This window comes from Microcaecilia unicolor, chromosome 10 (genome assembly GCF_901765095.1).
Source record: "Microcaecilia unicolor chromosome 10, aMicUni1.1, whole genome shotgun sequence".
Classification (NCBI taxonomy): Eukaryota; Metazoa; Chordata; class Amphibia; order Gymnophiona; family Siphonopidae; genus Microcaecilia; species Microcaecilia unicolor.
In genome coordinates, this window is record NC_044040.1 from 74,911,335 (window position 1) to 75,199,692 (window position 288,358).

The 288,358-nt window shown below is 42.1% G+C and overlaps 1 protein-coding gene across 3 annotated transcripts; it reads right to left on the reverse strand.

The window, feature by feature from the left end:
* Window positions 1-42,953: 42,953 nt before the first annotated feature.
* Window positions 42,954-198,954, reverse strand: LRIG3 (leucine rich repeats and immunoglobulin like domains 3). Of its 3 annotated transcripts, XM_030216698.1 has the most exons (19): window positions 198,320-198,954; window positions 162,032-162,103; window positions 159,312-159,386; window positions 118,965-119,096; window positions 118,377-118,520; window positions 114,724-114,867; window positions 114,274-114,417; window positions 113,735-113,878; window positions 109,013-109,093; window positions 105,878-105,949; window positions 105,316-105,387; window positions 93,025-93,188; window positions 86,142-86,462; window positions 82,460-82,741; window positions 79,457-79,921; window positions 59,571-59,726; window positions 49,840-49,983; window positions 49,488-49,754; window positions 42,954-43,608 (listed from the first exon to the last, which is right to left on the reverse strand). In XM_030216698.1, exons 1-19 carry the CDS (start codon window positions 198,595-198,597, stop codon window positions 43,379-43,381), a joined length of 3,387 nt encoding a protein of 1,128 aa, XP_030072558.1. In that variant the 5' UTR covers window positions 198,598-198,954; the 3' UTR covers window positions 42,954-43,378. The 3 variants fall into 3 exon arrangements, with proteins under 3 accessions (XP_030072558.1, XP_030072559.1, XP_030072560.1); XM_030216699.1 differs by lacking the exons at window positions 159,312-159,386; window positions 162,032-162,103; XM_030216700.1 differs by lacking the exons at window positions 159,312-159,386; window positions 162,032-162,103; window positions 198,320-198,954 and adding an exon at window positions 126,742-126,801.
* Window positions 198,955-288,358: the final 89,404 nt, after the last annotated feature.

Genomic DNA, 288,358 nt, shown 5'->3' on the forward strand with positions numbered 1-288,358 from the left:
CTACTTAGAATTTGACAAGGATAACTTGCAACCTTTACTCTGATTTACCCTTAAAAACTCCTGGCTTTCTTTCACATTTATTGAAACTTCTCTATTAGGATTCCCTAAATGCCCTGTTTTGATAGTATCCATCAAGGATACCTCATTCCGAACAATGCACTTTTGAGCTTAAAAGCTGCTCTATCTCCTTTTTAAATGTTAGTACCAGCAGCCAAGTTCCATCCCGGTTTAGGTGGTGTCCATAATTTCAGAATAGGCTCCACATTTCCAAGAATGTTGCCTAGTTCCTAACAAATCCAAATCCCTCATCCCTGCACCATCACAGCAACCACATGTTGAGGCTTTGGAGCTCTGCCTGCCTCTTGTATCCTGTATGTGGAAGAAGGAGCATTTCTGAAAATACTACCCTGGTTGATCTAGATTTCAGCTTTCTACTTAAGAGAATAAAAATATGACATCTAGAATCTCCCTTCCAATTTTTCCTATGTTGTTAATAAGAACATAAAAAATAGTCCTACTGAGTCAGACCAATGGCCCATCTACTTCAATATCCTGTTTCCAGCAGTGGCCTATCCTGGTCACAAGTACCTGGAAAAAGCCCAATTAGTAACAACATTCCATGCTACCAATCCCAGGGCAAGTAGTGGCTTCCCCCTTGTCCATCTCAATAACAGACTATGGACTTTTCCTCCAGGAACTTAGCCAAACCTTTTTAAAAACCTAGATATGATAACTGCCTGTACCACATCCTCCGGCAACAAGTTCCAGAGCTTAACTATGAGTAAAAAAATATTTCCTCCTATTTTAAAAAATATTTCTTTGTAATTTCATTGAGTGACCTCTGGTCAGAGGCATAGCCAGGTTTTGATCTCAGGGGGAGCAGACTTTTATAAAATAGGCGCCGGTTGGTGTCAGCTACACAGCAGTGTCTGTGTTGTTGCTCAGGGGCTGTAGCGGGCACTGATTGATACAGGCTGCCTCTGTTGTATCCTGCCTACAAGGAAACAGTAAGTTACATCAAGATGCAGGACGCAGAAGAGATCCCTGGACTGGCCAGAGCAGGCAACCTGTCTTCTTAACTACCATATCTCTGTGGCTACGTTCCACTAATGTTAAACGATTAACTGGATTTCTTGACTAGGGACACAAACATACACTTATTTATTCAATACCATAATTCCTCATGTACAGCCACAAAACAACTTTTTAGGGTGGATAGTATTCCTTTTATTATCGACCAAATAAAGAGTTTTTAGTTTTGACACAGTATAAGTCATCACAACCCATACTAGCCCGCTCCTCAAGTCACTTCACTGGCTCCCTGTCCGCTTCCGCATTCAGTTTAAACTTCTCGTACTGACCTTTAAATGCATCCACTCTGCAGCCCCCCATTACCTCTCCGCTGTCATCTCTCCCTACATTCCTCCCCGTGAACTCCGCTCGCTTGACAAATCTCTCTTGTCGTCCTCCTTCTCCTCCACTGCTAACTCCAGGCTTCGCTCCTTTTCTCTCGCGGCACCTTATGCCTGGAATAGACTTCCTGGACCTATACATCTAGCTCCATCTCTACCTGTTTTCAAATCTATGCTGAAAACCCACCTTTTCACTGCTGATTTTAGCTCCTAGCCACAATTGCCCTCCCCTTGTCCCTTCCTCCCTTCTCACCCATTACTTCCCTCACCCGTAACTGTCTTGTTTGTCTGTATTATTTAGATTGTAAGCTCTTTTGAGCAGGGACTGTCTCTTTGTATCAGGTGTTCAGCGCTGCGTGCGTCTGGTAGCGCTATACAAATGCTAATAATAATAATCACAAGAAGAAAATATAAGAAAACCAATGGACTGCATTAGGGATTTATAACCATTTATGTTTAAGCAAAAGAGATCTGCATGAAGCAAAATATTTATTTTTATTTTAACTTATAAAACCACTTGCCCCTGAAACATGTTCAAAACAGAATAATCCATTTGTGTACCTAAAAGGTAAACTACAAAACAGATGAAAATGTGATTTCATGTGCCCCAATGAAAGGAGAGTTTAATTCTACTTCCATTTAATTTCAATATATTCTATCTTCCCATGGCAGATTACAACAACAGTTAAGATGATGAGCCCATTAGAAAACAGGATATCCTCACTGAAATCTGGATATCTGTATTGTATAGAAGCACAGTGAAGAAAAATCAAACTATAGAGTTTATAATTGCAGTTTCTACCAGCTACAATAATTTTTGAAGCTGTTTTAGTGATATTCAATTGCTACTATATCTACATTTCTCATCCAACTTTTAAGGCACTGCCTATCCAACTGAAACAACTTTAGACTTGTTACAGACATGGACCAACAATAAAGAACGACAACATGGATACACAGCTGCTCATACGTTTGGCTTGCTTTGTTTCACGTGAACGGCAATGACGGCTGCGTGGGGGAGTGGAAACAAATCAACCAAATTGGCATCCATGCTTACAGTGGACTAGATGGCCCACTTCCATTCCTGTCTATTAAGCTTTTTCTCTCTTCTCCACCCCCCCCCCCCCCCATCTCCCTCTCTTCAGCCTGCTCTCTCCCGTCTGCATGGTTATTTTTACTTCCCTGAAGCCTTTTCCCTCCTACTGCACCAGCGATTCATAGTCAGCTGTCTGCCAGCATTGGGGCCTCTCCCCAGGCGTATCCCGCCCACTGTAAACAACTTCCTGTTTTCCGCAGAAGTGGGACGCGCCTGAGGAGAGGCCCCGACGCTGGCAAACAGCTGACTGTATCAATCGCCAGTGCCGGAGGGAGAAGACTTCAGGGCAGTAAGAACGACCACGCGTTGCGAACGGGAGAGAGAGCGGACAGGTGAACAACAGATGTAAGACTCGTGCGGGAAGGGGGGAGAGAAAGATTTTGCATGTGGCGCATAGGCGCCATTTTTTCAAAATATCCGTTTAGGGGAGCGACCGCTCCCGCTGTGCCCCACTTGGCTACGCCACTGCCTCTGGTCTTTGTACTTTTTGAAAGAATGAAAAATCAATTCACTTCTACCCATTCTACACCACTCAGGATTTTATAGGCATCAGTAATATCCCTCCTTGACCATCTCTGAAGAGTCCTAACCTCTTTAGCCTTTCCTCATGGAAGGAGTTCCATCCCCTTTATCATTTTGGTCGCCCTTATTTGTTGGTACTCACAGCTCTGTCTTAAATCCTATCTAGATGACACATGATGTCTGCAGCCTTCACATCAGACAGGCAAATAACCATCCTCACATCCACCAGCCACTCATCTATCTACATGCTAATGATTGAATCATCAACTTCAACGACTGACCTAACCCTTCTCTCCTAGGAGAAAACCCTAAAGACACATCCTCACAGTGAGAGGATATTGCATCCCCTGGGGAGCAGATCCTGACTGCAGGATAACGTCCTGCTTTACCAGGGTGATGCTCTCCATTTAGGTGACCTCCATCCTCCAAGGCAACATAAGGGTTGCCAGCTGGAGGTGGAACTTATCTACTCTGTCTCTGTAAGGTCTCCTCTATGTACCTCTCTGTCTTCCTCAGCTCTTCCAAATCTGCCACTGTAGCCTCAAGAGACTGGACCCATTCTATGAGAGCTGAGAGCTCTTTGCACTGAGCACACACATTTAGCTCTAGATTCTATATATATGGCACCTGAAAATTCCATGTGTAAAAAAATGCCTAGCATATTCTGTAAATAATACCTAAATTTCATAGAATATACCTAAAGTTCCTTGTGGTTCATAAAATATGCCCGTCTATCCGCACGCCTAAATTAAGTTGTGGCCAGTTATGCCAAGTAAAACTTGGTGTAAATGCGAATGCCTAAATTATGCATGGATAGGGAATCCACATTTACACCAAGTTTTACTTGGCATAACTGGTCACAACTTAATTTAAGCATGTGGATGGATGCCAAATGCACATAGATTTTTGAAATGCCCATGACACTCCTATGGCCATGCTCCCTTTTCCACTATGTGACTTTTAGGTGCATCACCTTACAGAATACAATTAGACATTTGTGGGCATAAATTCTAATTCATGCCATTTAGTGTCAATAATTGTTTGTTAAGTGGCAATTATAAGTGCTGATTAGCTTGTTAACAAGGTTGCACTCACAGATCCAGAATACAACTAGATTTCTATGTGCAATTTAAGTTATACGATACAGAATCCGGGGATAACTTCTCACCAACTTAGAGATAATCATACTTTGACACTCAGTGCAAAAGACTAAATAGCACCCCTTTCACTGCTAGACTGCTGTCTGCATCTTAGTATTTGTGACTTCATTAATTAATTAAAACTTTATCCTTTTGGCTGCCCTTTTACAAGAATTAGCAATCCGTTTATACAAGCAACAGCAGGGTTTTGTGATGCAACTAGATCTTAGGGCTGCATTTGACCTGGTGAATCATAATATTCTGCTTGCAGAATTGAGCTCTGTTGGGATTTCTGGCCATGTTCTCAGTTGATGTGCAGTTTTCTGTAGTGAAAATATGTAATGCTGAATTTGCAGATAGGCAAAAATGTCCCTAGGGACATCCAAATTTCACACATAACGCATCCAGAGATGAAACTCTACCTTCATCCGACAGAACTTGATAAAAATATGTTATTCCTTTAGAAGCCCAAGGTTGAAAGGTTGCAGCAGTAGAGCCTGGAAAGAAGGAGCCATTGTCACTGATGGATAAAAATGGCGTTGTCTGTGCAGACACCCCAAGATGAGAATAAACCCATCGCCAAGTGTGACAAGCTGGTTTATGCACAAGATAGATAGCCAGGTTTTTATCCAAATCTTTAAATGAAGTGTGCAGTATAAAGCTAAAATGATGAACATAAAATAATGTAGTTTCAACCTTTGTGTAAGAAAACTGAGCTACATGATGAAACAAGTCATTGATATGACACATTGTACAAGCATTAGCAAAGAGTTTAACACTAAGCAACCCCAAATCACCTTTATCTCTGGGAAAAGCAGCACAAGCATATGACATTCTAGCTCGTTTGCCCCTCCATGAAAATGTATTTACAATGTTTGATAATTGCCTATTTGTGGCAGACAGAAAATAAATAGGTAGCGTTTATAGAACATATAGCCATTGTGGCAATATAATCCTATTATACAGTGCTACTCTGCCCATCAAGGACACAGGGTAAGTCTGCCACAACTGTAAATTCCTATTAGTGGCTTCTAATAAAGGAGAGATATTAATAGAGTACAAGTACAGCGTAGAAAGATCACTAGGGAGCCAACCCCCTCAATATTTGATAGATGCATCTACCCAAGTAAAGGGAGAGTCTCCAACCCAAGTCCTTTGAATACTACTACTACTACTACTATTAAACATTTCTATAGCGCTACTAGACTTACACAGCGCTGTACAAATTAACATGAAAAGACAGTCCCTGCTCAACAGAGCTTACAATCTAAATTGGACAGACGAACAGACAGCTAGGGGTGTGGAAATTGCAGTGGTAGGGGTGATAAGTGAGGGTGTTGAGTAAGAGAGTCATGGTTAGGAGTCGGAAGCAGTAGCAAAGAGGTGGGCTTTAAGCCTAGACTTGAAGACAGCCAGAGACTGAGCCTGACGTACTGGCTCAGGGAGTCTATTCCAGGCATAGGGAGCAGCGAGAAAGAAAGAACGGAGCCAGGAGTTAGCAGTGGGGGAGAAGGAGGACGACAGGAGACATTTACCCAGCGAACGGAGTTCACGGGGAGGAGTGTAGGGAGAGATGAGAGCGGAAAGGTACTGAGGAGCTGCGGAGTGGATGCACTTGTAGGTCAAAAGGAGAAGTTTGAACCGTATGCGGAAGCGGATAGGGAGCCAGTGAAGCGACTTGAGGAGAGGGCTAACGTGAGTATAGCGACTCTGGTGGAATATAAGATGCACAGCAGAGTTTTGGACAGATTGAAGAGGAGATAGATGGCTGAGCGGGAGACCAGCGAGAAGCAAATTGCAGTAGTCTAGGCGAGAAGTGATAAGGTTGTGGGTAAGGGTTTTGGTAGCGTCCTCGGAGAGGAAAGGGCGAATTTTCTTAATATTACAGAGAAAGAAACGACAGGTTTTGGCAATCTGCTGAATATGAGCAGAGAAGGAGAGAGCGGAGTCAAAGATGACTCCAAGGTTGCGCGCAGACGGGACAGGGAGGATGAGAGTGTTATCTACCGAAATAGAGAACGGGGGGAGAGGAGAGGCAGGTTTAGTATGTATGTAAGGGGAGGACAAATCTGTTCCCTAGTCCACAAAATTCTCTATGGCAAAGTCCCAGGCTACATGACTAAATTAATCATCCTACCACCCAGGAATGCACTAAGATTGTCCCATTCATACTTAAACATTCATTACCCAAGCTGCAACAGTCTCAAATATAAATCCACATATACTTCATCCTTTATGAGCCCTGTAATGCTTGAGCCTAGATAACATTTTAGAATGATTTATCGGAGATGAAACACCAGAAACATTCCAGGACAAAATTCTAGTTTTGCTCAATAACATTCAGGAAGGACTAAATAGGAAAAGAAAATAATTGTTAGAGACAGAAAAGCTACCCGGGTGCCCAGCCTTCACCCAGAATATCGAAATAATTAAAATGTATCCCAAGCAGTAACTTTGCAAATAGGACACCTCCATTACACGCCACAGGTGAAAAATAAGAATCACATGAAAAATAAATTGCATATTCAATTTCTTGATAGGTCCACTGTGCCAGAAATATGCACAGACGTGGGACTATCAAGAGTAATAGTTACAGGTTGGGATGAGTCAGTATGAGATGAGCCACTGACAGGAGGCTTGTCACAATAGCCAGGGGGTATGGGAGTATACCCTACGGCTGTGCCGCAAGTAATCAGCTTAGTAGGGGTTTCCTCATATGGAGGAGGGGCACTTGGTGTGGTCGCCTCAGTAGGTGAAGGCTGACCGGCGGCAAAACTAGCCAAGGATTTAGAATCTCCATTGCATTTCGCAATAAGAATGAACTTATTTATGGCGCCTATATGTTTGGCCCTGGATTTCCCAGTCTTATGGGATTCGTTGCAAGCTATAAGAGCTTGTAGTTTTCCAAGGTCAAAAGACCCCGGAATGGGCCAGTTGAGACTGGAATCTGATTTGGACCAGGAATTATACCATTTCTCACACAACCGTGTGAGTACTTTCTTTTCTGAGGGGAACTTTGTCCAGAGGAGTGGACATAGTGGCCAACGTAAAAGGGAACTAGGTCTGGGCAGTACAATGGAATAGAAATGTCAAAACTATCCCAGAACTTAATCTAGAACAGTCTAGAACTTGAGCTAGTACTTGGTCTAGAACCTAGTTCTAAGATAATTATGCAGGTGTAACCACTAAACACAGGGTATATTACTGCACTACAAGGCAAACAATATAGAGCATGCAAGAGTAAAACTGCACAAATCTAGTGAGAAAGCATGCAGAGAAATGAAAATATACTGTACTCACGTATCTTGAAGGCGAATCACGAATCGTAGAGGAACAACTAGTGGGGAGCATACAAGTCACAGCATGTACGCATCATCCGCAAAACGTATTGCCCTTCAGGGTATATCTCTAAAGTCAGGAGCTTTTAAGCGCCTCCCACTGACTTGACGGGAGCATTAAGCGCATCCAACCGTCTGAGCCCGCAATGGGGGTTTACAGACCCTTCAAAGTATTCAGAAATCTAGTGAAATGGATATCCGAATCGAACAGCAACTAGCCAATGGGTTCCGCAAGCTAAGTACAGTCTAGCACCCAGTGGTCCTTCAACTAATAAAACTCTAAATTTATCCGTCTCAATCAGGTGTGGTTAATGAAATTAGCTGGCAGGACGTCTCCTTAAGCTCAGCAAGATCATTAGCACCCCCCCCCCCCCACACCCCAAATAACCTAGAGACAAAAACCTAATGAGTACACAATAAGTATGATAATTTTGGAAAAAAAAGAGCCAAACTCAGAAAATTGAGTGGCATTATAGCTCAACACAATGTAACAGGGACCCAAGTCAAATCAAGTGTATTCAATTTGCACTTACTAAAAAGGAGACACTGCCCTTCATAGTAACAAAGTAACATAGAGAGGCATAATCGAACGGCGTCCCAACCATATTATCAAAATAAGATAGCCGGCCATCTTTCGTTTCGATAATACGGTCGGAGCCAGCCAAATCTCAGCATTTGGGCCGGCTTTAGAGATGGCTGGCATTGGTTTCCGGCGATAATAGAAACTAATGCTGGCAAACTCAAACCCGGCCAAATCCAAGGCATTTGGTCATGGGAGGAGCCAGCATTTGTAGTGCACTGGTCCCCCTCACATGCCAGGACACCAACCAGGCACCCTAGGGGGCACTGCAGTGGGCTTCAAAAATTGCTCCCAGGTGCATAGCTCCCTTACCTTGTGTGTTGAGCCCCCCAAATCCCTCTCTCCACAACTCTTCACCACTACCATAGCCCTAACGGGTGAAGGGGGCACCTACATGTGGGTACAGTGGGCTTTGGGGGGGGTTGGAGGGCTCCCATTTACCACCACAAGTGTAACAGGTGGGGGGGATGGGCCTGGGTCCACCTGCCTGAAGTGCACTGCACCCACAAAACACTGCTCCAGGGACCTGCATACTGCTGTCAGGGAGCTGGGTATGACATTTCAGGCTGGCATAGAGGCTGACAAAAAATGTTTTTTAATTTTTTTGGGGGGGGGGGGTGGGAGGGGGGTTGGTGACCACTGAGGGAGTAAGGGGAGGTCATCCCCGGTCATCTGGTGAGTTGGGGCACTTTTTTGAGGCTTGGTCCTAAAAATAAATGGACCAAGTGAAGCCGGCCAAGTGCTCGTTAAAGCCGGCCTTCTTTTTTTCATTATCGTCACACCCCCGTCCTGCCTTCCGTACCCTTCCGAAACGCCCCCTTTAACTTTGGCCGGCCCTGCGATGGAAAGCAGTTTGAGCCAGCCAAAATCGGCTTTCGATTATACCGATTTGGCCGGGTTTAGGAGATGGCCAGCCATCTCCCAATTTGTGCCGGAAGATGGCCAGCCATCTCCTTTGAAAATAAGCAGGATAGTAACATAGTCAACACCATAAAGTACACCACCTTGTCTCTCCCCTCAGCCCTCATCCCACCCCCTCCTCTAACCTCACCCTCCCCAGAATCTCAATCATAACAATATCTTATCCCACAAATTGACTAATATCACCACCAAATAGGGTTCAAGGTCACATATCCATGCTTTGAGGTGACCTGATGCATACAAAATACTAGTCCAAAATATCAGAACTTAGACTGAATCCAGCATCTCAAAGAAAGAATGCTAACACACTGCACAGTCACAATATCCACTAAAACAGTCAAATGCATACAACTTAAATGTCAGAAAAAGAGTAACCCAATAAGCCTCAGTAAACAGTCAAGAAGGTCCCAATGGATGCAGTATCAGAACAAATTCTTGGACTTCTGACAGTTTATCAAGGGGCCCTTTTAGTAAGCCGCATAGGTGCCTATGCCCCCAACCTGAACCAAATTGGAGTTACCACCCGGTTACCATGTGACCCTTGCGGTACTTTCAATTTTGGCGCACAGCCACTACGCACATCTGAAAATTATTTTTTTATTTTCTGACGTGCGGCAGCTACGCGTGTCAAGTGGAATTTGACACGCATGAACCATTACCACCTGGTTACCGCGTGAGACCTTACCGCTAGGTCAATGGCTTGCGGTAAGGTCTCAGATCCAAAATTGGACGCATGCCAATTTTCATTTTCCCACGCATACATTTTTTGTAGGTGCACTAAAAAAATAATTCTGTGTGCACCCAAAACATGCGTCTACACTACTGCAGGCCATTTTTCAGCACACCTTAGTAAAAGGACCTCCAAATGATCTCCAGGTTCCATTGTGGTATCTTTATGTTTTGGCCAGTATATTGCACAATGGATGGAATAATCAGCACTGTTCTGTTAAGGCCACAGAAATGTCCTGGAAAATATGGACCGGAACGCCCTCATAGTTAAGAGCATGATTTGAACATTTTAAGCATTTCCACCTTGTTATTTTTTTATGTATACTTTCTATTACATTCATGAGTCAAACACATATTAATTATGTTTTATAATGTTTCAGTTCTATTTATGATTATGTTTTATTTGCTTAGACCCCAAGAAACCATGCCAGGTTTAATTAATAAAGTAAAGTTGAGATGCCCCCACTCTTGAAGCCTCTGTGCTTTTTTAGTTATTTGCATGGCCATTAATACAAACATGGGAAAATCAATCATTTTATCCCAGCGGTAAAAATGGCCTTAGTGCATAGGAGTGACGCACATAAGGGCACACTAAAGCCACTTTTGCTGTTTGGTAAAAGGGCCCCTAAAAGATGTCAACCCCCAATGTGGGTTTGGTTTACGAGATCAAAGTGAAGCAGCTAGCACTTAATTCTAGCACTAGCCAATTAAGCGTAGATGCCCTGACCTAATTGCTACAGTGACAACCTAAACCTAGCTGCCCAGATTTTGGCTGACTAGATGTAAACTTATTATTTGCCACAAATATTGCTGGCTAGGGTATGCTGAAAACCTGCTTAACTTGGCCAAAATCTGACTAGCAAAAGAGGTCTTTTACTAAAGTGTGCTAACGTTTCTAGCTCACGCTAAAAATCAGCTGGCGCTAAATTCTGACATAACCATTATATTCCTATGGGCATCTCAGTGTTTAGTGCCAGCTGATTTCTAGCGTGAGCTAAACATGCTAGCTCTTCTTAGTAAAAGACCACCTAAGTTAGGTGCTTTGCCTTGCATTGAAATATCTTTCCATTCATAGTTGCAGAAAAATAATACAAAGATAAATACTTGTAGAAAGACTTCAAAATATGTTTTTGGACACCAGTTCAATGTAAAGGTTGTTTTGATCACTATAGAGGTAATTTTATAAAGAAAGTGCTAACATTTACATCATAAATATGCATGCAAATGACTAGAATATCGGCACATATATGCATATGTGTGCACATATGAGCTTAAATGCTGGAAATCCGACTACAAGTATAAATATATGCATATTTTTGATAGTGTATACCTGAACAGAATAGGCTCCACATGGGCAGTGGCGTAGCCAGACCTGATATTTTGGGTGGGCCCAGAGCTAATATGGGTGGGCACTGTGTATATAGGTATATAGGTAGGTAGGAGAAGCATAATAAGTGGCCCTTTTACTAAAGCTTAGCACTCCCCCCCCCCCCCCCCCCCCCCACAGTCCAGATCAGTTATTCTCAAACAGAAGTGCTGTAAAAGGGAAGGTCATGGATAAACCACTTGTGGAACGTATGGTTCTTAAACAACACAGTTTTGATGATCTGTGCTTTTTAGAATTACATAAGGTCAAGGTTCATTGGTGAGGAGGAGATGTTAATAGATTGTTTTTACAGGAGGAATAATGATTCATATTTAGGTATAACACTGTGACATCAAAGAGTCTTAACCCTGAATCAGACCTTTTAGGGTGTTTTTTTATAAGTGTATAACTAATAAGGACACTGTAGCACTGACAGTTGGCCATGCATATATCTTGTTTGAATGTAAATATTAGATGAATTGATGTCTATTTTTAGTTTTATTTTATTTGTAATCTAGTAATGTATACATTGAATTATTTATGTATTTAATGATGCATGTATTTTAATTTCATGTTACAATCCATTTTAATGTAAAGACCTTCATCATTGAATAAAAAACATTGAAAGCCATTAACTTGAAGAAGTAGTCTTTTTTTTATATAAAGGTCTTTTTTTGTAGAGAGGTCACACACAAGCTGTCAAAAACCTTTTGGGGCATGGCAACCGCCGGTACCACACATATAGAGAGTAAATAAGAACTTAGCTTTCTGTATATAAGCAGTTTCATCACAAACTGATTTTCAGAGCGCTGTGTAAAAAGGGGGGGGGGGGTCTTAGTCATGTATCAGTTTTAAAGACGCATTGGCGCTGACATCATCACTGAAGACACGGCAGAGAAATAAATAAATAGCAACCAGTCAGACAAAAAAGAAAGAAATAATAAAAAACATAAGTGTGGAAAAAAACGTTTTAAAATAATAAATAATAAAGATATTCTAAAGAAAGGGGAGGGGGAATTATATATGGAAATGCCTTTACAAGCAAAATAAAATTATACACAATATGCAAAAGATGGTTATGTTGATACCTTAATAAAGAGATTATTGTTATATCTTTCTTCAAAAAGGATGAAAAATAAATAGGAGAAGGGGGAGGGAAAGATAGGGAAAAATCACCCGCAACAACCTAAAAGGGATATAAATAAAGGTGTGATATAAAAAAAGCAAAAAAGCAAAACAAAATACCAAGATAAAAACAAAAACAATCCCAAAGCTAAAATGAAAAAGCAAAGTGAAATATCTAAAAATCAAAAAATGAAAAATAAGAAAGAAAAAGGTAGTACATATGTCTATCTTCATTGCCAAAGAAAAAAAGGAAGGGGGGGGGGGGGGGGGGGAAGAAAAAACAAAACTATAAAAAAGGATGTCAATTCAACCTCTGCATTAAGACCGTTGGGTACAAGTGTATACAAGAGTATATATCAGACATTGTTCCTCACATAGAAGTTTTATATCAATATCACCACCTCGCCATGTTAATTTTATCTTCTTAACCACAAAGAACTTCAACTCATTTATAGTATGATTTTTATCATGCCAGTGCATCACTAAAGGGGTGCCCTATATATTTCCACCTATGCAGCTCCTATGTTCAATAATCCTTGTTTTTATTGCCCTCTTTGTTTTTCCTACATAGAGCAGTTTACATGGGCATTAAATAATGACTCTATTGGTCTTGGGGCACGTAAAAGAGGTTAGGACCAAAGCATGTCTGCACACCGAGCATTTCCCACATATCCTTTGACCCCTATTTGTGGACCTAATAGATTCAAGTTCAGGAAGGGTTGATGGAACTAAAAACTCTTTTAGATTGTGATTTCGAGAATAAGCAATCACTGGTTGTTTATTTTTAAAACATTCATGTGTATTCAAAATACGCCAGTTTTTCTTAATTATCCTTCTGATCTCACCTGTGAAATTTGAAAACTTTAATGTGCACACTAAATCAGGTTTGGGTCTATTAGTGGTACCATTTAAAAGCATTTGGCTACCTTCATTGATTGCTCTTGATAAACTGTCATTTATACATTTACGGGGATAACCTCTATGCATGAATCTGCCTGACTTATATGTAGATTTTTCTTGAAAGTCATTAAATTCAGTGCACAATCGACACAATCTCAAAAATTGTGAGCAGGGTAAGTTTACTTTGATCGATTGTGAAAACTAGTAAAGTGCAAATAATTATTTCTATCGGTTGGTTTTCTACATATTGTTGTTTTGAAACAGTATGTAGTTTTTTGAATCAATATGTCCAAAAAAAGAGATTTTCCTGTCATGGTAGTGCATTTTGAAACATAGGTTGGGATCTCTAGTGTTAAGCCAATTGAAAAAACAAAATAGTTTGTCAACATCTCCTTTCCACAACAAAAATATGTCAGCTATATAGCGTTTATAGATTTTAATCTCTGCTATATATGGATGTTCATCTAGGAATTTTGTTTTCAAATTCCACCACATATAAATTGGTGATGTCAGGGGCCATAGCTGATCCCATTGCTGTACCTCTAATTTGTTGGAAAAACCTACTGCCAAAACCAAAATAATTCTTTCTCAAGGCTAGTGTGGCCAAAATAAGTATAAAATGGTTAGGAATGTGTTTTGTATCTGTTCTTTTTAAAAGGGTTTGTTCTATCACTATGAGCACTTCCAATTGTTGGATATTAGTATACAATGCATCTATGTCTAATGTAACCATAATTGTATCTTCTAAATCTCCATCATAATTTTCAAGCCATGTTATAATTTGTGAAGAATTCTCGGACATACGATTTAATGAGGGGGACAAAGGGTCTTTAAAAAATGATCTACAAATTTAGAGAGTGGTTCTACTACAGAACTATTTGCTGAGATAATAGGATGACCAGGAGGATTATCTAATGTTTTGTGTATTTTCAGAAACATTTAGATAGTTGGAACTGTTGGAAATTTAACTGTAAGAAAGTCTCTTTCCTTTGTTGTAATGTATCCTGCATTGTATGCCAAATTTATCAACTGTCATATTTTGTTTTGGAGCTGTGCAGTGAGATCCTGTTCTAGATCTACATAGTATTGTCTATCAAAGATTTGTCTTTCTACCTCATTCACATACTTATCTCTATCTTGAATAACAATAGCTCCCCCTTTATCTGCTGGCTTCAAAACAATGTCTTGGTTCTGTGACAAAGATCTCAAAGCCAAAAATTCTTCTTGTGTGAGGTTATGAAAAACTTTATGCTTTTTCTTTTCTAAAATTTCAATATCCACAAGGACGCACTTATAAAATGTGAATATAAAAAGATCTGATAAACCTGGAGGAATCCACTTGGATTTAGCTTTTAGAATAGACTTGTCACAATGTTCTCCTGTGTTATCAGCAAAAAATGTTTTAATAAGTAATTTTCTATAAAAGAGGAATAGATCCACTCTAGCTTGGAAAGAGTCATATCTAGCCGTTGACACAAAAGAAAGACCATTTTTAGGACAGTTATTTGATGGTCTGTAAGAGCAACTTTGGACAAATTTATTATAGGGGTATCTTCTACCATACTTCCTGTATCTGGTAGTCTTGGCTGTACCTTCTCTGTGGGTAGAGGCCCCTGCCTCGAGAATAATAAGGCCTTCTTGGATATTGTTATCTGTCTTGTATAAATCTGTTTGATTTATCCCATTCAAGAGTTTTGGCTTTGTAGGCCAAATCTTGTCTAAAAAAATCTTTTGACAGACCTGCTACTGGAGTATTAATTGGACAGGAAGGTGGAGTTGTAAAACACTCTTCCGAATCACCCCATACTCTCTTATTGTTTCTAACATTAAGTGATTCTACCCGCTCGACTTGTCTCTCACCTTTTTGTATAACATCATCTGAAACTTGTCTCTGATTTATATCATTTTTAGTTCCATATCTTCTATTGTCTCTAAAACGTGATCTGGATCTAGAAAAAAATTTATTTTTTTGCATTATCTTTGATTTAGACCAAGGATAGATAGACCCATTTCTATAGTCTTCTGTGTCTCTTTGTATTTAGTTAATTTTTCTTTTCTTTATTTCTCGCTTTAAAATATCCATGCTTTTAATCACATATAATATTACCTCATCAAACTTTGGGTGTCAGATGTGCTGTGAATGCATAAAAGCCCCGTTTATCAGGTCCCTGAAGCAGCAAGGCGAAACGCTGGCCACTGTCGGCCTGGGGGTAAGCTGAGATTGAGCAACACTAGCACTAGAATGTGCCTATTAAGATAAGTGGTTTATAAATCTTTCCAAGTGGTTACAATTATAAAAAGAACTGTTAAGTGACTAAGCTAAAGTGAAGGTTTTTACCGATGATGAATTAAAAGGATGTTTGTTTGATCCTGTCAGCTTTATAAATCCACAGGATACGGAGCTCTTTGAGGCTTTTTCCTTCACTATCAGCGGACTCATAGATCTGTTCACCTATAGCTCCCTAATATTACTGTTTCAAATTGTGGAATTTAGTTCTTCCTCTAAAACCTTTCTGGTATGCTTGTTTGAACATTTTTTTTTCTTTTTTTAAGTGGCTGAATTCAAACATGGAACAGGTTAATCAACATTGGAACACTTGAAGAACAGTATGTACATTTTTTTTACAGCTCATTTTCCACCTGTGCTGACATGACCAGCAATTTACAACCATACAAAAAGTGTTACAAGCAGTACCTTCTGATATACCATATTTACCTGAGCAGCATTATTATGGATTATTTGTCTTGAGGCCAACTGCTGTGTAAGTCTAGTAATTGATTTACTGCAACATCTGTAGGAATAAAAAAAGTCAATGTATGCTCCAAACACAACCAACTCACAGTGGCTGAAATGATCTATAAATAGAAAAAAAGCAAAATTTGGGAATTAAAGCAACACATTAAATGTTTGCTGAGTAAACACTAGCATAATGAAAACATTTACTTTAACCAAAGTATGGGCTGTAGAAGTCTGCTTCTTTCTGGCATGGATTGTATTGGCTTTAGCAACAGATGCATTCCTTACCTGAAGCCTAAACAAGAAGTCAAACTCAAAACTCCTTCTTTGTAAAAAAAAACAAATATGCTGATAAAGTGAAACTTTCAGAAGCAATATGTGTCTTGTAAATTCAACTTTCTGTGAACACAAATCAGTATTTTAAATTTGGAACAGTGTAGTGGAAGGAAAATTTCTACTATTTGGACTTGGAAAATTAATAGGAAGAGGCAACAGAGGGAATAGGCACCTTTTTCACAACATTCATTCTTGCCCAATTGAAACAGTATAGCAACAACAAAAATATTTCTGGTTCTATGTACTAAACAGCAAGCAATAAATACAATTTTTTTAAACATTTAAAAAGGCATGGCAGTGCAAGATACCAACTAGTTTTAAAGTTGGCAGTACATTATGCTTGATTTGCTAACCTAATGACATGTAGAACATGGAAGTGCGTGTCGAGTCTTTAAACCTTAATAAGTACTTTTTCTTTGAAACCTTGAAGTAGGCTTTGGGTTGTCCTTGGAGATCCGTGGAGGGGCATAATCGAATGAAAACGTCTATCTCCATGGGTGTTTATCTCCGAGAACGGGTCCGTGAAGGGGCGGACCGAACTGTATTTTCGCAAAAAATAGATGTCCATGTTTTATTCGACAATTTGTGAGCTGGGTGTTTTTGTTTTTCAGTGATAATGGAAAATGAAAGCGCCCAGCTCAAAAACGAATAAATCCAAGGCATTTGTTCGTGGGAGGGGCCAGGATTCGTAGTGCACTGGTCCCCCTCACATGCCAGGACACCAACCGGGCACCCTAGGGGGCACTTTTACAAAAACAAAAAAAAAAGTAAAAGAGCTCCCAGGTGCATAGCACCCTTCCCTTGTGTGTTGAGCCCCCCAAATCCCCCTCAAAACCCGCTGCCCACAAGTCTACACCATTACTATAGCCCTAAGGGGTGAAGGGGGGCACCTACATGTGGGTACAGTGGGTTTGGAGGGTTGGGCGACTAAGCATTAAGCATCACAATTGTAACAGGTAGGGGGGGATGGGCCTGGGTCCACCTGCCTGAAGTCCACTGCACCCCCTAAGAACTGCTCCAGGGACCTGCATACTGCTGCTAGGGAGGTGGGTATGACATTTGAGGGTGAAAATAAAAAGTTGTGAAACATCATTTTTTGTGGTGGGAGGGGGTTAGTGACCACTGGGGGAGTCAGGGGAGGTCATCCCCGATTCCCTCTGGGGGTAATCTGGTCATTTAGGGCACTTTTTGGGGCCTTATTCATGAAAAAACAGGGTCCAGGAAAAGTGCCCTAAATTCTAGCTACAAATGCATACTTTTTTTCCATTATTGGCGAAAGGCGCCCATCTCTGTTCGGGTGATAACCATGCCCCAGTCCCGCCTCCGTCAACTTTGTACGCTTCCGCGATGGAGTGCAGTTGAAAACGTCCAAGTTTGGCTTTCGATTATACCGCGTTATTCGTTTTTGTGAGATAAATGTCCATCTCCCGATTTAGGTCGGAATTTGGGTGTTTTTCTCGTTCGATTATAAGCAGGATAGTCTACTTCCAGCTGCCCTTTATCAGTGTTGCCAATGCCACATTAAGAATAGCATGGTTGATAGTCAAACTAATTTATCATGCTAGGAGAGGTTTCTGGCTAGTTAAATCACTTGTGTGGGGCTAACCACTAATATTCAGCAGCATTTAACTGGTTAGTGCCACAGAATATCAGCACTAGCCACCAGTTAAAACTGACTTTTTGTGGACACTCTGGGGGCAGAGTCAGCACTTATGCAATTAGGGGGCCCTTTTACTACCCAGTGGTAGTTCCAGGCCTCCCATGTGCCATTTCTGGTGCTAGAAAATACCATTTTAATTTTTAGCACCAGGGGGCGTGCCAGGTGGTAATAAGGCAGTGGGAAAAGTAAACCAGGCTTGTCCAAAGAACTGGGACCAAACAAATATTAATAATAAAATCAACACAGTTTATTAATGTTTCCTTAGAAATGACTCGACACAACGTTGTGCTTCGGCCTGGCGGCCTGCATCAGGAGTCTTATGTCTTAAGGAAAGACTGATGGCTTGAAATAGCAACATAAAGTTGGTCTTAAAAAAGACCGTTGAAAATCCTTACGGTTTGACACAACGGTCTTTTTTAAGACCAACTTTATGTTGCTATTTCAAGCCTTCTGTTTTTCAACCTAAATGTAAATGTAAAATTAGACCATCAGTCTTTCCTTAATAAACTGTGTTGATTTTATTATTAATTATTTGTTTGGTCCCAGTTCTTTGGACAAGCCTGGTTTACTTTTCTCCACTTCTTTTATCTCTGTTTGCTGCCCCGTGGGATCTATTGAGTTCTCCACGTACGTGGATCCTCTTTAGGTAATAAGGCAGTGCCATGCACTGTCTGATTATCACTGGGTTACTGCCACAGCTTTCAAGTTTCAAGTTTATTTACACTTACTGCCCCACCCTACAGAAACCTTCAAGGTAGTTTACAATCTATAATATAATAACAAGAGGAGGTAATATACTCAGGATGAGATTAAAGAGGGAAGGAAGGGTAGAACTGCAATTGTGATAGCATAGAGGGTGGGGTAAAATGTTAGGAAGCCCTGTACTATCCAGACAACCTAGAGCCGCAACCCTCAACAGAGGGGTAATTTATTGATAGGCATCTACAAAAAGATGGGATTTAAGATCAGTTTTGAATTGTGTCACTGAGAATTGCAGTCTCAGTGAGATGGGGAGAGCGTTCCATAGTTGAGGGCCTTGTACCGAGAATATAGCTTCTCTGATATGTTCATGAACAATAATGCAGTAACTAGGAACGATGAGTTGGTTTTGTTGGGCAGATCAAAGGGTTCTATTTGGACAGTAAGGAATTAGAAGTCAGGAAAGGTAAAGTGGTTCATTTGAAGACAAAGTCTTAAAGACAAGCAATAGGGTTTTATAGGTAATTTGACGAGTCAAAGGTAGCCAGTGTGCATCCTTTAGATAAGATGTGACATGATCATATTTTCTAATCTTTGCTATGAGTCTGATGGCTGTGATTTGAATGATTTGTAATTAACATAGATCTTTGACTCTAATTCCCTAATAAAGGGAGTTGCAGTAATCAAGTTGTGTTATAACTAATGAATGGATCAATATATTGAGTGCAGATGGCAAGATCAATGATTGTATATAACGGATCAACTGAAGTTTACAAAAGCAGTTGCAAACTACTTTGGAAATTTGTGGACAGAAGGAAAGTTCTGAATTGAGTAATCTATAATTGTTGTGAGCTTTTGATTGAAAATGGAGAGTTCCGTGGTAATTGTTAAATTCTATGGTATAAAGTATTTGGATATCATCTGCATAGACATTGTGAGTTCAATGCTTGATCCACTGTTAAAAGAGGAGCTATAAAAATATTGAAGTGTCAGTGATAGGATAGACGCCTGAGGTACGTCCACATTGGGTGTAAATGGTGTGGACATGGAATCATGAAAAGTGACAGCATAGGTCCAGTCCGACAATTAAGACTTAAACCAGTCAAGAACAGTGCCAGAAATACCTGTGGATTGTAGGTGGTGCAATAGAATGGAACCAGATTGAAAGCAGTGCAGAGATCTAATGAGAGAAGAAGAACCAATTTAAGTTGATGAAGTGCACGATAGATGAAAGTTGTAATACCTAATAGGGATGTTTTAGTACTGTGGTGCTTGCAGAATGCTGTTTGATGGGGGTGGTAAGAGTGAGAGTTTGGAAATGAAGTCTTGGAGTTGAAAATGTACTACTGTTTCCACGATTTTAGAAGTAAATAGCAGACTAGCAACTAGACGATAGTTGCTGGGGTCATTGAGAGCACCTGTAGTATCTTCAGTCTTTGGGAAAATAGTTGCTTGTTTCCAAAGTTCAGGAAAATACTCTGATGATAAACTTTGTATGATCATGGAATGAATGAAAGGAAGTAAAGAGTCCAGTAAACATTTAAGCAAACCAGATGAGATAGGTGCTGTAGTTGTCCTCATTGAGATAATGATTCAAAGTGAAGTTATTGAAACTACTGCATGAAGCAGCAGCAGTAGGTGAAGGGGGAAGAAATGGACCTATAGATAGAACAGAGGAAAAAGTATTTTGCAAAGTATTTGGTGAGGAAGTGGTGTGCTAGGGTCTGTGCTGTAGGAATATGATATTCATCAATTGGCATTGTTTTATAAGTTGTCAGTGATTTTGATGTTTTGTAGAGAATAGAGGTATTGGGCATTTTTTCAATTAAATTTGTGTAGTATTTCTTTTTTGCTGTTAGAATAGCAAGTTTATAAGAATGTTCTGTGCTCTTATAGATAGAGTGTATGATGGGTGATAGATGACAGATAAAACAAAAAGGAGGTAAAAACCCTCACGAAACCGTGAGATATGGAGAAAAAAAGTGAGGAGAATGAATGAGGATACCAAATAATATGTTTATTCACATAAAAAATGACGAAATTCTCATAAAAAATGACCCGACACGGCCGTAAAAGGTATTCAGGGGACGGGGATGTTTAAAAGATCATATGGCATGCAGGTGGTGAGAGAGGGAGAGACCAAATCACTTGTGGGACAGGGCAGAGTTCTTCTGCCCACCCATCTTGGGCCCAGGCCCACCCAAAATTGGGTGTCTGGCTATGCCCCTGCCTCATCCACGCTCTTATCACCTCTCGCTTAGACTATTGGAACTTGCTTCTCACAGGTCTCCCACTTAGCCATCTCTCTCCTCTTCAATCTGTTCAAAATTCTGCTGCACAACTAATATTCCGCCAGGGTCGTTATGCTCATATTAGCCCTCTCCTCAAGTCACTTCACTGGCTTCCTATCCGTTTCCGCATACAGTTCAAACTCCTCTTATTGACCTATAAGTGCATTCACTCTGCAGCTCCTCAGAACCTCTCCTCTCTCATCTCTCCCTACATTCCTCCCCGGGAACTCTGTTCACTGGGTAAATCTCTCTTATCTACACCCTTCTCCTCCACCGCTAACTCCAGACTTCCTTTTATCTTGCTGCACCATATGCCTGGAATAGACTTCTTGAGCCGGTACGTCAAGCTCTATCTCTAGCCGTCTTCAAATCTAAGCTAAAAGCCCACCTTTTTGATGCTGCTTTTAACTCCTAACCCTTATTCACTTGTTCAGAACCCTTATTTTATCATCCTCACCTTAATATTCCCTTATCTCTTGTTTGTCCTGGTTGTCTGTCCTAATTAGATTGTAAGCTCTGTCGAGCAGGGACTGTCTCTTCATGTTCAAGTGTACAGCGCTGCGTACGTCTAGTAGCACTACAGAAATGATAAGTAGTAGTAGTAGTAGTAAGAAAGGCAAAGAGGGACTTTGAAAAAATAAAAAGATTGCTTTAGAGGCAAAAACATATAGTAACATTTTTTTTAGGTATATTAAAAGCAAAAAGGTGGCAAAAGGATCGGTTGGACTACTAGATGACTGAGGGGTAAAACGGGCACTCAGGGAAGACTGTCAGACTTGTGAGTTCTTGTACCAAGCAGAGCGCTGTTGAGCCCAGTACTCAGACCAGGTTCTGCTTGGCGGCCAGACAACCCCGGGTTTCACCTGCGCTGACTGACGTTCCCCAGACGTTGAGCCCCTAGGTGCGGGTGGCCTGCAGGGCTTACGGGATGGAGCAGGAAGTGGGGTGGTGAATGTAACGGACAGACAGGCAGCAGGCAAGAGAGTGATCCAGGTACAGGCAATGTTAACAGGCAGGCAGCAGGCAAGGGAGTAATCCAGGTATGGGCAATGTCAATAGGCAAACAACAGGCAAGAGAGTAATCCAGGCACAGGTAACATCAATAGGCAGGCAGCAGCTCAAGAGAGTAATCCAGGCACAGGTAAAGTCAATAGGCAGGCAGCAGGTCAAGAGAGTAATCCAGGCACAGGCAAAGTCAGTAGGCAGGCAGCAGGCAAGAGAGTAATCCAGGTAAAGGCAAAGTCAGCAACGAGGGACAAAGTAGAGAAGAAACACACTACTGAGCAAGAAACACCTAACAAAGTAGAAGCCGCAGCATGGAGTCCAGGATGAGCTCAGCTGATAAAGTGCTGGCATCTGACATCAGCAAGGACCAGCAGGGAGAAGGAGCACAGCTATAGGACAAGAGCAGGGGAAGAAGGAACCAGAAGACCAATAGGAGAGAAGCAAGGGAAGCCAGGCAGAGAGAGAGAGAGAGAGAGAGAGAGAGAGAGAGAGAGCAGACACAGGTGGGTGGAAGCAAAGCAATCAAGGAGCCTGGAAGCCAGGCAGAGAGACAGCAGATACAGGTGGGTGGAAGCAAAGCAATCAAGGAGCCTGGAACAGGGGCGTAGCCAGACACTCAAGTTTGGTTGGGCCTGGACCCAAGGTGGGTGGGCAGAACTCTGCCTTGTCCTACAAGTGATTTGGTTTCTCCCTCTCTCGCCTGCATGCCATATGGTCTTTCAAACATCCCCTCTCCCCCATATACCTTTTAAATAGCAGATTTTCAACAGCAGCAAACTGTTGTTGGGAGTTTTTGGCTGATGGGGCTTGGAGTCCCTGCCAGCCACATTATAGGTGTGCTGCTACTTGGTAGGCCTGAACCTAAAGTGGGTGGGCCTGGGCCCACCCCAGCCCACCCTTGGCTACGCCACTGGCCTGGAAGCCAGGCAGAGAGAGAGAAGACCTAGGTGCATGGAAGCAAAGCAATCAAGGAGCCTGCAGCCAGGGAAGAACTACACACACATGGCTCAGGGCTGTGCCAGTCAAGTGTGCGTGTCAACGGGACCCCACACAGCCCAAGGACGCCACTTACACTGAGGTAGGGGACATGACAAAGACAAAGCCAGAGAGATTAAATTAATTCTTTGCTTCGGTCTTCACCAAGGAAGATTTGGGAGAGATACTGGTACCAGAAATGATATTCAAAGCTGATGAGTCAGAAAAACTGAATGAAATTTCTATAAACCTGGAGGATGTAATGGCACAATTTGACAAACTGAAAAGTAGCAAATCTCCTGGACTGGATGGTATTCATCCCAGAGAATTGATAGAATTGAAAAATGAACTTGCAGAACTATAGTTAGTAATATTTAATATGTAATTTATCTTTAAAATCAAGCATGGTTCTGGAAGATTGGAGGGTGGCCAATGAAGTGCCGATTTTTAAAAAAGGTTCCAGAGGAGATCACAGATGGTATTCATCCCCAAGTACTGATAGAATTGAAAAATGAACTTGCGGAATTATTGTTAGTAATATGTAATTTATCTTTAAAATCAAGCATGGTTCCGGAAGATTGGAGGGTGGCCAGTGTAACTTCAATTTTTAAAAAAGGGTTCAGAGAAGATCCGGTGAACCTGATGTCGGTGTCAGGCAAAATGGTAGAGACTATTATAAAGAACAGAGCATATTCAAAAGCATGGATTAGTGAGACAAAGCCAATATGGATTTAATGAAGGGAAATCTTGCCTCACCAGTCTATTACATTTCTTTGAAGGGGTGAACTAACATGTGGATAAAGGTGAGCCGGTCAATATTGTGTATCTGGATTTTCAAAAGGTGTTTGACAAAGTACCTCATAAAAGACTCCAGAGGAAATTGGAGAGTCATGTGATAGGAGGTAGTGTCCTATTATTAATTAAAAACTGGTTAAAAGAGAGTAGGGTTAAATGGTTAGTATTCTCAATGGAGAAGGGTAGATAGTGGGGTTCCGCAGGGGTCTGTGCTGGGACTGCTGCTTTTTAACATATTTATAAATGATCTGGAGATAGGAGCAACTAGTGAGGAATTTAAATCTGCTGATGACACAAAGTTATTCAAAGTTGTTAAATTGCAAGAAGATTGGGAAAAATTACAAGAGGACCTTACGTGACTGGGAGACTGGGCATCTAATTGACAGATGACATTTATTGTGAGCAACTGCAAAGTGATGCATGTGGGAAAGAAGAACCCAAATTATAATTACATAATGCAGGGTTCCACATTAGGAGTCACTGAGCAGGAAAGGGATCTAGGCATTGTCGTTGAAACCCTCTGCTCAGTGTGCGATGTCAGCTAAGAAAGCAAATAGAATGTTAGGTATTATTAGGAAAGGAATGGAAAACAAAAATGATGATGTTATAATGCCTTTGTTATCACTCCATGGTGCAATTGCACCTCGAATATTGTGTTCAATTCTTGTCACTGCATCTCAAAAAAGATATAGTGGAATTAGAAAAAGTACAGAAAAGGGCAACGAAAATGACAAAGGAGATGGGATGACTTCCCTATGAGGAAAGGCTAAAGTAGCTAGGGCTCTTCAGCTTGTAGAAAAGACAGTTGAGGGGAGATATGATAAAGGTCTATAAAATAATGAGCGGAGTGGAACGGGTAGACGTGAATTGCTTGTTCATTCTTTCCAAAAATACTAGGACTAGGGGGCATGCAATGATGAAGCTACAAGGTAGTACATTTAAAACAAATCAGAGAAAATATTTCTTAACTCAACGTGTAATTAAACTCTGGAATTTGTTGCCAAAGAATGTAGTAAAAGCAGTTAGCTTAGCAGGGTTTAAAAACATTTGGATTGCTTCCTAAAGGAAAAGTCCATAGACCATTATTAAAATGGACTTGGGGAAAATCCACTGCTTATTTCTAGAATAAACAATTGTGCCTGTGCTCTGTCGAGCATCAAAATATAACAAAATGTTTAAACACACATGAATACAAGTGTATTGCTTCTTCAGCTTATTGAGAGTGGAGTAGTCTCATATGTAACACACGATAAGATTATTTGATTTTTCACCCAATGACTGGGTGTATTATCTGTGTGTATTGTCTAATCATTGACTGAACCTCCACCACCCTTTGCTAATCTTATATATAAAGATATATTTCTGTTTGTCAATATGCTAACATCTAATTTTATGTAGCACTTAGCTTGAACAAGTTGGTGCTCTTAAAACCCCGACAGGTCCCCGTTTCGTGGTTACTTTCTCAAGGGGGAGTCACCAGTTCAAGTAACAGTCTCAAGTGCAACTGCAGCATTACTCTGTCCATGCTAATGCTGCAGTTGCACTTGAGACTGTTACTTGAACTGGTGACTCCCCCTTGAGAAAGTAACCACGAAACGGGGACCTGTCGGGGTTTTAAGAGCACCAACTTGTTCAAGCTAAGTGCTACATAAAATTAGATGTTAGCATATTGACAAACAGAAATATATCTTTATATATAAGATTAGCAAAGGGTGGTGGAGGTTCAGTCAATGATTAGACAATACACACAGATAATACACCCAGTCATTGGGTGAAAAATCAAATAATCTTTATCGTGTGTTACATATGAGACTACTCCACTCTCAATAAGCTGAAGAAGCAATACACTTGTATTCATGTGTGTTTAAACATTTTGTTATATTTCTAGAATAAGCAGCATAAAATGTATTGTACTAGATTAAAAATGGATTGGTGAAACAAATCATTGAGAAAGGAAGTTGTTGAACAGGATACTGGGCTAGATGGACCATTGGTCTGACCCAGTATGGCTACTCTTATGCTCCAGGACAATCTAGGCACCTTAATCCATTTAAATGCATCCAGATTACTTTGAAAATTGTCCTCTACTCAAGCAATTTGTTCTAAAGAAATCTATTGGTACAAACAAATTAATTTATGAGCATAACATGTTTCAGTAGCCATCTGTTTCACATCTGAGAGCATTGTATGATGCAATATTTCATACTTGCTTTATTCTTGTCCTGACTTAGCTTTGTATTTGGGCTTAACTTGTTTGCTATTTTGTTAGAATGAAGAAGTGTTATAAAGTGAGAAGCATGTCTGGCATTTGGTAGCCAGGTGTTTTATTATAGAATGAGCCTATTCATGGAGCTTGAACAGAGGGTTAGTTAGATTTAATCAAATTCCTTTATTTTTTTAAACTGGAGAGCAACTAATGTGAGGAAAAGATGGAGGATGATTTTGTAGCAGTGCTCTTAAGGGTCCTTTTACTAAGGTGTGCTGAAAAATGGCCTGCACTGGTGTAGATACGTGTATTGGATGTGTGCAGGTGCATTTTTCAGTCTGCCTACAAAAAAGGCCTTTTTGGCGGGCCCAAAAATGGACATGCAGCAAAATAAAAATTGTCACGCATCCATTTTGGGTCTGAGACCTTACCACCACCCATTGACCTAGCAGTAAAGTGTCATGTGTTAACCGAGTGGTAATGGTTTACATGCATACAATGCTGATTACAGCCTGGTTAGCACCGCACGCTGAAAAATTTCCGGCGTGCTTAGTGGACACGCATAAAAAATTAAATTACCAGCTGGGCCACACGGTAGCTGGATGGTACTTCAAAATTAGCATACGTAGGATGCGAGTACGTGCCTACGCGGCTTAGTAAAAGGGTCCCTTAGGCAGGAAAGGCGTATAAGTTAATAGGTTGTTCCTGTTTCATAAAGGCAATGTGTGTGTCTCCCCAGACAGGTACATCTTTTTACATGTATTTGCCAATAGGGTCATACATTCATGCTTTCGAAATAGTGTGTGCTCTTTCATAAAGAGTACACACTCTTAATGACATTGTTCCCATAACAAACAAATGGCATGGCAAATAAGCCAACCAACCAATCAAACAAACAAACAAACATTCCCATAAAGGACATGGGAAATAACATGACACAAAATTATTGAGCAGAACACTCTTATTTGCTAAACAACATTAGTGTATGTGTGTATGTGTGTGTAGTATATAAAATACATGCACTGATGCTGCTCTATGCATTCTCCATCCCCAAGAATGCCTATGTGCATATCACATAAAGGTGCTGGGTTGTCCCAGTGTGCAGTTTTGTGTATTCCTGTAAAACCTTGGTCTACATGCTGAAGATACTTATTAAATTACCTCATAATGAGCACTCCCTACTACTTGGTGATTACAAGATAGACAAAGCAGACAAACAAAAAACACAACAAAAACAAATAAGAGTAGCATATATTGGTAACTGACAGTTCAAGTTCCCAATATGTGCTACTGCATTAGCGTGTGCTAATGCCATTAACATACTACTACTACTATTTAACATTTCTAAAGCGCTACTAGGGTTATGCAGCGCTGTACAATTTAACATAGAAGGACAGTCCCTGCTCAGAGAGCTTACAATCTAAAGGACAAATGTACAGTCAGTCGAGTAGGGGTCGTCAAAATGGGGCAGTCTAGATTTCCTGAAAGGTATAAAGGTTAGGTGCCGAAAGCAACATTGAAGAGGTGGGCTTTGAGTAAGGATTTGAAGATGGGTAGGGAGGAGGCTTGGCGTAAGGGCTCAGGAAGTTTATTCCAAGCATAGGGTGAGGCAAGGCAGAATGGGCGGAGCCTGGAGTTGGCGGTGGTGGAGAAGGGTACAGAGAGGAGGGATTTGTCCTGTGAGCAGAGGTTTCGGGCGGGAACGTAAGGGGAGATGAGGGTAGAGAGGTAGTGAGGGGCTGCAGACTGAGTGCATTTGTAGGTAAGAAGGAGAAGCTTGAACTGTATGCAGTATCTGATCGGAAGCCAGTGAAGTGACCTGAGGAGAGGGGTGATATGAGTATATCGGTTCAGGCGGAATATAAGACGTGCAGCAGAGTTCTGAACGGATTGAAGGGGGGATAGATGGTTAAGTGGGAGGCCAGTGAGGAGTAGGTTGCAGTAGTCAAGGCGAGAGGTAATGAGAGCGTGGATGAGAGTTCGGGTGGTGTGTTCATAGAGGAAAGGGTGAATTTTGCTGATGTTAAAGAGGAAGAAGCGACAGGTCTTGGCTGTCTGCTGGATATGCGCAGAGAAGGAGAGGGAGGAGTCGAAGATGACTCCGAGGTTACGGGCAGATGAGACGGGGACGATGAGGGTGTTGTCAACTGAGATCGAAAGCGGAGGAAGAGGAGAAGTGGGTTTTGGTGGAAAGACGATAAGCTCGGTCTTGGCCATGTTCAGTTTCAGGTGGCGGTTGGACATCCATGCAGCAATGTCAAATAAGCAGGCCGATACCTTGGCCTGGGTCTCCGCGGTGATGTCTGGTGTGGAGAGATACAGCTGGGTGTCATCAGCGTAGAGATGATACTGGAAACCATGAGATGAGCTCAGTGAGCCAAGGGAAGAGGTGTAGATTGAAAAAAGAAGGGGTCCAAGGACAGATCCCTGGGGAAATCCAACAGAGAGCGGGATGGGGGTGGAGGAAGATCCATGAGAGTGTACTTTACTACTAACTAGGGGATCATTTTACTAAAGGCCATTGTTTTGGGTTTAATGTATTTTAATGCATGATTTTAATGTACACAAAGCCCAGAACTAAGGCTGAATAAAGAAGGGGCATTCCCAGTATTTTTTTATTGTAGATTATGCATTAATGTTCCCATTAGTGTGTGATGCCTGCTGAGAGTTAACGTGGAACCACTTGCCATCTATTTGGGAGGCGCTAAGTTTGCATTAATTTTGCATTAGCCAGTTAGCTTGCAGTAAGAGTAACATGCTAGCTGACTAATGCTTCCACGTCCACTCTCTACCCATGTCATGCCCACTGAAGTGACGTAGCTAGAAGTTCATTTTCGGGGAGCCCTTAGTTGGACTGAGGAAGCCATATATTCTCCCCTCCTCCCCCACTACACCTCTTCCACACAAAACCATACCTTTGCTGGCGGAGATGTCCAAGCTGTGCCAGCCATAGAGGTCTCCTGCACAAGTCATCCATGCAGCCAGAGCAGTGCTCCTGTTGGATGTGTGTCTCAGCTGCCGACGCTGACAATCCTGCTTATGCTCAGTTCATTGTCATTCGCTGAACTGAGCACGCGCAAGTGCCGAAATCAGCGTCTGATATGTATTGACTGATTTAAGCGTTGCTCTGGTTGCATGGGTGACTCCCACAGGACACCACTTCGGCTAGCGGGACTTAGGCATCCCCACCAGCCATTAAAATGGAGGGGGCTGAAGTCCAAAGTGGTGGAACCCAGTCCTCCTAGGCTCCTGTTTGCTATGTCCGTGACCCACTGACAGAAATATTCTGAAAAAAATGCATGGTTTAACACACAACTGCCATAAAATCTGCTAACAAATGCATACGGCAGCCTGTTTCCACGCATTGACCGTGCTGTAAGAGCTTAATCCACTTTAGTAAAATGGCCCTCTAGGTCTTATTCCATAAAAAGAGGCTCGAAGTAAAATAGCATTAAAGCAGTAGTGTAATTAGTAACCCTGGATAAGTGAAGAAAACAAGACCACGACTGAGCAGATGTAAAGCAGATGATTATAGATGGGGCTTAACATAGCCATTCACAATATTTTCCTCCATTCATTTTCAGAAAGAATCAACTAAAAAATAAAACTCAAACTACTTGCATTTGATAAAAATAGCTAGACACAGCTTTATTAACTTCTCAAGCACCAAACAAAAATTCTCCATCATTCCCCATAATTTCAGTATCATAAAACAGTCTCAATACTAAACACTGAAAATATTACCTCAAGATAACACAGTCAGTACCAAACTAATTGGTTGACACTAACAATCAATGTACTTGTCATGAAATGCCTAGCCACCTGCCTGGGGTTAACCCAAGGCCACTTAGAGGATCTATCCCCAGCACAGCTCATGTCAGCCTGCACCTGTCACTTGTGCACTACACTAGCACCCTCCTCCCACCGACTGGGTCATAACCGCCTCTGGGCAAATCTGTCACTCTCAAATTATTCCCAGTGATTTCTAGGTTACTGGAGCCACACTCCCAGTGGTTCCACAGTTCCCAGAAAGAACTCACAGACCCAACACACAAACCTCCAGGATTCTTTATCAGTCCAGACAGGCAGGGTGAACAAACAGTTATGGTTATTCTCTTTAAAAAATTGAACAATGAACCAAAAGAAGTGCAATCAGCAAACAATAACAGGTAATTGAAATATGGATCAATTATAACACTAACTAAACATTTGTTTACTTCCTAAAAAGAACCTAGGGCGATCAGGACATATAGCTGTTCACCAATTATCAAACACAACTGGGGTTTTTTTTTACAGGGCCTCAGCAAAGAGCTCTTACTCTCTTTTCCTTGGCTGAAACTGAAGCAACAGCCAGCAACTGCTGGGTAATTTCAAACTCCAGGCCAATCAGAGCCCAGCATAGACAAGTTTCATATAAAAACTGGTCACATCACTACAGGTATTTCCTTTATCCGTGTGCTAAGAAGAGGTCAGTCCTCTGTAACAGTTTTAAGCATAAACATGCACCGCCTGCTGGCCAAATAGGAGAAATACACTTCAGACATAATTAAGACAGGAAAATATCCAATACATTTTACAGGCTTAAAACTAGAGAATGACATGGGAGAGGGTAAACGTGGTAAACCACGGTAATCCACAGTAAAACCACGGGAATGGAAAAAAAATCAAAGTTTTATTGCAGGTGCAAATAGAGGTTATTTTCCCACTCCATGGGAGCGGAAATAACCCCTGCACCTGTGGTAAAACTGACACCTATCTTTTCACCACAAGTTGATTGGCTCTCGGTTGCTCACTCTGCCTCCTCCCATCCCAGGCTGTAGTAGTAGTGAGTGTGCACACAGGAACGCACATAACACGTCATGCATATGTAAGAGAGGACCCCTGATTGGCCAGGCCTCTCTTTAGGGTCCCTATATGTTAAATGCAGTATCTTTGTTACAAGGGTCCTCTACTGGATACAATTCTCGTAATCTTTTTCAACTAAGATTTCCAATGTATAAGAATTTAAAATCAATTAAACATTTCACATTTTCTATTCAATATCGGTTAGCTAATTAATGGAACCAGCTTCCATTGTTTTTGAGGTCTTGTACTCATTATCTTCAATTTATAGAACATTTAAAAGCTTTTTTATTCTGCAAGGTGGGTTTATCCACTGCATAGTATATGTTATTAGTTTGTTTTAACTATTTGTAGCTCCTGGATTGACTGGTCCAGCTCTTGATTACTATGGTCCATCCTTGAACTTAATAGGTATAGGCGGCATAGAAGAAGTGGCCTAACATAACAATTTATGCAAATAGTGAATGCACCAAAAAAATGTTGCCTCATAATAACGGATGTATATTCTGTTTGCTGCCTTCAGTTTGGGAAATTTATACACATGAACACACATTATATCAAGTTTATGCATATAAAATCTCTGATTTGATGCATACAACATTGATTAAATTGTGTAACTCAAATTTTACATGCAGGAATTTGATTTTAGAGCCAAAATAAAATGTCCACAATTTGGGGGGAAAATTCAAAATAAATCAAAATTTGTTCTATATATACATCCCTCTTCATAAGAAGTCTATTTAAGGAAAGAAGAACATAGTGTGAGTGGGAGAAAATAGGGTAAGGAGAGAATACAGTAGGGAGGGATTAGGATGTGGCATCTCAAGCATCACATACACTGACATTATAACACCAGAGCACAAAAATCTGCAAATTACTTTATAAACTCTACATCTTGCTATTACCCTAACAGGGAAGAGAGAACATAATTTTGTTAGGAAATATTGGTTTTTACCAATTGCAGCTACTCTCAGGTGCCCCTCTCTTGCAAATGACCTACTTTCCCTATTACTCCTGATATCCGCTCGGTGGAATAGGCAACTTGCAATGAACGTAGCATGATATGAGGAGGAGGAGACAAGGCTTCAGGGTCTCTGTACAGTACTATGGACTATGTTCCAAGGTCATTCAATACAGATGAAAACAGGGCCTTTTTCTATGCAGGCCACAATGAATAAAAAACCTCACTAGCGTTGTCCTGTGGGTCAACCTAATGCTAACAATGGCACACATCTCCTTCTCAAATACCAAGCATAACAACATGTCTTGTATTGAACCTCATCTATATTTTTGAGAGTTGTTGGGGTGAAAATGGGATCAAGAATCAGTGGGAAGAGAGAACAAAGGAAGTAGACTGCGGATGAGGTGAATTGTAGAGCAGTGGTTCCCAAAAGTATCCTGAAGATCCACCAGCCAGTCAGGTGCTCAGGATATCCTCAATGAATATTCATAAAATAGGTTTGTATGCACTGGCTGCACTGAATGCAAATTGCTCACATATATATTATAGATATCCTGAACCATTGCTGCCTAATATGCAGCAGATGGCAAAATCTTGAATATGTAAGGAGATGGGGAGAGAAAATGTAAGGGGAAGAGACCATCTTCTCTCTTGCTTCTTTGCATAATATTTTACATCTTTCTTCTTCAATCCACCTCTAATAACTTCTGGAGGGAAGTTCCTGGTTCCTGACTGAAGCCCTTTCCTTCCAGGCCCCCACATAAAAAAGGCATGAATTGTATGACCCTGTATTGGGAGCCTTTCAGCTGTGGCTGTTCTGGTTTAATTTAACAAATAAAAAAAAGCTGTTACTCCTAAATTTAGGTGAATGCTGCTGTCTTAAAATTACAAAGAAGTGTGGGGTCTTCTGCCAAGCTCACTGCAGTTTGAAGGGTCCAACATCCAGAACTGCCTCTTTAAGGGAGTAGCACTAGGTGATTTCAGAAGGAAACAATAGGTGGGGTATTGCCAAGTTTAAAAATGTAGGGGGTAATATTCAGCAATGGTGGTCACTGAATTATATTAACTACAACATCTAAAAACAAAGTGAAAAATTGTAACCCGACAGACTACAACACAGAAAAACAAAGGCAAAAATCATAACTGCCGTGTTTTACCCCATCAAGGACTGCATCAGAGGTAAAATACTGTGAATAAATAAATATAGTTATAACTTCAACAATGATCAGTTAGTAACACAATAAAAAACAAACTAAATAAATATCCAAACATATCAATAAATAGTGACTGATATTTAAAATCTTAAGATATGACTCATAAGATATAAAAAATAATTAAAACAGATGCTGATGGCAAACTAAATACCTACCCTTAGCGCAGTAGAATCACAAGAACCAACTCAAAAAATAAAGAATCAGAGGGGCAACTCTGAAGAGTGAATGAATTAATAAATCATTCAAAATCAAACTGTTCTTTCTTTAAAAAATAACGTTCATGGAGATGCCAAAAAACTCATTATAAAGATAAATACAATATGAAAATGAAAAGTCAGTTCTATCAAAAAAAACAAGGAAAGATGCATGAATTAATGAAAACACTTGTTTGCCAACTGTACTGAACTGAAAAAGAAATAGTGAAATGATGCTTAAAAGTTTTTAAATTGCTTCTTAATCTATACATTCTAATCTAAGCATTCCAGCTTGTCTATTCATTCCAATAAATCTGTATGCCACTGAGCCCTCACCTTACAGTGTGCTAAGGGTTGTTTTTGCTGCCTGAAGTCCTGCCCTTGTCTCAGTGAAGTGGGAGATCCTCGCCAATACTTAGTAGACATGACAAGAGGTATTCAAATGACAAAGGTATAAATAATGCACAAGATGCAAAACCCTGTTCAACAGAAAGAACTTTGAAAAAGGTGAAGGGTTGGGAAAGTCAAACAATCAACTGGAGGCCACAGAATGCACCATGAAAGAAGCTAGATTAAACAAAGGGGGTCTTATTATATAAGGACAAACCATCTCTTCTCTTTTCCTCCATGTGTCCAACCACATTTTCTCTTATTTCCATATGTATGTGTGTTTTCTTCAACACATACAGTATATGCCAGAATCCCATCTCCTCTCACAATGTGTATTCTTAATCCTCCCAAGAGTAGTATAATGATGTTCTGTCTCTTAAGACTACATGCAGTATGAATAAAGTGTACTTAATAGTGCTCCTACAGAAAAACTAGCTGAATTTTTAAATATCACTTAAAGTTATATTCAAATCAAACTGATTTGCTGGACAGAATGCTATGTAAATGAAAAGAAAATATTATAAAGCAATTGAATATTTTAGTGATTGCTCCAGAAAGCCATGCATGACTTGGAGTTAATAAGCCTTTTTGGCAGAACATTTTGTTGTTCAATGTGTTGAGAAAACAGAGACTGGAAACACGTTCCAAATGACCCCACCATTGAATTCCAGTCATCCTAGTTGATCCGAAGAAATGTTGTAAATCTTTACAGAAACAGATCCATCAGCAGGTATGTACTGTACATTAGTAACTGCAATTTTGAATCATATCATCCTCCAACTACAGCATTTGCAGCTGTGCAAATACCTGAAAAACTGACAAATCATATCAGCTTTCATCTGATATTTTCAGCTGTGCTGGACCGAAACATAGTATTAACAAATTAAGAAACATTGGGGCACAAGCCCAAGTTTCAGTAAGCACTGGTTTGCGTTTACTGCAGCATAAAATGTTCTTCACTTTCCAGACTGCTCCCACTTCATTCTTATTATGCAAAAGTTTTTTTCAGACCACCACGTTTTTCTCAATTAAGAGGCTCACTCCTGATTACTTGTCCTCATGGACAAAATATTAAGGTCAGTATTCACATAACTTTTCTTTTTTATATATGTACCCATTCTTTTATATATGTACCTATTTTCTTGAACATTCATTTTTCAATATTGTGACACCCGTCTATTTTTCTGTGATATAGATTTTGTTTCCTTATCATTACTTTTTATTAATTTTCATTTTGCTAATTTCATACACAAATGCCAAAGTGCGCTTTTTTGGATGTGCATATACATTTTTATATATATGTCTAGTTGTCCCCTTATTCCGTTCATACAATATTCAACATCAAATAGATGTTTTTATTCTTTTTTTTTCCATTTTCTATTGTAATGTGTTATAGCATTTTGGTTATTTAATTATCTCACTGGACTTTTGCTATATTTGTCCTTCGTCATTGTAACATAAGCATTTCCATGTTTTATTTCTTCAATGCTTTTAGTTTTTCATTATTTGTTTAATATTTCAATGTTAAGATGTTTTTACATTTCTGTAATTTGTGCAGACTCCTGAAGAAGGCATTTCCAGTGCCGAAACAGGGTACCTTGTAGAGTTTTCTTCAATAAACTTTAGCTCAACATTGGATGTTTTCGGTCTGTTTTTTAGAGCCTGATTCTGTAACCAGTACTCTCCTGCTCCACTATAAAATGGCATACCATGTAACACTCTCAGGCATCCTGCAATAAGTTTCAAATCAGCACACCTTAACCCTGTGCAAAAAATATTTTTTATTTTTTGTTGGAGGGTGGAAGATAGTCATTCCTGTGGTAATCAGTCAACATGTCTGCATTACCACCCAAAAGGTTGGAAGAATACAACAGAAAGCAGCAACTTGTATCCACTCTTTGCAAATTCTGCAGAACTCAGCGGTACGCCTTGTCTTTGGTTTGTTGAAATATTATTATATTTTGGCACACCTACAGCAGTTGAGATGGCGACCAGTAGCACTTAGGGTGAAATTTAAGTTGCTGATGTTAGTTCATCATGCTTTGTTTCATGACCCTACTGTATATTTGAACAATGTTATTCCGAGCTATGTTCCACAGAGACAGTTGTGATCAATGAATGCTGGAAATTTAATTGTGCCTGCTATGAACAAATTTTGCTTAGATGTGACTGAGAAAAGGTCCTTTTCGATTGCTGGTCCGTTCAAATGGAATCAATTGCCAGCAGGACTGAAGCATGAGACTCATTTATTGGCATTTAAATGACAATTGAAGGCACAGTTGTTGTGTTTGGCCTTTTCTGCATTTGTTGGTCAACTATAAGGCTGAAACTTTAGACACTGTTTATGAACTATGAAGTAGGTCAAAAAGTGATATTTTGGTATGTTTTGTTTTGTATGTTTTATGTATTTTATGTATGTACATTGTACCTCTCCCTGGGTAAAGGCAGGTTATAAATAATAAATCCAGATCTAAATCTAAAAGTCCCAGGTCCTATATGAAGTCGAGCTATCATTTATAGAGAAAGACTGAAGCATCAGATATACTGCCAAGATGATGAGTAGATGCCAAAACATCTCAATGAGAGCTGCGCTAACAGCACACTGAGATACAAAGGTTACTATACATGGAAACCATGATACTGAAGCTCTACTTCAACTTCTGAAGGGAAAACCCAGCCTATAGTAGAAGAGTAAGAAAAAAAACTTTAAGCCTTTAAAAAATTGTAACACCAAAACACAGGGAAAATTGTGAGGATGAAAGACAATACCAAGAGTGGACAAAATGTATGATGCTATGAAGTTAAACTTTTGACATATTGACAAACTGAAGTATCATTAACACGAAGACGCCAAAACTCCAATGAGAGGAGGAACCGAAATGCAGTAGATGCTGTGAGGAGAAACTCTACCAACTTTGCATCAAAAAACCCCGCTGCTCATAAGAAAGAAAAGAGTAGCTTATACTGTGAAGTGAAGGCACATCTGAGAAAGCTAGATAAAGCAGAACTCATTCTGTGAGGCTACAGAAAATTAAATGGGGGAGGCTAAGGGTCTGTAATTCTGGGAAGCTAAAGTCCAGTTTACTTCATGAGGCCAAAGTGCAGCCCACTCCGCAAGCTGAAAGACAAGCCAATACTGCAAGGACTAGTTTGGCCACTCCTGTAAGAAAAAAATGAGAAGATTGTATGAGGGTAATCACAAACTAGTGTGGTTAAATTTTCTGGCCCCAAGGAAACTCAGCTGCTCTTTGAGAGTAGACACATCCAAGGCAGTATGAGAAGCGTGGTCAATCTTATGAGGGTAAGCCTGGCTCATTCTGAGCTACTAAGGCTAGGCTGTCGGTGGGGAGATGCATAGTTATCCCAAGAGACCGAGTGTTGTTGACTTTGTGAGTCACAGCCTAGGTGACCCTGCAAGATAATGCTCAACTGAGACTGACGGTCAACTCAGAGCAGAATCAGTGATGTTATTGTATTGTTTTATGTTGATTTTTTAAATGTATGTTATGTTACCCATGTGGTTGTAAGTGGGATATAAATACTATATATAAATAAATAAAGGTATCCAAATGTGTGAGAAGAACAGGTAAACCTGCAAGGTGAAACAAACAAAGCTAAGGCTGAAAGGCAAAAAACTGCCAAATCTGAGAGGTAAACCTTACTGCAAGGATTACCAATGATCCGTAAGGCTAACTTTGGCACATTTGAGAAGTAAAGAACATATGAAACTTTTAAGCACAGCTGAGTTTGAGTGGGTAGGTGGAGCTAAGCCAGAGAGACCAAGCTCCACGGAGCCTGAGAGGATACGATCAGCTAAATCTGAAAGTCCTTCTTCTTTATACTCCACATAATAGGATCTAGTTAAGGTCTACTTAGGGATTTGAAGCACTTCCTGGAAATACTTTTTAGTCTTATCCATAGCCAATACCATAGGAGAACTGGGGAAGTTAATAAAATGGTAATTTAAATGTTTATTGAAATTTACCAATCAGGGGGGAGGGGGACGCTGTTGAGCCACTGATGAGATCAGATGCTTGAAGAACTCTCTCCTCTGTATTTTTCTAGAAAATCGTTCCAAACTATACTTGTAGCAGAATTTTGTCTTCTAAGACTGCTTATGTTCAGCTCCTGAATGCACAATGTCTTTATCTAAGTGAACAAAATCGGAAGCTCTGAGTTTATTACAGTCCGGATCTAAACGAACAACCATCCTAGACCAATAGATCCTGATGGTAGATGGATAATTGTTAAAGTATCTATAAATAATATTGTTGGTTAACATTTATGCTCCCAATGTTGACTCCCCTGATTTTTTCTCTAATAGTTTTCAAATTATTCAGTCAGTTTTTACTTCAGAGAACAATGTCTTAACCAGGTCTGTGGCCGATATGAGCCAAAAACACACACTCTCTCTCTCTCTCTCTCTGGGTTTCTAGGTCTGGCCCCTGCCAGACCTCAGAACAAGGTTGTTGGCTTACCTCAGCCAGGTCACAGTAGCTAAACATATGTTGTAAAGACATATGCTGGTGCTTCAGATTTTCCTTCCCTGGGCCTCGTCAGTCCCACTCTGGCCCTACTTTTCATACTTACTGGTTCCTGTCCTTTTGGCTCCACTCCTCCCATCTCACTTCCTCTCTGGGCGGGACTAGTGGGTTTAAGGTGGCTCAAACTACTCAAGGGACTATTCTTAAGGGTGAGTAGCAGTGTTCTATAAACCCCCTCACAAGATGCTATATCAAATAAAGTGAACATGAATCTAACCTAACTGATGGAACTACAATCAATGTTGGTCCTGTGAACATAAAATACATCTATGAGTATGTCAAGTTAATTGTTGAGCTAAGTAAAGAGAATAACTTATATAAAAAGCCTTTTTTGCTAACACAAAATTTATACGAGCACGGGACGGGTATTAATGTGTCTCCAAGTTACATGTATAAGTTATAAAGCACTATAACTTACATAGAGGTCAGGGAACACTTAGCCATAAACATTTATGCCTACTACTAACCTGGCAGTGGCGTAGCAAGGGCAGGGCGGTGGGGGCGGTCCGCCCTGGGTGTCAGCAGGTGTGGGGGGGGGGGGAATGCTCTGCTACCGCTGCTCCCACCCAAAGGGCCGCTGGAGCTGCTGTCCCCACCTGCCTACCAGCTCCGTCGACAGCCCTCTTCTCCAGCCACCACCCTGCCTTTAACAAAAAAAAAATCTGTGAAGCGGTGTCACAGGCAGCGCCTCGCGTCTGCCCTGCTTGTAAAAGAAGCAAATCTCCTCGTCATCGGACCTTCCCTCACTGTGTCCCGCCCTCGCGGAAATTGGAAGTTATCTCAGAGGAGGGCGGGACACAGTGAGGGAAGGCCCGACGACAAGATTTGCTTCTTTTACAAGCAGGGCAGATGCAAGGCGCTGCCTGCGACGCCGCTTCACAGATTTTTTTTTAAAGGCAGGGTGGTGGCAGGAGAAGAGGGCTGTCATCTGTCGATGGAACTGGTAGGCAGGTCGGGGCTCAGATGGAAGAAGGGGACTGGAACTGGGGTCTGAGAAGGGGCCATGAGGGAAAATGGGGTCCATGCCTGGGGCAGGTGGGAGAATGGGTCTGGGGCTGAAAGGGGGGGCACTAATGCAAGGCATGTGGATGAAGGGGGCTGGAACTGGGGGCTGAAAAGGAGGGTAGGTGGGATAAGGGGGGTAGTACTGGGACTGGGGGCTGAAAAGCAGCAGGGGCTGAAAAGGAGACAGGGAGAAGTGGCTGAGGCTGAAGCTCGGGACTGGTGAGAGAAAAGGGCTGGGGCTGAAACTGGGGACTAGTGGGATAGTGGGGCTGAAAACGGGGGGCAGGTGGGAGATGTGGGCTGGGGCTAGAACTAGGGGCAGGTGGGATAAGGGGGCTGAAAAAAAAGGGCAGGGAGAGGGGACAGATCTTGGATGAAAGGGGGAGCAAGAGGAAGGGCAGACCCTGGATGGATGGCAGAGGGAGGGCAAATGGTGGATTGAAAGGGCAGAGAGTGGATGGAAGGGATAGAAAGAGAGGGCAGACGGGCAGATGGTGAATGGAAGGGGCAGAGAGAGGGCAGATGTGGATGCAAGGGGCAGGGAGAGAGAGCAGACATTGGATAGAGGGGACAGCAGAGGGCAGAAACTGGATGGCAGAGAGAGAACGGATGCTGGATGGAAGGAAGACAGTGAAAAGAAGATGAGGAAAGCAGAAACCAGAGACAACAAACTGTAAATAAAATATATATATATATATATATTTTTTGCTTTAGGATAAAGTAGTATTGTAGCTGTGTTAATAAATGTTTATAATAGAACATGTAAACAAGGTAATCTTTTTATTGGACTAATTTTAATACATTTTGACTAACTTTCTGAGAACAAAACCCCCTTCCTCAGGTCAGGATACTGTAACAGCACTATACTGTATTGACCTGAGGAAGGATGTTTTGGCCTCTGAAAGCTAAATGTATTAGTCCAATAAAATGCTATTTTATTTTCTATATTTGTTTTATTTCTATTTGTTAATTTGTAAAGTGGTGATTGGTACTTGTTAGTTTTTTTCAAATTTACATCTGCTGTCTTTATATTTTGCACAGTACTAGGGGACATTTTCTGTTTCTGTGGTGTGGCATTGTATGCAGAGTCTGGCATCTTGTGGGTTCAGTTTAATTTTTGTCTAAATAGAAAGTTTATGATTACTTATTCTATAGTGGATTAGGGTATATCTGTGTTTGTGAAAAAGACATGGCTTTCAGTTGGCATTGACTGTGCAGGATCGACGATCTGTACTATTCTGTCTGGTTTCGTTTTACAATAGGTGAATTGATGTTCTAGTGATCACTGTAGTTTTTAAGATGCTTTCCTTTTCCTTGTGTGACACGTAGAAATGACTGCTTATGGTATGGTAGAATTGCTCTATAGGTCCTGAGTGTTTTGTGTTTTGTATTTTTGGTATGCCTAGTACTGGATTTTGGAGGGGGGCGTTAAAAAATAACCACCTCCGGGTGTCAACTACCCTAGCTACGCCACTGTAACCTGGTGTAACTGTTTGCACTTAAATTTAGGTATATCAATGTCAATTTATGCTAGTATTCTATAAGATGCTATTATTGACTTAGCACTAAGCATTGACACGTCTTTCTTGAGTTGACCAGTTATAGAACTGCCCTCAACCCTTTTCTGCCCTTTGAACTGTTTCCAAATTAATGCCTCTATCGATGCTGTCTCCCAACAGTTTTCTCTTTTGAACTTTTTTCATGTTGCCTGAGGGATTTTTGATACATTGGGTTTCACTTATCTTTTCTAAGACCAATTTGGGCTCTATCATTGGAGCATCATGATTTACCAAGGTAGAGAAGGCATTTTGCAGTAACTGAAAGAAAGAATACAAAACAGCTGGCGGCTGAGCACCAGTGGGGTCTGAGAAAGAGAGGGTCAGAGTTAAGAAAGATGAAGTGGGAGTTTAGGAGAGAGTTCCTACCAGCCCTCAACCCTCTTCCCTGTGCCCAGTTCACATCTAGGCCTGGGCATGACTGGTTACATCCTCTACACCACTCCCTATCTGACACTCACTTCTGCCCTACTTCTTTGTCCTATAGACTAACATTATACACAATTTAGCATGCTGCATTAGTCATCTCTACCTAGTTTTGGAGCTTTTCTACAAATTAAAAAAAAACAAACTGAAGACAGCAAATTTTATTTAAAGTAATGTGCAAAATTGTATTATGTTTACAATCATCCTACCAGTCAAATCTACAAGACTATACAGATGTTCATGAATATTTTAGCACTCAATTTTAAAGACTTTGGTATTAAACAAAATACAGCCTTATTTACACTTAAATTACAAGTTACCATTTTTTAATATATAAAACAAAGCTATAAAATTAGAAATTATATTCTATAAGGAAAGAAAGTACCTCCCCTGTTTAAAAAAAAACATAAGATTTTGGTAAACATTCATAGTTTTCTGCAAGTCTGTAAAAAAATGCACATTCTCTCAAAAATGTTTGGTTCTATTAAACTCACACTTTGGTCAGCATGGTGGCTTAGGGCAGTGCAGCAAGACTCCTATTCACCCTTCAAGTCAGTTCTTCTGCTCTCCAACTCGGCTGGAACTAGACGTAATGGTCCTTGTTTGCACTTGACACCATATAGCCAGATGTAGGACCCATGAATGTAGAGATTCAGAATGTGCGGAAACCATCACTGCAATGACCAAACTAAGTGTCCCATAGTAAAGTGGGCCTTTTAGCGGATCTATGGAGATTTCTTTTGTGCCCTATTTTTCTACCATGCAACTGAGTCCTATAAATAATTTGCAAAGTTTGGAAAACCACAAACTACACCTCACTGAGGTACAGGGGGTTGTTCATATGAAAAAAACATTCTGTAAAGACAATTTCACAGAGTATTACTGCACTCTTAAGATTCACTTTGTATAGCTTTGCATCACAAATTGATAAAAATGCAAATACAATTTTGCCTGTATGCTGTTTTTTTCTGAAACTGAAAAATTTTGCAAGTCCACTATCAGGCTTAGTTTCGCAAGAGAAGGGCGCCTATCTTTTGACACAAATCGCAAGATGGGCGTCCTTCTCACAGTGTCGCCCAAATCGGTATAATCGAAAGCCGATTTTGGGCATCCCAACTGCTTTCCGTTGAGGGGACAACCAAAGTTCCCAGGGGCGTGTTGGAGGCGGGACTTGGGCGTGCCTAACACATGGGCGTTCTCGACCCATAATGGAAAAAAGGGCGTCCCTGACGAACACTTGGACGACTCTACCTGGTCCTTTTTTTCTTACGACCAAGCCACAAAAAGTTGCCCGAACTGATCAGATGCCCACTGGAGGGAATCGGGGATGACCTCCCCTTACTCCCCCCCAGTGGTTACTAACCCCCTCCCACCCTCAAAAAAAAATTTTAATATTTTTTTGCCAGCCTCTATGCCAGCCTCAAATATCATACCCAGCTCCATGACAGCAGTATAGGCAGGCGGACCCATCCCCCCCTACCTGTTACACTTGTGGTGGTAAATGTGTGCCTTTCAAAACCCACCAGAAACCCACTGTACCCACATCTAGGTGCCCCCCTTCACCCATAAGGGCTATGGTAGTGGTGTACAGTTGTGGGGAGTGGGGTTTTTTTTTTTGGGGGGGGGGTTGGGGGGGCTCAACACACAAGGTAAGGGAGCTATGTACCTGGGAGCTTTTTCTGAAGTCCACTGTAGTGCCCCCTAGGGTGTCCGGTTGGTGTCCTGGCATGTCAGGGGGACCAGTGCACTATGAATGCTGGCTCCTCCCATGACCAAAGGGCTTGCATTTGGTCTTTTCTGAGATGGGCGTACTTAGTTTCCATTATCACCAAAAATCAGAAATGACCAAGTCTAGTGACGACCATCTCTAAGAACAAGATTTCAAGATTTGGGCGTCCCCGACCGTATTATCGAAACGAAAGATGGAGTAGGACCGGTGCTGGGCAGACTTCTACGGTCTGTGCCCCAAAATTAGCAGGGAGAGACAGAGATTAAGTATATCAGTGATTAAAAGTGGAACCTGTGCAGAGTGCCAGATTGAACTCTGGCCACTTTGTTGGGCAGTCTGAATGGAGCGTGCAGTACCTGCCCACATTTACTATTTCAGCATGCAAAGTGTCATCTGGCAAAATTTTTACCTTGGTACATCACCATCTTTGTATGTTGGGGGAAGGGTTAGCATGTAAATAGAAGAAAGTAGTTCCCTAAGAATTGCTAATGAAGGCTTATGGCACCAGATTCCAGCCCTGGTTCCGAGCTGCAAGTGGAAAGAAGCAGGAAAAAACTTCCAGGTCGATAAAAGAACACAATGTCACACAAGCGTTTTGTTTCATTTCACAGAGCAGCTCTGTTTTGAGGTAGTACTGTCAAAATGTTTCTTTGGATACACAAGAGTCTTGCAAATTCAGGAGTAACTATGTGTTCAAGTTATAGCATTGAAAAGTAGGAGTCCTAAAATTTCCATGTGTTTGTTTATTGAAGAAAATATTTGCTTCTTGAGAAAATGTCCTGTCCTTTTCCTCTAAATCCGAGTCTAGTGAGGCATGAGGGGTATCATGGGAGAACACTGGCTGACAAACTACTGGCTGCTCTTGGCTGGGAAAGGAATCCGGTTGAGGCCTCCAAAAAGGTTTTCCAAATGTTCCTACAAACAAATTAAAATACACACTTAGCAAGTACTTGAATTCTCAGTGTTTTAGAAGCTATGTATAAAATGTACTTAGTGATAACAAACATTCTGTTTGCAGGCTATTCTAACACAGGTATTGAGGCACAACTTTCATTAAAAGATTAAAAAAAAAAAAAAAAAGCATACAAGATACAAATTCATTTTTTCCATCTTTTCACATCCTTATTTACCCTATGTTTAATCTTCTCGATAAAAGTGTATTGTAGAAGGCTGAATGAAGCAATACGCAGCTCTGTCAAGACTGCATAGAGACACTGAAGGAAATATGCTTAGATATTTCACAGTATCTGAGAGAACATCAACATCCTTACGCTCCAAATAGAAATTTGAGATCTGGAGCAAAAAATCCGTTGGCAATTCTGTGGTGGGAAGAAATGTGTTGGGTGAAATAGAGGAAGAGTATTTTCAGGGCCTGAATGCTAAAATAAATTAGTACCCAGACTGTGAAAGCAATAGGCTATGATGTCATTCAGGAAGGGCTTGAAAAAACTTGCACAAAGTTATGATCGATTGGTTCTATGTCTGTTCCCACCTGGACAGTTCCCACCCATCAATTCCCATCTGGACAATTCCCACCACACCAGGGAGGACAATTCCCACCCATAACCCAAAAAATACAAAACACACCAGGACAAATAATCTCCCTCCCTTTTCTCTTCCACATTGTTGGGTGTCAATACCCCCTCATACCACCCCCCCCCCCCCCCCCCCCCACAACACTATCTTTCACATATCCTTTCCCCTTCCAGACATGCAGTTCATGTGGAATACCCCCCACACCCTCCAAAACTAGGTTTCAAGATGTCATAAATAAGTAAATAAATAAATAGATAAATACAAAGTGCAGTTCGTGTGTGTGTGGGGGGGAGGCAATGCCCCCCTACACCCCCCCAAAATGATTTCAACCTAATTCAGCCCCTCAAAATGATACACTGATTACAATTTATAACAAATTACTACTCTACCTATGAAAATTTATTCCGTTATTATATGTCCTCTGTGCTGTTCAAACCTCCTTGTTTCAGACGCTGTAGGAAAAAAAATGTACCGCCAGGACTTATGAGACCCGATACAAGAAAGAAGCTACAGGCTAGGGAGAGTGGGAAATGTCCGGGGGGGGGGGGGGGGGGGGGGAGTCCTTGGTGGGAATTGTCCTCTTAAGTGGGAATTGTACAGGGAGGGGGGTGGAATTGTCTCTGGGGGGAATTAGTGGGTGGGAACTCGCCTGATATTGATCGATTCTATCTTTATTGTTATATTTGCTTTGCAAACCATTTTGAATTATTTTATCAAAAAGAAAAAAAGGATATACATTTTGAGGCCCTTTTACTAAGCTGCAGTAAGCACTAACGTGCTTTCTGCAGGGTAAAAACCACTACCACAGGGTACACTCAGGCATGCGCTTCCCACTGTCTATAAAGTACTTTCTCTTTTTTTTTGCACTGGGGGTGTGTTTGGGGAGAAGAGTAGGCATTTTCTGCGCTAATCAGTTAATGTAGCTACATTGCTGTACACCAACCGTTAAGTATGTGATTAGCATTGTAAGAGCTTCCACGCTAATGGCCATGAGTAATGGGGAAATTAGCATGTGGCCATTGAGAAAATGCAAAATGCGGCCATTTTACAGCCATGTTAAAAGCGGCCTCAGCACGTGGGAAATCCTCATACCAGTTAGAGCGTTGGCCACATCAGCGCAGCTTAGTAAAAGGGTCCCTTTATAAATACCTCCCAGAAGAACTGTTCCCTCTAAGCTAAGCAGGAGTCCTCCCATCTATAGTTCTGCCAGTGGGGGGGGGGGGGGGGTGCTGTTTCACTATTACATTTTCAATAGTGAGGAACAGGCAAGTTCTGCAAGACTCCAGTGAATCTGCCTGTCCCTAGAGACTAAAAACACAATACTGAAGCACCACCCCCTTACTGGTAGCAAAGCAGTTGGAGGACACCTGCTAAGCTTAGAGGGAACAGTGCCAATAAGCGCTAGCACCATAACCTGAAGGAAAGAGGAAACAAAGCCCTCCCCCGCTTCAGTATAACCATAGGGGAGTGGAGGGGAAGAGGAAGGTATTTTGGATTTAGCTTACACCCTTTTCAGTTGTAGTTCAATGCAAATTACATTCAGGTACAGAAGGTATTTTCCTATCCCCAAAGCACTTACAGTCTGTTTGTACCCAAGGCAATAGTGGTTTAAAGGCCCCTTTTACCAAGCTGCGGCAAAAGGGGTCCTACTCTGGCATCAGCATGCGTTTTTCACACGCACCTAGGCCCCCTTTTACCGCAGCAGGTAAAAGGGAAGTCTTTCTTTCCTGCAGGAAATGGCCGTGCAGCAAGTAAAGCACTTACCATGTGGCTATTTGGGGGGGGGGGGGGGGAGAGCCCTTACCACCATCCATTGAGGTGGCAGTAAGGGCTCCCACACCAAACCAGAAGTAACCGAGAGTGAGTGCTGAGGAAAGGAGAGGTGAGCAAGCATCCCAATAGTGAACACTACATTTCAGAATAGCACAGTCAAGCTAATCAGTCTATACTAGGACTGGTTATGTAAGCAAGTCACCTTCTTTATTGTAAGCAACAACAGAGGCATTAAACTACTTCATATGAAGCACAAAAATGATGTACATTGTGTAAATGAGTCTGTATATTTTATTAAGAGAACTCAACATTAGACATATAAAAGGGGTACCAATTCAAGTCTATAATGACCATGCTCTAGAATGTGTGACCAAACAGGTAGAAAAGGCAACAGCAAAATCTAGGAGGATTCTTGGGTGCATATGGAGAGGAATGTTTAGTAGGAAAAAGGAGGTGATAATGCCTCCGTATAAAATTGTGGTGAGACCAAATCTAGAATATTGCATACAATTATGGAGACCACACTTTCAAAAAGATATAAACAGGATCAAGTTGGTCCAGGGAGTGGCTACTAAAGTGTTCAGACATCATAAAGCACATGGGGACAGTTGTAAAAATCCCAATATGCATACATTGGAAGAAAGACGGAGAGGGGAGATATGATAGAGACATTTAAATAGCTCTGTGACATAAATGAACAGGAAGCAAGTTTCTTTCAATTGAAAGGAAATTCTGGAATGGGGGGCATAGGATGAAGCCATTGATTTACTCACAAATTATCGACCAGTGGCCTCCATCCCATTTTTGTTAAGTTGATGAAGCGGTTGGTGTCCATGCAATTGTCAGATTATTTGGACAAGAATAGTATTTTGCATTTCTCTCAGTACACCTTCATGTCTATTTAGCACAGAAACTGTAATAAGTTCCCTTTTTGACAACATTCATCAGCTATTATCTGTTGGTGAAAAGGCACTGGTTTTACAATTCAATCTATCCAGTGCCATTGATTTAATGGACAAATTATGGAAATATGGGTATTACAAGATTTGTTCTAAATTGGTTTCAGGGATTTCTGGAGCAACGGTCTTACGGCAAATAGCTTCTCAGAAAAAATGGACTAATCTACATGGGGTCCCTCAAGGTTCTCCACTATCATCATTACTTTTTAATATTTATCTACAGTCACACTGCTTCAAACTAGAAAAGAAGGGTTTTGTAGTTATATCTATGCAGATGATATAATGGTTTTAACCTCCTGAATTAACATAATTTCTTATAAGACCGACTGAATGGGAATTATTACTTTTTTGGAAAGGTGAATGATGATTCACAAATTAAAAGTGAATACCAATAAAACAAAATTTTTATTTATTGATAATGCTTTGAGCGAAGATGAGACAAGTATGGTGATCAAAAATATAACTTACCAGTTTTCAACATTGGTTTGAATCTTGGCAGTTTATCTAGATTCTAAATTTATACATTGCAGACTCAAATTAATACATTAATCCAACGAGCTTTTTTTTACCATGCACAAATTACGAAGAGTATATAAGTATTTTGAACAAGATCAATTTTGTTGAATCATACAAATTTATCCTGGTTGTTCCAAGCAGCTGTTGACAAAACTGCAGACTATTCAAAACACGGCCTTATGATTGATCTATTTATTTAAAAAATCTGATAGCATTTCTACTATATATATATGCAGGTTCACTGGCTTCCAATATACACTAGAATCTTATTCAAATTTCTCTGTTTGACTTATAAGGCAGTGTTTGGGTTACCCCCCTCATATCTGGTTAATCATTTTGTCTTTTCAACTTCAGTGAGAGATGTACGAGCTTTCAAGCAGCAAGATTAGACAAGATTAGATAAAACTATTTTGAATTTTATGCGTTCTGCTTTAGATTACAGGCATTTTAGACATAGATTAAAACACAGTTATTTAGAAGATTTGTGTTAAATTCTGTAAACTAATAATTACTGGTTGTTCTATTTTGTTACTGATTTTATAGTTAGTTTTTAAGTTGATTATACTTCTGTTAAAATGTAACTTTGTTAACTTCTGCTAATTTCCATTATATGTTATTGTTAATTTCCAGATCTATTTGTAGTAATCTGCATAGAACCAAAAGGTAGATAGCAGGACTATAAGATATTGTGTTATGTTATGAAGGTGAAAGTAGAAATGGGCCCAATGAAGATCAGGTGGCTTAGAGGAAGGGTGGCTATCCCGAGAGCAGTAGTATACCAGAACATCAAGGCCAGAAGTCACAGCCAGCACTAGAGCGTACCCTGCCACTGTGATATTTTTTAGTACCAAGGGAGCTGATGCAGTGGACCTCCGCACAGAAGAACCATCACCCTCATGCCTCAGCCTAGGCAGAAAACCTGCTGCTGATGGATCCTGGGGGCGAGATTGCTGATACGCCAGGTTTTATGGAAACAAATGACGTGAGGTAGGCTGGTATGAAGGAGAATGGGTAGAGAGGCCAGATATAGTGAACAGGAAGATGGTGTGGGATAGAGAATGATGGCTCTCGGTGTAAAATTAAAGCAACAATACAAACTGACTAAAAGCTAAGAAAAAAATAACACAAAAAATAAGTTAAAATAGAACAAAGAACAAAACAAAAACAAGGAGAAAAAGTGGGTAGAGTTTTCCTTGGTTCCTAAAAAAACTGTTTTTGTAAGTAGAAATATTCCAGCCCTGACAGTGTGTGATGTGGTCCATCTGTCTGTGTTTCTGCCATGTAGTAATGGCTCGTAATGGTTTACTCTTACGCATGACAATCATGAATCTTCTTCATGGGATTAGCACAAGCAGTGAACTTGAGAGAATACATGCATTATGCCGAAAAGCCTCTTTTTTGAGTTCTGAGTATGTTAAGTGGTGGAATTTATGTTTTCTATTTGGGTGTGGTGTGCCTGCCTCTGCGCTTTTCTGGTTGTGGTGTGTCTATGTTCATCTTCTGCTTTTAGTAACAGAACAAAATGGGATTTGGAACCACTGTCAGGCAATGGCAACCAATTCAGCAGTTATTTGGGGGTCAAACACAGTTAAAATTTAGATAGATATGAACGACCTCGCCCAACTTTAGGGTGGGGGCCACCATCTAACTGCATGGATGAAAGGGATCAGAAAGGGTGTGTCAAACGTTTTGTAGTTATATCTCATCTCTGGCAATGTAACAGAGATGAGGTATGCTTTATTAGGCACAAGCCTGGTAGATGTGTACAGACAGCTGCATTTTTTCATCAATTGAGCACGTTAGCATTGCTGGTGTAGGACATTTCAGCTGTCACACTTTTGTGTATCTTCATGATCCACATTTTTGGCAAATGAAACAATATTCTAGGGGTTTTGAACTTTCTGAAAATGAAAATCTGCAAACAAGCCCAAGCTGCATTTCATATTGCAAACTACTTAATTCAACATTGTTTCAAAACAGAGAAGTATTTCAAAGGAAACACCTACATACCCAAGGAAGTAGCACTTGTTGTGTCTGTCTGTTCTTCGGTTTCAACATTCAGAAGATCGATCTTTGAATTTAAGCCTTCAACTTCATTTCTTGCACTGTGCATGTAAAGGGAGGTAGGCAGTCTGCTAGATGGAGGCTGTAATCCAGCACTGTTCATATCATGGTCATATGTATCTTCAGGTTGTGTATACAGATAGCACTCAGTTTTCCTTTGGTAATTAGATTCATCAGGATCAAGGTCAACCTCTTGATGGTCAGAGCTGTAGACTTTAAAAATATATATATTTATTAAACTTTGAAGAAATGTTACCATAAGAATCTTCTTATGACAAAACATTTAAACAAATCTTACCTGCATTGCATTCTTGTAATGCATCAGGGCCATATATATTCCCTTTTAAATACAGAGTCTCTGGTCGCTCCAAATATTGGCATAAAAGTGGATCTGTTACAGTCTCCAATTCTGTCTCACTTCCATTGTCCAGATGACAAATGCCTAGTAAGATTAAAGATCAAATTATGAACAAAAAATACAGCCACAAAAACAGACTATAACAGCTATGGAAAATCAAATTGTTATCTAGCCTACCCATCTTCTGAGTATTTCAGACTCTACTTAATACCTGTTTTTATCTTTTCATCCTGCTTTCTAGAATTTAAATACCATTATTGTCCATGCCACCCATTCCATGCATCTATCCATCTAGGAAATAAATTAAACTTGGTAACTAGACTAGCCATGAAAGCCCATTTTAAATAGGTCATTAAGACAGGAATTCAGATGTCCAGGTTGCGGCGAGGATGTGTTCAGGTCCCACTGTACTTTACAAAAGGCTCCGCTGAATGCAGAAGGCCACAGCTGCATCAATGCATCCAAGCTGTCTGATGAAATGGGAGGGGGGGGGGGGGAAGGGGGGATGGCCATCACGTTAATGATAGGCCTACTCCACTAAGCTATAATAAGAGATTGTGATTTCATAACCCATTCTCTGTACTCACCAATGCACCAGGAAAGCGTTCTACAATGGCCCCATACCCAGATGACCGAACCTGTTCAAACTTCGCTCCGCTCACCGTTGAAACAGTTACTCAAGCGATCACTAGGTTCTCCAACACTCACCGTAAACTAGATACCTGTCCCAGCTACCTAATAAAATCCGCCCCTGACTGCTTCATAGCAGACCTCACATCCCACCTAGATTACATGCTTCAACAAGGCCTCTTCCCTAAGAACAATGGCAATATCCTACTCACCCGAATACCAAAAGATACCAAGAAAAAAAAACAAATGAAACCACTAACTACCGCCCAGTAGCATCTATCCCACTAGTAATCAAACTGATGGAAAGCATGGTAACCAAACAACTTACTGATTATATAAACAAATTCTCAATATTACACGAATCACAATCAGGATTTCGCCCCCTCCACAGCACTGAAACCGTACTAATTACTCTCCTAGCCAAATTCAAGCAGGAAATAGCAACAGGCAAAAGCATCCCTCTCCTCCAATTCGACATGGTAAACCATAATATACTACTAAGACTACTAGATCACTTCGGGATTGGTGGATCAAGGTTTCCTAACCACAAGAACATATCAAGTGAAATCAAATTCAAACATATCATCACCGTGGAAAGCAGACTGTGGAGTACCTCAAGGATCACCACTATCACCGATCCTCTTCAACCTAATGATGACCCCACTAGCCAAGTCCTTATTCAACCAAGGCCTTAACCATTTCATCTACACAGACGATGTAACAATATATGTTCCTTACAAACACGAACTGACAGAAACCACCAACAAAATCAAGCTCAGCTTGAACATCATGGACTCATGGGCAAACGCATTTCAATTAAAACTCAATAAAGAAAAAACACACTGTCTCATCCTCTCATCCCAACACAGCGCGGACAACCCCACAAGTATCAACACCCCAGATTACACCCTCCCTATCTCAGACAGCCTGAAAATCCTCGGCGTTATAATAGACCGTAACTTAACACTAGAGAGCGAAGTGAAATCTACAACAAAGAAAATGTTCCACTCAAGGTGGAAACTCAAACGCGTGAAACCATTCTACCCGAGGGAAACATTTCACAACCTGATACAATCAATGGTACTAAGCCATGTAGTCTACTGCAATGGAATTTATGCAGGATGCAAAGAACAAGCCTTAAAGGAACTTCAGACTGCTCAAAACACGGCAGCCAGGCTTATATTTGGAAAAAAGCAATTTGAAAGTGCAAAACCCCTCCGTGAAAAACTACACTGGCTCCCAATCAAAGAACGTATTGCCTTCAAAATTTGTACCCTGGTTCACAAAATTATATGCGGTGAGGTCCCGGGATGCATGACAGACCTCATTGACCTACCAACCAGAAACATATCCGAATCAACATGAACATATCTAAATCTGCACTACCCAAGCTGCAAAGGACTTAACTACAAATTAACCAACGATTCCAGTTTTTCGTATTTTTCGGACTATAAGACGCACCGGACCATAAGACACACCTAGGTTTTAGAGGAGGGAAATAGGAAAAAAAATTTTTTTCCTTTTTCCCTCCTCTAAAACCTAGGTGCTCCGGTGCGTCTTGTCCGAGTTCGTGATCGCCCTCCCCTACTCACGTCAGCGATGTTCCCTGGTGGTCTAGTGACGTCGGGACAGGAAAGAGCCCCCTCTTTCCTGCCCAGCGCGCTGCTCTCCGTCCTCCTGTATGCTGCCTGACGGTCTCGGCGATATTCAAAATGGCCACCGAGACTCTCCGCGGCCATTTTGAATCTCGTCGAGACCGTCAGGCAACATATAGGAGGATGGAGGACGGAGAGCAGCGCGCTGGGCAGGAAAGAGGGGGCTCTTTCCTGTCCCGACGTCACTAGACCACCAGGGAACATCGCTGACGTGAGTAGGGGAGGGCAATTCCCGAACTCGGGGGGAGGGCGATCCGGAATCGCTACCTTCGGACTATAAGACGCACCCCCCCATTTTCCTCCCAAATTTTGGGGGAAAAAAGTGCATCTTATAGTCCGAAAAATACGGTAAGCACACAACTGTGGAATACATTACCAAAAGCTTTGAAAAAAACGTACAACCACTTAAACTTCCGGAAATCACTAAAAACTAACCTGTTTAAAAAGGCATACCCTACCAATCCAACTTAAATGCCTGATCTCTGCAACACTACAAACTAAAGTACGTAATGGACACAACACAACTCTTCCGCTGACTGTTCCACATGAACTTTATTTTGCCACAACATCACTTTTTATTTGTTCACAGCGGAGTCTGCGAACGCATCTCCGGTACAATGTAAGCCACAATGAGCCTGCAAATAGGTGGGAAAATGTGGGATTCAAATGTTTGTAATTCAAACATATTTCATGGATTTTATTTCAAACACCTGCATCTCTTCCTCAAACCTCATCATACTAGGAGACATCAACCTACATCTTGAAGATATCACCACAACAAATACCCAAGAATGCAAAGAGTTCCTACAACTATGGGATCTCCAAGAACCAAATTCGCAACCAACTCACACCAAAGGACATACATTAGATATCATTACCCACAAATTTGATAACAATACAAACCTTATATTAACAGATACCAAATGGACACCTGTACTGTGGTCAGACCATTACAAAGCACATATTACCCTCCTATGGAGATTGAAAGACACAACAAATAAACAAACACAAAAAACTTACACCACGAGAGGAAAAATAGATCCAGTAAAATTCTGGCAACAGATCTACCACGACGAATGGACAATAAAGGCAGACACAATCCAATTCCTCTCAGAATGGGACAACAGATGCAAATCAATACTAGACATCATTGCCCCAATCCAAACCAGAACTTCGCACAGAAAGAACTCAATTCCATGGTTTAATGAAGAACTGAAAAAACTCAAAACACAAGTCAGGAAATTAGAACGAGCGTGGAACAAAAAGAAAGACGAACCCACACTTAATGCTTGGAAACAACTCTGAAGGAAATATAAATATAGCATAAGACAATCCAAAAGACTAAATTACAAAACTGAAATTGGACCAAATTACAAAGACACACACAAACTCTTCCAACTCGTGAATAAATTGTTAGACACCACACCAGTCACGAACAACAGCAAAGACACACCAGAAGCTGATAACCTTGCGAAGTACTTCAAAGAGAAAATCATACAACTGCGACTCAAAATACCTGTCAGTTCCATCGAATACACCACACTCCTAGACTGCCTAGACCCAGACCCCGGAGAAAACCCTGCAGATAGGATCTGGACTGAATTCTAATTACTATCAGAGGATCTCATCTCACAAATACTTAAAAGATTCACCAAATCTCATTGCAAATTAGAGGTATGCCCAAATAACCTTATGAAATCAGCCCCTCAGCAATTCATAACAGACCTAATGAACCACGTCAACTTTATGCTACAAAATGGACTCTTCCCAAGGAAGAAAGGAAACATTTTACTCACCCCCATACCTAAAGACGCTAAGAAAAATGCCAATGAATTAACCAACTATAGACCAGTAGCATCCATTCCCTTAATCACCAAAATAACAGAAGGGCTGGTGACCAAACAACTCACAGAGTATATAGACAAGGTCTCAATACTACACAACTCCCAGTCAGGATTTCGCTCTAACCACAGTACTGAAACCGTACTAGTTACGCTCATGACCAAATTCAAAAAAATGATAGCAACCGGCAAGAACATACTAATTCTACAATTCGACATGTCAAGCGCCTTCGACATGGTTGATCATGGAATTTTATTACACATTCTCGAATACTTTGGCATCGGAGGCAAAGTTCTCAATTGGTTTAAGGGGTTCCTAACTACACGCTCATATCAAGTGACAACAAACTCGACTACATCAGCCACATGGATACCTGAATGCGGAGTTCCACAGGGATCCCCCCTCTCACCGACCATATTCAACCTAATGATGACACCCCTGGCCAAACTACTATCGATGCAAAACCTCAACCCGTACATATATGCCGACGATGTAACGATCTTCATTCCATTCAAAAAAGACCTAAGTGAAATTTCCAATGAAATCAACCAAAGTCTACATATCATGCATTCTTGGGCTGATGCATTTCAGCTGAAACTTAACGCAGAAAAAACCCAGTGCCTAGTACTCACCTCGCAACACAACAAGGACAAATTTACCACCATCAACACACCAAAACTAAATCTACCAATCTCGAATACCCTAAAAATTCTTGGAGTCACCATCGATCGGCACCTAACACTTGAGAATCATGTGAAAAACACTACCAAAAAGATGTTTCACTCAAACATATAAATGGCGAGTGTCGTACTCACTCGCAAATGCGCAGTAGAGACCCTCTCTGCCCCGCCCCTGCATCAATACGTTATGATGGGTCGGAACAGAAAGGGTCTCTACTGCGCATTTGCAAAGGACGAAACCGCCGTCGCTAATGCTCCCCCCACCCTCCACCCGGCCGGGCCCTCGCTCCGCTATTGCAACAGTGAGGGAACGCAGCACACAGCTCTGCTGAGCTGCCGTCCTTCCTTCTTCTTCTCTGCCTTTGTCCCGCCCTCGACGACGTTACATCACATGAGGGCGGGACACAGGCAGAGAAGAGGAAGGAAGGCCGACGGCAGCTCAGCAAAGCTGTGTGCTGCGTTCCCTCGCTGTTTCAATAGCGGAGCGAGGGCCCGGGCCGGATGGAGGGGTGGCGGCAACTCGGGGGGGGGGGGGGGGGGCGAGCTCGGCGGCGGGGGGTGCCTTGCAGCGGTGATGGGAAGGGGCTTTCAACTCCCCCTCTTTCCTATACTAGCCCGTTTTTACGGGCTCAACGGCTAATGTGGAAATTAAAAAGAATAAGACCATTTTTCCAAGGACCGTCTTCCGCAATTTGGTATAATCACTGGTACTCAGTCATCTGGACTATTGCAACTCAATCTACGCCAGTTGCAAAGAACAAATACTCAAAAAACTCCAGACAGCCCAAAACATGGTGGCTAGACTAATATTCGGAAAACCAAAATATGAAAGTGCGAAGCCCCTTCGAGAGAAACTTCACTGGCTCCCACTCAAAGAACGAATCACGTTCAAAGTATGCACCCTCGTTCATAAAATTATCCATGGAGCTGCCCCAGCCTACATGTCGGACCTAATAGACCTGCCACCCAGGAATGCAAAAAAATCTTCTCGAACATTCCTGAATCTTCATTTTCCCAATTGCAAAGGTCTGAAATACAAATTAATACACGCCTCTACCTTCTCCTACATGAGCATGCAACTCTGGAACACGCTACCACACTATCTGAAAGCGACCTATGAACTGGCCAACTTCCGCAAACTACTAAAGACTCATCTCTTTGAAAAAATTTACCACAAAGATCAAAACATGTAAAATCTCCAAATACACCCAGTAACGCCGTAACGCGTCTAATGTCTTATGATGTCTCTGCTACACCACTACTTTGTATTTCTATTGTCTGTTAATGTCTTCTTTAATACAACGATGTTGTATTGTTAAGGTCTAATAATGTCTTCTGTAATACCACTATCTTGTACTTCATGACCATGTAACCCAAAATCCTTCTGTAAAACCAAATGTATATCCTCTTCTGATTTCCAGTATCCATGATGTATTGTAAGCCACATTGAGCCTGCAAAGAGGTGGGAAAACGTGGGATACAAATGCAATAAATAAATAAATAAATAAATAAATAAATAAATAAATAAATATGTGCCACCATGGCACTAAGTCAAGTGTCTCTGCCATGGACCTAAACACTATCAGGTAATCCCATGCTTGAGGAGCCATCCTAGCTAAGAGGCCCTGAATTTACAACTGAAGCTTAATCATCCTGTCAATAGTTAATACTAATCTTCCCACCTTGGAATTTAAGCAAGCTCTTGAGGTATTCCAAAGACTACAAGCCACCAACTTGCTCTAGACAAAGCTGGACCACCCAACCAAGAATCTGCAGCAACTGAATCACTTGTGAAATGAATGCCTGACTGTCAGACTTATTTATTATTTATTTTTTATTTATGGCATTTGTATCCCACATTATCCCACCTCTTTGCAGGCTCAATGTGGCTTACAATTTGTCATGGATACTGGAAATAGCAGTGAATATACATTTGGTTTACAGAGGGTTTTGTGTTACATGGTAGTGAAGTACATGAAGGCGCTAAAGCAGAAAGACATTATAAGACATTAGTAGACAGTCTGGAAGTTTTAAGATTATACAGTTACACATGTTGATCTTTGTTATATATCTTGTCAAAGAGATAGGTTTTCAGTAGTTTGCGGAAATTGGTCAATTCATAGACCGTTTTCAGGTTACGTGGCAGCGCGTTCCAGAGTTGCGTGCTTGTATAGGAAAAGGTAGATGCATGCATTGATTTGTATTTCAGACCCTTGCACTTGGGAGGATGAAAATTAAGGAATGTGCGAGAGGATCTTTTTGCGTTCCTGGGTGGTAGATCTATCAGGTCTGACATGTAGGCTGGGGCGTTACCATGGATGATTCTATGGATTAGGGTGCAAAGTTTGAACGTGATACGTTCCTTTAGTGGGAGCCAGTGTAGGTTTTCCCTCAGGGGTTTCGCGCTTTCGTATTTTGGTGTGCCGAATATTAGTCTGGCTGCTGAAGTTTGGCTCTAATGAGCCAATTTGCAAGTAGGGATTACAATAAGGTGTCTTCCCTGTGAACAGCCATGCTTATCATCACAATAGCATTCATAAAGGTCTGAGGAGCCATAGCTGGGCTGAAAGGAAGTGCTTAGAATTGGTAATACCACCCAATACCTTAATTTTCAGGAATCCATGATGTTCCTTCCTAACCTGAATATTAAGGTACACTTCTTTGAGATCCCAGATCAGAAATTCCTCTTGCCTCATGACTACCATGACAAAGTGTGTGTTTCCATTCTCAAGTGAGGAACATCTAGCACACGTTCTTCTTTGACTTGGTGACCAAAGAACTAGATGAAGTCAATAAGATTCGTTTGGCAGGATTTTCGTTTGGTAAAGCCAAGTCGCCTCGGGTCCTGTAACCTGTCGGCTTCTAGAAAGTTAACTATCCTTTCTTTCAGCAGCAACTCCATTATTTTTCCTACCATCGACGTGAGACTTACCGGTCTGTAGTTTCCCAATTCTTCCCTGTCTCCACTTTTGTGTAGAGGGACCATATCCACTCGTCTTCAATCTCGCGGAACCTCTCCCGTCTCTAAAGATCTATTAAATAAATCTTTAAGAAGTCCTGCCAGGACCTCTCTGAGCTCCTTCAGTATCCTGGGATGCATCCCATCCGGCCCCATACCTACGTCTGCCTTCAGATTCTCCAGCTGTTGTTTATAAACTCTTTCTTCCGTAAATGGTGCAGTATCCACTCCACGGTCCTTCTCCAGGATTTTCCTCCGTGAACACCGAAGAGAAATTTTTTTAGTACGTTCGCTTTATCTTCATTACTCTCCACATAGCCATTCTCATTATCTTTCAGTCTTGCAATTCTATTCCTATCTCTTCTCCTTTCTCCAATATATCTGAAAAAGGTCTTGCCACCTCTCTCCTTGTGACTCTGGGAAAGTCACGTAACCCTCCATTGCCCCTGGTACAAAATAAGTACCTGAATATAAGTAAACCGCTTTGAATGTAGTTGCAAAAAACCTCAGAAAGGCGGTATATCAAGTCCCATTTCCCTTTCCAGCTTTAACCATTTTTCTTCCGCTAGCGCTTTCGCTAGCCGTATTACTCTCTTCGCTTCTTTGAGTTTAATGCGATAATCTTTTCCATGATCCTCTCGTTGCGTTCTTTTGTATTTCTTGAACAAAGCCTCTTTGCTCTTATTTTTTCAGCTACTTGTTTGGAGAACAATATAGGCTTCCTGCTTCTCTTGTTTTTGTTTACTTTCCTCACAAAAAGATCAGTTGCCACATTTATATCAGACTTTAGCGTGAACCACTGTTTTTTCACTTCTCCTATGCCTTCCCACACCATCAGCTCCTTTTTCAGGTATTCCTACATTTTATCAAAATCAGTACGTCTGAAATCCAGTACTTTGAGTTTTGTGCGTCCGCACTCTGCCTTCGCCCTTATATTAAACCAAACGGTGTGATGATCACTATTACATAAGTGGGCACCCACCCAGATATTGGGAACACTACCTCCATTTGTGAGCACTAGATCCAGCATTGACCCTTCCCTCGTGGGTTCAGTCACCATTCCATCTCAAGCCAGGATAGCCTACACAGTGGCTGAATTGCTACACTGTAACAACCACATGCCTGACACAGCTCAGAGCTCTTCTTTCCTTACTTTTAATACCTTGACTTTTCCCTTCCAAACAGCTTTATCCATCTGGACAGCCATGTCAAGCCAGAGGGAAGGAAGACTGAAGACTATGAGGAGAACACTTGATTCTTCCAGGTATCACCCCCATTGTCAAAGGGTAAGGAGGCAAGTCAGAGAAAAACCCCAAAACTTCCCACTCTGCTACTGTTCCCTAGGCGCTCCAGCATACCTTTCTAGACTGAAGCTGTGTGGGTTGCCCATCTACCCCCTTCTTGAGACATTTTTTACTTAAAAATTTGTAGTCTGCATGATCTACAATTCTTGTCAGATAGCAAATAAAACATACATAATTAATATAGAGATGCAGACTACACGGTACCCTATAAAAGGTAGGGTCCTGCAATCTTTTGTCCTGTCTCCTGCTGGCAGGAGGGCAAAATCTATATAACTGGACTGGTCTGGTGGGACATAAAGAAGGTGTACTTTCTCTTACCATTGTACGTCTTTTGCTTTGTATTTTATCTGGAAAGCATCTTTAAGGTGACAAATGATCTCTTAAGCATAAATAATGTGAAAGTACCTCAAAGTCTATTTGTTAAATTACAAAAAAAAAAATAGAGCTAATCTATAATATTACTCCAAACAAGGCTGCTTATAAAGGCTAAAAGGAGATGTCTGAAGACCCCAAACAATAAAGGTAGGTTATACTTGTTATTCTTGCTAAATTAAGTGTGGATATAAAATCCAAGTTTTTCATTTTCTTCAGAAGAACCTACCATTACTATCCTGTTGTAAGAAATATCCATTTATGGCAGAAGTTACAAATCGATGATGACTTCTATTGTCTGATGAACCATATCCATCCTGTCTTTCTGCTAATGTACCTTGGGAAGATAGGTAGCTGGGAATGTCTGCTGGCAAGTTAGTCTCATCTGTAATTAAAACAGACACGCACAGGAGGATGAACATGTGCCAAATAAGGAAAAAAGTTTTTACTGAAATATATCATATTAAAAGGTCTACTTGTGCAAACATAGGGCTCCTTTTATTAAGCTGCGATAAAGGATTTAGTGCACTGCAACGAATTAGTGAGCGTTAAGTGCCATATGCCCACAGGTATATAATGAGTGGCGCAGCATGTAGTGTGCGCTAATTTGTTTGCACACCTTAGTAAAAGGACCCCATAAAGCATTAAACCAAGTCAATTTTGCTCTTTCAAAAACTTTTTTGGAATTTGGATGGAGTAATGTGCAACGTAATCTAACCAACTAATGAATAACTTGGAGAACAGCACTCATAATGATCAATAACTGACATTGCAATATAAGAAACCTGCATAAAACAACACACAGTGGTTGATATTTAAAGGTGCTTGGCCATAGAAGTGCTTTATTTTTTAATTTTTTTTTAGAATTTCCATGGATGATCAAACAAATTTTGGCCATATAAATTAATATACAGCGATAGCAGCAATTCTGCTACTATAAGGTAAAGTTTGCCTATTTGCGGATGATACTAAGATCTGTAACAGACTGGACACCCCGGAGGGAGTGGAAAACATGAAAAAGGATCTGAAGAAGCTAGAAGAATGGTCTAAGATTTGGCAATTAAAATTCAATGCCAAGAAATGCAAAGTGATGCACTTAGGGAATAGAAATCCACGGGAGACGTATGTGTTAGGCGGCGAGAGTCTGATAGGTACGGATGGGAAGAGCGATCTTGGGGTGACAGTATCTGAGGATTTGAAGGCGACGAAACAGTGTGACAAGGCGGTGGCTGTATCTAGAAGGTTGTTGGGCTGTATAGAGAGAGGTGTGACCAGCAGAAGAAAGGGAGTGTTGATGCCCCTGTATAAGTCATTGGTGAGGCCCCATCTGGAGTACTGTGTTCAGTTTTGGAGGCCGTATCTTGCTAAGGATGTAAAAAGAATCGAAGTGGTGCAAAGAAAAGCTATGAGAATGGTATGGGATTTGCGTTACAAGACGTATGAGGAGAGACTTGCTGACCTGAACATGTATACCCTGGAGGAAAGGAGAAACAGGGGTGATATGATACAGACGTTCAAATATTTGAAAGGTATTAATCCGCAAACAAACCTTTTCCGGAGATACGAAGGCGGTAGAACGAGAGGACATGAAATGAGATTGAAGGGGGGCAGACTCAAGAAAAATGTCAGGAAGTATTTTTTCACGGAGAGAGTGGTGGATACTAGGAATGCCCTCCCGCGGGAGGTGGTGGAGATGAAAACGGTAACGGAACTCAAACATGCGTGGGATAAACATAAAGGAATCCTGTTCAGAAGAAATGGAACCTCAGGAGCTTAGCCGAGATTGGATAACAGAGCCGGTAGTGGGAGGCAGGGCAGGTGGTTGGGAGGCGGGGATAGTGCTGGGAAGACTTATACGGTCTGTGCCCTGAAAAAGACAGGTACAAATCAAGGTAAGGTATACACAAAAAATGGCACATTTCTTGGGCAGACTGGATGGACCGTGCAGGTCTTTTTCTGCCGTCATCTACTATGTTACTATGTATATCTGTATAAGTCAAACTACAGAAAAAGTAGTGTTAACTTTTATATACATAACTTATCTAAACCAAATTCTGTTCATGTTTGCATCATAAATCAATGGGCCCTTGTTTAAATACTGATAAACTGACCCATAGTATGGTAGGTTCAGGATGATGCAATTTGACATAGGCATTTTGTATAACCGTTCACTTGTGTGAAAACGATCAATTCTGGGACAATTAAATCCAAATGATTAGATATGGTCTAATTTCAGGCAAACACCTATATTTAAAAAAAAAAAAGAAAAAGGAGTCAATTAATACTTCCTCATCACACATGACTCAAGATACTAACTGAATCTTTCAGACAAAAAGGTTATACTCTAAAACATACAAGGGAACAACATTCCCACTTCAAACACAGGGAAAGCAAACGGGCACAGAAAAGGCACCTTTCAGAGTGGATACTTCTTGTAGTATATAATCCACAACTATAAAAACTAAGGGAAATTTAGAGTCACTTCTAGAAGATGCTGGTATCTTCTGCTCGGCTGATCGGGAAGTTGAACAGGTGGTAGCAGTCCTGGTTGGTGCAGGAAAAGTAAAACAACCTTCTGCAGCATAATAAAATCCTGTTTGAGATCACCTCCTTAAAAGGGGAAGGTGTTCTGAGGCAGAAGAATAGTCACCATCCTATGCATGCACCTACACTTTTAAGGGTGCAGACTAAGGCAGAACACACTATTTTTTAGTGGTGCCACAGAATGTTGGTCAGAAGTCTGGAGGTAGGGTAGGAGAAGAATTGACTACAAGCTAGGAGCAGGACCAAAGCACAACCTCTGATCTGCAGATTAGTCTTCAGGTGTCAACTGCTGTGCCAAGGTTATACACCAGCAACAAGTCCTGTCCCTGGAGCACTTTTAATGGGTACTGCAGTGCACTTCAGGCAGGCAAACCCAGGCCCATCCCCCCCACCCATAACACTTGTGGTGGTAAATGGGAAGCCTCTAAAACCCACTGTACCCACATGTAGTTGCCCTCTTCACCCCTAAGAGCTATGGTAGTGTTGTACATTTGTCCCTCCCACGACCAAATGGCTTGGATTGGGACGTTTCTGAGCTGGGCGTTTTTAGTTTCCATTATCGCAAAAAAAAAAACAAAAAAAACACCCATCTCAGAAGGGACCAAATCCATGGCATTTGGTCCGTCCAAACCGTATTTTCGAAACGAAAGATGGACGCCCATCTTTTTCGATAATATGGTCTGTCCCGCCTCTTCACATACCCATTTTTGGACATAAGACGCCCATGGAGATGGGCGTTCGCGTTCGATTATGCCCCTCCACAGGGCTAATTTTCAAAACAGAACATCCAAAAAGTGGCATAAATCTGAATTTGGACGTTTTTCTCACAAAAAGTCCAAATTGGTATTTTCAAAACCAATATTTAGATGTTTTTTATGAAGTCCATCAGAAATGCATTCAAATCACAAGTGGGTGTGTCAGTGATGTGTTAAGGGAGTGATCTGGGCGTTCCTAACACTTGGACGTTTTTCAGTCATAATGGACAAAACAAAACCGTCCAGGACTAAAACTAAGATGTTTTGAGTTAGATCTGTTTTTATAACAAATAAGACAAAAAGATGCCCTAAATGACCAGATAACCACTGGAGGGAATCAGGGATGACCTCCCCTTACTCCCCTAGTAGTCACTGACCCCCCTCCCACCCCCTAAAATTGTGATTAAAAACATTATTTACCAGCCTCTATAACGGCCTCAGATGTAACTCAGGTCCATTTGACTTGTATGGAGGTCCCTGAAGTAGTCTAGTGCTGGGTGCAGTACACTGCAAACAGGTGGACCCAGGCCCATATCTCCCCCTACTTTTTACATTTGTGGTGGAAACTGTAAGCCCTCCAAAACTCAACAGAAACCCACTACACCCACATATAGATGACTCCTTCATCCACAAGGGATACAGTAGTGGTGTATAGTTGGGGGTAGTGGGTTTTGGGGTGCTCAGCAGACAAGATAAGGAAGCAATGGTGAGATGTATACCTAGTAGCATTTATTTGAAGTCCACTGTAGTTCCCCCCCCCCCCCCCTTAAGGTGTCCCCTGCTGCTCTCCTGGGATGTCTGTGTAGACAGTCTACTATGAATGCTGTCTCCTCCTACATCCCAATGGCTTGATTTTGTGTGTTTTTCACTTGGACTTTTTTTTTGGTTTGAAAATGGACCAAAAAGATAAATGCACAGAGCACAAAAACATCTAGCAAATAGCAATTTTTGAAAAAAAAAAAAAAAACCCATTTGTTTTGAAAATGGCCATTTTTACTACTCGAGTTGAACTTAGACATCATATCGAAAATGCCCCTCTATACGTTTAGTGTTAATGGAATATGATACGATATTTAAGGCTGGAGGAAGGGGACTAGCTGAAGGATTGGAGCTGAGTTTAAGCAGGCAACTGTACAGAGTTCGGAGCACGAGCGGCTGGACAAACACAACTGATGAGGAGGAAAGTGACACTTGTTTTTTGTTTCTTTTAAATAATTAATTAAAATGTATTCTTATTTGTGCAGTCTGGTGTAGTTCAGGAATAGTAGCTGGGTAGTCAGTGTTGCATTGGCGGTTTGTTTTAGACGTGGAATTTAAGCGTAAGGGGGCAGACAGAAACTTATACCAGGACGGGTTATTGGTGACTGAATTTAAGTATACTGTAGTCATTTTGTGTGCGATTGGTGGGGGTTAAGTGCCTTTTACGGCTCCTAAAGAGTTTGTAATGGCAGGGATGCCTTTTCACAAACTTGTGAACCCAGTAAGTGGGTTATCAAGCATCTAGGGAGGTTTGTAGAAAGGAGCATTTGATGGAGTCTGAAAAGATGTCAAGGAAGTATGCTAGTATTAGTGGGGGGGGGGGGGGGGAGATGGTGTACAATTAAACATTTAACTCAGAGTCTGGTGAGAGAAGATGGAAGAAATGCTGGGTATGGAAGACGATGAAGTTCCCACTTCTGCAGCCACAGGTCAGTGTCACAAATTGGTTGACAGTAATGAGACTGTGGGAGAAGTTGGCAATTTAATTGATAGAAAAAGGAAAAGCTGTGCTAAATTAAGGAAAAAAAAATTAAAGGATAACATTTTTTTGAAGAGTTTAAAGAACATTGTAAGGAGACTGGATAAAGAAAAAACTAAGCGTCGTTTAAGTTTGAGGTCACTGAGGACTGGTAGTCAGAATGTTTGGGAGTCCTCTGATACTTGGGACTCTTCAGATTCCTCTTCAAGTAGTGACTCTGAAGATGATGTGGGTAATAGACAAGGTCACACTTTATACTTGACAAGGCAACAAGGTGCTATGAATGTAAATTTGTCTTCTGAAGGTAGACAGAGCTTGTGTCCCATTATTGCTTTAGGGCCCCTTTTATAAAGGTATGCTAGTGTTTTTAGTGCACGCTAAATGCTAAGATGCACATAGGAATATAATGGGCATCTTAGCGTTTAGCTCACGCTAATTTTTAGCATGCGCTAAAAATGTTAGCGTGCCTTTGTAAAAAAAAAACAAACCCATAGATAGGTGACACAAAAGATGCACAGGAAAATGCTAATATGAAAATATATAGATATATTTTTGTTATTAGCAGGAGATCAAGATGTAAGTGATAAAAAAAACTGATGTGAGTAAGGAGGAGGGAAAAAAAAAAAGAAAGCAAGCTAAAATTTAAAAAAGTATTACAAACTGGCTTCTTGCTTTTATTCTGCTGTCTAGTGTTATAGGTGAAGCTTAACCAGACCTTTATCCAGGATTGCTATAATATTCAGATTTAATTTTGAAGACCCATCAGAAGTATGGTGGTTGGGCATGGATTAATTATGATGAATAATTTAGGAAACATTTGGCTAAAAACATTTACATTCTTGGGCTTACAGAGGTATAGACATTTAGTTAGCAGCGATGATTCCTGTATGTGGAGGTATGCTTAGAATGGGTACTGGTCAATCAGTAAGTGGTTTGAGTAAGCAACCTGTTATTCATAATTGGGGTACAATACCTTACGGGAGCAGTGCATTTCATCAGGCTTTACATTTAAATGATAATGGAAGTTCAGGTCCCCTTGCTTCAGTGAAGGTAGGAGGGCAGCCCAATTTCTGTTTCCATTTTAATTCAGGCTGTTGTGAGAGGTCTATTTGTAGATTTAAGCATAGATGTAGTCTACATGGTAATAATCATCCATCTTTTAAATGTGATTTGGTGGAGGTGGGGGGAATTGCTGTGCAGAAGGAGTTTTTTTTTTTTTTGCCCACAAGCAAAGTTACAGGCTCAACTGTTGTGCAAGGCCCCATTTCCAATTTATATTAATGCTGTACAGTTTTGGGCCAGGGGGTATCCAGATCGTGCTGTTGCAAACTTTTTGGAAGATGGGTTTTCACTTGGGTTTCCAATACCTTATGATGGGTCTGTGTTGGTGTACAAGGCTAGCAATACATTTTCTGTGGTTCAAATGAAGGAGGTAGTCATAGCCAAGTTACAGAAAGAAATTGATTTAGGTGGAATTGCCGGCCCATTTGTGAAATCTCCACTGGAGAATTTGGTTATTTCTCCTTTGGGTATCATCCAGAATAAGGAAGAAAGAAAATTTAGATTAATCCCTAATCTTTTGTATCCAGATAGATGTAATGTTAACAGTTTTATAAATCCAGCTGCATGTTCAGTTCAATACACATCATTTGATTCTGAAGTGGCCCTTTTATGAGCTTTTGGTCCAGGTTGTTTAATGGCAAAATTGATATTGAGCCTGCCTTTAGGCTCCTGCCTATTCACCCAGAATCTTTCCATTTGTTGGGTTTTTGTTTTCTGGGAACGTTTTATGTGGACAAGAGTTTGCCTATGTGGTACTCAGTTTCGTGTGCATATTTTGAACTATTTGCTTCTATCACTGCATAGTTGTGCAAGCATTGCAAATGGATTTGATTATTCACTTCTTGGATGATTTTTTGTTTGTGGGTCCAGCTGATTCCTCCTTGTGTCAATAGATGGTTGATACATTTGAACACTTTTGGTATTCCGTTAGCAGCAGAAAATTCTGATGGTCCTTGTACAACATTAAAGTTTTTGGGTATTGAGCTTGATTCTAATAAGATGGAGTCTCGTTTGAAGTGAAATGTTAAAAATTAAGTGATTTAGTTGAGATGGTTTCATCAGTAAAAAAAAGATCTGAACTTTGCATGTCGGGTAGTACTAATAGGTAGAGAATTTACTAGAAGATTGGGCTTGGTGAGTAAGGGTGGTGTTACAAGAAATCATCGTTTCATACATCTGAATCATGGGGTAAAAGAAGATTTAAAAAATGGGAAAGACTTTTTGAAAGATTTTACTGGTATTTGTATTTGGCAATTTTTAGTAGTTTCTAATGTTGCTTTAGAGCTATTTACTGATGCCTCTAGCAAGTGGGGTTTGGCATATACTTTAAAGGAGCTTGGTGTGCTGGTATCTGACCTTTAGTCTGGATTGAGAAAGGATGGTGTAAGAACATTTGTTTCTTGGGGTTATTTCCTGTTTTTATTGCTGTATGAAGCAGGAGTACTCAATTGCAGAATAGACGTGTTCTGTGGCATTCAGACAACAAGGCAGTAGTTGAGTGTATCAATAAGCAAACTGTGCATTCTGCTTTATTAGTTGAATGTACCAGAGTTTTATTTTTATGTTGTTGGAAGCTGAATGTTACATTATCTGCTAAACATGTGCCTGGTATTGAGAATGGTATAGCGGATATTTTTTCATCTCGCTTTCAGTGTGCACACTTTCATACTTTGGCCCTGGTGCAGAGGAATATCCAGCAGTTATTACACCAGATATTTGGGACGTGATTCCAGCACAGTTGCCAAATTGTTAAGGAGCTTTGTCTGGAAATACGTGGAAATTGTATGCAGCAGGATGGAGGCGTTTTGTAGATGTGATAGGATCAAATGACATAGTTTCATAGAAACCAACAGGAATGAGTCTAGTAGTGCAATTTATTTCCAGAGCATCAGATTTAAAGTTTTCTAAAACTGTACTGAAAGCTTCATTATCAAGGATTAGTTTAAGTTTCTAAATTATTTGGTTTTACTGATCCTTCGAGAGTTTTTATTATGCATAAGCTGATGCAAGGTTTTATTAGCTATGTTAAAAATGAACCTTGTAGATTGCCAGGGCAACCTATTTCTCCTGAGTTACTTCTAAAATGATTTAATATACTGCCAGTAATTTGTACTTCTGCTTATGAAGTAGCATTATTTAAAGTAGCCTTTTCTTTTGCATTCTTTGGAGCATTATAAATATGTGAGTTGATGGCAGCATCAAAATCTGCATCTGGTCAGTTTGGTTTGTTATACCTGGATATGATAGTAAAGAAGAAATCTGTTCAGCTTTTCATTCATTGTTCAAAAGACCGACCAAGCAGAAAGCTTAGGATCCAAGATGGCCGCTGGCATCTGACATGCTGTGCCTCTCTCTGCAATTTCCGTGTCTTATTTTGGTATACTGAAGCAGAAGGGTATGCCAACAACGCTTTCCTCTCAGAGACTTCCCTCCTTTATTATTGGCCCTATGGATTCTTATGCGAGAAGGGCTGGGAAGAAGATGGAGTTGGTGAGTTGCCTGCTAGAGACACAGGAGGACAGAGGAGTGATCCCAGTGTCTCTTGGGCTGGAACCCACCTTGCGTCCTGATCGGAGAGCCCCTCCTCCATAGCCAAGAAGAAGCAGTTCGCCACTTGCGGCAGGGGTAGTGTTTCAGCCAGGACAGGCTGGAACAGCTCTCCTACAAGAGGAAACGTCCTACTTAGTGGTGACCTAGGGCTCATGGTTCTGCGAGCCCCGTGCGAGACTGCAGCCATGGAAGGTGACATCACTGGAGCAGAAATGGCGGCTGGAAAAGTGCCAGGAGTGATTACTTCAAACACTGAGGTACCTGAGACACATACACCACAGATTGATATTTTGGGACAAAAAATGAAAGAGTTAGAGTTGAAAGTAATTTAGATATTTCTGCAATATTGCAATCTTCACACTCTGATTCTGCTACTGCAGCTACTTTGTTGGACACAGTGGCCTAAACCCTGAATAAAGATTGGCTGAGATTGTAAAGACATTTATGGGATTTCAGATACAGTTATTCCCAGATGTTTCAAGAGAAACCCAATGACATCACAAGCAATTTTTGTTAATGAAACAAGGGTCCTTCAGATTGGGGCAACTTTCTTTTTAAGATTTCCCTGTAAATGTGTTATCACATACCAATCAATTAAATATGTATTCTTTGATCCATCACATCTGACAACTTTTTTGGCCACTAAGGTCCAGGTTTTATATATGGCTCTTAGATTTCTGTGCAGAAATACACGGGTAACTTAACTGGCGTACAAGCCAATCAGTGTTTTTAACAGCATTTAACAAGCAATAATGAACACTAATTGGCAAGTATCAGAATTTATGCACAGAAATCGCTAAGCGTATTCTATAAAAAAAACTGTGCCTAAATTGAAAAGTGAACAGTTCAAAATAAATGCGCATAGTTTAAAAGGGGGTATCTGTGGGTATTTCGTGGGCATGCCAAAATTTCTGCATGTAATTACAGAATACGGGTCAGTGCGCCTAAATATACACACACAGATTTACATCAGGTTTTTATTGGCATAAATGGGCACGCATAGATTTAGGCACTATAGTATTGACTAAGAACTGAACCTAAATCTTATAGAATACGCTTAAATCCGTGCGGAAATTTTAGGCACCATATATAGAATCTGGCCCTACACTCCCGTCTGATGTTAGCTCTCATTGAAATGTACAGCTTCCCGGCAGTTGAGACTGACCAGCAGATGAATCCAACACTGGAGATATTGTGAAAAAATACTTTATTGTCATTGATACAGGGGGACCTGACTTGGTCCGTGTTTCGGTGTCACAAAACGCTTATATCAGGGGTCTTGTAATAGTTCCTCGGAAAACACTTTATATTCCAAAACAGGAGATGCCAACTCGAGTCCCCTGCTGGGGCTGGCAGTGTTTGTTCATTTGTCCCTTGAGTTGGCATCTCCTGACTGTTTTGGAATATAAAGTGTTTTCTGAGGAACTATTACAAGACCCCTGATGTAGGCGTTCTGTGACGCCGAAACACGGACTGTGTCAGGTCCCCCTGTATAAGCGACAATAAAGTATTTCTTCACAATATCTCCAGTGTTGGATTCGTCTGTTGGTCAGCCTCTACTCCTCCTTGCTTGATTTTCCTGATGTAGAGGGTCCTTCCTGCCTTTGTCTTTTAGCTTTCCGGTAGTGTCAGTTTTGTCATATTTTCTTTGATTTATTATCCAATATTCTCCTTGTATAAATCTTGGATCCCATTTATGGGGACTTGAGTGATGTATTCCTTTGTTCTATAAATTGATTTAAGGTGTTATTCTTTGTTTTTCATCACTTTGCTGTACAAGTGTTAATTTGATTGGTATATTATTCTGAAATTTAATAAAACAAAACAAAAAGTCTGACCAAGCAGGATGTGGTGCCTGGCTAATTCTAAAGGGTGTTAATAATTAATGATTTGACTAATTAATTGTACTGCAACATTTCAGTTCTTGCATTCAGGGACAGGATTGTATTGGTATGGTTCCCCTCTTACTAGATTTCAATTCAGTGCAATATAGAACCACAGTTTGGAGGGTCTGGGTTTGAATGTGAAATATGGCACATATTCATTTAGAATAGGGGCAGCTTCTTTTGCTGCTTCTTGTGGACTTTCAGTTAAGATCAAAAGAATTAAACAATAGCGATCTGATACATTTGAGATACATATTCATTAAAATTGATATATTTATGATTCTTCTTTTTCAGGGTCAACTTTTTTGAATATGCAGAAATTATCACTTGGACGTGTGGCCATTCTTTCATTTTCTTGGCAAGAAAAAGAGCAGCTGAATCTAAGTGGGGATTACAATTGGGGTTAAGTGTTTATACCATTTGTTTAAATTTGGATGGGAATTAGAGATATGAGATGGGCTCAATTATTGCCATTGTTATTGTTGAATTATTATGATATATCCAAATTTATTCATCTGTGGAGTAATATTTGTTATATTAAAGGTGTTGAGCTTATTAGTCAAATGAAACGATATATTTTCTATTCGATATTACTTTCCAGAAGTTACAATTATTTGGTCTGAAATTATTCCGTGAAGAGTGTGGAAAGATGTGAAATCTCCTAAAGCAATTGAAAAGCTAAGAAAGCGGTAAATGTGGAAGTTTAAATATTTGTGGTTTTATCTATAGGCTTGATGATTTTTAATGATTTATTGACTGCCGACTGTCCTGGGCTGTTTCTGATGGCATACATCTGTCTGAGACTGGCCAAGACATATTTCTGAGCAGTATTCGAGATATTTTGGATGGTTGTTGCAGATCTTCGGCTGCAGCTCACTAATGAGGGAAATCGGTAACATGCATTGGCAGGCCTCACTTTTGGAAGTAAAGTATGTGCAATATCACCATGCTTACAGGGTAAGGATGGAGGGGTGGAAAAGGGATTGAAATTAATTTCCAGTTTTGTATTACGGCAGAAGAGATATAGGAGGAATTGATATGTGATACGAATTGCCTAGTACGTCACTGTCTAGTACAAATGAAGTACATAAGTATTGCCATACTGGGAAAGACCAAAGGTACATCAAGCCCAGCATCCTGTTTCCAACAGTGTCCAATCCAGGTCACAAATACCTGGCAAGATCCCAAAAAAGTACAAAACATTTTATACTGCTTATCCCAGAAATAGTGGATTTTCCCCAAGTACATTTAATAACGGTCTATGGACTTTTCCTTTAGGAAGCCGCCCAAACCTTTTTTAAACTCCGCTAAGCTAACCGCCTTTACCACATTCTCTAGCAACAAATTCCAGAGTTTAATTACACGTTGAGTGAAGAAAAAGTTTCTCCGATTCGTTTTAAATTTACTACATTTACTACATGCCCCCTAGTCCTAGTATTTTTGGAAAGCATAAACAGACGCTTCACATCTACCCGTTCAACTCCACTCATTATTTTATAGACCTCTATCATAACTCCCCTCAGCCGCCTTTCCTCCAAGCTGAAGAGCCCTAGCCACTTTAGCCTTTCCTCATAGGGAAGTCGTCCCATCCCCTTTAGCATTTTTGTCACCCTTCTCTGCACATTTTCTAATTCCACTATATCTTTTTTGAGATGCGGCAACCAGAATTGAACACAATATTCGAGGTGCAGTCGCACCATGGAGCAATACAAAGGCATTATAACATCCTCATTTTTGTTTTCCATTCCTTTCCTAATAATACCTAACATTCTATTTGATTTCTTAGCCGCAGCAGCACACTGAGCAGAAGGTTTCAACGTATCAACAACGACACCTAGATCCCTTTCTTGGTCAGTGACTCCTAATGTGAAACCTTGCATTGGGAAAATGTATTTGAAATGCATGAACTTTGTATTAATAAAGCTATGGCCAAGATTCACCACTAAATAGTATTTGTTGTGCTTTTTTTATTAAGACACTTTGGGCCCTGATTACTAAGGTGCTCTAGCATTTTTAGCGTGCGCTAAATGATAGAGACCCATATATTCCTATGGGTGCCTCTAGCATTAGCGCACACTAATTTTTAGCTTGTGCTAAAAATGCTAGCACGCCTACAGTGGGGGAAATAAGTATTTGATCCCTTGCTGATTTTGTAAGTTTGCCCACTGACAAAGACATGAGCAGCCCATAATTGAAGGGTAGGTTATTGGTAACAGTGAGAGATAGCACATCACAAATTAAATCCGGAAAATCACATTGTGGAAAGTATATGAATTTATTTGCATTCTGCAGAGGGAAATAAGTATTTAATCCCTCTGGCAAACAAGACCTAATACTTGGTGGCAAAACCCTTGTTGGCAAGCACAGCGGTCAGACGTCTTCTGTAGTTGATGATGAGGTTTGCACACATGTCAGGAGGAATTTTGGTCCACTCCTCTTTGCAGATCATCTCTAAATCATTAAGAGTTCTGGGCTGTCGCTTGGCAACTCGCAGCTTCAGCTCCCTCCATAAGTTTTCAATGGGATTAAGGTCTGGTGACTGGCTAGGCCACTCCATGACCCTAATGTGCTTCTTCCTGAGCCACTCCTTTGTTGCCTTGGCTGTATGTTTTGGGTCATTGTCGTGCTGGAAGACCCAGCCACGACCCATTTTTAAGGCCCTGGCGGAGGGAAGGAGGTTGTCACTCAGAATTGTACGGTACATGGCCCCATCCATTCTCCCATTGATGCGGTGAAGTAGTCCTGTGCCCTTAGCAGAGAAACACCCTCAAAACATAACATTTCCACCTCCATGCTTGACAGTGGGGACGGTGTTCTTTGGGTCATAGGCAGCATTTCTCTTCCTCCAAACACGGCGAGTTGAGTTCATGCCAAAGAGCTCAATTTTTGTCTCATCTGACCACAGCACCTTCTCCCAATCACTCTCGGCATCATCCAGGTGTTCACTGGCAAACTTCAGACGGGCCGTCACATGTGCCTTCCGGAGCAGGGGGACCTTGCGGGCACTGCAGGATTGCAATCCGTTATGTCGTAATGTGTTACCAATGGTTTTCGTGGTGACAGTGGTCCCAGCTGCCTTGAGATCATTGACAAGTTCCCCCCTTGTAGTTGTAGGCTGATTTCTAACCTTCCTCATGATCAAGGATACCCCACGAGGTGAGATTTTGCGTGGAGCCCCAGATCTTTGTCGATTGACAGTCATTTTGTACTTCTTCCATTTTCTTACTATGGCACCAACAGTTGTCTCCTTCTCGCCCAGCGTCTTACTGATGGTTTTGTAGCCCATTCCAGCCTTGTGCAGGTGTATGATCTTGTCCCTGACATCCTTAGACAGCTCCTTGCTCTTGGCCATTTTGTAGAGGTTAGAGTCTGACTGATTCACTGAGTCTGTGGACAGGTGTCTTTCATACAGGTGACCATTGCCGACAGCTGTCTGTCATGCAGGTAACGAGTTGATTTGGAGCATCTACCTGGTCTGTAGGGGCCAGATCTCTTACTGGTTGGTGGGGGATCAAATACTTATTTCCCTCTGCAGAATGCAAATAAATTCATATACTTTCCACAATGTGATTTTCCGGATTTAATTTGTGATGTGCTATCTCTCACTGTTACCAATAACCTACCCTTCAATTATGGGCTGCTCATGTCTTTGTCAGTGGGCAAACTTACAAAATCAGCAAGGGATCAAATACTTATTTCCCCCACTGTATAGTGCGGTTTAGTAAACAGGGCCTTTTATTGTTGAATGCCTTTGGAATGGAGATGGTGCAAATGCCTAAGTTAAGTAGTAGAAAGTCAGCAATCAGAGAAACAGTGCTTCAAACAACTCTGAAACAGCACTGCTGGGGAATTAGCATGTGTTGTAATGAGACAGCTGGAATTAAACATTTTATTTTGATTCTACCATACGGTATTTTGCACTAAAACACCAATTGCTTGGATGTGTCATCAACTGAACAAAATTGCTTTCAACTTGAGTTACCATTTCTGACTACTACAAAAGGGATATGCAATCTAGTCCAAGCACCTTAAACCAACTTGATTTACAGGATATTCAAAATATGAAAATGATTCTTAGATCAATGTATGCAACGTTTTCATAAATACGTTTTATACACCTCCAGTATTATACAAGGGGTACCAAACTGTGTGAGACTTATTTATGCACACTTTTTCTATCTTAAAAAATAAAAGACAGATATAATACGTGCAACTGTGGCCCAAATCTGTAGGATATGTAAAGCCATGGACAAGGTGCTCTGATAGCAACATGATCAAAAAGGTATGGGCCTGCTATTTCTGAACCTTTCTAAAACCAGTTATAAAACATAGCATTGTTATGTTTAGTCATGATATTTACTCACACTAATAAGCCTGAAAAGTAAAATTCAAATCACTACCAAAGAACGCATCAGGTACACTAAAGGAGGAAACTTCTGACAAACTCATACTGGTTATTCTTGTTTTGGACGTCTGAAAACTGGCTTTTAGAAGTCCATATTGTATGGATGTCTAAATCCCAATTTTACAAAAGTAAGATATGGACATTTGACACTGCAGTACGTCAATATGGCAAGGGGGCATGGTCTGGGGATGTTTTAGGCGGTACTAGTGAGGGCACAAAATATGAACATCTAACTCCAATTATAGAAGGGGAAAGGACACCCAAGTCTAAAAAGATAGTTGTTATTTAGACCTGCTATTTGTCACGTCCAGGTTACAGAAAAGTGCTCCGATTGAACAGCTGTCCACTGGAGGGATTAAGGTTTCTTTCCCCCTCCCTCTCCCTTAAATGTTGAAACAGAAAGGGATACCAGGCTGTAAGACAGCTTCAAGAAGTATGGACATTCTGCACGTCTGAGGAGTAGTCTTAGTGCAGTGGACTTGAAACCAAGGGACCCAGGATCAAATCCTATGTCAGGCTTCTTTTTTTGTGAGCCTTCCAAGGACAGAAAAATACCTACTGCACCCTAATATATAAGATGCCTAAAAGCTACTGAAATGGTGTACATTCAGGTACAGTAGGTATTTTTCTGTTTCTGGAAGGCTCACAATTAAAAAATAATCACAAACAGCTGAAGTGTGATCTAAACCTGGGTCCCCTAATTGTTAGGCTACTCCTCTGTTCTGCTTGTGATAGCACAAACATCCATGTCCATTGTTTTCCCCCATTAATAATTTGGAAGTTTTAGGGCCCGTTTACTAAGATGCGCTGTAGGCACACTAGAATTTTTAGCGCACTCTAAAAATGCTAGCGCACCTTAGTAAACAGGGCCCTTAGTTTGTAAAACAGATGTTCATGCTGGACGTTTCCAACACATGGACGTCCATCTCACATGTATTTTACAACAGGCTGTATCCTGTTCTAAAATACATGTGAGATGGACCTCCATTTGTGATGTTCTGACTTGGACGTCCATATTCTGAGCTGGACGTCCTTTCTAAAATGCAGCTACATATATACCAATTCATCTGAAATCTGGATGCATTGTTACTGTTAGAACCACACACAAACATACTTCCTGATACTTAATTGCAGCCTTACTATAATTTTATGTATTGTGACCGGCTGAAGTGGTCAGCTCCCCTGGACAGAGAGAAAAAGCAAGAGTGCCAAAAGGTTCCATTTTAAGTCATAGAGGAGATAGTAGGACTGGGAACAGGGGAAAACCTGGAGGCAGAAAACCTATATGCCTCCCCCAAAGAAAAGCACACAGTGTTAGTGATCTTACATTCTGGGAGAAGGGAGAAAGAACAAAATCCCCAGTACTTACCTTATAAGAAAGAGGCAGCATAAACCCAAGTGCAAGCTGCTTAGGGGGAGGGGTATTCCCCAGGCTACGTCAGTTTCCCAATATAGGCAGCTGCATGTACCTTGGTTTCCCCAGCAAGTGACTAGAAAACACATTCTGTTAAAAGTAGCAAGCCAGGAGGGAAAGGGGTCCACAGCAAAGGAAGGGTGGTTTCCCTAGAGGCCAGAGGAAAGGAAGGAGTCCCACTGGAAGGAAGGGCCAGTTCTCAGAGGAACAAAGGAAGAATAGAGTTTCCCTAGGAGGGAGCCACAACTCCCAGCCTGCTTGGAAAAGGGATTTCCCTAAGGAGCTGTGAGAGGCAGAGAGACCTGCAGCAGGTGGATCTCAAGGGTGGGGGGGCCGGCAGAATGGTAATGATAGTGAAAGATTGATCCCTGGCGACAATTTCACCCCACAGACAGATATTTTACTTTCTTTTCTTCTCCACACCAACGTTACTCCATGATAGATTACTTTTTGGTTTCTAACAGTCTCCTAGCTCATATTACACACACTTACATTAAATCTATAACCATCTCAGACCACTTAGCAATTACTATCAATATCCAAAACACTTCTCATAGTCCCTCCAAAAACCCTATCTTGCGTTTGAATTCCCAATTACTATCTAATGAGGACTATGTTAACAGAATTCAAAATTGTATTGAAAACGTCTTTGAATTGAACAAACTCTCAGACACCAACCAGATTGTCTTATGGGAGGTTTTTAAGGCTGCCCTAAGGCGAAAACTCATTTCTATAGCAGCTCACCAGAATAAGGGCCCTGTTTACTAAGGTGCGTTAGCATTTTTAATGCGCCTACAATTAACGTACGTGTTAGCCATGTAGGCAACTATACGGATATTGTAGGCACGTACACAGCATGCAGTTAACCGGAGCGTGCACTTAACCGTTGTGACCCAAAGAAGCTTGACATCTGATAAACATATGTACAGTACTCTTTATTATACGTACAGTATACAGTCTCCATTAACTGACGTTAGGCTTACTTGAAGTAATCAGTCATAGTCCTCTGTACACTCTTGTGTCTGTGAGTTCCACAGACTAAGTCTGCCAGACAGTAAAAATTGTCATAGCACTGACATCCAGTGGCCTCCAGATAGGCCTGCACGGTGTTGAGACTCTCCAGCGCTCTTGCAAAAGTGACAGGAGGTTGTTGAATTTCGTCAGCATGTGCCTTGCTGCTCATTTCATTATCTGTTTCATCATCAGCCATTGCCTGCGTGTAGGCACATATCTCGACATCAGTGCTGTCGTCAGCTGTTTGAAGATCGTAATCAATAGCTAAGTAGTGATGAAACTCCACTTCAGTAACACCGGCTGGGATGTCAATAGCCTGTTCATCTGACGCGTTTGCAATAGCTGCATCTGTTTCATCCCTCTCCACATTCCTAACAAAGCTTGCCTGCTTGTAGCAGTTCACAATGGTTGCCTGTGTAACATGATTCCAGGCTTCTTTCTGCATATGTAGGGAATCCAACAGTGATAGATTATGAGCCGGTTCAACAGCACATTTATCCTTGCCAGTCTGGTCATCCATAACGCTCATCAGACGATGTAGCACTAGAGCCCGATAATGTTGTTTGAAATTGGCTATTATGCCCTGATCCATAGGTTGTCAAAGAGGTAGTGTTTGGTGGCAGGAAGACCACCTTGATGTTAGACAGACTGACATCACTGTATGCAGCACATTTATCACAAAGCAACAAAATCTGACGCTTTTGTGCCCGCATTCTAGTGTCTAACTTCTTTAGTCACTGCTTCCAAATTTCCCCAGTCATCCATGAATTTGCGTTAGCCTCATATGACACAGGAAGTTGCTTAACATTCTTGAAGCAACAGGGCTGTTTGCTTTTTCCAATGACGAGTGGTTCCAACTTCTCACTCCCATCCATATTGCAGCAAAGGAGGATCGTCAATTGGTCCTTCGATGTTTTACTTCCTGTAGTTTCAGCTTGTTTGAATGCAAGTGTTCCATCAGGAATCGCTCGCCAGTAGAGACCGTTTTTGTCAGCATTGAAAATGTCACGAGGTGCAAATTCGTATGGTAGGAAGAACTGAAACAACCCAATTTTCAGCACCAAAGTCATCAATGTCTTGTTTTTCACCATGCTGTTTCTTGAATTTTATGTTGTTTCTCTCCTTCCATCTTTCCAACCATCCAACAGTGGCTTTGAATTCAGTTAGTCCAAGACTTTCAGCTAGCTGATTAGCTTTCTCCATAAGCAGTGGACCACTGACAGGAAACTGTCTGCTCCTGACTTGAGAAAACCACCAAAGAAGCGCATCTTCTACCTCCTCAGCTTTTCCCGCCCATTTTCGTTTCCGATGTGGATTTGTATTGTTTTGCCAGTCTTCCAGAAGCTGGTCTTTCTGCTTCAAGATACGCAAAATTTAACTGGGATTGACACCATATTCTTTAACAATAGATGCTTGACTTTGTTTGTTTTCTAATTTTTTAAGAACTTCTATTCGTTCAGCCAGTGTTAAAGTCTTACAGTTGCGCGATAACGACGACTCCAGTGTACACTCTAACAACATTCTTTCGCTTCTTCTGCCTGTGGCAGTTAATGAGATTTCAAATTTACCGCCCTTTGTCACGCACCAATTGGCTTCCATATTCCGCGCGTGTGCTTATGCGGAGTCTTTCCTGCAGAGGAGCGGTCTTAAACCATGCATATAAGCGAATCTTGCACTTATCAGTGGTGCGGTAAACCGAAGTTTGTCCCCATAGAAATTGATGGCGCCAAAAACGGGACCGAAGTACGGCATGCAGTTAAACAGAGCATGTGCTTATCCGACGTGCACTTAAATGGAGTGCACTGTATATAAATGAATATAATGAAATCTGGAGCCTCAAAGATGGCAATGAAAATTTTCTCCAGAAGAGGTCTGGTTATGCAGAACAAAATAATGCCAGTTGAATGCTAGCAAAAAGATGTAAAAAGCAGACACCTCATTAACCACAAAAATCGTTCTGTCACTAAAACCCTAGATTTTTATTCAGACCCTTATAAATCTGAATCTTCATCCTCCCAGACAGAACTTATGGACTTTTTATCAGGCCTTAATAATCCTACATGGTCAGATGGTGAAGTTAAACATTTGCAAAAACCAATTACGGAAAAGGAGATTATAGACTCCATATCTCAATTAAAGCCTGGTAAAGCTCCTGGCCCAGATGGCCTGCCTGGTGAATTCAATAAGGTCTTTAAAAATGTTTAATACCACATTTGGATGTTCTATTTAAAACACTGGAAGCATATAGTACTTTTTCACAGATTCTCTGAAGCTATAATAACCGTTTTATCTAAACCAAATAAAGATCCAACCTCTGTAACAAATTACAGGCCAATATATCTTCTTAATGCCAATTATAAAATCTTAGCTAAAATCTTATATAATAGTTGTCCCTGTTAGCTGGCTGAAGCGTGGACCCACAGCTTTCTCAGGAGTCTGGTAAGACAGTGTGGTTAAGAGAGCTGTGCAGCTGGCTAAGTTGTGTCACTGAAGTAGGGTTTGGACAGTGTCAGCCATTCTCAGGAGAGAGAGAAAAGTTAACTGTCTGGATTGAGGAGACATGTATTACCAGGAATCAGAAGCCTGATTAATTGGGGAAAGGCTACACGGTTTCTAGGGTGTTTTCAAACTATGCAGATTGCTACATCTCTGGCAAGAAAGAGTGCACCATTTCTACATTAAAAAATAAAAAATCAGAAACACCAACATACTCAACCAGATCCAATACCAAGCTTGACTTTGCATACCTGTGTTTGTGACGCTGCAGTCTTCATTTTTCCTTCTTGTGTGGTATATAAAGACCACCCACATAAGGGAGGTGCCTACCACACAGCAAACCACTGCTATGATTACAATGCCAACCGTGGTCCAGCTATCATCCTCAAGTGATGATACAGCATTTGGTGCAGCATTTGGAGGAGAATCACATGTAGGTGTAGGAATTACATTAAGGCGAACATTTCCCCGCTCTGTTCCAAGCGTGTTGGACATCTCACAAGTGTACTTTCCAGCATCTTCAACATCTGTGTCCACAATAATAAGCAGCTGATTACCAGCAGCAAAAAAATGTCTTTCTGTAACCACCAACGGGCTGTCATCTTTTGTCCAGTTTAGTTTGGGTGAAGGGTTTCCTCCAGCAATACACTGCAGGACAGCAGTTTCACCTTTTGTAACAGTTCGGTCCACCAGTGGTCGAAGAAATGAGGGTGTTTCTGAGGAAAAAATGGACATTTCATCATTCAGTATAAATTTGGATCTTGTACTTGGCCTAGTATTTTGTGTAAATTACCACAGCATCACAACCATGAGGTGTTTAAAGAAGGTCAAAAATCAGTGACTCATTCGCTGTCTAACAGCACCACATAAATGTGCTTATTTGCACTGTCTCATCTCATTAAAGGGCCAGTGTCTCCTTCATTCTGTGACAAGGCCACAATGCCAAACCTTTACTACAGAATTGGCAAGTCCACAAAGAATTACTGTGGGAGTCCAGGAGCAAAGCTAAGTGAAAGCAGAAACAGTGGCACATCTTTCCCACTCTTCAACCATCCCAGTTTGCACCTGGGTTGACTATGGAAGCATGACATTGAGCATCATCTCAGAGACTCTAGAGCATTATTGTGTCCTGGCACAGTTTTCTGCATGACATTCAAGACCCTAGTAGTAAAGGAGATGCCATAGCACTACTGTCTTCCTCCAAGCTAGAATGGGAGAGTGAGTGACGGGAAACTGCAAGGTATGCAAGGCACAGAGTGTGAGAGAAAAAAAGAACCCAATGTGGATGTAAGGTACAAGTGTGGGAACTGGAGACAGCACAAAGTGTTTGTGTCAAAGAATTGGCAATGGGATTAGAGGAGACGTTTACTGAGAGCGCCTCAATCTCTCCCTCCTCGATCTACCACTTCATTTCCCCCAATCCTCCCCTTCTCTCCTCATGATCTTTTCCTCTGGCTGCTACCTAATTCCCCTCTCCTCCTCTTCCTGTGTGCCTCATCTAGTGGTGTGCTGGTAAATGTTTAACAACAGGCTCTCTCCCCGGTTCCCCTCTGCGCCCCCCCCCCCCCAGATTGCAGAGCTGGCTATAGCCGGGGAGAGAGTCTGGAGGGGGGTGGGGGCAATGCATTACTCCAGGAAAAAAAAATTAAATGATCCCAGGTTCCAATCTAATTCATGTTTAATGTGCGAGAAAATGCCATAAATAAGTAAATAAATATAAACTTTTAATGTTGAGCACCTGATTCTCAAAGTGAACATATTCCAAACACTATAATGAAAATAAAATGATTTTTTTTTCTACCTTTGTTGTCTGGTGACTGTTTTTCTGATCATGTTGGCCCAGTATCCGATTCTGCTGCTATCTGTCCTCTTAACTCCGTTTCCAGGGCTTCCTTTCCCTTTATTTCTTTCCTTTCCTCCTTTCTTCTTCATTTCTGGTCCTCAGCTTCTGCCTATTTTCTTCATCCATGTGCAGTTTTTCTCCTCTCTTTCTTTTCCCTCATCTCATCTCCTTCCTCACTCTTCCCTCCCTTCCATCCATGTCCAGCATTTCTTCTCTCTCCCCCCTCTCCATCCACCCATGTCCAGTGACCCTTCTCTCCCCCTGCCCTGCATGCACCCAGCGACCCTCCTCTCCCCTGCCCTCCATGCACCCATACCCAGTGACCCTCCTCTCCCCTGCCCTCCATCCACCTATGTCCAGTGACCCTCCATGCACCCATGTCCAGAAGTGACCCTCCTCTCCCCTGCCCTGCATGCACCCATACCCAGTGATCCCCCCCTTTCCCCTGCCCTCCATTTACCCATGTCCAGCAGTGACCCTCCTGCCTCCTCTCCCCTGCCCTGCATGCACCCAGCCATACTCAGCGACCCTCCTTTCCCCTCCATCCACAAATGCCCAGCGACTCTCTTCTCTCTCCTGCCACCTCCCGAGTTGTTGGCGAATTCTCCTCCCCTGCTCCCTCCCTCCCGATCCCTCATGTAACCCACCGGACCTGACTCTTCGCATTCTTCGGGGCAGGCAGTCTTGCCTGCCCGCTGCCAGAACTGACTCTCCCCCACTGGCGCTGCCGGCCGGTTCGCGCTTCAAAATGGCCCCCGAGACTTCAGCAGAAGTCTCGCGAGGCCGCTTCTGGAAGTCTCGGTGGCCATTTTTAAAGTGCGAACCGGCAGCACCAGTGGGGGAGAGTCAGTTCTGGCAGCGGGCAGGCAAGACTGCCTGCCCCGAAGAATGCGAAGAGTCAGGTCGGGTCGGTGACGTGAGGGATCGGGAGGGAGAGACCGAATCGGATCGGGAGGGACAGACGGGACCAGATCGGGAGGGAGAAGAGCCAGCTCACACGTTTCAACAACCGGCTTGCAAGAGCCGAGCAAAGTTAACAACCGGCTCTTGCGAGCCGGTGCGAGCCGGCTCCAGCACACCACTGCCCTCATCCCCTCTTCTCCAATCCCCTTGCATCCTTAAGATCCCTTCTGCATCAACTTCCTCCTAGATCATTTTCTTTCCCTGTCCCCTACAGAATCTCTCCCCCACTTTTTGCTCCCCCTTTCATTTCCCCAACACCGATCACTGAGATCCCTCCACCCCATCCAAGAACCAGTTTATCCAGATGGACTTGGGATGTTAGTAAATATGTCTACAAGGTTGTATGAAATCCAGATCTGGATTAAAATCTCACCCCTAGAGCTAGTGAATATGCAGCACACTGTTCCCTACCTGAGGTAGAACTGTCACATATAGCTTCTTTTCTTACCTAGTACAGTAAGTGTTGCATTGGCTGAAATACTTCCAGCACTGTTTTGAGCAGTACAGCTGTAGACTCCAGTGTCCTCAATTTTCACATTCACAATAAAGAATACATCATCTTCTGGCATTACATGCATGCGTCTCTCGCGTGCTGCTGGAAAATCCGTGCCACCATTTTTCTGCCAGGCTATCTGTGGTGTTGGGTGGCCAAATGCAGCACATTCTAATCGTGCTAATGCACCAGCTCGAATGGTGAGGTCCATGGGCATCTTTGTAAATGAAGGAAGAACTGTAATATAATAGAAAAGGTATTACAGCATGCAATAAGACTCTTACTGGGGTGTATTTTCAGTCCCCATGGATAACTAACTAGCCCATGGGTATATTGTAGCTGTGGGTCTACAAGTCAAAGGGAAACTCCATGAAGTTTTCCTTGCAAAATATGGTAGCCAGCCAATGCTCTTACACACTTTAAAAGAGCCCAACCTAACTCCACCCCTTTACCTGATGACAGAAAGCAGGGGCAAACTGACAGTAATCTGGGCCCTTGGGTAATAAGGGTCATGGGCCCCTAACCACCTATCAAAAGTGATTAAATTAGATGGAAGCTAGGGGAAAGTGGGCCTCCTACTGCTGTGGGTCCTCGGGCAGTGCCCTATTATTCCAATGGTCAGTCTGCCCCTGACAGAAAGCATGCATGCTATAGGATAACATACATAATTTTCCATATATTTGGGGTGGACAGAATTTTCACCATGGGTAAATATACAATAGGAAGGCTTCCAAGCATCATTATTCCCTTTTATGATTCTTACTTTCAATCTTAATTACAAGTGCAGCTTTTCAAGAAAAAGATTCTGGTATATATAAAGGTCTAGAAACAAAGAGTGGGAACTGGATCAGGTTCTTCAAAAACAGACTCAGGACACTGGCGTCCTGAGTCTGTTTTTGATGAGCCTAATCCAATTCTCGCTCCCCACTCCTTGTTTCTTGATTCTATCCACCCCGTGGGATCTTTGTGTTTGCTCCACTTTTTGTGGTTGTTTTGCATATATAAAGATCTAACAGTGACAGAATTTACCATGCTCTTTAATCAAAATACTTTCCCTCCAATATTCAAAACTATTTAACCAGCCAGTAATGGCTGCTGACCAGTTAAATAAGGTATAAGCACCTACTACTACTACTTAACATTTCTAGAGCGCTACTAGGGTTACGCAGCGCTGTACAGTTTAACAACGAAGGACAGTCCCTGTTCAAAGGAGCTTACAATCTAAAGGATGAAATGTCAGGTTGGGGCAGTCTATATTTCTGAATAGAGGTATAGTGGTTAGGAGCCAAAGGCGACATTGAAGAGGTGGGCTTTGAGCAAGGATTTAAAGATGAGCAGGGAGGGGGCCTAGCGTATGGGCTCAGGGAGTTTATTCCAAGCATGGGGTGAGGTGAGGCAGAAAGGGCAGAGCCTGGAGTTGGCGGTGGTGGAGAAGGGGACTGAGAGGAGGGATTTGTCTTGAGAGCGGAGGTTACGGGTAGGAACGTAAGGGGAGATGAGGGTAGAGAGGTAAGGAGAGGCTGCAGATCGAGTGCATTTGTAGGTTAGTAGGAGAAGCTTGAACTGTATGCGGTAACTGATCGGAAGCCAGTGAAGTGACTTGAGGAGAGGGGTGATATGAGTATATCGGTCCAGGTGGAAGATAAGACGTGCAGCAGAGTTCTGAACGGACTGAAGGGGGGATAGATGGCTAAGTGGGAGGCCAGTGAGCAGTAGGTTGCAGTAGTCAAGGCGAGAGGTAATGAGAGAGTGGATGAGAGTTCGGAGAGGAAAGGGTGAATTTTGCTAATGTTATAGAGGAAGAAGCGACAGGTCTTGGCTATCTGCTGGATATGCGCAGAGAAGGAGAGGGAGGAGTCGAAGATGACTCCGAGGTTGCGGGCAGATGAGACGGGGATGATGAGGGTGTTATCAACTGAGATAGAGAGTGGAGGGAGAGGGGAAGTGGGTTTGGGTGGGAAGACAATAAGCTCGGTCTTGGCCATGTTCAGTTTCTGGTGGCGGTTGGACATCCAGGCAGCAATGTCGGATAAGCAGGCCGATACTTTGGCCTGGGTTTCCGCAGTGATGTCTGGTGTGGAGAGATAAAGCTGGGTGTCATCAGCATAAAGATGGTATTGGAAGCCATGAGATGAGATCAGGGAGCCCAGGGAAGAGGTGTAGATTGAAAAAAGAAGGGGTCCAAGGACAGATCCCTGAGGAACTCCAACAGAGAACGGGATGGGGGTGTAGGAAGAACCATGAGAATGTACTCTGAAGGTACGGTGGGAGAAATAAGAGAAGAACCAGGAGAGGACAGAGCCCTGGAACCCAAATGATGACAGTGTAGCAAGAAGTAAGTTGTGATTGACAGTGTCGAAAGCGGCGGATAGGTCGAGGAGGATGAGGATGGAGTACTGATCTTTGGATTTGGCAAGGAACAGGTCATTGCAGACTTTAGACAGTGCCGTTTCTGTCGAGTGTAGGGGTCGAAATCCGGATTGAAGTTGATCGAGGATGGCATGAGAGGAGAGAAAATCAAGGCAACGGCTGTGAACGGCGCGTTCATGTATCTTGGAGAGGAAGGGTAGGAGGGAAATGGGGCGGTAGTTGGAGGGACAGGTAGGATCAAGTGATGGTTTTTTGAGGAGTGGTGTGACTACCGCATGCTTGAAGGTGTCAGGGACAGTTGCAGTGGAGAGAGAGAGGTTGAGGATATGACAGATGGGGGGGGGGGGGGGGTAACAGTAGGAGAGATGGTGTTAAGTAAGTTGGTGGGGATGGGGTCAGAGGAACAGGTGGTGCATTTCGAGGAGGAAAGAAGATGGGCGGTTTCCTCTTTGGTGATATCAGGAAATGAGGAGAAGGAGGCCTGAGTTGGTTGGTTGAGGGAGTGGGTTATAGGGTGAAGAGGAGGAGATATTCAGTGGGAAATAACCGGTTATCTTCCACTGAATATCTCGGTTTGTGGCTAGCTGCTAACCGACTACATCACGTGACATAGCTGGTTAGGCATGGATATTCAGCGCCTAACCGTCTATGTTGAGCAGTCAAAATAGACCGCTTAAATAGCAGGCCTATCTTTGACCGCTAAAAGTTTAATCAGTTAGCACTGAATAGTGACATATCCGATTAACTTTTCAGCGACCAAAATAAAAAAGGATATCCAATGCTGGTCACTGGATATGCCCGGCATTGAACATCTGGGTTAACACTGGTGGTGGACAGCAAACATGCTGCCCACCGCCAGCTGAATATCAGGCCCTTATAGCTTATAGTTTAATTAAAACTTGCTATACCGCCCAAGTTGACTCACAGATTCTGGGCAGTTAACAACGTAAAATAAAACACTCAGAAACAGTTAGGGAAAGGAACTACAAAATTTTATAGGAAAAGATATCCAGTCATACCAGCTCATTCAAACTTTACAAGATAAGCACTCAATTAAGAAAACGGAAGAAAGACAAATGAAGACAAAGGGAGGATAGGACAGAAAAGGGATTACACTAGGTATGGCATACAGGAAAGAAATAAGTTATCAGCTTCAACTGTGTTATAAAGTCCTTCCTCCTGCAAATTAAAATATGAAGGCAAAATGGATCCCGCTTTCCTTTACAATGTGAATTTTCAAAAAATTATCAAATAATAAGATACATACTATTCACTGTTAGCTTGGCTTTTATGGAGTATGATGAGCCAAAGTGATTAGAAATAACACATTGGTATTTTCCTTCATTGTCAAATTCAACCTTGTGCACTCGTAAAATGGTAGTGTACTCCATCACTTCAGCGCCTTGAGCTCGGATGTGTGCATAATTCTCAATTTCAGCATCATACAGCAGCTCATTGTCCTTCTTCCATGCAAAAGTCATTGGGGAATTACTGCTGCTGGCAGCTGAGCAGATAAAACTCACATTGGAACCTTTTATTGCTGACTGGGTTTCAGGCTGGACCGTAATTTGAGGTTTAGGGAAATCATCTAGGACAATAAAGGAGAAAAAACACAACTGTATGTCTCAAATCTGTGCGTCTTTGGTACTGTTATTACTATTACTACTACTACTTCTTATTTCTATAGAGCTACTAGACATATGCAGCGCTGTACATTAGTTCTGGTATAATACAGTATGTGAGGAATAAATGTCTGCATCAAAATTTACACAACTAGCTGACTTGCACCTCATACTTACATAAAAGCAAAAATCAAATATGAATACCTTAGTTCTTATTTATTTTCACATCTCTACTATGGAGACAAATTTTAATAGCCCACAGGAACAAAATCTGTGGGTTGTTCTACACCAGTAAAATGCTAGGCCCATTTCAAGAAAAATAAACTACATAGAAAAGCAAAGTTACTCACCTGTATCAGGTGTTCTCCGAGGACAGCAGAACACATATTGCCACATATGATATCACCCATATGTGGCAATTGGTGTCCTGTTTGTAAACATATCTAAAAACAGTATTCTGAATATGTACTTTATTCTCCTGATCTAAACACTGCCATCTTGTAATATAGCTAAGTAGGAACATTGTAAACCCTATGTGCGCCTTTTAGCCATCCTTAGGGAGTTTTCAGACAGGCCAATTTTCCCAGGTTAAATGAGTTTGAAAATTATCCTCTATATTGTTGCTTCAACCATTTCTGTGAAGTCAGAATCGGAATCATGGAGTTGGACTCGGAAGCAATTTTGGGGGGGAGTCAGAGTCGGCAAAACTATACAGCCAACAAATGCAGCTTCAAAATACAACATTATGATATATCGTAAATTTATAATTTTATACTTTTTATATATAGTTCAGGTTCTTTGTTCAAACTTGAAGTAAATATATTTTATGGCCTATTAGTCCTAATTTTGTAAATAAAGAAATATCCTATGTTTCTGTAATTAATCAAATTTCTCTTAGATATACTATACAAGGTCAAAATCAAAGCTGGAGTCAGAGCCGGTCAGTAGAGAACTAGAGGTATTTGGTTTGAAGGTTTGGTGTACTGACTCCACAGTCCTGGCTTCATCACAGTACCCTTATGTAACAGTAGTTGACAGATAGAAAATGATAAGCAGTGGTACTATGGGCCACATTATACCCCTCTTCTGCAGCCTGAAGCTGGTGTACTATGTTCAGGTCAAGGTCTAACATTTCAGCTCTTAGCAGAAAATTTCAGAAATATTTTTTTGTCGTGTGGTTTGCATGCACACATTAGGATTTTACCACAGGATGCCTCTGACACTGCGGTAAGCCCTTTTTAGCACACGGCCATTAATTGGGAAAATAGAAAATCAGCTATTTTCTGGCTGCGGTAAAAATGGCCTTAACACGCGGGAAAGACCCGTGTAAGGGTGTGCCAAGGTCACATTTTACCGCAGCTTAGTAAAAAGGACCCCTAAGTGAAAGTCCTTTGTGGAGGTAGGGTTGAGAAACTGCCTGCATATTCTTTACAAAATAGATATTCAGGTAAATTAACTTGTAAAAATTGTGTATGATAAAGAGTAGGTGTAAATTCAACTGCAAAAATTGCTGGGGTAATTTTCAAAAACTCAAACATACACAAACTTTCATTCTGAAAATTCATCAGTGCCTGCATGGGGAAAAAGTTATGCACATATTTAGGTGTATACTCCTACAAAATTAAATGCCACTATTATGGGTTCATATTTTTTCCAACCAGCTGTACTCTTGAAATTATGAAACTATGGAAGAACCAATCATGTCAGGACAATTACATACTCAAGAACATACCATAGAAAAAAACAGAAAAATATCAAATTGTGCATCCTAGAAGGTCCTCATTTACTAAAAGCTTCTCTCCCATTCTTATGTCTTAAGACAAAAGCTTTGTTGGTGTCCACTAGCAATTTTTTACCAAACTGCGAATCAAAACGGCTTTAGTACATCCTTACATGGGTCACTCATGTGTGCTAAGCCCATTTTTACTGCAGGGATAAAATGACAGCATTTTCTATTTTCTCTATTAATGGCTATGCACTAATTTTCCCATTACTGCATGGCCATTAGTGCGCCCTACCACCACCTACTTGTAGGCAGTAAGGGTTCATGTTCTAATCGGTTAGCATGTAGTAATGTAGCTAAGCTAACCAATTAGCTCAGTACACGCCTACTCTCTGCCCCTAGACCCACCCCAGCACTAAAAAATAAATTCTATTTATTTTAGCACATGGGCAGCTTGCGCTGATCCCAAAACTACCTCAAGACACCAAAACGTGCTCCAAGGTAAGCCCTTTTTTGCTGCAGTAAGCTCAAGTTAGTGCTTACTGTAGCTTAGTAAAAGAACCCCTTAACCTACAGTAAAAATAAATGTGAAAAATAGATAACAAAATATATTTTCTTTTCATATTTTCAGTAAATCATTGAAATAATGTATTTAGCTACCATGTTATTCCACTTGGAGGAGCATTTTAAATATGTCATCTAAATCTGATTTTGGACGTTTTGATGAAAACGTCCAAAATCAAGTGATGAACATAGCGATTTTCGAACCAGAAAATAACTTTTGTTTCAAAAATGGCCATTTGCTAGATGCTTTGTAGACATTTCCCTATAGCGTGACTTAAATTGCACACACAAATCCGGTCATATCCAGGATTTACGCAATTTAATTACTTAACAAGCCAATCAGCGCCGATAACTGCCACTTAACAAGCAATTAACACTAATTGGCATTAATGAGAATTCACATGAACGTGCTAAGCATATTCTGTAAAGTGGTGCATGTAAATTCTAATGCGCACTGCCAAAAAGGAGGGGGGGTGGCTATGGGAATGGAATGGGTGGGTCGCAGGTGTTCTGAAAATTTACATGCAGGGTTATAGAATACACCTAACTTAGGTGCCAAAACTTGGTGTAAATGGACATGCCTAGAGTTAGTCGCAGGCATGGCCGCTAGGCATATTCTATAAACCCGCTAAGTGTATTCTATAAATTGCACCTAAATCTAGGCATCTATTTACAAGTGCCATATATAGAATCTAGTCCTTTGTGCTCAGTGTGTTTACTTTTGGACTATTTTTTTTTTAAATGTAAAATGTAAGGGGGGAAAAAACACACAAAAACAAGCCACTGGGATTTCTTGGGGCGGGGGCAACATTCTTAGTATATTGGCCCTACAGACATCCCAGCAGGGCAGGCACCCTAGGGGGTGCTGCAGCAGTCTTCACATAAAAGAGCTCAGGTAAACAATTCACCATTACCTCCTTATATTGCATGAGGATCCCTCAAAAACTCACCAAAAACCTACTGTACCCAACTGTGCACCACTACAATAGAACTTATGCCTGCAGGTGTCACCTATATGCAGGTGCAGTAGGTTTTTGGTGGGTTTGGGAGGGCTCAGACTTTCCACCAAATGTGTGACGGATAGAGTGGGATATGGGCCTGTGTCCCCTTCTCTACAGTGCACTGCACCGACCACTAAGCTATTTCAGGAACCTGCTTGCTGCTCTAATAGGACCGACCATAACATCTGAAGCTGTCATAGAGGCTGGTATGTACTGTTTCATCCACATCCCTCCAGTGGTCATCTGGTCATTTAGAGCATATTTTTGTGGCTTAGTTTTGATTGAAACAGGTCTAGAAAAAAAAAGACTAACTTTTATCTCTGGATGTTTTTGTTTTGTTCCATTATGGCAGGAAAACATCCCAAATGTTGGGAATGCCCAACTCCCATCCCCTTGTGATTTGGACATGCTATAGATGAACTACATATAAAAATGTCTTAAAATGAGTTTTGGAAATAGCGATTTGGACATTTTGGACAAAAAAAGGCTATCTGCTGCTTTGTACTATTTTTTGGACATTTTTCTGTTTCAAAAATGAGCCCCTTGATTATTTAAAACCAAGGGTCAACAAATAAGTGAGCTGTTTAATAAAGGGATGAGAAGGGGCAGATTTCCCCAATAGACAGAGTGAGTAGATGCCTAAGGCCAAAAGTTTGCCTTGGCACGTTCGGCATGACCCCAGCATTAATTTTGGGATGGCTGACCATGTCAACCACATTGTGGATCCTCCTATGACAACTAAAGCATGTAAGTTTGCAGGAAGTAGTGTGGTGGCTGCTGTGTTAGTCCACTCAAAATTACATAAAGGTTAATAAAGGCAAAACAAAAAGAAAATTAAGTTCATACCTTTTCATTGAATTAACAATTTTACTAGCCTTTGGAAGTTAAAACCCCCCTCTGCACTATTAAAAAAACTTCAAGAGAGATCTTAAAGTATTTTATTGTTCTAAGTCAATTTGGTTTACCCTTTCTACCTCCAGGAGAGGGGACCAGGTGAGTAACAGGCCCCTTATCTATCAACCCAACAGGAAAAGTGAATTTTTTGTGCTAACATCATTTTACCAGGGTTTGTTGTCTAGGGAGAATCTTCCAAAACATTTCCCATCTGCAGAAATCCCAATCTATCAACTCTGTCAATGGGGAAGGTCCGAGCTTTGGTGTCATTGTAGACAATATACTGAAATCTTTTAGTGTGCGGTGGCAACCAAAACAGCAAACAGAATGCTAGAAATTATTATGAAAGGGTGGTAAATAAGACAAGAATACTATAATGCCTCTCTATTACTCCATGGTGCGACCTCACATGCATTCAGTTCTGGTCACCAAAGGCCGTATCTCATAAAAGATATAGCACAATTAGTAAAGGTTCAATGAAGAGCGGCCAAAATGATAAAGGGGATGGAACTCCTCTCATATGAGGAAAGGCTAAAGAGGTTATGGGTCTTCAACTTAGAAAAAGAGATGGCTTCGAGGAGATAGGATTGAAGTCTACAAAATCCTGAATGGTGTAGAACGAGTAGAAGTGAATCGATATTTTACTCTTTCAAACAGTACAAAGACTCAGTAACACTCAATGAAGTTACATGGAAATACTTTCAAAACAAATAGCAGGAAATATTTTTTTAATCAATGAATAGTTAAGCTCTGAAACTCTTTGCCAGAGGATTAGTAACAGCGGTTAGCGTATCTGGGTTTAAAAAAGCTTTGGACAAGTTCCTGGAGGAAAAGTCCCTAGTCTGCTATTGAGACAGACATGGGAAAGCCACTGCTTGCCCCAGGACTGGTAGTATGGAATATTGCTACTATGTGGGTTTGTGCAAGGGACTTGTAACCTGGATTAGCTACTGTATGAAACAGGATACTGGGCTAGATGGACCTTTGGTCTGACCCAGTATGGCTATTCTTATATTCTTCTGGTTTATATGACCCCACCCCTCATCTTTGGAGCTTAAGTTCTACACAGCCAATCCTGCTGATCACATGCCTCTAAACTCATTGCCTACCTTCCTGTGGCCTTCAATTATGCTTTTCTGCCCTACTCACCAGCATGACCATGGCACTGGCCTAGCCTTTTCTGTCAACTGTTGTCCGTTAGCCTTTCCTAATTGCAGTTGTTTTGTTCTGTTCCCCTGTAACAAAAGTTTCTACTGTGACCAGCTATCTGTTATTAGGTGAAAGTGATGAGAGAGGGAGAGAAAAAAAAAAGTAGCATAACATCCTGATTGCTATACAGCAGTCTCCTTTATGTCTCACTGTTTATTAGTCACATAAAAGCCAACTTTTCAAAACGATTGGGGGTGATAAACTCAACACAAGTGAATTCTCCCTGATGAGAGTAATGGAGTTTGCTTAATACTTAGTAGTAGTTTTGACCAAAATGCAAGTGAAGATGTGGAAAAATTCTTTTCAGTCTTTTTTTTTTATTTTTCCATTTACAAAAGAACATAAAAATACATACCACTTACAAGTAGGTTTACATAAATTTCACAAAACATGAAAGATCACATCATATCTGGCAAAATAAAAACATAAAATCATCATAAGGTCTGAACACCAGAAGAAAAGTTCACCATAAGCCACAAAACTTAAGGGCCTTTTTACTAAGCCACGAAAGCATTTACGTGCACACAACGCATGCCAAAATGGAGCTACTGCACGGCTACCATGTGGCCCTTGTGGCAATTTCATTTTTGGAACGTGTCTGCTACGTGTGCCCAAAAAATATATTTTTATTTTCTGGCGCGCGTAGGTCATTACCAGCTGATTATCGAGTGAGACTTTACCACTAGGTCAATGGCTGACGGTAAGGTATCACCCAAAATGGACGCGCGTCAATTTTCATTTTGCTGCACATACATTTTCGGCAAAAATTTAAAAACGGGCTTTTTTACAGGCATGTTGAAAAATGGATTGGTGCGTGTCCAAAAACCGCACCTACACTACCGAAAGCCATTTTTCAGCGCACCTTAGTAAAAGGACCCCATAATTAGGTTTAAACTTCTTCCTGACGCATTTTACCAATAGAAAATCACCAATATTAGTGAGATTTTGTATTAGAATTAGAGGGTGGTCTCTGTATTATATTGTTTGTACTTGAGGAATAAACTTTTGGTTGAGGGATGTTACAAATATATTCAAATTTTTCAATAAAAATTTAAAGTGAAAAAAAAAAAAAAAGAAAGAAAATCACCAATAAAACATGATCTACTAATGAGAAGTATACAAAAGGTTTAAACTTACCACACACAAAACCATCAGGGCTAATGGCAAAGATACTTCTTTCTTTAAACAGCTGTGGATGAGCACAGGTGGCATTTACAAAGGCTTGAAAGTTGTTCTCTGCTATCCACTGTGGTAGCCATTTCAGCTGACAGTCACACAAAAGGCTTGATGTCACCAAGTGTCTGAAGAAAACAAAAGGGACGCTAATTTTTAGTTTTTTTTATAGAACAGAACTTAACAGTATAGACAGAAATGTTCATGCAGCCCTTTAAATACAATAAACTTGGGAGGAAGTGATGTCACGGACCTGAATGGCTGCCTAGGGGTCTAGCTCCGACGCAACCCTCTGTAATTGAGCTACAATAGCGCTCCTCAGCTTGTTAAACGGGCTAAATTTGGTACTATAACGTTCCCTGTGGTGTGTGGAACTTAATGCGAAAGTCCCCGTCGAAACAGATGGCGACGGCTCGGAAGGAGAGTGATCGTACCTTAGAGAAGCCAGCGCTCCGGACCACGCGGCGCCATGTGCTCTCATCTGCACCCGCCTCTCATTCCGACTCGGATTCAGCTCCCTCCCTGTGTGAGTCGAGTAAATCATCTGGTAAGCGAAGCCTGCCCAAAGACTTAGCGAGATTTTTATCGGAGATCCGCAAAGAAATCAAAGCTTCAAAGGAGGAAATCCTGGAAAAGATGGACGTGCTGAGCGTGGATCTCCGGGAGATGGGAGGCCGCGTGGAAGACCTGGAGGTGAGAGTGGACGAGAACGCCGAAAAGTTGATTGAGACTGAGACTCGTCTTTCGAAAGTACTTGCCTCGCATGCTGAAATGCAACTTAAATTAGACGACTTGGAAAATCGAGGGCGCCGCAACAATTTGCGGTTTCGCGGAGTTCCGGAAGTGGGGGACCAAGAAGATGTTGGCGCCATTGTAAAGTTGCTTTGTAGCAAGCTGATAGACTCTCTGGACTTTACTTTTGAACGCGCGCACAGAGCATTAGGAAGACGATCAGACAACAGACCACGAGATATAGTGGTCTGCTTTTCCACTTTCACCATAAAGGAGCAGGTGCTGCAGAAAGCGCGCCAAGTACAGCACATTGAGTATAACGACGCACAAATTAAAGTCTTCCAGGACCTTTTGGGCGCACACCTTGTCCCTGAGGAGGGGGATGAAGCCAGCGTTGGAAGCCCTAATGAAGCATAAAATTCCCTACAGATGGGCTTTCCCCTTTGCCCTTTGCTTCACGACAGGAGGGCGTTTGTATCGAACCCGGTCCCTGGAGGAAGTGTGGAAGATCTTACGATCCGAGGGACTGGTGACCACAGATGGCCCACCAGCGGAATTGGACCCGACTACGCGAGCCAAGCTGCAGAAATGGCAGCGAGTCCAGGGCAAGGTGAAAAAGACTCGGACAGGCACCTGAATTGACAGCATGAACCTGTACGGTGATCTATAGTGGAGAGCCGTGTTAACCTGTTTATGTTGAATATAATTATATAATTAAGAGTGAAGGGGACGGAGAATTTGAAATGTATGGAAAGAGTATTGGAAAAGGGCGATCTACTTTCACATGGGGGAGGGTTTTGTAAAACAGAAGAGAGACTATAGAGTGATAAGCAGGGGTAAGGATGGGGGGGGGGCGGAGGGAGGGGTCCTGGGTAGCTGATTGGGTTAATGGGTTCTTCCTTTTGCATTCCTAGACGGGGGATTAAGAACCTCGCTAGTGGAATTAAGGGAGGGAGGGGGAGGGTGGGAGGGAGTATAGGGGGGGGTGGGGGGGTCTTCTACCAGGGAATGTATGTGTTACGGGGTATAGAAGGGGGGCTGAAGAGTTTTACTATCTGCGGAGGGTTCGGTGCAGGAGAGGAGGGGGTCTGGGTAAATGAGGGTCTGAGTGTTAACCTTGCTTTGTTTTATAGGAGTGATATATTGAGTAAGCTTAATGTCTGATTTCAAAGTGCTTACTTATAATGTAAAAGGGCTCAATTCTCCATACAAGCGCCACGCCCTTCAGCGTGAGCTGCGCTTAATGTGCCCGAAGGTGGTGTTTTTACAGGAAACGCACATGTTACCAAAGCATGAGGAGTTATTGGCTTCCAAAATGTATCCGGAAGTATACTGCGCCTCTGATGTCAAAGGGGGGAAAAAAAGAGGAGTTGCTATCCTGTTTCATAGGGATGTCCATATACAGGTTCTCCACATGAGGAGAGACACAGCGGGGCGTTTTCTCTTTATGCATGTGCAGCTTGAGAGGGAGGAGTTTACTTTGGCCAATATTTACGCCCCTAATGAACACCAGGAAAGGTTTTTTAAGTACATTCACAGGGAACTGCAACTTTTCTCCCGGGGGAGGGTGTTCATGGCGGGAGATTTCAATGCAACTATGCAACCTGGACTGGACAGGTCAGCTCCTCCTGCTAAAGCTGATTATAACATTTCATGGGCTTTACGGAACTTAGTAGAAGAAATGGGGCTGTGTGACTGGTGGCGACTGTGTCATCCGAGAGGGCGAGACTACACTTTTTATTCTCAAGCACACCTGTCTTACTCTAGACTAGATTATGTTTTTTTAGACAAGACTCTTTCAGACGGAGGAGGGGAATCCGCCATTGGCCATATTACAATTTCAGACCATGCACCGGCCTGGGTGGTCGTTCCTTCTTTGGAGGGGGAGCGAAGAGGCCGCAGGTGGTCATTTAACAACTGCTTGTTGCAGGATCCTCAGATTGTAGCGGATTTCCTCCCGGTCCTGAAAGAGTACTTTGAGATCAACATGGACTCGGGGCCAGCTTTGAGCACTGTATGGGATGCCTTTAAAGCGGTGGCGCGAGGACATTTTATTAAGTGTGCTAGTCACAGAAATAGGGCCCACAGAGAGCGCCTGCTGAAATGTATGGCGCAAATTAGAGATCTAGAAATAAAATACAGGGCATCAGGTCGGGTAGCTGACTACCGCAAGCTGCAAGATGTGAGATTGGAATTGACAGCGCTACATGAGGAGAGCTTGAAGTTTGTTCATGCACGATTGAAACAGGTGTATTATGAAGGGACTAATAAGCCAGGGAGGTTGTTGGCTCGGAAATTAAGAAAGCTGAGAGCTGATAGACACATTGTGCGTGTGAAAGATGTGAATGGGAAAATGTATAATTCTGCCCAAATTAGAGAGCGCTTTGCTCAGTTCTATGAGTCTCTATACAGGGAGGATGCTGCCGTGCAGGTTGGGGGGATAGACCAATACTTAGCTGATAGAGGACTGGCTGTATTATCCGAATCGCAGAGAAGAGAACTGGATGATCCAGTGCAATTAAAAGAAGTGCTGCAGGTAATTAAGGCCTTGCCGACGGGCAAGGCGCCAGGCCTGGACGGCTTTACTAATGAGTTTTTCAAGAAGTTTGCGCGAGAACTGGCGCCTTGCTTGACATTGGTTATCAACTCGGTTAGAGACGGGCAGGCATTGCCTAGAACCATGTTAGATGCCTGGGTGGCGGTAATACCTAAGCCTCAGAAGGATGGCGCGGACTGTGCTTCCTATCGTCCCATATCAATCTTGAACACGGATGTAAAAATTCTTGCTAAGGTGCTTGCTAATCGTTTAGGGGGGTTGTTGCCTACCTTGATCCACCCAGATCAAGTGGGATTCGTGCCGAAGAGACAGGCCATGGACAATGTGCAATCCCGCAGGCTGGGCAATTTAATGTGGCTACCCAATAAATATAGAGGGCGAGTTGAGCGATTTCCTCCGACTGTGCAGGCCACTTTTTATTATTGGGATCGTATGTTTATTGAACGGCAGCCACCTGTCTCAGGGCTGGCACCTATAGCTGACAACCCGTTGTTCGGACCGAGCATTGGGAACCCTATCCTAGAGCGCTGGGCGGAAGCCGGATTGGATATGATGGGCCAGTTGCATGTAGGAGAAGACGTGGTTTCCTTTGAGGCCCTGAAGGATGACTTCCGGTTGCGGCAAAGTGATTACTACGTGTATTTACAACTGAGACATTTTTTGAAAGGGCCGGAATATGTAGCTTGCCTTAAGAGGGACACGCACCCAATGGAAGAAGTGTGCGTGCATTATCATAGTACAAGGGGTATGATCACCTTTCTATACGCGGCTTTGGTCGCGCACCAAAAGCCTTCACTGTTACATAGGAGAAGGTGGGAGCAGGAATTAAATTTTACTTTAACGGATGAAAAATGGTTACAGCTGGAAAGGGGGACTATGCGCTCAGCGAGGTCAGTGTCTATGAAGGAGAATGCAATTAAAGTTTTTTTCCGCTGGTACCTCACTCCGGCGCGTTTGCACCATATGTTTGTGCAGGTCCCTGAACGTTGTTGGAGGAAATGTGGGGCTGTGGGCACAATGGGCCACATATGGTGGACATGTCCAAAGGCAAAAGCGTACTGGAAGGCGGTGCAGGCGCGCCTTCAAAAATGGGTTGGTAGACCTGTACGGTGGCATCCACTAATATTCATATTGGGTCAGCGACCAGAAGGTCTCAGAGAACATGAATGGCTTCTGACAAGGGGAGCCTTACAGACAGCAAGAGTGAATCTGGCTCAGAATTGGAAGTCGCCTTTGGTGCCACCACTGGTACGCTGGCTTACCAAGTTGCGATATGTGTGTGAGATGGAGAGATTGACTGCAGTTAAATCTAAGGTCTTGCCTAAGTGGGAGAGAATATGGCTGCCATTCCTGAATGCCGAGTAGGGGGAATGTCACTGGACCGACTCATAGGAAGGAGTTTTACAGCATGGGACGGGGGGAGGGAGGGGGGGCTATAGGGTGGGGTTGGGTTAGGCTGGAAGGGGGTAGTTTCAGTACAAACATGAAAAAGTTGAAGTTACTTGAGGATCTCAGTTAGACTTGATACGAATTAAGATCATTGTTTACTTCTGTATTACCATTACCGTTACAATCTGGAAATGTTTCATGATGTTTATACTTTGTTATGTATCTAAATCAGTACAATAAAGACTTCTAAAAATTAAAAAAAAATAAATACAATAAACTAAATTAGTTTTATTTATGTTTATCATGCTTTCAAACAGGAATCCCAATAAATATGCCTGCTTATATGCATATGGCTAGTTACCATTAAGTGAGCCAGGACTAGGGCCGCCCACTTGTAGGGGGCCCCTGCTACTACACCTAAGGCCTAACAAATCACCCTCTCCTTCACCCCTGCGGTCCAGCATCTCTCCTCCCCTCATTTTCTGCTATCTGACATCTCTCCTTTTCTCTGCCCCCCCCCCCCCCCCACCCCAATCTACATTCAAACTTATCTTTACCACTATAGGTCTCTGATAGTGGCAGCACTTCACAGCCACTTCCTATGGCCAGCAATGGAGCCTTTCTTCTGATGTATCCTGCTCCCTCTGACAGAGGGAAGGCTCCAGGGCAGGCTGCAGGAAGTGGTTGTGAAATGCTGCCACTTTGCAATATTTAGCAGGAAAAGACACATTTGAAGATAGATGTGGGCGAGGGGGGAAGTTATAAGAAAAAGGGAAAGATGGGAGTGAGGAAGAGATGCCAGATCTGAGAACAGAGGAGAGGAGGGAGAGAAGAGGGAAGGAGAGGTATTGTAGCCACAGGCAGGAAAGGAGCGATGTTGGCAGTGCTTTTTTTGTAGAAAAAAAGGTGCCGGTACTCATTGTGGGCGGGGTCACCACACATGGCACCGCCCAATTATAGCCACACCCACATTAGCCACACCCCTTATACCAGCCATGGCGCATATAAACAGACATCATTGAAAATATTATACTAGTATAGGAGAAAAAATAATGTGATTTTTTTTCATTATAAATAATTTCTGTAAGCTGTTACAGCTCCAGTATACCCAGTGCAAAATAAGACAAATTCCAAATACTAAAATGAAAATAAAATGATTTTTTTCTACCTTTGTTGTCTGGTGACTTTGTTTTCTATCCATATTGGTCCCAGTCTCTGATTCTGCTGCTCTCTATCTGTTCTCTTAACTCCGTTTCCAGGGCTTCCTTTCCATTTATTTCTTTACTTTCCTCCTTTCTTCTTCTTTTGTTGCCCTGCATCCATAAGTAAAAGCTGGGTCCTCCTCCATGGAATTGACTGGAGGAGGTATAACATGGATCCAGCTTTTGCCTATTTTCTCCATCCATGTGCAGTTTTTCTCCTCTCTTCCCTTTCCCTCATCTCCATCCATGCGCATCTTCTTTCTTTCCTCCCCTCCATTCATGTCCAGCACTTCTCCTCTCTCTTTCCCTCCATCCATGTCCAGCATTTCTCATCTCTCTTCCCTCCTCTGTATCCATGTAAAGCAATAATTCTCTTTCCCCTCTCCTCCATCCAAGTCAGCATTTCTCCTCTCTCCTAACCAACTCCTCCATCCATCCATGTCCAGCAATTCTCCTCTATCTCCTGCTCTCCTCTCCATCCATTTCTAGCATTTCTCCTCTCTCCCCTCTCATCCATGTCCAGCAATTCTTTCTTCCCTGTCCTCCCCTCCCTGTCCAGCGATTCTCCTCTCTCCCCTCCATGTCCAGCAATTCTCTCTTCCCTGTCCTCCCCTCCCCGTCCAGCGATTCTCCTCTCTCCCCTCCATGTCCAGAAATTCTCTCTTCCCTGTCCTCCCCTCCCCGTCCAGCGATTCTCCTCTCTCCCCTCCATGTCCAGAAGTTCTCTCTTCCCTGTCCTCCCCTCCCCGTCCAGCGATTCTCCTCTCTCCCCTCCATGTCCAGAAATTCTATCTTCCCTGCCTTCCCCTCCATGTCCAGCAATTATCTCATCCCTGCCCTCCCATCAATGTCCGGCAATTCTCTCTCCCCTGCCCTTCCCTCCCATCCCGTCCAGCAATTCTCTCTCCCCTGCCCTTCCCTCCCATCCCATGTCCAGCAATTCTCTCTCTCTTGCCCTTCCCTCCCATGTCCAGCAATTCTCTCTCCCCTGCCCTTCCCATGTCCAGCAATTCTCTCTCTCTTGCCCTTCCCTCCCATGTCCAGCAATTCTCTCTCCCCTGCCCTTCCCATGTCCAGAAATTCTCTCTCCCCTGCCCTTCTCTCCCATCCCATCCCATTGATTTCCAGCAATTCTCTCTCTCCTGCCCTTCCCTCCCATCCCATTGATTTCCAGCAATTCTCTCTCCCCTGCCCTCCCCTCCCATTACTTCCAGCGATTCTCCGCCTCTCTCCTGCCCTCCCATCGACGTGCAGCGATTTTTCCGTCCCTCCCCTGCCCTCACCTCTCACATATCCAGCAATTCTTCGTCCCTCAGCATCCTCCTTCACAGCCTGCCAGCCAGCGTCGGACTCAGAAGCGAACGGTGCAGGCAGCGATTGGCTGGCAGCGTCGTAGCTTCCCTCTGAAAGTCCCGCCTATGCGTAAACAGGAAGTTGTAGGCGGGACTTGCAGAGGGAAGCTACGACGCTGCCAGCCAATCGCTGCCTGCACCGTTCGCTTCTGAGTCCGACGCTGGCTGGCAGGCAGTGAAGGAGGACGCTGAGGGACGAAGAATCGCTGGATATGAGAGAGGTGAGGGCAGGGGAGGGACGGAAAAATCGCTGCACGTCGATGGGAGGGCAGGAGAGAGGCGGAGAATCTCTGGAAGTAATGGGAGGGGAGGGGAGGAGGAGAAAAAGGTGCCGGTACGCCGTACCGTTGCGTACCGGCACAAAAAAAGCACTGGATGTTGGACAACTGGAGAGGAGAGGGAGAGATGCTGGACCATGGGAGAAGGTGAAAGGGGGAAATTCTACACCATGAGGGAACTGGGACAGGGAGCGCTGCAAGATTATTACCCTCTATACCAAGGGCTCCCCAAACTATTGTCCTAGAGCTGATGCTGAGGCTTGGGGCTGACCGAGGAGTTGGGGAGGAAGAGGGGGTTGGTGCATGTGATAAGGGCTCATACTAGGAACTGGGAAAAAAGGTCTGATGCTAGGGCTGGCAGCTAACACAAGGGCTGGGAATGGAGAGAAAGGGCAGATGGTAAGGGATGTGTTTAGAAGGATTCTAGTGTTGGGCCTTGGAGAAGAGGGTTGAAGGTAAAGGACTGAAAGATGCTATGGTTGACAGGGAGGCAGGTAAGAGAATGGGGGTGGGGTTTGGAGATGGGTTTGATGCTGGGGCTAGGGGCCGATGCAGAGATTGAGGATGGACAATAGGAGACGGCAGAGGGTGAAAAAGGGTTCAGAGTGCAGGAAAAGAGTGGAGTAGACTGGAAAGATGGGCTCAGAATGGAAAGAAAGAGAGAGTGAAGTGGTGAGCAGGGATCAGCTAGTGTTTAGTTTCTGTGCAGGGATCTATAGCAGTCTGGTTTGTTCTGTGTTTTTTTTTTCAGCAGGAAGTATATCGGTATTCTAGGAAGCTGCCTTTTAAAGGAAGGGTTGTTGCTATTTGAGTCCTGGACATTGGTGGTGCTGTATTATGAAAGATTTTCTGTATAGGTCTGGAATGGGTGTTTTGTGCTTCTTGGTTATTGGAGCTCTGAAGGTTCCTTCCGCCCTTCCCTCCAGTCTCTGCTACCTTGCGAGAGAGAGAGAGTATTATAGGGGCCCATTCAGTCCCGGCTACACAACTGGAACAGAGCTATATTAAATATATTCATGTCTCAAGTAAATCCAAGACTACTTGCAATTATATATCTCAACAGCTTTCTTGACTCAATGCACCAACAAAATAAAGAACTAAAACCTCCAAATTCTGTAGGATCATCATGTCTGGCACAAGGGACTTCCCCAGTTCTATTAGGCAACTAGCTAACTATCATTATTGGAAACCAAGGCTCTACTTACAGCAATAAAGAAAGGAAAGAATATGTGGTTTGGCTATGTAACCTGAACAAACTTAGTAAATACTATTCTGCAAACACAGTGGCTAAAGGCAGAAAAAATAGTACTGAAAACACAAGGAGAAGAGAACCAGCCACAAAATTATACGGGATGTGGTGGAAAAGGCAGGTTCAACCTGCTAATCAAAACTGCACAGAATGGAATGGCATGCAAAACAATTCATACTTTTTCTAGTCATAAATCAAAATCATGGAATAAACTACCGAATGCTATAAAAACAACGCATGCCTTGACAACCTTCCGGAAGTTATTGAAGACGCACCTGTTCGAAGAGACTTACAATAAAAATCCTCCTTAATGACTTAATTCCATTCTATATCTAAACCAACTAATACTGATCCCTTCTAATTTGATTATGTTAATCACATTATCATTATTGGTCATTATATCTTACCTGTTTTATTTTGTGTTATGTAAATAATTCTACTGACCTACCTAATTTCTTACACAGTAATATGTTAAATTAGACCATACCTCTTACTCTGTTTATGATTATACCTTTTGCAACATAGTGTAAGTCACATTGAGCCCGCAAATAGGTGGGAAAATGTGGGGTACAAATGCAGCAAATAAATAAATAAATGATATTACAATACCAATAAAATGTTATGATTTAAAAAATAAAGGCAGGAAAAACAGACTCTATTCACTAAACTGAACAAATGGTTACAAGAGGTGCATGCTAGCTGTTTTGGGTTTAAGTAGTACTTTAAAACAGCTTGCCACATTTAACTACTCAGCTGAAAAAAAAACATAGCATTGATATATCATGATCCAGAGACACGTTGGGTGTTAGGTCAAGTGCAATGTGTCCTGCAAATGGGAGAGAGAGAAATCACCCTCTAAAAATGTATGTTCAGCCCATCTTATAGTCTCACGATAATTAAAATTCACAAACAAGACAGCCTCCTCATCTGTCCACAGTTATTGGGGCCGATGTTCAGACCATGGGAGGTAGCCAGGCTTCCTCCCGCAGTCAGCGCTGAGTCCAGATATTCAATGCTGGGCCGTTTCCTGTGACCGGCATTGAATATCCGGATTATTTTTGGCTGGTTTCATCTTAACTGGCCAGGTCAATATTCAGCGTTAGCCGATTAAGTTAAAACCAGCCAAAGATAGGCCCTGCTATTTTGGCAGCCTAATTTGGCTGCCAAAATTAGCTGACGGTGCACTGAATATTAGCGGATAGCTGGCTATATCACGCAATATAAATTAGTTATCTGCAAGGCGCTAACTGGCAATATTCAGCGGGAAATGGCCAGTTATTGCCCGCTGAAAATTGCCAGATGGACGGTAAACTGCCATTTTTCCAGCCAGGTGTCATTCCTGGCTAGTTAAATGGTTTTAAATAGAGGGCTGCTTGTTTTTGCCTCAGCCATCCAGTCACCCCAACACCACCTAAGCTACCTAACTCTTGCCCTTTCCTCGCATGACAGGTTTGTCAATATCCAGTTCTACCTTTGCTTTGATGCTTGCTAGTTGCTTCTGTCAGTGGAATAACTGGAGCCTTTCAGAAGCAAACTCTTGCATTGTTCTCACAAATTTGCAAGTGCTGCCTGGGACCTTGAGCACTATGTTGATCAAATTCACTGAGAACCACAAGTTACTAGTAAGCATCCCTTGGTTCTAAAGGCAGCCCTAGTGATAAATGAGAAACTATATTCAAGGCAGTAGCACACAGATTTTGGCTACAGGCTCCATGTGCCGGTGCCTAGCAATACACCTGTGATGATCAACATTTTCAAGGTGAAAAATAAACTGAAGTGTATGACAAATTAATTTACATGTTCATGAACCTAAGAACATAATCTCCTTAATTCTATTAAAAAAAAGTGCTAAAATTTTTAATTGAATGACCTAATTAGTGCCAATAACTGGCTTTTTAACAAGCAATTATTGGCGCTAATTAGATACAACTAACATGTATGCATTTAAATTTAGGCTCAGGATGCGGAAATGGGAGGGCCATGGGTGGATCAGGAGTGTGCATTTTATTTACGAGTGTAATTATAGAATAAGAGGACACTGCCTATAAATACAGGCACGGGCATTTGCACCATGTATTGATGCAAATGACCACACCTAAATGTAGGCACAATCCCTGGGTTTATGTGCTATTCTATAAACCGCACCTAACTTTAGGCACAGTTTATAGAATACGCTGTGCACTTTTTGTTTTTTGGTGCTGATTTTTTAGGTGCCATTTATAGAATCCCTCAATACAGTGGTTCCGAAACCCGGTACTGGAGGCACCCCAGCCAGCCGGATTTTCATGATATCCACAACGGCTATTCATGAGAGCAATTTGCATGCAGTGAAGGCAGTGCATGCAAATCTCCATCGTGAATATTCATTGTGGATATCCTGAAAACCTGACTGGCTAGGGTACCTCCAGGACCAGGTTTGGGAACCACTGCCTCAATACGTGCCATGCTAGGTGAGACCAGATGTCAATTTATCTTTGCATCCTATCCCAAACACCATTAAATCCAGGTCATCGTTAAGTACCTGAAGATCCCAAATGGCAAAAAGAATTCCCTGTTAATTTGTCCCACAGATAAATAGCAGTTTTCTCAAAATTTACCCGACCAATTTTTTATGAACTTTGTTCAAACTGTTCCAACTATGTTTAATGCTTTGACATTATCCTCTAGAGGGGAGATGCTGCTTCATTTAGAATTAATTCTTAAGTAGGCTTACCACACAAGATTGATACATGCCAGACTGCAAGACATTCAAACACAGGTAATCTTGCAGCTCTCTAACCCCCTATATCCATAGTGCAGAAGAAAAAGGTAGAGAAGCGTAGTGCTAGCCAAGCAAATTACACCATCTTGTACAGATATCAGCTTCCCCACCTCTACAGCACTTCCATATGCACCTACTGAGCCCAACAGCTGGTACAGGGGTATTTTAACAAAGGCACGCTAGCATTTTTTGCACGCAATAAAAGTAAGCATGCACTAAATGTCAGAGTTGCCCATATATTTCTATGGGTGTTGCTGCCACTTATCGCTCACTAATCATTAGAACACCTTTGTAAAAGGACCCCACAGTTTCCTAGCAATGTCACGGAAACAGTGCATCAGTGGGAAGGCAAAGAGTGACAGTGTGAGACAGGTAGGTGGAATTTGCTAGAAGATAAAAGGGCCGAAATTCAGACTGTGGGAATTAGCCCAGCTAACTCCCGCGCTCACCGCTAAACCTGGATATTCAATGCTGGGCTGTTTCCAGTGACTGGCATTGAATATCTGGTTTATTTTTGGCTGGTTAGAAGATAACCAGCTATGTTGATACTGAGACTTAGCCGGTTGTCCTCTAACCAGCCAAAACTATCTCACTGATTCACATGGTCAAATATAGCCACTAAAGTGGCGCTGAAAATCTGCTAGCCGCTCACTGGTGATATTCAGTGGGAGACAGCTGGCTATCCCCTGCTGAATATTGCCAGATAGCTGGTTACGCGGTATTTAACCTACTTACAGCTCCTGAAGTTTCTTCATTTGTGAAAAAGCATTTCCTTGTATTGACATGATTGCATTGTTACTCAGGTCTCTGAAATGAAATATGAAAAACAGAAAAAATTGTTATGAGAAATATATAGGACCAGGGGAAAATGCCTTTCCCTTTTTTTAAGATCCGCTATAGTGACTTTTACCCCCTCTGGTCTATTTCTGCTTTTCCCTCCTTCTTTTAAAATAAATTGCTCTTTGCTTTTCTTTGCTCCCCCATCCCTTCAACATCACTGCACAATGTAAATTAAGCTATAATTGCTAATATAATAGGATCAGTACAACAAAGTCAGGTTTTCCTCTCTTCCATTGTTAAAGAACATTATTAAACTAAAACTGCAAATAAGCACAATTATTTTCTACAGGAATAACTTCTGACATATATGCTAGGGAGTTGATAACTAAGGCGAATTTAGTACAACATTCCAGCAGTAAAAAATCAACTTAGTTATCGACTCCCCTTCATAATTAACTTTGGTTTTAACTCCAAATATTCTCAGCACAACGGTAAACTGTTAATCTCAATTACTTACAGGTGTTCAAGAGCATCCAACCCAGAAAATGCTTTCTTTGTTATAGATCTAATCCCATTTCCTTGCAGCATCCTGGAAATAAAATACAAAATCTTACAATACAACAGGCAACTGCAGTGGTTTAGTAGTCAAAGAAATCTCAACATACACAAAACAATTTTCCCAGTGTCATACTGCAAAAATAATGAGACTACCCTTGTTTTGGTGCTCCAAAATATAATTTATTCTCACGCTGGCACCATCTGCTGGTAATACAATGTTACTACCAAGAGAAGGTTGTGCAAGAGGGAGAATAATGCAAGGGGGTGAATAGGGCAGAAAATCTCTTCTTGCTTCAGTGAATTGTGAGGGGTGTTGCCTTAGCTCAGAAGCAGGCTTAGCAGAGAGAAGGCAGCCAGTGAAGATAGATAGCATCTGAAAAAGGAAGAAAGAAAGAAAAATGATGGAGAGTATATGAGATTAGGGGAGCTGATAGGAAAGATCTAAACAAAGGATAGAGACAGTAGCTAAAATGAAAGAATAATATGAACAAACAAGAACAGTGTAATGTAAATGGTAAACTATATGTTGAAAGGCTGGATATATGTTTACTTATTTTGACACTTTGATATTCAATATGTACTGGGTCATACTTTATGTTGCTCAGAAGATATTTTGTGAAACCCAACTATGAAAGATTAAAGTCTTCGAAGGACAAAAGACAGAACAGTTTTAGCAGTAGCTCCTTAATTATAGAATAGCTTTCCTAGAAGAACAAGATGTAGAAGATTTCTCTCCCGTTAGATAAGAAGTAGACACACAGCTCTTTTGGCAAGTGTACAACATAGTAGAGACAATTTGGAGTTTTGGGTTAGAGTTGGTAAAACAGTTTCCCATTACATTGATTCCAATTATTTTTCTGAGTGGTTTTAGTGTTTGATGGATATGGAGAATGATTTTACACAGATCGTCCAGTCAGAATGCTCAAAATTGGCAAGGTACTACAGAAAAAAGACATGCTAAATAAAATCTCTCAAAGGCTGCAGAAAAAACACACACGCATTGCTTGGTGGCGCATTCACTGCTAGATTCTATATATGGCACCTGAAAATTCCATGTGGAAAAAAATACGCCTAGGTGTATTCTGTAAAGCACATCTAAATTTTACAGAATAGGTTTAAATTCTGCCCAGTATAAAGAATAATGCCGAGCATCTCTCCACGCAACCATTTACACCATGTTTTACTTGGTGTAATTCCCGAAGCCTAAATTAGGCGCAGAGCAGGTGTATTCTACAACAATGTGCACAGATTTTTGAAACGCCCTCACCCGGCCTATGGCCACACCCCCTTTTCAATTATGCAAATTAGAATTCAGGCGCATCATGTTACAGAATACGCTTAGCGAGTTGTGCGCTTAAATCTCAATGCCAATAAGTGCTGATAACTGCTTATTAACATCCAGTTAACAGCAGTTACAGCAGTTAACCAATTAAGTTATGCACATTGTTAAAGAATACACTTCAATGTCCACGTGGAAATTAAGGTGCAATATGTAGAATCCCAGGAACAGTGGAAACAACTATTTACAAAGAAATACTGTCCAGAAAAAAAAAAAAAAAGGACTACCACTCGGAATTTGCATATGTAAGTAGTTAATTTTGGAATCTACACATTAACAGCTGGATTCAGTAAACGGTGCTCGAAATTCGGCGCTGAAAAAAAAAACTCTATAACAGGTGTTCCAGGATCAATGCCCTTTATAGAACATTAGATAGTGCCAGGATCCGAGTTCAACTTTGGGCATGAGGAGTTATATCAACTGAAACCAGGTGTAAATCCCGGCTTGCAAGTTGGGCACAAATTCTCACTATTCTATAACACTGTACACATTTTAAGGGAATGCCCATGACCCGCCCATGCCCCTCCCATGGTCACACCCCCTTTGCAAATCCACTCAAAAGCACTAAGACACTATTCTCTACAAGCGGATTTACCATTTCTGCCCTGTTTTGGTGCCTTGCTTCCATTAGAATGCATTTCCGCACAGAAACAGCGCCTCACGTTCATCGCCATATACAGAATTCTCCTGTTAGTGTCGATTTTACAAAACTGAACATCCAAGGGAAACCAATTAAGAAGCTGCATACAAAAATTTTTTTTTTTAGGCGGTGCATAACACCAGAGAGGTAAGCTTAATTGCCCCCTCAATCAATCCTCAAATTCTATATCCAAACAAACAGACAGCTGACACTCAGGGCCCTATTTACTAAGCCGCGCTATAGGCGCTCTAGCATCTTTAGAACATGCTAACGCTAGAGACACTCATATGGGTGTCTCTACTGTTAGTGCGAGCTAAAACACTAGCGCACCTTAGTAAACAGGGCCCTTAGTTTTGATTTGGAGCAAGAATAAATGCCAAAGAGAATTTTTTTTAAAGGATGCATGTATTGCCATCACATAAAGGGGAACTACACACCTACCTAAACTAAGACCAACAAATCCCATTCAAAAACTATGCCTGCTGTGAATATTCAAATAAAAATAGTGGCTTTTCTGAAATGTCACCTACATAGATAGGCATTACCATTTGTAAATGCCGTATAATCCTTCTAAAAAATCTCTAAATATTGGATCAATAGTTGATATAAAGGACTAAGGGGTCCTTTTACTAAGCTATGTTAGACACAAATATGTGAGCATTTATCGCCACCTATTTTGTAGGCAGTAAGGGCTCCCACATTATCTGTACACTAGCCAATTAGCATATGGTAACGTAGATGTGCTAACTGGTTAGTACAGAAATTACTTCTCTCTGCCCCTGACACGTCCCCTCAAAAAGATAAACATTCTTTAGCAAGCGGTTAGTGTGTGCAAATTGCAAAGTTACCACAGTATGCCTGAGTGTGGCCCTTGGTACTCCATTTTTGATGCAGTAGACACGTCAGCGCTTAACTCAACTTTTAAAAAGGGTCCCTAAGTATCTTAATATACTATCATATTTATTGATAGAGTATTGGACTATGTAGGTGTTACTATCCTTGCAACATTCATCAGGATGCTTAAATTTCTTAAAGATATTAAGTGCTGAAATACAACTACCATCTGACAAGACGACATAATCTAATCACCGTCTCATGCAAGGTTAAATACTTACAGCCTTCTAAGGCTCTCCAGTCCAGAGAATGCTCCATTCATATCTTCAATAGTCCAAGAGATTTCATTGTGCTTTAGATCCCTGTTCAGGAACAGAGGAAACAAGTATCATTACACAAAAGTCATGTGCATAAGTTTTGAGAAAAGAGCTAAAAAGAATAAACGTATGTGTTAAATGAAATCAGCACTCTGGGGCTTTACTTTTTTTTTTTTATATATAGTACAAATACCTACTCCAAGGGGTAAAAACAAGCATTGGATGAACGTGAACAGCCCACTGCTACTGCTAGCAACAGCCAGTTTTTATTTAATCTCTCATCAGCAGTGACTCCGGGAATAATGCTTAGGGTTAACAGAATTCCAGATGAGTATGAACATGAATGTGAGAGAGAATATTTTATTTTATTCAATGTGAAGATCCATATTGATACTCTGTTAATGGGCATATTTTTTGTGGACAAAACCTTTTTTGTTTTTTAACGAGAAAACTGATATTTTATGTAGGAAAAAGATATGAAAATGTAAGTTCCAATAAACCTATCAAAAAATTGGAAAATAAATTGTGTTTTGGATTACTGAATGGAATCCATCTCTCTGACCTCATGTGAATCTTTCTTTAAAATAGTCACCTTACTTTCTAACTCCTCTTACTCTCTTGCCTATCTATAGGTTCCATCTTTGCTTATACCCTACACTGTCAATTAAAATGTTCTATTACTTATTGTGTTGACATTGTAAGTAGTATACTATGCCATACTTTGTATTGTTATTTAAATATTTTTACTGCTGTAATTGTCTATTGTTCATGTTTGATTTATTCTTATTATACACCACCTTGAGTGAATTCCTTCAAAAAGGCGGTAAATACATCCTAATAAATAAATAAATAAAAGCCACAATTTTGTTTCATACCACAAATACACCAACAAACACCTATTTTTCTCACCCAAGAAAGTACCAAATTGCCTCAAAATAAAAATCTATATTTAAAAAAAAAATAAATACCTAGAATCAGTAGCCCTAAGCACAGCACTGCCACCAAGCATCCCTGGCTTTTGGGGCCGGATTTTATAAATGATGATCAAAAACAGTCGCTGGAAAAGATCGGCACAATTCTATAAAGGGTGTGCACCCGAATTACGCTTAGCATCGATTCCCATGCCCTAACATTGGGCTCCACACACATGCTTGCTGCAATCTGGGGCCCTGTTTACTAAGCTGTGCTAGAGGTATGCTAGCGTTTTTAGCGTGCGCTAAGAATTAGCACATGTTAAATGGGTGTCTACACGGTTAACACGCACTAAAAATGCTAGCACAGCACCATATATAGAATCCTGGGATTAGTGACTGTCAGTAAATCCCAAAGTTCCTTAACAGTTTTACTACTAATTCTCACTCTATTATGATACCAAAAAACTAAATAAAATTATTTATTTACCAATCAGATAACAATTTATCCAGTCTCACAATTCCCTGTTCACCTACTCGGGTCCTTCGTTCTTTGAATAACCATGGTCTTGTCCTTCCAAGGTGTAAGTTCGCTCACCTGAATATACTACGTATAGTGCCTTTTTTTTTTCGCCTTACATCTGGAGTAGTCCTCTTCTTTCTATTTGCCGTAATCCCGTGTTTAAGAGTTTTAAAGTTGCATTAAAGACCTGGCTCTTTAGACAGGCTTTTGGAGGTGCAGATTGACCAGGATCGTCAGACAGAGCTCTTATCCCCCCACCCTTCCTGTTGCCTTCTCTCTCTATCTCTTTATGATTTTGTGTGACTGCAGTACTTCACTATTTTAAATAGAGTTCCTTTGCTTTCTGAATCTAATGTAGATTGTATACCGCTCTCTTCTGCCCAGTCAGTTAGAGAGGTGTAACAAGCACTAATAAACTATAAACTCACTATAAACTATAATAAGTCTGTACCTTAATTAATTCACAACAAATACAAACTTATACTTAGACCCATCATTCCTACACCTCTGGCAGAATCACAAGTACTGCCCCATTGCCATACCCGCTTGCTGAAACAGCATCCAATTGCAATTCACAGAGCTAGTATTTTCTTACAAGCCTAACTTGGTCTCTCTGCCAACCAACTAGCCAGTGACATGTATTACCCTTCACTTTGATGTGTCAGTGTCTAAAGGAGGGGGCAGAAAGAAGGGTAGCCATCTTTATGGGTACAATCACGCAGCTATCTTACCCCAGCTATCACAACAGACACTCCAACTACCTTTACCAGATCAGGTACACTAACCTTGAAAGGGGATGGTGGCTTCCACTTGTCCCCCATCCTTGGCCACCTTTAAATCTAGACTGAAAGCCCACCTCTTTAACATTGCTTTTGACTCTTAACCACTTGTAACCACTCGCCTCCACCTACCCTCCTCTCTTCCTTCCCGTTCACATTAATTGATTTGATTTGCTTACTTTATTCATTTTTTTTGTCTATTAGATTGTAAGCTCTTTGAGCAGGGACTGTCTTTCTTCAATGTTTGTGCAGCGCTGCGTACGCCTTGTAGCGCTATAGAAATGCTAAATAGTAGTAGTCCACCCCTCAGTACTCTGCCCTGTATTAACAAATTGTTGGGAATTTCTTCCCGTAGGTCAGTGTTGCATATATCATTGCCAATGCCAGATAAGAACATGCTGTTTGACCAGTATAGGGCACCATAGATTGTCATTGACTACCCAATCAGGATTCGTTGGATCCTAGCAAAAAGACTCCAAAGAAGCTGCACTTGCCATGGATCCACTGTGAAAACACTATGCCGTAAACAGATCCTTTTTTTTTACTGAAGTACTAAAACTCCACTTGAAAATCACAAAGGAATAATTCTTGATAAGAGGGGTTAAATATTTTTGAATTAACAGGCCTTTGCCTTTTATAGATCTCCTTGAGGCACACTACACAAGGCCACACTGGATTCATAATGGTGGTTAAAATTAAGTTGACCTCCTGAACTGAACCAGGATGGACTCCCTCTGTCTTTATATATGCACTGATCCTAACAACGCTTTGCTTGCATATGGTCCAAATGACTGAGGTATCAAAGTTGTCCAACAAATCCCAATTAGTCTCCATAAAGCTGATACCAGCAGCCAATCTTCTTCTACTACTTGTAGTCAACAGGAGAGGATGATAAAAACACTGGTAAGGCATATAAATATTTATTAAACCAAAACCCAACAAGGTCATGATTCAGCAATGCCTGCATCAGGGGTATAATTTCAATTTACCAAGGAACAGAACGTGCCAGAGAAATATTATTAGAAAAATGAACATGGATCTTCTGTGTAAGCTGATAAAAATACAGTGCTGACAGCAGGCACTGCCAAAATGTGACCAAATTTGGTTTTGGTTTAATAAACTTATGTAATATCAGTGTTTCCACCATCATCTCTTGTTGACTACTGTTTATTTCTCTTGCCTCTCCTTTGAACTATCTTCTTCTACTCTCAAGGCTAGCAACCTGAAATCGGACCTATGAAGCTAAAGAGAAACATCAGCTATTTCACTTTGCATATCTGAAAAATGCTAGACCTAAATTTTCCTGTTTAGCAATGGGGAGTGCAGCAACAATTCACATAATAGATTCTTCACTCAAGGACATGCGGTAGACAGTTTATTATCCGCATTAACCCCAACATGATCACACCAGAGCACCACTCTTTCCTTGTCCAACCTCTTATTCCAGATCACCAGAGTGACTACAAAGAGATGTTCTTTATGGTGTCAGCTAGGATCCAGGCAGTTGGTCAGGGTAGGAACACTTGCTCAACACAGGTAACAAAAGCCAAACACATTAACATGAAACATAAAACTCGGTTTCATTGCAGTAAGCAAAATAACTTCAAACTTATTTGCCCTTCTGTCTTTTTCTCAGATTCTTTGTACTCTTCCTTTTATGACACATGAGAGCAGCAGGCATTGAAATAAGATAGGGAAGGGTAATTTCAAGGAAACAAAGAAGAGGAACAAATCTTCACACCTCAAAGAGCATTACAAGAAACAGTGGAGATGACCAAAGAACCAGAGTGCAGCCAAGGATGTCTTCAAAGAAGAGGTTCTTTATTGGCAACAGCTCACATGAAATACATACAAATGCACGCAACTATAAATGGGCCCTATGTGGAGGGGGAGTTCTGTTGTTGCAACTTTTGAACTTAGTAATTGTTTATAGATTTGTTTTCCACCATTAGGGGAAGGTGTGCCTTTACTCCCCTATAGGTTCCATACTGCGCTTTGTGATGGGTGTATTGCTTTTTATACCTGATATACGCACTTTTGGATTTATTTTTGACCTCCTGATGCAGACGATATAGCCGCATCACAGCCCGTGTCAAGTCCTCCTCGAACTTACATACGTTTGTATGCATTTCATGTGAGCTGTTGCCAATAAAGAACCTCTTCTTTGAAGACCTCCTTGGCTCAACCCTGGTTCTTTGGTCATCTCTGCTGTTTCTTTTGCTGCGCTTTGAAGGGTAATTTCAGCCACAGTAAGGAGGTTACCCAGACCAACACTACAAAAAGCTGCAAGTCAATGGCATTCGTCTCACATGGCCTAAGAAAATTTAAACTGTTATCTACAAAGAGACTGCAACAGAGCTTCACTGGTTTATGTTTGATTTCCATCTCTTAGCTCAGAGAAAAGTTAAAACTTTCAAGAGTACATGATGCATATTCACCAGTTATTTGAGCATTGAGAACAAAAGGAACTTACAATGTGCACAAGCTGGAGAGTCCCCGGAAGGCACCATCTGCGATGTAGCTTACTTTGTTGTTTCCTATATGCAGTCCAATCAGTAAACTCAAGCCCACAAAGTTTGACTCATCTAACCTGATTAGCTGATTAAAACTCAGATCTCTGTAAACAAACAGAAACATGAATGCATATTACTCATGTAGCATGAATGTTGAAACAGGATTTAGTGTCCAAACAAAAAAGTACTTGGGAAAAATTTGACTTTTGAAATTTCAAATAACTCCCCCCTACAACTGTTGCTGTTTTAGCTGTTCACTTATTTCATACGCTAGCAAATCATGAACCAAAGTTAAAGGAATCCCTTTCACTTGACAACCTTGCAATGCAGAAATCCAAAGCAGCTATGTTTGGCTTCCACTTGCCACAGTAAAATAGGTGCTGTCACCCAGCTGTCACCTTGGAAACCTTGTTATGAAAAAAAACAGACCACTGGTAAGCAGCACATGTTTTGGCATGATCTCTGCACCGAGAACTGGAAGAGAATGAAAGCAACTCACAGCTCACTGAGTTTCTGGCAAAACTCCCAGGCATCAGGGCTGATCTTGCTGATGGCATTCTGGCTCAGATGGAGCTGTTGCAACATCAACAAGCCATAAAGCCAGCCTTTGGTAATCTCTGTTAAATTGTTATAGTCCAGTTGCCTGTTAACAACAAAAAGGAGAGAATAATGCAGTTCAGAGCTCAGTGAAATGTACCAACTGTCAAGAAAACATTTTTTTCTTTACAATAATCTACTCAGATATTTCAAAGTGTTATGGTTGGATGCCTAACTTCTATGGAATGAAAACTTGACTGACTGTGGGGCCAGCCAGGTCGCAAGACTGATCAATTTACATGTCCTTACATATTTTCAAATCTTTCAACTGCCTTCCATAATTGAAAGCATAGGCTTTCAAAGATTAACAATTAAAAAAACAAAACTCCCAATTCAAATTAACTGTACTTACAATATCTCCATATTGCTTAGCCCCCAGAAAGCTCCATCCATGAGTTTAGATATGCTATTTCTCTGCATTTTGAGGGACTTTAAAGCACCAAGACCTTGGAAAGTAAGCCCATCAATCATTTTTATTTTGTTGCGGTTCAGTTGCCTGTATTAAAAATAGTAAAAACTTCTTTTATAGTTCTGTCATGCAATTGCATTTGTCCATGCATACTACTCCCCCATCAGTCCAAAAACAACTGTATGGTGGTCACAGTGATTATCACATGATTTTCAAGTACAGATTATATAATAAATGTGTTTATCTATGCAACTCTACCAGGAAAAGAGGAGTATGTCACTGTGAACTTCCAGAACCCAAATCAATTCGCTTACTATATGACCCGAAACAAGCAAATGTCTATGTGCTTTACAATTGAAAAAAAGCTTCTGGGATATGATGATATATCCCCTGATAAAGCTACTTTCTGTACATGTTATCGATCCAATCTGCCTCTTCTACACTCCATGTAGTTGAAACAGAATGCAAAAATCTCACTTTATGGAGTTAAACATATCTGAGTGCTACAAACCAGTATGGTTTTCAGAAGTAAAAAATAAAACCCTTTACTGGAAAATATGCATGAAAATATGATAGGAAATCCTATAAGCTAAGCTCGTTTGTGGCACTTGAGGGACAGAGTTTAAACTCCCAGTTCTAAGTAACAAATGTGTGACAGCCATGGATAACACAACTTCAGTTTTAGACTGTTCACAATATCTATCTCTGAAAAAGCATAAACCTGTCTAATTTTTTAAACATATTCTTCGTTCATGCCATTTACACATGTATTTTCCTTGCTAAAAAATAATAGAGATGTACAACTTTCACATCGCCCTCCTTCCTGACTGCATATTGCTCCTTTTATATCTCGAACTGGAATGAAATACAAATGATCACTGTTTTGCTTGAGATGTTGAGGTCCTTGGGAATAGATCAGGGAATAGATCAGAGATGGCTGGTCAGTTCACATTCATTCAGACTGGGTAATATGTGGCTAAAGACACTTCATGCTCCAAAGTTTTCCTAGTGTTACCCAGAATTCCTCTGGGCTCTAACCTTGCCTTGTTTCTTTTTTTATTTACACATAAATCAGATCTGTTAGTTGATTAGTGAATTTGACATTAGTTAGATACTTTTTCTATGTATGCCACTTGATTTGGAATCCAGTTTACAAAAGATAGCAGTAGAAGAAAAAATGGCTGAATCATAATTTGTCACAATTAAAACACAATGTTAATGTTTTGGATAGAAAAAGATAAGCCAAAGATGAGAATTTTTACAACTGCCAAATTAGCTTACAGTTCCAGTTAAACTCCAGCAAATAAATTCAAATTGTATTAAACCTATAGAACAAGATACCATTGATCAATCTTTTTATGACTTAAGAGAAACCAGCTCCTCTCCAGATTAAAAAAACCATCTGGGGTCTGCCATGCTGGAGCTAGTGTTCATCAGATTGGGTTACTGTAATGGCCTTTTGATGGTTTACCATAAAAAAGATCTACCCTGACTTGAATTAGATCAGTATGCGACTGCCTTATGGTAAGCATGATACAGAGATCATATATCTCCTACTGTGTATCATAGGTGCCAACATTTCTAAATGATTAGGGGTGCCAAACACAATACAAACTGCCCCTCCCCAGACACAAATGAAGACATTTGCTCAATATTGGGTATGCTTAGTATCCACTAAATATTGGGTATGCTTAGTATCCACTACGTCCACAGAGCTTTCTTACATACTCTGTGGGGTCCTTTTACTAAGAAGCAGTAAGTGTTAAGTGTGTGCTTACTGCAGCTTAAAATAGCTTACTGAGGGATATGCTCAGGCATCCTGAAGTAAGTAAGAAATCGGCACATGCTAACAGTGCATGAAAAAATATTTTTTATTTTTGTGTGGAAAGGGCGTGTCTGGGGACAAAGAGTAGGCATTTCTGTGCTAATCAGCAGAAAAACCACTTGAGCGCACGAATACCACTTGAGTCCTTATCACCTACAAAATAGGTGTCGGTAAGTGTTAACGCAGTAATTTTTGTAATGGACAGGCACTAATGGTGACATTAGCGCATGGTCATTAACGTAAAACAGGAAAAACCAGACATTTTACTGCTGTGGTAAAAATGACCTTAGTGCCCAGGAAAAAACACATAAGAGCATGCTAAGGGCCACTTTTTACTACAGCTTAGTAAAAGGACCCCTGTACGCTCTTTAGTGGCTCTAAGTAGATTTTCTTATTACATTAAAACCGGCCAATATTCAAAGTGATTTAAGCAGGCAGGAGCCACAACTGCTGATCACAAATAGATCCTAGGATTGGTTGGGGATTGGGTACAGCTCTGAGGGGCAGGGTTTTGCTGACATAGGCAGGGTTTACTGAAGGGTGTAGGATGCTGGATTTATTGAAGGGGGTAGGATGCTGGATTTATTGAAGGGGGTAAGATATTAGTTCAGAATGTAGCTATTCAGCTCCTTACTGGAGCCAAATGTTTTGACCGTATAACACCACTTTTCAGGGATGAACATTGGCTACCTGTTCCTTTCATACAAATTACTTCTCCTAGTCCATACAATTCTTTATTCAGGTCAACCTCCTTACTTATCACTATACTTTATCGCCCACTGACCTCCCAGGATGTTTTGCTCCTCCCCAAATCACCTGCTGCAAGTCCCATCCGTTCACTCTGTCTGACTACCTGTTATTTGCTCTCGAATAGTTAATGCGATGGGCTCTACTCTCTGGAATTTGCTTCATCTGGCTCTATGGATGGAAGCTTCCTTGCCCACCTTCAAGTCCCAACTTAAAGCCCATTTGTTCATTGCTTTTGATTCCAGCTGTCCTTCACTGACTGCTAGTGCAGATCAGACTATACAGTGGTGCCCTTCCCTGCCCATTCTTCAACCTCTAGCATTTTCTTTATCTCTTTCTTCAGCTTTCTATATTTGCTTTTTGTTCCTTTCTATTGTGTTTTTTTTTTTTTTTGGCTATGTAAACTGCCTTGATGGCACGACCAACAGGCAGTATATCACGAATTAATAAACCTTGACATTTAGATCAGGAGGTTGGCAGGATCATCACAGGATGGGAGAGATGAAGGATGTCCTGGTAAAAGGACGGGTCAAGGACGGGCAGGCCATGACCCGCTGCCATTGTGTTTTTGGACACACTACCAGACTACCAGTAGTGCAGCTTCACTTACCACTGTCTTTAATTGATGGCAAATTCTGCTGCACTATTAGCAATTGTAACAGCTAGCACGTGATACTGACCTGTGCATTTGCTCTCACAGCTAGCCACTCCTCCTCCTATCCACATCATGCCCCACCTCTGCCTTAGGCAGCTGATGTGGGTTTTATACTGTGAAGGCTGACCTTTTAGCACAAGAAATAGTAGCATGGGCATGTGCTACTGTCTACTGTGAGGTGCTAGTTACTTAATGCAGTTTAGTAAAAGGGCCACTAACCTTGTACTGCATAAATATGTGATGTCTTACTTCAAATGCCCCACTTCTAGAAGTGCTCCTTATCTTGATAGCATTTCTAAATTGTATTAAGCTTGTTAATACTGGAACAACTATGCATCAAGAACAGATTTCATGACATGATATACTTACAGATGCTGTAAATGGGAGAGTTTAAACATCTTTGGAGGGATGAAGAAAATTTTATTTCTGTTCAATTTCAACACCTGAAGGGTATTAGACAAATTGTCAAACGTTCCAGGTTCCATGGCTGTTATTTGATTGCTGTTGATATATCTGTTGAAACAAAATATTAAAAATTCATTGATTTCAGCTTCTCACTGAAAAGTTTTTTTTTTTTTTTAAAGAAAATGTCACTTTCTTTAAAACTAAAATGGAAAAATCCCCAAGACAATTTGTCTCACAGAATCTGAACACACATTTAGAAAAATCTAGTCTTACCTCATCATTAGCTAGTTAAAATATTAAAAGATAAGAGTGAAAAGAAAAACAGATCTTCTACCAAGTGGACACTTGTTTTCACTGTTCAGCAAACACAACAAGAGACTAGGATCATCTGAATGTCTAGATAATTAAGCTTAGGGTGCACAGCCACAAAAGTGTTCCATGAATTAAGTGAGGCTGCTATTATACAATTACCTGAAAATGTTTATTTTCGCATTTTAATGAATTCAACATTTATAGCCATGCTTCATAAAATGTAAACATAGTAATACTTACAGAAATTTGAGTTGAAGAGGAGGAAATGGTGTTTTAAGCTCTGAAATAATATTGTTGCTCAAATCCAAGGTTTCTAGGGATTGAAAGGGTCTCAGTTGTTCTGGCAAAATCTCACCAATTTTGTTATTGGTCCTACAATATGTAAATGCAAGACAATGAATAATGTATTAACAGAGTATATCTGTTCATTTAGAAGGGCTAGTGTTCTAAGAGTTAGAACTTCTAAACCTGGTTCTACCATGAATTAGTTCTCAGAATACGCAACATGCTTCATACTGTTGAGTTAAACTAAGTAAATACACTTTTCTTTCTGTGTTTGGAAGCTTTTAAGAAAATAGAACCTAAATCAGTTGCATGGAATGATGATTTGTGATTGCAAGGAACACAATTTAGCAAGAAAATAAAAGTTACAAGTTTTCTAGTCACACTTGGGGATGGGGGATGGGATGAATACCAAGAAAGACCACCACAACAGAAAATAAAGAGCTGGTCACAATGAACCACAAGTAAAGCAGTGGCTCATATTATACTTATTTTCTACCTGTAGCAATGGAGGGTTAAGTGCCTTACTCAGAGTTATAAAGAGTTATAGTGGGAATCAAACTCATTTCCACTGGTTTTCAGGTCACTGCACTGTTAGGCTACTCCTCCACTCCAATCTACTGATGAACAACAACGGTGAGTTTACCGCATCACCCGCTGATGCTTTTCATAGTTTTTAAGGAGGACACTGTCTTCGTAGTCCTGAATCATTTGCCAACAATAAGACATTGCTTTTACTTCCCTTTTTCACAATCAATGTCTATGTTTGAGATCACTATACACTGCCCCATGACGCTGGCAAAAGTTGAAACACGATCAGTATCAGGATGTTCAATAAACTCAACTTTGTTATTCATCAATGTGGTTCATCATTGTCTATGGCCAACTCCTTGTTACGTTACAGCACTATTGTAAACAATCAAACTGGTTCCCTGTTAGATGTTAAGCAACATTATCTTGAGCTAGAGACTGCATGATTCAATGCCCTGAAAAGAACTGGTCTCTATGAACTAGGATAAGATATTAAGGGCTCCTTTTACTAAGCTGCGTAGGCACCTATGCGCGCCCAATGTGCGCCAAAATAAACTTACCGCGTGGCTTTTGCGGTAATTTCATTTTTGATGCACGTCCACTACGCGCATCTGAAAAATAATTTTTATTTTCAGATGCGCGCCAAGTGGCATCTGACACGCGTAGGTTCTTACCGCCCAAATTCTTTACCGCTAGGTTTATGGCTGGCGGTAAGATCTGAGACACAAAATGGAAGCGCGGCAATTTTGATTTTGCCGCACGTCCATTTTTGGGAATAACAAAAGAGGCCTTTTTTACAGATGCGCTGAAAAATGATTTTGTGTGTGCCCAAAACCCACGCCTACAGTACCATAGGCCATTTTTCAGCACACCTTTGTAAAAGGATCCCTTATTATCTAGCATAACACTGGACCAAACTATTCTATTTTAAAGTGAGAGCATCACTGGCGGGAGGGAAAAAAAGGTACTCAGAAGTTTTATGTCATACCAGGAGAACATATCAAATAAGGTTACTCAGCTGTATTATGCATTTGCATACCTTAATTGTCTTTAGCTGTTTAGATCTATTAGTCTGTCCCTATGAACTATTGTGTAATCAGATGTACTATGCTGTCCTAATTTGATTGTCTCTGTTGTTATGTCCTTTAGATTGTAAGCTCTTTTGAGCAGGGACGGTCTCTCTTCATGTTTGACTGTACAGCGCTGTGTAAGTCTGGTAGCGCTTTAGAAATGTTGAGTAGTAGTAGTAGCAGCAGCTATCTCCTTCTCTCTTTCCCCAAGTGTTATATGTTGCTTCTCCAGCATTACAGCTTAAACCATAAGACTAGTCCCATAATCCTATAACTTATAAACACTACTTGCACTTTCCTCATAGTAAGAGAACTCCATCACCAACCACTCTTGTATTTTTATGGAATGACATTGCAATTAAGTCAATCAAATAGAATATTTCCTTGCCCCCTTCCACATATACTGTACTCCCCAAGTACATGTACTATTCCTACCGTATCACCTAGAAGCTTCTACTCCTTTGTCTTCCAAAATTAATTCTACAGGGAACCTGGTTTTCTCTTGACTACAAACTCTGCATATTTCTACAAAGTCCCTTTGATCCTCAACGCAACATTTTCTAGTGACCGCCACCTTCATAGACATTACCCATGCACTATTTATTCCATAAAAGGGACTGAGCTTTGGAATAAGCTACCAGAACATCTCAGACTTCAACCATCCCTAGAACGTTTTAAGGTAGAATTTAAAACCTATCATTTTATGAAAGCCCTCTGCCCCCTCCCACCACAGTAGGCCTTGACATCAGTGTCACCTGAAGACACTTCCCACATCCATTTATATGTTCCCTCCGTCCTATCATAAGAACATAAGAATAGTTATACTGGGTCAGACTAGTGGTCCATCTAGCCCAGTATCCTGCTTCCAGCACTGGTCAATCCAGGTCACAAGTACCTGGCAGAAACCCAATTAGTAGCACCATTCCATGCAACCAATCCCAGGGCAAGCAATGGCTTACCATAACTCCATTTTAATAATAGACTATGGACTTTTCCCCCAGGAACTAGTCCAAACCTTTTTTAAACTCAGTTATGCTAACCACCATCACATCTGGAATTTGTTGCCAGAGAATGTGGTAAAGGCGGTTAGCTTAGCGGAGTTTTAAAAATGTTTGGACAGCTTCCTAAAGGAAAAGTCCATAGGCCATTATTAAATGAACTTGGGGAAAATACACTATTTCAGGGATAAACAGTATAGAATGTTTTGTACATTTTTGGGATCTTGCCAGGTATTTGTTACCTGGATTGGCCACTGTTGGAAACAGGATGCTGGGCTTGATGGACCCTTGGTCTTTCCCAGTATGGCAATACTTATGTACTTATGTAACAAGTTCCAGAGCTTAACTATTCTTTGAGTTAAAAAAAATATTTCCTCCTATTTGATTTAACAATATTTCTATGCAATTTCATTGAGTGTCCCCTGGTCTTTGTACTTTTTGAATGAGTGAAAAATTTATTTACCTCCACCCTCTCCACACCACTCAGGATTTTGTAGACCTCAATCATATCCCCCTCAGCCGTCTCTTTTCCAGGCTGAACCGCCCTAACCTCTTTAGCCTTTCCTCATATGAGGACAGTTCCACCCCCTCTATTATTTTGGTCACTCTTCTTATAACCTTTTCTAATTCTGCTATATCTTTTTTGAGATACGGAGGCCAGAACTGAATGCAATACTAAAGGTGAGGTCACACCATGGAGCAATACAGAGGCATTATAATATTTTTGGTCAAATATTGCATCCCTCTCCTAATAATTCCTTTTATTGTGTTTGCTTTTTCGACCACCTGATCACACTGGGCAGAAGATTCCAGTATATTGTTTACAATGACACCTAGGTCTTTTTCTTGACCGCTGACTCCTAAAGTGGACCCTAGCATCAGATAACTATGATTTGGCTTATTCTTCCCAATGTGCATCACTTTGCATTTGTCCACATTAAATTTCATCTGCCATTTGGATGCCTAGTCTTCATTTTCTAAGGTGTTCCTGCACTTTTTTTTACAATCTGCATGTGTTTTGACAACTTTGAATACTTTTGTGTCATCTGCAAATTAAATCACCTCACTTGTCGTTCCGATTTCCAGATCATCCTATATAATAATTTGCACCTCCAAAATTCTATGTCTGGATGCCTGGGTTCATAACATCCATTCCCACTCATTGCCTCGCCCTTGCGTCAAAACGTAATGATGTCAGAGGGCGGAACAATGAGGGGGGAAGGGTACGCTGGAGGCGAGATGTCAGAAGGAGAGAATCGCGGGGCATTGAGGGGGGGAGGGAGTGAGGTGGAGGGCAGGGTAGAGAAGAATTGATGGACATGGATGGGATGGGAAGACAGTCATAGGCGCCCCGTATAAGAGGCTTGGGGAGACAGTGACCTTCCCCTGGCTGCTGTCCCCCAAACGCAGGGCTGCCTGGTGCAGCAGCGCTGCAGTCAGGGGGCTCTCGGACGGTCCCTCAGCTTCTTCCCGCCCTCAGCTCCCCAATCGACAGCCCTCCTCTCCGTTCCTCCCCCCCTTGCGTGTGTTTAACCCTTTTACTTTCAGGCGCAGCGATGGCAGCGAAGAGGACAACACAGTGGGCTCGCCTCCAGCTTCTCCCTTCCCTCAGTGTCCCGCCTTCTGCGATGATGCATTTCCTGTTTCCGCGAGGGTAGCACACTGTGTGAGGGAAGGGAGAAGCTGTGTTGTCCTCTTCACTGCCGTCGCTGCGCCTGAAAGTAAAAGGGTTAAACGTGCAGGGGGGGGAGGAACGGAGAGGACGGCTGTCAGGGAGCTGAGGGAGGGCAGGGAGAATCGCTGGACATGGATGGGAGGGCAGGGGGAGAGAAGAGATGGCTAGAATTGGAGAGGAGGGCAGGGGAGAAGATATTGTTGGACAGGAGAGGAGGGGAGGGCAGAGGGAGAGAAGAGATCGCTAGATAGGACAGGAGGGGAGGGCAGGGGAGAGAGGAGAATTGCTGGACATGGATGGATGGAGGGGGCAGGGGAGAGAGCAAATTTGCTGGATATGGATGGATGGAGAAGAGGGCAGGGGAGAATGGAGTGTTGCTGGACATGGATTGATGGAGGGGAGGGCAGGGGATAGAGGAGAATTACTGGATATGGATGGATGAATGGGGGCAGGGGAGAGAGGAAATTTGCTGGATATGGGTGGATTGAAGAGAGGGCAGGGGAGAATGGACAGTTCCTGGACATGGATGGATGGAGGTGAGGGAAGTCAGGAAGGAGATGCACATGGATGGAGGGAAGGGAAGAGAGGAGAAATGCTGGACATGGGTGGAGTCTGTGTACTCTGTGTCTTTTTAAAAATACTATAAATAAAAATCACAAAAAAAGAAAGATTAAAACAAAAAAAATAGATAAAATAATCCGTATCTCATACCCCTGGAGCATATTACTCATTATATACCCTTCCCAATTATTATTTATCATGACAGAACATTTCTCCTAACGGTTCCCTTAAAAACATAATCGCCATTACATGATAACCTTGCTAGCGCCCGTTTCATTTGTGTGAGAAACGGGACTTTTTTACTAGTTTACAAATGTTACATAGCAATGGTCCCATCCCTACGCCACTCCTCTAGTCACCCGTCTCCATTGAGAATGGCCATTTATCCTTTCCCTCTGTTTTCTGTCCAATAACCAGTTCTTAATCCACAGAAGGACATTGCTTCCTATCACATGACACCTTAATCGTCTCAGGAGTCTCTCATGAGGTACTTTGTCAAAAGCTTTCTGAAAATCTAGATACACAATGGGGCTCAGTTTCAAAACACTTAAACTTACAAAGTTCCATAGGTTACAAAACAGCTCATTTTCAAAAGAGAAAAACGTCCAAAAAGCAGTCTAAAAGCAAGATAGATGTATTTCTTAGCGGGAAACGTCCAAATGGTATAATCAAACAAATGGAAAACAAACCCCAGTCTAAATCGCTAGTGCATCCAGTTTAGAACGTCTCAAGAGGGGGCATGTTGAAGGGGTGTCTTGGGCAGTCTAACGGAATGAATGTCTCCAGCGCATAACGGATACCAAAATGATTTCACATTGGCGGGAATTCAAATGTACAGACTTAGACCACACGTAAAAGCATCTGGGGTAACAGCAAAGTTGTGTTTAGAGCCAATGGTGGTTTTGTGGAGTTGGAAAGTGGAGGAATAGCTGGTTTGAGAGAAAGTTGAGAGTTGTTCAGTGCTGTGTTATTGCTTGTCTGTCCGCCCTAGTCTGAACCTTTTCACCCTTATATTCCCTGACTTTCCTCCTCTGTGACTCACCTTCTCAGTTTGTTTACCCCCTGCTAGTTCCTCCCCCCACCAAGCTACAACTACTCCTTCCTCTCTATCTCCCCTCATCCCCTCCCCCTCCATTCACTGTCCCCAAGCCCACATTCTATTCATTACACCTACCTGTTTGGTGTCTGTCTGGGTTTCTCTCTTTGTCCTGCGTGCTGCTGCTGTGTGTGTGTGTGTTTGTGATGACAGTTGGTGGCTGGTTAGAAAGTGAATGTGCGGCACAAGTGTTTGCAGTGGCTGAGAGAGTGATTGCTGTGTGGCTGTGCTATGTGCTGTGTGTGACTGCATTGTTTATCGCTGGTGGAGAATGTCAGGTTGTGTTTGTTGATGTTGGGTTTCACCAGGTTGGTAGGGAGAGGTGAACAGAGTGCTGTGTCTCGGGTCATTGGGTTGCACCTGTGGTGTTGGGAAATGGACGCACTGAATGCATAGGTGGCTCACATGTTGGAGAAGGTGGAGAGTTTGGAGGGGAGGAGCCACAGGAGATACTCACATCCCAGAGTTTTTAGGCCCTGTACCCATTTCCTAGATCTTACTGACCAGCAGAGTCTCAAAAGGTACTGCTTTGACAGGGCTGCCATTCAGCACCTTCGTGACCAGCTCCAACCCCTCCTGCAAGCCAGGACCCTTAGGAATAATCCCATCTCTGTCCACATCAAGATCACTGCCTCTCTCTCTCTTTTGGCTACTGGCAGCTTCTAGTCTGTGCTAGCTGTCAAAATGGACCTCACCCAGCCTGCCATTTCAAACTGCCTCACCCAGTTCTTTGATGCCATTTTTACCCACACTTCAGAGTACATCACCTTCCCCACCACCCCCCAGGCCCTGCAGAACAACATGGTTCACTTCTATCACATAACTTGCTTCCCCTCGGTCATAGGCATCATTGACTGCACACATATCGCACTCAGAGCCCCTCGGGCAAGAGAGGCCACCTATAGGAATAAGAAAGCATTCCACTTCATGAATATGCAAGTTGTGTGTGATGCCCAGGGGGAGATTGTAGATGTGTGTGCCTGATACTCAGGTTCAACCCATGATGCCTACACATTACAGCAATCTGGAATCTTACGCAGGTTTGACCGAGGGGAGATGACCGGCGGATGGCTCCTAGGTAAATGCAACATGGTTCAGCCAAACCCATACCTCCTCCACCCAGCAACTCTCAGCACTGTCTTCTTCTAGGTCACTCCACAACCCACAATTCCCACACCACCTCCATAAGGTACCCACTCCAGACAATACACATCCATGTTTCTCATTCTGCTTCTCCCCAAAGGTGACAGAGGCTACCCACAGCGGACCTGGCTCATGACCGCTATAGTGCACCCACAAACAGGGGCAAAGGAGGACTACGACAGACATCGGACCACACGTGGCATGGTACAGCGCATCTTTGGACAGCTGAAAACCAGATTCTGATGTCTAGATCGTTCTGGAGGTAAGCTTATGTACAACCCTGAAAAGGTTGCCAAAATCTTTATGTAGGCCATAATCTGGTCCTGTGCAGAGGACAAGCACACCCAGAAGATCCACAGCAACCTGAGAAGCAGGCCCCAGACCAAGATGATGAGGAACCCCCTCCACCACCTGGCCACGAACCAGAGCAGAGTGCTCACCAGCCAAGAGTCTGAGCCAGGCAAAGACTCAAGACAAATTTTTAGTGACAGTAAGTGATGAACATTTATTTCAATGACACACCAGTTACACACCACCACCACACCCTCCCACCCCTATCACCTGCTCTGTGCATATTCCCTCCCTCCAACACTCACACTCCTTCCTCCTACCACAGCCAAACTACCCCACCCCCAGCATATCCCATCAGAGAAACTATTACCTCCATCAACTTTGCACATGTAGATTTATTATTATTAGAATATTCTTTGCAAAATGTTCCTTGGGGAAGACTTGATGAACATCATTCTTCAAGTTACGTCACAACTGGATGGAGGTCAGGCTTCAAAATGGGTCATAAAAGAAAATGAATCCATTTTTTTAAAAACTAAGCAATCATAAAACAGCAAATGTTTTAAGTAGTCTACATCACTGTGAAACAGAGCATACACCAAAGTAAAGTAAACCAGAAAGGAGGATACCAGCAAAAAAAAAAACCCCCAAAACATTTAAATCATTCCATTACTCAAATCCAATCCAATCATGAATTATTGGAAACATTGGATACTGTTTTTAGGAAAAGAAAAAAAAAAAACTTTCCAAATGAGACGAGTCTGTAAACACATAACGTATTCCACCTGATGTGACCAGACATTTACAGGGAAACCTAAAGGAAAAGGTGGCATCCAAGGCCAAAACTCCAGGTCTTAATGCTAAAAAAGGCCTTTCTATGTAGTTGAGTAGGTCTGGCCATGTCAGGGAAAATATTAATTCACTGCCCACAAAAAGGAACATTCTTTTTTTTCCCAAAATACATTTTTAAAATATTTTATTCTGAAGTTCAGCCGGCAGAGTAACCAATAAAGTGTCTCATATAGGAATTTCATCTTGTGATGATTCTAAGAAGGCAGTTAAATCTAAACTATCTGGGAAATAACCTGATCCTTTGTTTCACCCTGTTGCCCCTCAACTCAAACAACCTTAAGCAGACAATACAAATTAATCAAATCTCACATCTGAATACACCAACACTTCTTTAACAGATTTTCTAAATAGTTTTACAGGGGCAAGATAATGAGTAATTGGAAAATTAAGCAATCATATAATGTATCCAAATTATTATGCAGTCAAAACAATCTTTTACCTGTGAAGTTAGTCGTATGTAAAACATCAATTGTGTATCCAACTTTACAGCTTGCTGTTCTAAATTAGCCACTCTCTGTTCTTATTCACCAATTTTAACAGAAACTTCTTCAGTATACAGTTGTCATACAGTCTTTTCAGAGCTCTCTCAGTTCTAGTTACAACCATCCTTAAGTGCATTAAGGTACTTTCCTCTCCCATTGAGCTTTTCTCAACTGTAGCCTGATCTTGAAAACAGATAGAAACTCCACTGCTTTGTGGAAGAGAACCTTCCCAATATCCATCTCTTGGGAGCTGCTTACTTGAGAATCACTCACACAAGGAGTAGTAGAGTCCAGCAGCCAGACCACCTCTTCAGGGGTACAGCTGCAGAAGTCCCCAATTTAGGGAGGGGGTGTTCTAGAACTCAAGAAGATAAAGGTTTCAATGAGGAACAACACACTTAATTTCAGTTGGTTTCACTCCTTCCACCTTCAATGTCACTTGTAGATCCATAGGGTTCTTCACAGTAATCCAAACCAACTTGACAGGGCAACCACCCTCATTTTAAATCTTCCCCATCATAGGAGAAGATAGGCCCATGTTCTATGCTCCTCAGTTGCTCCAAAGGAGCAGAATGTGTTCCTTCGGCCATGCTCCTTTGGAAATGTACCCATCGTAGGTTAAGTCTTTAAGCTCATTTGGAATCCAATGGCATCATTCACAGCTTAAGTTGTCCCTCACGTGTCTGGGTCCTCTATTCAATGGGGGTGCAGATTTCTTCCATGAAAAGCAGCACCAAATCTCTACTCCAAAATTTTTGTGGTAGGGTAAGATTTTAAGCCCAGTCGGGATCCAAAGATATTACCCATGGCTGAAGGTATCCCTCAAAGTGCCTGTTTGTTTCCTCTTTTCAATGGGGTGCAAATTCTTTCACCCCAGGCAGCACCAGCTCTCCACTCCCTTATTTTTTTGTTCCTTAGCCACTCCACTGTAAAATTTGGCTCCATAGTTTGGGTCATTATGCAGAAATATTAACTTCCACACCACTTTCAGCTTAGTTGCAAAGGGCAACAGGTTTTTCTCCGGGACTATTTCTATCTATTCACTATTTTTTCTCTCCTGGCAATTGCCTTCATCCCTGTCTGAGAAATATTTCCATAACATAATGCTGCAACCATCAAGCTTCACAATAGGGATGTGTTCTCTGGATGATGTAATGTGTTGGGTCTGCATCAAACCAGGCTTTGTATTCAGGCCAAAAGTGTCTATTTTAGTTTTTTCACATCACAAACCTTTTGCTATATGGCTACACTTTCTCTTGAGTGTTCATCTACATACTTCAAGTAACAGTCAAAGCGGGCTTTCTTGAGCAATTGCTTTCTTCTTGCCATCCTGCTGTGCAGGAAATACAGCACTGTCCACGGAACTTTTTCTAAGTTGCTACTGGCCATCCTCTCCTTGCTCAGTCATCCAGTTTGGGAAGATGGTCTTCTTAATAAAGGGGCCCTTCTACAAAGGCACGCTGAAAAATGGCCTGCGGTAGTGTAGACGAGTGTTTTGAATGCGCACAGAAAAATGTTTCAGCACACCTGTAAAAAAATGCCTTTTTATTTTTGCCAAAAATGGACATGCTGCAAAATGAAAATTGCCGAACGTCCATTTTGGGTGTGAGACCTTACCACCAGCCATTGACCTAGTTGTAAGGTCTCACGCGGTAACCGGATGGTAATGGTCTACGTGCGTAAAATGCTGATTACCACCCGCACGCCAGAAAAATATTTTCCGGCGCACATAGCGGACACACGTCAAAAATGAAATTACCGCAAGGGCCACATGGTAGCCAGGCGGTAAGTCAAAATTGATGCGCGTTGAGCGTGCACAGGTGCCTATGCTGCTTAGTAAAAGGGCCCCAAAATCACCTTGAATTTGCTCCAGAGGATAGTCAGGTATACTTCAATTTACATACCCATCCCCTGAACTGGGCTTTTTACAACATATTCCCAGAGTTCTTTTGCCACCTCTTTTGTATACATTGTTGGGTTTTTGCTCTGAATTGCATAACCCAGCAAAGGGAATTAACATGAGCTGTCAAATAATCCTATCACGTGAAATCTATACAGCTTAACACAAATAGGCCCAATTTGTTTGGCAAGTATCTGAAAAAGATTAGTTACACCAAAGCTTCTGGTACTTAGGATTGCCACAGAAGTACTTCAACTGATAAAGTCCACATTTTTAAAAAGATAATTTCTATGAATTCCTGGGATACATTTTTTCACTTGTCGTGGGGTAGTATGTGTGGATACATGAAACCGTGTTTTAAGGTCACAAAAGGTGAACATTTTAGAAGTGGGTGTAGACTTTAAAGCCACTCTATTATGTACCATATACACACAGATGAGCTGGGGTTGTTTGTTTGTTTGTTTTAAAGATGAGCAATCCAAGGCTGAGACTGAATTCCCTATATTTCTTATGCCATCTACTTCTAAACCTGTTCTGGTAGTTATCCAATAATCCCAGATATTGTGCTTTCTATGAAGCTTACTTCCTTATAAGTTAAAGGGCTAATAAAGCTCAAATGTTTACAATGAATTCAAACTAAAAGATCTATTTTCTGAACTGGAACAATGGAAGCACAGTTTCCCCAAAGAGTTCTAAGTTCGACAAAAAGAGTTAACAAAAACCAGTTCAGGACAGGATTGTGCTTGGACAAACCTAAGTAGGACAAATCAAATCAAAATTTGTTATTTTATATGCTCAGTTAACTTTGTAGCTTGTAACTAACAAATAGCAAAGATTTCAGGTCCCTTTCCATATCAAATGACTAGAAGTCTGCAACCTACTGTGTTTCAAAGGCATGTCAAAAATCCAACACTAAGGGCCAATCCTTTTTTTTTTTTAACAAATGTCTTATTAGAAATGCTCAAGTTCTGCTTAAAAAAAAATATATTACAGCAAGCGCACTGTTACCCTACCATATAGGTCTCAACAAGTTAAAGGGACAGAATTGTCAATCTACCACACTCTAAAAGCACAAGAGTGGGGGGAAACAAAGCCAACCAGGTGTCCAAGAAGACCAAAGTTTATTCTTCAACAGACTTGCTGATATAATGACCCAACACAGCCGTGTTTCGACATGCAAAGTCTTCATCAGGAGTACGTATAATCCAGCAGAACAAATGTGCTTGTGTTTTATCTTTGATTCTCCAACCTATTCACATTTGTTCTGCTGGCTTATAAGAACCCCTGACAATGGCTTTGCATGTCAAAACATGGCCCGTGTGTCAACAAGTCTTGTTGAAGAATAAACTTTGGTCTTCTTGGACACCATGGTTGGCTGTTTTCCCCCCACTCTTGTGTTGTTGGTGCGTTTTTGTAGAAAACTAGTGTTCTCTGTGCTGGATTTTTATTTAGGCTACCACACTCTGCCATCAGATTGGTCTCTTCGTATACCCAAGGGAACAGGAAAACATCTGTGACACACCACTAAAAAAGAGGAAAAAAAACCCTGGAGGTATCAGATGTCCATCAGTGGCAAGCTAAACCCTTGAAACTACTGTATGTAATCAATCATTTGCATCCAGTGGCCAAAACCTCTAATATCTTTATTTTAAACATATATATCGAATCTAACAAGCTACATCAATGGGTAGAAACCTCTCAAACAGGAACATTTTCACTCTTTTGCAAAATACCAAGTAATCAGGCTGAATCTTGATTGCCACTGACAATGAGTTTCACCACTTAGCACCTTGGTATCTAAAATCTACAGAGTAAACCAACTTATAATGCACTCTCTTGCAATCTGGAAGATGAAGTTTCAGGTAGTCCCTAGAACCAAGGTTATGACACATAGGGGAACAGTTATTAAGGGTTGCATGTAATCCTGGCATCATGTCATATAATATATGAAAGAAAAAAAAACATAATTTAAAAATAATCCTGGTTTTAATGGGCAGCCAGTGCATCTTGCATAATACCTTGAGGACAAACCTAACTGCTATATTTTGGGCTGTTTGCAGCCATTTTAGGACATCCTTTTTATATCCAGCAATAAATAAATGCTGTTAGAGACAAATTGCTAAGAGAGTGTCAAATAATTTAGTCTGCTGGTTAAGTGATATATGTGATTGTGATCAGTGGCGTACCAAGGGGGGGGGGCGGTGGGGGCGGTCCGCCCCGGGTGCCAGTAGGTGGGGGCGCTCCGCTCCCGCCGCCTCCTTTAAACAAAAATCGGTGAAGCAGTGTCGCAGGCAGCGCCTCGCCTGCCCTGCTTGTGAAAAAATCAAATCTCCTTCTCCTCGTCTTGACGTCAACTCGGGCCTTCCAATCAATCACTATGTCCCGCCCTCCTCTAAGGTAAATTCCGCGAGGGCGGGCGGGACATAGTGATTGATTGGAAGGCCCGAGTCGACGTCAAGACGAGGAGAAGGAGATTTGATTTTTACAAGCAGGGAAGACGAGGCGCTGCCTGCGATGCTGCTTCGCCGATTCAGACAGTAGTGAGAACTGGACTGATGTGGGGAAGGAGAGGGGCGAAAGGGACTCGGGTGGGGGTGTTCAGAGGGGAAAAGGGGAGGGGAGAAGGGGACTGGGGTGGGGATCTCAGACAGGGGAGGGGGAGGGGAGAAGGGAACTGGGGTGGGGGTCTCAGACGGGAGAAGGGGAGGGGAGAAGGGGACTGGGGTGGGTATCTCAGATGGGAGAAGGGGAGGGGAGAAGGGGACTGGGGTGGGGGTGTTCAGAGGGGAAAAGGGGAGGGGAGAAGGGGACTGGGGTGGGGATCTCAGACGGGGAGGGGAGAAGGGGACTGGGGTGGGGATCTCAGATGGGAGACGGGGAGGGGAGAAGGGGACTGGGGGTGAGGGTCTCAGACAGGGGAGGGGAGAAGGGGACTGGGGTGGAGGTCTCAGATGGGAGAAGGGGAGGGGAGAAGGGGACTGGGGTGGGGGTCACAGACAGGAGAAGGGGAGGGGAGAAGGGGACTGGAACTGGGGGCTGAAAAAAGGGGCAGAGAGAGAGGGGACAGATCCTAGATGGAAGGGGGAGCGAGAGGGAGGGCAGACCCTGGATGGATGGGAGAGGGAGGGCAAATGGTGGATTGAAGGGGTAGAGAGAAAGGGCAGACAGTGGAGTGGATGGAAGGGAAAGGGCAGACAGTGAATGGAAGGGGCAGAGATAGAGGGCAGATGTGGATGGAAGGGGCAGGGAGAGAGGGCAGACATTGGATGGAGGGGACAGCAGAGAGGGCTGACAATGGATGGCAGAGAACGAAGACAGATGCTGGATGGTGAAAAGAAGATGAGGAAAGCAGAAACCAGAGACAACAAACTGTAAATAAAATATATATATTTTTGTTTTTTGCTTTAGGATAAAGTAGTATTGTAGCTGTGTTAATAAATGTTTATAATAGAACATGTAAACAAGGTAATCTTTTTATTGGACTAATTTTAATACATTTTGACTAACCTTCGGAGAACAAAACCCCCTTCCTCAGGTCAGGATAAGATACTGTAACAGCACTATACTGTACTGACCCGAGGACGGAGGTTTTGGCCTCTGAAAGCTAAATGTATTAGTCCAATAAAATGGTATTATTTTACTTTCTATATTTGTTTTATTTCTATTTGTTAATTTGTAAAGTGGTGATTGGTACTTGTTAGTTTTTTTCAAATTTACATCTGCTGTCTTTATATTTTGCACAGTACTAGGGGACAGTTTCTGTTTCTGTGGTGTTGCATTGTATGCAGAGTCTGGCATTGAGGGTTCAGTTTAATTTTTGTCTAAATAGAAAGTTTATGATTACTTATCCTATAGTGGATTAGGGTGTATCTGTGTTTGGGAAAAAGACATGGCTTTCAGTTGGCATTGACTGTGCAGGATCTACGATCTGTACTATTCTGTCTGGTTTCGTTTTACAATAGGTGAATTGATGTTCTAGTGCTCACTGTAGTGTTTAAGATGCTTTCCTTTTCCTTGTGTGACTCGTAGAAATGACTGCTTTATGGTATGGTAGAATTGCTCTAAAGGTCCTGAGTGTTTTGTATTCTCGGCATGCCTAGCACTGGATTTTTTTTGGGGGGGGGGGAGGGGGGGTGTTAAAAAATGACCGGCCCCGGGTGTCAACTACCCTAGGTACGCCACTGATTGTGATATACCATATGCACTAATTATTCTCAAATCTTCCTCCTCACAAATATCGTTTACAGACCAGCAGACTAAACTATTTGACACCCTTTTGACAATTGTTCAGAAACTCATCTTGTCAAACAGGAAAACAGCACAGCTTCTAAATATCTGGTTTTGGTGGCAATATGTACTTCAACATCAGAAAATGGAATTTCATCAGAGGAAAAGTATGGAGAATTAGCAAGCAAAAAGAATCTATGATCACCTACTCAGTCTTATATACAAGATTTACAAGCCCATTCATAGTCACATATGTAATTATAATGTGTATATGCAGTGTATCTGACAATCAGTTGTAGTTATTAATGCTTTCTCTCTTACTTCCTCTTTGTCACATGTTAATAACTTTCACAATATTATTGTTCATGTTTCTGTAATTTTACTATGAAAACTTTAATAAAATAGTAAGAAACAAAAATTGCTGTTAGAGACCTGCGCATATCCAGCAGATAGCCAAGTCCTGTCGCTTCTTTCTCTTTAACATCAGCAAAATTCGCCCTTTCCTCTCTGAGCACACCACCCGTACTCTCGTCAACGCTCTCATTACCTCTCACCTTGACTACTGCAACCTACTCCTTACTGGCCTCCCGCTTAGCCATCTATCCCCCTTCAATCTGTTCAGAACTCTGCTGCACATCTTATATTCCGCCTGAACCGATATACTCATATCACCCCTCTTCTCAGGTCACTTCACTGGCTTCCAATCAGATACCACATACAGTTAAAGCTTCTCCTTCTTACCTACAAATGCACTCAGTCTGCAGCCCCTCATTACCTCTCTACCCTCATTTCCCCTTACGTTTCCGCCCGTAACCTCCGCTCACAGGACAAATCCCTCCTTTCAGTACCCTTCTCCACCACCGCCAACTCCAGGCTCCGCTCATTCTGCCTCGCCTCACCCTATGCTTGGAATCAACTTCCTGAGCCCTTACGCCAAGCCCCCTCCCTACCCATCTTCAAATCCTTGCTCAAAGCCCACCTCTTCAATGTTGCTTTCGGCACCTAACCTTTATACCTTTCAGGAAATCTAGACTGCCCCTATTTGACTGACTGTACATTTGTTCTTTAGATGGTAAGCTCCTTTGAGCAGGGACTGTCCTTCTATGTTAAATTGTACAGCGCTGCGTAACCCTAGTAGCGCTTTAGAAATGTCAAGTAGTAGTAGTAGACCAAGAAAATATGGTAGAAAGCTACAGAAATATTTCCTATTGCACTGGGAGCCAAAGGCTTGACCAAAATGAATTTTCAAGCATACCTGGATAGGTTGTCTATACATGTTACATCTTATGAACTTGAAAAGGAAGCTCTCTTTGATACAACGCAACTCTTGTTAGAGCCAAACATTACTGTGAAATAAACAACCACATGGTGCCATATCCCTAAAGTGACTACCTAGAAGCACTGGTGCTCCAGGGGGTCTTCACGGTAGTTGCACAAGACTAATGCTAGAAATGCCATTTTGTGGAAAGCACTGGACAGGGCATGAGTGACTGGCATTGCTCCTGCCAGAAGACCCCTTGAATCACCAATGCTTCAGCAGGTAGCTACTTTAAGTATATGGCCCCAGAGGGAGGTGGAAGGAGTGGGAGAGGGCTTGCACCATGTGGTGCGTGGTGTTCAAGAGTCAAAGGGGAGCTTGGGAGCATCAGGCCACAACTTTGCAGCACGATCCTCCCAGGCCTCTGGAATAATGCTACTTGAGAGGTGGCTTGCAAGTAGCATTATTCTTTTAAAATGGGATTCAGCTTCCTGCAGGACAGAGATATTGCAGGTTGCTGAATCTAGCAGTAAATTAAGGCACTGTAAAAGGTAATTAACAATAAACTTCCCCCCTTAATGCTAAAAATGCAGCATCATGAATCTTGACTACAACAACTCTTCAGGTGCAGACATGGAAGCCTTTGAAATATATCTTTTTCCTCCAAACTCCACTGGCTCAAATGCCAAAGCAGTATTTCCTTATCTCAACCAAGGATTTGATCCCAACAGAATCAAGCCCTCCTACACAGCCAATCTTCTATTTATGGTTCAATCCTCATTCCAACTGGTCTTAGATGCTTTCTCAGACTATCAGGCTTATTTTCAAAACAGAAGGGCGCCCATCTTTCGACACGAATCGGGAGATGGGCGTCCTTCTCCCAGGGTCGCCCAAATTGGCATAATCAAAAGCCAAATTTGGGCATCCTCAACTGCTTTCCGTCGCGGGGACAACCAAAGTTCACAGGGGCATGTCAGAAGCATAACAAAGGCGGAACTGGAGCGTGCTTAACACATGGGTGTCCTCGGCCGATAACGGAAAAAAGAAGGGCATCCCTGACGAACACTTGGCCGATTTGGTCCTTTTTTTTTTTTTATGACCAAGCCACAAAAATGAGCCCTAAATGACCAGATGATCACCGGAGGGAATCGGGGATGACCACCCCCTACTCCCCCAGTGGTCACTAACCCCCTCCCAACCTAAAAAAAATAAAAAAAATTTTCCAGTCTCTATGTCAGCCTCAAATATCATACCCAGCTCCATGACAGCAGTATGCAGGTCCCTGGAGCAGTTTTAGTGGGTACTGCAGTGAACTTCAGGCAGGCGGACCCAGGCCCATCCCACCCCCACCTGTTAAACTTGTGGTGGTAAATGTGAGCTCTCCAAAACCCACCACAAACCCACTGTACCCACATCTAGGTGCCCCCTTCATCCCTAAGGGCTACAGTAGTGTACAGTTGTGCGGAGTGGGTTTTTCTTTTTTGGGGGGGGTTGGGGGGCTCAGCACACAAGATAAGGGAGCTATGCATCTGGCTGCTTTTTCTGAAGTTCACTGCAGTGCCCCTTAGGGTGCCCGGTTGGTGTACTGGCATGTCAGGGGGACCAGTGCACTACGAATGCTGGCTCCTCCCACGACCAAATGGCTTGGATTTGGTCATTTCTGAGGTGTGCGTCCTCGGTTTCCATTATCGCTGAAAATCGGGGAAGACTATCTCTAAAACTTGGGCACCCCATTCGATTATGCCCTCCCTTCAGAAACAACTTAAAGGGAGAAAGGGCCAAAGACGTCAGAAACAGCAGTCACAAGATCAATTACAATCTTGAATACCTCTAAAAATTTTAAAACAGAATGATCAAATGACACTAGAACTTAAACACAATGGTTGTCTTACAGCACCACAATACAAATACAGATTCAAATTAACACATAATTATGATTATATAATAAGGTTTGTACTCAATACTGCACTTTTAGAATACCACTATTTAAATGCATTTAGGATAAGTGGAGCAAATTACTTTTTAATCACAGGTGCAAAAATAATCTGAATAATAAAAGCTATGGGTTAGATAACAGGTCACATAGTCTTTGGTTTGCATGTTATTATTTTGTTTATAAGCTAATTACTAACAAGGTATTAAAACCGACAATTACTTGAATAACAAATAAAATTTTCCATGCCAAAGTGTGCAAGAGCAGAGGCCAGCAATTTCCTGAACTATACGCCTACTAAATTGCAGTGTGAAGTTTTTAGTTAGAGACACAGCTCACACAGTGCTCTCATTGTGTGTCAGTACTACTTTATAAAACAGAAATTCTCATAACTGGCAGGATAATGGCCCTTGTATCAAATTTTGGGTCTATCCTAATGGAACTGAATAAGCAACATAACAAGCTACACAGAAAGTCACTCATTCTCAAAAATACTAGCATTAATAAAGACAGGCAGTATAATAATATAAGACAGCATTTTATTTCTATTCCCAGGTGTGTGAGAGACATGACATGTGGAGGAGCATTTTCAATATGACGTCAAAATCCATTGAACCTGACTTACCTACAGCCTTGAATAAAATGATTACCTGTCTAACATCAATTCAAGATTGGGCTAAACACAACAAACTTTGCCTGAACCCAAGTAAAACTGAGCTTCTCTGGGTTCGTAACACAAGTACGTACATACTTGACATCAAAATCCCTTTTGGGAAGTACAAACTCCCCTCAAATCACAAGTCAGGAACCTTGGAATAAAGTTAGATTCAACACGTACTTTGATTCCCCAAATTAAAGCAACCTTCAAGAGCTGCTTCTACTATGTGTGACAGCTACGCTGCCTCTCTCCTTACATCGAGAAGGTAAATCTTATCCCAGTCATGCATGAAATGATAACATGAAGACTAGATTACTGCAATGCACTATACAATGGTCTGACTACAAAGGGCCTGCACCAGCTTCAGTTGATTCAGAATGCAGCAGCAAGACTCATAGAAGGTTGCAAGTGACATCTGATCTTCAAGGCTCTGAAAGGGAATGGCCCTGAGTACCTGAATAGGATGATCCTCCACACATCGACAAGGACACTAAGGTCCTCCCAAGGACTATCACTAACCACACCCTTTCCAAAAGAGATTGCATGATGTGATACCCACAAGCGAGCCTTATCCGGAGTAGCGCCCACACTCTGGAATGCATTGCCTGAAAGGTTCCACTTAACACAAGACTATCTCTACTTCAGGAAGCAGGTGAAAGCTTGGCTCTTCAACCAGGCCTTTAATGGAAGAAGTAACTAACTTGTTAGTCTCACTCACGCACACAAGGAGTGACTTGGGCTGCACATACTACAGCATGACATGTTTATCCAATCCAATCCTACCCTAGTTGAGATGATATTTAACCATCTCTCTGACCTTGTGTGCAACTTTCTTTAAATCAGTCACCTTAATTTCTAACTCTTCTTATTCTCTTACCTATCTATATGTTACATCTTTGCTTTATCCTTCACTATCAATTAAAATGTTCTATGTATTGTGTTGACATTGTAAGTAGTATACTATTGATCTATCAAAAATACAGAAATCTACTCAAGAGCAATTTACCAAGAAACAAATCACCTATTTGCTCTAAATATTTGATATTAGCCCTATACCTCCAAGGATAGCATTTCACTATTTAAATTATAATCATTTTAAACAACTGAAGCCTCATAAGCCCAGGGTACCACACGTATTGGACAACCCCTTAATAGACTCTCATCACTGACTCCAGCCACCTCCGAAAACCTCTGCAGAACCAATCAACTCGAAAAGGACAAAAAAGCTCTGCAGCTTCTATCCCACATCCAGGAAGGCACCCCTTAATTCTGCTCGAACCACGTGACTAATTTGCTTTTTCACTTCTCGACAAAGGAATTCTTATGTTTCACTACTTCATCAGGAGAAAATAGAGATAAACAATGTCTTTCTCTTCCAAAGCACAAGATTCATGGCTTCAAAAATGACTACCACCTAAGTAGACACTGACAATGGCCACTCCCCAAATTATCTGATATCACTTCCTGTAAGACCTCCCTACTCCGTACTTCTGTTTATTTTCCGATATTCACCCAATGCTTCAATCAAACACTTCCCATTCAAGTTGTCCATTTAATCCTTTAGGAGCCACAGTCTGCAGTTTGTATATCCATTTCTGTTCTTTTTGATGCAAGCATCGTGAAACATCACCTCTTCTACCACATACGAGTTTATCTTGTTGGGCAGACTGGATGGACCATGCAGGTCTTTTTCTGCCGTCATCTACTATGTTACTATTATCTCTCAGTTGTCGCAAATGATTAAACGTGTGACCTACATTCACTCAATGTTTTACTAAGGGCATATGTCATTTTTCTGCATGAATTCCATGTTTATGCTCAATTAATTGAGTTTTCAACATATCTAAGGGCACATGGACATGTGATCATATAAATCACCGCTTTTGAAGTGCAGTTTGAAAAGCATTTAATGCAAATCCATTTATTATGTATATTGTCCCAAAACCTTGCTCCATGATCTCACACACAACACAGTTACCACATTTTACATGACCCCGACTTTAAGTCTCTCTCACCGACCAAATATCTGAATGAAACAAAACATCTGCCAAATTTGCCCGCCTTGAATATGATACCATACATTGCTTCTAGGCGAAAACCTCATGGGTCAATAAATTTGGAAGAACAATGAATATATAACCTTACTTTATTTCAGTATGCATCATGGTGGTGGCGATTTATTAACAATATTTTCATCATATTGGAAGTGGGGAAATCTGTTAAACCAATTTGTGCTAGTTTTAAATGCTTGCCACCCTACCATTAAATGCCAACATACTTCCCATTCCACAGAAATAATAATGGACGATTGGAAACAGACATCTATACAAAAAACACTGACCGAAATACTCTTTTGGCATATGATAGTATGCACCCGATCCATACCCACAATAATTTGCCATTTGCACAATTCTTGCGCTACAGACGAATATGTGATTCCTCTGTGAAGTACAAACAGGCAGCAAATCAATTGATTGAGGGTATCCTAAGAAAATTATTAAACATGATTATAAAAGAGCCCTGTTTAACCATCAAGAATTTTTATTGGAATCTAAACAGCAGAAATCGTCTGAGGCAAATATTCCATGTATAATGCAATATACCTATTTATCTCCGCAGGTAGCTAAAATCGTACATAAACATTGGAATATTTTATCGACCCATGAGGTTTTCGCCCAGAAGCAATGTATGGTATCATATTCAAGGCGGGCAAATTTGGCAGATGTTTTGTGTTGTTCAGATATTTGGTCGGTGAGAGTTACTCAAAATCGGGGTCATGTAAAATGTGGTAACTGTGTTGTGTGTGAGATCATGGTGGAGATCACAAGGGTTTGGGACAATATACATAATAAATGGATTTATATTAAATGCTTTACAAACTGCACTTCAAAAGTGGTTATTTATATGATCACATGTCCATGTGGCCTTAGATATATTGGACAAACGAAACGAACGTTGAAAACTCGATTAATTGAGCATAAACATGGAATTCATGCAGAAAAATTACATATGCCTTAGTAAAATATTGTGTAAATGTAGGTCATATGTTTAATCAATTGCGATATATGGTTATAGAACAACTGAGAGATAATGGTAGACGAGGTGATGTTTCACGATGCTTACATCAAAAAGAACAGAAATTAATATACAAACTGCAGACTGTGGCTCCTAAAGGATTAAATGGACAACTTGAATGGGAAGTGTTTTATTGAAGCATTGGGTGAATATTGGAGAATAAACAGAAGTACGGAGTAGGGTTGTCTTACAGGAAGTGATGTCAGATGATTTGGGGCATGGCCATTACCGTCTACTTAGGTGGTAGTCATTTTTGAAGCCATGAATCTTGTGCTGTATTTTCTCCTGATGAAGTAGTGAAACATAAGGGTTCCTTTGTCGAGAAAACAAATTAGTCACGTGGTTCGAGCAGAATTAAGGGGTGCACTCCCTTGATGTGGGATAGAAGACATTACCACCCGGGTGGATAAGTTAAGTACCCTGATTTGTTTTTGCTGTGCACATGCTTTACTTTTGGATTACCTCTTCCAATTTTTGAAAGTTTGAGTGTTATTGATATTGACTTTATGCCTCTGGGATTTAGTATTAGTTCCTCTGTTTTTTTGCTGCAGAACTTTTTTGTCCTTTTGGAGTTGGTTCTGCAGGGGTTTTCGGAGGTGGCTGGAGTCAGTGATAAGAGCCTATTAAGGAGTTGTCCAATACATGTGGTACCCTGGGTTTATGAGGCTTCAATTTTTTTAAATGATTATAATTTAAATAGTGAAATGATATCCTTGGAGGTATAGGGCTAATAACTAATTTGCTCTAAATATTTGATTAAGTAGTATACTGTGACATACTTTGTATTGTTATTTGAATATTTTTACTGCTGTTAATTGCCTATTGCTCATGTTTGTTCTATTCTTACTGTACACTGCCTTGAGTGAATTCCTTCAAAAAGGTGGTAAATAAATCCAAATAAATAAATCTGATTTTGGACATTTTGCTTAAAACATTCAAAAATCAAATGGCAAACATAGCAATTTTCAAACCAGAAAAACATCTATTTTTTGTTTCAAAAATGTCCATTTTCTAGATGTTTTGTGCTCGGTGCGTTTTTCTTTTGTGATCATTTTCAGGAAAAAAAAAACTTCCAAGGGAGAAATGCACAAAAACATGCCATTGGGACATAAGGAGGACCAGCATTCATAGTAGACAGGACACACAGACATCCCAGCAGAGCAGTAGGGCATCCTAGGGGGCACTGCAGTGACTTCACATAACAGGCCCCAGTTACACAGTTCGATACCCCCTTATATTGTTTGAGAGCCCCCCAAAACCCACTAATAATCTACTGTACCCAACTGTACACTACTACAGTAGCCATTATGCCTGCAGGTGTCATCTATATTTTTTTATTTTTGTTACATTTGTACCCCGCGCTTTCCCACTCATGGCAGGCTCAATGCGGCAGGCAATGGAGGGTTAAGTGACTTGCCCAGAGTCACAAGGAGCTGCCTGTGCCGGGAATCGAACTCAGTTCCCCAGGACCAAAGTCCACCACCCTAACCACTAGGCCACTCCTCCACCACATATGTAGGTACAGTAAGTTTTTTTTGTATTTTGGATGGCTCAAACTTGCCACCACAAGTGTAACAGTTGGAGAGGAATATGGGCCTGGGTCCCCTTCTCTACAGTGCACTGCACTGAGCACTAGGCTATACCAGGGACCTGCTTGCTTGCTGTCATAGAGGCTGGTATGTATTGTTTCTTTCACATCTTTGGAGGGGTGGGAGGGAGTCAAGCCTTAATCCCTCCAGTGGTCATATGGTCATTTAGGGCACCTTATTGTGACTTAGTCATGATTGAACCAGTTCGAGACCAAAACGTCTTTTAGTCCTGGACATTTTTGCTTTGTTACATTATGGCAGAAAAACGTCCAAGTTCTGGGAACGTCCAAATCTCTCCCTCGATATGCCCCAGCAGGCATCCTTGCGACTTGGATGCACTGCTGATGAACTGCATAGAAAAATGTCTTACAAATGGGTTTTAAAAATAGCAAGTTGGACTTTTGGCAAAAAAAGGTCCATCTGCCACTTTGTGTTGCTTTCTGGATGTTTTGCTCTTTTGAAAATGAGCCCCAAAATTTTTAATTGTGTAGGCATTATGGGCTGGATTCTAAAAATAGCACTGTGAAATGGATGTTGGAAAAGATTGGCACTAAGTGTGATTCTATAAAGGGTGCGTAGTGAAATAGTGCTCAGCCCCGATTCCTAAACCTTAACCTAGGGTGCCAGATTTATGCCTGATGAAGCCTGGTGTAAATGCTGGCCCCCAAGTTGGGTGAGCTGATCCATTATTCTGTAACAACATGCACAAATTTTCAGAACACCCCTAACAGGCCCATGCCCCTCCATGGCCATGCCTCCTCTTTTGAGTTGCATGCTATGGAATTTGGGCACCAAGTGTTATAAAATAGTGTGTAGCCAGATGTGTGCGTAAATCCTAAGAGGTGCCAATTAACCTCACTGATTGTTAGTGGCCAATTATTGTTCATTAACAGCTCATTAGACAAGTAAGTTGTGGACACAACTCAGGATCAAGCCCAAATTTAGGCACCCGAATATGGGCACCATATATAGAATACGTGTATGTGTGTGTGTGTTTTTAACCTTACTTGGCTTGTACCATGCCAACAGTGCTTTATAGGGCATATTTTTCCCCTCTAGGGCCACATCGTTCTCTTGCTCCTTGTTGACAAGTTTTTAAATGTATATTGCTCACAGTACTGTAGATTCACTTCACTAAGGGGCCCTTTTACTAAGCCGGGTAAGTGCCTACGCATGCCCAACACGCGCCAATTCCAAGTTCCCGACTACCGCATGGCCTGGGTGGTAATTTCATTTTTGGCACGCGTCCACTATGCACGTCAGAAAATAATTTTTATTTTCTAGTGTGCAGCGCTACTGGGCAGAAAAACGCATTTGACGTGAGTAGACCATTACCGCCCAGTTAACGCGTGAGACCTTACTGCTAAGTCAATGGATGGCGGTAAGGTCTCAGACCCAAAATGGGCGTGTATCAATTTTCATTTTGCCGCACGTCCATTTTTGGTCAAAATAAAAAAAGGGCATTTTTACAGATGAGCTGAAAAATGGATCTGCATGCATCCAAAACATGCGCTTAAACTATCGTAGGTCATTTTTCAGCGCACCTTAGTAAAAGGACCCCTAAGTGAAACTAAAAGAGGGCATGCACTTTTCTGTAACAGCTTTAATATAAAAAAAGCTGCACCACCTGCTGGCCAAATTAGAGAAATGCACTTCAAGGTTTAATAAAGACAATTTTACAGGTTTAAAACACACTGCTCTGTCACAGGTGGGATAGAAAATCTTTAATAAACTTCAAACTTGATCATTAGAATCTTCCAGTTCTCTGCCTTTCACTGCTAAGGGGAAATAACCCATAGACATGGAATGATCCAGCAGGATGATTAAAAAAATTGTATAGAACATGTACTTATATGCAAATTCTGCACTACCCTGCACTGCAGAATTTGCACATAATTCCCTTTCCATGTAGAATTGTGCACTTGCATGCAGCAAAAGCATCTGCTTTTTATTTATTTATCTTTTTTGCAGGATCCTTTCTACGACCTTTTCTACCCCCCTTTCTGCACATTATCTCAAACATAACCTCCTTTGACCAACCCTTCTGTGAAACCCCAATGCTGGGCAGCTCAGTGTCAAGCCACATCGTTCTCTCTTGCTCCTCTTCATACACATGAGCCTGATAGAAGTATTTGAACCAAGTGGGTGTGCGGCAGCAGGAGAATGCAGCCTGACATGCAGCCACTTCGCTCCTTCTCCGCTGTTTACAGATTAGGATCTGTGGTAAAGAGAAAATATTTGAAACAGTTTATCCTGTAGTTGGTCCAACGGGAGATGGGTGTGCACCACAGGGAGTAGAAAAAAAAAAGGATGTTTGTAAAATGTGCAGGAGGGCGGGGAGCTGGATAAATATGTACTTCAGGACCATCGGTGGTTGGTGATTCAGCTGTTTGGGGAAGATAAACTGGGCAGGGCTAGGTGGGTTTATGGGGTGGGGCTACAGTCAGGATATTGGACAAAATGGAATGGAACAAAGGGGTCCTTTTACAAAGGCACAATGAAAATGGCTTGTGGTAGTGTAGGAGCAGGTTTTGGGAATGCGCCGATCCATTTTTTAGCACGCGTGTAAAAAAGGCCTTTTTGAAATTTTTGCTGAAAACGGACGTGCGGCAAAATCAAAATTGGTGCGTGTCCATTTTGGGTCTGAGACCTTACCGCCAGCCATTGACCTAGTGGTAAAGTCTCATGCGGTAACCGGGCGGTAATAACGTACACATGCCAAATGCCACTTGGTGCGTTTCCGATAATTTTGGACACACGTATCGGATGTGCGCCAAAAATGAAATTACAAGAGCCACGCGGTAGCTCCATTTTGGTGCTCTTTGGGCGTGCGTAGACGCTTATGCGGCTTAGTAAAAGGGCCCCTAAGCAAGTTAAAATATTTGGCATGGGGGGTAACACCTATGTCAGCAGTAAAAGGATAGTGGAGCACTTTTGAACACTTCAAAGGAGGAGTCCTTCACTGTGTGGCTCTGGAACAGCTTATCAGCTGTCTCCCCAGTATCTCTGCAATATCCACAATGAACGCACTCCAGAAGTAATGTGCCATAAAAGAAATCATAATGGTGCACCACAATAATACAACACGTTAAACAGAATAATATTTGCAAGATTCTGGAAATATATAAAAGTACTTTAACACAGAGACAGGAAAATACCTATTGTATCATGACAAACTCTCATTGAGCTACAACTGAAAAAGGTGTAATAAATCCAAAACCAAAAACCAGTACTGAGCATACTGTGAAGTAATATAAAACCCTACAAAATCACTCAGGACCTGGTATAAAAGCAATTCTACCATACCATAACACTAATTTCCAGGGGTCACACAAGGGTCTTCCTAGGAAAAAAAAAAACATAAGTACATAAGTATTGCCATACTGGGAAAGACCAAAGGTCCATAAAGCCCAGCATTCCATTTCCAACAATGGCCAATCCAGGTCACAAATACCTGGCAAGATCCCCAAAAAGTACAAAACATTTTATACTCAGTCACAATTGATCGAAATCTCACACTAGAAAGCCATGCGAAAAATACAACAAAGAAAATGTTCCATTCAATGTGGAAACTCAAAAGAGTAAAACCTTTCTTCTCAAGGGAAATATTCTGCAGCCTGGTACAATCAATGGTGCCATGCCACCTAGATTACTGCAATGCAATCTATGCTGGATGTAAAGAACAAATCATTAAGAAACTCCAAACTGCCCAAAACACAGCAGCCAGACTCATATTTGGAAAAATGAAATACAAAAGCTCCAAACCTCTAAGAGAAAAACTACACTGGCTCCCACTCAAAGAACGTATTGCGTTCAAAATTTGCACCCTGGTTCATAAAATCATTCATGGTGAGGCCCCGGTCTACATGTCAGACCTCATAGACCTATCAACCAGGTACACAAAAAGGTCAGCACATTCCTGAATCTCCACTACCCCAGCTGCAAAGGACTAAAATATAAATCAACATATGCATCCAGCTTCTCCTACATAAGCACGCAACTATGGAATGCACTACCAAACATCATAAAAACAATGCACAACCTAACAAACTTCCGAAAATCACTAAAAACCAACCTGTTCAATAAGGCATACCATAATGCCAAACAACGAAAACCTATGCCAGAACTGGACAAAACCAAATTCTTTATACTTGACTGCTTCATTTACTCTGTCACTAGCGAACTTTAACGCAATACCACTACATTTCTCATGTCGGAATGAACTCTCTATACTTGATTGCTTAATTTACTCTATCACTTATGAACTTTAAGGCAAAACCACTTTGTATTTCTCATTCCGAAAATGGCGATCGCCACTACGGCACAATGTAAGCCACAATGAGCCTGCAAATAGGTGGGAAAATGTGGGATACAAATGCAATAAATAAATAAATAAATACTGTTTATCCCAGAAATAGTGGATTTTCCCCAAGTCCATTTAATAATGGTCTACGGACTTTTTCTTTAGGAAGCCGTCCAAACCTTTTTTAAACTCCACTACGCTAACTGGCTTTACCACATTCTCTGGCAATGAATTCCAGAGTTTAATTACAAGTTGAGAGAAGAAAAATTTTCTCCGATTCGTTTTATACTTACTACATTGTAACTTCATCGCATGCCCCTTAGTCCTAGTATTTTTGTAAAGCGTAAACAGACGCTTCACATCTACCCGTTCAACTCCACTCATTATTTTAAAGACCTCTATCATATCTCCCCTCAGGCGCCTTTTCTCCAAGCTGAAGAGCTCTAGCCGCTTTAGCCTTTCCTCATATGGAAGTCATCCCATCCCCTTTATCATTTTCATCACCATTCTCTGCACCTTTTTCTAATTCTACTATATCTTTTTTGAGATGCAGCGGCCAGAATTAAACACAATATTCGAGGTGTGGTCACATCATGGAGCGATACAAAGGCATTATAACATCCTCATTTTTGTTTTCCATTCCTTTCCTAATAATACCTAACATTCTATTTGGTTTCTTAGTCGCAGCAGCACACTGAGCAGAAGGTTTCAACGTATCATCAACGACGACACCTAGATCCCTTTCTTGGTCCGTGACTCCTAACATGGAACCTTGCATGACGTAGCTATAATTCGGGTTCCTCTTTCCCACATGAATCACTTTGCAGTTGCTCACATTAAACGTCATCCGCCATTTAGACGCCCAGTCTCCCAGTCTCGTAAGGTCCTCTTGTAATTTTTCACAATCCTCCCGCAATTTAACAACTTTGAATAACTTTGTGTCGTCAGCAAATTTAATTACCTCACTAGTTACTCCCATCTCTAGGTCATTTATAAATATGTTAAAAAGTAGCGATCCCAGCACAGACCCCTGGGGAACCCCACTAACCACCCTTCTTCATTGAGAATACTAACCATTTAACCCTACTCTCTGTTTTCTATCTTTTAACCAGTTTTTAATCCACAATAGAACACTACCTCCTATCGCATGACTCTCCAATTTCCTCTGGAGTCTTTCATGAGGTACTTTGTCAAACGCCTTCTGAAAATCCAGATACAAAAATATCAACCGTTCTGGGAACATTTGTTCACCCCGTCAAAAAATTGTAGTAGATTGGTGAGGCAAGATTTCCCTTCACTAAATCCATGTTGACTTTGTCTCATTAATCCATGCTTTTGAATATGCTCTGTAATTTTGTTTTTAAGAATAGTCTCTACTATTTTGCCCAGCACCGACGTCAGACTCACCGGTCTATAATTTCCCGGATCTCCTCTGGAACCTTTTTTAAAAATTAGGGCGTTACATTGGCCACCTTCCAATCTTCTGGTACCACCCTGAATTTTAAGGATAAATTACAGATTACTAATAGCTCCGCAAGCTCATTTTTCAGTTCTATCAATACTCTGGGATGAATACCATCTGGTCCAGGAGATTTGCTACTCTTCAGTTTGTAGAACTGCCCCATTACATCCTCCAGGTTTACAGAGAAATAGGTTTCTCTGACTCATCAGCTTCGAATATCATTTCCGGCACAGGTATCCCACCCAAATCTTCCTCGGAAAAGACCAAAGCAAAGAATTTGCTTCGGTCTTCACCGAGGAAGATTTGGGTGGGATTTATTTAATCTCTCTGCTAGGCCTTTGTCTTCCCTGATTGCCCCTTTTACTCTTCGGTCACCTAGCGGTCCAACCGATTCTTTTGCCGGCTTCCTGCTTTTATTATACCTAAAAAAAAGTTTTACTATGTGTTTTTGCCTCCAACGCAATCTTTTTTTCAAAGTCCCTCTTAGCCTTCCTTATCCGCGCTTTGCATTTCACTTGACATTCCTTATTCTGTTTCTTATTATTTTCAGTCGGTTCCTTCTTCCATTTTCTGAAGGATTTTCTTTTAGCTCTAATAGCTTCCTTCACCTCACTTTTTAACCACGCCGGCTGTCGTTTGGTCTTCCGTCATCCTTTTTTAATACGTGGAATATATTTGGCCTGGGCTTCCAGGATGGTGTTTTTTACAGCATCCATGCCTGATCCTCGCAGTTGCTCCTCTAAGTTTTCTTTTCACAGTTTTTCTCATTTTATCATAGTCTCCTTTTTTAAAGTTAAACACTAACGTATTTGATTTCCAATGTACACTTACTTCAAAGCTAATATCAAATCCGATCATATTATGATCACTGTTATCAAGCAGCCCCAGCACCAATACCTCCCGCACCAGATCATGCGCTCCACTAAGGACTAGGTCTAGAACAGCGCTGTAAACATTGCATTGGGCAGAAGAACATCAATATACCTATCTGAAAACTAAACAAGATGGATTAGTGTAGATCAGTCCTACATAGACACTTGATGTTAACAGAATACCCAGCCTTTTTCACACATAAACACAGGCAGACCCTCATCAAATATAGAATACGTAATCACAAACCAAAAATAGAAATATGTAGACACAAATTAAACTGAATCTTAAAAAGCCATATACTCTGCATACAGTGCAAAACCATAGAAACAAAACAGTGACACGTCCCTTTGTACCTTGCAAAATATAAAGAGAGCAGATACAAATTTCAAAAACTGACATATTCCAATTGCTACATTAAAAGGTAACAAAATAAAACAAAAACAGAAAATAAGTTGATACCTTTTGATTGGACTAACTTATTTTTGTTTTTTGTTACATTTGTACCCCTCGCTTTCCCACTCATAGCAGGTTCAATGCAGCTTACATATTATATACAGGTACTTATTTGTACCTGGGGCAATGGAGGGTTAAGTAACTTGCCCAGAGTCACAAGGAGCTGCCTGTGCCTGCAGTGGGAATCAAACCCAGTTCCCCAGGACCAAAGTCCACCACGCTAACCACTAGGCCACTTACAGTTTTTGACTAGTTTTTGGAGGCCAAAACTTCCTTCCTTAAGTCAGGACAAGCATATTATTACAGCAGTATATTGTCCCGACCTGAAGAAGTAGGTTTTGGATTGTCAAAAAATGTGTTAAAAAAAAAAAAGAAAAAAAAAAGGTGTCACTTTTTTTTTTGGGGGGGGGGGGGTCTTTTCTTTGTATTTATTAAGGGCCCCTTTTACCATGCAGCAGTAAAAGGTGACCTGCGGAACTGCCGGACGATGAGGCCACTTTTTACCATGGCGGGGAAAAGGCATTTTTTTATATTGCAGTGATTAATGGCTATGCGCCAACATCAATATCAGGCAGTAAGGGCTCACATGATAACCCACTAGTAATCAGGCAGCATGAGGCAACGTGCCCATGCTGCCCGATTACGGCTGGGAATGCCTACTCCCCTCCCCCCCCCCCCCCCCCCCGTGCTAGAAAGTAAAAATTATTTTCTAGGACGAGAAACTGTGCATGGCAAACTCAGAACTACCTTTGCCATTATTTCTCTCCTTCTGTCTTCTTCACCTCTTCCACTACAACCAACTCCAACACTGATCTGTTCCTTTTGGCTTTCTTCCAATTTTTTTTCTGCCTATCCATTCAGATTTCATTCATGCAATCCATTCTTCAATCTCCCTCTTTTTACTGCATCTACCTACAGTTTTCCATCTCTTTCCCTCATTCTGGCCCTCCCATTCTCCTTCCTCTTATTGTCTGATACTCTTTCCTCTCTCCCCCTGCCATCCAGCATCTCCTCGTTTTCTGTTTCTCTCTACCACCTGCCATCCAGCATCTTCTCTGGCTCTCCCTTTCCCTCCAAGATCTAGCATCTCCTCTCATCTCTCTCTCCCTCTGCCATCCAGCATCTCCTCTCTTGTCTCTCTTTCTTCTTCACTAGCTAGCATCCCATTTCTTTTGACTCTCTCCTCCACCACAATCCAGTATATCTTCCCTGTCTCTCTCCTTACCTCCACCATCCAGCATTGCCGTGTCTTTCTGTCTTTCTCTCCCCACGCAGTATTGCCTCTGTCTCTCTCACCCCCTGCCATCCAGCATCTCCTCTCTGTCTCGCCACCATCCCCTCCCCATCATTGCCTGTCTGCCTCTCTTTCTCTCCTGGCATGCAGCAATGCCCATCTCTTTCTCCCCCCCTCCCCGAACACCACTCAGCATTGCCCCTAGCTATCTCTTCTCCCTATCCAGCAATGCCCCTCTCCATTTCTCTCCCTCTTCCTCCTCTGCAGTATTTCTCCTCTCTGTTGTCCTTTGTGTCTTCCTTTCCCTTTTCCAGTTTTGCCCCATCTTTCTCTCTGTATTTCTTCTTCCTCACTCATCCAATCTTGCCCTGTTTTTGTCTCTCCCCCCATCTATCAAGTCTTGCCCTGTTTCTCTCTCTCTCCCCCATCCACTACCAACACGTAGCTCAATTTCGCTTGCTCACTCGCTCCCTCCCTCCCAATGCACCTCTGCCAGGCCCATGCTAATAAACAATCAAGGAAGATGTGCAGGACACCTGGGTGCCACTAGTGCTTCCTGTGCCAGTCCTGGAAGTTTGCATCAGAGGAGGTGGGACTCGGTATGAAAAGCACTAGTGGCACACAGGGAACTAGGGTCCTGCATGTCTTCCATGGTTGTTTATTAGCGTGATCCCAGTGGAAGTGCAATGGGAGAGAGGGAGCAAAATTGCGATGTAAGGCAGCGGTGGCTGGGAGAGGGGTGATAGAGGTTAAGAAGGGATAGGTGGGAAGAGGCAGCAGGTCCAGTGGGAAGAGAAGATGTCAGTTCAAGCTGGGGAAGCTTAGCATCCTCAAACCTCTTATACGGGGTGCCTATGCTTAGGATGGAGAAGGCTGCACTGCAGGAGAGAATGGGATAGCTCTGTGTCTGGGAAGATAGTTTGGGCTATGCCTACTAGGGCTGGCTGGGGGGAGGAGCAGGATGGGTAAGCTCAGAGTATGTACAAGAAGGAGAACAAACTGGTGGGGGGGGGGGGGAAATATAAGCAGGGTTAAACAGAATAAGCTATTTAGGTGGGTTTGAGAGAGAGCTATCATTCAGACAGTGCCTTACAGATTCTAAGAGATGTGGGTGGGTGTCTGAGCACAAGTGTGGAGGGGTGAGAGAGAGGTATGTTGGTGAGAAGGGGTTTCATAGGTGGCGGAGAGAGAAAATTATGGGGGGGGGGAATCTGTGCAGGAGGGGTATGAGAAAGAGCTATGGCTGAGTGTACGAGAGCTTCAGCAATGCATTTGCTGAGGGGAGTCTGAGAAAGAGGGACAGAGAGAGAACTGCAGTGGTGCCTTGCTGGGGAATAGGGACAGAGAGAAAAAGCTGAGAGGTTTACATGCTCGAGAGTGGACAGAGAAAACTGGGGGATAAATCTTTAAGGTGGGGAGGAGGGGGAGAAATCTAACTTATAGTGTGGATTTCCAGATAAAGTGGGGAGTGAGTGCTGGTGGGATACAACCTGAGCAGGAATAAATGTAGGAGATTTCAGACTTGTGGCAGGGAGAACCAAGTTGTTATGGTAAGAAAATTTTATCTATATGTGTATATAAAAACAATGCAGAACTTTACATAATTTTCAAAACCTGTATGTGGAATTTTGAAACATTTCTGTGCAGAATTCCTCCCAGGATTAAATATTTTATGTACATCATAGAAATACACTTCTATATTAAGAACATATTTTAAACTGTATTATTTTACATAGCAGAATGTAAAAAAGTGTTATGTTTTGTTTAATTTCATTGTATTGTTCTAGTGTATATATTCCGTTGGATGGAAACTTAGAAAAAAAATTTAATAAATACTTGGTTCTTTTATCATTTCTTTTTTTTTGGGGGGGGGGGGATACAGACTGCATCACATACAGGAATGAAATGCTAGAGGCTGAACAAATGATTATAAAATTAATATATGTAATCTGGGATCTGCTTACACATCCCTATGCTATTTCTGAATACTTTTTCGTTAGTTACATGGAAACTGAAATACAAAAAAACCAAAATATAATCCCTCAGTTCCTACTGACATAAACAAATGAAGAAAAACAACATACCACTGAACAAGATGAGGCTGTCAACATCTCAATTACTTAAAACTAGGATTACTACAAGTACAATACCTTATCTTTTGGTTAATAAAATGCTTTGACTAAACCTAAAGCGACACATGCAGAGCAATCTGTGAAGCTAATCAACAGACTATAATGAACAAGGAATGCAGTAAACCATTTTGTTTAGGTAGATAAAATCACTGCATAAAAATGTTAAATTTTTCTCACACACAATATCCCAACATGCAATAAATATTCCCATACCTTTCTTCTTACAAAAATGATCCCTTTTTAAATTATGTAAGTTTTTTTTTTCTTTTTTTAAATCCAGCCATCTGCTTTTCCTTTCCTTCTTTGACTGATCTATGGAAAAACCCACATCATATCAAATGACACTTGGTACTTATTTAAACAGAACAGAGCAGACAGACCGGCTGCACTAGCTGACTTGGCTGACCTAACACCAAAGTAAAAACAAACCCCAATAAATCACCAGATGTAAGCAATTGAGCAGTGATCATTTTAATTAATTGAACAGTTTCACAAGAATTGACTATTGTTTTAACCCTTCAGGCAAAGTTGTTTTCTTTCCCCATCCCCTGCCCTTTTTGTACCTCTGTGTGAGGAAAACAGCTTGCAATTTCTGTAGGAAAATGGTGCCCCAGCAAAAATAAAAATTTATAGCAGCTTTGCAAAAAAAAAAAAAAAAAGCTGCACAATTTCTTATTCCAATGGATTTAAAAGTATTTGCATTTCATTAGTTCTGGAAGCTCCGAGGAGCCATGTTGTAGTCTAGAAATTTTCTGGCAGTCATCTTGGGCAACTAGCTTTTGAAGCCCTGTGCCAGGAGGTTGAGAGCAGTTCCATGGATGATCCTTTACTGGAATGCACAGAACCAAGGGATTGTTTTACTAAGCTGTATTAAAAAGTAGATTTAGCAAGCCCTTATGCAAGGTTTTTCCCACATGTTAAGGTCATTTTTAACGCAGCCAGAAAACGATTGATTTTCTTTTTTTTTTCCTAATAATGGCCTTCTGCTAATGTTACCATTACCACATGACGATTTCAAAAATGATCACATCAGTTACCAACACCTATTTTGCAGGTGTAAGGGTTCATGCATTATTTATGTGTTAACTAGGGGTGGCCTGACCATTAGGCCACCTGAGGCAGGGGCCTCAGGTGGCACTCTTTTGGGAGCAAAATCTCCCTTTCCTTCCTTCACCCCATTCCCCGAGTTTACCTTCTTTTTAAATTTTTTTAAAAAGTCAGCAGCAGCGATTCCCATATGCTGCCCTACTGCTGGCACCCACCTCTTCTCTCTGATGTACCTTCCTGTTTCCTCAGAGGCAGCCACAGTAGAGAAGAGGCCAGTGCTGGCGGCAGGGCAGCATATGATAATCCTTGCCACCGACGGCTTTTGTAAAATGGAGAAAGAAGGTAACCTCGGGGAAGGGAGTGGAGGAAGGAAGGAAGGGGGGTGATGCTGGCATCTCAGCCCTGCCTCAGGCAGCATCTTGCCTTGGGCTGCCCTTGGTACTAACCATTTAGCGAGCAGTAATGTAGCTGCACTGACTAGCATAGAAACGCCCACTCTCCGCCTCCAGATATGATTCCTCAACCAAAAATTTAGAAATATTTTTTAGTATGCATTTAGTGCATGTGAATTTAGAACTTACTACAGTACACCTGAGCACGTCCTCTGGTAAGTCACTTTAAGCTGTGGTAAGTACACTTATTGCATTAGTAAAACATAGAAACAAAGAAAAATGAATGCAGATAAAGATCATATGGCCTATCCAATCTGCCCATTCGTAACATCTACTCTCCCTTTCACTTCCTTAGAGATCATATGTACCTGTCCCAGGCTTTCTTGAATTCAGATACAGTTTTGTCTTCACCATCTCCACCAGACCATTCCACAAATTATCCTTTGCCTTTTACATGAGGAAGTGTTTCCTCAGGTTACTTCTGAGTCTTACCCCTTTCAACTTCACCCTATGCCCCCTCATTCCAGAGCTTCTTTTCAGTTGAAAGAGACTCATCTTGTCAGCATTTATACCATGTAGGTATCATATCATATATCTCTCCTCTCCTGCATTTCTTCCAAAGTACATATATTGAGGTCTGTCCCCTTACGTTTCATGACAAAGACCACTAACTGTTTGCACATTCTGAACTTGACTTTAGAAACAGAGAAGTTTCCCCGAAGACTGTCAGAAACAAACAAACACCATAAACACATAATTTGAAGAAAAGTTATTGGGAAAAGCTTGGTTAACCGTCCTCCATTCAACTGAACAGAAAAACAAAACTGAGGAGCAATGGAGATCCCTGTATATGGTAAAGGCCATGTATGCACTGAACTTTACATTGAGTTCTGAGCAATCTGTTCCACTGTAGCAAAATGCAATGACATCACCCACTTGTGTGCCTGACTCAATCCTGCTTGTCAGAGAAAATAATTTACATCTTGATTCAATTCTGGCTCATCCATAAATAGTCTATAAATGGGTCAATACTATTTGGTTGAATGTCAGACAACTACTCTTCCAGCTTCAAGTTCTCTTAAGGAATGATTCCAAGTCGTCATCCCTTGTCTATGTATTTAATATGCAGATGTGAATCAAATGATTCAAAATGCATGCCACTTTCATGTTGGCATAACACTTGGCTTTAGCTTTAGCTTTATCCATGTCAAATAGCAAGAGATAACTTGGAACAAGATAACATAGCCAAGACAATTCTCTCATTTGCACATATTTTCACATCCTTAACCTGTTAGAAAACTGTATTGCTCTTCAAAACTTCCAGTTGATACTTCAACCATGTCTCTCACAAATCACCACTGGTAAGCTGTTCAGAATGTACTGATCTAGAAGATGCTTTGGTAGGCTGCAGAGCAGCTGTCATTCCTAAATTGATTCAGTCATCAATGATGTGAAGAACATGATTTAATAAGGCCATGTCTCGATAAAACTTCAGCAGGTCCAACAACTGTCCAGCGAAGGGTGGGCAAATGTGGTCCTCAAGGACCAAAACCCAGTTGAATTTTCAAGATTTCAACATTGCATGAGATCTATTTGCATACAATGTAAGCAATACATTGACACGTGCAAAGTGATGCATGTGGGTAAGAGGAACCCGAATTACAGCTATGACATGCAAGGTTCTGCGTTAGGAGTTACGGACCTAGAAAGGGATCTGGGAGTCATCGTGGATAAGACGTTAAAAACTTCTGCTCAGTGTGCTGCGGCGGCTAAGAAAGTGCACAGAATGTTGAGTATTATTAGGAAAGAGATGGAAAACAAACACGAGGATGTTATAATGCCGTTGTATCGCTCCATGGTGCGACCGCACCTCGAGTATTGTGTCCAATTCTGGTCGCCGCATCTCAAAAAAGATCTAAAGGAATTAGAAAAGGTGTAGAGAAGGGCGACGAAAATGATAAAGGGAATGGAACGACTTCCCTATGAGGAAAGGCTGAGAAGGTTAGGGCTCTTCAGCTTGGAGAAAAGGCGGCTGAGGGGTGATATGATAGAAGTCTACAAGATAATGAGCGGAGTAGAGCAGACAGATGTGAAGCGTTTGTTTACACTTTCAAACAACAACAAAACCAGGGGACACAAGATGAAGCTAGAATATGGTAGATTTAAAACAAATAGGAGAAAGTTTCTCTTTACTGAGTGTGTAGTTAGACTCTGGAACTCCTTGCCGGAGAATGTAGTGACAGCAGCTGGCCTTATGGAACTTAAAGGGGGTTTGGACAAATTCCTGAGGGAAAAGTACATTGAACATTATTAATTTTTTTTTTTTTTTTGGGGGGGGGGGGGTTGCCAGGTTCTTGAAGCCTGGATTGGCCGCTGTCGGAGACAGGATGCTGGGCTTGATGGACCCTTGGTCTTTTCCCAGTATGGCGGTACTTATGTACTTATGCAAATAAATCTCATTCATATTCATTGTAGACATCTTGAAAACCAGTCAGGGTTATGGCTCTCAAGGACCATGGTTGCCCACCCCTGCTCCAATGTGTCATAAGTGCTATTTTATAAGACAATCTTTCATTCATATTCATTGTAGAAATCTTGAAAACCGGTCAGGGTTGTGGCCCTTAAGGACTGTGGTTGCCCACCCGTATTCTAATGTGTCATGTTAAGTGATATTTTGTAGGACAATCCAAGATTAGATTCTTCAAATAAAACTATTATCGTGCATGCTCTAAGTTTCTTGCCAACATTGTGCACTTCCATAACATCAAACAATTGATCGTTCATTCTGATATTTGTGCAGAACATTTAACACCATTAAGAGGCAAACTTTTCAGAAAAGGTTTTTCCAGTGTCTTCGAGTTCTTTCCTGTGCATCCCTTTTCCTCCTTGCCCTTTATTTCATCCTGCTTTTCTTCAGTAGATGAACCCAACTCAATTAGCAACCTCCTTCTTGATTTCCATATCATAAGGTACACCATTTTTAGCGTATTTTCATGGCTGACCCCACAATAGGAGGCATGAAATTTCTCACGCCACACACTTGTTTCCTGTCCTTTGATATGATTATTCTCTCCCCCATCTGCCCCCCCCCCCCCTTGCCCTGCAGGAAGAAAGTAGCATGTCTTAACAGGATCTGATTTGTAAACTATTTGTAAACGGTTTCCTAAAGGACAAGTCAATAAACCGCTACTAAACGGACTTGGAAAAATCCAAAATCCCAGGAATAACATGTATAGAATGTTTGTACCTTTGGGAAGCTTGCCAGGTGCCCTTGGCCTGGATTGGCCGCTGTCGTGGACAAGATGCTGGGCTCGATGGACCCTTGGTCTTTTCCCAGTATGGCATTACTTATGTACTTATGTACTTATATATAAAATAAAGCAGAACTGTGAACTGTACCAGCTCCAATCTGAAGCCTGAGCCACAGAAGGCTCCATAGAGTCACAGGACCTGACAGCACCATGCTTCTCAGACTTCAGATTGAATCCAACAGATGAAGAACATACAGGTAAGAAGCACTGCTCTCCTCTTGCTGCCAGGGAGAGAGGATTGTGGCTGGAGTGCAATGGGAGGTTGCAAACAAAAAGAGGCATAGGAGCCAACTTTTCAAAATTATTGGGAGTGCTAAGTCCAATGGAAATGACCCCTCTCTGGACACATACAAGGAATTTTCTCAATATTAGGGGTGCTCAAGCACCCACAGCACCCACAGAGTCGGCTCCAATGAAAAGAGGCAATTATGGGAACACAGTATAGATGAGAAGGACTGATGTAGATGGCAGCATATAGTTTTTCCAAGCAGTGTGACTTGCTGGTTTTGAATTAACTCACAGAGGTTACACTATGTATTTTCCTGTCCCCCAGAAGGCTTACAATCTAAGGGCCTCTTTTATCAAGCCAGCTAGCGGCTCCAGTGCAGTAATGCCGACAAAGCCCATTCAATTTGAATGGGCTCCATTAGAATTGCCGTGCGGGAGCAGTTATTTGCGGCTTGATAAAAGAGGCCCTAAGTTTGTACCTGAGCTCTGGCTTACCTAGTTCTCAGCACCAGTCCCAGGACTGTTTAGCCATTTTAGCTGAGGAACTAGTAGAGGCAAGAGCGACTAGGGATCACTCTTGTCCAGAATAGGACACTAGACCACCAGGACATTAAAAAGAAGTCTGCCTCCAGTTCAAAGCTTGTCTGATATTTTCTAGCCCTTGACAACACCAAAATTTAAATCCTCACATAAGTTTTATGTAATTATTTTGGCTTTTGGAGACAAAAACCTGAACTGAGGTCATCTTTTTTAAGGTTAAACCATTACTCTAATTCTTTTTTTTTAAGGTTCAACAAATACTTTGTAAAAGTTCAGATTCCATTTTGGGAAATGGAAATACAAAAGACCACCTTAAATTTTTACAGTAAACTGAAGAGACAGATACTTTTCCCAATCCTTTTCTGCATCTGCTAGCTGTACAGAAAAAGAGAATTACCACTATGAGAAAATATAAAGTAGCTACCTAATATTTTAGCTGTGAATCGCATGTTTCAACTTAACTTGACAGTTAGTTCTTTAGCTTCAAATGATATATAAACCCTGGTTTTGATTAGAGGTGCCACAGAGTAAAAAAATATATATGAGAGTTTATTAAAACTGTTCTGCCTCTAGTAAAAAAATATCACACACGAGACAAGTGCTATGCCAAAGAGGAGGGAGTGAAGCACTTCGCTTCCACCAGACTGCAAATCTCTCAACAAATGTGTACTATTGGAGCTGCTTGAATGACACATAAAAGTCAACTCATGCATAGACTAAGACAATATTACACAGCTAGACTTATTGTTTTCGACTTTAGTGATCAAGATAGGGGAATTGGGATGAAAATAAAAAAACAAACAAACATTGTTTATAACACTCATTCTCTTATTCCCCTTTTCTTTACAATTTGATGGTGTTCCTTTCTAAATTTCCCTTGTTTTATTGATATACATCACCTTGTTATCTTATTGAGGAAAGGTAATTCAGCTAGCTCTAATAAACCATACACTGTCAACTACAGAACATAACATGTAGTAAACCTACTTACAGGGAGAGGAGTGTTATATTTACTGACAATGGTCCCAGATCTGGTATGGCTTCTAATTCATTGTTGTTTAGTTTTCTGTCAGGGAAAAAACAATTTATATTAATTTTGCCAACATATACCAGAGAAACGTAATCATAAAATCAGCAACTGTGGTTCCAAATCACTCAATCCACTTTTACTGTAGGTGTAGCAGTCACTTTGTAAAAGCAGGGCAAAATGTATCCACCCAATTGTTTATTATTATTTTGCAATTTTTTTTTAAACAGTAGCTGGACTGTGAAGGTGGACTCCACATTTCGTCTTTGTTCTCTCTCTTCCTCCTGTCACACATCTCCTTTCCCTCCTCCTCCTCCTCCTAACTAAGGGCCTCTTTCGCAAAGCCATGCTAGCGATTCCTGTGCAGTAAATGAGTGGAAGCCCATTCAATTCCCATGGGCTTCCTCTCATTTGCCACATGGGAATCACTAGCATGGCTTTATAAAAGAGGCCATAAGTCATTGAATATTTTAGCCACCCAATAGATGTGGCTATTTTTTAGCCCTAATTATACTATCAGGGCTAAAAACTATTAATACCGTGCAAGAAATTAATCTTACTAAAATGAAGTTTTGATAAGCTTTTTAAAAAAAGAGAGGAAAACAATCTTAGGATGCTTTACAGACACATAAACAACACAAAGGGCTTAAAGGCTTCTCAATATAAAGGAAAATTTATAAAACACTATTTATTACTTTAAATGTATGTCCCAAATCTGGTCTCATTAAATATAGAAAAATATCATTCCTTCTTAAGGAAACTGAATTTAGGTTCTTATCTGTTAATTTCCTTTCCTTGAGTCCTCCTGCAAGACCAGTCCAAACCTTTGAGTTATGTACTCATACAAGCAGTTTGAGTCAAAGAACTTGGAGATTCTGATGACATTGTTGATATAAGGGATGATGCAGACAGAAATCTTCCAGTATGCTAATACCAAAGCCACTCAAATAAAAAACAAATAAGATGAAGAAACAAGAGAACCTCAGTTTGAAACTGATAACAGGATCCTTAGGGCTTCCCTCTACAAGATAGGTGGCAGACTTAGGGCCCAGAATTCTACTGAGCTTCCAGGATAGATCCTTGACTAGTCCAGCAGGACTCAAGGAAAGAAAATTAACAGGTAAGAATTACAGAGAATTACCCCAAATGTCTTCCTGTTCTGGAAAATTCTGGCCTATTCCTTTGGTTTTAGGGAGTCGAACCCCAGTCTCCCGAGTGACAGGCAGGGATACTTTCCGGAGCTACAGACCTAGCTTTAGCCCAGGTCAAAGCATGTAATTCAATGGAGTGGGCCGAAAACTCCTGAGGAACTTCTTTCCCATGAAGAATGTAGGAATTAGTAGTCTTAATTCAATACGCGACTTAGAAGTGGGATGTCCCTTGTGAGGACCATAAAAAACAGGTCAAAGTTGATTCAGAGAAGTATTCTGTGAACATCCAACTTATGAAGCCCCTGGCATGAGTTCATCTGAAAGCTTCCAAAAGAACATAGCATAACCAACTGGTTCAAATGAAAAGGAGAAATAGCCTTCAGAAGGAAGAAAGTAGTCATAAGTAGCAAAACCACATCAGATGAAAAGACTATATAAAGGCTCCTGCAAAAAAAGAAAAAAAAAAGTACACAAATCTCTGAAATTCCTCTAGCCAAACAGACAGCATCCAGGGAACACTGTTTTCAGGGTTACATCCTTCACTGAAGCCTTCTGCAGGGGCTCAAAATGGAGACATGGGAATGGCTGTCAATACCAAATTGAGATCCCATTACTGCGCAACTGCTTAAATTGGAGGCTGAATCAATTCAACCACCACAACAGGATGTACTAGATCTAGCTTGACCACTATTGAAGACCATTTGAAGTAGGCTAAGGCTGCCACTCATACCTTAAGTTAATTAAGAAGCAAATCCTGATTTAGACCATTCTGTAACAAAGACAAGATGATTGGAATGTCCACTTTCTGGCCATAGCACCAGGTTTCAAACACCCTCCAGACTCTGTCATAAACCAGTGATGCGGTGGATTTCCATACCTTCAACAGAGTGGTAATAACAGAGAGAAAACACATAAGTCAGACGGGATCTAGGTCTTCCATATGAACTGGGTTTTGATGAAAAAGCCCTCCTCCTCTCAGCAAAGGAAATGGAGAACCCATGAGAAGAACCAGAGCTGCATATCAAGGGTGGTGAGGCCAATCTTATACATCAGAATGACCAGAAATGCATAAATTGCAATCCTGCAAATCACTGAACTACCAGAAGCCATGAGGAAAAGATGTGCAAGGGCATCCAGCCCCTCTGACCCAGGCTCTCTCCACCAGCTGAAGAACCAAGGTCACTTTGCATTCTGATCAGTCAACATCAGGTCAAAAACTGATACACCTCAACAGTGCACCAGTAGGTGCACCATATGCTGGAGAAATACTGCAAGATTCCTGAGTGCACAACTCCTTATCTTGGTGATGTCATTTAAATTTTCGATTTCTCTGCTTCCATGTGCTGCTATGGGGACATCACCTATAGGTGTGGACTGGTTGAGCAGGATAAGGAATAAATATTTTGAAAATCAGAGATTCTTTTGTCTAAAACTTCATTATAAAGAGAGCACAACTCTCCCCTCATTTTAAAATACTACAAAATCTTAAAGAAGAAAAATGTTAAATAGATTAAATTTTTTAAATCCGCTTACATTTCCTGAAGATTATGCAGATGACTCAAAGCATTTGATTTGATTGAAGATATTCTATTGTGACTCAGGTCTCTAAATAGTAAAACAAAAAACATATTAGTCGCTAGATAAAATAAACATACATATTTTCAGCTTCATATATATAAATATTAATGATTTATTATTTATAATTAATCTTGTTACAACTACTGTGCAAAGATCTTCTGAATTATATCAGACTAATGTGAAGTGACAGCTCATCTGCTAATGAAAAGAACCAACCCATGAAGAACAGTCAAGTGGTTGGAGCTAACTTTCAATTCAAGATTGCAACTATGCAATATGAAAATCCACAGTAACAGAACATGGAAGGAGGTAAAGATACTAAAGGTGCACCAAACAGGAAAGATACATTGGGGAAATTACAGCCAATAATCAAGTTAGCAAAAGCAAGGCAGTAGCTAGAGTAATGCTCGGTTACATAGGAAGAAACATAGCTAGGAGAAAAACAACATATTTAAACTCGCACTTCTGTATAGGTTGTTGGTGAAACCTCACCTAGAATAGTGTGTACAAGTCTGCAAGTTATATTCATTTCCCTCCTAATGCAGAGGTGTTAAACTGAAATCCTAGAAAAGCCAGTCTGGTTTTCTGGATAGTTCTAATGAATATTAAGAATATATATGTATATTTTGGAAGAAGTGTATATACATTTCTCATCAGAAGTTTGACACTCGTGTCCCAAGGGATATAAAATGGTAAAAGGGATGGGAGGACTTCCCTATAAGGAAAGGCTAAGACGGTTAGGGCTCTTCAACTTGGAGAAGAGGCGGCTGAGGGGTGATATTATAGAAGTCTACAAGATAATGAGTGGAATGAAGCGGACGGATGTGAAGTGTTTGTTTACACTTTCTAACAATAACAGAACCAGGGGACATAAGATGAAGCTAGAATGTGTAAATAGGAGAAAGTGTTTCTTTACTCAGCGTGTAGTTAGACTCTGGAACTCATTGCCGGAAAATGTAGTGACAGCAGTTGGCATTGCTGAGTTTAAAGGGGGTTTGGACAGATTCCTGAAGGAAAAGTCCATTGAACATTATTAATTTAAAATTTGTTTTGTTTGGGTTTTTGCCGGGTTCTTGAGGCCTGGATTGGCCACTGTCGGAGACAGGATGCTGGGCTTGATGGACCCTTGGTCTTTTCCCAGTATGGCGGTGCTTATGTTCTTATGTAAAGCAGAGGTGAAAATGGTAGGTGAAAAACAATAGATTTGGCCCGTCAGAGATGAGGAACAGTAGAACTAGAACACATGACTTGAGATTACAGAGTGGTAGACTTAGGAGTAACATCAGGAAATACCTTTTTCACAGAGAGGGTGACAGAAGCCTGGGAATACCCCTCCTGAGGAGGTGATGGAGACAAACAGTGATAGAATTCAAAAATGTGTGGGACAAACACAGAAAATCCTATATAGAAAGAGGATGAAATTAAAACAAAACTAAAGTGACCTCCTGACTGCTGATGTATTATAATGGGCAGGAGTAGTGCTTCAATGGCAACTTTAGTAGCTAAGAATTAAGCCAGTGCCAGGCAGCCTACTATGGTCTGCCTGAAAAAGGCAAATCAGGATTATGCATGTATATTTTATATTACATTTATTTCATATGCTGTAACTGTGGGCCAGTGGCATAGCCAGATCTATAATTTTGGGCGTGCCCACAGTTAGGATGGGTGGGCCTTCTGAAACTTTTCCCCTCCCTCTTTCCCTTTGTCCTGCATCTCTCTCCCTCTCCTTTAACCCTAATCCAGTATTAGCCCAACCCCCCAACCTACATCAGAATCAGCCCAGCTCTTCTGGTCTACCTCAGCATCAGCCCAGCAGCCCAGCTCCCCTAGACGTGCATTATCGAAAGGGGCGCCCAAGTTTTCCTGAGGACGTCCTTGCAGGACATCCCGGCAAAGGGGGGCGGGGAAAACCGTATTATCAAAACAAGATGGGCGTCCATCTTTCGTTTCAATAATACGGTCGGGGATGCCCAAATCGCAAAATTTAGGTCAACCTTAGAGATGGTCGTCCACAATTTTTGGCGATAATGGAAACCAAGGACGCCCATCTCAGGAACTACCAAATGCAAGCCATTTGGTCGTGGGAGGAGCCAGCATTCGTAGTGCACTGGTCCCCCTGACATGCCAAGACACCAACTGGGCACCCTAGGGGGCACTGCAGTGGACTTCAGAAAAAGCTCCCAGGTGCATAGCTCCCTTACCTTGGGTGCTAAGCCCCCCAAACCCCACTCTCCACAACTGTACAACACTACCATAGCCCTTACGGGTGAAGGGGGGGCACCTACATGTGGGTACAGTGGGTTTCTGGTGGGTTTTGAAGGGCTCACATTTACCACAAGTGTAACAGGTAGGGGGGGATGGGCCTCGGTCCACCTGCCTGAAGTGCACTGCAGCCACTAAAACTGCTCCAGGGACCTACATACTGCTGTCAGGGAGATGGGTATGATATTTGAAGCTGGCATAGAGGCTGGCAAAAAAGTTTTTTTTTTATTTGCATGAATTCTTTATTAACAGTTAATACAGATATTTAGAGACATAAAACAAAAATGGACCATACAAAACACTCCAATCCATCTCACCATACTTCATTTTACATCATTTTTAACTGTGCAGTTTTAACATTCTGGAACTTCAATATTTTATAAACTTTTTGTTTTCTATGTCCCTCCCCCTTCCCCTGTCCCCCCCACCTCCCAAATCCCCTTCCCCCCAACAGGACTCGCACTGCTCTGACCTTTAGCTTCATTTGAATTATACATGAAAGGTAAAAGGATCCCAGATCGCGTGCCACCTATTCATCTGATTGCGCCGCTCAGCTAGTAGGATCTCCATCTCGCAAACATGCCTCAACTTATGAAGCCACCTCGCTATTGGAGGAGTCAAGGGCTGCTTCCAACATGATGCTATTACAACTCTAGAAGCACACGTGGCATACCGCATCATGGCTTGCTGAGTGGAGGAAAAGCCCACAGCTTAAGAGAAAAAAGGCAGGGTTCCATGGGAATGGACTTCCCGGCCACCTTTTTTTATAGGGTGAGAGGGAGTTAGTGACCACTGGGGGAGTAAGGGGAGATCATCCCCAATTCCCTCCAGTGGTCAGCTGGTCAGTTCGGGCACCTTTTTGAGGCTTGGTCGTAAGAAAAAATGGACCAAGTAAAGTCGCCCAAGTGCTCGTCAGGGACGCCCTTCTTTTTTCAAATTATCGGTCGAGGACACCCATGTGAGAGGCACGCCCCAGTCCCGCCTTCGCTATGCTTTCAACACGCCCCCATGAACTTTGGTCGTCCCCGCGACGGAAAGCAGTTGAGGATGTCCAAAATCGGCTTTCGATTAAGCCGATTTAGGCGACCCTGGGAGAAGGATGCCCATCTCCCGATTTGTGTTGAAAGATGGGTGCCCTTCTCTTTCGAAAATAAGCCTGCTAGTCTACCTCAGCATCAGCCTAGCCCCCCCCCCCCCCCCCCCCCCGGTCTACCTCAGCATTTTTGCTGGAGCAGCAGCCATGCACCTCCGTTGCTTGTACTGGTTTCACAGGCTACCCTCTTCTGCATCCAAGAAACAGGAAGTGACATCAGTGAGGGTGGGATATGGCACAGGGAAGCCCATGAAGTTATCATTAGTAGAAGAGGTGCATCACTGCTGCACTGTAAAAGATGCTGAGGTAGATCAGAGAAGTTGGGAGGGTGGGAGTTGCCCGGCTATAGGAGGGGATGCCAGATCTGAGGGTAGGGAGGAAAGCAAGATGGCTGCTACTGAACTGTTTTGGTGGGCCTGTGCCCATTCATAGCTACACTACTGCTGTGGGTGCTACATATCTCAATAGGGCAAGGGAAGACATTTTAAGGTTGAAATTAGTGAGTAAATGTTAGTTAGAAACATTGTTGAATTAATCATGTATGGATAATGAATGTGACTCTGCTGTGGCAATAATATTGCGACTCTTTAAGCTACTGGTATGATGTTGTGGTACTGTGATCCAAGACTGCATCATATGTAACTGCTTATATGTGTGTGGTTGGCATGGTGGTTGGCATGGTGCTGACTGCCCCGTTTGTGATGCCAGTGTTTAATTATAAAGTGTAATCTGCACGTAGTGGCAAGTACAGCTCTGGCCACCCTGCTGGACAGACTGGATGGACCATGCAGATCTTTATCAGCTGTAAGTTACTATGAAAAGAGACAAGGATAAGGAAACCACAGCATCACTATAATTAGCAACCATGGGGTCTTGCAAGTATTGGTTTTGTAAGAATGAAAAATAATCAAAATATTACACAAAAATACAAAAGGGAACAGATAAGAAAAGAAAGAAAATAGCACAGTATTAGTATATAAATCAAAAACTGAAAGAAATCTTGGTGAACCTGGAAGATGTACTGAGCCAAATCAACAAGTAGTAAATTACTGCACCACATGGTACACCCCAGGATACTTGTGTTCTTTAAATAAATAGAGTGGTGAAAACAACAGTAGGATCAATTATCTGTCCTTATTTGCATATTGTGTAATTTTTCTCATATCTTGTATTATTTTGGTACAATGTGCCAGTTTTGTTATTTCTTAACATGATGGGTACATATTTAAGTACGTTGTATCTAGGGATGCATTTCAATTAAAATTTTAATCATGATTAATTGTACAATTTAAAGATATGCTATTTTTCCCCAATGTAGCTCCTCGTAACTCTGGGCAAGTCCCTTAACCCTCCATTGTGTACAGGCACAAAGAGCTGCAAGGGGGGGGGGGGGGGGAACAAACCTTTAATCGTGTGATTAATTACACGATTAATTATTAATCCAAATTTTTATTGAAATGCAGCCATAAATAAATCAAAGAATAAAAAGTAAGGAAAATATAGGAAATACAAAATACAAAATTACATAAGTATTGCCATACTGGGACAGACCGAATGTCCATCAAGCCCAGCATCCTCTTTCCAACAGTGGCCAATCCAGGTCACAAATACCTGGCAACATCCCGAAAAAGTTCAATACATTTTATGCTGCTTATACTAGAAATAAGCAGTGGATTTTCCCCAAATCCATTTTAAAAATGGCTTATGGACTTTTCTTTTAGGAAAATATCCAAACCTTTTTAAACCCCGCTAAGCTAACCGCTTTTACTACATTCTCTGGCAATGAATTCCAGAGTTTAATTACACGTTGAGTGAAGAAATGTTTTCTCTGATTCATTTTAAATTTACCACTTTGTAGCTTCATTGCATGCACCATAGTCCTCGTATTTTTGGAAAAAGTAACCAAGTGATTGATTTCATGTCTACCCATTCCACTACACTCATTATTTTATAGACCTCTACTATGTCTCCCTCAGAAGTCTTTTCTCCAAGCTGAAGAGCACCAGACCCTTTAGCCTTTCATAGGGGAGTCGTCCCATCCTCTATCATTTTCAACGCCTTTCTCTGTACCTTTTCTAATTCCACTATATCTTTTTTGAGATGCGATGACCAGAATTGCACAAATTTAAAACAGCATGCCAAATAGCTATGAACAGCCTTACAGTTTTCACAGCTTACTTCAGAAATGCAGCCCTAGAATCTAACCTAATCATTACTCTTACATACCACATCTTCCCTATAAAATAGAGCTTGAAGTGGTTAACAACATAGATAAATATATAATGATTTATTAAGTCAATAAACAGGAGAGAATTTCAAATGTCATAACATTTCTGAAATAAATTCTTCAAATGTTTATGAAACAGAGAATATGGATTACTATTTTGAATATCCTTTAGAAGAGTATTTATTTATTTTATTTGTTACATTTGTACCCCACATTTTCCCACCTCTTTGCAGGTTCAATGTTGCTTAGACCACATAGAGAAAACGTTCGATGGGGGGGGGGGGGTTCGGTGATGGCCATTATGAACTTTAGCGTTATTGTATCGCTGATATCAGGCAGTTACGTTGGATCTGTGGGGTATGCGTTTTTAAACAGGTGGGTCTTAAGTGTCTTTCTGAAGTGTAGATGGTCGTGTATGGTTTTCAAGTCTTTTGGTACTGCATTCCATAGTTGTGTGCTAATGTAGGAAAAACTGGATGCGTAAGTTGATTTGTATTTGAGTCCTTTGCAGCCTGGGTAATGTAGATTTTGGTATATTTGTGTAGATATGGATGAGTTTCTGGCTGGTAGGTCGATTAGGTCTGTCATGTAGCCTGGTGCTTCACCGTATATGATTTTGTGGACCACAGTGCAGATTCTGAAGGCAATGTGCGCTTTGATTGGTAGCCAATGTAATTTTTCGCGAAGGGGTTTAGCGTTTTCAAATTGTGTTTTTCCGAAGATGAGTCTTGCAGCAATGTTTTGTGCGGTCTGAAGCTTCTTTAGGATTTGTTCTTTGCATCCTGCGTATAATCCATTGCAGTAGTCTGCATGGCTCATTACCATCGATTGTATCAGGTTGCAGAATATTTCCCTCGGAAAATATTGTTTCACACGTTTGAGTTTCCACATTGAGTAGAACATTTTCTTTGATGTGGATTTTACTTGGCTTTCTAGTGTAATGTTGCGGTCGATTGTAACGCCGAGGATTTTCAGGCTGTCTGAGATAAAGAGCGTGTGGTCTAGAGTGTTGATAGTTGCGGGAATGTCCGTGATGTATTGAGATAGGATAAGACAGTGAGTTTTTTTCTTTGTTGAGTTTTAGTTGGAATACATTTGCCCAGGAGTCCATGGTGTTCAAGCCGGTCTTGATTTCATTAGCAATTTCTGTCAGTGTGGATCTGTAAGGGATGTATATAGTGACATTGTCTGCATAGATGAAAGGGTTAAGACCTTGGTTAGATAAGACCTTGGCTAGTGGGGTCATCAATAGTTTGAAGAGGATCGGGGATAGCAGTGAGCCTTGTGGTACTCTGCAATCTGCTTTCCACGGTGATGATATGTTTGATTTTGACTTTACCTGATATGTTCTTGTGGTTAGGAAGCCCTTGATCCAGTTAAGTAAGTTGCCAGCAATCTCAAATTTGTCAAGTAATCTTAATAAGTTATAGTTTATCATGTCGAATGCACAAGACATGTTGAATTGTAGGAGGAGGATGTTGTTTCCTTTTGCTATTTCCTGTTCGAATTTGGCTAGTAGGGTGAGTAGAACTGTTTCTGTGCTGTGTAACGGTTGAAAGCCAGACTGTGATTCGTGTAATATTGAGAATTTGTTTATGTAGTTTATTTGTTTATGTAGTCTGTACTTAATTTTAACTTTGGACATTGATTCTTATTGTTTGTTACTTCAGCACATCTGTACAATGTTACGTATGTATGTTCATTAAAATGTAAGACACAACTGCATCAAGATTTATATTAATCTCTCTATTTTAGGAGCCTTTTTACTAAGCTTTTACCACGTTAAAGACCACTATTTCGGGGCACACTGAAGCGTCCCACAGTATTTTTGGCATCTGGATGCACTTCCCACATGCTAAAAAATAAATTTTACTTATTAGCAATGGTGGCGGAGAGTAGGCATGCCTTCCAGGTGCTGTAGAGGACTTGCAGCCCATCTGCATATCCTCACAGCCTTCTTCGAGGTCAATCCGAGGTCCATCCCAATCCATATTTTCTTTCTGCTATTCCCATTTTCTTGGTACTGTCCCTTCCTAATCTCTTTCTCCATGTGAAACCACTGCATACCTCAGGACCACATTGTCCTCCTTCTTCTCTCATCATCTCACCATCCCTTTTGTCTTCTCCCTTCTTTCCAGCTTCAACATTTCCTTTCTTTCATTCAACCATCTCTGTTCTGTCTGAGTGCATCTTCATCTTCTCTTCTTCACTGTAGTCATGCTTCTCCTACACTTCTCCGCACTCTCTTGCTCCTTCTTCTGCTCTGTGATGTGGATATCAATCCCAGTACTGGTCCTCCACATCACCTCTCATCCTATTCGTGAAGGTCATACCACAATGTCTCTAATCTAATTTCTGTTCCTTTCCTCTTCTTTTTTCATGTGCTCTGTGGAATGCCTGCTCTATCTTCAACAAATTTTCCTACATCCACAACCTCTTTCTCTCTCGTACTCTCCATCTGCTTGCCCTGAGACTTGGCTTTGCCCTGAAGACTCTGCTTCAGCTGTCGCCATGTGTCATGGAGGTTACCTTTTCTCCCATATTCCTAGTCTTATGCTTCTCAGTTTTTCACTTTAACATCCTCTTTCAATATTCAACTGTGCTCCACTACCTCTACTCACCAGAATGGCCACTGTCTTGATCTTGTACTCTTTTGCAACTGCTGGCTCTCCAGTTTCTGCACCTCAGTTCTTACCCTGTCTGACCATCATCTGATAACTTTCACACTTAAATAGCCTAGTGGTTAGTGCAGGGGACTTTGATCCTGGAGAACTGGGTTCAATTCCCACTGCAGCTCCTTGTGACTGTGGGCAAGTCACTTAACCCTCCATTGCCCCAGGTACAAAATAAGTACTTGTATATATGTAAACCGCTTTGAATGTAGTTGCAAAATACCACAGAAAGGTGGTATATCAATCAAGTCACATTTCCCTTTCCCTAAACATCTTCCTCAACCCCACCCCCAGTCCCATCCAATCTCCACCAATACATTTACGAATATTCAGGCTATTGACTCTTACACTCTCTCCACCAGTGTTTCAACCCTCTTCTCAACTACTATGTTATCCAAGTTTGTCAATGAGGCTGTCTCTTCCTATAATACTATTCTCTCCTCTGTTCTGGATATTCTCTCTCCTCCTATTCCCCATTTTTGAGTTGCACAGCATATTGTTCCTTTTCATACTTTAATAGAAAGATTTAAATATAAAATCATAAGTGTTCGAGGCTTCTGCAGATGAGAATGGAGCCCATGGGGACATGGTAGGGATGGAGACAAGGCCCACGGGGACAGAGGCGTGGATGGAGACAAACTTTGTCCCCATGTCATTCTCTAGTTACAGTGACTGATTTGGTGAGGTTTTACTTCAGTGCTTAGGGGACAAACAGTTTGCTCATAGAAAACTGGATGCAAGATGCTAGCCAATTCACATGGTGGACAGAGTGTCAATTCTATGGGGATCAAAAAAAAAAACTGTATAGACTTTCTGGTGGAGTCAGTTCTTTTGAGCTAGTAAGCTGGAGGAGATAGCTTACCAGACTCTAGACTGTAAACTGTCTCATGTCCCATCTATACTGGACAGTGCCCCAGAGAACACAAACACAACCCCTCCCCTCTCCAGAGCATGAAGTGAACAGAAGAGAAGGGTGAGAAAGGGGAAAAAACGATCCACCCCTCTTCCTCTCATGTAGGCACAGGAGATGAGGGATTTGACTGCATCTAACCCTGAAGAATAAAAGATCACCCCCTAGTCTTTCTGATCCAGCCCCCCCCCCCCCCCTTTCCTACTAGAAGCAAAATTCAACAATTTGAAAGGGCCTGCTGAGGACAGGAGGGGAAGAATTAGAGGACAGAAGAGAGAAGCTCTTTTGCCCTATTGTGAGAGTTCCAATCCTGCTTTACTGCCAGCAGGGAGAGAAAATAAGGGAGGGATGGAGTAAAAACAGCCCTAGGCTAGTTGTTAATTGCCGGAGGGGGGGGGGGGGGGAAGGAGTGAGAAGGTGGGAATGAATTCTAGGTAGAATGCTGTCTCCTGAAGTCAGCAGTGAAACCTTGGCTGTTTTAAAACATTTTCCTGTCCAGAGTCAATGCTACTGCTTGCTTTGCTCCAGGTGTAAAAGGACCAGAAATGAACTGTGTAAAGAATAAGAAAAGAGCCACGGCAGAGGGCACATGAGAGAACCATGAAGCATTTGGAAAGAGGTACAGTTTAAGACTAGATTACTACATCTTTCCCATAAAGGGGGGGGGGGGGGGGGAGCCTGCCTGATAACTACTAGTATTACAAACATTATACATGCACCCATCACAAATCTGGTAGCTTTTCCAGCTTTACCTTCCCTCCCTTTCTCCTACTAGTAAGAGGAAAGCAGCACTTCTTAACTGTGTGCCTCTTCTGTCAACTTCAATCTGAATCTAACTGCATAGAGGCCTGTAATTACATAGGACCTGTTGGCTCCATATTAGACTGAAGCCAGATGAATGGAGTACATAGAGGTAAGAAGGTGCTGGCCTCCTCCACCTAATGGAAGAGAGACGTACAATGTTTGGTTCAGTGTATACTAGGACTGAACAAGTTTAACATATACACAAAATAAAAAGATTGAGAATCCTTGTTCTAAATGTGCTAATAAACTTCATGTACCCCGTTACAATATTTCCACTGAAGTATTTCTAAATAAACAGATGACCAATAAAGCAAGGAAGGAAGCAGAAGCAAATGACTGCTCTTACGGGCCTTTTTAATAAGGCACGGTAGGCCTAATGAGGGCTTTCTTTCCAACCAAAGCTTTTACCGCACTCAGAACATGTATATGGTTTCACTCTATTGTGGATTTTCTTGTGTATTGTGAGGTCTGCTTTCTGCCTGAAGTCTTTTCCCACACTCAAAGCATGTATATTGTTTCACTACAGCATGGATTCTCTGGTGGACTGATCTAGCAATGAACCATAGAATCCATTCAGAAGTTAAAACAGTTGCATATAGAAAGTGTGGTAAAAGCATCATTGAGGACAGCCTCACAGTCCACCATGTTGCAATGAAACAATATACATGCCCTGAGTGTGGTAAAGGCTTTAGGCAGAAGGCAGACCTCACAATACACAAGACAATCCACAATAGAGTGAAACCATTTACATGTTCTGAGAGTGGTAAAAGCTTTTGTTGGAAAGAACACCTCACACGGCATCAGAGAATCCACACAGGGATGAAACCATTTACATGCACTGAGGAGGTAAAAGCTTCAGTTGCATTGGGACAGGTAATTAGGGAATGTACACTCTTGCTATGAAGTATGGAAAAATAGCACTCTGATATTTAGATATATGTAATGGGACCTCCTTTTTATCTAAAGATCTGAATTCAAAGCTGAAATCTACTGATAAACAATAGACACAAGGCTCAGATGTTATAAAAAAATAGAAAGTTTGGCATCAGGTAGAATGGAAAAGTGACATCCCAGGAAAGCAATAGGGCATTTTAGGGGGCACGGCAGTGAACTTCATAAAATGCTCCCAGGTACACATCTCACCATTGCTCCCTTACCTTGTCTGCTAAGTCCTCCAAAATTCACCCAAAACCCACTACCCCCAACTGTACACCACTACCATAGCCCTTACGGGTGAAGGGGGCACCTATATGTGGGTACAGTGAGTTTCTGGTGAGATTTGGAGGGTTCACAGTTTCCTCCATAAGTGTTACAGGTAAGGGGAGGTAGGAGCCTGGGTCCACCTGCCTGCAGTGCACTGCACCCACCACTAGACTACTCCAGGTACCTGCATGCTATTCTGATGGACCTGAGTATAACATCTAAGGGTGGCACAGAGGCTGGCAAGTAATGTTTTTCATCACATTTTTTTTTTGGGGGGGGGGTGGGAAGGGGTTTGTGACCACTGAGGGGAATAAGGGGAGGTCATTCCTGATTGCCTCCAGTGGTCATCTAGTTATTTAGGGCACCTTTTGTGCCTTATTCGTTATAAAAACAGGTCTAGCTCAAAACATCTTAAGTTTTAGTCCTGGACGGTTTTGTTTTGTTCCATTATGGCTGAAAAACGTGTAAGTCTTAGGAACACCCATGTTCCACCCTGAATACACCCCTGGCACTCCCCCTTGAGATTTGGATACACTTCTGGTGGACTTCAGAGAAAAACATCTAAAAATAGGTTTCAAAAATGCTGATTTGGACGTTTTTGTGAGAAAAACGTCCAAATGCAGACATGCCACTTTTTGGACGTTTTTCTCTTTTGAAAATGAGCCCAATTCTCACCTCTTGCTGGCCCATATGTGCTGAAGAATTTTTCACATTTTGTTTCTGAGAAAAATGCTTAGTACATATGGTACACAATCATGAATGTTCTCAACAAGAGTATCTTCACTCCCCCCATTAAGTTATACCCTTTTTGTTATTAACGTTAATTTTTTCCGAGTTATCCCTCCTTTCCAGTTTTTTTTCATCCGGTATGAATTGTTGTGCTACTACACTCCCTTCCCGTTTGGACTATGTTTCATTTATTTATTGTTGGTTATTGGTGTATATTGTCTTGATTAGTTTTGTTTTTTAACCTGTTTTATACCGCTTTGATATTAAGTTTAGACGAAGTATATCAAACTTAGCAAATAAATAAAACCCCTGTGTACATACTTTACATGCGGAAAGAACGGACAATTTTCATGCAGCATTTTACTGGATAAATAGCTATTTCTGGATAAAATAGCTTTTGAAAATTGTCTTCATGGTGTACATATTTTTATACCATAATCATATAAGATGTTTTGGGAAAAAAGTGTGAATCAACTAGGACCACAATAACAGGAAAATAAAAAAGCTTTCACACTAATCTTAAATTTGTTAAGAGAAACTTCTGATTGAACTTTGACCGGTAATTAATTCTAAAGTGAGGGGCTAAACACTTGTAGGCCACAGTTTTAGATACATCTAGCCTAAATCTAGGAAGAGGTGGGATAGTAAGCCCATGTCCTTATGTACACAGTGCATAAGGTGGACCAGTAAAGGCTAAACTTAGAATTTAAATAAGAAGGAAACCCTGTGTAGAAAGCTTAATAACAGAATAGGATCTTAAATCTAAAACCAGCTTGCAATTGAAATCCACTATTGTTCCTGCAAAAGGGAAGTGATATGATTTAAATTCCATCCATTTATAAAGAAAGTGAACTGCTGTGTTTTGTATCAGTTGTATGTTTCAATTGTGGAATCCCTGATTATTGCAATTCAGTATTGTCTGATTAATTGATGAGAGCATGAAGCAATGTTGAGATCTTATTGGGATCCTCATGAGGGAGGAGATATTGCTCCCACTCAGCTAACAAAAAAGCAACACTGGGCCTTCAAGACTGAGACAACAGGAGTGTTTTATTAGTGAATGACCCGCAGACATCGGGGGGGGGGGGGGGGGGGGGGAGCGGTGCTAGCGCCCGTTTCATTCCTCTCTGAAGCGGGCCTTTCACACTAGTACCTTAATGAATACAGCTTGCTGGTGTACTTAAACGTCTAATATACAGTTTACAAGAAAACATGACACTTTTTCTAAAGTCTAAATTATTTCCTCTTGGAAAAGAAATATTTATACTCTAGACTCTGAAGCTGCTATTCTTATCTAAAAATAATCTGCTCTCTCTCCAGACAATTCTGATAGTTCTCAGTGTCAGAAGATGGTGTTGGAAATCTGATGGGAGTAATTAGTTTCTGTAGTTTTGATACACTTGACATAAATCCTTGTGGTTAAATAAGCTGAATAGAGTTTTTTTGCATTTTCAATAATATAAAAAACATAGAAAGGAACTTTTCTGTAAAAGGTCAACAGCTATTTCTCAAGTGCTAAAAATGACAGATTGGGCTGTTTGTTGCCTGTTGCCCCCGAGATCTGTGTCTCCAGATACATGTAGTCCAAAAACAGGAGACTAAAAGGTGGTTTCTTTTGAATCGTTACTGTCCGGTGTAACAGGCTTTCTTGGCTCCAAAGTTTCTCTCCGTTTAATCTCGGAGGATTTGGATACTTATACACTTCACATAGTTTATGCTCAAACCCTGACCCAAGGCAGGCGTTTCACGCCGAAACACGGTCCGTGTCGGGTCATTCACTAATAAAACACTCCTGTTGTCTCAGTCTTGAAGGCCCAGTGTTGCTTTTTTGTGTACTTTGTATGTATGCTGGTTACCCTCTCTGTTTGGCTCCCACTCAGCTAACACCATCTGGAAGAGGATGCAATTAAACAGAAAGGCCCTTGAAAGTGTGCTGGGACCCTCCTGAATGGGATTCCCATCTGTACACAGGCACATAGATGCACAAAACCCTGACTGATGATTAAGGAAGCAAGTTACTCATTAAAAAAAAAAAAAAAAAAAAGTGCCTCACCACTGGGGAATCCTTAACTCCTTCCTGTCTAGAGAAAGCTTCTCCTCGGAGAGAAACCCTGTTATCTACAATATCCTTGCCCCACGTCCTCCACAGAAGAGGAAAGAGGAATTAGAGCCCACTAAGGATTGAAACCATAGTAGAAAGCCTGGCCTACTTGCAAGCCTGTGTTGGCCCCCCCAGCTGAGACTGAAGCCCCATCAAGGCCCTTGGGACAAGAAAGATCCCTGAAAGGCTGCCCTTTAACTCTTGCAGAACTCTCTTAAAGCAGCTCTTGAGGGCTTGTAGCATGTAGGACCCCTTGGGGGCCTCAAATCACCACTACTACTTATCATTTCTATAGCTCTACTAGAGGTACACAGTGCTGTATGCTGAACATATAACAAAATAGTCCCTGCTTGACAGAGCTAATCAAGACAGACAAACAGGACAAATAAGAGATAAGGAAATTACTTATGTAGGAATGATAAAACAGACATGGGTTCCTTCCCCATGGGGTGGGGAGGAGGAACCTCACAGTCCAAAACCTCACAATAACCCTGAAGCTAAATATAAGGTGAAAGTGGCCTGGGCCAGGCTGTACCCACAACTACAAGTTCCATCAAACATATAAAAGACAAGTGACCGACTCACCCGCAAATGTGCAGTAGAGACTTCCCTCTCTGTCCCGCCCTCGCGTCAAAACGTGATGACGTCAGAGGGCGGAACAGAGAGGGAAACGGACGCTGCTGGCCTGCCGCTGCAGAGCCTGGAGATGAAGGAAAGGAACATCGCCGGTGCACCAACCTCCACCCTCCCCCCCCATCCCCGACGCCGCCGCAGCCACTCCCTCCCCCCTCCATATCGGGCCCCCTGCACTGACATGACAGAACCTCTCATCTCCGTGTGGAAGCGCTGCAGGCAGCAGCAGAGCGATCTGCTGCTGCCTGCAGCATTTTCACACGGAGGTGAGTCGCTCTCATGTCAGTGCAGGGGGCCCGTCACGGAGGGGGGAGGGAGCGGCGGCAAGGAGGGTAGCTGGACGGGGAGAGAGCAGGGGAGAGAGGAGGGTCGGTGGATGGGGTGAGGCCATGGGAGACAGGAGGGCTGCTGGACATGGGTGGGAGGGCAGGGGAGAGAGCAGGGTTGCTGGACATGGATCGATGGATGAGAGGGGAGAGAGGAGGGTTGCTGGACATGGGGGGAGGGCATAGGAGAGAGCAGGGTTGGTGGACAGGGCGGGGAGGCCAAGGGAAAGAGGAGGGTTGCTGGATATGGGGGGAGGGCAGGGGAGAGAGGATGGTTGGTGGACGGGGGAGGCCAGGGGAGAGAGCAGGGTTGCTAGACATGGATCGGGGGAAGGGAGGGCAGGGAAGAGAGGAGGTTTGCTGGACATGGAGGTGAGAATTACAAATCTTGCCCGTTTTAATGGGCTTAATGGCTAGTAAGAACATAAATCGTCTCCCTTGCCACAAACAGGGTAGTAGGAGCAGGCTGTGCTGGCTGCCATATTCCCAGAGCCTACCTCCCAGCAAGAGCAGCTGCTGCAGCCATTACTGCAGAAAAGCACCCCTGCTGAAAAAAATTCATTTAGAGTTGCCCCCCCCCCCTCCTAGAGCCTCAAACAGGCCTGCATTCAGCAGTGCCTGCCTGCTCAATTAACATAACAAGTTTGTTGAAACCCCTTTAAATTATCTGAGCTAATTTTTTTTTTTTTTAATTGAAACTTTAAGCAGGCAGATAACTGCTAAAAGAAAAAGCCAAGGTTCAACCTCAAGCACTGCAGGCTGTAGAGTGCACCTGAGCTGTTTAGAAGAAATATCCTGCTGTGCTAGTCCAAGCTGCACCAACTGCTGGAGGCAAAGAAATACTGGAATGTTCCTGGATACACCACCTGTTATACAGAGGATGCCAGAATCTTCAAGTCTCTGCCTCCATCTGCTAATAGAGGAAGATAAGTTGTCAGTCTGGACTAGTCTAGCAGGATAATAATTTGTTTAATTATTTGTGCCTAAAGGAAGAAGTAGAGCAGCCTTGGAGTACAGTTAGGTTGGTAGAGGCTACAACACACCAGTCCCCGGAATCTAAATATGGCACTTTGAGTTGCATGTCCAAATTTGGGCACACATCCAATTTGCATGTGTAACTTAATTGAATATCAAGCCAATTAGCACTGATAACTAGCATCCTAACAAGCAATTAGCGCTAGTTGGATTTAATTAGCAGTTATGCACATTAGTCCAAAAGGGGGCACAGAAATGGAAGGGTCATAGGCAGTTCAGGGTTGTTCCTAGAATTTATGCGTGTAGTTAGAGAATAAGGGGGATTTGTGCCTAATTTAGGCGCAAGGAGTTGCACCACATTTCAGTTGGTGCAAATGGCCACGCCTAAAGTTAGGCCTGAATCCCACGCATAAGTACTATTCTATAAACCACCCCTAACTTTAAGCATGGTTTATAGACTAGCACTGAGCGATATTTGTTTTTGCGCCAATATAGAATCTAGCCCCAAAAGTCCACCCTGCCTAGCACTGTATTTCCAATAATGGCTAATCCAGGTCAAAAGTACCTAGGAGTATCCCAAAATGTAGCAGGATTCCATGCTACTTACACCCAAGGGTAAGCAGTGGTTCCCTTGGGTCTACCTTAATGATTTATGGCCTTTTTCCAGGAAATTTTCTGAACTTTTTTTTTAACCCAATACACTTACCTTGAAATTCTAGATAGTGCGACTAGAGTTGTGAATGCAAATCTGGGCATATTCTTATTTGCATGTGCAATTCAATTGGTTAACAAGCCAATCAGCACCAATAAATGGATGTTAAGCAATCATCGACACCAATTGGAACTAATTAGAATTTATGCCCACTACTCGCTAAGCATATTCTATAAAGTAATCTGCATAAGGAGATGGTTTGCTGCAGGCCCACAAAATGAGCCCGCTCCACCCGCAAAAGCCAGTAACAGTCTAGAAGGTGCAATTCTTGGACAGCCAGCGTTCTAAAAATCCAATGAATTCTTTATCTGCAATAGATTCTGGCAATCCTACCAAGCGGAGGTTATTCCTTCTAGACCTGTTTTCCAGGTCTTCCACCTTTTCTGCTACTGCTGCCAGCTTCTTCAGCAGTAGAGCCTATGTATCCTCCCATAGAAGTAACAGGATCTTCCACTGGGTTTGTCCTGGACTGGTAGGTGATAAAATCCTGACTCAAGTCCTCCAACTTAGAATCAATGGGGCATAGCCTTCGATCTAGCATGCTTTCCAGCATGGTTGTTATTTCCGTGGTTATCTCTGTTATCCACACCAAAGATACTGTTTGGCCTGCCGGGCTCTGGGGCACTGCCATCCTTTCCTCTGGGACTTTACCACAGTCACAATCCTTTTTCTGTAATTTCGCTGCCATCTTCCAATATTCTTTTGTTCTTAGATCGAGGGGTGTTCTGCTATCAGTGCCTGTTGTTTAATAGTTGTTCATAATAGGGTAGCCGGAGAAGCACTTTTCAGCTTCCTCCCACGGTCATGGCTTCAAGTCGACTTTTTTTTTTTTTTTAAGACCATTGCAAGTCATGTTTCATTTTTCTCCATTATACTCTGTACAATAAACTATGGGCCTGATATTCAAACCTGGAGGGAGGGGGAGAGTGGGGGAAGGAAGGAGCGGGCGGTTTCTGGGGGGGGGGCCAAGGGGGATTGGGAGACCTTCAAAAAGGGTTTTATAAGTTATGCAGGCCCTGGCCAATATTCGACCAGGTCCCACATAACTGTCTTATGCGGGCAACTTGCATCAGCTCCGTCGGCCAGGACAGCAAAAATTAACCCCAGACATTCAGGGCCGGTGACCGATACGGCCCAGCACAGAATATTCATGGGTAATTTAGCCAGCAATGGTCAGTGTTTAAAAAAAACACTGACTGCCAACAGCTATCAGCCAGTATGAAATTAAATAGCCTTAATGGGTCAAACACTTAAACTCAGAAAAACAAGAAAAATATTATCAAATCATACCAGCGGCAGTGCATGCCCAAGAAACACCTGAACTGTAATACTCAAAACTATAATACAATATTTTTCTCCTGAGTTGGGATAAGTCAAATTTTAACGTTATGGTATAAGTGAACAATTATAGATTATAAAAACAAGATCTTCTTTACTCCAAGTTAGTTTTCTTCTTGGTAAGTGTTGAATCTTGTACAGAATGTCATAACAGAAAAATGGGTGCACCACCTTGTTTAAGCCTTGTCATAACCATCTGCAAGTGAAGGGAGTCTACAGTTGGGAAGAACCAGATCTCAGCTCAAACATTTGTGAGAACACCTCTCCCAGAGGCGTAGCCAGATATGCTATTCTGGGTGGGCCTGAGCCCAAAGTGGGTGGGGGCACACAATTCCCCCTACCCCTGCCCCAGCGACCTCCAACAAATTAATAACTGAGCTGACAGGGCTTGGCTGCCAGCCAGGTCATTCTCCTACTTACTGTTGCCAGCAGCACTGTCCACGCACTGCTGGTGCGCCAACCTCTTCCATTCTGTACATGCTCAGTTTTCACACACGTGCAAAAACCAAGTATGTGCAGGGGTGGTGCAGCAGCAACGTGTGGACAGCACAGCCAGCTGCAACAAGTAGGAGAATGACCTAGCTGCTGAAGGACCTCTTCCAGCTAGTGGGGCTTGGAGATCCCTGCCAGCCATAACAAGGATGCCAGAATTTTGGGTGGACCTGAGCCCAAACTGGGTGGGCCAGGTCCACATGCAGCTATGCCACACCAGATTTAGGAGAACATCTGGGGAATACGGTGTTCCAAATCACCAAGGATGATGTCAAACCAACTCTTTCAGTAGAAGATAGAGAGTTCTTGAGAATTATGGATAAGAAATTCTACAAAGATGAGTCCAACAGCTGGGTGGCTCCGCTACCATTTCAAACACCCAGAACACAACTACCTAACAACAGAGAGCAAGCTCTCTCTCGTCTCACTTTATTGCAAAAGACTCTGAGAAGAAACCCAGAGAGAAAACACAGATGCAGAAAATCCTGGATAATGGCAGAGCCTCTCCCCTGTTAGAAGACAACGAAGAATGTTGGTCCTTTGGGATTCATCATCCACAAAAACCAGGCCAGATCAGAATTGTGTTCAACTCCAGTGCTCAATTTCAAGGAATCTCATTCAACAACGTGATGCTTTCTGGACCTGACATAATCAACAGCCTAACTGGAGTCTTGATTCGCTTCAGAAGGACCCCTTCACCATAACAGCAGATATCCAGCAAATGTTCTACTGCTTTGTTGTACACCCAGACTACAGAAACTACTTGAGATTCCTGTGGTACCATGATAATGACTTCAACCAGGAAATTATAGAATATAGAATGAGACTTCATGTCTTTGGTATCAATCAATCCCCTGCAGTAGTAACCTACGGGCTTAGGACAGCCCGAGAAGGTGAAAGAGAATACGGCACAGTTGCCAGATGCTTCACTGAAAGAGAGACTTTTATGTTGATGATGGTTTGAAATTGTTGTCTACTGCAGGAGAGGCCATTGACTTGCTAAAGAGAACACAAGCAATGCTGGCAGAGGCCAATCTGATACTTCATGAAATAGTGTCCAACAGTCCAGAAGTAATAAGAGCATTTGCTGCAGAGGAGCATGTCAAAGATTTAAAAGATCTAGATTTAAGAGTAGACACCCCTCCACTTCAGAGAAGCCTCAGATTACATTGGGATCTAAAGAGAGACATTTTTACTTTTCAAGTCTCCACCTAATTAAAACCATATATACGCAGAGGTGTCTTGTCCACAATCAATAGTCTGTATGACCCATTGGAGTTTGTGGTTCCAGACACTATTCAAGGAAGATCCCTACTGAGAGAACTTTATCAGAGTACTGATGAGTGGAATGTTCCATTGCCATCAGAAATGTGACAAGAATGGGAGAAATTAAAAGAATATCTAAAGACACTTGAACAACTGCACATCCCATGCACTTACATCCCTGGAACTCAGTACTGCCTCTCAGCAAGAAATTTGCACCTTCTCAGATTCTTCTGAAAAGGCCATAGCAGCAGTGGTCTAATTGAAAGCTACAGACTCAGATGGGCTATTTCATATCAGATTCATCTTTGGCAAAGCAGTGTTAGAACCACAACCTGATCATACCATTCCATGCTTAGAATTGTGTGGAGCAGTGCTAGCAGTGGAGATAGCAGAAATACACAATGAAATGAATATTCAAATAGATAATGTACAATTCTATACCAACAGTAGAGTTGTCCTGGGCTACATCTGCAATCAAACCAGGAGATTTTACGTATATGTCAACAACAGAGCTGAGCATATACGAAAGTCAACATGACCAGAACAGTGGCATTATGTGTCAACTGACCAAAATCCATGACCAAAATCCAGCAGATTGTGCCAACAGAGCTGTGTCAGCGTTTCGTCTAACGGAAACCACATGGTTGTCAGGATCAGCCTATAGACTCTATGCTAACTACATAAGTATTGCCATACTGGGACAGACTGAAGGTCCATAAAGCCCAGAATCCTGTTTCCAAGAGTGGCCATCCAGGTCACAAGTACCTGGCAAGATCACAAAACAGTACAACTACTACTACTACTACTACTTAACATTTCTAAAGCGCTACTAGGGTTACGCTGCGCTGTACAATTTAACATGGAAGGACAGTCCCTGCTCAAGGAGCTTACAATCTAAAAGACAGGTGTACAACCTAAAGACAAGTGTACAATCTAAAAGACAGGTGTACAATCTAGAGACAAGTGTACAATCTAAAAGACAAGTGTAGAGTCAATCTGATAGGGCATACTATATTTCTCGAAAGGTTAGGTACCGAAAGCAGCATTGAAGAGGTGAGTTTTAAGCAGAGATTTGAAGATGGGTAGGGAGGGGGCTTGGCATATGGGTTGAGGAAGATTGTTCCAGGCATAGGGTGAGGCAAGGCAGAATGAGCGGAGTCTGGAGTTGGCAGTGGTGGAGAAGGGTACTGAAAGGAGGGATTTGTTCTGAGAGCGGAGGTTACGGGCGGGAACATAGGGGGAGATGAGGGTCGAGAAGTAGTGAGGAGCCGCAGACCGGGTGCATTTGTAGGTAAGGAGGAGAAGCTTGAATTGTATGCGGTATCTGATCGGAAGCCAGTGAAGTGACTTGAGGAGAGGGGTGATATGAGTATATCAGTTCTGGCGGAATATAAGACGTACAATATATTTTGTACTGCTTATTCTAGAAATAAGCAGTGGATTTTCCCCAAGTCCATTTTAATAATGGTCTATGGACTTACCTTTAGAAAGCCATTCAAATCTTTTTTTAAAACCCACTAAGGTAACTGCTTTTATTACACTCTCTGGCAATGAATTCAAGAGTTTAATTACATGTTGAGTGAAGAAATATTTTCTCCGATTCGTTTTAAATTTACTACTTTGTAGCTTCATTACATGCCCCTGTGAGGTAAAACAGAACTGCATAAAATCCTTCAAATGGGCCAGGGCCACCCCACGTAAAATCTAAAAACCAATTACAGTACTGGCCTGGTAACTCAGTAGTAGTACTGTGATCTATCATGGACAGTCCCCAGTTTGGGATTTCTGCATCTTCCCTTGGCTAGTGATGCTGCCAAGTCAAAATTCACACCATGAGGGAAGAAAGGAATCATGTCAATGCTCAAGGCAACACTTGGTCATTAGATTTAAAACCAATGATAAAGGCCAGTACCCCTAGCCTAGGGCTTCTCAAATCTGTCTTAGGGACATCACAAGTAAGAATATTCAGAAAACCTAAATGGTTAATATGCATGAGATAAGTTTGCATACAGCAGAGGCACTGCAAATCTCTTTCTTTCTTTCATACATACTCGCTATGGATATCTTGAAAAACCAACAGGCTGTCCCCAAGACAGGTTTGGAAAGCTTTGCCCTAGCTAGTATGGTTTTCAAGATATGCACATTCAAGGTGAATGAGAGAGATTTGTATCACATCTCATGTATATTCGTTGTAGATATCCTAAAACATCAGACTAACTACAGGGTACTCCAGGAATTGATCCAGAAAAACACACCCCTCATTCTTGCATACATAATTTTATGTTTAGTGTGCATAATTGGGCGTGGTTATAGACTATCTACAGTTACACGTGTAAGTCAACTGACCAATTAGCTGCTAATTGGCACTAACCAATAATCAGTGAAAACTGCAATTTAATTGGCACTAATTGGTACTTATTTGCAATTACATGCATAACTGCACTAAGCCTCGGTAAAAAGTGGCCAGCAGTAGTAGAGGTGCGTGTTTGGTACCAGTTTTTACTGCATCTGCAAAAAAGGGCTTTTTTTAATGGGACGGGAAAAGGGCATGCGGTAAAACTGAAACCAGTGCGCGACTAAAACACCAGCATGAGCCCTTAACACCACCGGTAAGGGCTCATTCAGTACATGTGCGGTGACCAGTTGACGCACACCAACTGCCCATTACCGCCAGAAATGCCATGCGTGGGAGGAAATAAATAAATCATCCAAGCATTATGGGCACGCAGCTAATCTGAAATTACCGCCAGGGGAACGTGGTAGCCTGGTGGTAATCTCATTTTGGCATGAGCTGCACGCATGTAGAGCCTAACGCTCCTTTATAAAAGTCTGTATTTTCTAACCTTAGCATGCAAATTCTCTAGCGCACAACTGCAACTGGGTGTGGATGTGGGAGGGACATTGGCGAGTCAGGGGTGTGCCAAACACTTATGCACTAAGATTATAGAATACCAACAGTTACATGCGCAACATTTTGGTGCAGACTTTATACCAGCCATTGACATGGTTTAAATGGCCGTGCCTAAATACTGACACATGCATACCAACCTACACTATTTAATTGGCACTAACTGTGCCTCTGCTGTATGCAAACTTATCTCATGCATATTAACCATTTAGGTTTTCTGAATATTCTTAGGTGGAGGAGTGGCCTAGCGGTTAGGGTGGTGGACTTTGGTCCTGGGGAACTGAGGAACTGAGTTTGATTCCCAGCACAAGCAACTCCTTGTGACTCTGGGCAAGTCACTTAACCCTCCATTGCCTGCCGCATTGAGCCTGCCATGAGTGGGAAAGCGCAGGGTACAAATGTAACAAAAATAAAAATTTTGCAACCGCTGATATATTTGTGCATAGCATATAGCATCTTAGCACCTAACTTTAGACGACCCTACAGGTTTTTGGAGAGAGCCCTGGCACATTTTATTTTTTGTTACATTTGTACCCTGAGCTTTCCCACTCATGGCAGGCTCAATGCGGCTTACATGGGGCAATGGAGGGTTAAGTGACTTGCCCAGCGTCACAAGGAGCTGCCTGTGCCTGAAGTGGGAATTGAACTCAGTTCCTCAGTTCACAAGGAGCTCCCTTTGCCTGAAGTGGGAATTGAACTCAGCTCCTCAGGACCAAAGTCCACCACCCTAACCACTAGGCCACTCCTCCACTCCATGGCATCCAGCCTCAGAACTGTAGCTGCAATGATCACACTAAGAACTGGGGTGAGGGTGGGCCTGTTTTTAAAAATAACAGTGAAAAATCCCCAGGCAGTTGTAAACGAAGGCTCATGGCCCCAGAATCCCAGAAGAGGAATTACCAGGCCAAAAAAAAAAAAAACCCTCATACTAAATTTATAATGTTTTTTTTTTTTTAACTGTGGTGATTATAAAAGCTATGCAGTCAACCAAAACACCCAAACTCAGGGCTTTACAAATTCTGATATGCTACTTTCTTATGGAGAGATTCCAGTAACCTGAGAGTATGCAAAAATTTGATTCCTCCATCTCACCTAGAAAATTTGTATCCAAGGCTTTTATTTTGAATGTTTATCCAAGGACCCACCAGGCAGTGAAAGACACAAGTAGATTTGTTTGGCATGAGCAGCAAGATGAACAAAAATTGGCAGTCCTTAACCTATTAAAAAAAAAAGTCTTGCTATTACAACCACTGCTCTGCATCATTACCACAGTGGAGCCAGACACTTTCACTCACAGCTCAAACTTAAATGCATCTGGAACCTATCGAAACTGGGAGCCCAACAGCTTATGTTTTATACTAACTTCAGTCAAATTCTACTGAGTATAAACTATTGAGTAGACATTTTTCAAGCAACAACTATTTTCAGTCTCTCTCTCTCTCTCTGTTGTGATGTGTATGGGGGGAGGGGAAGGATTTCTATGTTATGCAAATTATTCAATTCATTTTAAAGGCAAGCACCTCACAAAAAGGGAGGGGGGAAACCCATACACACATGACAAATGTAACGCCAGATAAATATATCAGAAATACTCTCAAAGTCTTCCACAACCAACTAAATATACCACTAAATTCAAGGTTGTGGTTTTGTTTTTGGGTTTGTTTTTTTTTTGTGGTTCCCCAATCTTATTTCTCACATAAAATGCAATTCAGCAGCTTTGAAAACTGTTTGGTTTATTTACCTACTCTGTGTTAGCACATTTTAAGTGTCACATTAAGAGATAATGGTTAACATGGCACCTTTAACTGCTAACACATGGTAATTTCTATGTTAACAGCTAGCATGGAATGGTGTGGAAAATGGGCATGGACCATGCCTTACAATTAACATGAAGGTAGTTGTTTTAAGTGCCATTAAGTCTATGTCAACTCATGATAACCCTGTGGATAGCTGCCCTAAACTGCATTTGGTCTTCAGTCAGGCAGCTTTCATTGATGCCATCCATAGATGTTATTGTATCAATACATAGCACAAAAATAGCACAACGAGCCCCAAGAATTGGTATAAATGAACACAATTTATTAAAGGACCTGACACCGGCCGTATTTCAGCAAAATGCCTGCATCAGGGGTCTATAACAGAAACACATAAAACATTATATCTAGGTTATGACATGCAAATTCAGTGTCATGCGAAATATGAACTTTAAAAAGCATATATTTAAAGGGATATAAATAAATTAACACGTCAAGGAAGATCCCTACTGAGAGAACTTTATCAGAGTACTGATGAGTGGAATGTTCCATTGCCATCAGAAATGTGACAAGAATGGGAGAAATTAAAAGAATATCTAAAGACACTTGAACAACTGCACATCCCATGCACTTACATCCCTGGAACTCAGTACTGCCTCTCAGCAAGAAATTTGCACCTTCTCAGATTCTTCTGAAAAGGCCATAGCAGCAGTGGTCTAATTGAAAGCTACAGACTCAGATGGGCTATTTCATATCAGATTCATCTTTGGCAAAGCAGTGTTAGAACCACAACCTGATCATACCATTCCATGCTTAGAATTGTGTGGAGCAGTGCTAGCAGTGGAGATAGCAGAAATACACAATGAAATGAATATTCAAATAGATAATGTACAATTCTATACCAACAGCAGATGACACTATAAAAAAGATAAAATTAAAAGCAAAAATTATTTTGGTGATGGCATCACGCACCCAGTTATTCTGCATAGGTTAGAATGCCATACATCATCATGCGAATTTCACTTTATATCATCTTTTAGCACACATTTATCCTAAAGGACAAAAATATGTACAGTAGCTCCTGTCCTGATGCAGGCATTTTGCTGAAACACGGCCAGTGTTGGGTCTAAATTTTATTCATCTATACCAATTCTTGGGGCACATTGTCTATTTTTTGCCGTGCTTTGTCCACTGCACGTCCGATTTCTCTCTTTCCTGTTTATTGTATCCACCCATCACATTGCTGGTCATCTTCTTTGTGCTAACCTTCAACCTTACCAACCATGATATCTTTCTATAATATTCTCTTTTCCCATGACATGTCCAAAGTGTGAAAGTCAAGTCTTGCCATTTGAACTGCCAAGGAAAGTTTAGGTTTGATCTCCTCCAATACAGATTAACTTGTTCTTTGGACAGTCCAAGGTAGTTACCACAGATAATGCAACCCAATTAATAGGGAAGGGATTTCAGGATTTACCTCACACTTTTTTTTCAGTAGTAGTTCAAGATGAGCTACATTCAGGCACAGTTGGTTATTTTCCTATCCCCAGAGGGCTTGCAATCAGTTTGCATCTGAGGCGGTAAGGATTAAGGGGCCTTTTAACTTAAGAATGGTAATTTTTTGCACTTACCATGCATTAACAGCAAACAATGATACATGCTAAATACAAACACCGTAAATAAAAGGTCTTTAGTGCGCATTAAGATTATAAGTAATTAAGAATCTTTATGTGTATCCATGCTAACTGAACCAAGTGACAGCACACATGTGCTTGCAATGGGTCCTGATATCCAAAGCTATTTAACCAGTCAGCAACAGCTGCTGACCTGGTAAATCACACATAACCAGTTAGCCATGAATATTCACTGGGAGATAACTGGTGATTTCTGCTGAATATTTACTGTTAAAGTATAACCGAGAGTGGGTCACACTTAAGATTCGATGTTCAGCACTAACCAGGCAAGGTTAGCACATAAATAGGACTGCATAAATAGCTGTCCTACCTTTATTTGCTAGCCTACGGCTAGTTAGCGCTGAATATCGGCATAACCGGTTATCGTTTGGTGGTTAAAAATTGAACCAGATATTCAATACTGTAATGTATTTGTTTCCTCAGTTCATTGTAAGCCGCTTTGAGGCCGCTTTAAGTGGTATTAAGCGGGGTATAAGTGCTCTGAATGAATAAATATCCGGATTCAGCACCAGATATTAACCGCATTGCCAGTTGCAAACCATAGGGTGGGGGGAATGTGCCCATTCTACACCCAGTTCCCACTCACTAACACAGCATGCAGTTAACATGCCCAATTAGCATGCACTGCCATGCTAATGCAGTAACATTTTACCACCCTCCTACAATTAAAGTGCATGTTAACTGCCTAACACTCTTTAGCAAAAGAGCCCCTAAATGACTTGCCCCGATCACAAGGAGCCGCAGTGGGATCTGAACCCTGGTTCTCAGTCCTATCGTCAAGCATTAAGTTGCTCCTCTACTCCATAAGTATAGATAACTGCATCGTGTTACCTGCAATGCAGCTGATAACATGTTATTATTTTAAGATGTTTCTCATGTTAATTAATGGAAAACTGCTGAGAACACCCAACAGTTAATGCTGAAGTTTGGCAGTTATAGTGTGTTAATTCTGGCAAATAGCCTGTGATAACTATACACTCTCACCAAATCTTACCACACTTTAACGAGTGATGCCCCTGAACAAATACTAGCCAATATTCAAAGAGATTTAAGAAAGCAGGAGAGGCTACTGCTCTCTTACATCGCCTGACACTACCTACCCCCCCCCCCCCCCCCCCCCCCCGATATCCACCACCAAAATAAGTAGGCAGGTCAGGGGCGATACAGGGGGCTGACAATATTTAGTGCCGGCACCCACATAGCTAAGTGGCCTAATTTAGGACAGCTTTTGAGCTGTCCTAAATTGGATGACTTAGCTATGCGGGTGCCAGAACTGAATATCGATCGGCCAGTACCTTCACAGACTATTGTAGCATTAAAAATAAGTTTCCTGCGCCTCCTCCCAGCCCCCTGAGAAAGCCCCCCTGCTTTCCATCCCCTCCCCCAGCCTGCACCGTGAAGACCACCCCCCCTCCCTAGACACACAGTCTAGTTAGATCTCCTCAGGCCTACCTTTGCTCCCTGTGGTCCAGTGTAGTACTGCAAGCTGCTGCGAGAGGTTGCAGCAGCCATTTGGTACCAACAGCCGCAAAGGGGCTTTACTCCTGCCCCCAATGCCTTCACTGGAATATGAGGGAGGAAAGTAGGCTTGAGAGACTGGGAGGGGGACTCAGGGGACTCTTTATTCTACAATAGGTTATGCAGGCCTCGGCTGAATATTGGCTGGGAACACATACGCTCCAGCAGCCAGCCTGCCCGAAATTAGCCCCCAGTATTCAGTGTCGGTGCCCAGACTTGGCCCAGCACTGAATATCGGGGACTAATCTGGTCAGCAGTGACCAGCATTTTTAAAAAAAACTGGCCGCTGCCGGCTGAACAGCGGCCTGATATTTACTTGAAGTCAACTAATCTGTGTGGGAAAACTATCATTTTCCCAGCTATCAAACCACAGTTTAGCAATGCATTTTCCTTAGGTTATAAATAAAGAAGGAGATATGCAACAATTATGCTCCATTACACTGAAAAACAACTCCAATTCATTGACGTTAAAATCCCATGCCAAACCATTTATAAGGAGTTATATTGCTAAAAACAATTAGTTTCTGCTAACTTAAATTTAAAAACATAATTTACAACAAATCCTTGAGAATAAAACTTGCAACCTCAATGAATGCAAGAAATATGTTCTCACTGTACCTATTTAAACTCATTGCAATGCTTTAAAAAACACTTTACATTTCTCAAACTTGAGTCAAATTTAAAAATTCAAATCTAAGAACAGCTTCTTAAACAATCCCACTAGGGTCTGTCAGGCTGCTAATTCAGCAGAAAACAGGAAAGCTGAAAAACAAAACTCGGGCTGTTTTTAAGACACTGGATCCAATGTGACTCATAAATCAGCTTGCTATGCTCAAGTTTGTCTCGGAACAAAAAAACAGAAAACCAGCTGTGAAAACCATAAACCCCATTTTAATGGGAATTTTAGTTAAAAAAAAAAAAAAAAGCATGTAATGCAAATCCCCTAGATGAGATTATCTTTCAACTGTGCCTTCATCTTGAACATATCTGAGTGGAACTTCTAGAAATTCATCGAGAACATGGGAGGACCAACCAGTGGCTCACCTGCTACAGGTTTACGTACTTTACGTAGTACTGTGTAACAACATGGATGTAAACTGCAACCCTCAGGATTCTGAGAACATGACAAAACTATACTACCGATAGCCATATATAGTTCGTCAATAATTTCCAAAGACCCCCCCCCCTTAAGCTTTACAGCCAATGTATCAGAAATTCAGTCACCAAAACTGGTCATTAAAAATGACCATCACATTTAGGGCTTGAAAACTCCCATAACTCAAGTCACCTGGGGCTCAAACGTAAAAAAAGAGAAACAAAAATAAACAGAAAAAAAAGAAACAAAACAGCAACTAAAAAAATTCCTAGTCACTTAAATATATTTAAATGGCACTTATAGGGCCTTGCTTACAAAGGCACACTACCATTTTTAGTGCACGCTAAAAATTAACGCACTCTAAATTGTGTAGATGCCCATAATATTCCTATGGGCGTCTACACAGTTAGCGCACGCTAAAAATGCTACCGAGCCTTTGTAAACAGGGCCCATAATTTGTAAATGTATTTCCAGTCCTAGTTATATCTATTAATAGGTGAGTGAACGACCAGCAAAATTAAAAGGAACTTCTATTCAGTGCAGTCTTTTTCAAGGAACTGTTTTAAGAATAATTATGCTCTCAAAATTTGTCAGCATACAGAACTTCAAAACATTCTTAACCCTTAAGCAAATATGGGGACCAACTCTTAATTAAGGGGCCCTTTTACTGAAGTGGCTCTGAAATCTGGGCTTCATATGTTCTAATGCCCAGATTTAACACAGCACTTTCTCTGTATTATTTAGTAGAGAGGCTTTAGAAATGTTAAGTAGTAGTAGTAGTAGAGGTGTGGTAGCCGTGTTAGTCCACATGGAAAAGAAAATAAGATACCTTTTTATTGGACATAATACATTTCTTCAAGTATTATTTGCAAGTCGTGCGTTGCCATTAGCACATGACACTTGCAAAAAATTAATGTGGCAGCACCAGCACCTCCTACTCAGGAGGCGCTAAACTGCTCCCAAGATAATCCTGCATTATCCGATTAGTGTACGCCAACCATAACATACTAGCCAGATAATGCAAGAACGCCCACTCTCTGCCCATGACATGTCTCCTCTAAAAAATATATTTTAAAAAAGTGAATGCGGGTCTAACGCATGAAACCAAGCAAAATAGGTCAAAACATTTCAAATCATTTTGTGGTAGCCTGTTTTCACATACTAACACCAAATTAGTCTTAACAGCCTTGAGTAAAAGGGCCCCAAAATGAGAAGACTCATTACATGAGAAGTTGCAGTCAGCAGGACAAAACTATCACAGTCGCAGCAGATTATTTAAAGCTTAACGGGCATGAAATAGTTTCTACAAAAGACTAACTTTTGGAACTAGTTTAAAACTACATAAAACAGGTGTCTTTTCTTTCCTCGGCCAAATGGTGGTACCTAAATTTGGAAACTGATCCACAAAAAGTTACCCACCAATTCAAGAAAAGTTATTCTGTATATAAAACCACAAAACCCAACACAGTACACACATACATACAAATTTAAAACATTAAAAACCCTATGGGGCCCTTTAACTAAAGGGCATGAACCCCTGAATTCTATACAGGTTGTCCAAATTAGGGCATGGATCCTAGATCCGCACTCAAAACTAATTAGGAGCACAGGTGACAGTATCTGGAAAAGCTAAGAGAAGCTGGTAGACAAGTCAATCTTGCAAAGATGCAAGTAGAAGAAAAATATCCAATACGGTAAAATAGGGGGGAAACGAGACATTTTTTAGATAGTGATAGGAGGACGTGCAAAAGTGGCATTCTGAGACTCAAAGGTGAAGGTGGGGGGGAGAATATGTTGAAGCTGATAAAGATAAGGCGGAACTGCTTAACAAATATTTCTCTTTTGTGTTCACCGCTGAAGGCCAGAAGCAGGACCACAGAAGATGAACACAAATAGGAATGGAGGAGTTTTAGTCCCTGAACAATTTTCAGAGGATTGTGCTCATGAGGAGCTGGCTAAACTAAAGATGGGCAAAGCGATGGGGTCGGATGGAATACATCTGAGGGTAACTTAGGGAAGCTCTTGCGGCTCTGCTAGCTGACCTTTTCAATGCTTCTCTAGGAGAAGGGGTACTCTAGTCCGGTCCTAGAGTACCCCTTGCAAGTCAGGTTTTCAGGATATCCACAATGAATATGCATGAAAGAGATTTACATATAATGGAGGCAGTGTATGCAAATCAAGTTCATGAATATTCATTGTGGATATCCTGAAAACCTGACTGGGAAGGGGTACTCCATGACTAGACTTGAGAAACACTACTCTAGAGTCAGGAGTGGCCCCAGAGGACTGGAGAAAAGCAACTGTGGTCCCTCTCCACAAAAGTGAAAGTAAAGAAGAGATTGGGAACTTCAGGCTGCTAAGTCTGACTTCTGTGGTAAGTAAATTCATAGAAACATTTTAAAACAGAGAATAGCAAAGTTTTTTGGAATCCAGTGATTACAGGACCCAAGGCAAAATGGTTTCACTAGAGGCAGGTCTCGTCAGAGAAATCTGATCAATTTCTTTGACTGGGTGACCAAAGAGTTGGATCGAGGGAAAGCGCTAGAAGTGGTATATTAGATTTTAGCAACGCTTTTGACACAGTTCCACATAGACGACTAATAAAGTGCTCTCAGTATGAGCCCTAAAGTGACTGACTGGGTTAGGAGCTGGTTAAGTGGAAGGCGACAGAGGGTAGTGGTAAATGGATCTCTTTCTGAGAAAAAGGTTATTACCAGTGGTGTGCCACAAGGTTCGGTTCTTGGGCCGGTTCTTTTTAACATTTTTGTATGTGATATTCCTGAAGGGCTGCTTGGCAAGGTTTACCTATTTGCGGATGATACCAAATAATTTGGCAGCATAGATTTAATACTAAAAAATGCAGGGTCATGTGTTTAGGTTGCAAAAACACGAGGGAACAGTACAGTTAAGGGAGTGAAGTACTCTTGTGCATGAAAGAGGAACGGGATTTGGATTTGATTGTATGTGATGAACTTAAGGTGGCCAAACAGGTAGAAAAGGTGACGGTGAAAGCTAGGAGGATGCTTGAATGCATAGGGAGAAGAATGGTCAGTAGGAAAAAGGAGGTAATGATGTCCCTGTATAAGGCTCTGGTGAGACCTCATTTAAAATATTGTGTACAATTCTGGAAACACACCTTCAAAAGATATAAAAAGGATGAAGTTGGACCAGATGGTGGCTGCTAAAATGGTCAGTGGTCTTCATCATAAAGCAAATGGGAACAGACTTCAATATGTATACTTTCAAAGAAAGGTGAGAGAAGAGAGATGTGAAAGAGACATTTAAATACCTATGCGACATAAATGCAAAGGAAGCGAGTCACTTTCAATTGAAAGGAAGCTCTGGAACGAGGGAGCATAGGATGAAGATGAAAGGGGATAGACTCAGATAGACTCAGAAGTAAACTGAGGAAATACTTCTTCATGGAAGGGACAGTGAATTTGTGGAACGGCCTCCCGATGGAAGTAGTAGAGATGAAAACAGTATCTGAAGTCAAGAGAGCTTGGGACGAGTACATGGGACCTCTAAGGGAGTGACAGGGAGAATAGATGGGCAGACTGGATAGGCCATATGGTCTTTATCTGCCTACATTTTTATCTGTTTCTATGTTAATGAGCTATCAATAATTGGTGTTAATTAGCCTTCATTTGGATTTATGTGTGTGCCCTACACCTATTCTATAAAGTGCATGTCTAAATTTTATAGCTTATAAGGGGGCATGGACATGGGAAAAGTATGAGTGGGTCAGGGATGCTCCTAGGAATTAAGCACGATGTTATGGAATATGGTCATTTATGTACCCAACTGCTATTAGTCCCCAAGCAGCATTTAGACCAGGTTTCAGCATGTGTAAGTACTGCACCCAAAGCTCCACTGAGGTAACATGGTTGATTTTCTGACAATGGCCACGTGCTAATGTGAAAATTAGCACGTGAGCCCCTACGGCCACCTATTTTGTTGGCGGTCAGGACTCATGTGCTAAACCTAATTGGTTAGAGTGTGGCAATGTAGCTGCACTAAACAATTAGTGCAGAACACGCCTACTCTCAGCCCCTAGACATGCCACCTGCACCAAAAAATAAAAACGATTTTTAAATTCATGGCTAGTGCGCACACATGGCAAAATTACTGTGGGATGCCTCAGCGCACCCTGCGGTATATCATTTGTTGCTGTGGTTCGCACACAGTGCTTACCGAAATTTTGTAGAAGGGCCCCTAAGGAACTGAGAAGGCATCACTTCAGAGCACAGATGAATCTTTCAACAGAAAATATCAGGGGAATAATTTTGCAGCCAGCAAATTCATCTATGTTTTGGTTGGGTTCATTAACATATCAGGATATTAATGTGTCTAAAATTAACCATAAGAGGGGGATTCTATATATGGTGCCTAAAAATCCATGTGGAAAACATTTTCACCTAAGCGTAGTCTATAAGCGGCGCCTAGATTTAGGCGCAATATATAGAATATGCTTAATTGATATCCCAGCGCCTAAAACTGTGTGCATCCATTTACACCAACAAAAACATGGCGTAAATCCTGGTGCATAGATTTAGGCGCAGAGGGTCATAAATCTATAACTACGCGTGTAAATTTTAGAATGCCGATGAAACACCCATTTCCCCGCCTATATCCACACCTTTTTTGTCTGCCCATGTTAGAAGCTAGGTGCAGTGAGTTACGCTTAGTGAGTTGTGCATGTAAATTCTAATTATTGCCAATTGGTGCTCATTATTGCTTAAGTGCTGTTATCAATGCTAATTAGCTTAAGCCAATTAAGTTACGAGCATTGTAATAGAATCCACCTGGATTTCGGCACGGATCTCTACGCACGCTATATAGAACCTAGGGGTAGGCGTGTTTGTTGGAGATGAGGTTATTATAAACATCAAATACAACTGATTTGGCATTTTAAAATATGGAGTGCCCTTGTGTCTGGTCCCTTTTCTTTCCTACTCCCACTCCCAATTCTGTTCTGAATTAGATAACGACCCCATCATTGGTTTTACTTACCCCACCTCCCCATTCCCCCTCTACTCATCCCATCCTTCTCTTCTCCATCTCCCCTTCATTTTATCCCTCCTTACCCCTTTTCTCCCAAAGCATACTATCCTATCTACCCTCTCTTATACTAATCATACATTATCAAGATCAACTTATCATACACTATCAAGTTCAACTTATAATGTTTTGAATTTTCTATTATATGACTTTGTATTTCAAATTACTATGTAAACCGCATTGAGCCTGCATTGTGTGGGAAAGCGCGGGGTACAAATATAATAAATAAATAAAATAAATACTAAGTACTCCCATCATTTTAAAATGGAAACGAAGATACACAAGACAGAATCTCAATGAGAAAGCATGCTGATACCACACTGAAATGCATGTAAAGCAACAGTATGAACTGATGAGTGGACAACAGAATGCAATTTAATAAAAAATAGCATTATCTCTATACGTCTGACATTATAAGGCACTAATATGAAGTAATAAGAAGGCGAAATGAAGTAACAGAGTTTTAAAAGAGTTATTAAATGTAGATTGCTGTATTTCGTTGTGATGGCATGATATTTTCATATGCTATTTTCAGTTTACTAGCTGTATTTCTACTTTTAAGGCTCTTAAGAGCTGTAAGGACAGGAAAATACTTACTGTATCTAAATGTAACTTACCTTGAGGTACTACTGAGAAAGACATGCACTAAATCCAAATCCTTTTCCTTTATGTACACTGATAGGGCAGCTTTAATAATCACATTCATACAAAACTGAAATCATCTGAGCAAGGTATTTGCACATGCTTACTCTGTTTAATGTCAAACTTCAAACATATTACAATGGTTGATCACTCTAGAATGGTGCTAGACTACGATTTATTGCTAAAATATGGCACCAAAAGATACTGTTTACACAAGAAGTTTGTCCACATGTTTTACTGACACCTTTAAAGATACAATCCTCTACAACCCTCCAGGGAATAATCACAGCAAGGTGTCTAAAACTATAGACTCTTTGCTTATTTATACAAGTGGAAGTTATTTTCACATACTGCAGGAACGTTAACTTGCATATATTTACACTACCTGGGAGGGAAAAAATATTTTTAAATTAAAATGTTCTGTAGCATGTTTAGCCTGTCAGAACATCCCCTTCTATCTGCTAATCTTGCAGCTTGCAAGTATTTTCTATACACTTTTTTGAAAAATAGCATAAAACACTGATGCACTGAAGCACACAGAATTGCAGATTTTGTAGGTGGTACTTTTGCCACCAGGACCAACATGGCACTCGGGCAGCACAACAGCATAGTTTTGCTGTGAACTTTTAAGCAAAGCTTTAACTATCCTTCACGGAGGTGTAGTTCAATTATTTTGTGAAGTGAAGTTTGTGAAGCTATGTTCACATGTGGTTTCATTATGAGCTCTTAATCAATGGCCTGGTTTGCATAATTTTTGAGTCACTCCATGAATTTACATGAAGTTTCTGAAGCCTAAAACTACACACAAATAGTTCAGTTTTGCAAAGTTTTGTAAAGTTTTATCACATTTCATGACCACTATTTTAGAACTTTATTATGGGGCCAGATTATACAGTAGATAAGAACCATTCGATCTTCCCAGATTTGTCCTTTTCTACCACGTTGGGAACATACGAATATGAACTTTATAAGCTCAACACCACACTCCTTCCTCCTCAACTTCTTACATAAGCAAGGAAAAGGGACCAAATATTACAGAGATGTGTCCAAAGCATGCTTAAATGTTGTTACAGTATTTCCCTACATCTTTTCCACGGGTAGGTTACTCCAGGCTGTGGAATTTAAAAACAAAATCTTATTTCCCCAAACTTCGTTAGTCTTAACGCAAAGTTTACTTTCTGGATATTTTCATTTTTGATAAGACCCACATAATATAATACTACGACATAAAAAAAATCGAAGTCACTCAATAGCATAACCAATCGTTCAGTTAGCAGATAATTTCACTGAAACTCTTTTTCATAGCATTCACAAGAGAAAGAAAAAATAAACCCTTAACATTTACTGTCACTTGGATTAGGGAATACTCGGCAAAAATCTTGCTCTGCACAAAACTCCTTAAATGCCTAGTTCCATATGTTGGCAAAACACTCACATCGCAGGGGAAAAAAAAAAGCAGCATGACCTCCAGATGAGGCAATTGAGTAGAATTAGCCACAAACTAACTGCTTTTAGTTATCTTTAAAGCCCTTATCTCCTTTCTTTTGAAATGTAATAGAAAATCCTGAGAGGAATCATTTGTGTTGTGTTTAGCACCCCCTCCCCCCAACTCGTTTTGAAAAGTTGGACTGCGGTTGCCAGAAAAACATGAAAGCTCACCCTCTTCCTAAAAAAGAAAGTACTTTAATTCAGGTTTAACCGGGTAACAGGGAACGAGGCCGTAAAACTCCCTGAAGTTGAAGGGAGCGAGTCTACCCTCCAGCTGGTGCAGCACAGAGCAAACAAATAAGTTTTCCCCCATTCCCATGCACTGCACACAGTACTTACAACTGAACGACCCAGTCCGGCAGCCATTCCGGTACTTGGCTCAACTTTTTCCGACTACAATCCAGCAGGTCCCCGTAACAGCGGCAGGGAGAGGGGCAAGATCTGAGGCTCCGCGGGCTCTCCGAACCGCAGCCGTCATCCGGGGAAACGAAGAACAGCAGCAACGCCAAGAGGAACCCGGGGGCAGCAGACTGCATGTTGCAACCTAGGGGATTCCGTCGGGAACCCCCCTGGCGAGCCCCGCGCTGAAGAACCCCAAACAAGATAGCCGCCTGCATAGCGCAGGGAGGAAAAAGTGCCGACAGAAAGTAACACGCGCGTACAAAGCAGCAGCTCGTAGCAGTCCCTGAAAACTGAATTCACATGCAGCGTCCCAGATTCAAATCAAAATAAAGAAAAATCGTTTGCATTGTATATCCTTCCTTGCGATATAGTTGCAGATGCTGCTTTCTGAATGATTTTTAAATGGTTTAGTCTGTTGTCAAACTATGCGTATAATGTACTGTGGACTGCATAGTACCAGATTTAAGCTGAAAGGTTAAGTAGTTCGTTATATATCAAATGCTGCAACCGATTACTGCGATTTATCGTCGTAGTCCTCCCAGATAGAAACAGGGCTTTAAGGCTGCCCTAGCCTCAATTCCGTGTGTAAAGGAAGCAGTCATTTAATGATCTGTTTTTAGAGGGCGGGACTGTGCAGCTGCCTCTGTGGGAAGCTTTTCTTTAAGGGAAAGCCCTTATCTGCTGCACATCAGGAGGAACTTTCATACACAGCCCCGCTCCCTTAAGGCACGGATAAAGTTAGTTGCAAAAACACTAAACAGAGTGAATCTGATAGTAGTCTAGATTCATATTGAGCTTTGGAAGGCTCTTGAACCACAGATTTCATTTACTGAAATGTGCAGTGCTGTTCTCTTAAAGTCACTTATTAGTTGAATACTATTCACAAACTTCTTTAGTCCTAGGTGCTGTGGATTTGGTTAGCCTAGTTTTTAATAGATGAACTCTGCATCCACAGGGTCATCCAATTACCCACACTTGTTTTAATTAATTAATTACATTTGTATCCCACATTTCCCCACCTATTTTCAGGCTCAATGTGGCATACATAGTACCATAAAGGTGTTCGCCAATTCCGGTATAAACAGTTACACAGTGATGTGGTGCTACAATAAGGTTCATGTGGAATAAACATATTAGGGAATCGTATAGAGGAAGAGTTACGTTATGTCCATTACGTGCTTTGGTTTCGTAGTGTTGCAGGGTTCAGGTATTTAAGTAGGGTCGGTAGGGTATACCTTTTTGAACAGGTACGTTTTTAGTGATTTCCGGAAGTTTAGGTGGTTATACGTTGTATAAGTGGCTTATTTGCCTAGTTTGTCGTGTGATTTATAAAACAAAAATAAAAATGAGGAAACAAGGTCTTTGGAAGAATTTTTAATGGAGAGATGAAATCTTGCGCTCTGGGCGATAACACTGGAAAATATTGGATAATTTATCAGCATGCAGCCAAACATTTTCAACTTGTATTAGAACACTGCCAGCCTAAGGGTTGTGCCTACTAAAGGGTGTAAAGCCCTATCACACTTAGCATGGATGAAAATGCTTACAGCAAGTATTTTGCAGTAAGTAGCTTGTTTGCATGCATTAAGCGTGTGGTATGTATTTTTTTCTGTTTATTTTCTGGAGGGGACCTGTCAGGGGTGGAGAATGGGTGTGGCCATGCTATCCAGCTATCACTAACTGGTTAGCATGTCTATAACAATGGAGCTCGTAGCGCCTCCTAAATAACTCACCTGTCAATTTTTTTCAGGATGCATGGCTAATACCAAAATTAGCGCATGGCCCTTCAAAACACTGCAGCCCATATAATTTGTCATGCAAGTCATTATGATCATCAATCAGGTTACTCCGTTGCTGCAGTATCTTCATTGGTTACATATAGAATTCTGAATAAAATTCAAGATTCTTGCAATTACACATAAAATCATACACACTGTTACTCCTTCTTACTTGGCCTCTTTGATTATACCTTACACTCCTTCTTGTACTCTTCGTTCTCTTACAGATAATAGGCTTACTATACCTCACCCTTCTAAGGCATGATGGGAGTTCTGCTTATTTTCTTTTTGCACCTGCCCTCTGGAACTGCTTCCCCAATATTTGAGGTTAGATGATTCCTATGCCTTCATCCGAGTCTCCTAGAAAACCCATTTTTTCAAATTAGCCTTTGGACTATGATGTCCTTCTGGTTGAATTTCTGTGATAGAAGCAGGGGTGTAGCCAGACAACAAATTTTGAGTGGGCCTAGGCAAGAAGTGGGTGGGCACCAAGTGTTCTCCCCCCTCCCAACCACCACCAAAAACAATATTTCAGCTGGCGGTGAAATGCTTCTTTCCACCTTGGCAGTAAGCAGCAGGCATGCGCTGAAAACGGAGTGTGTGCAGGTACCAGTATTGTGGAGAGTAGCATTTTTGTTACCATCAGGGGGAAGTCTTCAGCTGGCCGAGCTTGAGATCCCCATCAGCTACCGCTAAATGTGTGCTACTGTTGGGTGGGCCTGAGCACTAAATGGGTGGGCCCCGGCCCACCTGTGGCTACACCACTGGATGGGAGGGAGGAAAGGCAAACATATGAATGTTTATTTTTAATATAGGTGTTTTTAGAATTTAACTCCCCTGTTTGCTAAGCTGTGCAACAATGCCGACACAGCCCATTCAAAGTAAATGGGCTGCATCAGCATTAGCACACCACCAGCCACTAGCGTGGCTTAATAAACAGGGGGGTAAGTTAGTTCTTTGGTGTTGACTGATCTTGAGTGAATGTGTTTTCCTGTTTATTTTATGGTGTTCCAATTAGTTAGATAGGTTTGATTTTCTGTTTATTTTATGTATTGTAAATCATTTCGATTTGCACGCATGAGAAGCAGTATAGCAAACCTAATAAACAATAATAGAAAATACCCTATATCCTGGGTGCACTAGAAAGGAGCTTAGCACCCAGGAAAGTCCTGTGTTAGTACATGCAAAGCCCATATATTAGTGCATTTTAATAGACATACCCCTAATCCACATTTAGAATCCTTCGATTGGATAAGTCTCTGGATTTTACCAGTGCTCTGTTGATTGCTGTGACCAATCATGCATTCTTCCTCTCTGACCATTTAAATCTTAAATTTGCATATAGCTGTATCCATGCATAATAAAGAGATGACTTGTGCGTGGTGTATTATAAGTTTCACTTCAGGGCTAGAGTTTTAAAAAAAAGAAGAAAAACTAAGCTGAAGCTGGACAGACCTGCTATGCTGACCCGAGCTATATGCAACAAGCAGGGATGTTTCAAATCTTTCTGCAGTTTTGGAAGATTCATTGTCGGATGTCCAGGATACAGCAACCTTATTGGTGTCATTTTGTTTAACAAGATTTGAATGCTGTCTTAAAAATGTTTTTTTAAGTATTTGCAAATGACTTTTTGTGGACAAAAACTGTGGATATATCTAGATGTGACAAGGTAACACAGAATGGAAGGAAAGAATTTTTGGCCATGCGTGCAGAGACTAAAAATTTGGATGCAACGTTCTTGCAGGCCTACCCTTGCAAGTGCTTGGTTCGCTATTTGGGGATTGGGAACATGTGCCTTTTTTATTCCAGCACAATTGAGAGCTTTTTTTTTTTTACCTTAAGATCTCCAGTTGAGTAAAGTTTTGGCTGAATGTTTTAATTGTAACGGGGAATTTGAGTATTTTGTAATTGGTTTTGTTTTTTGTTTGTTTGGTTTTTTTTTTAATTTTCCTGGAGATCTTCATTTTGTTTCTGGACTCCTCTTTGTAGAATTTTCCTAATGTTTTTATTGTTACCTGTGTTGCTTTAGCAAGTGTTCTTTGCTTATGTACTAATTTGCAAATTTATTTAAAAAAAAAAAGACGTGTTTAAAGAAAGATAAATACATAAAATGGGGCTTAGCCTCCCTATGCCTTATCAGTAAATAGGGATAAGGATGCGATTAACAGGAACATGACATTGCTCTTGTCAATCATTAGGTAGAATATAACCTCTTGTTAGGGAGTCTGCCTGGTAACCACAGGATTGATAGTTCAGGGTCAGTCTTGCCTTAGGTTTAACAAAGGGTTGTCCCATTTAAGTTAGCTTTTCCTCATCTCTGGGGGAGGAAGGCAGAGGCACAAGGTTGCAGTGGTTATTATGGTGTGCTATGCTTCACAGATTCTTCTGTCATGCTTCTTAGTGTAAGTAGTTGGTTAAAATACATTTTTTTTGTACCTGCGAGGGGTCCAGGGTGTTCTGCTGTCACGGGTAGTAGAGTCATTGGTGAATCATGGCCAGGTAGAGTTTGCAGAAGTAACAAGGCGAAGTGCCCTGGGTGCACGTAGCAAACATTAACATGGCACCATGCACCAAATGAGTATATGCACAGAAGTTCTGCAGGGCACGTGGTAGGAGGTGGAGATAGTTTTGCCACCATGGCCAAGCGCCTCACAAGGTGGATGGGCTTGCAAAGGGGATTTAAAATCCCCTGCAGGTTCCCAGATGCCATCTTCAACTGGCGTTCGGGAAGGAAGCACATCTCCCTATTGCGACTTCTCCGAAATAACTTCAGAATCAGCACTAGGAGAACCAGCTCCAGGTAGCATAGCAACAGCTTACCTGACAGCCTGTGTGCACAGGGTCAGGGTGTCAGGGTATGCTGGGCTGTGCCACATATTTGCCGCCTGACTCTTTATTTCGTCCGGGCTTGGGTCACACAGGAGGGCTTTGGTTGCATAAGAGTTGAACCCCACATGGCTATCCTGAGGGAGTTACGTTTGCAAGGGCCTCCATGCCGTGGTGCTGGTACATGACCCCAGAGCTCCTCTTTCTTTTCTGCTCATCCTACACTCGGTTCTCCCCCCCTTCTCTTCACTCCACCCCATTCAATCCTTCTTGCTGCTTCATCAGGAATTTAAAAAAAATGAAATGGGAGACATGTTGTGTTTGAACATGGGTTCTGATTGGGCCTCCACATATGCCCATTGGGACTTAGTCCCACCCCACCCCCAGTTACCACCCATCCCTCTCTGCCTTGTCCAATGCTTTATACGGGATGCCAACAAAAAAGTATACATATATAATGCATATATAGTTTTAGATATCAGGAGGTAAACAAAGGGTGGGTGTGGTTTTTTTTTGGTGTGGTGAGGTTGCTCACATGCTCCGCATGGCAGTGCAATTTTTGTGGTCTTGTGACCTTGTTTTTGGGAACCAGAAGCAGATTTATATTTTATAGTTATCACCTGGCCAGGCATGTGAATGGCCTAGAGGTTATAATGGCCATTGAGGTGGCAAGCAATGATCCAGAGATATCAAGTTCAAGTCTCTCCCCCCCCCCCCCCCCACCAACACACACACAAAAAGAGAAGTTGGGGGTAGTCTGGTTTATAATTATGTTGTTTGCTACTTTACTGTCATTTGTTATTTTAGTCTATTTAGATCTTATCCCTTCCCCACCCCACCCCTTGTACTACATGGAGGAGGAGTTTGGTATAGACGAACAAAACAAGGACTCACCCACAGCACAACCAGATGACCCTGGGTTGACAACAGCTGATCAACCCACAAACATGGAAAAAGGAAGGAACACTATCAGGGAGGCAGTTCCCGGGGCGCCGCAGATTGTCACGGAGAGTGGCAAGTTTACCAAAAAAGGGAGCAAGGGAGGCTCACCTACAAAGAACATTAAGCCAGCTGCAATTAGCAGGCCCACCAAGCAACAGAATAAGAGAAAGAAGAATGATACAGCGACACAAAGAAAGGCCTCATGGGGGGGGGGGGGGGAGGAAGCACTGAAAACATGACCTTCTTGAACACACAGTACCAGCCGTCGCCTGTGATAAGTGGTCCAGAGTCTCTGAACATACCCCAAATGGCAGGAAGGGGCACAGCAAGCACACATATACCTGGTACACCTTTCCACTGGCCAACAACCAATGTTTACTAGGGTTGTATGACTTCTCATTGACACCTAATGGGGTTGATGCTTCTATGACAGGAAACCCCGGCCCCAGCCTCGGACTGTGGCCTTCTTTTACTCACACTAGCTGGACTTACCCCTCCCCCCATACATGAAAGTAAATGGAGCATGGCCAAGTTATTGCCCTCAACCTGGCATTTTTCATCCCCTGGTCCCAAGCAGTTAAGGCCCAGTGTCCATATCTGTCAACCCTTACATATCAGGCTCTACCTGCAAGGGAGAATTCAGGTACACAGGAGGGAGTCTGTTGGCATTTCAACAGATCATCCTGTAGCCTGTAAGAATGTAAATATAGACACATTTGCTCCATATGTGGAGCCACTCATGCAGATGCCAAATGTAGTAAAAAGGCCTCAGGCAGACACCCTCCTCAATAGCCTTGATAGCAGTTTCCAAAAGGCACCTTTTCCGGTGTATCTGGATAAACATAGGCCCTGATTGACCAGATACCCCTGAAAAAAGGATGCCAAGACACTTTGGAAGGGTTTTTCATCCGGTTTCAGAATCCCTTACACAGGTTCCATAGGGAGAGAATATGCTAAGAACTTAGTGTCTGTCTTGCACATACCCTCCATTGTGCAGGCCAAGGTAGACAGGGAGGTTGAGTAAGGGAGGGATGCTGGCCCTTTCAAGCATAGACCATTTGACAAGATGGTAGTATCTCCATTAGTCATTGTGCCTAAGAAAAAACCCGGAAAAGTCAGGTGGATCCAGAATTTGTCACACCCAGAAGGGTGTTCAGTGAATGATTTTCTGCCACCCAAAGCATTCTCTGTTTAATATGCATCTTTTGATCATGCAGTTCAATTGGTAAAATGCTATGAGCAGGGAGCACTTATGGCTAAAAGGCAAACATTGAAGTCGTCTTCCGGTTATTACAAGTACACCCCAACAATTTCCCTATACTGGGTTTCCAGTTTAGAGGACAGTTTTATTCGATGTGTTTTGCTCCTACTTTGAGTGTTTTAGCACCTTCCTGCATTGGGCTGTAGCCAGATCTTCAGGGAGCAGAAATATTGGATGATTTCCTCTTTGTCAGTCCAGTAAACAACGGCTCCTGTCAACTCTTGCTGAAACATTTTAGGTGATAGCAGAGAGATTCAGTATCCCACTCATTCTGGATAAAACAGAGGACCCAGTATCTCTGTTATCCTTTTTAGGCATTGAGCTTGAGTCTACAACCATGGTTCAAAACTACTACCTGAGAAACTGAGTAAACTTAGGCATTTGATATCTTAGGCTTTGAGCAAGGAGAAAGTTACACTATGGGATATGCAATCCCTGGTGGGTAACCTTAATATCACATGCAGAGTTATAATGATGGGTAGAACTTTCTTGCACAGGCTGTCCAGTTCAACTGCAGGAGCCCATTGACCATCCCATTTCATCAGAATGACAAGGCCTATGAAGGATGACCTTAGAATATAGGAATTGTTTCTAGTGAAGTTCAATGGCAAAGTAGTATGGTTGGGCGACCCCATGACCAATGTGGATTTGAGCTGTATTCAGATGCAGCAGGTGGAATTGGTTTAGGCATTTATTTCCATGGTTCCTGGTGTGTGGAGGTTTGGTCTAGGGAGTGGAAGGAGATGGGAATTACTAGGAACATCACATTCCTAGAGTTGTTCTCCATTGTAGTGGCTAAGTTGAGCAATAACCATGTCATATTTTGGTTGGATAACAGGGCTGTTGTTTATGTCATTAATAGGCAAACCACACAATGTTTTACAATGTTTATTCAATAATATTCACCTTTGTGCAAAGCATGTCCCTGTTACTGTTAACACTATTGCTGATGCTCTTCCTTGTTCCAAGTGGGAGTTGTTTCGAGAACTGGCTCCGCAAGCAGAATTGAAGGGGGAGTGTGTCCCGGAATACCAGTGGCAGTTTTGAGCCCCAAAGCATAGGGGCTGCTGTGACATTCCATTGCACCTGGAACCTGGAAAGCCTACGCCAGAGGATTCAACAGGGTGAGCTCTTTCCTGTCAGAGAAAGGTTGGCATAGCACTTGATTGCTAAATACATCGTACAGGCAAAGGATGTGGGTGTGTCTTGTGGCACTGTAGTCACCCAACTAATTGCTGTGTCCTTTTTCTCTAAAGTGGCATGTTGGGGTGACCCAATTAAAAGCTGAAGCGTGCGCCAATCCCAAAACTACTGTGGGATGTCTGAGGAGCCCCACGATAGTGCTTTTTGACCTGTAGTAAGCACGCTATATTGATTGCTGCAGCTTAGTAAACGGGCCCCTTTATCTCCCCTATTTTGAAATGTATTAGAAAATAAATACAAACTATATAAAGAACAGGTTCATACAAAATTCTGCAACTGATATCATAAATTGCTAATCTACCCAAGAAACACATGTAAGCAATTTACATTAGAATATGATTTTTACCATTGTTGCTTATTTCCAGCTCTAATTTAAAGTATGATATATTCAAAACAAAGCCCCATAATGATTGAACCTGGGCATTACTAAAGGAGTCAGATCTACCAACTTGCATTAAATGTAGTTAATATGTGCTATTGCCATTTAACATGGGTATCATTGTTGTCAATGGGACCTATAAACCAAAAAAAAACATCTGAAAATAACACTAAGATACCTTAAAATACATATTAAAATGAATAGCTTATATTAACAACTTTAGCTCTATATTTATTAAAGTATGATTGCTTCCTCTCTTCAATTTCAGCTTCATAAACAGATATAACCACTAATGACTCAAATGCATTAAAGAGGTCAGCAAATGATTGCTGCTTTTATCCATGTTTAATCTAAAATGTAAGAGGTCTGTTTACTACAGAAGTGCTAGCGGCTTCCACACAGTATTGTCGACACAGTCCATTCACAGTGAATGGGCTGTGTTGGCACTAGTTCACAGCCAGCCTCGCTAGCAACTTAGGGCCAGATGCACTAAACTTAACAAGCCATTAACGAGCAAGTAGTAAACCGTGACATGCACTAAATGCTTCTCCAAGCCATTTTCTGATCACGGTAGCAGCTAACGAAAACAGAATGCAGATGAGCAAATTAGTACCCCAATGGTATAAATCGTATTGTAATGAGATGCACTACCGTTTTCCGATTGCCTAACCGTGGAAAATCTAACGGGAGGTCTGTACCTCACGTTGGGACTGCGGAGCCTCTAAAAACTTCTATAAATGTAACAAAAAAAAAATCGGGAAAAAAAACATCCAAGTGCTCGTCAGGGACGTCCTTCACTGCCTAGCCACGTCCAAATGCTCATCAGGGCCATCCTTCTAAAGCACCTAACATGGACGTCCTTTACTGAAACATTAAAAAAAAAAGGACGGCCCTGATGAGCAATTGGACGTTTTTCCCCAGATTTTTTTGTGATGGGTGTTCTTCTGCAAGGACATCCAAATAAAAAAACTATTTAGATGTCCCTTTCGATTATGCCCCCCTCCAGGTCTCTCTCCGCCAATCACAGTGCGTTTAGCTGTCACCGGTGTCACAGTTTCTGAGTCGAGTCATTGAATGAGTCATTGAATAAAGTGGTATTTTGAAAGAGTCATTAAATAAAGTGGTATTTTGAAATTTTTCCCGTTTTCCTGGAGTCATTGGTCCACTGCCCACTCTTTTTGCACTAGTATATTTACGTGGGAGTCAGTGTTCATCCACTTAGGTGGATTACTCTCTCCTTTATTCACAAACATAAAAAGAATAAGTAACCCCATATTGAAATAGAAATATGTAGACAAAAATTTAACTGAAACACCAATATACCAGATTCAGCATACAGTGCAACACCAGAGAAATAAGAACTGTGATGCATGTCCTTCTATAATTGCAAAATATAGAGATAACATATTTAAATTTTAAAAACTGACACATTCCACTCACTAAATTAAAAATGAATAAATATTTGAAACACAAATGTATAATAAGTCGATACCTTTTCATTGAACTAATTTAATACATTTTTTTACTAGCTTTTTGGAGTTTACTAACCTGAGGAAGGAGGTTTAGACCTCTGAAAGCAATTCAAAGAATGTATTTAGTCCAATAAAGGGTTGTCATCTTATTTTACATGTTTTGTTTTATTTTTATTTATTAACCTTTAAAGTGGACTAACATGGCTACTTCATTCTAATTAAAAATAACTAATTTTTCAAATTGTGCTGGTCGCAGTCTCTGGTTATGGCCTTTCTATCTTCTTTTAACTCTTTCTATATCTCCTGTCCATTTATCATTTTTCTCTTTTTGCATGTCTTCTTCATATCTTCCACTACATACATCTCCAACACTGATATTTTCTTTTCTGCTTTCTTCCATTTTTCTGTCTCTCTGACCACTCAGACTTATCCATGCTTCATTTTCCCTGCGTTCCATCTTTTTCCCTCACCCAGGGTGTGTGTGTATGTGTCTCAACTCCCCCTCAGCTATATCGGATCTGTTTCTCTCTCTCTCTCTCTCTCTCTCTCTCTCTCTCTCTCTCTCCACCCCCCCCCCAACATCCACAGTCTCCTCTTTTTCTCTCTCTCCCACTCCTCATCCAGGATTTTGTGTGCGTGTGTCTCTCCCCGCCTACATAAGTACATAAGTATTGCCATACTGGGCAAAGGTCCATCAAATCCAGCATCCTGTTTCCAACAGTGGCCAATCCAGATCACAAATACCTGGCAAGATCCCCAAAAGTACAAAACATTTTATACTGCTTATCCCAGAAATAGTGGATTTTCCCCAAGCCATTTAATAACGGTCTATGGACTTTTCCTTCAGGAAGCCGTCCAAACCTTTTTTAAACTCCACTAAGCTAACCGCCTTTACCACATTCTCTGGCAACGAATTCCAGAGTTTAATTACATATTGAGTGAAGAAAAATTTTCTCCGATTCATTTTAAATTTACTACATTGTAGCTTCATCACATGCCCCCTAGTCCTAGTATTTTTGGAAAGCGTGAACAGACGCTTCATATCTACCCGTTGAACTCCACTCATTATTTTATAGACCTGTATCATATCTCCCCTCAGCCGCCTTTCTCCAAGCTAAAGAGCCCTAGCCGCTTTAGCCTTTCCTCATAGGGAAGTCGTCCCATCCCCTTTATCATGTTCATCGCCCTTCTCTGTACCTTTTCTAATTCCACTATATCTTTTTTGAGATACGGCGACCAGAATTGAACACAATATTCGAGGTGTGGTCGCACCATGGAGCAATACAAAGGCATTATAACATCCTCATTTTTGTTTTCTATTCCTTTCCTTATAATACCTAACATTCTATTTGGTTTCGTAGCCGCAGCAGCACACTGAGCAGACAGTTTCAACGTATCATCAACGATGACACCTAGATCCCTTGGTCCGTGACTCCTAACGTGGAACCTTGCATGATGTAGCTATAATTCAGGTTCCTCTTTCCCACATGCATCACTTTGCACTTGCTCACATTAAATGTCATCTGCCATTTAGATGCCCAGTCTCCCAATCTCATAAGGTCCTCTTGTAATTTTTCACAATCCTCCCGCGATTTAACAACTTTGAATAACTTAGTGTCATCAGCAAATTTAATTACCTCACTAGTTACTCCCATCTCTAGGTCATTTATAAATATGTTAAAAAGCAGTGGTCCCAGCACAGAGCCCTGGGGAACCCCACTAACTACCCTTCTCCATTGAGAATAATGACCATTTAACCCTATCTTTTAACCAGTTTTTAATCCACAATAGAACACTACCTCCTATCCCATGACCCTCCGATTTCCTCTGGAGTCTTTCATGAGGTACTTTGTCAAACGCCTTCTGAAAATCCAGATACACAATATCAACCGGCTCACCTTTATCTACATGTTTGTTCACCCCTTCGAAGAAATGTAGTAGATTGGTGAGGCAAGATTTCCCTTCACTAAATCCATGTTGACTTTGAGGCATATTTTCAAAGCACAGCCTTCCAAAGTTCCATAGAAACCTATGGAACTTTGGAAGGCTAAGTGCTTTGAAAATATGCCTCATTGTCTCATTAATCCATGCTTTTGAATATGCTCTGTAATTTTGTTCTTAATAATAGTCTCTACCATTTTGCCTGGCACTGACGTCAGACTCACTGGTCTATAATTTTCCGGATCTCCTCTGGAACCTTTTTTAAAAATTGGCGTTACATTGTGTGATAAACCACAGTGTCTGCCCTTACTTGAGGAGGCCGCCAGAGGGCGCTCTCCCATGGAAAACTGGGAGCTCCAGGGATCTAGCTGAGTATTGGCATGTATGGACCGGTAGGGGGAGCTCCAGAGAGATAGCTGGGGGGAGTGAGAAGAGGCTTCTAGGCCAGATCTTTCTGGAACCAGAGGGGTGAGGTCTCAAGAGGTGGGGGAGGTTTATTGGACACCTCATAAATAGCTTCCTCTCAGCAGAGGAAGGAGTTTTGCCCGAGGGAGAGAAGATGGGAGCCGGGAGGCCGGAAGCCTGGGCTGTGTGATCCCGGTGCTGATGAGGAAGGACTGTGTGTCCAGGACTGTGTGTCTGACAAGAGGAAGGTGTGCTATCTTCCAGAGAAGGGTGACCAGGGGGCCCCACCAGAAGAACTGGTAAGGGGGATTGGTTACCAGGAGATACAGCGGGGAGGCCAGGCCAGGACTGAAGGTTAATGAAGAGGTCACCCTGAGGGAAAGGGGAGGCCCAAACATAGAGGCCCGAGTCAACGCAGTCACAGAGAAGTCTGGTTTCAAGGTGGTTCTCTGAGGCAAAGGGCTGGTGAGGCCGGGCAGGAGCCACTAGAGGGACACTGCACACTGGAGAGCACCCCTGTGAGCTTACAAATGGCACTATCCCAGATGGGACCTTGTTGAAATAACCACCTGAGGACAAGGACATCAGAGAATCCCTGCTACCCTTGGCCATTGAATACAACTGTCTGAAAGCTGAAGCCAAGGGAAGAGCAGAGAGTTGGTTGGACCCAGCCAGTAATTGTATCCCCAGGGAAGTGTGCCCAACAGACTACCCGCTGGTTCTGGAGGACCAGAGAACTCAAAGTGAAGCTGACAGGAAAAGGCATCAGTCTCCAGAGGAGGTCTCCTGTGTGGGGATAGTGGGAGCAGTCAAGTTCCAGAGGCGAGTCGGCAGAGTTCCACGAGGTCTCCTGTGTGGAGATAGGGGGAGCGGTCGAGTTCCGGAGACAAGTCGGCAGAGTTCCATGGGGTCTCCTGTGTGGGGATAGGAGGAGCAGTCGAGTTCCGGAGGCGAGGCGGAGGAGTTCCAGAGTCCAGAGACCAGACGAGTGGCCAGAGTGGGAAGGTGGTGTCCAGGAGGTTCCTGAAGCCCGTCGAGGGGGCCAACGCTGACAAAGGCGCATTACTTGCCTACCCAGGTAAAGGGTACCTAGGGAGGAGGCGAGGGAAGAGCAGTGCATGTAAATGATAGAAAGGCTTGTTCTTGTGGAGATTCTGGTACGAGTTTAAGAAGTAGAGCAAGTGTAGGCCCAGGGAAAAAGACAGGCTGCACTTGGATATCTCTCTTGTGTTGCAGGCTACATCCCATCAGACGGTCGAGAAGGACGTCGGAGCCATGGGAGGGCGGAGACGGTTCAGACCGAAGAGAAAAGTCCAGAGGCCCGAGGAGCCGGAGCCCAAGTCGCCAGCAGAAGGAATGGACATGGCAGAGTTGGACACCATGATCCAGGTTCTGGGACTGGGAGGGGGACTGTGTTCAGAGACTGTTGGGACATTGTTTAAGCCTGAAGGGGTGTCTGGGGAAGACAGGACCCTGAGAAAAAGAGAAGTGATTGAGCCAGCATTTTCTAGTGCACTGGTCCCCCTCACATGCCAGTACACCAACCAGGCACCCTAGGGGGCACTGCAGTGGACTTCCTAAATTGCTCCCAGGTACATAACTTCCTTACCTCGTGTGCTGAGCCCCCTAATCCCCCCAAAACCCACTACCCCAACTGTACACCACTACCATAGCCCTTAGGAGTGAATGGGGGCATCTAGATGTGGGTACAGTGGGTTTGTGGTGGGTTTTGAAGGGCTCACATTTACCACCACAAGTGTAACAGGTAAGGGGGGGATGGGCCTGGGTCCACCTGCCTGAAGTGCACTGCACCCACTAAAACTGCTCCAGGGACCTGCATACTGCTGTGATGGACCTGAGTATGACATTTGAGGCTGCCATAGGGGCTGGCACAAAATATTTTTAAAGATTTTTTTTGAGCTTGAGAGGGGGTTAGTGAGTAAGGGGAGGTCATCCCCGATTGTCTCCGGTGGTCATCTGGTCATTTTGGGCACCTTTTTGTGTCTTGGTCGTAAGAAAATCAGGACCAGGTAAAGTCATCCAAGTGCTCCTCAGGGGTGCCCTTTTTTTTCCATTATGGGTCGAGGATGTCCATGTGTTAGGCACGCCCAAGTCCTGCCTTCGCTTCGCCTCCAACACGCCCCTGTGAACTTTGGTTGTCCCTGCAACGGAAAGCAGTTGGGGACGCCCAAAATTGGCTTTTGATTATACCGATTTGGGCAGCCCTGTGAGAAGGACGCCCATCTTCCGATTTGTGTTGAAATATGGGCATCCTTCTCTTTCGAAAATGAGCCTAACATGCCTAAGTCAATTAGAGGCATATTTTCAAAGCACTTAGAGGCTTATTTTCAAAGCACTTAGCCTCCCAAAGTTCCATAGAAACCTATGGAACTTAGCCTCCCAAAGTGCTTTGAAAATATGCCTCTTAGCCTCCCAAAGTTCCTTAAAAAGTTCTATTGCATTTTAAAACAATTTTATTAAAATGAATGTGTAAAATGAGCTGAAAATAATTGTGCAAAAAGTACAAAAGAACTGAGAACAGAAAAAAAAAATGTTGCCCCCTGTTCATTTTTGCAGTCTTACCACTAATGGTTTGGACATAACTGTCATGAGAGAGCTAAATTGCCATTTTAGTGAGAATTTACTGGGAAAAGCTGAGTCAGATTGTTAGGCTATTTTAAAAAAAACAACATCCAGTACAATTTCCACCAGTCTCTTCTGTGAGTGAATGGCCAATGCACATGGCAGTAATCACCACCACTCTGCCTAAACTACTCTAATGCAAGGAAGAAGGGGGTCACTCCCTAACAAAAACTAGAATATTGTACAAAATTGAAGCAGTTGCAGAGGGTGTATAAAGATGTTACTTTCTTCTGATTACTCTGCCTAGCATAGCCCCTTAGAAAGGTTTTCTTGGGACCCTCCTCACGTATTCATAAAAAATGAGAAATTGTTCAGAATTTGCAAGACTGTGTTTATGGAGGAAAAGTGTATAGCAAATCAGGCCTTAAATTTGTTTAAAAATGTTTATAATCCTGCTATTAATTTTACAAGTGGAATATATGAGCACAGTTGATATATAGCAGCTACAGCTAAAAGGAGTGTAAAGCAAGATTAGCCAAGAGCAGATTCTAACAGAGTTGAAGGAAGTATAGCAAGTACATTAATACTTATATATACATTTATTTTAACATTTGGTTGCAAATGTTTCATTACCTCCTTTTGTCTGAGACACAATTGGAAATGCCTTTTCCAAAATGATAAACTGTAATCGGTGCCCTTCTTCTCCACTGTCAGCTTCACACTATATTCGTTCCACCTAGCTGCCAGTCATTTCCTCGCAGGGTCCTTTTACTAAGGTGTGCTAGAAAGTGGCTGGCGCTGAGGTTAGCACCTGGGTTTGCCATGCACTCCGGCCACTTTCTAGCGTGACAGAAAAATATCCACAGTCGGCTTTTTTCTTTATGGCCACGTGCTAATTTCCCTATTAGCACATGTCCATTACCTCCGGTAGCCCTTACTGCCACGTATGTAGAAGGCAGTAGTTACTCCTGCCCTAATTAGGTAGTGTGCGGTAATTTGCCTACGCTACCTGATTAGCGCAGGCACGCGTACAGTCTGCCCCCAGACATGCCTCCCACAGTAAAAAAAATTAAAATATTTTTTTACCGCAGGAGTAGTACAGACTGCTGCCCAAACTACCACGGGACACCGCACGCATACCACAATAGTGCCCTTATACTGTGCAGTACTGCGGCTTGGTAAAAGGGTCCCTTTATTTTGGAATAAACTTCTCAAGTCAGTGTGTCATTCTTTCTCTTTGGTACTCTTCAAATCCAGCCTCAAAGCCCACCTTTTTGAGGGCGCTGTTAAATCTTAACCCCGTATTGTCCTATTCATACTCATATTGACTTAACCATTACCACAATCAGTAAAACTCCCTAATTGTCTTATTTGTCCATAGAGGAAGGATTGTCTTTCCTATGTATGTATGTATGTATGTGTACAGTACTATGTACATGTAGGAGAGCTAGTATTAATCTCCAAGAAAATTATCGTGAGAACCTTTTGGAACTAAAACAGTTGTTTCCTCACAGCATCCAAATATTAGCTGGTTGCCTTGCTTTTACTTTAAAGTAGCAGCAGAACCTGATGACTATTTACTGCAGTTCCTGTAATTATTCAATGTAACTCTGCATGCCTTTGAGGGAAACAATAAAGTGTACTTAAGTAATTTCCTAGTAATTTGGGGGTCTTTTTTTTTTTCCCCTCCTGTGTTATAAGTACATGTTGAATGTCTCTAGGTGCATGCAGAAGTCTCCATTTTGTTGGTAATTATAGTGTTCTTTATATGATCCTTGGTTCAAACTGTGGCAACCAAATTATGCATAATTTGAGAACACTGATTGCAACCAGTGCAAACATCTGAACTCTCTGGGAAAGCTTTGCCCGAGGCAATAAGTTGTTTTCAGTTTGTAGAAGTCAACCAAATGCCAAGTGCTTATGTCCCTGAAAAAATTGAATTCCCTAAGGACAATCCACTTTCAGTAACCGGTGCTAACATCTTTAAAACATGTCATACATGTGGCTAAATTGTATGCCAATTAATCAGTGTTTAAAGTTAAGTAAGTTCAAAAGAGATGAAAATTTTGTTTTCGTAATTATTCTTGCAATTTGTGTCTGAAAGGCATTTAAAGTCATCTGCCTTGACTCCTTGCTTGTTATGGTACAGAAAACCTGAGCTCTCTTTGCTTTGCATTAAATTCAAACTATAAACACATTTTGGTAGATTTCAGTAAATGGCACCTAACAAATCAGTGCCGGAAAAAAAAACCCCTGCTCAAGCATTATTCTATAAGCTGCAGCTAAAGATCGGGTTATAGAATAACGCTTAAGTGTTATGGTCGCACTTAAATTTAGGTACCACCATATACACCAAGAAAAACGTGGTGCAAATGCCTGAGCCTAAATTTATGAACAGAGTACCCTTATTCTGTAATTACACATGTAACTCAGGGTTCCTTTTACTAAGGTGCGCCGAAAAATGGGCTGCATTACTGTGGAAAAATGTGGGATACAAATGCTGCAAATAAATAAATAAATAAATAAATCGGCATGTGTTTTGGGTGCGCGCAGATCCATTTTTCAACATGCCTGTAAAAAAAGGCCTTTTAAAAATTTTTACTGAAAATGGACGTGTGGCAAAATCAAAATTGGGGCGTGTCCATTTTGGGTCTGAGACCTTACCGCCAGCCATTGACTTATTTATTTATTTGTTACATTTGTATCCCACATTTTCCCACCTATTTGCAGGCTCAATGTGGCTTACATAGTACCGGATTGGCGTTCGCCAATTCCAGTACGAACAAATACAAAGTGATGTTGTGGTAGAATAAGGTTCATGTGTGACAGATACATTAGGGGATCTTAGAGAGGAAGAGTTAAGTTATGTCCATTACGAGCTTTGGTTTTGTTGTGTTGCAGATATTCAGGCTTTTATGTTGGGTAGGTGGGGTATGCCTTTTTGAACAGGTTTATTTTTAGTGATTTCCGGAAATTTAGGTGGTCATACGTTGTTTTTACAACTTTTGGCAGTGCGTTCCATAGTTGTACGCTTAAATAGGAAAAGCTGGATGCATAAGTTTATTTGTATTTGATTCCTTTGCAGCTTGGGTAGTGGAGATTTAGGTATGTTCGAGCTGATCCTATTGTGTTTCTGGTTGGCAGGTCTATGAGGTCTGTCATGTATCCTGGGGCTTCGCCGTAAATAATTTTATAAACCAGGGTGCAGACTTAGCGGTAAGGTATCATGCGTTAGCCTTGTGGTAATCATCTATGTGTGTAGAATGGTGGTTACCACCCGATTTCTTCCTCATGCCAGAAATGCATGCATCAGGGCAGGCAGTGCACCACAGCACCACAGAATAGCACCACCAGAAGGCTTCTGCTGGTGGGGTTTTGGGGTCCCCTGCCAGTTCAGGTTTGTGGGGTTGCAGTGGGGGCACAAAGCATTGGGGAGACAGGGCAAAATGGCCCACCATATTGGGCTCAGCCCCCCTCCCCCCAGTCTAGGACTGGCTAAATGGCTGATTTGCACATCTGATACTATTCTATAACCTGAGCGAATTGCTAGATGCAAGGTCCATGCCATACCCATGCTTCACCCAGTGGTACAGTCCATTTACTGTTACATGCCATATAACTAGCGTGCCAGTTTTATAGAATAGAGCCCAGCATATATTTATTTATTTAGGAGCCCTTTACTAAGCCGCGTAAGCACCTACACGCTCCCAAAACATGCCAGTTCCGAGTTACCACCCGGCTACTGAGTGGCATTTGATGTGCGTAGGTCATTATTGCCTGGTTACCACATGAGACTTTATGGCTGGCAGTAAGGTCTCAGACCCAAAATGGACATGCAGCAATTTTCATTTTGCCGTATTTTCGGCAAAAGTAAAAAAAAAAAAGGCATTTTTTACAGGTGCGCTAAAAAATGATTCACGTGCCCAAAACACGCATCTGCACTACTGCAGGCCATTTTTCAGCACACCTTAGTAAAAGGACCCCTTAGATTTATTTACCGCCTTTTTGAAGGAATTCATTCAAGGTGGTGTAAATGCCAATTTGTGACAGCATTCAAGCATTTAAGTGCGTTGATTCTATAAATTAGTGTGCGCAATTGGCACCTATATTTAGGCATCCATTATAGAATTGCCCTTATTGATTATGTACACATTGATAAAGAAGTCTTAATTAAAATGTTCATTTGCACTGTGATGTGTAGTCACCACGAATAAATAAAAATGCAGCTTCCATATCCTGTCTTTAATAAAATATTTGCCTTTATAGTGAAGTGATGTTTAATGTACAAAAAACTCCTTATTTTACTTTTCTACCTATTTCAAACATATTGTGCTCAAGAGCATTTGAAACAGAAATAGATGTGTGTTTCAAACTGCAAGTGAAATGAAGACTGTTCTGTAAAATACAAAATAATCTAACTGTATATCAGGTATATGTTTTTGATCCTTCTGTGCACTAACTTTTCATTTCCAGTGATATCAAATTATGCACCTACTGATTTCAGGCAAAGAAGTGATATTATAGGAAGCCGAAATAAACCTGTTACAAATTTGGTACACTAACATTCTGTGGTGTTTTTTCAATGCTATAACTTATTGTAGACCACTGAAGCATGCACAGCATAGGCCCTCTCTATGTAATTATCATTCAGTACTGGTGACTGGTTTCTCTGAATTTAAACTGAGTCCCCGGTCAGAAAATATGGTTTGTTGGGCAATTTTCAAATTTCTTGTAGCTTGTTGGGTGCATTAAAAAAGGCACATAAGTGTATTTCTAAATATATTCAGGGGTCCTTTTACAAAGCTGTAGCAAAAGGCGGCTGGCTTCAGCGCGTGTTTTTGATGCACGCCGAGGCCCCCCTTTACTGCAGCGGGTAAAAAGGAGATCTTTCTCTTTTCTAAAAAAATGGCTTCACTTGCCGCACGACCATTTGTTTTGGGGGGTGGAGCACTTACTGCCACCCATTGAGGTGATGGGAAGGGCTCCCAGGCTAACCCAGCAGTAACCGGGCAGTGTGCAGCACTGTCCGATTACCGCCGGGTACACACTGGCAATACGAAAATAAAAATATTTTTGTAGTGCCAGTAATGGCACGCACTGGGGGTGGGAATTACTGCCGGGCTGCTGCGGTAGCCCAACGGTACTTCTGTTTTAGCGAGTGGTAAGCCTGCATTGGACTTACCGCTGCTTTGTAAAATGACTCCTCAGAAACAAATTCTCAGCACCAAAATCTCATTTTGCATCATTTCTTTATGTTTTAAGTTAAAGCAGTTAGTGCAAAATGCAGTACATCTGTTTTTTACTTGTTTTTAATGTCTCACTGGTTATTCGACTAATTTTACATGCATGGCCATTGCTTCCACATGTGGATAACACTTCAGTTATACCAATGATGTAATTGAGATGGAATTAAAAGCACTGTGATTTTTCAGCAAAGGATATTTTAACACAGCTGTGCACAGTGTGTTCCACGGAGAATTTCCTTTCAGGGATAATACTGGATCTTTGAACTTTCTTCAGTTTTATTCTCTAAGCAAGGTTAACAATAAATACACAGACGTTAAGCCAGAAGATGCTGACAATCTTAATTTATTTATTTATTTTAAGTTTTGATTTTCCAATTCTAACTCAATATCTGTCTGATTCTATATAGCATGCCTAGAGGTCCACTCGGAAAGCCAGGCGTATTCTATAACTACACGCGTAACTTAATTGGCTTAACAAGGTAATCAGTGTTTTTAACAGCACTTAACAAGCAATAATGAGCACTAATTGGCAATAATTAGAATTTATGCACACAACTCGCTAAGTATTTTGTAATGCAGTGTGCCTAACTTCTAACATGCACAGGCAAAAAGAGATGTGGTTAAGGGTGGGGAAATGGGTGTTTTGTGGGCATTCCAAAATTAACACACGTAGTTATAGAATATGGCTCAGTGTATGTAAATCTACATGCAAGGATTTACACCATGTTTTTGTTGGTGTAAATGGATGCACATAGTTTTAGATGCACAATATTAACTAAGCTTATTCTGTATACCGCACGTAAATCTAGGCACCGCTTATAGAATACGCTTAAGTGGAAATGTTTTCCATGCAGATTTTTTAGGCACCATGTATAGACTCTGGCTCTATATGCCTCAAAAACAGATTGCAACTTCTATTACTCTATATTGTAGACTCGAGTGGAGCAGGAGTCTGTCTTTGCACACAAAAGCACCCCTCCAATGGACTGGACTCTCTGGGTGGCTCAGAGCCCGGTCCCTTCAGTCGGGTAGGCACCCTCCTAGAGCAGTGGCAGTTCACAGGCAATGTATTACTCAGTCGTTGGTACCTTCCTCCTCCTCAATCAGTTTTTTTTTTATTACATTTGTACCCCGCGCTTTCCCACTCATGGCAGGCTCAATGCAGCTTACATGGGGCAATGGAGGGTTAAGTGACTTGCCCAGAGTCACAAGGAGCTGCCTGTGCCTGTGAAGTGGGAATCGAACTCAGTTCCTCAGTTCCCCAGGACCAAAGTCCACCACTCTAACCACTAGACCACTCCTCTAGAGGTCTGTGTGGTCTAGAGGTGAGATCCAATTATTGATAATGGACAACCAGCAAACAGCTAATTAGCAGTCCCTTCCCTATTCCTTCAATCACAGTTCAATTCTAGGCCAACCAGTTTGGTTGTCACAGCTTCAAACAAAGTTCATTTATAAGCAAAACAGTTCCAATGCATTCAGCTTCAACCCTTTCCCTCACTCCTCTTTCTGGACATCAGTAGAGGGTGAAGGGACCCCCTCCCATATCTCTACCAGCACTACTCCTGGTATCCTCCCACTTGGGTCTGGGTTGAGCTTTTCTATAGGATTCCTTTCTTCTTTCCCAGAAACCTTCTCGCATTAGGCCAGCAAGCAAGGCTGCCCAGAGCCTTTTTACCTTGGCCAGTGCTGAAACCTCCATAGGTTCCTGGTCCAACACCGTCTCCTGAGGAAACTTTGGTTCTCCCTCTAAAGGCTGCCAGTCCATGGGTTCCTCCCCCTGCCTTCCTCCCAGCTGCTTGATATCCTCCTGATTAGACTTCCCGGGCCAATCCCCTTCCCCTCTCTGAGAAGCTTGGGGATTGTAGTGTTGAACACACCTCCTGGTCGGGTCAGATGCTCTGCCCAGGGTCTGCTGGGAACTGTAGTCCTCCAGCCTCTCAGAGAAAGGGGAAGGACTTCTTTCCGTAAAAGGGGAGGGTAATCTATGCCAAGCCCTCTGGGAATTGTAGTCTCCTGGAGATCCTGGATAAGTTTCCTCTCCCCGGTCCTTTACTGACTTTCGGGCCCCCTCTCCATGGCTCCTCACAATATCCCGTGAAATACTGTCCATTCCAAACATTTAAACAAATTAAAACACAACAAATCCTTACAAATGTGCAATACCTAGATTAGGGGAATCCAATTTTCAATAGACTCCAAAAAGTAAGTCACTTTTCCAACAGCCAGGTCTTATTCTGTTTATGAAATTTCAAATATTGAAGCTCAAGGCATTGCTCTAAAGGCAATGGATTCCAAAATTATAGGTGTGTGATATTCCAAAGGACTATACTGTGCCATGTATCTAGTTTGAATGCAAATTCTCCCTCCCCCTTTATTTTGGAGCAGATAAATCTAGAAGGTAATTCTGTTAGGGGCCACCTAGATTTAAGTGGCACGAATGCACATAAATGCAGGTATTCTAGCCCTGTACAGAAAACACAGTGCATAGAAATTACTTATTTTCCAAAGCAAACACATATACACTTCATCAGAGTAATTTTCAGAAGAGTTGACCTTTCCCTGTAAAACTTTGGAAGTTACACATAGTAGAATTACTTAAATTTTACCTCCACTTAGTGAGTACAAAGCACAGGTAGATTTCACAATGTATCTCCTTTTATCTGTGTAAAAAATAGTCACTCCTGAGGCATTGTTTAGATTAGTGGAGAAAACTAAATAAGTGTCTATTCCAATCTATGTTTGTAGTTTTTCTTGGGCAAGTCAAACACAGAAATAGGTTTGGTGCAAGCACAGATAAATACTTTTGAGCCAGTTATCTTTAGGTGAATTTTCAAACAGGAATGGACAGGAACATTTGCCTTAGGTATAGTGACCACACTCTTATTCTGGTTAAAACAGAAGTTCTGAATAGATTGTTGAGGTGTTGGAGGTTTTTTTCTTGGGGTGGGGAGGGGGGTTGGCACCAATTGTAAAGGCACCATATATAGAATCTAGCCCTTTATTCATATTGCATGAGAAGTCTGAAACATGCATGAATATAATCCCAGCTAGGGTATGAGTGGATAAGTAAGTCCAGCCACAGCATATGCAGTTGGTGTTAGCTTTTGTGTGTGTGTGTGTGTGACAACAAATTAGATGCCTCTTCCATTAAAGGCCAAATTAGATGCCTCTTCCATTAAAGGCTTGGGAGACGATCTAAGCATTCACCTGCTTTCTGAAATAAAGATAGTCTTCCACTGAGAGCATTTTCAGGGACTGTATTTTAGCATGTGGAGGCTACTCTGGAGAAGGCTCATTGGCAGATGTGGTTAGGGATACTTTTTTGGACGGACCTTAGCAACCTATTCTTCAACTATTCTGACCTTTTACCTTTTTGAAAGCCTTGAAGATCAGGACGTATAATTTTAAATTTAGCCCTGTATTGTATTGATAGCCAGTGAAGTTTTTCCAGAAATAGTGTGATGTAGTCATTTCGGTTACAACCTTCTATCAACCTTGCTGCAGCATTCTGAAGAAAGTGGAGCTGGTGCAAACCCTTTGTAGTCAGATCAATGCAAAGTGCATTACAGCAATCCAGTCTTGATTTTATCATGGTGTGAACTACTGTGACAAGACTTTCTCTATGTATGGAGAGAGGCAGCCTGATTGTTGAAAATGGTGCAAGCAGCTCTTGAAGGTTCCTTGAGTTTGGGGGAATCAGTGAAACTGTTGAGTCTAGCAGTACCCCAAGATTCCTGACTTGTGATCTGAGGGGGAGTTCATGTCTCCCAAAAGAGATTTTGATATTAGATATGGGCACACTTATGTTAGCGACCCCAAGAAAAGGAAGTTTAGTAAAAAAAAAGATGTGTGGAGGCATTTTAAAGAATTTGAGGATCAGCATTATATAGAGAGCATGTACTATAAAAAGGCCATTAGTAGAGGAAAGCTAATGGGTCATCTGTTGAATAGTAGCATGCTGTAGCATTAGCGGAAGCCATACCCTTTTGAGTTAGGTTCATGGGAAGGGAGGTGCTGATATTAGGACTCCATCCTACACTGAAAATAGAAGTAGCAGGAAATCTGAACACTCACACTTCCCCCACTGAGATGATAAGTGATCAACCAAATACTCATCTAAGAAAGTCACTATAGAGGAGATAGGGTGGTTTTTAGCATCACTGTCTAGGCCAAACAATAGCCTAGCCCTGATTTGGGCTTGCTATCTGGAAATAATTTCTCTGCCTGCCTGTACTCCTGAGCAATATGGGGATGTTATTTATATGAAGACTCAGGATCATACTAGTCCTTTGGACTCCAGCACTTCTCAGAATAGTTTACCCTTGGTGGGGTTGTCCATCTTCTGGTTTAGTTCTATCTTCTGCAGATTCTCCTTAAGCTTCTGGGAGTAAATTGACCGCTTTCATGCCTCAATCTCAGCTTGGCTTTGAAAAGTTTGTATTCTCTGTTAATCCTAGTGCCCTGCCAGTTAATGTAGTCCCTTCCAACCTAAGGAAAAAGTAGGTTCAGTGCCTATCAGAGCCTATTTTGTATTTGGGTAACTATAGTTTATCTGAAGGTGTGATGCCTTCTTCCTGGAAGGACTCATCAGTGTGTCCATTGCTAATTAAAAAACAAACAAACAAACATGAATTTATTCATTTCTATCTTTCCTTTTCTGGATAATCTCACTGAGAATGTTGTGGCCTAACAATTGTCCTCCTTCCTGAATGACACTAATTGTTTTTATCCTAACCAGTCTAGATTCAGACAGGGTCACAGTCCTGAATCGGCTGTCATGGCTATGTTGAATGAAATCTATGTGAGCTTGGAATGTGGGAAGAACATCCTTTTAATTGAACTTGACTTAAGCTCTGTTTATGACATTGTTGATCATAGTCTTATGGAGTGGCCAGTACAGCTCTTGAGTAGTTGAGATCCTAGTTTACCTCACGTATGTTCAGAGTTAGTATGGACAATTCCTCCTCTGGTCTGTACTACTTAAAGTGTGATGTCCCTCGGGGCTCTATTTTAGCACCTATGTTGTTCATCTTTCTTGCATCTTTAGCAACTTTGTTCAGGTATTTGGTATGACTCCATATTGCTTTGAATATGATATTCAGACTTTTATAGGCCATGTGTCCTGTGGTGGTTGGTGGTGAGCCCTTAGGTTCCCTGAGGCCTGGAAAGACCTCCGAGGACCGCCGCGCACCCCGAATCTTCACCCGCGGCGACCGCCGTTCACCGGGGGTTAAGCCCCCAGCTGCAGGCGGCCAGCAGGACTGCTGGAACCGCGGGGTGACGGTCGGCTTGGCTGGGAGTCAGCAACTCAGTCTCTAAAGGGCCGCTAGCAAGGACGGCTAGCTGAAGAGGACACAGTCTCTGAAGGTGGCTAGCAAGGACGGCTAGCTGAAAAGAATACAGTCTCTGGAGTTGGCTAGCAAGGACGGCTAGCGGAAAAGGATACAGTCTCTGGAGTTGGCTAGCAAGGACGGCTAGCGGAAGAGGATACAGTCTCTGGAGTTGGCTAGCAAGGACGGCTAGCTGAAGAGGATACAGTCTCTGGAGTTGGCTAGCAAGGACGGCTAGCTGAAGAGGATACAGTCTCTGGAGTTGGCTAGCAAGGACGGCTAGCTGAAGAGATTACAGTCTCTGGAGTTGGCTAGCAAGGACGGCTAGCTGAAGAGAATCCAGTCTCTGATCCACTGTGCGGGCTTCTGACGAACGAAACGGAAGCGTTGAGCTCTTCTGGTTCCGGGGTTTAAATCCCCCGCCAGTCCATCCCCTCCCTGGAGAGGAGCCAATCCCTGCAGCCCTGACAGGCCAGGAGGGCCTGGATTGGTGGACCTGCCTTGCAGGCGGAGTTCCTCCACCAGGCACCAATCCGGCGCAAGTGGGCGGGACTACTCGCGAGCTAGCTCTGGCCGGGGAGACGACGCCGCCGGCGCCGCCATCTTGGCCGGCGCCTTTCCTTCCCCGAGGCCGGCGTTCGCTCCCGCGGGTCGCCAGCCTCGGGCCGACCCGCGGAAGCGCTGGCCCCGTCGGCGGCTTGTCTCTGCCGCATTGGAGTCCGCGGCCCCCGCCGATCATCGCTCCTTGCCGCGGGAGCACAGGTAAAGTCCCGGAACGGGACAGTATCCTCCCCGGATGCCCCCTTTCTCCCGGGCCCGGGTTTGGAAGGATACCGGGCGTGGAAGGCTCTGACCAACTCCGGAGCATGTACATTCGTCGCGGGCTCCCACGAGTGATCTTCGGGGCCAAAATTCTTCCAAGACAGTAAATAATATAGCTTTCCCCCCCCCCGCCTTTTTGCATCCAGAACTTCCTCCACCTCATACTCTGGATCGGGATCTGCTTCCAGATCTTCGGTCTCCTGCCATTGGGGGTGCCATCGAGATCCTCGAAAACTTTTCAATAGGGAAATGTGGAAGGCGTTATGCACCGCAGGGTTCTAGGCAATCGCAACCGATATGTCACAGCTCCAATTCGGGATTGAATGGCAAAGGGTCCGATATACCGAGGTCCTAATCTCCGAGAGGGCACCCGGAGTCGGAGATATTTCGTGCTTAACCATACCTTCTGCCCCGGTTGCAGGTCGGGAGCAGTTCTCCGATGCCGATCTGCGAAGACCTTGTATTTGGTGGCTGCCCTCTGCAGTTGTTCTCGGGCCATTTCCCAGACTTTTTGCAGATCTGCCAGAGTTACATTAACCATGGGGGTTGGAGATCCAGACGGAAAAGGTGCTGGAAGTCGAGGATGTCGTCCGTACACCAAGGAGAAGGGAGAGTCTCCCGAGGCCGAGTGGACACTGTAATTATAGGCAAACTCGGCCCAAGGAAGTAGGGAGGCCCAGTTATCCTGGCGTTTGTTGACGAAGGCTCGTAGGAACCCTTTTAAGGTTTGGTTCGCCCTCTCGACCATGCCATTGGTTTGGGGATGGTATGCTGATGAGAACTCGGTCTTCACCCCCAACGCTGTACACAAGGCCCTCCAGAAACGTGAGGTAAATTGAGGCCCTCGGTCACTAATAATCCGAAGAGGCAGCCCATGGAGTCTAAAAATGTGTTGAATGAAGTGTTGGGCCAATGCGCCCGCCGAAGGCAGTCCCGGCAAGGGAACGAAATGGGCCATTCGGGAAAAACGGTCAATTACCACCCAAATCACCGTATGTCCCCGAGAACTGGGGAGGTCGGTGATAAAGTCCATGGAAAGCTCCGTCCAGGGACCTGTCGGTACGGACAGGGGTTGTAGCTTCCCCATGGGGGCCCCGATCATCAGTTTGGTCCGGGCGCACACAGGACAGGTGGTGACAAATTGAAGAATGTCCTGCCTCATCTTAGGCCATTGATATTGTCTGGAAATGAGACGCAGAGTCTTTTGATACCCAAAATGTCCTGCCCATCTGGACGAGTGCCCCCATTGCATTACCTTCGCTCGCTCAGCGGCCGGCACTAGTTCTTTAGTAGGAGTAATCTCCCCCACGGCAGCGCTGAGGCATGCTGGATCCAACATGGAATGGGTCTCCTTAGTCTCCTCTGGAACCTGGAATGCTCTGGAGAGGGAGTCCGCCGGGGTATTTTGAGCAGCCGCCCGAAAAACCAGCTGAAAATGAAATCTGGCGAAAAACAACGACCACCGGGCTTGTCGGGGATTGAGCCGTTGGGCCTCTTGCAGATACAGTAGATTCTTGTGGTCAGTGATCACCGTGAATCGATGTTCCGCTCCCTCCAGCAGATGTCTCCATTCCTGCAGGGCTAATTTTAATGCTAGCAGCTCTCGGTCCCCTACTGTATAGTTACACTCGGCCGGGGAGAATCTACAGGAAAAGAAAGAGCACGGCTGGCGCCGGCCCTTGGAATTCACTTGTGAGAGGACCGCCCCGGCTCCCAACGCGGACGCGTCCACCTCCACAATAAAGGGTTTTTTTTGGGTCCGGGGCTAACAAAATGGACGCCGAGTGGAAGGCCTCCTTTACTTGGCAAAAGGCCTCCTGCGCCTCGGGCTGCCAGTCCCGGACTCTCGCGTTTTTTCTAGTGAGCGCAGTCAACGGCGCCGTCAGTTGTGAATACTGGGGAATAAACTGGCGATAGTAGTTCGCGAATCCCAAAAAACGTTGCAATGCTTTCAATCCCAGTGGCTGTGGCCATTCTCGAATCGCCCGGAGTTTGTCCGGCTCCATCTGTAGCCCTCCGGGTAACAGAGTATGTCCCAAAAAGGGTAACGACCTCTGGTGGAAAGCGCACTTGCTAAGCTTAGCAAACAAGCGGTGTTGTCGCAACCGCTGCAGTACTGCGCGAACATGCCCCACATGTTCCGCGGGGTTTTGGGAAAACACCAAGATGTCGTCCAGATAAACAATCACCGTGGAGTTTAGCAAATCCTCGAGTACAAAATTAATAAGTCGCTGAAACACCGCAGGGGCATTACATAGGCCAAATGGCATCACCCGATACTCGAAATGTCCCTCGTGGGTGTTAAAAGCCGTCTTCCATTCATCCCCTCGCCGGATTCGCACTAAATTGTAGGCCCCCCGTAAGTCCAATTTGGTAAACAGCTGGGCTCCTTGCAGTCTGTCAAAGAGTTCGGGAATAAGTGGTAGCGGAAAATGATCCTTTACCGTGATGGCATTTAACCCCCGATAATCAATGCAAGGCCTCAAGGAGCCATCCTTCTTTGTAACAAAAAAGAAGCCGGCCCCGGCCGGGGACGTGGAGGGCCGGATAAAGCCTCTTCACAAATTCTCCCGGATGTACTCCTGCATAGCTTTGGACTCCCCTCGGGACAGGGCATACAGTCGGCCCTGCGGGGGCATGGTATCTGCCATCAAGTTAATGGCACAGTCAAAAGATCGATGAGGCGGCAGAACCTCCGCCTCCATTGGACAAAACACATCTGAAAAGTCCCTATAGTCCATGGGCAGGGAGCCCAGCTCTATCCTCGCTCTCCCGGGCATACTATTCAGTGCCGGGCAGCCGCCCGTCCGACCCTTACAACAGTTCTCCCGACAGGAACTACCCCAAGCCTGGATACTTCCCTGGATCCAATCAATCACAGGGCTATGCCTCCGTAGCCAGGGCAGTCCCAGAACCACCGGATGAATGGTACGGGATAGTACCAGGAATTGGACGTCTTCCCGATGATTCTCCCCCACTTGCAATTCCAAAAAGGAGGAGATCTCCGTGACTGGCTGCGGTAATGTAGTTCCTTGGATGGAGGTTATTTGCAGCGCCGGCCGCCGCGGGAGCGTGGGCCAGCCCATTTGTTGTAGCAGTTCGTGCCCGATGAAATTGCCCCCCGACCCAGATTCCACTAGGGCCCGGGTCTGGATCGCGGTCTCGTGCCACCGTAGTATAACTGGTAGGGTGATCAGGGAATCCGGGAGGGGAGCGGAATGCCCCAAGACCCCTCCCCTCAAGGTGCCTTGGGGGAGGCGTTTCCCGCCCGGGAGGGACAGGCTCGAATAAAATGTCCGGCCTCACCACAATAGAGGCACAGTCCGTCCCATAAGCGTTTTTTCCTGTTGGAGGAGGCCAAGCGTTGACGGCCCATCACCATTGGCTCCTCCCCATTCTCCTTGTTGTCCCGGCTCCCAGGGCGAGGAGACGGCCCCTTAGTAGTCCGGGACGTTCCCCGTACCCACTTCTGCCGTTCCGCCCGAGCTCTCGCTCGCTCCTGGAACCGGGTATCTACTCGGATACAGAGCGAAATTAGGGCATCCAGTTAGTTAGGGACCTCTCATCCCGCCAATTCGTCCTTGATTCGTTCTTGTAACCCTTCCGTAAAGATGGCCATCAAGGACTCCAGGTTCCAACGGAGCTCCGTGGCTAAAGTCCGGAAGCGAATGGCATAATCGGCCACCGTTCCCTCACCCTGATGGATTCGCAGCAGCTCCGACGCCACGGAAGATGGTCTCCCAGGAAGATCGAACACCATACGGAACCGGCGCTGAAATTCATTATAGTCATCCAAAATGGGGTCCTGTTGCTCATTAAGTGGTGCCACCCAGGCCAGGGCCTTCCCTTCACATAGGCCCATGATATACCCCACTTTACTTTGGTCCGTCGCAAATGTTTCCGGTTGCATCCGGAAGGCCAAGTTGCACTGGTTGAGGAACCCCCGGCAACCTCCGGGGGCCCCATTATATCGTGTCGGCTCAGGGAACCGAGGTCCCGTGCGGAACCCTCCCGATCGGGGAGCCGCTGCGGCCCCCTGGACCACAGCGGCCTGGTTCTGTACCTGAAGCATTGACAGTTGCGAGCATACGTTCTGGAGCGCCCCCGACAGGGCGTTCAGCTGCTTCTGCTGTTGCTGAAGAACCTTGGCCAGGTCCCGTAGATCAGGCTGCGTAGGCGAGCTCATGGCTTCCGTTTCCTGTCCTGTGGTGGGTGGTGGTGAGCCCTTAGGTTCCCTGAGGCCTGGAAAGACCTCCGAGGACCGCCGCGCACCCCAAATCTTCACCCGCGGCGACCGCCGTTCACGGGGGTTAAGCCCCCAGCTGCAGGCGGCCAGCAGGACTGCTGGAACCGCGGGGTGACGGTCGGCTTGGCTGGGAGTCAGCAACTCAGTCTCTAAAGGGCCGCTAGCAAGGACGGCTAGCTGAAGAGGACACAGTCTCTGAAGGTGGCTAGCAAGGACGGCTAGCGGAAGAGGATACAGTCTCTGGAGTTGGCTAGCAAGGACGGCTAGCTGAAGAGGATACAGTCTCTGGAGTTGGCTAGCAAGGACGGCTAGCTGAAGAGGATACAGTCTCTGGAGTTGGCTAGCAAGGACGGCTAGCTGAAGGGGATACAGTCTCTGGAGTTGGCTAGCAAGGACGGCTAGCTGAAGAGGATACAGTCTCTGGAGTTGGCTAGCAAGGACGGCTAGCTGAAGAGGATCCAGTCTCTGATCCACTGTGCGGGCTTCTGACGAACGAAACGGAAGCGTTGAGCTCTTCTGGTTCCGGGGTTTAAATCCCCCGCCAGTCCATCCCCTCCCTGGAGAGGAGCCAATCCCTGCAGCCCTGACAGGCCAGGAGGGCCTGGATTGGTGGACCTGCCTCGCAGGCGGAGTTCCTCCACCAGGCGCCAATCCGGCGCAAGTGGGTGGGACTACTCGCGAGCTAGCTCTGGCCGGGGAGACGACGACGCCGGCGCCGCCATCTTGGCCGGTGCCTTTCCTTCCCCGAGGCCGGTGTTCGCTCCCGCGGGTCGCCAGCCTCGGGCCGACCCGCGGAAGCGCTGGCCGCGTCGGCGGCTTGTCTCTGCCGCATTGGAGTCCGCGGCCCCCGCCGATCATCGCTCCTTGCCGCGGGAGCACAGGTAAAGTCCCGGAACGGGACACCATGTTACTTCGGATTCACAATTCCAGGCCTCTTGCTCAGATGCTCTGCATTCAATTGAGAACTGGATATGGACTAACAGACCTGTCTCAATCCCTTAAAGTGTGGATCCATTTGATTCTGTAGGAAAAAGGCAGTTCCATCTTTTTGCCTAGTTATGGTCAGCTCTCATATTCCTTTGAAAGATTCCCTGAGCTCCTCGAGGGTCTTGTTTGATAGCCTTACATTTTGACTAGGGCTGTACCGAATATTTGTATTCGATTCAGCCCTGAATACATTATTCATATTCAGCCGAATAGTGATTTAAATTCTACTGAAATAAACACGATCTCTGATTTCACATTGCTTCTTTCATCGTTTGTTATGTTAAAGCTCAATGCCCATTATTCGTATTCGGTTGAATAATGTTTTCCATTATTCTGTACAGCTCTAGTTTCTACTTTAGTGAAGAACTAATTTCATGCTCTAGGCTTTATTAGATCACATAGACCCTTTCTTGATCTGAAATCTGTGACTAATCTTTAGCATGCCTTCATTTTCACTAGACTTGACTATTGTAACTCGTTGCTTGAAGGGAATCTCCCTATTTGTAGTTTGAAAAGGTGGTAGTCAAGCAGAGAGGATCTCTCAGGGAGAGGAAGGGATAGTAGAGATTAGTAGTTGGTATAAACAGACTGACTAGGCCATATGGTCTTTATCTGCCATCAATTTCTGTTTTTCAACGGGGCTCATTTTCAAAGCACTTAGACTTACAAAATTTCATAGGCTATGTAACTTTGTAAGTCTAAGTGCTTTGAAAATATGCCTCTGTGTATATTAAACTGCTGAGCTGTATACTATGAATTATAGGGACTGAATGGCCCCACAGTCATTAATAAATGTGGCTGGGTAAACAGGTACAAGTAGCATTGTAAACATAAGATGGTCTGATAGGACATTCTCTGGCAGTTTCGTATTGGTATTTTATATTGCCATGTAGTTCCTAGCAGCTTTAGCTTCAGGTTTATCTGCTAGCTTCCAATTTTTAAAATAAAGCAAAGGATCATCGGGCTGATGTTTTATAAATAGCCACCTGACTCCCTAAAATATTCATAGGACAATGCTTCTGGAGGTATGATATCCGTAAAAGCTGGGCTCTGGCCACCACTAAGTTCAGGCTGTAATTGTGTAGCTCACACTTCAACAGTTTTTAGCACCTTTATGCATTTGAACATCATCATTTCACAGTGCTTATTTTAAATTTATATTTGAATAAATATTGCATTGAATACATTGTAGATAAGACTGATGTACTTAATGCTACATATTGGGGTGTCATTAACTGCTCCATGCTATTTCTTGCAGTAACTGTTAACATGCTCGAGACCTGCTTCTGGCCAGTGGCATACTAAGGACGGGGCGGTGGGGACGGTCCACCCTGTGTGCACACTGCAAGGAGATGCAGGGAGCAGCCACACAGCTGTCGGCTCCGTCGGTTCCCTGCTTCCTGTGACGTTACTTCCTGTTCTGAGGCAGGAAACTGGCAGAGCCGACAGTCGCACGACTGTTCCCTTCACCCCAAGGAGGTGATGCACCGGAGTGTGGTGGAGGTGATGCGTTGGAGGTGATGTGCCGGGGTGGTGATGCACCGGGGGGGGGGGGTCGCAGCGGTGATCCACCCCACGTGGCAGCCGACATAGAAACACCACTGCTTCTGAACATTAGCGGTCCATTCCTCCTGCTGCCTTCCTTCTCTAAGGAAGAGGTTTTTTTTATAAGTCAGGCATGGCTCCCAAGCTTCCAGAGCTCCACCTTAGCCTGACTGTGATTGGCTTAGCCTTTCTGCACCTGGATTGGAGGACAGGCTGTGCACTCTCAGGATTCTTGGGCACTCTGCTCTCTCCCAGGTTCAAACTGTCTGCTTCCTAAGGTTGTCCTGTAACTGCCTCTCCCCCAAGGATACAGTTGCACCAAAGCAGACACTATCAAGTCCAAAACAGTCTTTATTCAAATAAATCCCGAGGTCTGTTTACTACAGAAGTGCTAGCGGCTTCCACACAGTATTGTCGACACAGTCCATTCACAGTGAATGGGCTGTGTTGGCACTAGTTCACAGCCAGCCTCGCTAGCGACTTAGGGCCAGATGCACTAAACTTAACGAGCCATTAACGAGCAAGTAGTAAACCGTGGCATGCACTAAATGCTTCTCCAAGCCATTTTCCGATCATGGTAGCAGCTAACAAAAACAGAATGCAGATGAGCAAATTAATACCCCAATGCATATAAATCGTATTGTAATGAGATGCACTACCGTTTTCCGATTGCCTAACCGTGGAAAATCTAACGGAAGGTCATTACCTCACATTGGAGGTGCGGAGCCTCTAAAAACTTCTATAAATGTAACCAAAAAAAAAAAAATTTGGAAAAAAAACATCCAAGTGCTCATCAGGGACATCCTTCACTGCCTAGCCACGTCCAAGTGCTCATCAGGGCCATCCTTCTAAAGCACCTAACATGGACGTCCTTCACTGAAACATTAACAAAAAAAAAAAAAAAGATGGCCCTGATGAGCAATTGGACGTTTTTCCCCAGATTTGTTTGTGATGGGTGTTCTTCTGCAAGGACATCCAAATAAAAAAACTATTTAGATGTCCCTTTCGATTATGCCCCCCTCCAGGTCTCTCTCCGCCAATCACAGTGCGTTTAGCTGTCACCGGTGTCACAGTTTCTGTGTCGAGTCATTGAATGAGTCATTAAATAAAGTGGTATTTTGAAAGAGTCATTGAATAAAGTGGTATTTTGAAAATTTTCCCGTTTTCCTGGAGTCATTGGTCCACTGCCCACTCTTTTTGCACTAGTATATTTACGTGGGAGTCAGTGTTCATCCACTTAGGTGGATTACTCTCTCCTTTATTCACAAACATAAAAAGGCCCTCACCACGTAAAGAATAAGTAACCCCATATTGAAATAGAAATATGTAGACAAAAATTTAACTGAAACACCAATATACCAGATTCAGCATACAGTGCAACACCAGAGAAATAAGAACTGTGATGCATGTCCTTCTATAATTGCAAAATATAGAGATAACATATTTAAATTTTAAAAACTGACACATTCCACTCACTAAATTAAAAATGAATAAATATTTGAAACAAAAATGTATAATAAGTCGATACCTTTTCATTGAACTAATTTAATACATTTTTTTACTAGCTTTTTGGAGTTTACTAACCTGAGGAAGGAGGTTTAGACCTCTGAAAGCAATTCAAAGAATTTAGTCCAATAAAGGGTTGTCATCTTATTTTACATGTTTTGTTTTATTTTTATTTATTAACCTTTAAAGTGGACTAACATGGCTACTTCATTCTAATTAAAAATAACTAATTTTTCAAATTGTGCTGGTCGCAGTCTCTGGTTATGGCCTTTCTATCTTCTTTTAACTCTTTCCATATCTCCTGTCCACTTATCATTTTTCTCTTTTTGCATGTCTTCTTCATATCTTCCACTACATACATCTCCAACACTGATATTTTCTTTTCTGCTTTCTTCCATTTTTCTGTCTCTCTGACCACTCAGACTTATCCATGCTTCATTTTCCCTGCGTTCCATCTTTTTCCCTCACCCAGGGTGTGTGTGTATGTGTCTCAACTCCCCCTCAGCTATAGCGGATCTGTTTCTCTCTCTCTCTCTCTCTCTCTCCCACCCACCCCCCCCCCAGGACATTCTCTGGCAGTTTCGTATTGGTATTTTATATTGCCATGTAGTTCCTAGCAGCTTTAGCTTCAGGTTTATCTGCTAGCTTCCAATTTTTAAAATAAAGCAAAGGATCATCGGGCTGATGTTTTATAAATAGCCACCTGACTCCCTAAAATATTCATAGGACAATGCTTCTGGAGGTATGATATCCGTAAAAGCTGGGCTCTGGCCACCACTAAGTTCAGGCTGTAATTGTGTAGCTCACACTTCAACAGTTTTTAGCACCTTTATGCATTTGAACATCATCATTTCACAGTGCTTATTTTAAATTTATATTTGAATAAATATTGCATTGAATACATTGTAGATAAGACTGATGTACTTAATGCTACATATTGGGGTGTCATTAACTGCTCCATGCTATTTCTTGCAGTAACTGTTAACATGCTCGAGACCTGCTTCTGGCCAGTGGCATACTAAGGACGGGGCAGTGGGGATGGTCCACCCTGTGTGCACACTGCAAGGAGATGCAGGGAGCAGCCACACAGCTGTCGGCTCTGTCGGTTCCCTGCTTCCTGTGACGTTACTTCCTGTTCCGAGGCAGGGAACTGGCAGAGCCGACAGTCGCACGACTGTTCCCTTCACCCCAAGGAGGTGATGCACCGGAGTGTGGTGGAGGTGATGCGTTGGAGGTGATTTGCTGGGGTGGTGATGCACCGGGGGGGGGGGGGGGGGGGTCGCAGCGGTGATCCACCCCACGTGGCAGCCGACATAGAAACACCACTGCTTCTGAACATTAGCTGTCCATTCCTCCTGCTGCCTTCCTTCTCTAAGGAAGAGATTTTTTTTTTATAAGTCAGGCATGGCTCCCAAGCTTCCAGAGCTCCACCTTAGCCTGACTGTGATTGGCTTAGCCTTTCTGCACCTGGATTGGAGGACAGGCTGTGCACTCCCAGGATTCTTGGGCACTCTGCTCTCTCCCAGGTTCAAACTGTCTGCTTCCTAAGGTTGTCCTGTAACTGCCTCTCCCCCAAGGATACAGTTGCACCAAAGCAGACACTATCAAGTCCAAAACAGTCTTTATTCAAATAAATCCCGAGGTGGCCACGTTTCACCAAATAGGCTGCATCAGGGTTAAACATAAACAACTAACAAGGGATACACAAGATTTACCCTAGCAACTGTAAGACATGATAGAGGTACTTATATGATTCAGGACACTGCTAAACAGTTATCCTGGACTCGTGCCTAGGGGTGTACCTCTGAAGCCCACTGAAAAGCTAACAGTTTGGAAAAAGGAACAATGCCACAGGTGGAATATATATAATTATTTATTAGGTAAAGAAAAAAATATATATAAATAGTTGTGAAACAAAGTGCCAAGCAAAATACAAAAAATAACTTATTATTAGATTATCACCAAAATATATTACCATCTGATTATCCTAATAATCCTTATAAGAACTTATTACACGTCTTATGCAAAATACAGTGATCGTCTGAATACACAGACCAGAAGTTCTGACGTAAACCTATCTGTCTCAGACAAAAACTAAGGACTAATTATCCCCGACCATAGGTAATATATTCTGATATCTCACCTTGCCATCTGACACAGACTCCCAATGGTAGAGAAGAGGATTTTTACTCAGAGTCTCTAGCTGACAACCTCAGCGAGCCTCCCAGTCCAGGAATAGGTCCAAGAGTTGAAATCTGGATGCAAATGGTACAGTCAGATAAGGCCTGATGTTGTAGCTGAGCAGGCCTTGTCAGTTGGTTACAAGGCACGCAGTTCACTGGTGTTAGGAAAATCAGTCTCTTGCTCTCTTTAGAGCTTTCTTATCCACCTGCAAATCCTCTTTTCCTTCTGGCATTATCTTCTTCTTCTTCTCCTTCCAACTGAACTTTCTTCAGTCCAAACCTTTGGTATCCAAGCATCAGATGATACCTGTGGACCAATCACATATGATGACATAATGTCCAGCCAGCTTTATGGTCAAGAAGCGAGCCTTTGTTATAACCATGAAGCGGTTATCAATGGCATGCAAACTCCTTGTCTGATTCCATTCTTTTAGAGCCATGGGTGTTTTTCTCCTCAAAGCTTCCCAGGGAGATAACGGGGCGAGTTTGCAACAAAGAATATGTCCTTGGATGAAGTAATCTTGCAATGCTTAGCAGTACTTTTCCTTTGCAAGAAAGCTGGATTCTAATAGTTATTCAGGGCACAGGCTGTAGAATCCATATTGTTATAAGAATGGTTCAGGCTTGCATAGGCCAAGACCAGCAAAGGTGAGATCTCAGATAAATACCCCTACACAACTGAAGCTGTTGCTCTGCCCTCTGTGGATAATATTTTATTTATTTAGATTTTGCTCACACCTTTTTCAGTAGTAGTTCAAGGTGAATTACAGTCAGGTACACTGGGTAATAAGCTGCTGAAGTCATCTTGGATGCTCAGTTTCACTGCTAGGGTAAATCTTGTGTATCCCTGGTTAGTTGTTTATGTTTACCCCTGATGCAGCCTATTTGTTGAAACATGGCTACATTGGGATTTGTTTAAATAAAGACTCTTTTGGATTTCATAGTGTCTGCTTTAATGTGATTCTGTTCTATTGTTGCAAGACACCTGGTGCCTTTTTTTTTGGTCTGCTCCCCCCCAAGGTTTACAGCCGTTTCTCTCCAGTTCTGTCTGCTGCATGGGATTTCTGGCAGTCACCACTTTATCAGGTAAGAGGATTTATTTTCGCCTTTCTATTGTTTGGTCCAGGTTTCCATGATAAGATATTGACCTCCCCTTTATTCTTTCCCCTATTCACTAGGGCGACAAATTATTTTTTTTATTTCTAACCACGGGCGGTGTTTCCAGCATTAATTGGCAGTTGGTGTGTGACGACTGGTCATTGCACGGGTAGTGCATGAGCCCTTACCACTAGGTCAATGGTTGGCGGTAAGGATTCAGGCCGAAAATGGACACATGCTGGTTTCAATTTTAGCGCACGTCCATCTTCCGGACCCTTAAAAAAAGGTCCTATTTCTTAGATTCGGTAAAAAAAAATGGCCCAGTGCATGCCCAAAAGATGAGCTCGCAGTATCACAGACCATTTTTTATTGTGGCTTAGTAAGAGGATCCCTATGTGTCATCTGAACCTATTGAGTGTTACAACCTTCCCCCTTCCTGAAGCTGGTCCAGGTTTCTCCTCTTACCATGGAGTTCCAAACCTGTCTTACAGCTTTCCTGGGGATAATCCTGTAGTGAGAAGGCAATGGGGACACAAGGATGTGGTCTTATCTATCACAATGTGCATATTCTTGGCATGCCCCTGACCCACCCATGCCACTCCCACATCAATGCTCCCTTTGAAAATGCGCACTCTAGAATTTATGTACCCAGATTATAGCATAGTAATTAAGGGCAGTTACACAACTGCATATGTATTTATTGGGGTTTATTAACCGCCTTTATGAAGGGATTCACCCAAGGCGATGCCAATTAACTCCAATTATAGTAATAATTGGCTGTTAAGTCTAATTAGCAGCCAATTATAATATTCATTTGCTTGCACAACTGACCTTATTGTATAAAAAAAGTATGCAAAATTGAAATGTAGCATCCAATTTGCATGTATGTATTTTTAATAGAATCTGGGGGATAAGGTGTAAGGCCCATTTCCTCCCTGGTTCCCTGCACCATTTCTGCATTTGTCAGCACGCTCTAATTCTTGCGTTAACTAAGTTTCAAGTCACTGCAGTTAAGGCAAGACATACTCTATAACAGAATGAAAAGAAGAAAAGGCATCAAAGAAAGGGCAAGCTGATACTAAGAAATGGATTGCAGCAGTGGTTCACAAACCTGGTCCTGGAGGCACCCCAGCCAGTCAGGTTTTCAGGATATCCATAATGAATATTCATGAGGGATATTTGCATGCACTGCCTCCACTAAGTGCAAATATCTCTTATGAATATTCATTGTGGATATCCTAAAACCCTGGCTAGCTGGAGTGCCTCCAGGACCAGGTTTGGGAACCACTGGATTGCAGTCTATTCAACACAAGGCCTACCATGTTCTAGTGCGAAAAGCTTAAATACTCTATAAGAATAGACTGTAGATATAAGGGATTCATCAAGATTTAGTACTGGTGTTTTTGATTGGTATTGTATATTGCCAGAAATGATTAAAAAATTAGATTCTTGGCTCTCTTTTAATTTTAAGCAGACGGTCTTAGCAGTTCAAAACAGTCTTTCCCACGGATTATCATTCTTGCCAAATTATCTTCAGGCCTCTTTCTTTTGAAGTTTGCAAAAGTAAATCCAGAGGAACAGTGCACAAAAATGTATTCCTCAGAACAGTCTGAATTGGAGCAGCATGTATAAACATACTTCCAGTCATTCATCTGGCTGACTGATTGCAAACAATGCAAAATGAAGATCACACGTCTTCAAAGCTAATCTTAACAGTGTTTTGGAATTGCACAACTGGTTAGCAATATGTGTCCGCATATGTGTGTGTGAATACCCTGTGAAAACATTCTAAATCTTTCTTCACTTGAACACAGATTCTTTTTCAGGTCTTTTCTTGTTCTCTGCAGAAATAGAATATTTTCCCATGAAGTCTGCTGCAAAATGGCTTATTTTTTTTCCCTTTAATTAACAATTAGGACGATACCACTATCTTTGAAACAAATAAAATTTTACCATCCGAAGTGGCTCAATCAATAAACAGTTGCTCATTCAACTTGTTGCTTCAACTATTTGACTTTTTTAACTTTTTTTTAATTATTATTTCAACTGCTTTATATATATATTAAACCATGTGTGTAAAGAAGGAAAAAAGCCTCTGTATTCCCGTTTTCAGTACGTATTTGTGCCTGTTAACTGGGATAGAATCTTCATAGGCTCAAAAAACCTTCTATTATTTTTTAATCAACAAAACCAAATTGTTATGACAACACTTATCTTTTAGTGTCGTCCTTGCCGTTGCAATTTAGCTTCACTCTAAATATGCCTATTTAGAGTGAAGCTAAATTGCAACGGCAAGGACGACACTAAAAGATAAGTGTTGTCATAACAATTTGGTTTTGTTGATTAAAAAATAATAGAAGGTTTTTTGAGCCTATGAAGATTCTATCCCAGTTAACAGGCACGAATACGTACTGAAAACGGGAATACAGAGGCTTTTTTCCTTCTTTACACACATGGTTTAATATATATATAAAGCAGTTGAAATAATAATTAAAAAAAAGTTTAAAAAGTCAAATAGTTGAAGCAACAAGTTGAATGAGCAACTGTTTATTTATTTTTTTTCCCCACCAAGCATCTCAGTTTATACCAATCCAACAATACAATGAAAAAAAGTGACTATTTTTCATGCTATGATTAACAGATTGCAATAAACATACAAATACAAAGAAAATTCACGTGGAGGGGCATTTTTGATATGACATCTAAATCTGAAATTGAACATTTTTGTGAAAAATGTCCAAAATTCCATTAGCGAACATGACCATTTTCAAACCAGAGAAAACATCTAACTTTTTGTTTCAAAAATGGCCATTTGCAGGATGTTTTTGTGCTCAATGTATCTGTCCTTTAGGACTATTTTTGACAAAAAAAACATCCAAGGGAAATAAGCAGAAAAGCAAACCATGGGATGGATGAGAGTCCAACATTCTTAGTAGACTGGCCACTCAGATATCCCAGCAGAGCAGTGGGGCACCCAAGGGGCACTGAAATGGACTTCACATAAAAGCTCCCAAGTACACATCTTACGCTTACCATCTTATATTGTATGATGAGCCCTCCAAAAACCACCAAAATTCCTCTGTACCTAACTCTACACCACTACAAAAGCTCTTATGTCTGCAGGTATCACCTATATGTAGGTACAGTAGGTTTTTGGTGGGTTTTGGAGGACTCACATTTCCCACCACATGTGTACCAATTAGAATGGGATATAGGGCTGAGTCCCCTTCTGTACAGTGTACTGCACTCCAAGGACCTGATTGCTGCTCTAATTGGACTGGTCATAGCATCTGAAACTGTCATAGAGGTTGGTATGCACTCTTTCTTTCACATTTTTGGAGGGTAGGAGGAGGTCAGTGACCACTGAAGAAGTAAAGGGGGTGAGGTCATGCCTTAATCCCTCCAGTGGTTCTCTCATCATTTAGGGCACATTTTTGTGGTGTTAGTGAAGGTGTATAGCTGGAGCAGAGGGGGGGACATCACATTGGAGTTGTTACGTCGAGAGCAGAGGACAATATTTACGTGGAACACGATTGAACCATTGTTATAGCGAAACACAGACTGTGTTGGGTCTGGGGTGTTTCAGCTGAGTGGATGGATTTGTGGTGAACTAAGATGAGAATTTGTTGAACGGAGTATGGTTCTCATTTGAACATCTGATGACCATTATATTCTGGTGTGTCGAATACAATCGGATTTCAATTCAGGGCATATATTTTCTAGATCTTGCTCATCTTCAGCCTCATTCACCAAAATCTTAGACTTGGAAAAGTATTAGCAGAAACTTATTTACTGACTTAAACAAATAAGAATAACCACAGTTTAACAGAATAAATCCACCTTAGTGGTGAGAGGTAAAAATTTTAGATGAGGAAAGATATCTACTTCTACAACTTAACCAACAGTAGAGCCTCTTCATAGTAACATAAGTGAACAGCTAGGCTTCTGGACTAGGATTGTTAACTGGCTCCAGGTTTGCCTGACAGGGTTTATCTAGTCCAGGTTTTACCCCATTTTATGCAGGGATTTATAGTTTTGCTTTTCATAGGGAATTCAATTTGAAAATCAGAACTACAAGTCCCTGCATGCAATGGAGTAGAACCTGGATTAGATCACCCTTATCAAGTGAATCTTGAGCCAGTTGGCAACCCTATTCTGTGCTATACTAATGAGAGATGGCAAAGAAGAGAGCTTCTGAAGACAGTAAGTTTCAGTGTTGGGAGGTGGAGCTTGAAGGACCATAAAGACAAATAGGGTGAGATTTATGTGTTCTAGGATCACTGTAGGAAATGAGGACTTTTGGAGGAATCATGAGGTTTAACACAGGCAGGTTAAGTTACTTATTCAAAGTCACACAAAGAACAATGTTAAGCTGAGCACTGAATGCATAATTTTAAACAGATGAGTCATTTGTTTTAGATTATGCAATAATTCAGTCATATAGTAACGTGGTAACATAGTAAATGACGGCAGATAAAGACCTGAACGGTCCATCCAGTCTGCCCAACAAGATAAACTCATATGTATACCTGATCTTGATTTATCCTTGCCATTTTCGGCCCTGCCTCCCAACCACTGGTACTGCCACCCAATCTCCACTAAGCTTCTGAGGATCCATTCCTTCTGAACAGGATTCCTTTATGATTATCCCACGCATTTTTGAATTCTGTTACCATTTTCATATCCACCACGAGCATGGTACCGGAAGATTGGAGGGTGGCCAATGTAACGCCGATATTTAAAAAAGGTTCCAGAGGAGACCCTGGAAATTATAGACCAGTGAGTCTGACGTCAGTGCCGGGCAAAATGGTAGAGACTATAATCAAGAACAAAATTACAGAGCACATTCAAAAGTATGGACTAATGGGACAAAGTCAACATGGATTTAGTGAAGGGAAGTCTTGCCTCACCAATCTGCTGCATTTCTTTGAAAGGGTAAACAAACATGTGGACAAAGGTGAGCCATTTGATATTATGTATCTAGATTTTCAGAAGGCGTTTGATAAGGTCCCTCATGAAAAACTACAGAGGAAAATAGAGGGACATGGGATCGGAAGTAGTGTCTTACTGTGGATTAAAAACTCTTTGAAAGGTAGGAAACAGAGAGTAGGATTAAAAGGTAAATATTTGCAATGGAGAAGGGTAGTTAGCGGGGTCCCTCAGGGATCGGTGCTGGGACCTCTGCCTTTTAACATATTCATAAATAACCTAGAGATGGGGGTAACTAGTGAGGTAATCAAATTGCCGATGACACAAACAGGCTTATTTTTGAAAGTGATCGCCAGGCATCTTCCGACATAAATCGGGAGATGGCCGGTGATCTCTCAAAAGCGGCGAAATCGATATAATCGAAAGCTGCTTTCTTGACACTATCGCCGCTTTTCCATCGCCAAGCCGTCAAAAGTTCAAGGGGGCGTGTCGGCGGTGTAGCGAAGGCGGGACATGGGCGGGCATGGGCGTGGTACCAGATGGGCGGCTTTCGCGGATAATGGAAAAAAAAGTGGCGTTAATCAGTATTTCGCCGGGTTTACTTGGTCCTTTTATTTTCATGACCAAGCCTCAAAAAGGTGCCCCAACTCACCAGATGACCACCGGAGGAAATGGGGGATGACCTCCCCATACTCCCCCAGTGGTTACCAACCCCCTCCCACACTAAAAAAAAATAAAAACCTTTTTTGCCAGCCTGTATGCCAGCTTCAAATGTCATACCCAGCTCCCTAACAGCAGTATGCAAGTCCCTGGAGCAGTTTTTAATGGGTGCAGTGCACTTCAGGCAGGCAGACCCAGGTCCACCCCCCCTACCCCCACCACCTGTTACACTTGTGGTGCTAAGTGTTGAGCCCACCAACACCCTCCCCCAAAACCCACTGTACCCACATGTAGATGCCCCCCTTCACCCATAAGGGCTATGGTAATGGTGTAGAGTTGTGGTGAGTGGGTTTGGGGGGGATTTGGGTGGGCTCAGAACCCAAGGTAAGGGAGCTATGTACCTGGGAGCTATTTGTATATTTTTGTTTAATTTTTAGAAGTGCCCCCTAGGGTGCCTGGTTGGTGTCCTGGCATGTCAGGGGGACCAGTGCACTACAAATACTGGCTCCTCCCATGACCAAATGCCTTGGATTTCGCCGGCATTTTTTCCATTATTGCTGAAAAACAAAACCGGCCATCTCAAACCCGGCGAACACTGGCATTTGCCCGGGCCAAACCGTATTATCAAAAGAAAAGATGGCCGGCCATCTTTTTCGATAATACGGTTACGGCCAGCTGTTGCACTGCCAGCAAAATAGATCGCCGGCGATCTATTTCGCCGGCGACGTTCGATTATGCCCCTCAAAGTTATTCAAAGTAGTCAAATCGTGGGAAGATTGTGAAAAATTACAAGAGGACCTTACGAGACTGGGAGACTGGGTGTCTAAATGGCAGATGACGTTTAATGTCAACAAGTGCAAAGTGATGCTTGTGGGAAAGAGGAACCCAAATTATAACTACATCATGCAAGGTTCAGCGTTGGGAGTCTCGGACCGAGAAAGGGATCTAGGTGTCGTCGTTGATGATACGTTGAAAACTTCTGCTCAATGTGCTGCTGCGGCTGGGAAAGCGAATAGAATCTTGGGTATCATTAGGAAAGGGGTGCAAAACCCCAACCTTGGCTGACTTCTAATATCCGCTACCTACTTTCCTGTACCCGCTCCGCCGAACGCCTCTGGCGGAAATCTCGGGCCCTTGCCGATTTCTTACACTTTAAGTTCATGCTGACCTCCTTCCAATCTGCTCTTTTACGCGCCAAACAGGATTATTATATCCAACTGACCAACTCTCTTGGCTCTAACCCTCGACTTCTCTTCACCACATTGAACTCTCTCCTCAAGGTGCCCCCTCCCCCAACTCCCCCTTCATTAACTCCTCAGACCCTTGCTGAATTCTTTCACGACAAGGTTCAAAAGATAAACCTTGAATTCTCTACCTTGCCACCACTCCCTCCACTAGTCCGTTCTCCTCTCTCTCCTTCCCCTCATTCCTTTTCCTCCTTTCCTGAAGTTACTATAGAGGAAACTATGTGGTCATTAATAAAAGGAGCTCATTGTGAACACTATCCACCCTAAAAGGGTGTCGTCACGTTTTCCAAAGCAGGAACTAGGATCGTGAGCCCTTGGGCCACTGCCGAGGAGCAGCAGTGGCAGGCAAAACCACCCCACACAGGGATAAGGCAGAACTCTGACAGGGCCAGCTAGGCTTCACCTGCACTTGACCACCGTTCCTCAGGAGTTGAGCCCCTGGGTGCAGGTGGCTGGCAGGACTTACTGGACAGGGCGGGAACTGGAAACCAGCAGGATACACACAGGATCTAGAATACACAGGGAGGCTAGGCAGAATACTAGACTAGGACTCTCTGACAGACAAGAGACAGAACTGAAAGCTGCAAGCAGCCACTGAAACAGGGAACACACATTGAGACAAGAGACAGAACTGAAAGCTGCCAGGCAGCCACCGAACAAGAAACACAGGCAAAGAACTAGACAAAGACATACAAACAAGAAACAAGACTGGGAAACAAGCAATACAGTACAAGAAATTACACAAAGACTAAACTAGAATCAGGCAAGAATTACAGACTATAAACTGGACTAGGCAGAAGTGCACAAGCACCCCAACATACCAGGGCCTTAGGCGATGCAAAGGCAAACACAGAAGTTTCCAAATGGCTAATAAGCCCAGCAGCAGCTGAGACTCAGCTGCAGCAATCACAAGGCAGCTACGGGTGCTGTGCAGGCACAAACAAGAAAGACAAGTCTGGCAGCCTGGAAGATCCGGACCGGACTGAGCTGAAGCCTGGAACGGGTAGGGACAGCAAGACAGTCTATGGCAGCCACCGGTTCTGGCCACCAGAGGGCAAGGGGAGCACAAACCAAGACACAGGCAGAAATCATACTGAAGCACAGAGAGGCTAAACACACACACAGGTGCAGTGTAGTGGAGAAATCAGAGCCATGCTGGAAGCAGCCAGCACACAGAGACAGAGCTAACTCAGAAAGACCAGACAGAAACCTGCTTAGAAGCTGACCGCCAGAAATAAGGTAAGCCTGAGAGGGGTCATGACCACAGACATGACAGGTGTTTTGTGGTTCTACATGAGAATTGTGATATTGTGATCCCTTGTTTCATATTGTTGACGGTCTGCATTTTCCATATGGGTGGTATATTGGTGTATTAGGGTCTACTCAGTGTAATATTTTTGATACAGTAAGGTTCTGAGTGTGTTTTTGCACAAAGTTGTGCATAATGTTTTGCAGTTGAGCGATTGTGGTTAGTATATGTTTTGAGCAACCACTTTATTCTTTGACATATGATACATATCTAATATCTAAATTTAATAAAAGGTATTGTGACTATTTTATTTTTACTTATTTTTTTTCTGTGTGTTGTCAGACAATTATTGATGTAAGCTCCGCCCCTGGCCCCACCCCTAACCCCACCCCCTTTAGCCTCCCCAAACAGTTGGGCCACTGACTGCCTATGCAATACCCTGACCTACCACCTCTGATCTTTAAAACATGGCCTTGGAATAACATCCAACCAAATCAAGTTTAGCCATGGAAACACACAAAGAAAGTCCCTCTTTGCAGCACAAATAAGCTTCTCTAAACTGATGTTATGCCAAGCTGTAAAATGCAACCTAAAATACTAAACTAGACTCTAAAACACTATTGATATAAAACCATAACACTCTTCAAGATTATTAATTCTTTTGCTGATACATAAGACATGGAGTTGTAATTCTCCATTTTAATTTTCTACTATTTTAAAGATTTATGAACCAACAAGATCATTGCAGCCAGAGAGCACCAAATATTTGACTATTACTGCACCCAGGACTATACATTATAAAAAGACTAGATGCCACGCGTTTTCAATCGTGGGCCCAAGTGTTTAGAATCAGATTCCAATGCACCTTAGATTACTTTCAGAAGCACTTACCATCTCCTGTTTTGTAAGAGGTAAGGGCTCCTGCATTATCTGTGTGCTAACCAGTTAGCGTATAGTAATATAGATAGCGCAGGAATGCCCACCCCCACTAATGCCTTCTCAAAAATGATTAAAAGGTTTTTAGTGCATGGTTAGCACGTGCACATTCCAAAACTATCCTGTCATGTTGTAGGGAGTCCTGCTGTAATCCATTTTTGCTGCATTAATCATGCTTTAGCACCTAATGCAGCTTAGTAAAAGGTCCCCTTAGTGAATGGAGAAGGAAGACAGAGAATAAGGGAGGGAGAAAGGATCTGGCGATAGGGATGGGGGAGTCTTTGTAGCAGAAGAGTGGATCTCATAGCATGGATCTCAAGCAAGAGGGGTAAAGAGACAAGAAGATAGAGACAAGAAGGAGAGGAAGGAGAAGAGAGATTTTTGTGAGGGAGGAGAGGAAGGAGAAAAGAGATTTTGCGAGGGGAAGAGAACGAAGGGATTAGTATACAGGAAGGGGATCTGGGATTAAGAGACTTAAGGGTAGTCCATTCATAGCCCTCCTCCCAACACTTTCTCTTACCTCACTCATGCTTTTGCTGTCCTCCACTACCTCTCACTTGTATGAAGTTTATCTTTATTTTGATACTAGTAAAAAAGTCATTGACTTGGTCTCCCCTAACAGACTATATCCACTCAATTTGAAAGTAATCCCTAATCAATCTAATTGTCAATATACTCACTGACTTGAATCACTTCTCCAGCTCTTATTATTATTATGTTTTTTATTGCTCAATTTTATTGTTATACTTTCTATATATGTAAATTTGAAAATTTCAATAAAATATCTGGAATAAAAAAAGATACTAGTAAAAAGGCCCGTTTCTCAAAAAAATGAAATGGGCGCTAGCAAGGCTGTCTTGTAATGGTGATTATATTTTTAAGGCTCTCGTTGAAGCGATTTCTCTTCTCTCCCCTGCCCTCCCCTCGCATCCCCTCCATATCCCGCGATTCTGACCTCCCCTCCATGTGCAGTGATTCTTCTGTGGCCTGCCGTCCCCTCTGTGTCCCACGATTCTGGCCTCCCCTCCATTTCCAGCGATCCTCCTTTGCCCTGCCGTCCCCTCCATGTCCCGCGATTCTGGCCTCCCCTCCATGTCCAGCAATTCTCCTCTGCACTGCCCTCCCCTCAGTGTCCTGTGATTCTGGCCTCCCCTCCATGTCCAGCGATTCTCCTCTGCACTGCCCTCCCCTCGGTGTCCCGCGATTCTGGCCTCCCCTCCATTTCCAGCGATCCTCCTCTACCCTGCCCTCTCCCCCATGTCCAATGATTCTCTCCTCTCCTCCCATCCCCTCCCCTCTATGTCCAGTGATTCTCCTCTACCCTGCCCTCCCATCCATGTCCCACGATTCTCTCCTCTCCTTCCATCCCATCCATGTCCATCGATTCTCCTCTGCCCTGGCCTCCCCTCCATGTCCAGCGACTGTCTTCTGCCCTTGCCTCCCCTCCCTTCCATGTCCCGCGATTCTCCCCTCGCCTCCCATTCCCTCCATGTCCAATGATTCTCCTCTGCGCTGCCCTCCCTTCTGTGTCCCGTGATTCTCCCTTCGCCTCCCATTCCCTCCATGTCCAGCGATTCTCCTCTGCTCTGCCCTCGCAACCATGTCCCACGATTCTCTCCTCTCCTTCCATCCCATCCATGTCAATTTTCCTCTGCCTTGCCCTCCCCTCCCCTCGATGTCCCTCGATTCTGTCCTCCCCTCTATGTCCAACGTTCCGTTGCCTTCACTTGTCTTGCTTGCGTTCGTAACATCCTGACATAAGCTCGCCTCCAGTGTTCCCTTCCCTCTCACTGTTCCTCCCTTTGACGTCATTTCGTCTTTACGCTAGGGTGGGACAGAGAGAGGGAATGGAACGCTGGAGGTTTGCTGACGTCAGGATGTTATGAACCCAGCCAGCCATAGAACGTTGACGGTACAAATTATTATATTAGATATCACCTATTGATATATCTCAGTGTTTTACATAGCAAAGAGGTAAAGCAAAAACAATCGGTAGATATATACCTCCTAATTTTTTCTAAATTTGCATTTTCAATATTACATCAATACAGAATTAAATTAGGATAATAAGTTAACATCAAGCAACTTATAATATAATTTAATTCAAAAGAATTCGGAAAAAAAACCCCATACAGCTTCATATATAGAAGAGAGGGACAAGAATCGCAACCATTCCAAGGAAATGGAATTTAAGTAAACAAACATCAAAATAATTCGGCAGGATGAGCATCCAACTAATTATAATGGCTCTGGGAAACAGAGATAACTCATTCTCCACTTACAGCAGTTCCTTTGCCTTCTAGAAAAAAATTAAGTTGAGAAGCGTCATAAAATATATAAGTATGATTATCTAAATATACCCCCTAACTTTATAATCTTGTGCACCCATTTTCACTTCTTGTCTGCAAAATTAGATGAGTAGGTTATAGAATGCTGCCAGTTACAGTTGTTAAATTAGATGCTAGTTGGCATTAACAATCAATAATTGTATATAGAGTTAATTGGTGCTAATTGTCACTAATTGTGAAGCGGCACCAGGCCCAACTCTGCCATCTTGTCCTCTGCTGATTTAGAGTGGTCACAATCTTTTTTTGCTGATTTGGACACAGTCACTTCCTCCAACTTTGCAAGAAATTTGTCCATATAATAAAAGTTGTTTTAAGAAGGCTTAAAAGTAGTGAGGGTACCAAATTGTCACTCGTTGGACTCGGACTCAGGAGCCCTGAAGCCAGCCAGAATCACGTCTTGCCTAGTTCACACCATCATATGGTCCTTAAGCTACACAGGTAAGTGGAGCCCCACCTATGCTACTCCCCAGTGAATGCCCCCACTTATGTGCCAATTGCTAGTATTCTATCCATTTATTTTAGTTCAAACTATTTTATTGATTTTAATAAAAACAAACAATATAAAGCAAGGTAATACAAAATAGTATTTGTCAATAAAGAGCATTAGGATTTCATACAATGTATATTAAAAATTAACAGAGAAATTCTAACCATTAGAGCTAGAATAAAACAAGAAAAATAAATGAATGAAAAAGAAAGAAAAAGCACCCAAAACTACAACAAAATATGAATAATAAACAACAAAATCAGGCAATAATATGGCCTAGAAAAATAGTGAGGAGGTAGTAAAATTAGCAATAAGAGAACAACCCAAAGTGAATGGGCTGTCAGCATTTAGTGCACGGCAGCCACTAGCTCGACTTAGTAAACAGGGGGCAAATCTTTTCCACAAAACAATAATTAGAAAATTCAGCAGTCTTACATTCATATTTATGAATCATAAGTACACTAGTCCACCAGAAAGTAGTGTTAATAGAGGATTTCCAGTTATGAAGACTCATTTGAATAGTGATTGCAACTAGAATATCAAGCAGTTTATTATGCCATGGATTTGAAATCTCATGTATTGTTAAAGACTGGAATATAACTATGTCAGGTGATAAAAAGAAGGTAATAGGTAAAATAGATTTAATAATCACCCATATCAAGGACCAAAAACCTTTTATACTAGTACAATCATATAACATATGAATTAAATCACCAAAGTGAGAATGGCAGTGCCAACATAGATTAGTAACACTAAGGGGGTTGTTTACTAAAGCTTAGCTCGAGTTATCTTCAGCAAGGCCCATAGGAATAAACTGGTTCCTGCTGCAGATAAATCGAGCTAAGCTTTAGTAAACAGGGGGGTAAGTTTAGCATGATGCAATTTACTGGGTATCAATACAGCTTTATGATAGAAGAAATAGGGGCCCCTGTTTACTAAGATGCATTAGTGTTTTTAGTGCATGCTAATTTTAGCACATACTAATTAATAGAGACACCTATATATTCCTATTCTAGTATTAGTGTGCGATAAAAATGCTAGTGCGCCTATAGCACAGCTTAGTAAACAGGGCCCAAAGTGATTGCATCAGACTAGTGGAAGCTGTAGGTCATAAAACATTTTTAAAGAAGTTACACCATTCATCAACATTACCAGACCAGGTAGTTTCATTAGACCAAAGTTGGGTAGTACATCTTTTAAGAGTGTATTTCTTAGAATGCAAGATCTGGTAAAACAAGGAAGTAGTGTGTCCATTGGTGATGCCCAGTTTTTTAAATTTGTTTTTATGAGAATAGACTCCCAAGAAAACATAAGGCAAGCAATAGAAATTAATAATATAGGAGACAATGAGGGGCATAATCGAACGGGGGCAGCCATCTCTAATGATGGCCCCGTAAAGCGGCGTACCTGACTGTATTATCGAAACAAGATGGCCGGCCATCTTTCGTTTCGATAATACAGTCGGGGCCGGCCAAATCTCAACATTTGGGCCACCCTTAGAGATCGCCGGTGTTAGAGATGGCCGCCATTGGTTTTCACCAATAATGGAAACTAATGGCAGCCATCTCAAACCCGGCCAAATCCAAACCATTTGGTCGTGGGAGGAGCCAGCATTTGTAGTGCACTGGTCCCCCTCACATGCCAGGACACCAACCGGGCACCCTAGGGGGCACTGCAGTGGACTTCACAAATTGATCCCAGGTGCATAGCTCCCTTACCTTGGGTACCTTGGGTGCTGAGACCCCAAACCCCCCTAAACCCACTCCCCACAACTGTACAACACTACCATAGCCCTTAAAGGGTAACAGGGGGAGGGCTCCCATTTACCACCACAAGTGTAACAGGTAGGGGGGGATGGGCCTGGGTTCGCCTGCCTGACATGCACTGCAGTACCCACTAAAAACTGCTCCAGGGACCTGCATAGTGCTGTGATGGAGCTGGGTATGACATTTCAGGCTGGCATAGAGGCTGGCAAAAAAATGTTTATTAATTTTTTTTGGGTTGGGAGGGGGTTGGTGACCACTGGGGGAATAAGGGGAGGTGATCCCCAATTCCCTCCGGTGGTCATCTGGTCAGTTCGGACACCTTTTCAAGGCATAATTCAAAAGGGGCATGCTCATGGTTGTCTCATGGGTTTTCTGAAAAGATGAACTTTTAGTTAAAGAATACTGACTCAGCCTCCCTAACTAGGGTGCCAACATTTTACACCAGGTTTAAACAAGCGTAAGTCTGTTGCCTAAAGATAGGCACAGGAACCAGCACTACATGCTATCCTATAAAGGGTGTATGACCTTTATTTTTTTTTTCCATTCCATTTTGCTCACACCTTTTTCAGTAGTAGCTCAAGGTGAGTTACTTTCAGGTACACTGGATATTTCTCTGTCCCAGGAGGGCTCATGATCTTGATTTGTACCTGAGGCAATGGAGGGTTAAGTGGCTTGCCCAGGATCACAAGGAGCTGGCAGTGGGATTTGAACTGGCCACCTCTGGATTGCAAGGCCATTGCTCTAACCACTCTTCCACTTACTGTATAACACTTAGCACCAATTTTTTCAGTGCCTAATTTTGAGGGCTATTTATAGAATTCCCCCCTTAGGATTAGATTCTATATATGATGCCTAAAATATCGCTGACGAAATGAAATATGCCTAGGCGTATTCTATAAAGTACACCTAAATTTAGGTGCACTTTATAGAAGCCGCCTAAATTTCCGTGCAGTATATTAAATATACCGAGTGCCCATCCACACAACTACATTTAGTCACAGGCAGTTATGCTAAGTAAAACTTAGTGTAAATGCCAATGCCTAAATTATGCGCAGACCAGGTGTATTCTATAACCACCCACACAGATTTTAGAAATGCCCATGACCCACCCATGGCCATGCCCCATTTGCAACTATCTGACTTAGAATATGCGTACATTGCATTATAGAATATGCTTAGACAGGTCTGTGCATAAGTTCTAATTAATGCCAATGTGTGTCAATAATTGCATGTTAATTGGCAATTACCGGTGCTGATTGGCTTGTTAACTAATTAAGTTGGACACACAAATGCAGAATACGTGCTTTATAGAATCTCAGGGACAGTGCACAATTTTGTGAGCACGAAATGCGGAAAGTGATTTTATTCACAAGTTATCCATGCACAAAGCCTTCCCTTAAATTCAAGTGTATAGCAAATTAAAACAATGGTAATGGGGATAATTAGCTATTTCGTAGCAATGCAGAGAAGTGTGCAGAAGGCTTAAAGGCTGTGCTTAACACTGGGGCTTTAACAAAGGGATTCTTAACCCAGTTCTTGCGGCACACCAAGCCAATCAGATTGTCAGGATACAATAATATGTATGAGACAGATCTGCATGCAATGGAGGCAGTGCATAGAAATTTATCTCATGCTTTTTCGTTGTGGATATCTTGAAAACCAGTTTGGCTTAGTGTGTTCCAAGGTCTGGGTTGAGAAGCCTTGTTTTATCACCAAGTCTGAGGAGGTGTAGAAGGGTTAGAACATAAGAATAGCAAGACTGGGTGAGACCAATAGCACATCTAGCCCAGTGTCCTCTTCCAATAGTGGTCAATCCAGGTCACAAATACCTGGCAGAATCTCAAAGAGTAGGCAGATTCCATGCTACTTATCTCAAGGGATAAGTAGTGGCTTTCCCCATGACTACTTTAATAGCAGATTATGGACTCTTCCTCCAGGAACCTACCCAAACCTTTTTTTTTATACCCAGACACGCTAAGGGCTGGATTCTATAAATCAAAATGCTCAAAATGGGAACTGGAAAAGATTGATGCTAAGCACGATTCTTTAGAGTGTGCATTTTTATAGAATCACCTGCTCAAACCAGGTGTATATGCTGGCGCCCAAGTTGGGCATGCTGAGCCAGTATTCTATAACTATGCACACAACATTTTGGAATGCCCTGGCACGCCATGCTTCTTTTGAGATACATGTTATAGGAGTTAGGTGCACTGCCTTATATAGAAAAAATTTGCACGTACATCTTGCTACATGTTAATTGGGTGCCAATTAAAATCACGTTATAGAATACGCTTTAGACAGTTCTGCATGTAAATTCGAATTAATGCCAATTAGTGTCAATAATTGCTTGTTAAGTGGCAATTATCAGTGCTGACTGGCTTGTTAAGTAATTACGTTGCGCATACAACTTAAGTTGTGATATATAGAATCTGGGGGCTAATGTGTACAGCACTGCATATGTGTAGTAGCACTATAGAAATGTTTAGTAGTAGTAGTAATTATGCATGCACTTGCTGTTACAGAATATTATCATGAGTCCACAGTTACGTGCAAGCACTTACACTATCTCAAAGGCTGGTGTAAATGCTTATGCCTAACTACTGATAGTATTTTATAGTCAATGTGCACAAGTGCTGGGCATGTCCTTGACCCACCTATGACCTTCCTAGATCTATGCCCCCTTTGCAGCTGCACACTCTGAATTTTGTGCACATAGTTTATGGAATACCGACTTAGGGCAGTTATGCACATAACTTCTAATTAAATACCAATTATACCAATTAAAGCAAATAATTGGTTGTTAATGCCAATTAGCAGCTAATTATTATGTTAAGTTATGCATGTAACTAACACTATTCTATAACTTGTGTGGCAACTTTGTGCACTAAACATAAAATTGTGCGCAAGTTTACTGAATGAGGGGTAAGTGTCCACTATCACCAAATGTTGTTTACTGACTGTAAACTACTTTTACACTTTAGTAAAAGGCAGTATATGAAATCAGTAAATCAAATCAAATCACTCTTCTCTACCCCATCTCATGTCCAGCATCTCCCATTTGTTTCCCTACTTCCCTTCTGTGGCTCCAACATCTCCCCTTCTTTCTTACTACCCACTGAGGTGTCCAGTATTTCCCCTTCTTTTCCCTACTCCCTTTTTGAGGTGCCAGTATCTCCACTTCATTCCTTTACTCCTTCTCTGAGGTGTCTAGCATCACCTCTTCCCTTTCCTTTTCTTCCAGGGTGGCAGTCGGTGTCTCTAAACATTATACAGCATGGATTGCACAGGGCCTAGATCATTCTCAAGGCCTGTTGTGTCCTGATCCCTCTGAACTTCCTCTTTCAGAGGGGGGTGGAACACATCAGGCCTTGAACTGTGCAGGTGATCAGGGCCTCACACTGACCTGTGCCAAATCTTGTTTTAAAGACACTAATTGTTGCTCGATGTCACTCAGGGCCGTGCCAACACGATAAGCAACGCAGGGGGCACTCAATTGCAAAATCTTTTACCTGAAGTTGTGATTCTCCTCTCTCCCCTCCCCGCATCAGGAAATGAAGGTAGCCCAGCAGTGCTGAGACAGACACACTCTGCTAAAGTTGCTTCAAAGAGTACAACCAGCAGCTATATATGTCTTTGGTGTGGGAAGAACTTTTCATTCAGGGTGAGCTTGAACAACATTCAAATTAAAGAAAACAGGTTTGGAGGGAGGTGTGCAAGTGAGACTGGGGAGAAATAAAAAATAAATACTGTAATTGTTATCTGTAAGTGGTTCAAAGTTTGTTTTTTCTGAGCATGTACACTGGAGGGCATGACTGCAATGATGTGAACATAATTATCATAGCTACAGCTAAAATCCATTTAATTGGCTGAGGTTCAAAGAGGAAGTTAAGCTGACGTATAGTGTAGAATAGCTGGTAAGTAAAAATCTGATTGCTTTTTTTGTGTGTTTGTTTTTATATAAAACATTCTGCTTGGATAGGAAGAGTTTGTGATATGTGAAAATACATTTTGCTTTAATGAAATTGCTAAACTTTAGAGTCAGAAACTTATCAATGAGGGATACATACAGTGGAAAGGAAGCCCTGGAAACGGAGTTAAGAGGACAGATACCAGCAACAGAATCAGATACTGGGCCAGCATGATCAGAAAAAGAAAGTCACCAGCCAACAAAGGTAGAAAAAAATCGTTTTATTTTCATCTTAGTGTTTGGAATATGTCCACTTTGAGAATTTACATCTGCTATCTTATTTTGCAATGTATAGCAGTCTCCAAGAGACTGGGCTCCCAGTGAGCCAGCGAGGTCAGACTGTGTAAATGAGATGAAGAGCCCCCCCCCCCCCCCCCGTAACACCATTCCTGTTTATGCTAATAGTTTTTAATAGGCTAAGTCCCACTGAAAAGCCTCTTTATAAAGGCAGTGCTTTCTCTGGAGAGCAGTGTTAAGAAACAGCAGGAATTGTGTTTATTTTTTTAAACTGTTTTCCTGTGTAATATAATTTACAGTTTTCTAGTATATGCTTGACATTGAAGGGTGTGGTAGACCCTTTTGTCAGGTCTGGCTGAGCCTGTAGTTTTCAGTCTAAAGGAAAGACAGGTAGCCGAGAAACATCTAATGAAGAAGCGAGACGGGGGGGGGGGGGGGGCGCCAACTGATAGTCTGCAGGGGGGCACCAAAGACCCTTGGCATGGCCCTGATGTCACTTTAGGCAGACACCTAGTCTTCCTGGTGGTTGGGTGAACCTGTATATTTGGATATCAAGGTCTTTTATCAGATATCAACAAGATTGTATCTGGCTCAATTTGTCTTGAAGGCTGTGCTCCATGATGCTTGGTAGGAAGGTTAGAGCAATGGTTGTAATATAGTTAAATAAACTGAGTCACTGTACATGCAGGCTTTGAATGAGTTTTTTTGATATATTTTCTAATAGTAGTATATACTGTTATGAGAATACATTATACTCTGCATTGATGCTGTGCTTTATAAAAAAAAATTAGAAAAGTTACTGGTGTGTTGCTAAAGAAATTATGAAATATCCTGATGTAGTTAAGGGCAGAACATCTGTATTATTCCAGGAAAAGTATAATACCACAGGGACTTTTCTTTTGTGTACTGTATACCAGACTTGCATGAAGGATTAGTGACAAAATCTGTGGTATGTGAGAATAAAGATGTAAAAAAAGCAAAAATGTGTTTATATAAAGGTGGCACTGTCTTTTTTTAACATAGGAAGAGAAGGCTGTGAAACAATCTTTTTAGGTTTCAGTCTTGACACTTAACTTCATATTCCATGCTAATGGAATATGAGAGCATAATGAGAAAGAAAGTGACATAGCACATTTTCCATGGGAGGAAAATTAAATAATATTCACATGATTCCTCCAATACCAAATAATTGGAGCTGCATAGCAAAAGAAAGAAGGCCCAAAGTTACTCCTGACATTCATTGGAAAGCAATTAAAAGCTGATGATTAACTCCTGGTGGGTTGGTTCTGCCACAGAGCAGAAAGTATTAGTAGATCAGCTATAGAAGTGTTGCATCAAATTTCTTAGTCCAAACTGTGAAAAATGTGTGCCTGCTCTAGATATCTCCCTAGTAAAATCTTTTCTGGCAATTGAAATTTGTCAGACCCTAAATATTTGCCACAGTTCACCAATGGACATTTAAGATGCAGGAGGTAAATTGATAATGTAGTGTAAAAAGACGAAACACCTTTTTTGGCAGACTAGCAGGCTAATTTTCGAAAGAGAAGGACGTCCATCGTTTGACATAAATCGGAAGATGGACTTCCTCCCAGGGACGTCCAAATTGGTATAATCGAAGCTCGATTTAGACGTCTTCAACTGCACTCCGTCGCAAGAATGGCCAAAGATCAAGGGGATATGTCGGAGGCGTAGCAAAGGCGGTACTTGGGCTTGCCTAACATTTGGATGTCCTTGACACAATCAAAAAAACCAAGGACGTCCCTGATGAGCACTTGAACGTTTTCACCCGGACCTGTTTTTCTTACTGCATAAGACCTTACCACTAGGTCAATGGCTGCCTGTAAGGTCTCAGACTCAAAATGTACGCGTGGCAATTTTCATTTTATATTTTGAGAAAGATGATTCCATCCTCAGATAAAGAGGAAGTGAATTCCAAAAGGTTGGAGCAATTACACTAAAATAAGAACTTCTTTAAGTATGAACCTCACTTCTAAGCCAGGGAATTATAAAGATGATCTCAATCTCCTAGATCTACTGCTAATGCTCATCTCAAAGCTTACATTATTCAACAAAGAGGGGTATTTTTTTTCCAGTTTTTGGCAAGCTCTCTTTGTGTACCCTCTAGATTTATGTGCAGGGTATGTGGCACAAAAAGAATATACATTATCTCTTGTTTATCCTCAGGAGTACACTTAAGAGTGATAAATCCTCAGCTATTCCTTTAGTTTCTATGGATTGTCTGCTTCACAGAGTCCATGAACGCATCCACCATGGTCTATAATTGTACTGGATTGTTATTTTCTCCCGAAATGTCTGCTACTATCCAGTCTACCCAACCATACCATTTACTAATCTATACTATTCTTTACTTTCACTTAGATCATCTGTGCTTTTACCATACTTTCTTGAATTCAGATACTGTCTTTATCTCTACCACTTCTACCGGGAGGCCATTCTATGCATCCATCACCATTTCTGTAAAGAAATATTTCAATAGATTACTTCTGGGTTTATCCCCCTTTCACTTTCATCCTATGCCCCCTGATTCCAGAGCTTCCTTTCAATTCAAAGAAGTCCACCTCCTGTGCTTTTATACTATGGAGGTATTTAAATGTATTTATCATATCCCCCCCCCCCCTGCCCTCCTTTCCTTCAAAGTATACATAATGCGATCTTTCAAGTCTGTCCTCATATGATTTATGGCTAAGACCATTGATGATTTTAGTAGATGGCCTCTGGCCCAACTCTATCCTGTTTATTATTCTTTTTTGAAGGTGAGGTATCCAAACTTGCACACAGTACTCTAAATAGGGTTTCACAAGAGACTTATATAGATGCATTATCACCTCCTGTTTCTTGATGGCCATTCCTCTCCCTATGCAAGTCAAGATGAGGTGCTGATCAATGACAGGATGAGAAGAGACAGCTCCACAGGGGTAAAGTAGATTGTCTCACATTTCTTAATATTCAAAAATAAACAATGATTATACAACCAAATGGAAACTTTTTGGAGAAAAATATTAAGGTGAGTCAGGTCAGACTGCGCAGGAGGAATACAAAATTTCTGTATGTCATCAGCATAACAAAAAGGGAGACAGTCATTAGCCTGGATAAGAGTGAGGAGTGGTGCAAGGAAAACATTAAACAGCACAGGTGCAAGGACAGAACCTTGAGAAACACCAGAAATGACTGGAAAGATATTGGAACAAGATCGGCAATAAACAACTTGAAGAGTAGCCAGATAAATAACTTTGAAACCACTGAAGAACAGTGCCTGAAATACCAATGGATTAAAGATGTGAAAGAAGGAGCGTGTGGTCTACTAAATCAAAAGCGGATGAAAGATCTAGGAAAACCATCATTTCAGAATAATGTTGATCAAGAGTTGTCCTAATGGTATCATGTGAAGAAACCAGTAGGGTCTCAGTACCTGTCTCCTAAAACCAGCTTGAAAAGGGTGAAGAATAAGTACAGAATCAAGGAAAGAGGTGTATTATAAATGCACCACCTTTTCCAAGATTTTAGAAAAGAATGGAAGATTAGAAATTGGTCTATATTTTGATGAGTCATTGTGGTCAAGACTTGGTTTCTTTAAGAGTGGGGTAATGAAGGCATGCTTCCAAGCACTGGGAACCATGCCTGATGAAAAACTAATCTGGATAAGGGGGAGGAGAAGAGGGAGAATGTGGGAGGCAAGACTATTAAAAAGATGTGCGGGCCAAGGGTCAGTAATTGACCCAGAAGGGTTAGAAGAGTCAAAAGAAAGGTTAAGTGAAGTCAGGGTAGAGGTATTAAAGGAAGACCAGGTAGATGTGGGAAGAGAACTAACAATCACAGCAACTGGTAGATGTGATCAAGGTGGTGTGACAATGTTGGGAGGGCAGGGCAGTATAATAGAGGTTGAGGTAACAGACAGAGAGGATGGAGAGGTTAGGGAAGAAGAAGGCACCAAAAACAGAGTGGGGAGGAGAAAAGATTGGTTCTGAGTCTTGTTTTGCCAGAAAGTCCCTAAAGAAGAAGGAGAGAAAATAGAAGGATCATAAGATAGGGCAGAGGAATGAGAAAGAGTGACTGAATCAATAATATGAAAAGGGCTTGAGATTTGCTAGATGCTTCAGAAATTTGATGCGAGAAGTAATCCTTCTTAGTGGTATGAAGAAGGACACAAAACTGATGGTAACGAGAATGGAAAGACACAAGGTATAAGAAGAGCAGTGCTTGCACCAGAAATGCTCAGGAGTTGGGACCTGAGCAGCTTCAGAGTGGGAAAGAACCAGGATGCATTAGTTGCACGTGTACATGGCGGCTGTCAAAGAGGGGCTACAGAGTCGAGTGCTCTACAAAGGGAAAGATCGAGATTCTGTAGCATAGGTGAGAATGGAGCTGGGGAAGTAGAAGGAGGGGGAGAGGGAAGAAGAGAGGGGAGAGAAAAAAAGATTGTCATCAGTCATGAGTCAATGGGGAGTGGGCATTGGCGGTAGAGGTGGTGGTGGTGGAAAAGCAAAGGGAATTGAGAAATAAAGAAGAGCATGATCAGTCTAAGGAAGCCAGTGAAAAGAGATAGAGGAAGGAGAGAGAGAGGTGACCAAATCCAAGATATCACCACCCACATGGGTAGGGGAGGTAGAGTGCTGTTTGAGACCTAACTGCTGAACAAGAGAATGAAGAAGCATAGGTATCAGGTGGAAGATTGAAATCGCCAAGGATAAACAGAGAGTGAAAGTGAACACTAACCTTAGATAGAAAAGTAGAGAGTTTGTCTAGGGAAGCTGAAGTTGGAGGGGGTGGATGATAGACAAGAGCAATATAAACAATGAACTTGCAGTAGAGAAATGACTTATACCATCATCTGAGAGTGAAAGGGGTGTAAAAGAATAAGATAATGAATGGAGAGCATTTGAATAAATAAAAGCGACATCACCATCACCCCTGTGCACTTGGCACAGGAACTGAGAACAGCTAAAGCCCTGTGGGGCAGCATCAAGGAGAGTGGCATATCATCGGCCCGAAGCTAGGTTTCTATGATAGAGGATATCGAGAGATTGCTCACAAATAAGATCAACCACAAGATTTCCTTTATAGCAAAGACAGCGAGTATCAAAAGTCCAACTTTGAACTCAGAGGCATGTTTAGGTACTGAATCACAGGGATAGGAACATGAAGAAGGAAACACTGAGAAGGTGAGGGTTGGGCACAGTGCAGGGATCGATGTCCCTAGAGAACAGGAATAGTTGACATATCCGTAGGTGGGGATGAGGAAAAATCAGAGGGGCCAAAAATACAAAGAAAAAAACAGACAGGCCCAAGGCGAAACCCCAAGGAGCACCCAAGTCTTTAAATAAATAAATAAAATAAGGAGCTGTGGTGGGAAAGAAATGTATACGTAAATAAATAAATGTGATGCCTTTAATTGTAAAATTAATTGTGATTAAAAGTTTTAGTTGAAATGCAGCTCTATTTTTCAGTAGACAAATTATGTAAATGAACCTGAATCTTGAATCAAATATTTGCAAACATCTCTCTTAGATATTCATTGAGAGGACCTGAAAATTTTATCTGTTTGCCATCCCTGTTTAAATGTACTATCTGCTACTAAAGCATGTCAGGCTGGATGTGAACGTCTACAAAATGTTTGCTGTTTCTTTCTGCTCTCATCTACTGGGCCAGCCTGTTACAATGCCATTACAATATACATAAACAGAACAGGCTGTCAGAATTTATCACTGTGGGAAGCATACACCACAATCAGATTATAGACATTTTTCATGGCAACCGTGCTCTGTTCATCTACTATCAGGACTCAACATTGTTGCATAATCATCTGAATTATTACAATGACTTAGGCTTGTAGTTAGTTCATGCTTTTCAATTGTGGGAACTAAACCCATTATTATACAATTTCAACAAGAAACAAAAAAGATGTAGGAAACTAGTACTGTCTAGTACAAAAGAAGTTTGAACATCTCCAGCCAAGGAGAGAATTTATCCAGTTTAAAATCTATATACTTTTATGGACATACAGTATGTTAATCTGTGTTTCAACTATTTTATTGTAAATGTATTATAACACAAAATATATAGAAAATAAATTGTGGGGCTAATATACATAGATGGGAAATTCTATATATGGTGCCTTAAAAATCGGCACCATAAAACCATGCGGTTAGCGTGATTCTGTAAGTTACACCTAAAGTTAGACGTAGTTTATAGAATATGTTCATACACCATTCATGTGAATAAAATTTAGGTGCACTCATTTAGGCCACCTAAAGCCAGGCCTAAATACCTGCACCTAAGTTAGGGATAGGGATCTGAAATACGTGGTTTTGGTACAAATACATTTGCAGAGGGGAGGAGATATCTCCAAAATATCAGTGGGAACAATTCATTTTTGAATGGGATACGATTCAACCTACTGGGTTGAACAAAGAGATATAGAGTGGCTAGTTTGAGGGTGGAGACTCACAGGCTGTCTGCCAATAGTCATTCAGCAGATAATAATTCAAACCCTTTAAATACTACTCCAATGAGCATGTGCCGGCCTCTCGGCAGGGGTTGAAGCTTGACAAACAGACTCCCCATGGTTGACTTGAGAGAAGCAAGTCAATTAAAGACATAGGGTAACATAATTAAGACAACATTAGTTATGTAGTTATTTTGAGGTGTAAGAGTGTACAAAGTCTGAACAATGTTTGTTACATTTATAGAATACGTTCTCCTGAGGATGCCAGCAAGCACACACACACACACATGGGAGTTTTCTGCCTCCTCTTCTCCCTTCACAAAATGCTCATCAACACCAGGCTTCTTGCAATTAAGGGTTTTATTAATGTCTCTAACATAAACATTTCTTCAAGTCAAACATAACAAAAAAGGCACTCTACTCAGAGCCTGCTTCTTAAACCCTTCTCAAACTTTAGACAGTTCCTCAAACTCAAACAGAGAAACAAAAGAATTTACTTTCCTTCTCAGACCTGTCACCTTTTCCAGAGAGAGCTTCCCCAGTGTTTCCATCTTCTACCAACAGCCTTCCACCACTCTCTTAATAAAGCTGCCTGCAACCCTCTCACACCTGGTTCAATTTCCCAATCAACTGCTGGCTTCTCACTCTCCTGGCTACAGTCCCCCCCGACTCTGATTCTCTTGCTGCTGCAATGCATTCTGGACCTTGTAGTTCCCTGCCTCATCACATACTATAAGAAATAACGTAACGGAAGGAAGGCAGGGTCCAGTGCAATGATGGATAAGACAATATAGTGCTATATGCTGGTTCTGCGGAACAAAATAGTTTGGCACTTTTTGACACACTGAGCACTACATTTTAAAAAACAACAATATGAAGATTTATTAAAAAACGGATTAACTGGTATAAATCAAGGGAGTTAAAATTTAATGCCAAGAAGTGTAGAGTGATGCACTTAGGGTGCAGAAACCCTAAAGAGAGATACCGAATAGGAGAGGAGAGATTAGTAAGCTCGACTCAGGAGAGAGACCTTGGGGTGCTGGTGTCTGAGGATCTGAAAGTAAAGAAACAATGCGACAAGGCGACGGCCTTGGCCAGAAGGATGCTAGGCTGCATAGACAGGGGCTTAACCAGCAGAAGAAAGGAGGTGTTGATGCTCCTCTACAAGTCATTGGTGAGGCCCCACTTGGAATATTGTGTTCAGTTTTGGAGGCTGTATCTTGCTAAAGATGTAAAAAGACTGGGAGCGTTGCAAAGAAAAGCTACAAAAATGGTATAGGATTTGCGTTGCAAACCGTACGAGGAGAGACTTGCTGACCTGAACATGTATACCTTGGAAGAAAGGAGAAAGAAGGGTGACATGATACAGACATTTAAATATTTGAAAGGTATTAATCCACAAACGAACCTTTTCTGGAGACTGGAAGGCGGTAGAACTAGAGGACATGAATTGAGGTTGAAGGGGGGCAGACTCAGGAGTAATATCAGGAAGTATTTTTTCACGAAGAGGGTGGTGGATATGTGGAATGCCCTCCCGCGGGAGGTGGTGGAGATGAAAACGGTAATGGAATTCAAACATGCGTGGGATAAACACAAAGGAATCCTGTTTTGAAGGAAAGGATCCGTGGAATCTTAGCGGAGACTAGGTAGCGACGCTGGTAATTGGGAAAAAAACCTAGTGCTGTGCAGACTTCTACGGTCTACGCTGTGATCGTGACTGGATAGGGATGGACTGGAGTGTAAATTTTAAGGGGCTTCGATGTTAGCTTCAGAACTTAGTACAAGAAGAGCGCTGAGCAGACTTCTACAGTCTGTGCCCTGAGAATGGCAAGGACAAATCAAATTCGGGTATACATATAAAGTATCACATACCATGTAAAATGAATTTATCTTGTTGGGCAGACTGGATGGACCATACAGGTCGTTATCTGCCATCATTTACTATGTTACTATATGCTACTATAGAAACACAACTAGCTTCTTCAGTCATCTGCTTAAAAATTCCCATTTCATGTTGGCCTCTGATGAAGCTACACTCCTGATTACCACCCTTACTTCTTCCATCTCTGGACCTTGGTCTACCCATCTATGGTCTTGTATTCTCGACAACTATCATGAACCCACTTCTTTTGCAATACCTGGCTAAACAAGTTACACCTCTAAATAAGGTGGCTTTTACATATCTAATCTGTGCATTCATCCCCCTCTTCCTTATCATTTTCTAGGTGACCAGTAGGCATGTTAGGTAAAGATGGATAAGCAGCTGAAAGACCAGGCCTAGTATTACCTTCAGAATATCAAAAGCAATAGCTGTGTTAAATGCCTCCCCCCTAGTACCCAATGCAGAGGCAAATGGGCTGCAAGCTGTTACCCCAGGTTGGTTTCCTCCTTTCCTCTACCCACAGAATCCATTATTTTTGATCAGGGTGAAGAGGGCAGGTTTAAGAGGCAGTCTTACATTTGAATGTCCTTCTGTAAGCTGTTGGCAGCCAGGTACCCATAGCAGCCCCAGAATGAGCCACCATTTATCCTGCTGGTGCCCCGGGAGAAGCTGAAGTGTTTGCTACTGGGCCCAGTGAGGGAAGTAAAGAATAGCTAGGGCAGTGGGTCTCCAGCATGAATGGATTGGTCAGGAGACAGGGGTGATCGTAGAGAGGATACTCCATGCTCTTCACCATGTGCTTCTGGTTGAATTCAATCAGGAGTATGAGGGCTTCTCCATTCCTGTACCCCAAGTCCCTTTAAGTCTTCCTCCACTTCCACCCTTCTGGACCTCTCCCTGTTCTTTCCTGTTTTAAATCTCTAGTTCTTCCCTTACTCCAGCACAACCCCTTCTCATTTTATTAATAAATACATGTTTTATATTTTTGTAAAAGTTGTCATCTGTCCCGTTGGCACACAGAGGACCCCATTATCTTTCACCCAATGCTGTCAACAGCAGGTGAAAGGTCACATAAATATAAAGGCACCCTGGGCAAGTCACTTAACTCTCCATTGCACCAGGTACAAAACCTTAGATTGTGAGCCCACTAAGGACAGAGAAAGTATCTACATATAATGTGTACAGCACTGTATATGTCTAGTAGTGCTATAGAAATGATTAGTATTAGATTTTCAGTAGATCTGGTGTACTCTAATTCCCATAAATCAAGGGTGTTCCAATTCTGGGAAGGGATGGGTGGTTGGGGCATGAGTGCAGACGGTAATGATTTTGTGATTGAGATAGATTTTGTAATTAAGATAGACATGGAGAAGTCACTGCTTGCCCTGGGATTGGTAACATGAAATGTTGCTACGATTTGGGTTTCTGCCAGATACTTGTGATCTGGATTGGCCACTGTTGGAAACAGGATACTGGGCTAGATGGACCATTGGTCTGATCCATTATTTTCTATTCTTATGTTCTTTCATACTAGTGACATCCTTAGATATACATATGTGATCTTCCTTAAAGATATGGGTGGAAGACAAGATAGCAGGGGCAAGGCATGCACTAGGGTAGAAAACAAATGAAGTTTCTTTGCCACCTATTCATGTAGTCCCTTTCCTATGTCTAGTAGGACCAATGAATGCCCCAGTAATCAGTACAATACAGAAATAATGGCCATGTTTGCAGATCTTATGTATTATGCAGGGCAAGCATAGAACATAAGCATTTCCATACTGAGTCAGACCGAAGGTCCACCACGTCCAGTATTCTGTTTCCAACAGTGGCCAATCCAGATCCCAAGTAACTGGCAAGATCCCAAAAGAATAAAAACACATTTTATGCTGCTTCTCCAAGGAATATGCAGTGGATTTTCCCAAGTCCATTTTAGAAATGGCTTCTGCAACAAATTCCAGAATTTAATTACATATTGAGAGAAGAAATGTTTTCTCTGGTACTTGTACTACTTAGTAGCTTCATTGTGTGCCTACTAGTCCTTGCCCATTTACACCCTCATATCAATGGAATCCTGTTCCTTCACAAATAAAGGTTATATAAATCAGTCGTAGATTCACAAATGGCGTTTTTATGTAGGAAAAATGACAGTGTAACACAATGCACATCCACAGGGTCCTGATACCTCAGTGAACTCTGAAAATCTGATCATTGTACTCAAGGGAGTCATTTAAAATAACATTGAAACATCCTTTCCTTTATAATTCACTATAGTGTTTATTTTCAAAGCATATGGACATCCCAAAATGCTAAAATGGATGACCATGTGCTTAAAATTCAAAACCTGATTTTGCAAAGGCATGATTTGGACAGCTGTCACTGCCATATATCCAAATAGCAAGGGGGAGTGCAGTGGGCATGTTTTGGGTGGGTCTAGGGAGGGCCCAAAATCAGGATGTCTAATAACGATTACCAAACGTCCAAGTCTAAAAAGAAGGACATCCTTAGTTAGAACTGATTCAATCATATCTAGGATACAAAAAGGTGCTCAGATTGAGCAGCTGGCCATTAGAGGAATTAGCACCTCCTTAATCTCCCAGTGGTTGCTGTTTCCCGCCCTCTCCCTCTCCCCTGAAAATGAAATTGGAAAGAAATACCAGACTCTGACAGTTTCAGGTATTATGGGAATTCTTAGCAAAACAGGGAATAAGTCTGATGAGTACCCTAGTGGTTAGTGTAGTGGGCTATAAACTAAGGGGCCCATGTTCAAATCCCATTTCAACTTTGTTTTTTAATTGTGGGCCCTCCAGAACAGAAAAATACCTACTTTACCTAAATATATAAGCCACCTGCAACCCTGAAGGCTACTGAAGTGGTGTGCATTCAGGTACAGTAGGCATTTTTCTTTTCCTGGAGGGCTCACAATTACAAAAGGGGTCTTTTATTAAAGCTTAGCTCGAGGTATTTGCAGCATGTTATTCCTATGGGCCCTGCTGCAGATAACTTGAGCTAAGCTTTAGTAAAAGACCCCCTTAAAGAGTTAAAGTGGGATGTGAACCTGAGTCCCTTGGTTTATAATCCACTGCATTAACTAACTAGGCTGCAATTCTACTCTGTGTAGAGGTCTGTGTCGCCATTTTCTAAGAATGTTACCATACAGACTTCTATGTTCCTTGTTTTCCCCTGTGTATAATTTGGACATTCCAGTTTGTTTAATAATAATAATAAAACTTATATCCCACACTAGCCTTTTAGTTCAGAGCGGATTACATAATAAGAATCTGGTCAATATCCAGGAAATTACAAAAAAAAACCCCAAACCTATCTCTACTATACTATTCACGTAATAATCATAACAATTTACAAAATAGGTATGTCTTAATCTATAGCCATCTAGCTAATGCTGTGCTAAATTTAATACATATTTCTTAAATAAAAATGTTTTTAATATTACAATGAAATTCCATATAGGAGCCAGATAATCTAATTATAGTTGAAATTTATTTCCCAATCCTAGCTGCCTGGAAAGACAACAACTATTCAAAGAATTTTAACCTTTAAATACCCTTAGGGGAGGGAAAAGAAAAAAAATTATCAGACCTCTTTCTACTATTCTTGCTGTTTATTGCTAACTTGAAATGTCCATAAAAATAAAATGGAGCCAGGCCATGTAAGGTCTTATACATGAAATATGACAATCTGAACAAAATTCTGGCACCTGTCATCAACCAATGCAACTCAATATAATATTGAGACAGGGGGCGTGGCAAGATGGCGACCTGAAGCTCATGAGCTAAGCGGTCTTGCTGTCCTCTGGAGTTTTCCACTTACTTTTCCTTTTGTCGATGCCTCATAGAAAGAGGAAGGGGATGGCAAAAGACCAACCGCCGATGGCCAGAACTTCATCTCCTGTTCAGCAAACATTAGACCACTATGCGACGAGTCACCCACAGACAGCCAGTTTTGCGAGCCCTACTCAGAGCGTCAACGAAGGAGGGTCAACTCTCCTGAGGCTAGAAACAACTCTATCGGCTCCAGAACTTAACCCACCACCATGTCCTGCGATGTATAGGAGCAAGATAGGAGACCTAGCTGAAACGGAGTCCGTTAACAGCAGGATCCAGATCGTCAGTACAGCTCCTAAACCCGCAGTGAATACTAACTTGGAGTCTGAATCTCCCGTGGAGGCTACATTGGAATCCATCTGGATGGCAATTCAGGACAACGGTTGCAGTTACAAAATCGGCCCAAGACACGACTCTTCTTGTGAGTAAAATGGATAACTTAACTGAGTCTCTGGAGAATGTTAAAATTGAAACAGCAAATCAAGTTCTACAGACACAGACAAAGGTTAAAAATTTAAAATCTACAATGGTCGCTTTGGTAAAAGATAAGCTTGCAACTTACATAAGTACATAAGTACATAAGTAGTGCCATACTGGGAAAGACCAAAGGTCCATCTAGCCCAGCATCCTGTCACCGACAGTGGCCAATCCAGGTCAAGGGCACCTGGCACGCTCCCCAAACGTAAAAACATTCCAGACAAGTTGTACCTAAAAATGAGGAATTTTTCCAGTCCATTTAATAGCGGTCTATGGACTTGTCCTTTAGGAATCTATCTAACCCCTTTTTAAACTCCGTCAAGCTAACCGCCCGTACCACGTTCTCCGGCAATGAATTCCAGAGTCTAATTACACGTTGGGTGAAGAAAATTTTCTCCGATTCGTTTTAAATTTACCACACTGTAGCTTCAACTCATGCCCTCTAGTCCTAGTATTTTTGGATAGCGTGAACAGTCGCTTCACATCCACCCGATCCATTCCACTCATTATTTTATACACTTCTATCATATCTCCCCTCAGCCGTCTCTTCTCCAAGCTGAAAAGCCCTAGCCTTCTCAGCCTCTCTTCATAGGAAAGTCGTCCCATCCCCACTATCATTTTCGTCGCCCTTCGCTGTACCTTTTCCAATTCTACTATATCTTTTTTGAGATATGGAGACCAGTACTGAACACAATACTCCAGGTGCGGTCGCACCATGGAGCGATACAACGGCATTATAACATCCGCACACCTGGACTCCATACCCTTCTTAATAACACCCAACATTCTATTCGCTTTCCTAGCCGCAGCAGCACACTGAGCAGAAGGTTTCAGCGTATCATCGACACCGACACCCAGATCCCTTTCTTGATCCGTAACTCCTAACAAATGGAGAATTATAACAGACGCTTAACTTTGAGAGTATTGAACTTTCCCAGAACTACAGGTATAACCCCTGTTGATTTCTTTAAAAAATACTTAGCTGAAATCCTGAAAATTCACTCATCAGCTATTCCTCAATGTAATAAAATATATTATTTACCACTTCCCGCTCAAAAAGGAGTGGAGCCTGTAAATTGTGGGAATCTACCTCAATTACAGGAAACTCAACCTGGAAACCATGACTTGTCTGCATTGTTGGAAGATTCATTGACTGAAATATCCACTCGAGGGACATTAATCATATCATTTGTATTTGAACAGGATCTTAACTCATTGATGAGACTATACTTTAAAAGCTCTTCGATACCATTTTGTGGACAAAGAATATGGATCTATCCAGATGTGGCAAAGGTTACGCAGGATAGAAGGAAGCAGTTTCTGGCCCTTAGAGAGGAAACAAGGGCTTTAGGAGAATCTTTTTTGTTAGCATATCCATGCAAATGTTTAGTGCGTTTCTTGGGCAATAAGTATGTTTTCTTTGAACCAAATCAATTGCAAATTTTCTTAGATATGAAGAAGCTATCTAGTGGACTGATGGGTACAACTGATTTAAGGGAATATGCAGGTTAAAGTCATTTTCCTCTTTTTGTTCTTCAAGATATGTGATCTCCTTATCCTTACTTCACCCCCCCCCCCTTTTGATCTTTTTTGAGGTCTAAGGAAGAGAGTAGTTTTATAACTTAAGTGTACTAATTTTTCTTTAATATTACTTTCTCTGTATTTCATTGCAAGTTTTCTCTACTTGCAAAATCTAAATTGCTATAAATAAAATTTTTTTAAAAAAATATAACATTGAGACAAACTATCAAATTTCCTCAACAAAAAAAATTAATAAAAATGCCGTATTTTGTATTACGTGGAGGGGCATTTTCGAAAAAAACGTTCAAGCTGCAATTTGGACGTCTTTGTAAAACATCCAAATCCTAGGGCTGGGAAAACAGTATTTTCGAAACAAGATGGATCTTTCGTTTCGAAAATACCAAGGACGTCCTTGGATTTGGATGTCCCTAGAGATGGACATCTTTGACTTTCGGCAATTTTCAAAACCAGTGATGTCCATGTCAAAAACGTCCAAATGCAAGCCATTTGGACATGGGAAGAGCCAGCATTTCTAGTGCACTGATCCCCCCGACATGCCAGGACACCAACCTAGGAGGCACGGCAGTGGACTTCATAAAATGCTCCCAGGAACATAGCTCCCTTACCTTGTGTGCTGAGCCCCCCCAAATCACCCCCAAACCCACTACCCACAATTATACACCACTACCATAGTCCTTTCTGAGAAGTTCTGAGAGAAGAGGACATTTCTCTGGTAAGTGAACACTACTTTGCTTTGTGCTTTGGGAACTTAAAGATTGGGGTTTAAAGGAGGAATTGTAGGTTAGTGGTAGGCAAAATAAAAATATAAAAAGCAAATTTTAACAACTGATCTCCATAGTCTTTTCCACTTAGTTTTAAAAGCTTTGTACCACAGCATTAACAGATAGACTCTAACAGGCACTGCAGGATCTAGTTTAGTCTTCCCACCCACCCCTAGGACAACTCTTCATTTATAGTCAGTTATTGTAATTAGGGTAACAAGCAAGGAGTGCTCTTACAGAGTTTTAAATACATTTCATTACCATCTAAGAAGGAAACACTAAATAAATCATACAATATACTATAAGACACTTTTATATTAGGCTAATATCCTTAATACTGTAGCAAGTTTTAAATTATTGAAAAACTCAAAAACACTAAGATGGAGTCAGCAGTCCAGCAGCGAGAGGGGTGCTATCCAGTCTTTTGCATTGAGTGTCACATGTATGATTATCTCCCAGTTGGTGAGATGTCATATGTGTGCGCCCGATGCAAAGAGCTCCTAGCTCTTAGAGAATGTGTCCGTTCTCTTGAGGCTAGAGTAGCAGACTTGGTGGAGCTGAGGGAGACAGAGAGATACATAGAGGAGACCTACAGGGATGTTGTAGAGAAGTTCCACCTCCAGTCTGGTAGCACTTGTGCTACCTTGGAGTAGGGAGGTCTCCTAGAAGGAGAGCATCACCCTGGTGAAGAAGGAAGTACTCCTGTAGCCAGGACCTGCCTACCAGGGGATGCACTATCCTCTCGCATCGAGGATATGTCTCCAAGTGCTGCCCGGGAGGGAAAGGTTAGGACAGCCGTTGTAGTTGGTGATTTGATTATTAGGCATATAGATAGCTGGGTGGCTGGTGGATGTGAGGATCGCCTGGTGCCTTGCCTGCCTGGTGCAAAGGTGGCGGACCTCACGTGTCACCTAGATAGGATTTTAGATAGTGCTGGGGAGGAGCTGGCTGTCTTGGTACATGTGGGTACCAATGACATAGGAAAATGTGGGAGAGAGGTTCTGGAAGCCAAATTTAGGTTCTTAGGTAGAAAGCTCAAATCCAGATCCTCTAGGGTAGCATTTTCTGAAATGCTACCTGTTCCACGCGCAGGGCCAAAGAGACAGGCAGAGCTCCGGAGTCTCAATGCATGGATGAGACGATGGTGCAGGGAGAAGGGTTTTAGATTTGTTAGGAACTGGGCAACATTCTGGGAAAGGGGGGAGCCTATTCCGAAAGGATGGGCTCCACCTTAACCAGGGTAGGACCAGGCTGCTGGCATCGGCATTTAAAAAGGAGATACAGCAGCTTTTAAACTAGAAATGGGGGGGAAGGCCAACAGTCGCTCAAAAGCGCATGGTTCGGGATAAGGTATCTTGCAAGGATACCTCACAAACAGGGAAGATAGGGTTTCTGGATAGTGAGGTTGCACAACAGACCGTGGTAGGCCAGGTGCTCTTAAATACAACTAAAGATCAGACAAAAGATGGCAAATCAATAGTGTCAAGTACTAAGCATCATGCAAATAGGAACAACAAACAACATACTCTGAAATGTCTATATGCAAATGCTAGGAGTCTATGAAATAAGATGGGAGAGTTGGAATATATTGCACTAAATGAAAAATTGGATATAATAGGCATTACTGAGACCTGGTGGAAGGAGGATAACCAGTGGGACACTGTCATACCGGGGTACAAAGTATATTGTAGTGATAGGGTAGATCGGACTGGTGGAGGGGTAGCATTGTATATTAACGAGAGCCTTGACTCAGATAGATTACAAATTCAGCAGGATGCAAATCACACCTTTGAATCATTGTGGGTTGAAATTCCATGTATAAAAGGGAATAGGACGGTGATAGGAGTGTACTACTGTCCACCTCGCCAGGATGAGCAGGTAGACGCAGAAATGATAAAACAAATCAGAGACGCAAACAAAATGGGCAATGTGATAATAATGGGTGACTTCAATTATCCAAATATAGACTGTGTAAATGTAACATCGGGACATGCTAGAGAGGTAGAATTCCTTGATAAAATCAAGAACAGCTTTATGGAGCAGCTGGTGCAGGAGCCGACGAGAGAAGGAAAAATTCTAGACTTGGTCCTTAGTGGAGCGCATGACCTGGTGAGGGATGTTATGGTACTGGGGCCGCTTGATAACAGTGATCATAATATGATCAGTTTTGATATCAACCTTGAAGTAACTATACACAGGAAGTCAAATACATTAGCGTTTAACTTAAAAAAAAGGAGACTATGATAAAATGAGAAGAACGGTTAAAAAAAAACTTAGGGGGGCAACTGAGAGGGTAAAAACTGTACAACAGGCATGGATGCTGTTCAAAAATACCATCCTGGAGGCCCAGGCCAAACATATTCCGCGAATTAGAAAAGAAAGACGGAAGTCCAAAAGACAGCCGGCCTGGTTGAAAAGTGAGGTGAAGGAAGCTATTAGGGATAAAAGAAACGCCTTCAGAAAATGGAAGAAGGAACCGTCTGAAAATAACAAGAAGCAGCATAAGGACTGTCAAAGCAAATGCAAGGCGCAGATAAAGAAGGCCAAGAGGGATTACGAAAAAAAGATAGCATTAGAGGCAAAAAAACATAGCAAAAAATTTTTTTCGGTATATTAAAAGGAGGAAGCCGGCAAAAGAATCGGTTGGGCCGCTGGATGACCGAGGGGTAAAAGGGGTGATCAAGGAAGATAAAAATGTAGCGGAGAGATTGAATGAATTCTTTGCTTCGGTCTACATCGAGGAAGATTTGGGTGGGATACCGGTGTCGGAAATGGTATTTCAAACAGACGAGTTGGAGAAACTTACTGACTTCACGGTAAACCTGGAGGACGTAATGGGGCAGTTCAGCAAACTGAAGAGTAGCAAATCTCCTGGACCGGATGGTATACATCCTAGAGTACTGATAGAACTGAAAAATGAGCTTGCGGAGCTACTGTTAGTGATATGCAATTTATCCTTAAATCAAGCGTGGTACTGGAAGATTGGAGGGTGGCCAATGTAACGCCGATTTTTAAAAAAGGTTCCAGGGGAGATCCGGGAAATTATAGACCGGTGAGTCTGATGTCGGTGCCGGGGAAAATGGTAGAGGCTATTATCAAAAACAAAATTACAGAGCACATCCAAGGACATGGATTACTGAGACCAAGTCAGCAAAGCTTTTGTGTAGGGAAATCTTGCCTGACCAATTTACTTCAATTCTTTGAAGCAGTAAATAAACATGTGGACAAAGGGGAGCCAGTTGATATTGTGTATCTGGATTTTCAAAAGGCGTTTGACAAGGTACGTCATGAAAGGCTACAGAGGAAATTGGAGGGTCATGGGATAGGAGGAAAAGTCCTATTGTGGATTAAAAACTGGTTGAAGGATAGGAAACAGAGAGTGGGGTTAAATGTGCAGTATTCACAATGGAGAAGGGTAGTTAGTGGGGTTCCTCAGGGGTCTGTGCTAGGACCGCTGCTTTTTAATATATTTATAAATGATTTAGAGATGGGAGTAACTTGTGAGGTAATTAAATTTGCTGATGACACAAAGTTATTCAAAGTCGTTAACTCTCAACAGGATTGTGAAAAATTACAGAAGGACCTTATGAGACTGGGAGACTGGGTGGCTAAATGGCAGATGACGTTTAATGTGAGCAAGTGCAAGGTGATGCATGTGGGAAAAAAGAACCCGAATTATTGCTACGTCATGCAAGGTTCCACATTCAGGAGTTACGGACCAAGAAAGGGATCTGGGTGTCGTTGTCGATAATACACTGAAACCTTCTGCTCAGTGTGCTGCTGTGGCTAAGAAAGCGAATAGAATGTTGGGTATTATTAGGAAAGGTATGGAAAACAGGTGTGAGGATGTTATAATGCCGTTTTATCACTCCATGGTGCGACCGCACCTTGAGTATTGTGTTCAATTCTGGTCGCTGCATCTCAAGAAAGATATAGTAGAATTGGAAAAGGTGCAGCGAAGGGCGACTGAAATGATAGCGGGGATGGAACGACTTCCCTATGAAGAAAGATTAAGGAGGCTAGGGCTTTTCAGCTTGGAGAAGAGACGGCTGGGGGGAGACATGATAGAGGTATATAAAATAATGAGTGGAGTGGAACAGGTGGATGTGAAGCATCTGTTCACGCTTTCCAAAAATACTAGGACTAGGGGGCATGCGATGAAACTACAGTGTAGTAAATTTAAAACAAATCGGAGAAAATATTTCTTCACCCAACGCATAATTAAACTCTGGAATTCGTCGCCGGAGAACGTAGTGAAGGCGGTTAGCTTGGCAGAGTTTAAAAAGGGGTTAGACGGCTTCCTAAAGGACAAGTCCATAAACCACTACTAAATGGATTTGGGAAAAATCCACAATTCCAGGAATAACATGTATAGAATGTTTGTACTTTGGAAAAGCTTGCCAGGTGCCCTAGGCCTGGATTGGCAGCTTTCGTGGACAGGATGCTGGGCTCGATGGACCCTTGGTTTTTTCCAAGTGTGGCATTATTTATGTACTTATGGGTGAAGGGGGGCACCTAGATGTGGATACAGTGGGTTTGTGGTGGGTTTTGAAGAGATCGCTGTTTCCTCCATAAATGTAACAGGTAGGGGGGTAGGGTCCTGGGTTCGCCTGTCTGAAGTGCACTGCAGTACCCACTAAAACTGCTCCTGGGACCTTCATGCGCTGTCGTGGACCTGAGTATGACATCTGAGGCTGGCATAGAGGCTGGCACAAAATATTTTTAAACATGTTTTTTGAGGGTAGGAGGTGGTTAGTGACCACTGAGGGAGTTCAGGAGGTCATCCCCGATTCTCTGCGGTGGTCATTTCAGGCATCTTTTTGTGCCTTATTCGTAAAAAAAACAGGTCCGGGTCAAAACATCCATCTTCCGACACAAATCGGGAGATGGGTGTCCTTTTCTCAGGGTCGCCCAAATTGGCATAATAGAAAGCTGATTTTGGGCGCCCTCAACTGCACTCCATTGTGGGGACAACCAAAGTTCATGGGGGCATGCTTAAGAGATGGGCATCCTCGGCCGATAATGGAAAAAAGAAGGGCGTCCCTCACGAGCATTTGGTCAACTTTACTTGGTCCATTCTTTTCACGACCAAGCCTCAAAAAGGTGCCCAAACTGACCAAATGACAATCGGAGGGAATCATGGATGACCTCCCCTTACTCCCCAGTGGTCACCAACCCCCTCCCACCTTAAAAAAATTTTTTTTTTTTTTTTTACCAGCCTCTATGCCAGCCTCAAATGTAATACCCAGCTCCATGACAGCAGTATGCAGGTCTCTGGAGCAGTTTTAGTGGGTGCAGTGCACTTTAAACAGGCGGACCCAGCCCCATCCCCCCCCCCACCTGTTACACTTGTGCTGGTAAATGTGAGCCCTTCAAAACCTACCCGAAACCCATTGTACAGTTGTGGGGAGTGGGTTTTTAGGGGGGTTTGGGGGGCTCAGCACCGAAAGTAAGGGAGCTATGCACCTGGGAACAATTTATGAAGTCCACTGCAGTGCCCCCTAGGGTGCCCGGTTGGTGTCCTGGCATGTGAGGGGGCCCAGTGCACTATGAATGCTGGCTCTTCCCATGACCAAATGCCTTGGATTTGGTCGTTTTTGAGATGGGCGCCCTCGGTTTCCATTTTGGCCGAAAACTGGGGACGACCATCTCTAAGTTCGACCATCTTTAAGGTCGACCTAAATGTTGAGATTTGGGCGTCCCTAACTGTATTATCGAAACAAAAGATGGACGCCCATCTTGTTTCGATAATACGGGTTTCCCCGCCCATTCGCCAGAATGTCCTTAGAGATGGGCGCCCTTAAAGATGGTCGTCCCCATTCGATTATGCCTCTCCACATTTTTAATATAAGATTACAATTCATAATTTTTTTCATCTATAGTCAACTTCAATCTATGTTTTGACATCCATGCTTCTATCAAATTAATCTAGCTTGCACATTTAACTGCAACTACTGATGGGAATTAGGATTGAGATATTATCAGCGATGTACATAGGCGCCGACTCCCAATATTTCACCCACCGGAAGTTCGTTCCCTCCCTCCCTCCTCCCTTTGAGTTCCAGGCCCCCTCCCTCCGAATTTTAAAAGTCATCTTACCTCGTCGGGGTTACGGCGGCAGCAGCGGTAAAAATAGTGCAGGCTTGGCGCTTAGTTCAGTTTTCCCTTCTCTCTTTCTCAGCTCTGATCCCGCCCTCATTTCCTGTTTCTGCAAGGACGGGACCAGAGCTGAGAGAGAGAGAAGAGAAAACTGAATTAAGCGCCGAGCCTGCACACTTTTTGCCGCTCTGCCGCCATAACCCCGACGAGGTAAGATGACTTTTAAAATTCAGAGGGAGGGGGCTTGGAACTCGAAGGGAGGGATGGAGGAAGGGAGAAACGATGACCCTGGAATTGGGAGGGGAGACCATGGAACTCGGAGGGAGGGGGACCCTGGAACTCAGAGGGACCCTGGAACTTGGAGGGAGGGAGGGACCCTGGAACTCGGAGGGAGGGAGGGGGGAAGGGGAGGGAGGGGGACAAGGCGGGGAGGAGGGGGGATGAGGGAGAGGGAGGGGGATGGGAGGAGGAAGGGGATGAGGGGGAGAGGGAGGGGGATGAGGGGGAGGGGAGGGGGGAATGCACCACCTGTAAAAAAAAAATTTCAGCACCCCCAATCATTTTGAAAAGTTGGCTCCTATGGCGATGTATACCCATATTTCTCAAATTCTTACCCTAACATTTATAAAAAATACATGAAAAAGGATTGGAGACAAAGGAGGACCCTGGAACACCCCATAGGGGATTTTCCAATTTTCAGAAAGACAATTATTCATAGTTAATTTATATGAGCTACTCGTCAGAAATCCACGAAACCAATCCAAAAACCTGCCAATTATTCCTATATTCACATTGGTCATCAGCATAATGTCATGATCTACAAGATTGAAGGCACATGGAAGATCAAAATGAAGCAAAAGTACCTGTTTCCCTTCACTTAAGAAATAACGAATGTTATTAATCAAAGAACCCACGACTGTCTCAGTACTATACATCGAATGAAATCCAGACTGAGAAAAATGCAAAATATCATGATGTTCCAGGAATTCTGTCAATTGATAAGTAACCAAACCCTCCATCAACTTGGCAAACAGTGGCATAGATGCCACTGGTCTACACCACTGAATGGCTGTTCATGCTGGATGTCTCTAGCACACGGATACCCATCTCATGCATTTTCGACCAGGAAATCTTGATGTAGTTCATGCTCGAAAATACATGTGATATGTACATCCATTGGGACATTCTGACATGGACATCCCTATTCTGACTTGGACATCCTTTCAAAAATGACCCTCTAGGGATCCTACATACAACATAAGAAGATTAGGCATTATCCATGCATTGTACAATAATACTTGGAAGAGCAAGTGGCCAACATTCTCTGCCACCTCTGTCCAATAATTGCTCATGTGGTATGAAGAGTGCAAAACTTTGGCCTGTGTGTGCAGCCACAGAGAACTACATGCCATATAGCATATTTCTCATGTAACTTTTGTTCAAATAAGATTGGACTGCATCTATTCAGGTGTGTGTGACTCATATGGATTAAATTCCAAGCTCACATTTATTTATTTATTTATTTATGGTTCATTTATATCACACATTTTCCCACACATGCAGGCACAATGTGGCTTACAGAAAATTAGGAGGAATTACAAATTATGAAGATACAGATAAAGCGAAAAAAAAAAAAAGGCTAAACAAGGGGAGCATTGGCTAACAGTGGAAAACCAAGCAGGGTGGGGAACGTAAAGGGGAATATTAATCAGCAGGGAAACAAGGGGAGTAGGTTGCAACAAAGAAGTAAGTCTTCAGTAATTTCTTTTGAAGATATAAAAACCAACACTACAGTTCTTATTTCAGGGGTCCTTTTACTAAGGTACGTCGAAAAATGGCTTCCGTTACTGTAGGTGCGGGTTTTAGGCGCACGCCGATCCATTTTTCAGCGCACCTGTAAAAAAGGCCTTTTTTATATTTTTGCTGAAAATGAATGTGCGACAAAATCAAAATTGCTGCGCATCCATTTTGGGTCTGCAACCTTACCACCAGCCATTGACCTAGCAGTAAAGACTCACATTGTAACTGGGCGGTAATGACCTAAGTGTGTCAAATGCTACTTGGCGCAAGTCCATTACGCGCGTTCGAAAATATTATTTTTCGGACACGTGTATTGGATGTTCACCACAAATGAAATTACCGCATGAGCCATGCGGTAGCCGGGTGGTAACTCCATTTTGGCGTGTGTTGGGCATCTGCAGACGCTTACGCGACTTAGTAAAAAGGCCCCTTAATGTTAAGTAAATGTTCTCCCTAGAATGAGATGGAAATACATAAACTTGATATCGTTGTGGCTATTTCTTAGCTTTTCATGTATCAGATATGACATGAGCTAACATGTTGGAAACAATGAATGTGGTTAGCTTAAATAAATTGATTTATAAGTGCACACTTTGGATTTTAAGAGACATTCATTGTGTATTACTTGGCTCATTCAATGCTACTGTGAAGTCCTGTAACATTGTAGAATGATAATTGGGTGTTGAAAAACATCATTCATCACTGTGTTATGCTTTGAGTTATATATGTATTGAATGGTTAAATGGTAAGATGAGACATGCATTACTTTGCATTTTAAAGCTTCATCCCCTTCACTTACAGGCCAAGCATGAGTCATTTCATAAATCAATAGAGATTTGAATAGAGCTTTTTGAAAACTCCTGGATTACCTGGACTGGTTTTGAAGAGTTCTGTGTAAATCAGTCAGAATCAGAATCCTTTGTATTACTTTTCTTTCTTGTATCCTCATTAATACTTTTGAATCCCCACAGCAGGCACCTCTTTATTTGACTTGCTGGGGCAGGCTGATGTATTCTTTTTTTCTCAGAATTTGTAGGATAGGAGAGACCTAAATACCATCAACAGGTAGAATGACTCCTCTCTGCTGGTTATGGAAATCTTAAAGGGCTTATATAATGTACCAAATCAACAGCAGTAGAAGTGGAAAACCTTTCTACAGAAATAGCAAGATGTATAATAGTGGAAAGCTGCTTTCATCACCTCAATAGCTTCCTGCCCATCAGTCTTTGGAATTCTTTTTAGCTTAAGGCTGGACCAGTGCTGCACTTTTTTGGCAACGTATTTGGCTTTTAAAATATTTGGTTTGCTTTTGTGTTATATGTGCTTCTCTTTCGCTCTTGTGCAGTGGTTCCCAAGTCTACCTTAAAGAACCCCCAACTGGTTGCATATTCAGCATAACTGCAATGAATATGCATGAAAAAGTTGTATTTGATGGTTATGGTGCATACAAATCTTTCTCATGTTTGAGGATATCCTGAAAACCTGACTAGCTAAAGGTCCCCCAGGGTAGGCTTGGGAATCACAAATCTAGGGGGTCTTTTACTAAAGATTAGCTCGAGTTATCTGCAGCAGGGCCCATTTTAGTAAAAGACCCCCGTGCATATGAATCCTAGAGAGACTGTCACCTTGAGATTGGAGGATTACACTTTTTTAATACCCTGGAATTCGTAGCTTCTTCAGCTAAGACTGCCAATAGTGATGGTAATTTTTTCAGTCTGCTAAGAAATTTTAATGCACCATATTTTAGGTACTGTGTGAAGCCAGTTCTAATGTTCATCCATCTACCAAAGTTGTCTTCAAACATACCATAAAGTGCATGTTGACTCAAATAACACAAAGTATATCTGTTACCTCTATCTTATGCAAGCGTATTTTATAGTTAACAGGTTGATATTTTCAAGCACATATAGGGCCAAAATTCTGGTCTTGATCTTATTTTTTGGAAGGAAAACATGGTTGTATGATAGTTTGTTATTATTTGAATTGGTTTTTGAGATGAGGGTTTAGGGGAAGTTATTGTTCCTAAACTTATCCTCTCTAAGGGTTATACAAACCAAGAATAATTCATGATTTTAATCCGGGAGGATGCTAGAAGCCATCTGCTAGAGGCTGACTTTGGTGTCTGTCTTATTTTTAAATATAGGTGTTATTGCGGTTTTAAATATGATTTCCCCCCAAAATAAAGAGGAAAACGAGTAGTAAAAATTTCACATATGATATATCTATCACCTATGGTATCATTTGACAAATTATGAGGAAGCGATGCCAATTAGTTTGTCAGTTGAGGATATTAAAAGGTAATTTTATAACTGTGTGCACATACAAGTATATTTTTCTCTGTGAAAAACGTGGCATGGATTTTGAAAATGAAGCACCCACAACACCCACAGAGCTAGCTCCTATGTTTGTGCAGATACTGGTACTCTAAGTTGCATTGTCTTGAAGTGAACTATACTTTTGAATTGTATTTTATATTCACAGTTGAACATGTATGAAATTGCTGGTGCATATTAATCCTAAACCATTTGGCACTGACATCTAACTAGCAGATCAACTTTATAGAGGAAGCACAGTTTGAATGTATTTAAGAGCAGAAGCGCGTAAGTTAACAGAAAATAATTTTTGATGATACAAGTACCTACCTACTTTTCATTCCAGATCCACCTTTAGGTAATCGTTTTAGAAATGCTATTTCAGTTTTAGATGTGCAGAAACTTGCATTTAGGTGGGAAGTTATCAATGTGGGTTAGTAAGACAGGTTATTTTACTATGGTGCCTGTTTACTAAGGTGTGCTAGCGTTTTTAGCATGCACCAAAATTAGCATGTACTAGACAGTAGAGATGCTCATATATTCCTATGGGTGTCTCTATTTTTTTTTTTTTTATTATTTTTTGTTACATTTGTACCCTGCGCTTTCCCACTCATGGCAGGCTCAATGCGGCTTACATTGGGCAATGGAAGCTAAAAACACTAGAACGCCTATAGCGCAGCTTAGCAAACAGGGCCCTATAAGTCATGCTATTTTGGAACAGGGTTTCATTATAATTCAATGAATCTATATTGAAGAAGTTCATAGACAGAAGCAAAAATGATCTACTTAACCTGAGACACAGCAGAAATAAGTAGAGGCTAACCAAAGACGAATCACCACTAGAGATATGAATCCAACAGTCTTTATTTATGATAAATAAAAGACCCGACACGGGCCGTGTTTCGATGCACGAGAGCGTCTACATCAGGGGTCAAACAGTAAACTCTAAATCTAGTAGCAGGACTGCAGCCCTGTTCATGACTAGAGATGTGCGTAAATACCTTGGTATTCAAAGCAAGCAGACCAGTTTCTTGTAACGACTGTAGGAACAAAAAACCACAAGATGAAATTTATTTGTTTTTGATATATCTGCAAGGATCACCAGGTGCTCCAGAAAACTTTGCAACATAAGGGGAATTTTTTTCAGTAACAGCTGGGGAAAGAAACCATTGACGTACCAGGTAGACTCTCTCGTTGCACATGAGAATTAAAATTCCATGGGGGAAGAGTTAAATCTCACAACAATTTGTTTTGTAGTATTAGAGAAATATACAGATTACTGAAAATCTCTGAGACAAATTTCTTCTATGCTTTGCTTTTTTTTTTAAACACCAGCTGACAATTATGATTTGTTTTCAGTCTGTTGATCATTAGTTTCATGGAGTGTCCTCTTATTTTTATGTCTGTATTTAACTATTCCACTTAGACCTAAGTGGTTTACAGTTTCATTTTACAGGTACTGGGTCTGTCCCTAGTGGGCGCTCAATCTAAGTAGTATATTGCACTACTGTTGTACCTGGGGCAATGGAGGGTTAAGTGACTTGCCCAGGGTCACATGGAGCTGCAGAGGGAATTGAACCTGGTTCCCCAGTATCTCAACCCACTCCTGACCATCAGGCAACAGCAGGAAATGAGCCTAATTTCCCAGGTCTGCAACCTGCTGCACAAACCGGTGAGCCATTCCTTCACTCCCTATGCAGACCCTGCATTAAAGTTCCAATTAGCATGTAGTACCTGACAGCAGTTAACACATGTGCAACTAGTGCCTCCTGTTCAGGTAGTGATGTGGTCCTATTTTAACTGCACATTAGCCAGTTAGCACACAGAAAGTGCAGCGTTCTGCCTGGCTAGTGCTTCCATGCCCATTCTCCACCCATACTATACTCCCTAACACAGGGACCCTTTTACTAAGCCGCAGCAAAAAGTGGCTTTTGGGGGCACGCAGGGCCATTTTTTACCAAGTCCTGGAAAAAGGGCCTTTTTACATGCAGCAAAATGAAAACAGTGCACGTCCATTTTCGGCCTAAGACCTTACCGCCACCCAATGACTTAGTGGTAAGGTCTTACATGCTACCCGGGCAGTAAGCATGCAGCGTGCACCCACTGCCATTTACTACCGGGTAAGCGCCCCATAGTAGAAAATCGAAAATATTTTCTGCGTGTTTTTGGCACGCCAAATTCAGAATTACCACCTGGGGCACGTGGTAGCTGGGCAGTAATGCCAATTTGGTATGCACTGGAATCATGTAAAAACAATTAACACGCAGGTTGCTGTGCGGTAACTGCTAAACTACTGCAAAAACTCTTAACACGGTTATGCACAAGCAGTTACCACATGGTGATCACACATTCAGTGGTTAACATACATTAGTAATAGGGCTCCTTTATGGTTAATGGCTTATATATTATTTATTTATTTATTTATTGGTTACATTTGTATCCCACATTTTCCCACCTATTAGCAGGCTCAATGTGGCTTACATAGTACTGTAAGGCGTTTGCAGCTGATAAAGAACAAATACAAAGTGGAGTTATGGTAGAATAATGTTCATGTGTTACAGACACAATTGGGAATCATAGAGAGGAAGAGTTGTGTTATGTCCATTACATTAGTTTCCTTGTGTAGCAGGGTTCGAGCATTTAAGTTGGGTCATTAGGGTATGCCTTTTTGAATAGGTTAGTTTTTAGTGATTTCCTGAAGTTTAGGTGGTCATATGTTGTTTTCACGGCTTTTGGTAGTGTATTCCACAGTTGTGTGCTTATGTAGGAAAAGCTGGTTGCATAAGTTGTTTTGTATTTGAGTCCTTTGCAGCTTGGGTAGTGGAGATTTAGGTATGTTCTTGTTGATTCGATTGTGTTTCTGATTGGTAGGTCTATGAGATCTGTCATGTATCCTGGGGCTTTGCCGTAGATAAGTTTGTGGACCATGGTGCAGATTTTGAAGGCAATATGTTCTTTGATTGGGAGCCAGTGCAGTTTTTCTCGGAGGGGTTTGGCGCTTTCGAAACGCGTTTTTTCAAATATAAGCCTGGCTGCCGTGCTTTGTGCGGTCCGTAGTTTCTTTATGAGTTGTGCTTTGCATCCTGCATAGATACCATTACAGTAGTTTACATGGCTTAATACCATTGATTGTATCAGGTTGTGATATGTTTCTCACAGGAAGAATGGTTTCACGCGTTTGAGTTTCCACATTGAGCGGAACATTTTCTTTGTTGTAGATTTCACTTGGCACTCTAGGGTCAGGTTTCGGTCGATTGTAATTCCGAGGATTTTCAGGCTGTCTGAGATAGGGAGGGTGTAGTCTGGGGTGTTTATATTTGTGGGTTTGTTCGGATTGTATTGGGATGTGAGAATGAGACAGTGTGTTTTTTCCTTATTGAGTTTTAATTGAAATGCATTTGCCCATGAGTCTATGATGTTCAAGCTTAGATTGATTTAGTTGGTGATTTCTGTTGGATCGTGTTTGTAAGGAATGTACTGTATATTGTTACATCGTCGGCATAGATGAAAGGGTTGAGGCCTTGGCTGGCTAAGGACTTGGCTAGTGGGGTCATCATTAAGTTGAAGAGGTTCGGTGATAGTGGTGATCCTTGGGGTACTCCGCAGTCTGCTTTCCATGGTGAGGATATGTTTGTATTTGATTTCACTTGATATGCTCTAGTGGTTAGGAAACCCTTGATACAACTAATTATTTTTCCACCAATCCCTAAATAATCCAAAAGTCTTAGTAATATATTGTGGTTTACCATGTCGAATGCACTAGACATGTCGAGTTGGAGAAGTATGATTTTTCCTGTTTGAATTTGGCTAGGAGAGTAATTAATACAGTTTCAGTACTGTGGAGGGGGCGAAATCCTGATTGTGATTCATGTACTATTAAGAATTTGTTTATGTAATCAGTGAGTTGTTTGGTTACCATACTTTCCATCAGTTTGGCTACCAGTGGAATAGATGCTACTGGGCGGTAGTTTGAGATTTCATTTGTTTTCTTCTTGGTGTCTTTTGGTATTGGGGTGAGTAAGATATTGCCATTTTCCTTAGGGAAGAGACCTTGTTGGAGCATGTGGTTTAGGTGGGATTTGAGATCGGCTATGAAGCGGTCAGGGGCGGATTTTAATAAGTAGCTGGGGCAGGTGTCCAGTTTACAGTGAGTGTTGGAGAACCTATTAATTGCCTGGGCAACTGTTTCGGCGGTGAGGAGGGCAAAGTTTGTCCAGGTTCGGTCCGTTGGGTATTCTCCAAGGGTTGGGTCCAGACCATTGATGAAGTATTTGATATTAGTGGTGTTCTGAGGTAACGTGTTGTGTAGGTTTGCAATTTTTTCATTGAAGTATTTGGCAAGTTTGTCTGCTGATGGGATGTCTTTGTTGGTTGTGGTGACTGAGGTGGTGTCTAGTAGTTTGTTCACGAGTTGGTTAGTTTCTTCGCGTCTTTGTAATCTGGCCCTATTTTAGTTTAGTAGTATGATCTTTTGGTCTGTCTTATTGCGTATTTATATTTTCTTTGTATTTGTTTCCAGTCGTTGAGTAAGTGTTCATCTTTTGAATTTTTCCAAGGTCTGTGCCAGAGCCGGTGGTTGGGAGGCGGGGCTGGTGGTTGGGAGGTGGGGATGGTACTGGGCAAACTTATACGGTCTGTGCTCTGAAGAGCACAGGTACAAATCAAAGTAGGGTATACACAAAAAGTAGCAAATATGAGTTATCTTGTTGGGCAGACTGGATGGACCGTGCAGGTCTTTTTCTGCCATCATCTACTGTTCGATTTTTTGGCCGCCACCGAACACTGGGCAAAAGATTTCAGCATATTGTCTACAATGACATCTAGGCCTTTTTCTTGAGTGCTGACTCCTAAAGTTGTGCTTTATCTTGTAGCAGATTTCTAAACATTTGCAATAATTAAAGCTCCGAATATTAAGATGGGAGAAGCAGAATAAAAGACTGATGAGAGCATAGGATATATAGCACAAAGCAAGGACTATAAGGCAAAAATAGCACAAATAGACAAAAGGCTAAAGTATAAAACATTAAAGGTGGTCTGGGATCATTTGTTTTAGACATACCCACTATTTTAGAGGGATTATAGACCAGCAAATAGAAATGTCTGTGAAGGTGATACTTTTTGATGATTTTAATTATATGGGGACATAGCCACCGAGAGGGGGGCAGGGGGGGCAAAATTCCCCGGGCTAGGGCCTCCAAGGGGGGCCTGGTGCAGGGCTCTCTCTCTCTCCTGCTCCTGCCTGTAGCTGGCAGGGCCTGCCAAGGTACTTCGGGCGGGCAGGTGGCGGCAATGGCAGTGACGATCTTGGGGGGGGGCAGCGGTAGCGATGACGATTTGGAGGGAACGGCAGCAGCGATGATGATTTTGGGGGGCAGCGATGATGACGATTCTGCCCCAGCGGCAGCGGCCCTGCCACGGGCCCAGCTCAGTCTCTCGGTGGCCCTGTATGGGGATAATGGGAAGATACCTTCTGGAAAATAATCTGATGTGTTTCTGATATTAGATGAATCATCTTATTAAATTGGAGAGAAATGCATCCTCCATCTTAATGGCAGTGGATGAATTCTCTACATCTTATACAGATGGAGAAAATAGCTCCAAATGAGATTTAAAAAAAAAAATCAAAAAAGTATTGGAGGCTTAGGGAAATTATTTTTAGATCCTCTTACACAGAAGTGATGTGTTGAACTATGCCAAAATATAGAAAATGGAGCTGAAATCATAGAAGGCCACCCATGAAACGGTAATGAGGATGGAAAAGAAGCTGGGAGGGGGGGGGGGGGAGGAAGAGATGAAGATGGGAATAAATTAAAAATAATATTGCTAATAAGAAAGTAATTTTAGAACCAGCTGCATAAGTGGATGCAGCTGGTATTCATGTAAATAATGGCAATTTTAGAAAGGGAAGGTACACATATTTTCTCTTCTAAAATCGCTGCTTACATATATGTTTTCATGGTAAGCGAGCATATATATATATATATATATATATATATATATATATATATATATATATATATATATTAATACTTGCTCCAGAGCAGACAATATACATTTGTGTTTCTGCAAGGATTTACAAAGTGTAAGAGAGATGTTCAGGTCAGAAAAGAGATGTCCAAGTTAGGACATTGAAATTTCTCAGATATTTTCTAAAAGACTCACCAGATGTAGAGCCTTTTGTAAAACATGTGGGCTGGTATTAGTAGCTGGCAAACAAGGCAATTGCCTTGGGCCCCCATACCATAGTGAGTCCCAAACCTGCCTCAAGGTAAAGGAGGCATAGGCTGAAGGCCAGTTTTAGGCCCCCTCCCCGGTTTCTGCTCTGGGCCCCTGAATGTCTAACACCAGCCCTATGTTTAAGAATGTACAGGGGGTACACATTCATTGTGCAGCACATCCAGAGGGCACAACTATTTTACAAATAAATGACTAAGAAAGGAGCAGCATCATTTGGAGTTTGCCATTTAAATAATGACATTTACATGTTAGTGCAACTTTGCAACTTGGGTGTTAATGCTGTCACTTACACTTTGTCACCACTAGGGGTCACCCTAGTGTGCCTATCCCAGTCTTGATGACTAGTTAAGTCTGAGCAGGCCAAGAATGATTCTCAGTCAGGTGTGGTTGATATGCGAGGGAGCTGCAGTCTTCACATAGTAACGTAGTAGATGATGACATCTAAAGACCTGTACAGTCATAAGTACATAAATCCATAAGTGTTGCCATACTGGGACAGACTGAAGGTCCATCAAGCCCAGAATCCTGTTTCCAATAGTGGCCAATCCAGGTTGCAAGTACCTGGCAAAATCCCAAAACAGTATAATACATTTTATGCTGCTTATCCTAGAAATAAGCAGTGGAGTTTCCCCAAGTCCATCTTAATAATGGCTTATGGGCTTTTCTTTTAGGAAGCTATCCAAACCTTTTTCAAACACTGCTAAGCTAACTGCTTTTACCACATTCTCTGGCAATGAATTCCAGAGTTTAATTACACATTAAGTGAAGAAATATTTTCTCTGATTTGTTTTAAATTTACTACTTTGTAGCTTCATTGCATGCCCCCTAGTCCTGGTATTTTTGGAAAGCGTAAACAAGCAATTCACATCTACCCATTCCACTCCACTCATTATTTTATGGACCTCTATCGTATCTCCCCTCAGCCGTCTTCTCCAAGTTGAAAAGCCCTAGTTGCTTTAGCCTTTCCTCATAGGGAAGGCGTCCCATCCCCTTTATCATTTTCATTGCCTTTCTCTCTACCTTTTCTAATTCCAATGTATCTTTTTTGAGATGCGGTGACCAGAACTGCACACAGTATTCGAGGTGCGGTCACACCAAGGAGTGAAACAAAAGCATTACAACATCCTGATTTTTGTTTTCCATTCCTTTCCTAATAATACCTAACATTCTATTTGCTTTCATAGCTGCCACCACACACTGAGCAAAGGGTTTCAACGTATCATCAGTGATGACACCTAGATCCCTTTCCTGGTTGGTGACTTGCTCACATTAAATGTCATCTGCCATTTAGACGCTCAGTCTCCCAGTCTCATAAGGTTCTCTTGTAATGTTTCACAATCCTCTTGTGATTTAACTACTTCGAATAACTTTGTGTTGGCAGCAAATTTAATTACCTCACTAGTTACTCCCATCTCTAGATCATTTATAAATATGTTAAAAAGCAATGGTCCCAGCACAGACTCCTGAGGAACCCCACTATGTACCATTCTTCATTGAGAATACTGACCATTTAACCCTACTCTCTGTTTTCTATCTTTTAACCGGTTTTTAATCCACAATAGAACACTACTTTCTTTGCCATGACTCTCCAATTTCCTCTGTCCAGTCTGCCCAACAAGATAAACAGATAGCATAAGGTATAATGTGATACTACATATATATATATATATATATATATATATATATATATATATATATATATATATATACACACTTGATCTTCATTTCTTCATTTATCCTTGCCATTTTCAGGGCACAGACCATAGAAGTCTGCCTGGCACTGGCCTTGTTCTCCAACTACTGACGCTGTCATCAATGCCCCATTCCAGCGAATCTAAATCTATCCAGCTACGATCAGAGCACAGACTGTAGAAGTCTGCTCGGCATTGAACATTCTGGTTTACTCATTGCTTCTCACTGCACTAGGAGTCTCAGCCTGTGTGTGTACTGTCTGTAGCTCCTTCAAATACTGCCTGATCCATGTGCTTATAGCCACACCCTCTTGCACTGTGTTGCCAGGTAGTCATCTTAAAAGAAGCATGTTTTGCTTAAAAAACAAGCCCAAACAACTGAAATCAGTTCAAAAACAAGCTCAATTTATTTTTACATGCTGTGAAATTTTAATCTTATGCTAAAACACTCTTTTCAGTTTTAAACAGGCTTCAATTGCGCATTCTAAGCCAAGGCCAATCTGAACCTATGTCAGTCAATCAAAACGTCCAAGACATCATTATCATCAGTATTGTCTGTGTTGCCACAATACATGTTTTCATTATAGCGCTGCATGCAACTGGTTGGCACGAAGTTGGTACATGGCGTTTCATTCCATAATGGACTTTTAATACTCCCGAAAATGTTGCATTGTTCATGTGATTCCTTGTCTTACACTTTATTATATAACTTGAGAGAAGACGTTCTCAACATCAGCATTGTTGAGAGACAACGATAAGAGTGACTGAGCAAATAATACCAACTCCCCATATGCACGTTCACCACTGGTGTCTTTGTAGTTGTAAATTTCAGTCCAAAGAGCTTCTGGATTTGTGTCTTCAACTGTCTTCCATTGCACTAGTCTGACTGATTTATACTGGTCTGCTAGCAAGGTCCCCGAGGTATTTAATCCTGTTTTCCCATTCTCCACTGCTAAACTGGTTCTGTGCTTGAGGAGGACAATCTACTTCACTTAAAACTTGTTTTTTGTTCCTCCACAGATCACTAGTAGCAGTAGTAACTCATGTATGCTGCCAGCAGCCTGTCTCTACATCTTTTCCCTGCTGTTGCGACCTGCCATTTATGACCTAACTTCCTCTTTCCGCATGGGAGGGTCATAGCAGCAAAGAGAACATGTTAAGACAAGCCGCTGGCAGCGTACGTGAGTAGTTTTGCTCATCTTGATGTGCCCCTTTGTGTTTCAAGTTAGAACAAACCTGCAAGTTCTAAGAAAACAAGCCCAATCTCGTGGGAAATAAGTGAGGT

Coding starts and splice junctions, on each gene's coding strand:
- LRIG3 (XM_030216698.1), bottom strand. CDS start 198,597: ATGCAGGCGGCTATCTTGTTTGGGGTTCTTCAGCGCGGGGCTCGCCAG. Junction 118,521..118,964: donor CCTCTTCAACTCAAATTTCT/GTAAGTATTACT, acceptor TTGTTTCAACAG/ATATATCAACAGCAATCAAA. Junction 114,418..114,723: donor CTAAGCAATATGGAGATATT/GTAAGTACAGTT, acceptor TGTTGTTAACAG/GCAACTGGACTATAACAATT.